Below are 209,955 nucleotides of genomic sequence, written 5' to 3' on the forward strand. Positions count from 1 at the left end.
GACGAATTGAAGGTAAAAGGAAAACATGAGTTGGTTAATGCAGGAGAAGACAAAAGAACTTTGTTCGATGAGATTAATATTGTTAATTTGATGAGGCGAAGATTCCAGAATAGATTTGATGAGTGAGACAGTGGTGATGCTCCAGATTTGTTTTTTTTTTGTTTAGTCTACTAAAATATTGCGTCACAAAATGAGTACATTACAGTGAAATAGTATAAAGCTGTCTACACTATCAAACATTACCTCAAGTTTATTATGGTTCCTTTTTATTCTGATTTTAGCTCAAGTATAGATATGGCAGGCCAAAATGGCTTCCTTGTATGAATATTAAACGGAATTGACATCTAGAACCTGGACTATATAGGAGCTTAAAAAATACTTTTTAAAATGTGAGGAAAAACACTAAATGCTTCTATATATAAATTTACGTAAGGGCAAAATTCGGTAAATCGCGCCTTACTTCTAGAATTTTTACTCGATGGTATATAAAGTTGGTTCGTACTTTCGATACTGATTTTAACCACCTGATGTAACCCTGTTTATTAATTAAATTAAGTTAGATAATTAGTTATTGACGATTAAAACGAATTTAGGTTCAACGATTTGCCCCAAATAGGGGTGTTTTCCGATCGTGGTATACACTGTCAGTGTCTAATGGATGTCCATCTTGAAAAATACCCGCCACAAAAATGCGAGGAGGCTTCGCATTTTCCTATCTCCTCCTACGATAATTGTTTTTAATAGCTGAAAACAGGTTGAACAGCTAGAGTACAGCATCATAATGTTGAAGACAGGCCGATTTTCTTTAAAAAATAATATTTTGATAGATTTAATATACGATTATACAAATGTATTGATTTGCGATGAATGGAACATCCCAATCTCTCAGTTTGCCAGAGTTTGGTTTAACACAAGTAGGTAAATATATGGGCCCTTTGAGAATAAACTTGCAATACTTTAACAATACTGTAAATACCTATTAACTATTTTTGGTCGTCATTTGAATCGAACATTTCTTACTGTGAATGTTCGTACTGTTAGATGTAATATAAAAATATATACAAATAAACTTTTTTACTGAGATTGTGGTTAGGCTCTACTGTTAGATATATAAACACATTATTATATACAAATAAACTTTATACTGACAGTTCCTTCTCAACGTTTGTATTAATTAATAATTACCAATAATATAAACGTCGTAGTGGTGTATCGTGACATGTACTTTAATATTTCAATCGATTATGACAGTGACAGTTTTAACAAAGTATTAAATTGCAAATGTTTTACTGTATTTAGAGGTATATTATTTATAGGCCTATAAAACATGAACAAAATATTTCGTTACTGAGTGGATAAAGAATATATTTAAAAATTGTTCCTCTTTGTACCTATCCGCTTTCCCATCCCTCAACCCTAATTTTACATTACAAAACACAAATTGGGTTTCTTTAAATGAGTCCAAATCAAAAATTTGGACTCATTTTGTGATAAGTTTCTCCTTAGGAAGTAATTCCCAGGGTGCTAATTTTAGTTGACTACATAAATCATCGTGTCTATTTATTCGTTTCTGTAAACGAAAATGTATTGTAGTCCTGCGGTACGTACATTTGAAATCGCCAGTTTTGTTACGCTGAATTCGAGAACCATCTGTGGGTACGACCTAGATGGTACGCGAGCGAAGCGAGCGTACCATCTAGTCATTTAAAATACGGTACACTAATTTGTTCTGTTATAAGTATTTATTGACGAAATGTATCATACATCTGATTGGCCGATTCGCAGCAGCCATATGAGGGACCGATCCTTCGATTTGTTTAAACAATATCTAGCATTTGGTCTATAACCACACACTGCTTACCAATTTTTTGGATGAACTTATATATATTGCAGGGTGAGTTTATAACTGGATCAGTACATTAGGAATAACATATCTAATTTCATATTACACTTAAATCATTGCAAACGAGCAAAACAAACCTACATACTAATTCTTAATACGAGGGTATTAAGTTGTTTGTAATATCACAAATAAAATATTTTCCAAATGAAAGAAGAGCATTTGTTAAAATGAGTAATTATTTAATAAAATAATAAAGCGTTAATTTAATAGCATCACGCCTTCTCTTTTAAATAATTTGTTATTTTTAAATTAAATGTATATTTATAATAGCTAACAAATGCTTTCAATTGTTACTTTGTCAAGAATATTCTACAAAAATCTGTTTCGTAAATATTGTAAGAATATGTACAGTGTTTTATTAAACTTGTAAACGCAATCTTGTATCCCATTTTACGTACGATTGTTAAAAACTACATCATACAATAACATAAAACTTTGTACATACTTTGTAAATGTCATAATGTATACTCTTGCATATATCTTTCTATCTAAAAATAACGCAGCTTTTTTATCAGTCAATTTTAACAAGAAAAAGAAATTTTCTTAAAACCAGCCAGTCATATAAAAAAAACAAACAGTTTATGCAATATGAAAATTAGGCATATAATAATTTCTTTTTACAAACTCTTTAAAATTATGACGTCATTACTTTTCTTTTTAGGAATACATGTAATTAGTATTTGATTACTTTATTTATTAAGTTATTAAAGCCATCACCAAACAGAAAATAAAACACACAAACATTTGTTATTCCTAATCACATTATTTCACTGCCCCCAACACATCACATTTATTCTCATAGTATTAAAAACCTAACCTTTGCACAGTAGCACCTTTTGTTAGTAAGGTAGGCTTTTTAAACTGGCCTAACTCACGGGAATGCACAGTAGTATATAAAGGGGTTAGGATCATATCTCCCAATATATTTGTATTTTGTATTAATATTTGTCCTCAGTGAGGAAATTCGGATTAGGCCCTCCACGGACCCACGGCAGCCAGCAGTGCAGCGCCTACCAGATTAGGCAATGAGAGTAAAGCATCTTGCCTAAGGATGCAATTAGTATGGTACAGATAACCTCGAACCCATGCCTATCACATGCTATATGCGACATTACACGGTCACCAGTTTTATGCGCAAGAAATGCGTGCCTGATAAAAATCTGATAAAGAATCGACAGTAGCTGTGTAAATAATTGCACAACATAACTCTGTAAAAGGGGTGGCGTACCTGCGTAACTAAATTGCGAAAGAATCAATATCTGCGTAACTAAATTGCAAAAAGAGTCAACATACCTGAACATATTAAAAACTTGTTATGTCACTGCAACTGACATGGCACAACTTATTTGTGAAAACTTGCAGTATCCATTATTGGCATACTTAGAATTAACAAACAAGACAAACAACTATTATAAGAAAAATCGTTGTGGGTACAATTAGTTAATTAAATAAAACAAATCGAAATATTTCATATCCAGATTATGTTTGGTAATGCAGCGTTTATGAGGTATAATAAAAACAGTTAAAAAATAAATATTGATCGTTATAATTTATCGTCTGTTTGTAAAACAGTGTTAATAATGTAGTTGTGTAGTGTAGCGTTTTGAAGGATTTCTAGGTGTTCCCCTCCTGATATCTCAAATTCTGAAACTGGTTGTTTTTGTTCGTTCTTCCACCTGTAGAAAACAAAACAAACATTTAAAAATCAACATATACCAGGATAATAATTACATTCGATATTTGTCCTACAGAAAACAAAAGAAATTAGAAATGTGTAGAACAATATTAAAACATAGAATAAACAATGGGACTAAAACATTATTTCATAAAGTCACGTGGTGTAAGTGGTTATCCTAATAGTTCTAGGATGAAAATCTGTTCAATTTCTTTAAAAATGTATACCGTATATCCTCTGGTATAATCCCACTCCACTAGAACATGAAATTAGGCCGACTTTGGGGGTGGGGGGATTATACCTGGGGAAACCCTGGTTCAGGAAAAAAAATGATTGGTAAGCATTTCTTGTAAAAACTCATCTGAACTGGCTAGAGAGAGGCTAGAGTCAATAATGGGACTATACACGGGGATATGCCTGTTTGTGAAATCACACATATAAAGTAGGGGTGGGATTAGACCCAAAATGGGATTATACCTAAGGATATAAGGTACAGTATTTATCAATCTATTTATGTTCAACCTGCATAGAAACCAGTTCCCCGCAGGGATCTGGTTAATGTTCTCGATTATGATTCTAATTAATCGTCCAATTAATCGAGTCATTAGATAGTAATACACATTTTATATTTCGCTAGGATACTAATAAACTTACTTCAGAAGATATTTTAGACTTCTCATATTAACTGTACCGTCCCCGTCTCCATACTTTATTGTAGGTTGCACGTCGGGAAAATCAGCATCATACGTATAATGCTCCTCTGTCGGCACATCCTTACCGTGGACAGAGAAAACCGGAACACCTTACAAAATAAATGTTAAAATATTTTTTTTAATTTACAATATTGTAAAAACATATATTTCAATTGAAATTCCCAATTTTTCCCACCTGTAGTTTAGCAAGGCAACCTAACAACAAGACACTGAACTCGCCAAGATATTAGAAACTCGTAACAGTCCTTTAATCTTATGTCTGGCTGCGACAAATACCAACAATACTGTACTATGTGCAATGTCTGTTAAGGGGTGTGGAACTGATCGTGTCGCAGCCACAGATGAACCCTTTGATCTCCAGAGCTCAGCATCCCATTAGATTGCCTTAAGTTAAGTATTTATTGTGGCAAAATTAAAACACTCAGGAATACAAATTTAACATCGCAATGGAAGTGAAAGCGCCCTCAAACAAGTATCTCATACCTGGAGGTTCCATAGCACTGATCAATGGTTTAGTATCCTTCCAAAGTTCGTAGCCAATTGGAAACTTGATATCGTTATACAACTGATGATAATCGTATGCTGTGTAGTTACGTGTTGGCGTGCTGATAATGACTTCATCTTTGTCCCACAAGCTCTGTACAGGCGCTAGAATCGCACTGCTGGGGTATGTACGCTGCGCCATTCTTGCCTTGATGGAATCAACGGCCCAAACACCAAAATTATCACCTTCAACACAAAAGTATATAATGATTATAGTGTTAGTACAATATATGAATAAAATACTGACAGATGAGGGCATATCAATTTGATCTCTGGTGCGCGTGCGTACAACTGAGGACTAGTGCTGTTCCGCCGTACCACGTCGAGAATGTTAAAGAGTCGCTATCCAATCGGGTTTGAACTATACCATGAAAGTCCCAGTAGTCTAATGGTTAGGACATCTGCATATCCAGCAGAAGGTCCAGGTTCGAATCTCGGTTGGGGCGACTTTTTCTCATTCTCACAGATTTCCTCATTTTTATCGTTTCAAATGAATTAATCAAATTTCAGTATATCACCGGGCGGTTTTTACATACATATATACCAAATATATACAATATATCATGTAATATGCATACGTGTAAAAGCAAAGGAGCTTGTCATATAGTTGGACCTGGGGAAACGCCACCCTGTCCTGGCACTCTAAATTTTGCACATGACTTGATAACTATGTGATGTGAAATCCATGATTTCTAAACCAAGTCTCATATGAGGCTTAGGTAGTGCTGTTGGATTGGCCGACTTGAACCAAGGAGTGCATTTTAACTATCAAATCACAGTGCCACTTTTCATAGTGTTGGTTTTCATCTGTGATTGAGTAATTTAGTATATATATATAAAGTAAAAATTCAAAATGAAGTTTATACAACTATATAGTTGTATAAACTTCATTTTGAATTTTTACTTTTTTGTTAAATCAAAATAACATACTTCTAAATTTTGTGTATTGATATCAATTTTCTGTAATACATTCCGTGTACGGTACCTGATACATAAAGTCTTAGAATTTTTGTAGCGCCACCTAGTGGTGATGCGATAGGAGCCCACGATTGTATAAACTTGTCCTTCCATGCCTGATCTTGGTGGTTGAGGAAGAAGAGGGTGTACACACAGCCTAGGCTGTGACTAACCAACACCACTTTTGTGTTGCCATTCATCTGGTATGTCTCTTCAATGAGGGCCACTAACTTTTTAAAAAAATCCCCAGCTTCATCTGTAAATAAAAGATATTAAAAATTAATTTAAAAACTTGTTTATTTAGCAAATTTCTGGATCATATTTTTGGAATTGGCATAATTGATTTATCACTTTATTTCTTTAAAGGCAATCCCGTCACAAGGTTGTAATCTTTTTGGGATTTGCCTTCGTCCATTTTCTTGTTTTATCACTTGCCATTTTGTTTTTGTTACTTTTGTCTTTTGGACGTAAATAAATGTTCCTTGAATTGAATTGATTTCAGAATAAAAATTCCATATATTAATATACAACAAACAATACAAAACGGAAAATCACACTAAAATAGGATTTTCTCAGATTTAGTGAAGAGATTTGAAGATCGTAACAGTTCATAGTGCACCTAACAAGATCATTTTAACTATTCAAAACTATATATTAAAAAAAAAAAAACTTTCTATTATTTAAAAGTCGAAGATAGCCAGGTCTCGGGTCCATTCTATTGTCGCCACAGATTGATATCTTCATCAGTACTTCTATGAATGGATGATTAGGTGGGAACACGAACGCTAGTTGATCATACCCAGTACCGTTTTGATCGTACGATTAATTGGGAAACCACCTCACGAACAAATAATATAATTGACTGAATTATACCTAAATAATTACCATATTTGATCACACGCAACAAATTTTTCAGATTCTGTTCAACTTACAGAGCACAAGAAACAACTGTATGTTCTGATACGATTTTTCGAGATTTTCTGTATAAAAACTTACTTGGTGCTAGTCGGAAATCAAACGGAGCGCCACGGACTGACACGTTTCTCGTATAACCCTTAGCGACGAGTGCATCCACTAGTCCAACATAATACATTGCTGTTAATAAAAAGAAAAATTATTCATAATTTGTTTATTAAAATATACAAAATTTATCCATTGTTTTAACAAAATGATTGTTATTATTATTATTTCTTTAATAAGTTTATAAAGATACAGAATATTTAGTAAAGGCGTCTAGTTAGTTTTCTTTCTGTTCTTTTTTTTTCTTTGTCAAGATTTACTCAAATTGTATGTTTTTTTTTGTATAAATTTGTATTACTATAATGTATTGATATTTTTCTATGTTAATGTTTTGATGTTTCTGTATACTTTTTATACTGTTTTTATGTAAATACAATACTTTCAGCTTCTGCTGCTTTTTGTAAATATGTTTTTTTTATACCGAAATAATAAATAAATGTAATTATTTACTGTGGTTTATCCTTCTGAATTCTTTTTCTCATTACAATTAAATTCTATTCCCGTTTTTTTTAACGAAAAAATGGAAAATGTATGGTAATGCTAATTTTGATAGAAAGAAATAATAATTGTCTTTTGTGTAGCGCCTAACCAAAATAAATTTTCTCTAAAGCGCTACGACAACAAGGCTCGAACTAGGTAGAAATTACGTAATTTTATATGCTATGTGAAGAAGATGGGTTTTAGGCAACTGTTTGAAGATGTCAATAGATAAATAAATAATCATGTGTTGATAGTAGTAATTAAGTATTATGTATGATACTATTTTGATTAGTGTGATGTGACACTTACTGAAGCTCTCATGACTAGGATCGAACCACTCAACTGTTGACGTATTTCCAAATCCTGGCACCGTGATTTTCACACCCTTTGGAGGTGAACTTGTCCTTGTTTTTATATCATATACAAGTCTATAAATAGGAAGGATTAGGAGAGATATAGATCGGTTAGTCACCAATAACCAATAAAAGAAGAGGGTACAATAAATATAATTAGCTTTAACAACAAGGTACATACTGTAGTGGCAATACAGTACAATAAAATGTTTACACAATGGAATGATGTACATTTCACTAGCTTACAGTACAACCATTTTCTGATATGAGCACATATTGATTTCGCCATGCAAATGTTCAAACAAAATATGTATTCTTTCTTCCCAAAGTTTCATTTTGTATTACAGAAAACAAAACAGGTTTAAATTGGTGATCAAAACGTAAACAATTTCATTATCACTCATTACCACAAGAATGGAAAGGATGAGTAAGTACAGTAATACCAGCATAAATATTGCTATTATCTATAATCCTTTATCTTGTTGTACAGGAAGCCAGGAAGTGTGGTACTATACTGTACTATATGCTGAAGACCGTTGCACCATATGGTTAATATAATTGTATGGTATGTATACCTGCTAACTTTTTCAGTGGCCAATGCGCGAGACGTTAAATTTAAATTATATAGCGCTCTCTATGTTATTTTAACTCAAATTAACCGCTCTCTATGTTTAATTTTTTGACATATTGAGTTGGCTTTCCTGTATACAATCAATAATAATAACTTATTTCTCAGTCAAATAAAAACAAATTACAGTTAACATTTTCTAAAATAATAGATAATAAGTTAGAATTTAGGGGTATCCCACTGGAAGCTTAAGCTTTAAAATGTGGGGACCAGGCAACATATTTAAGTACAGTAGGGTAAGGTAAGAAACATGTAAAAAATGATAAAGAACAAAAAAGGCATTTAACTTAACGAATGCAGTAGTACACTACTGCACATCAACCATGAAATACAAATAAACATAGGCCTAGGCTATTTAAGCTCAAATTAATTAAATAACGTGCAGTCCAAGTCCCAAGTTAATTTCAACATGTTTTTCTGAATATTTTTATGGATGCGTGAAAAATAGCTACATATGCGTGAGGCATAAAAAATACACACAAGAATTGTGCATGAGAGTTGGTACAGTAGGTATAAAGGGCCTTTCACACCTGTTCCGGCACGGTTCCAGCGAATCGAATGCCAATGTTTCGTTTTCACGACGCTCCACACGGCTATGCACCAATCGATATGCCCATAGCCGCGTAAAAATGAAACACTGACTTTCGATTGGGTTTTCCGGCGCCGGACCGGAACCGTGCCGGAACAGGTGTAAAATTAAGAATTTAGGTCTACAATATACATTATGCTTACCTTATATTTTCAACGAAACAGTTTATAAAAGGTGGGATAAACTCGCCTACATCTAACCAGATAAAGAATGAAGTGGTGTGCTCTCGGCAGTAAAAATGTGGCGCTTCACTTTTATTCAGTGTTGCTTTTAATTGGCTACCACCATCGCCTGGCACTGCAAAAAAATAAACACATTCAAAATGTATTGTCGCGCAAAAATATAAAATAGGAAGATTAATAAAATCAGACTTTAAATAGGCCATTTTGTAGTTTTTCACTTCTGTAAAAAAAAAACCCAAAAATAATTATTTCACATAAATAGACAAAAGAAACCATTAATTGTAACCAAAAACCATTGTCTGACAGACAATTTTAAGTTTATTTCTTGCTGTAAATTGCATTTTTTTAAGGTAAATAATTTTTTATTTCAATCCATTTTTTGGTCAAAGTGAATAACTACTGTATTACGTGACATTAAAATAGCATTTTCAACAAGAAACAAATGTAATAATAATATTTATTCGGCAAAAGTTATTAAAAGTATGTTTTACATTTAATCTTGCCAGGAGCAAGTAATAGGCAGAAAACTGTTCTTACTCCATCATTATTTAATTAATACTGCTTATTTTGATCCTAGGTTGAGATCAAGTACTGTACATTTTCTGATACATGTTCTGAATAAAACCGTATAGTATTAGTAGCATGCCATAGAAAGCTAGGAACTATCAGTATCTATCTATCTATGATACAAGACCTACACTGATAAGATTGAACTCTAATACATACATGCATTTATTTATACAGTAACCCATTTTAAAGTTGTTTTGTTTGCTTTCAAGTCAATAAAATGGTGTATTGCAAACACTCTTATCAACTTGGAGTGATCACACCAGTTCAGCTACAGAATACACATATATGTAATATACTGCATTGCAGAGAACATTTTCAGTAACAACATTGATTATAACATCTGATAAATCAGAATTTTGATTAGAAAAACCATAGTTTTGTATTGTATTTTTAGCTACTGAGTATAACATTTGATAAAAAAAAAAGTAGGCCTGGTGTTTTAATGACATACAATGTTATCAAGCACATGTTATTAGAATGCCATATGTTAAATGTAATTAATATTTAAACAAAATTAAAATCAGTTGAAATATACATCTCTCCTGAAGTGAATTGATTGTTTTGGCATTGTGGAGCAGTCTTCAATCACGGACCTATAAATTATAGGCCCGTGCTTCTTCAATCTAGTAAACCTTTAATTAAATTTTTATGCATAATAATCAAATAAATAAAATAAAACGTGATGTTGGATGGCATGTATTTGATATACACTTTATTTTATGTTTTGACAAAATATTGTATGTATGTATGTCTGTTCTGTAAACTCCTGCCTGGTCTCTGTCCGTCTCTGTACTTACTGCCCTGCCACATCATCTTTTAGAACTACTTATTGATTTCGATCCAAGTCGGCCCTAAACCGTCTCGGCCAAAGTCAAGTCGGCCCCAAGTCAACTCAGCCAAAAAATAATCGGTCAACTCGGCCCCGTTAAAGTATGGAACGCAAAAATTGCAAATGAAGGGGATTGATAAAATAATATTTCTTCACAATTTTTTAACTATGAATAATTCTGACTTTTAATGAATATTAATATTTAGACAATAATATATTTTTAGCAAAAAAATAGGAATGATTTCACTAACTTTCCTTTATTTACGTTTAATAAAATTTCAAATTGCACAATTGAAAACAATTCGTAGCTGCGTCTCACTGCGCCTTTGGCAGCTTTTTCGATATCTACAACTGCTACGTGTTTTCGCTGACCGTGGGATTCCCCTTTTTTTTTAAACGCAAATCATGGACAAAAACGATAGGTACGATCATTTTTTCTATGGCAAAATGGTGGAACGTAGGCCTCCGTCTTCGATTTACTAAAATGCGGTACCTGTACGTGTTTTTGTATCACGCGTGTACTTATATTCATATCGGCAATGAGTTCATTTTTTTATATATTATTTAATTATATAATATTTTTTATTTCTTCATTTTTTTTAAAGCGTGGATAGTAAGAATCATAATAATATTAAGCACTTTTTGCGTTCCATACTTTATTCTGGCCGAGTTGACCGATTCGTTTTTGGCCGAGTTGACGTGAGAGGCCGAGTTGACGTGAGAGGCCGAGTTGACTTGGGGACGACTTGACGTGGGGTCGACTTGACTTTGGCCGAGACGGTTTGGGGCCGACTTGACCTGCACCCGTATTAATTAGTACTAGGCCTACTACTAGTTAAGTAGGCCTATTAATTATTCACATTAAGCCTAGGCCTAGCTAGGCTAGGCCTACTAGTCATCATACAACAGTCACCGAGTCAGTCAGTACATAATAAGAAAGAAAGTAAGACAACTAAATATTTCACGGATCCTATTTCACAACAGAATAGTTAAGACAAGTAATTAGACACCAACAGTGTTTAATTAACATATTCTCGAAAGCCTCAGCTAGTCTATGCCCACTATCATTACCCAACCAAAAGCGCGCCTGCTGCTGCCCAATTGATAGTATGTCCACGTCCACAACAAGAAGAGCGAGGCCTAACAAAAACAACAAAGCAAACTCGACTTACGTAAAATAACTGGGTATTTTTTAAACTGCTTGACCGAACCTCCTGTTGTTAAAAGTATACTGAAAATAATAAAGCAAAAAACGGTGAATAATAAATCGATTTTCTTTCGAAAATACATTTCTAACGAAATCGTCAGGGCTAGGCTTGCGCTTGTGTACTTTTTGTTACTACGTTTTTTGTCGTATGATGTTTGTTTGTCGCCCCCTCGCCCCTCTCATTCATTGGGGTTTAAACACAACACGTGTGTAAATAGTCCAATCTCGTGACCATCGATCACGCGAAAACTAAATAAATATAAACATGACTGGACACTCTCACGTTTAAGATGCTTTTGTTTCAATAATAGAAATCATTTCATTTTTCAAAATAGCTTTTCAACTATTCGAAATATTGAAAAAGCAGCTTAAATCTTAATGTTTCATTTTAATAACATGTGACCAACACACCTCTTACACGCCCCAATCTTAATAATACTCTGCCGTAATTTGTGGCTGAATTCGACTTTTAATACACTGGAAAAAATAAGTTGTTAATACTTCCAATTTTTATTGAAAAGCGAAAAATAACGAAGTGATTAGTGGTGTTCCGTCATCAGAATGCAATTGATTGGTCAAATGAAATTGGCTCACATTTACAAACCCCATTTAAAAATTCTCCACTTTTTGGATAGTTTGTGTTTAGTTTGTGATTTCATACCTCCATCATGGTTAATTTATGTATTACACTGTTGAAAGATAATTGAATATATATTAACACACACTCTTCTGAGTACAGTATTGGGAGGACGAATTATATCTTGGGAAATATTTAAATTTTAGCTCTTTTTTTAACTGAAATAGCAACAAAAAGTTGACAAATGCATGTATGTGCCTCGTACAGAAGATTAAATCAACGGTTTTTTTTAAAGCATGTATAAAACTACTGGTCACAGCGAGATTGACGTCTGCTCATACCATTTTTAGTAAACCAGCATTAGAGAGTTATCAAGAAATAACTGGGGTTACGACCGTAAAAGCCTTGTACCTTTTATCCATGGGTGCAAACACCGCGCCATATTACCAAAATAAATAAAAGTGACACAAAGCGATAGATTGTTTAATCCTAATCCTATATTATTAATTTAATGAGCAACATGGCGTATATTAACTACATTAACATACAAGACTCTAGCATACTTTACAATCAGCTTTAGAAAGAAACTCAAGAGAAAATAACTTTTAAAAAATATTAAAAAGAAAATTTATAATACAAAAGGAGTGGATTATTAATTTTAGAAGGATAATCTTAATTTAGCCTTCTCATAAAAAAAAAAATTCTGGTCATTAGAATTTTTTTTAACAGTTGCCACAATAAAGATACAGTACCAGCAACAGAGTGTAACAAACTACATTATGCTTACAAACCAATTGTGCATTATTGCAGAAGCTATCACAACAATTTAGTTTCGGCGAGCATGTGTGTTACGCTCCGTTGCTTTCTCTGAAGCCACTCAGCAACCAAAAAAGTCACTACAGTAATCCATAACACATAATTTTTTATATAAACATATAGAAATAAGTTTACTTGTATCTTAGTATATCATTGGTTATTACAATATTATGCACGGTCTATCTTTGTTTTAAAATTGAAACGTTGGGTAAAAGTTTCAATGTAACCTACGTAACCTTTACCTTCACTGTAAACGAAAATTTGTTTCAAATATCTTTCTATTGATGTGTAATCGGACACGCATCAAAAAAAAATTGTACTAATTGTATAGTAACATTTTTAATTCTTTTCGCTCCAAAATATAAGAAATCGGCTTTGCATAAACAATATATAAATAACGATGACAGGCCTATAATAAATTATTATTTATTTATACAATAATTTAAACTATGAATATTAATTAACTTAAAATGTTAATTAATAAGTTGGAAGATGGTCATATCATCACTAGTAGCTTGCGCAAGGGGGGGGGGGGGAGGGAGGTTGCAAAACCTTAAAATCTTGATGACAATAAGTTTATTTCAATAAATTGCCTGGGAAATTCTCTATCGCGCCTGTAAATAAAAAAAAAATGCTATACATGCTATGTTTCTTACAAGCAGCTTACTTTTTTTTACCTAAAAAAATATGACACTACTGCTTTTAATAAATGGCAAAAAATGTATGGGAAGCCAAGACGTTATGTTTGATCAGTATCTGCACCGTTATGGGCAACTTACACCCACCCTCAACACACTGTATACTTATATGTATCAAATATGTATTTTTATAAAAAGACACACACGCATATATTCCTCTCATACACACTAACACACACTATATACACATTAAACTACAGTAATGATATTGTTTTAAGTTATTAATAATTAAATATGTTTTTGCATCATGCTTGCAACGCCATATTTATAATGAGAACTTGACCTTTGACCTGTGTGTACATGTGCCACAACTAAAACAAATTCAATAATTATACCACTTATGTTATTCAAATAATCAATAAATAAATTAAGCGTTATAGAAATTTGAAATTAGAAATGGCAACTTTAAATAGATTTATTATTAAATAATACCGTTACAGTTTTAAAATGGTGTTCTATCTGGAACTACATTTGAGCTAAGAAAAAAAAAAGTTTCATTTATAGGCCTATGACATAATGGCAGTACATAAAACACATAAATATAAAATTCAAATTATACGATTAGATTATATTATTATAACAGAAATGCATTTTAATACATAACAATTATACAGTTACTACATTACAAAAAATGATTATATAAGGTTGAAAAAACTAAGTTATATAACAATCATACAAAAATAAGGACTAAGTATTTTAATATATTTGGCTCTAAAATAATAAAGAGCAAGAAACCGGGGATTATATTTTACATGCTTTATTAAGCTTGGTTCACACTAGGACGCAACGCAAGGACGTAGATGCAACGCAAACGAGTTGACCAATGATAAGTCGAATAAATCCATCGCTTGTGATTGGTCAAATTCCTTACGTTGCGTTTTATCATTGTGTTGCGTCTCTAGTGAGAACCAATCATTAAACGATTTTCACAAAAGCAAATTTAATTATTTATAATAAAGACATTGTAAAAAAGACATCTTTATTAACTTTGAGAATCTTACACCCCTTTCACATTGTCTACAACATTCCGGAGTGCACACTATACAAACGCCAGTCCTCACCCGGTGTGTGTAAAGCTCTGTTTACACTATCAAACTAGTTTGACAAAAAAAAAAGATGTGCCCAAATATGATAGTGATAGGACATCGTCGTGTCCATATATGGGCACATCACATTTTTTTGTCACAAGATTGATAGTGTAGACAGCGCTTAAGGGGATGTGAAAGGCATATACTTGCCATGGATTATAATCTAAACACATATTCCAATATAATATTGTGGTGGGGGGGGGGGGGGGGGTTAGAAAAAATGACCACAAAAATAATAATAATAAGATGTTTGTAATATTGTATTCCCATAACCTGTGCAATATGATTTCCTCATTATTAATATGTATTACATTTTTTTTTTTATCTTATATATAAAAACAAGCTTACCAATAATATGGGTATAATAATAAAACTTTATAATTACAATACAAGTAGGTTCAAGATCCAAACACTTCCTACAATGTTTTCAACATAAATCTCTGTTTACACTATCAAGCTGGTTTGACAAAAAAAAGTGTGGTATGCCCAAATATGGTAGTGATATGACATCATCATGTCCATATATGGGCACATCACTTTTTTTTGTCATAAGTTTGATATAAGTGAGCTTAAGTCATTTCAAAATTTGTTTTATTGTATACACTATCATCATTATTGTTTGTGGACATTAAATTTAAACATTAATAATTAAATAATTAATTAATAAACACTGTATTCACTTCACTAGCAAAGTAGAAGAAAAGTTTTACCAAAATAAAAACATAACATTTGCTAAATTTCTTTTCTATAAAATATCGTAAAGTGCTCAAAAAATTGTTGAAGAATTTTGATGTTTACTACCTTGGAAAAAGAGGGTGCATCTAAATATACCCATATTTAAAATTCATATGAAAAAATTATGGGATGGGCTTATTACCAATACAGCATTTTGTCTGAGAAGTAAAATATTAACATAATGGGTGAAATACAAGATGAATATCAACGGATACATTTGATAAAGTAATCAGTAAAGGTCAGAAACAATTGTTATAAAATATATGGTCTACAATAGTCTACTCAAAAACCATACACAAAATGACAAAATATTTGGATGTATACAAATACATTAAGTGGTAGAAATATATTCAGACATTTCATCCCGTATATATAACTTCTTTAATTCACAATACCAAGTATTATATTAAAACCTCTATTAAGGGAACATTTTCCTCATGTGAAACAAACATGGGGAAATATATGTATTAACACTACATAAACCCATATTAGGGGGAAATCCCGTATTATGGGGAAATCCCGTATTCGGGGGAAGTCCCTACTCAGGGAAGTCCCTATTCAGGGGAAATCCCTATGTCTGAGGAATCCCTTAGAGAATTCCCTTCTTATGTTGGGTCCTGAAGGTGACCCCTTAATAGGAGTTCTACTGTATGATAAACCAACAAAGCAATATGATCATCTGTGCATGCTCACAAACAAGTCCATGTTGTGATACCTTGATAGACTGCACCAAATTCTGAAATGGGGGTTGTCGAGGTAGCGACGACAAGCCATCACAATACAGATTAGTTTGTAAGCTTGCGTAGACATTGTTTACGTCTGGTTGCTTCGTTTCTTTGCGTAGTGTTGTGTAAAGTTTCTATTGCTAGCCTCTACAGCGTGAGTGATAGCACAATCGTAAGTGATGTGCGTATCTGTCTAACGACCAGATATACTCATCTTCCCGCTCAGAATCTGTGGCCCCTCACTGAGGTCGCAATGGCATCTTCTTTTCATCCTCTAAACATACAGGATTTGACTCAATATTATATACAATGTTGGAGAAAGGTACACAGTTCCATATTTGAAGGGAAATTCATTTTGCAAGAGCTGAGGATGGCTTAAAATAAAGTCTTCTTTTTGTCCTTAGATTTCTTATCGCCCATACTCCTGTTTAAAATAAAGACAGTTATAGTTTACTTATAATATTTTATATCTTTAATTCTGTACATATTTCTTAATTATTTAAATGGCTTTGTTTTATTTTCTATTATTGTATAATGATGATAATGACAGTCCTTTAGTGTGGTTCACACTTGGATCCAAGCGCAACGCAAGAAAGTAAATGCTACGCAAGTAGGATGACCAATCACAATGCGATGGACCACCCAAACCGTCGAATTACTTGTGGAAACCAAGCAGTAAAGCTCGGTCTACAATATCAAACTAGTTTGACAAAAAAGTGTGATGTGCCCCAATATGGTAATATGTCAAAATGTGTTAGTATTATGCCAAAATATGGTAGTGATATGACATCTTCGTGCCCATATATGGGCACATAATATTTTGTTGTCACATAAAGTTTGATAGTGTAGACAGAGCTTAATGTGGTGATGAGAAAGATTTGTTTTAGTGGTTATGGGGAAAATTATGAAGATAATGATGACATGACAATGATGATGAATCATATTAATATATTTAAAATGCATTACTTATTGTTAAGCATCCTCGATCCCGACAGACGGACTGACTCATCAAATACAGCTTTGTCTTTCTCAAACTGTTTTCTCTTTTCTTCTAATTCTCGTTGCTGTTGCTCTAAACTCTTCCTCATTTGTTCATCTCGTCGTCTCAACTAAAAATTAAAAGTTAATTAAAAATTAGCTATCATCATTTGATTTATTTTATTAAATTATTAAATAGTTTATCCATCCTGTAATTGGTGAGTTGCTCGTTGTTGAATGCGCATGGAAAAAAAAAATGATGTTTTCTCAATAGCCGGGCAAGTTCACTGCAGACTACACATTTTGGGCAAGCGCTCAGATAGAATACAGACATCATCATTTGATTTGTTTTATCACTGGCCCACCGGGCAAGTTCACCCATTTTGGGCAAGCTCTCAGATAGAATACACTGACATCACTATTTGATTTAGATATGTTTATCACTAGCCCACCGGGCAAGTTCACATATTTTGGGCAAGCCCCCAGATAGAATACACTGACATCACTATTTGATTTAGATATGTTTATCACTAGCCCACCGGGCAAGTTCACCCATTTTGGGCAAGCCCTCAGATAGAATACACTGACATCACTATTTGATTTAGATGTGTTTATCACTAGCCCACCGGGCAAGTTCACCCATTTTGGGCAAGCCCTCAGAAAATACACTGACATCACTATTTGATTTAGATATGTTTATCACTAGCCCACCGGGCAAGTTCACCTATTTTGGGCAAGCCCTCAGAAAATACACTGACATCACTATTTGATTTAGATGTGTTTATCACTAGCCCACCGGGCAAGTTCACCTATTTTGGACAAGCCCTCAGAAAATACACTGACATCACTATTTGATTTAGATGTGTTTATCACTAGCCCACCGGGCAAGTTCACCCATTTTGGGCAAGCCCTCAGAAAATACACTGACATCACTATTTGATTTAGATGTGTTTATCACCAGCCCACCGGGCAAGTTCACCCATTTTGGGCAAGCCCTCAGAAAATACACTGACATCACTATTTGATTTAGATGTTTATCACTAGCCCACCGGGCAAGTTCACCCATTTTGGGCAAGCCTCAGATAGAATACACTTACATCTGCTTCTGAATCTTTTAATTTCTTTTTCTTTTCCATTACTTTCATCTCAAATACTTGTTCCATCTCTGCTTCCATTTTCTTCATCTTCAAATCGTGTTCTTTCTTTTCATCCTGGAACTGTGATAAGGGATTCTTGCCTGATACCCTGAAATTAAACAGACGTTTATAAATTAAATTTTTATTTAAAAAACATCTGTTTCCACCGTAAAATCCCTTTTTCCTCCGAGCACTATGAGCACCTATGAACTATACTTTGTATAAAAACTTTATACAAAATCATTTATCAAATACAAATTACAGATGAAAAAAACTATGTATTAAAAATATAGCATTTGACTCTTACTTTGATGACACTTTGCGGCCTTCACCTGCGGTGATAGCGGTGAGCTTGCGACACCTGTAGTTTTCGTAATGAACGTTATTCGTCACGTCCTTCAGATCTTGCATGTGTGTTCTGATGAGCATATTTCGAAGTGTAATGAAGTCACAGTGTTCTAAATTTTCAACTGAAAATGATAAAAAAAATATTACAAATTAAGTTTTTGACATGCAAGTAATAAATGTCTTGTAAAAAAAAAACGTCTAAATATTAAATGATTACACAGAGCTTAAATGTAAAATTTAAAGGTAGTGTTCACATTTTTCTTGCATTATATTTGAGCAGCTTGGGTACATCGATGTTTGCCTGTTAATATCATGGGTTCAAATCTTGTATATTAAGCTCTGTGTAAACTATCAAACTAGTTTGACAAAATAAAAAAGTGTGATGTGCCCAAATATGGTAGTGATATGCTTAAATATGGTAGTGATATGACATCATCATGTCCATATATGGGCACATCATACTTTTTTTCATAGTTTAGACAGTTCACTGTGTAGAACATCTTGTTGATTTTGTTTTGTTTTTTAATTTGAAATTGGCATAGTAAATATATTATGAAACAAATTCTATATTGGGATATTAACTATAACCATTACACCGATTGTATTAGGCGCCTTGGTAAATTATTTTAAACGAAAAGAACGCGTTCAGACACATTTGCTATTGTATTACGACATTATTATTACGACATTATGTCGTAGAGGTGCGTAACTACCATCTATAATTTTCATACCTTCTGCTACTCCCCATGGATATTGTCTTCCTCGTACCCGTTTACCGTTGACCTCCAAAACTGAGTTACTACCAACAACAGCAAATGGTACCCTGTCCTAAAAATAAAAAAATAAATGCATCTAATATGATGTTAATTTATTAAAATTTCTCTCTAAAAAAAGAGACTCCAAAAACCAGAAACACTAGTATGGAACAGCTTACCAGCAACAGTTAAATGCTCAACTAGTCTAAACAGTTTCAAGACCAACCTAAAGACGTCGCTATTCGCTGATGTTCTCGCACGTTGTTAATGCACAAAGCGCCATGAGCGCCACATGGGTGGAGGATACCGGCGCTATATAAGTTTTCATTTATTATTATTATTATTATTATTATTATTTTTAGATCGAAAATTCTTCCCCATTAATATTCAAATTACATTCAGAAAACAAGACATTTTAGATAACAATCCTATTGTCTCACTGAGTCTTATAGTATTGTACTATACTATATGAAATTTTTAACTATCAACTAAATTAATAACTCGCTGATGCTTGTTTGCTTCGTGGAATATATTAATATTTATTAAATTATAATATTTCTATATGAGTTGATCGCAACACTAATGTCTAATAGCATGTTGAATTATGTAAGCTAAATGCTTGGCTACCAAACTGTACATATTTCTTAAGCTTTAGCCTGACTGCAAATTCTGCATGGGAGCTACAGTAATTTCTTTCAGTTTTTTAAGTGCCCTCATTTAATAGGCCTCATGACGGAATAGTGCTCTCTATAAGCACTTCTTTCTGGCTGTTTTACTTTACCATTTCGATTCTTTTTGCTTATTTTATTTGGAGATGTTAATTGCCTTTGGATTTCATTACATGTATTTGTATAGTACGATAATACATTTATTACTATGAACTAATATTTATATGTTATATTTTTCAATATTTGATATATTATGAATTAAAAACTAAATATCCAGCCACTGACACTCACGGCCTTACCATTTTTTTAAAAAAGTTATTTGCCTTTGGATTTTAATACTCTTATTATAATAATAATAGATTGTTATTATTATACTGTACTATTACTATAAAACATCGTGTATGTTATAGTCTAAAAATACTACAAATTTTATAGTTAGCATTGTAATGTAGTTATAGTAAATTTTGATTGTAGAACGCACCTTCATATCGAAGTGTGCCACTGTTACAATAGTGTATGTTCAAATAAATTATTATTATTATTATTATATATTATGAATTAATACATATTGCCTGGTTTTAGTACTCCTTATTAGGTTATTCAACCTACAAGATAGCCTATGGTACAATTTGACTTCCTATTCAGCGGCTTGCACACTTCCCGCATGTCCGCCCACAATGACTTAGACGTTGTAACCTTTAACCAGGGCTTCTTTACCCTAAGGCTGTTAAATCTATCACTTCACCTTTACGGAGATCTTAAAGTGAGTCATTATCTATTTATAGCCGAGGATCAATAACAGGCAAAATGCTGTATATGGTTTTATCAACTACAAATTGTGCATTTTGTATGTTTTAATATAAGCCGATAAAATAATTTATTTAATAATATACTACTATATTTTAAAATATGAATAAAAAGAACCAATTTAAAGATTAAATTTAGTAAATCAACACAGCACTGTTTTCTAAAATCCAAATTATTTAAACATTAGACGTACAAAAAAAAAAACAATCACATCATCACAGATATAAAAAGCCTATTTAAAATAATTTCATTTTTCAGGTTACTAGCTCAATGGGCTATTGATACATAAACACCACCACCAATTACAAATGTTTAATAATCTTTATAATACCACACATTCACACAGCAGATATTAAGCTCTGTTTACACTATCAAACTATGTGACAAAAAAATGTGATGTGCCCATATATGGACATGATGATGTCATATCAATACCATCTTTGGGCATATCATCACCATAATTGGGCACATCACACTATCAAACTTTGTGACATATTACTACCATATTTGTGCACATCACACTTTTTTTGTCAAACTAGTTTGATAGTGTGGACAGAGCTTTAGAGAACAGAACATTTGTTTAAGCAATAGCAATATACCACCAATAAGCAATGCAGTTTGCAACCACAGAATACAAAGATTAATGAAGATGAAAAGGCAAAGAAAACAGAAATCATAAATATTCATTAAGGCATTGAAAATGAATATTCATTTATGCATTGATAATGAATATTCATTAAAGGCATAAATGTCATTAAGACATACATAATGAATATGCAAAAGACATACATAATGAATATACATGATCTAATGAATATACATTAAGGCATTGATAACAAATATTCATTAAAGACACAAATGTCATTAAGACATACATAATGAATATGTATAATGGATACATAATGAATATGTATAAGGGATACATAATGAATATGCATGAAGGCATACAGTACATCCAATGAATATGCATTAAGGTATAAGGCCTACCTAATGAATATTTATTAATATGCAAAACATTGTGATTTCTATATAAACAGAGATGAATTTTGTTATATTTAACTTTCAATGTAACACATACACAATACATTGCTTATGATAGGGAAATAACAACTACACAGACAAGAGAATGACACAACATCAAACAATCAAATACTAACACTAACAGTGATATAAACACAGTCAGACATGCAGCTAGTAAAATGATTACAAGTTGTATCGTCTCTGAGGAAAGTTTCAAAATGTCATCAAAATATTTTATAAATTGAGCAAAAATTAAACAAACCGGACACCAACACCTCACGTTTTGTACGGTGTGCGCCCTGATGTGCGTATAAACTCCAGAGTTTTGCTTCGCAATGTGAAAGGGGTGTTTGTTACTCAGAGAGCGACACTACTATGACGAGTATATATAAAGCATTGGTGAATCTGATAGATGAATGCGGTGGTTATATTTTATACCTTTACATTCACACTAGCCTTTTCTTGGTCTCTCTGCAACATATTTCTCCTCTGATAAAAGAAGATGCAATGAGGAGCAGGAGGAGGAGGTAAAAGAAAGAGTAACATTAACAAACTCATTTCAATAATTAATATCTATAATATTTCATATCTTTAAATAACTATTATCATAATATGTGCCATGCGTTTATCTGCCAGAGGGGGTTGTGACAATTGTTCTAACAGCTGAGCAGACTATTTTTGTATACTGTAGTACATTTTCAGGCAATAACTGCATTCATTCATTAATAGCGGAATAATACAATAGATTCCACTAGTTTGATGCATTGTGGGTTAAATCTTCATGAACAGAGAAGTTGTAGCTTTTTTCTACGTACAAGATTTTCTTTGATTTTCAATATTTTAGTCTTCATATATGTTAAAAAAATGTCATTTATTTACCATTTTTAAATAGGATAGCCTGTACAATTTCTTTTTTTTTATTACAAAAGAATTGATATTAAGGGGTCGTTAAAATGTATGGTTCAAAGTTCAATTTAAAATTGAAGCCCACAATGCATTATTCAAAATGGTGGATTAATGAATGTCTATTGTACCGGGTACTGTAGTGTGGTACTACCAGATGTCATCTGTGGCACTACACCAGGTGAGGCGTTACCAGGTGGTACGTTACCAGGTGTGACATTACACCAGGTAGGACGTTACACCAGGTGGGGCATTACCGGGTAGGGCGTTACCAGGTGTGTCACCAGGTGTATCAAGATTACCTTCAATACTTTGTTGTCTTTTGAGTCGTCTTCATCTTCTGGCATTTCTGGGAATTCATAGATTTTTATCTTATTTTCTTCAATTTCTTTCATAATCTGTAAAGATAAAATAACAATGAACATTTAAACTTAAATTTTGTTATATTATATTTGGTAGAAAGTATCTACCTAATAATATTTTCGATAAAATATTTTACATAACGAATGAGAGATTGTTCTTCCTAGACATGTCCTCAAACATCATCATTATGTAAAAAAAATAAATATTTTAATATTTTAAGCTAAACTTTTTGAATGTTCCTGTATTGTATTTCTTGTGTAAATTGCCTCCTTTTTTATATATTATTATCATTGGTTTTATACTTTTATACAAATTTTAATATTGAACAAATGTAAATATCTTTGTAATTCAGCTAAGGCTGCGATAATGATATTGAAATAAATGAAATGAAAAAATGTGAAGTGCCCAAATATTGGAGTGATGCTTAAATATGTTGATGATATGACATCATCATGTCCATATATGGGCATATCACATTTTTTGTCACATAAAGTTTGATAGAGCTTAAAAGCATCATCAATAACTGATCAAAACATTCTTTCCTCTTGAATAGCATTGAGATGTGTAGTATTATCACTAGTGTGTCAACACAAACAGCCCCTGTTTATTGACATTTGAAAGTGCTAAACATGTTCTCTCTAGCTTACCTGCCAACCTAAGCCTAGACTTATCATTAGCATACCAACAAGCATTCGGTATTCATTGACAGACATAGGACAGCTTAAAGCAGTCTTCCTGTACAAAGCTAGGCCATCATTCAATGACAGTGTTGCATACCAACACACCTGCTGTGACGTTTACTACAAATCACCATAGTGAATTATCATCACAATCTTGGATACGACAGTTCACTAGTGTTGGACGTTGTTTAACATTGTTCGGTATTCCAACAACATATTTTATACATTGCTTTCGTTTTTCATGGCAAGGAACAACTTTGGCGGCCTATATCTTACTCTTAAAGGGCCTTTCACACTTGTTCTGGCACGGTTTCAGTCTGACAAATCAATTAGAACATCAATGTTACGATTCACAATGCTCCACGCAGCTATGTACCAAACGATATGCGTGTAGCTAACTAGAAAACGAGACATTGACGTTCGATTTGCCGGCGCCGTACTGGAAAAGTTGTGAAAGACCCTTTCTGAAAATTGGACATCCTTAGTTTTTTACCATATAAAAACAAAGAATTTATGGACAACAAGACATATATTCGGACAAGCACAAGGGTGTCCAGTATTTTGAGAGTTGACTGTATACATGTTACAAAATATTAAATAAAAACAAAGCTGGCTTGAAATAAACTGTTTAATTTTATATTTACTGCACAAAGTAAGCAAAAAAAAGTGGTAAAAAAAGTGGAATTGGAACAGCTATAGTCAGTAGAGCAGTAGCCTTCAACTATGAAGTTTTCTCCTAAATGAAAGAAGAACTTTTGCCTGTTTGTGGATGACCGGGTCAACTCTGTCCACCAAAAGCACAGTACAATCATTTCATCAGAACAGTAGTATTAGCAAGATACTCGCCAAAACTAAAACAGCATCAATTTACCTGTTTCTTGAAATCCCTACATTCTTCAGCAGTCAACGTGTCAGCTTTAGCTATCAGCGGAATGATATTTACTTTATCATGTAATCGTTTCATAAACTCAACGTCCAATGCCTTCAACCTATAAAATGATAAAGGACAAGTTATGTTACTTCTGGTCAGGGCTGCGGTCTGACGTCACGGTAAGGTGTAATGTCCCTTTGTTCCTATGCAAATCAGATTTGCTTTTCTAAGGTATAGGCAGATTTATCAACCGCTCTGTACTCTAAAACAACCCTAAAAAAAACCTCCCACCCCCAATGACTACTTCTAAAGAATAGATGAAATTTAGCCTCAGTTTTTTTTATGTTGTTTTAACAGGCACTTCACCTCTAACCAATGTCAACTTACCCATAATCCGTGTACCCCTTCTAATATTAATAACAGGGGTGGAAGGTCAACTTACCCATGGCCTGATGGCGCAATAAAGTACAGACAAGAATGTACCCGCTTGTCTGGAATGCTTTTTCTACTAACTTGTGACTCGGCATTCAAATATTCTTCAAATTTATTATCAATGTGATCAATAATTGGTTGCCAGCTGAAAATACATCATAAATAATTCATTACAGAAATCATGAATATTCATATCATCACTATGAATAAATAATAAAACATTTGCATTATTAATCAATAAATCATAAATATTAAAATTATCTTTATAAATAAATCATAGAACATTTGCATAATTTATCAATATTTATGTAACTATAAATTATAATTATTCATATTTCTTCAATTCTGATTAGGTATATCAATTATGAATATGCATTATGTGGTAGGGTGGCCAGTTCCTTTCCACGCCACCTCTTCCCTAGCATTTTTCACCCAGGTACTCATTTAAACTGGACTGGGAGATGCCCTTTATGGAAATTAAAGCCAGGTCTTTCTGTATGATGGTCAAGTGTGCTGACCCCTTGACCGCAATGTTTAATAAGTGACCGTACCAATTACTATTGTCCACTTGGTCACCAAAACCTGGGGTGTCTACAATTGTTAGTCGTAGTTGTACTCCGTTTTCTTTGAGAATAACATTTGATGTCTCAACCTACAAAAACAAATAAAATAATATATTGCAAATATTAATTACACAAAACATTGAATATAATATAATACAGTAATTCTAATTGAAATGTATTTAAATCTTGAAATTACTACTAAATACTATAAAAATTAATATCAATATGCACTGATTATATTTGCATAATAATCTTTAAAAAAAAATCGAGTGTGAAGTCGCGATTAACATTTTTTATCGATATTAGATAATCATGAAGATGTATAAAATAAAGATAATTAGAATAATTGAAATCTTCTTTATGAAATATTGAAGATATAAACATTGCTAAATAAATTCAAAACAACATTCTCCTAGTGGGATGAGAGTTCTGTAAAACCTTACTACAATCAAAATTGCGTCGCACTTAAATAAAGAAGCTGATATTGAAAGAAAATTCACATTATTTATGCTTACTCAGAGCATGGAGTAATAATTAGATTTATTCCATGCTCCAAGTAATTAACTAATTAGTATTCACATCTCGTTAAGTATTCATAATGTACTATTCAATATTTTTAGCACTTATGTTGAGAACCGTTCCATTGATCTACTAAGAAAGAGGCCAATGCACTCTGTAAATCAATTTTCTTAAAACTGCTTTCATCAATATTTTGGAATCTCTGTATGTAAAATGTCTTCAAAACAATTATTCACTCCACAAAAGATTTTAAGGCCAATTTATACAGACGAGCGGTAACGGTAAGCGGAAAACCATTTAGCTTGTCTTACACAGAATCTGTATCTACAGTATCCTGAGCGGAAACCACCCATCCACTCCGTATTGTGTGTATAAATGGTCATAAGGAATAACATACAGTAAATTCTATATTTTTATTACCGTTACCGCTAGTCTGTGTGAATTGGCCTTTATGCTTCAAATGTACTCAACTCTAATGTAAAATTTAAGAACAGAAAAGAGAACACGTTGAGGTTGAAAGCAGTTATAATCAATTACAGGAGGAAAAAAACTGGTTGCAATGTTACACAGTTTATTAAATGTATAAATATAACATGTAGTGCAGAGTAACAGTACTGTAAATCATTCTTTGGCATTTATCAAGGTTAGCTTATCCTATTCATGTTGATAATTCTACTTTATGTAATTCACAATGACATCTTAGTATCAAATGATGAATTAATGTTCCCTTGATGTGATTAGGTTCTGAACAGTTGAGTAGGTTTATGTAGATCAAATTGTGTGAATAATACTAGAGTACTTTTAGGCCATTAACCTTTCTATAACAAAGAATTTTCTAAGCTCAGTTCTCTATCATTTCTTGGTTCCCAAAAGGACGCAACGCATGGAATAGAGTGTAATTACCAAAATCAAAACTCGACGGATTATTCATAATCGACTCATGTTTGGTCAAATTACTTGGATTTACGTCCTTCTGTTTTGTCCCAGTGGGAACCAAGCTTTAATAATAACAAATTATTTTGGTAATTTCTCTTTTATTTTCACTGAAATGTACCTCATTGTTTTGGAAATTTATTAGCAATTTGGCAAAAACAGAAAGACAATTTTAAAATGCAGCAGCTAGGCCTGAATGATGGTCGTACGTTACCAGCTAAGCCTACAAAACTAAGACTAGCTAGGCAGGCCTAAGACTGCACGAGAGGACATTCGATGCGAGCTATTTAGGTGGTGCATTGTTTCTCTCTTATAATTTACCACAAAAAGTACATTTAAGACAAGGCATGACCTGGTTTAATGTTCTCAAAGTAATACACTCTATGCATTATTTTTACAATGGGTCTTTAAATATACAGCATATTTATATGTTTTACATATTATACACAGTAATACTGTAGATACAATACAATACATATTTAATAATAATAATAAAAAGATCCTAGATAAAAATATCTAGATGTTAGCACTGTAGGCATTGTTATGAATAAGAACGTACTTCCAGTGTCAGCTACTTAACTCGTACGACCTACGCCATCTGTCTACTTAATTCAGATTTTCTTTAAGCCAATACAATCAAAGAATACTTGGTAACTGTATTACCATAATTAAGATGTTAGCGCAAAAGAATTGTATCATCATATTCTCTTTTTAGAAATCTGTAAATATGTAATAATACAATTTGATCTTTCTGGTCTTTAGTAAAGTGATCACAAATTTGTTTTGATTAAAGAAATAAAGTTGATATATTAAATTACAAAACTTTATTGTTAGAGTTTTCATGGGCGTGGCATATAGATTAAAACCTCAACATACTTTTATCAAGATAAAGTTTAACAAATGAAAAATGGCCCAGATAACTATTGAAATATAAACAATATTATAATCCTATTTCTTTGTAAATTATAAATAAAAGAAAATGATTAAATAATATTATATCTGCATTTATCAATAAATGTGATTTTCACTGAAAACTTGAATATTTGAGAAGGTCCCTGAAAATGAACTTACTAGTATGAGTACATTTTAGTTAGGTCTTTTGCCTATCCCATCCATCCTGTAGATTAACCTTAAGCTATGTCTACACTATCAAACTAGTTTGACCAAAAAAGTGATGTGCCCAAATATAGTGGTGATATGCACAAATATGGCAGTGATATGACATCATCATGTCCATATATGGACACATCACATTTTTTTGTCATATAAAGTTTGATAGTGTGGACAGAGCTTTACAGTATATACTTCTATTAGAAGATTCAGAGTGTATTAAAATTAATAAGATTATTATTCATTATCATTCAATTTATTTTGTTGCAATATTCAGAGACCATGGCGTGTCCTGGTGTACGGTAACAAAATGAATCTTATGATATTTATAAGTTGGTTCCTCAAAAAGATAGAAGTGAAAGTGAATTAGAAGAAAAAATATCAAAAATATTTCAGACATACAAATGTACATGAAAAAAGCAATACTATAGAAGTATTGTACAATCTAGTAGTACTGTATAGAAATGTACAGTGCAATCTAAAGCTCTGTCCACACTATCAAACTTTATGTGACAAAAAAAATGTGATGTGCCCATATATGGACATGATGATGTCATATCACTACCATATTTGGACATATCACTACCATAGTTGGGCACATCACAATTTTGTTGTCAAACTAGTTTGATAGTGTACACAGAGAGTTATACAACAGTTCCTGTTTTGGCCACTCCCCTAGTCATTGTTGTATGTGAAATCTCTATCATATTTTTATGGTTATTAATAATGAATAATAACCTTGATTTGGCTCCAATTCTACTTGAATTTTCAATTTCTCTTCATAAAATAACAAACAATTGGATGCAATAATTTAAATATGATAAATGCGACCTTCACAAAGAAATGTAAATATATTATTATTATTTTAGTCTCATTTTACAAGGTCTTGTTCTGTCTACAATATCAAATTAGTTTATCCCCAAAAAAAGTGCCCAAATATGGTAGTGATATTCTCAAATATGGTAGTGATATGACATCATCATATCCATATACTGTATAGGCACTTCACATTTGTGTGAAGTTTGATAGTGTACACAGAGCTTTGATACATAAAAAAAACCTGTTTCGGTTACAAATCTTACAAAAAACTTTTACAGAATTTAAAAAACAGACAACTAATACTGGTGATGTCCAAACTGAGCCACCTTTTAATTTCTTGAGCCATTTACCTATTTTAGAAAAGCAATTTTTTTTTGTTTAAACCAATTTTTTTGCAATGGCCAAATGACACATTCAATAATAACTTCTCCTACGTCACAGTCAAAATCAATGAAATGAAATCAGGTCACGGAGAGTTCATCATAAATTCTCTAATTAGATGGACAAATAAACCGCTAGAAAATTTTGATCGTTAATACATTTTGGTACTAATCATTATCTGTTAATATCCTCCGGATTATTCCAAATATTAAATTGAATAGTTTAGCTAACTACTCACAGACCAATTAGCTTAATTCCCAATTGGTGGATATCTAGTAATACGATGCAGCAAGTCTAAACAGATCTGTTTAGGCTGTTAGGATGTTTGGACAAACTAGTTTAACCCCTGTTAAGTCTAAACAGATCTGTTAAAGTGTTAGGATAATTGTACAAACTAGTTTAACCCTTGTTACGACTAAACAGATCTGTTTAGGGTGTTTGGACAAACTAGTTCAACCCCTGTTAGACTAAACAGATCTGTTTAGGCTGTTAGGGTATTTGGACAAACTAGTTTAACCCCTGTTCAGACTAAACAGATCTGTTAAAATGTTTGGACAAACTAGTTTAAACCCTTACCTGTTAAGACTAAACAGATCTGTTTAGTCTGTTAGGGTATTTGAACAAACTAGTTAAACCCCTGTTACGACTAAACAGTTTTTGGACAAACTACTATAGTTTAGCCCCTCTTCATACTACCAAACCAAATTGTTTGAGGTCTAGCATTAGGCACATCTTATAATGTTGACCCTGGATGACCAGTTGACCGTATTAGCCTAAGTTGCAGATGTCAATCTTTCATTTTGCAGACATACATTAGAATTTTCAATAGCCTTGAACTATTAAGTCACCCATTAAATCAATAATTATTAATTTATTAATGCAACATTTTATAATTTCATTAAATTATGGATTCAATATGTCAAGTGTTCAGTATTTTGAGGCCACTGTGTTTTTATGTAATCGATAAATTTAAACTTAAATTATTTAGCCATATAATTTTGAGTAAAACTTATTAATTTTCATAATTTTATAATGTTTGATAATAATGGTAGCCTTATATACCGCCTTATACAATGTTTCTAAGCGCTTTACACACAAAAATGATCTATAAAATATCCTAAGATAAAAAGGTTATAAACCAAAATGATATGACATCAAAGCATGGCATTTATATGAAATGCCAAAGTCATTATCCATAGTAATTGTTACGCATGGATGAACAAATGATCACAAACTATTCTAAATAAACATATTTCTTACTATTTTTAGAAAATAAATAGTTGAGATTTTCAGCACCATTGACAATACTGAGTACAGAAATGACAATTTAACTCAAAATGTATCACTTTATACTGGAACATTTGCTATTTAAATATTTATACAACTGTTGACACTGTTACCTACAACAGTATAAATGAATACATTTCAAGGCGAGGTTTTATTAGCTTAATTGGTTACAAGGTTGTCCATCCACATAGCTTTGCATAATGTTGTACTGTACCACCATGGACGCATGGATTCAAATGCAATGGAAAATTATGGCTTGATCTATATGCCTAATTCTCTAGTACCTTTATGGTGTACTGTGTACTACTAGCATTAAACTTTTGTTGCTTTCAACAGAATCTTGTCTAATAGAACTAAGCTTCATGTGCACAATATGGGCTAGCAATTTAACAAGCCCAGTCACTGATGGTCTAATTGATACAAATGCAATTCTCCCTTTGTATTGCCAGGGTATTACATTTGAGTGGTTAATACTAAAATTAAATCGTGGTTCCAAACATAGATGCAGTCAGCGAGCCGTCTTTAGACAACTCGACAGGAAGCTTAAGAAGGTCCCTCCCTGTAAGCTTCACATTTTGCAACTCTATCTGTTTGACCTTGTTGTAACAAGCCTAAACAAAATAGGCTGGCAGCAGTTTATACATTAAAGCCTATTACATTACTTGTCGAGTTTTTTTTATGTACTAAATGGCATTTCTTCCACTGCCAGCCGCCAGCCTACAATAATTGTTTGTGGAGAGTGAATATAATTGGTCAATTAGCGTGTGAACAGTTCTTGTTTCTAGCAGAAACCAAAACAAAACCATCAAGTTGATTGACTTAAAATAAAACTAGTTACTAGTAGTTTACTTGCTATGCTATGTGTGTCAAAGCACAGAATACAAAAAATAAGTCGTATTAGCGTAATAATTTATTAGAAAACAAGAAAACAATTCTCTGTCTCTGTCACCAGATGTAACTGATTGATAAAAAAACATTTTCAATCTAATAGATCATACCAAAACTTGTTTCAGCAGAAACACACCTTTATTTTATGCACCAAATAATTTGATTACTTTTTTTTATCATCAAATCTCTTATTTCATTCAATATAAATAGAAACGCATCTAAAAAGGCACTGTTACACCAAAAAGTACAAGTAACCCACTAACTGATTAGCCTACAGCAATGAAAGGTGAGATAATAAAATTGAAAAAAAAAAGACAATTTCTATTTTATATAAAGATGACCTAGATCACTTCACAATTAAATGATTATATTTGTATATTTAAAGTAGGTATCCCAATGAAGCGGATTTTCGTTACCGCGATTTTAACACGTTCGTGAAATTTCAAAAAGTGACGTGTCTTTGAAGTTAAAAATATACTATTTCTTATATACACATGTGAAAAAAAATTATATGTCTGGAAAGATCTTGTTTAAGGGATTATTTTCATATATTTTTAATCTATGTTTATTAAATATTTTAATAGAAAACGCGAGTTAAAAATGAGGTACAAAAGCCGGCGAGCCGAAATCCGCGCGCTAAAAATAACTTTGGAAAACACCTACCCATTTTCAAAACACGATCGCACGAGGTCCATAATAGGTGGTGGAGTAATTTTTGTTGCATGTTATCAGGCTTTAAATACTCTTTATTTTGATATGTAAATCGGTTATTATTATTATGTACATCCGCCTCAAATGTCAATTTTAACGATAAAAATTGAATTTTTTAGTCTTTCTCATTATCAAAATTTGGCTAATTTAGTATTGAATTGAAGCTAATTTATATTTCTGTTTGATAAACCACATCGTTTTATTTGACTTTGCGTGGACCTCGTGCGAAGAGGCCAACAAGACCAACCACTGAAAAAAATAATCCCTACCAAAAATATCAGTGTTTACCATTTTCCTTACGGGGGGGATTCAGTTCTCCGCTTATTACTAAATTACCGTCGCCCAGACAATGTGCATGGTATGCATGTATTAGCGCGTTAATTAATGATTGGATAACCCCTGCAGTGGACTGTTCCATTTTCTGAACTAGTCTTCGCCGCACACGAGGCATGTCAAAAAATGTCGCCTCTCATGGAATATTTGCTTCGAAACGTCAATTTTACCGATTTATTAAATTATTTAATAAGTGGAATATTTATAAATCTACTATATAAAGCAAGTACGTTAGGAAGAAATGTACCGAAGAAATTTAAGAAGCTTTGATTTTGCTATGCAGCGGCCGTAAGCCATTCTATGTAGGCGGCCGAAACGCGCTTTGGCCTGTGTTGCCGTTGTATGTCTACGCTGTTTCTAGGCCTAAATTTTATTCCGTATATTTCAATTCAAAGTGCAACTTTCGGTTAGAATAATCGAAAGGGAAATAAAATTAAACATGTTACAATTATACCATTGAGGTAATTACTTTGTTAAATAAAAAATTTCTTCCCGATATTTCTTAGTCTTAGGCAGAATTTAGCGCCAGGCTTTTATTTAGACCTTAGTCTTAGGGGCCTATATAACTTAACTTGTAGTAGGCGCGGCCGAGTCTACGTTCGGCCCGGCGCTCCAAATGGAATCGAACACATAATAAGCACGGGCTTAATTCTTATTTTTGGCGGTTCGAAAATCAATTAAAATAATATATGATTATAAATATAACTTTAAATACTAGAATTAAAAAAAAAATGTATACTTACGAAAAATAATATTTAATGAAAAGAAACAATACCCACACAGTTTTTTAACGCATTATTTTTTTTTTTCACATTTTAACATTTTTTAACAATATTTTATGTTGTATTTCAGAATTACCTACCTGTCAATATAAATAACCTTACTAAAATACATATTACATTTTATGCAATGCAAAAAAAAAGAAGTTAATTCACACATTGGTTCAAAAGTTATGAATCATTTAAAGACAGGAACTTTTTGGGCATTTTTGAGACATTGGGAAAATCACGCGTAAAAAGCCCTCGGACGAATTTTGGAGGGCGATATCTAAAAAAAAAAATGTCGAGGACACCCAAAAAAAAAAATTCTTGTACAACTCTGTTGTATCTATGGGTTTGGAAAAAATAAGAACTTTAAAATTATTAGTATAAAAGTTATAACCCTTCAAAAATGGGTTCAAATATAATTAGAAAAAGTGCCGTTTTTCAAGCAAAAATCACTGTTTTTTGGGCACTTTAATGGACCATAACTTTTGAATGGATAATCCGATTTCAATCATTTAAATTGCAAAAGTTTATGTTCAGTAAGTTCCTTCTGATTAACTGAAAGAAAAAGTACCATCATTAATTTGAATTTTTACATTGGGATACCTATTTAAAGGGGACAATGACATCCGAGATCCTTCCGATAATCACAAAACTGTATTTGAACAAAACAAGCACGTTTCTTTTTTTTTTGTAATATTGATAGAACTGTCAATGTTATCAGGAATCCAATCTATAATTTTAGCTTCCATTCATTTTTGGTTAAAAAAGTTTTCTTGATAAAAAAAGATTTTTACAAAATTCTAGGACACTTGGTTTCGCAATTTAGATATAGATTTGTGAAATAATATAGATAGAGAGAAGATTCGTTACAAAATATGTAAATAATTTCAAAAAAACTTGCAAAATATTATTTATTATCAAACAATACTTAGCTGCCATGTTTCTTGTTAATATATTTACCTTTGAATAGAAATATTGAAAATGTATTAATATGATTTATACTAAAATTGAAATGTACGGCTTTACGTCTTGTTATTATTGTTATTTTCATTTCTGTGTCTTATTTATATGTTTTGTTTGCTTTTGTCTGTTTTGTTTTGGCGTCCCTGACACAAGCTTTGCTTTTTTGGTGACGCCACCATTTTGGAAATAAATGTTGATTTTGATTTTTTATTTTGATATTATTCTGGTTAGTTAACAACAATCTTGGGACTTTAATTATTTTTGTTTAAAAAAGCATTTATTGAAAACAGTTCTTGGTTCAATTTGGATAACTGTATACGAAATACTGTAGACAGAAAGAAGATATTCTGGCTACTTAACAACAAGCTTGGTTTAGTACAGTAATATTACACTTAAGTGAGATTTTCTCTTAAATATTGAGTATTTCACTTAATTTAATAATTTAATTTAAGCATTTCCTTTGTATTCACTTAGATGGAGATTTTTTTAATTTTAAGTGTTTCGCTTAGCCTAAGTGTGAATGGTGCATACGGCCGCTGGGACTAAATTAATATCCAGAGCAGTATTTCCTTGATTTTGCAATAGTCTAGCTACCGGCTACTGAGAGCATGTCCTTAGTCATTTTAATGCTTAACTATATGAATATTAAAACAATAGACAATTCAAATGTAAACATACAGTAATATAAACAAATCAGAGCGAATGTACTTGATTAGATCAGCTTGAACAGAAGACAAGTGGGCCTTGCCACGCTAAGCACTTCCTCTAAGACTGGTAATATGCCGTACATAAATCTACTATTTCAGTATAAACAATCATGCTATCACTGCCAAAACATATCATTGACATTGCCTTTTTTCCATAAATTCTAACCAGGAAGATACTACTACTACTACTAATAACAATACGAATTTGTAATGTGCCAATTCCAGCAGTAGGTGATGAAAAGGCGCGGTATGAAAGCTCAATTTGAAAGAAAAAGATGTGTTTTCAAGGCAGATTTAAAGGCGATAGTAGAAGAAGATGTTGAAAAGCATTACAGTATAAAGATTCATCAATTAAAGAAATCGTGTGTATGTTTTTAATACTGTATTTTCATTACCATATCGCCACTTTAAACGAGTTTGCACATTGACGACAGTGGCGCTATTAATCCTTCACTGGCTAAAATCAGGGGCCCAGAGCTTGTTTGGTTCTCACTAGAGACGCAACACAAGAACGTAACTCAACGTAAGTGATTCAAACAATGACAAGTGATGGATTATTCGAAGTGGTGCTTGTCCTTGGTCAACTCATTTGTGTTGCTTGTGTTGTGTCTAAGTTCTTGTGTTGCGTCTAAGTTTTTGTGTTGTGTCTTTAGTGAGAACCAAACAAGGGCCCAGAGCATGAGCAGCCCCCAATGCAACTACCCAGCATTGGAGGGCCTTTAGGAGTGCTAAACCAGGGGCCTTTTCATCCTGCCTTACGCCACTGGATGATGCATGAAGATTTTGGCTACTTGGAAAAAAAAAATAAATAAATATGGATAATAAACACTAATAATAGTGTTAATTTATCAAGATACAGAGTAGAGAAAGCCTAATATTTACCTGTGTGGTTTTTTTCATTCGTTGAGATGGTCCTGGATACTGGTTAGAGTAAATATCGGTCAAAAAAAGAGAATTTATCAACGTACTTTTTCCAAGACCAGATTCACCTACAAAAAAAAAAGGAGATAAAAAAATGTTTAGCTTAAAATTCCATTAATTAACAATTAATTATCAAATATAGCTCATTAAAACAAATGTTATTATAAATGTACTGCAGTACTGTAATATTACCATAATTTTTAATATTGTTGTGTAGGTTTTGACATGAGTGTTATTTTTGTTTGGAGAAGTTGGGCGGGAACACTTTATCTCTTACAACCACACTCAAGCTAATTCAACACATCACCCATCCAAGAGTCACACCCGAGTACAAGAAAGTACAATTTTATTTTTTCACAGCCACCCATAACTTATTGACACCCATCCCTAGACTTCTTCAACTACCTACAATACATTTGATCCATGTGCGTACCACCAACAAGGTGTGGTCAATCATTTATTGTTCAGAAATAAAGTAGTAATTTATTATATGACAACCACACTAACAAACAGGGTTTTCCTACACAAGATATTCAGGTATGCAACAACAATGCATACAGTACTTCAATAAACACTTTAAACTCGCACGCACGTTTTTTATTACGTTTGATCCTTGAATAACAGAGTTTAAACTTTTATTTTATATGAAATACTTTTCTTTATAAATGAACACAAAAGAGACAACACTTCAAAGGAGTTAATCGAAGGTAACAATACTGAGGTAGCGTAATTAATCGCAATAAATACACTAGGGTACAATCACTACGTTTTGAGAGTAACTTTTCACCCCTGATTACATGATCAAACACAAGGCTAGGCCAGAGCAGCAGGACCCCTGACACATGAGGCCTAACAGGCATTCTAGCCTAGTCAAGTAGAAGCAATACACCATCAGGTTTGTGTTATTCCCTCTGTGTAACTCTAACAGAATACACATGGCTAGATTTGTCGCAACAAAGCCTATGTTTACCCTTGAGCGAAAGACACATAATTTTTCTAGTACAGGAAAAAATATCCACAAACGATAAAATTTATTTATAGAGAATTAACCTTGTTTAATATGAATCTGAAGATCATGAGAGACTAGTTCTTTGTATGGAATGGCCATGCTATTCCAGAATAAAAGACAGATTTTTTAATTTTTTTAATTGTTCACTTTTTTAAGAACAGTATCTTTCTCTGTAATTGTAAAGCTCTGTCTACACTATCAAACTATAGTTATGTAACAAATATGTGATGTCACCCATACAGTATATGGATATGATGAGGTCATATCACTACCATATTTGGGCATATCACTACCATATTTGGGCATATCACTACCATATTTGGACATATCACTACCATATTTGGACATATCACCACCATATTTGGGCACATCACACTTTTATTGTCAAACTAGTTCGATAATGTAGACAGAGCTTTAGTGTTGGATTGAAAATGCATTTGAAATACTTTTTATAAGCAACACTGTACAATCCACTTCAAAGGTAAGTAGTGATTGAGTTTTTGAAGAACGTCAATACAAATTTATAAACAATTCCAAAAATGATTAACAATAAAGTGATTATTCTTGAAGCTATAATAAAATTTAATGAGAGTCAAACCAAGCATTTTAGTACGAACAATATGACTGGTCAAATAGACACAATTACTAGGAAATGAACCAATTGAAAAGTTGCATAGTTTTGAAGTGAGTCAATCAAAGCAGATTGGTGTCATGAACTCCTTGTGAAAATAAAACCACAAAGCAGAATCAATAGCAAGAATTAGTAGAAAGAACATTTACAATTCCAGTTTCTTATCAATTAAAATAAACTATGATTATAGCTAGTTCTACTTTTAATATTATTATCAATGCACACACATATTCAATCACTGGTTTAACATAAAGAATTATATACTTGAATAAATGTTTTTAATTTTCTTTTAAAAGCCGCACACAAACGTATTTAATTGGAAAAAAAAACAACTGTGCCTTGCATGCACCCTTTTACATAAAAGTTAGTTTCTGGGGAAGTAAGGTGTGTCAATAAAAATTACTGATACTAGAGAAATACTGTGAATTATATCAGCAAAAATCATCAGTTTAACATTTAGCCTATTGAAAGCTGATCTACTGCAGGAAATACGTGACTACCTCAGGAAAAACAAATCTGTAAATTACACGTCCATTCTATAGTACTCTTATATTTCATTTTTAATACAAAATTATGTACAGCATTGACTACAGTATCACACTATCAAACTTTATATGACAAAAAAATGTGATGTGTACATATATGGACATGATGATGTCATATACTGTAAATTCTACCATATTTAAATCATACTGTCAAATTATAGAAACAGTGCTCATATTCAGAACATGATCTCATAATCGCGTCAAGCATAGCTCATTAGCGAATTTTGTTTTTATGTTGAATGACAAAATGTCTCTGGCAGGATTCCAACCATATTTTGGAACATCATACCTACCTTAGTAGTACAGTAGTTTGATAGAGCCTTATGTAGAAAACTAACTGATAATTGAAATACTGTATAACTACATCATTTCACTCTCTAAAGCCGATTTTCCACTAGGCGAATTTGTTCGCGCGAATGAAACGTTTCGAAGAGAAAAAAATCGCCTACTCTCTTTCCACTACATGAGCGAATAGCTGCAACGTTCATGTTCCTCGCGTGGTTGCTGAGCATTTCGATTCGCATGACTGCTCATGAAAGCGTCATAACTCATTTCCTGAGCTCTGATTGGTTGCGCAATATTTCGCTTCGCAAAAAGTAGAAACAATTCGAACTAGTAAATTTCGCTGAAGCGAAAAATCAAGGAACTAGAATTCGTCACAGAAGGGAGTATGACAGACAGAAACTCGAATACGCATGCGCAGAGCATGACGCTTTCGATTCGCGCGAACAAATTCCCCTAGTGGAAAATAGGCTTTACATGATCAATATACGGCTGTAGTATTTAAATATAAAACTACTGTATGTCTTCAAAACAGTATAAGCTCTGTCTACACTATCAAACTAGTTTGACAAAAAAGTGTGATGTGCCCAAATACGGTAGTGATATGCTCAAATATTGTAGTGATATGACATTTATCCTGTACAATAGGCAAATCACATTTTTTTATAGTGTAGACAGAGCTTTACAATAAGTAATTATTTAAATGTCATGTACACATTATGTATGTACAGTACATGTTAAATTTGATTAAATCTGAAAAGGTAAACAGTTTGTATGAAGAAGTACTGTACATACTGTAGTGACTAATGGTGATGAGTCACTACATAAGGGTACACCTTTAATACAGTTCTACAGTACAGCTCACCAAATCTAGTATACAAATAGGAGTTAATATAAAAAGAAATAAGCTGTCTACATTATCAAACTAGTTCGACAAAAAAAGTATGATGTGCCCAAATATGGTAGTGATATGCTTAAATATGGTAGTGATATGACATCATCATGTCCATATATGGGCACATCACATTTTGTTGCCGCATAAAGTTTGATAGTGTAGACAGATCTTTAGAAAAACAGTTAGTACCACGCGTGCTATTGACTATAAATATAGGTACTTCTTTTTGGTGTGGACTTGAGTTGTCCCTTTAAAAGAATAGGGTTTTATGGTATATATAATAAATGTCCAGTAAAGAACTCAATTTCTCAATAAAGATTCCTTTTGCAACTTAATACTAATTAGCTTCCAAATCCATCCATCCGTTTATTTTGCTTATAAGATCTATTTAACTGTACACGTTATACCTCCATACCTTGATTGAAGGAGTGTATACATTTAAGTGTTATAAATGTTATAATACTAAAATTTTGTAGTCAGAAATGAATATCAGAATAATATAGAGAGTGAGAATAGGCTAAAGTCCACAGTAGGTAAAATAAGTCCACAGTAAAGTACTGATAGTAAGTAAAATGGTACATGAGCAGGTAATACTTTAACTACTGTACATATAAAAATAACTCAAGTGCTAGCCATAACCTTGGTAAACAGCAAATTAAAGTACAAACAATAGATTTTTGAATAATAAACGAAAAAATGATGTAGGTTGTTTAAGTTGGATCACCAAAACTTTACAAATGTACGCCTTACACAATTCTTTCAACTTATCTGCTGTAAGTGTAACTCATTTGATTGGCCACAAAAGAAACACAATAACAAGATCTCAAATTTATCATTAAAAAAAAGAATTTACTTATTTCTTGGTAATTCACCATGTTACAATGTGATCAATTATACTACTGTACAAACATTTCGTATTATTATTTAATTATTAAATTTTGAATGGAAAGAGTCCTTGGCCTTAATCAATATAATATCCTGACACCCACAAGCTGTATTCATACCATACAAACTAGGATTTAGATCAAGGTTAGCAGCAACAACCACAATGCATTCCTATTTAGTGACTGGGACCCACCACAAAAAAAACAATTTTAAATCTTTTTCTTCTTTCTTATGACAAAAAGTGCTACTAAACTTACTACTAGCCCCCTATAAAGCTCTGTCTACACTATATTAAACTTTACGTGACAAAAAATGTCATCATGTCCATATATGGGCACGATGATGTCGTATTCTATCTACTGTTGTTAGTTTTGGTATATTTCTAAACTCAGGGGTTTTGTTACGACAACAGTAACTTAGAATTTGATTGTATTATTACACATGTAATACTTTATTAAAATACAGTACAGTCAGATAAAATCTGTTACCACAAACATTTTGATTGCCTTAAAATTTCTGAAATTATTGGCGACCAAAGCACCAAAAAAAAACCAAAACAACACAGTAGCCTGTCAGTGACTAAACTCTTTAAGTTCATATTTGACCTGTAACAAGAACATCAATTAAAATATTATCAATGGTTGATTGTTCAATTCCATGCCATATATACTTCTAAAAATCCCTTAGGCGTAGTAATAATATAGAGGAAACATAGCAGCTAACTGTACTGTACTTGCATAATAAATGCATTCTTTGTAGGTCTTTATCTGAATTCCAATGAAACAAGAAGTACTTCACAAAGTCCAGAATAAGCTCTTTCAATTATATGCTTTGTAAAGGTCAGGTCATAGGTCACACTGAGGTGAATGCTTTTTTTTCCACAATATTTAAAATAAGATGTATTACTTACTGACATAAAACAGGGAAAAGAGAATGAAGAAGAGAAGGAAATTGGGGAGGAGAAAGAGAACGGGAGGGGGAAAGAAAATGGGGCGGGGAAGGAAATGGGGAGGGGAAAGAAATGGGGAGGGGAAAGAAAATGAGGAGGGGAAAGAAAATTGGGAGGGGAAAGAGAACGGGAGGGGGAAAGAAAATGGGGGCGGGGAAGGAAAATGGGGAGGGGAAGGAAAATGGGGAGGGGAAAGAAAATGGGGAGGGGAAAGAAAATGGGGAGGGGAAAGAAAATGGGAGGGGAAACAAAATGGGGAGGGGAAATGTGAGATGAGAAGAGAGGATGGAACCTACCATTTAAATAGTAGCAGAATAAATAAAATAGTTTTATGCTTTTATAAAATGTGAAAAATAAATACTGTTTGATTTATTATTATAAGTCGGTGAGTATAAACATGTGGAGCGCTTTATTTAGATGAAAGACAAGATAACAAACTACTAAAAGCAATACACAGAGTATCTTTATGTATGAATACTACTGTAATAACAAAAGCCTGTTCATTAAACTGTCTCCTCTTATCAATAAAATCTACCAGATTTCAAGAAAAATCAATTGTCTAAGCTCTGTCTACACTATCAAACTTCATGTGACAAAAAAATGTGATGTGTCCATACAGACATGATGATGTCATATTTGGGCATATCACTACCATATTTGGGCACGTCACACTTTCTTTTGTCAAACTAGTGTTGTGAAGTACTGTCCAAATATGGTACTGAATTGCTATCGTTCAACTATCTAACCAAGTTTCGTTAAAAGTCCGAATGTACGAGGATACTGGATACCTTTTTCCCTCAATATGAAATCACTTATATTTAATATATTTCAATCATCACACTATAAATAGATTTAATTATAGCGTCATGAAAGTATGTTATAAATTGCAGATTATATAAACCGCTTAAATAATAAATTACAGTCAACGATCCAACATTCACTAATAAAAAATTGAGCATGAATGTAGTACACTGTATTAGGCTTTGTAGTTGACTGTAAAACTATAAATACTGGCAGTGTCACAGGCAAATTCTGCAATACAGTGTCACACATGCATCACATGTGATGTCTGTATCATACTGTAGACCAATATGCCTACTGTATATAACATAATACAGGTGCCACAGGTATGACACATTATAGAATTTGGTGTTTTAAAGGTTATTTTATTTTTCAAACTGATATATTAGCCTCTAAAACTATTTATTACAAAATTACATTCCGACGGTACAACTGTATAGTAATAATTGAACAGTAGTCAACCTAGCCACGATCAATATGTTTAATGCACATCGTAACTCAACCGGATTATCATGTTCGGTTTCTACAATACAATTCGTCAATTCTTGATGAAAAACTACTCATGCGTATCAAGTTCAAGATTTCATTCATTAAAGAAAAATCAATTGTCTAACTGCAAAACGTCTGTAGCACATGGCTTTGTTCAAGTGTTTTTATCGGTTTAAGATACTGCGTATAGGAAAGCGATATTTCTACTCGCTACGAAAAAATATTGGAGACAATAATATTGATTTCCTGATTAAATTTGTGTGTCAATGAGTTTAATGTTTCATTTAAAATGGTTATGAACTATTAAAAACAAAACGGAACCACTATTTTGATAATTTATTCTGTAGAATTCTAAAAAAAAAAAAATTAATTCTAAAGAAATAAACTATAAAACAGAACTGTCATAATATATAATAATAATATATGTATAATTTTATACTATGTCAAAAAAATAACCTTAAAAAAGACAGCTGTATCGCATTGTAAACAATAATAATAAATAATAAATAAATAAATAATAATAATAATAAATGAAAACTTATAAATCGCCAGCTCATGGCGCTTTGTGCATTAAAAAAACGTACAATAATAAACTACGAATTAAAAGACGTTTACTATAATTTCAATATAAAATTTAATTACAAAAAGAGAGATTGACGTTTCGGTACCATTTTCAAGATCAAGTGAATACAAAACAATTAGGCTAGGCTACAGTAGGCTAGGCTAGGCTAGGCTAGTGTTTTGTATTCACTTGATCTTGTAAATGGTTCTACGATGGTACCGAAACGTCAATCTCTCTTTTTGTCATTCAATTTTATATTGAAATAATAAACTAACATTAACAATATTTTACCAAAAATGAAACTAAACAGTTTCGTTTTCCATCGATACTGACACTATAATTTTAAAAAATAATTAAAATCATGTAATGACATTAAAAACTATGGACATTTGTATTAAAAAGTTAATATTCTCTGTTAAAATACAAGCTGAGTACCGTTTGTAACTAAAACGTAAAAATCAGCTTTACTGATATTGTAATGTCTGTACTACAGTATGTTTGATATTTATAGTTCTATCAACTTATTGAATTAAGATGACAACATGGGGGCTGTGGCAGGAAACAGAAAACATTGCTATCTGGGATTGGGAAATGATTTATATATTTTTCTGGGCTACATTCCAAACAACTTTTCTACGTGTATGAATGTAGAAAAATAATCCTAACCCAAGTACTGTAAAGCTCTGTCTACACATCATCAAACTAGTTTTAAAAAAAAAGTTTTGTGTCCGAATATGGTAGTGATATGCCTAAATATGGTAGTGATATGCCTAAATATGGTAGTGATATGCCTAAATATGGTAGTGATATGCCTAAATATGGTAGTGATATGCCTAAATATGGTAGTGATATGCTTAAATGTGGTAGTGATATGCCTAAATGTGGTAGTGATATGCCTAAATATGGTAGTGATATGCCTAAATGTGGTAGTGATATGCCTAAATGTGGTAGTGATATGCCTAAATATGGTAGTGATATGCCTAAATATGGTAGTGATATGCCTAAATGTGGTAGTGATATGATCATCATCATGTCTACAGTGTTTATGGGCACATCACATTTTTTTGTCACTTAAAGTTTGATAGTGTAGAAAGAGCGTAATGTTCAGATTCCTAATATAAAAACATTTGAAACATAAAGTAAAGTAAAATATTTTTGGTTGATATTTCATAATTCACTTTCCAGTAAAAAGTCATCAACATCCCGCCAAGAACTGAGAAATCATGAATATTATACTTCATTTTATCACTTTCCTTCTATAAATATAAATTGATAGATAAATTATCAACTGAGGTGTTATAACAGCCAATAAGAGGTGGCCTTTGATTTCCTCCTGTCTCATAGCAGCAGTCTGACCTTTGACCTACAACAAGTTGAAAGTATATTTTGTGAAAGTATCTCTCTTGAGGAAAAACTACATTAAATTTTGTAGAATGTTTAAAGCCAAATAAGGTAACAGATAAATGTCAAAATACTACTTTGAAAAAAAGTAGTTTAAATGTTAAGCATGCATTTACTGTACTTCTGGTACTATAAAAGTATACAATATAGGCCTACTATTCTTAAATCTTATACTATTTATGGACTAGGTACTTTTTAAAGCCTTTTATAAAATTCCTTAGCCCTAGGCTTCTATTATACAATACAGTATAAAATGGGTTAAATTACATTTATTGTGTTGATTGTTCACTTTAATTATTGATTCCAATGGGTAGGAATTCTCGTGGGGCATGATGAGGGTTTTGGGAGATTATTTGATAGGGTGGGTGCTTATTGATCCAGAGGTTATTTGATTATCCTAGAATTTAAGGACCCTATTTTAATTAAATTGATTTTTCTTTCGACTTCGGCTATCCTTGGTTTCTTGTTTAATGTATTTGCTTGTAAATTGTTTGTATTCATAGTGTCTTGTAATCTTATGTTGAAACCGAAAAAATCAAATCAAATCAAATCAAATCAAACATCAGAAAAAGTTTGTCAAAATAAAACCTAGATAATTCAATTAATACTGTATTGTATATAATTCTCAGTTTTTATACAGATAACATCACTGGTTATATGTTTAATTCAAAATGAAGTGCAAAATTGATGGGCATTTAAAAAATAAACTATACATTTTAACAAACTTTATCAAATGTTAGGCAACCAAACTTCAGTGTATTATAGCACATCCTTCAAAAGGTACTGATGATAAAATCATCAAATTCATAATATGTTTAATGCAAAACGAAGTTCACAAAAATAAACTACACATTTTAACAAACTTTATCAAATGTGAGGCAACAAAATGTCAGTAATTTTAACGCAGCCTTCAATTTGTACTGATAACATCATCAAATGCGTAATAAAATCTTGGTAAGCTAAGCTAGCTACGAATACTACTAGGCTTTCTGTAGTTCAGGTTCATTAATAAACCATCAAGTCCTGAAGCATTTTATGCCCTTTAAAGGCAATAATATGATGTCATACCTACTCTAGGCCTGAAGGTTGATCAAGATCTAGAAAATAAGCTAGATGCTCTCTGGGTCACACCAAGAATGGAGTTCTATTATTAATGACTGACATCAAACAATCATTGATAAAAACAAAAATATGTCTTATTTGTCTTATCAAAACCGAAACATTATGGTGTCATTCATTGTCAATAAATTTAACTAGGCTCTACTCTAGAACTGCTCTCAATTACGTATACAGTTAATGTATAAGAAATGGCAAAACAAAATTATTTTGCTGATTAAAGATCTGTCTACACTATCGAACTTACTTGTTTGACAAAAAAAAGTGTGATGTGCCCAAATATGATAGTGATATACCCAGGCCCATTTATGGTAGTGGTATGACATCATCATGTCCATATATGGGCACATCACATTTTTTGTCACATAAAGTTCGATATTAATGTAGACAGAGCTTAAGAATTTTCACAAGCTGCAGAACCTTCCAAACAGTAGACATGATGGTGATGACTATTTGTGATGAGGTTTCCGGCTGGGACATGGGAAAACAATAACTGAATTGCACTGGGTATCACAAAAGCAGATGTTCGTCAAACTTTACAATTAACAACACGTTAAGGCTCGTAAAACATATTGTTACACTTGTGTGCCACCCACCTTCCTGTTAATACTGTAATAGTAAAAAGTAGAAGGACCTATATTCTGCTGCAAATACTGTAAGTATACAAGGGAGTTGTAAATACAACTCCCTGGTATACCCCTCTGGTAAAAATCTCAGTACAGTTTATCAAAAATAAATACTCAATCCTAAAATATTTTTGGTTGTCTATGCAAGGGCAATGTTAAGAACTTTAGCCTTCAAGTTCTTAACTAAACCTAAAGGTGTGGCTACTAATCTATTATTTAGTAACATCAAGTAGTAGCCTACTTCACAGCACAGTACAAAACAGTGGAGATTGATTCAGTGAAAATTACAATCAGGGCATCACGTATGCAAAACCCAGGAGAGCAACAAATCGCTCTCCTCAAATCACTGAGGAGAGCAATTCGCTCTCCTTGCAAAAATTTTAAATCGCTCTCCTCAAATATTTATGTTGAAGTTGAAGGATGGTCGCCCTTATTAAAAATGGCTGGCCCTTATTAATTTTTTGTACACATTTTTTTGCCCGACAGGGGATAAAACCCCCCCCCCCCCCCCCGGGCACAACAAATGTATACTGTACCTCTCCCCTAAAATCCCCCACACCCACCTTTACACACAATATTTTCCGTGGGGATCGTATTATTCTACAGTACAAAAAACTCAAGCCAATTTTTTTTTTATGGCCTGCCTGGGTAGATTGGGTTTCAGGAGCCTGGAGAATCCTGTCCTGGCCAACTATATGCCTTTAGCCTAGCTTTTCTAGCCTAGCTTGTTGGCCTAGAAATCAGACAGAAAACCTGAAAAGTATTTACCTGCAATTCATAAATTATACAATTCTAACATGCAACAGCCATTAAAATATTGATAATAAGTTACAAAGTGTCATTTTAAAATAATTAAGAAAGATATTTGATCGTGTTTACATGTGTCACACATGGGCGCACGCACAATAGGGGAGGGCTGAGAGAGCTTCTAGAAGATGCTGACGTCACACATCAGCACGTGTTTTGAGGAGGATTTGAGTGACCAAAATTGGTTAGAACTTTCGAAGAAATAATCCATCTTCAAAATGACATAATTAAAGCAACCAGCAGCTAAGCTTTTTTAAATAATAAACATTATATTTAGGCCTCCTATATTAATGTTTCCTTTTAAAATTAAATATATTTTATTAACTCGTTCCATAAAAACATAAAGGGAAAAATTATTGGTTGGGACATGATCTTCCTGTAAAGGAGGTGTTTCTATGACACCGTACTGGTTGCACTATGAGGCGATGAAGTAAACTCGCCCTTGAATGCGCGCAGGCAGGGGAATCCCCTTTGTTGGTACCTCGCACTGTGTGAGATGGAGCGCGATGAATTGCTCTCCTTTTCGAAGGTTGTTGATTGCGATCGCGCTCGCGATCCTTAAAAACGAGGGACTGCCATTAGGCTTGTAGCTTTATAACTTAGCTTATATATTATTAGCCTAGGCCTAGATTGGTTTTAACTTTTAAAAATCCACGTGTTTTTAGGCCTCTTGACAGAAAAATCAACACTGTCATGTCAAAAGCTAGGCTCTATTTTGAAAATTAAGGAGCGCGATAAATTGCTCTCCTCGAAGCCTGTTGAGGAGCGCGGAGGAGCGCGGTCGCGCAGGCGCTCCTTATAAATGATGCCCTGTACAATGATAAAATAATTTGTACTGTGGAGTGCAGATACTCATTATGTAGTCTCTGGTTTGGAGTTACTCCTAAAAAAATGTTGAAAGTTCTTTTCTTAATCTTAGCTTTCATCATAGCGTCCTAAACTTAGAATTTAGATACGGTTCCAACAAACCTGATATTTGACAAAACAGGTTTCCTTTAGCCCATTGACCCCTAAGTTTATTTTGCTCCCCTGGGACCCAAAAAGCATATGTCATATAATTAACCCTAACTTTTTTTCTAAACACAGACATTAAAAAAATTAAAAAACAAAAATAATTCAAAGGACATTTTATTTCCAAATATGTTATCAAATTTGTGTTACAACTTATTTTGGCGGAGTATGGATTATGCAAATTTTAGAAATATTTTAGGAAAATTATTAAAAATTTATAATTTATCTTTGACTACCAAATGCACAAAAATTAATAAATATTTCATAATAAAACTCATCTCTTCATCAGAACCTATTTCTTCTCTTCAAAATAAGACCAAACTTGACCATTATGAATGACCGGTTTCGAAATTATGAAGAAATTAGTAGACTGACTCATCCGACGATGACCATATGGGGCCTAGGCCTATCGGGAGCCGCCCCGAGAGCGTCCTCGCCGCTGTTTGTTCACCGGGAATGTTAAAAAAAACATCCCGAAAGCGACTTGGAATTCGCGATTCCCACGCGCACCGGCATCCCTCGGGAGCTTAGTCCGCTGTTTTAGACGTGTAGCTTGCAGAAAATTTGACGAAAATGCGTCGAAAACTTATGAAATTAAAACAAGTTTGGTATCAAAATGTTTGTCAAGAGTTATGCTTCAATAAACTGACCTTTGCGCAGAGTTTGAACAAATATTTCATGCCCATAATGCATCTGACATGTCAGGGTTCATATTACAATCAAAGGTAAACAATATGGCGCGGCCCTCGTGAGGACATCTTCACGACTTTTCTCCGGTAGAAAAATCACATTTTTACATGGAAATATGACGATTTAGACACTGTAACTGATATATAATCTTTATTTATTATACATTTATTGTATACAAGCTTCAAAATAGTGATTATTAGAAATAAAGATGGATTTTAGACGATTTTACGTTGTATGTTTAGGCCTAGATTCATTCAACGCGCCTGTCGCGTTTCGAACAGCGTGCTTCGAAAAACGGTTATATTTTCGAATTTTATTTTCAAACTAACTTCAACAATTGTTTTTATATATTTAGAAGCATATTTTTAAAAAAAAAGTTGTGAGTATTTTGTATAATTTGTTGTTACGATTCATGCACAGCAAACTGCGCATGTAAATTCGATTTACTTTTTTTTTGTTGAAAATTTGTTTACAATGACCTTGACTTTTAACCTTTTGAGCGCTTTAAGCGCTTATCGTGGTGAATCGGTTAGTGGGCAGTTTTAATGAACTTCATTTGCATACAGGAAGTAAAGGTCAAACTACCTACCACAGAGTTTTGTAAAGCATTATAATTGCCACAAGGAGTAGTAAACATGGAAACAAGATAGACATTGATAAGGATGGTGGTCTTGTGTTGATGTTTGTGGTCTGTGGTTGACAAGAACCTCACCATTTAAGATAAACTATGACCTCAAATATTTCTGGCAAATTTATGTCAAGGAAATGACATTCATTAACGCCATATAATTTGCCTTTCTGACTTTTCCATCCAAAATTATTCCCCATTTCTCTACTTTATTCCCACTCTCTTCTAATATTTAGAAATAAGATTATTCAAATGGTATAAACATTTTGCGTAAGGGCGTGTAGTGCAGTGCGTTGGATGTTGGATTACCGATCATGAGCATGGTTCAAATCCAACTCTCGCCGTGCTTATATTACTTACGTTCTCTCCACCCAGGTGTATAAATGGGTACTTGGTTAGATCAAGACACAACTTTGCGCTGATTACTAGCTGCATTATGGGAGTATGTTTCTATACGTGTTTAATAATGATTGTGAAGCGCCTTTGAGCACGATTACTCATGAAAAGGGCGCTATAGAAATGTGGTATATAATTATTAACTTATTCCCCATTTCTCCACCAACTTTACTTTACTCTCCACTCTCTTATATTTAGAAATAAGATTATTAAAATGGTAAACATTTAAAATTAAGTATGTTACTTACCTACAACCATCAGTGTATATTCAAAGCCCCTTTTCACTGATCTCCTGTAAACCTGATTAGGAAGATTAGCAAATCCCACATATCCCTCCATGTCTTTAGGTTTATTCTATAGAAAAAAAACACAAAAAATATTCAATAAACAGAATTATTGTTTATATTTAGCAATATTTTCATTCGTTCATTCATTTTTTCATTCATTCAGGCGTATTGCCTGACTTTAATAACTTCTGGCCCTTAGAATCTTTAGTAAATCTTCAGGCAGTAGAACACAAGCCTTTTGGGACATCCCTATTAAGGGACACTTTCTTGTGAAATGAATGAGGAGCAATAAATATTTTTAACACTTCGGTCAACCCCTTTAATCTCAGAGCAGGATCGTAGCCACTAGTACCGTTGGCATGGTTTTAACCAGACCACTTTTTAACACAGGCTTTTGAAAAGTCATAGGCTTGAACAAAGATTTTCCCTTTTCTTGTGAAAACCAGACCACTTTATTTCAAAGTACTGTATGGATTTTACTGAAATAACTTAGGTGGTTGATCAATAGTCATCTAATTTTTATGTAAAACTTATTATTTTTATTTATGAATAAATTTTTATTTATTTTTTTGGCATAGTGTTACACAGTTTGTACTGTATAAGATATTCTTATGAGTTACAGTATGTCTGTTATTATAAATATATAAAAGAATCACTATCTATAAACAAGGGGCGTGCCCATTGTATCTAACCCACTAAAACCCATTTAATTTTCCCTCGGATACTTACCGCTAAAGATGATATTCCAATATGATGGTCCCCAGAAGATTTGGTTGATGATGAAGAAGCAGGCATAATCACAAAATATAGGTCACAAGAAAAGGCGAAAAATTAAACAAAAATGAAAATTAGCTTATTACGTAATAATATAATGTAGAATTAAACTTCTGGTTGGCGTCACATCTAGTAAGAAATTGTCTTCTTCACAAATGAATAATTTATTATCACAAGTTTTAACAACAAAGAAAACTTTATATGAAATTGTTCTGGCAAAACTTTGTATTAATATTATATTTCTCTGCTGAGAAAAATTTATTAATTCCAAAAAAACCAATAACCTCTATGACGTGCTGACCACAGTGTATATAATCCAATATGAGCAGGAAGTCGAATATATCCCGTTTGTAAAGTGGTATTCTACCGGCGTGCGTGTGGAGGAGGTATATCACACAAAAAGGCATTGAAAGGGCGAGGCCAGGCTGGCGGCGCTCTACGACCGACAACCAAACACACTACATGTGTGCATGATGCTAGGCTAAAACTACTTACTAACAAAACAAGAACAGTTACCAAAAATGACCTAATTTACGTATATCATTAGCCTAACGATCCGCCTAATTAAATGTTAATAACAGTGACAGAACAGAAGTATTCGTTATGGTTAACTCTCAGTTGCACTCGTCACAGGCTAAGCTAGGCAGGCGATAACTCATCGGCCTGTAAAAGTACATATCATGGCCCTACCACCACCTCTCTTTAGGCAGCGAGCTAGGCTAGCACTCGTCGGAGATCATGATCACCAGACAAAGTTTAGTCAAATAATGCATCACATTGTAATTAAAAATATACTGTTTTAATAACAAATGCATAATTTATCATTTATCTTTCACATAATAAACCGGATATTGTCAACAAACTTTAATTTAAAACAATTATCTTACCCATTTCTATGTTTACGGTGTATTTCCTAATAAAATATCCTGTGGCACACACTGCACCCTCCGCGAAAAGTCTGGTGGTGGCATGCGCAGAACTTTAAATCAGAATCAATTATAGAGGGGGCAATACATTTTTTTTTGCTGAGGTACAGTATTTTTTTAAAGACAACAGGTCATCAAAGTAAAAAAATCACCACACATTAATTAAACAATAAATCAATAATAATATAACAATATTAATAATACTTTAATCTACAAAATGTATGTACAATCTTCTTCAATAGGCTGGAATAGGTATACTGTAGCTTAGGCCTACTATTATACATTCACTTTAAAAATATTTATTTTTATAATAAATAAAAATAATTATTTTATTTTAATGTATACTGTACAGTATAAAGTAAAGGTTCCAAATTTTTTTTAATGGAGCTTATATACAATTCAATGATGACTTTTCTGCTACATTCCTTTACATTAAAAAAAATATATTAAATGATAGTAATGATCATTTTATACTAAATCTGTGTAAAGATAGATTGAATGTCTATGTAATACCAAGCGTGAGCAGAATTTGTACATGACGGAACACTTCTCTGCTGAAATCCTCATTGTTTTGTTGGCTCATTTGATACCAACGACTGGCTAGATACAAAATACTTCTGCGATGTCTTTAACATAAGCAAAATGGGTTGATGCATCTCATCATAAATATCGATCGGACTTGGAAAAGGGTTCATGTACAATGTCTTCATCGGAAGATCGATTCTATTTGTAAAGTTATATAATCCGTCTGGTTGTAATTTACGCAAGTTCTGATTGATTGGTGGAAGACGAAGATCTGAAAAAGAATAAGAAGTTGGTGTAGTTCTTAGATGGTTAACAAAACCCCACCGGTTTGGTTACAGCTGGCGCGAGTTATAAGCTTACCAACTGTGAGGGCAGTTTCTCTCTTTGCACGGCATTTACTTGTGTGTGTTTCCCCAAGACGTACCAAACTTGGTTTACTAAATGAAGAGAAATAAAAAACACATTATTTTCCTATATAACAAATAAGGAACCTTGTTAAAACTGCATTTTGTTTACTCTTTACCTGTTTACTGTGCTTAATTAAACATCCTGAGGCTGAAATCCAACTTTACCACCATTCTAAAGTTTTGTGAAGCCCTTTTATACTATTTTATTACCACATGTTTACTATGCTATCACTTTACATTTTTGTGTTTTTAATCTTCAGGAAACCCAATTTCATGTTCACCAATATTGTTTTTGTTTGTTTGTTGTTTGTTTTTATTTCTTTGTACACACACAACATTTACATTTACATCGAAAGAAAAAAATTATACTATTAAAAAAAAGTGTGCAGAAGGAGCCCAAAATAAGTTTGGAGACAAACTTTAAGTCACGGCCAAAAATAACAAAATATTGAAGGCATAGTAGCCCAGTGTTCATGACACAATTAAGATTTATCTTATCTTATCGTACATAATATTTCCTATCCCATAATAGTTACTGTTATTAACAAACTAGAAATGAACATAAAAAAACCACAGCATTGCAAAAAATTGTAATTAAACCTCCAACCTGCGTCTATCATTGAATATTGAGTGCGATCGTTCTCTTTGATGTCTAATTCAAAATGTAAAATACAAAAAAGTTGCATAATTAAATTTAAATCACATTTGATAAAACACTAAATCTCTGTCTACACTATCAAATTAGTTTGACAAAAAAGGGTGTGATGTGCCCAAATATGGTACTGATAGTCCATATATTGGCACATCACGGGTTTTTTTTGTCACATAAAGTTTGATAGTGCAGACAGAGCAAGAGAAGGACTTTCAGTGAACTCTCCCATTATGACACTACCACTATCATAACTGGTTCCCTAAATGTCTGGTTATCCTTAATAATAGTTTCAGTTGAATAGAGCTTTTAAGAAAACCTGATCATGCAACAGTACATTCAATCATTAAAATGGGACAGACTAATGCATGGTACAAGATAATCAACCAATCAAATAGCAAGTACTGTATACTTAATATTATTTAATTAATTATTCCTAAACACTGCACTTAAAATTTCTACCAAATTACCTTGTTCTCATATCTCTGAATGCAGACAAATAAAAATAAATAAAATCAATTAAATATTCATACCAACACAGATAATTTTCTGATAAACAAAGGTGGCCAATAAATGCACCAATAACTATTAATTCAATGGTGCATGGAGAAAAAGAAAAAAAAAACGTTTCATTTAGATTTTCACTCCTTGAAAATGATTTCAGAGAATTAGAGTTTTGTTGTTATATATTTAGGCAAATTGCCAAGGATAACCATAAGTGACTTCATTCACTATCCTTCTTAAAGGTGCCAATCCCGTTCACAAGACAAATATATACACAAGATGCTCTACATAAACAAAGTCTTATTACAAGTCTTTGAGAGTGGAGTTATAATTTTTCATTAGAAAACATCCAGACATGACAAGGCTTGAACATAGGACCTTTGGATTGGTAGCCAAGCATCATAACCACCAAACCACAACTGTAGTGGAGTGGATGGAACAACCAAAAAGCTTGGGATGTCAGTTTAATCATAACACATCTCGCATAACAATTACAATTATATAATAATAATAATTATATTAATTTTAGTCTGTTTTTTTGTACTATTTTTATACAACTGTACCTGTCGTGCTTCAGTTTGGTTTTCTTGGTCTGACGTTCTCTATGATTTATTAAATAAAACAAACTGTGCTTAATAAAGTCCATATTAAGAGAATTTCTAAGAATATTTCTATAAATACAGGGGCGGATCCAGCATTATAGATTAGCAAAAAAATAAAAATAGTCATTATTTTATTTTAAAAAGTTAAATTTTAGGGAGGGGGTCAAAGCCTGTTTAATCCCCGCCTAAATCCGTGCCTGGATGGAATATGCCTACACTAGCATATTTGCATTTCAATCAACTCATCTCATAAAAACAACTTTTATTTCTATCAATGGAACAATCCTAATCTAAAAGACGTTCACATTAAAATGCGCAGTAAAATTGCTATATTCATTTTATTATAATATGAATAGTAAAGGTTAATGCCCGCCTCATTTAATATATATTTCTAACTACCTGTACATTAATTATTGTATATATTAAATTAAATAACAAATGATTCGCAATATACCTTTGGAGTTCTTCAAACAAGTCTCTGAGTGAGATAAAAGACAAATATTTGTATGTATAATTGTATGTACAGTATTAAACTATTAAGTAAGTAAAGCTATAATATGGAATAAACAATTGCCAGACAAACAAACCGAAATAAACAAATAAAGATTAGTTTTTTTACATCACTATGTGTGTACACATTATAACATAGGATAAAAGGACACTTCCAGATTTGGAGAATAAATAAACAATGTCTGCTGGATGAGGCAGACAAGGCACTCGCCTCGTCTGAAATTTCACCATCCACGCCAAATCGCCAGCAGAGATCGTCATATTTTATATTAATAATTATATTTAATGCATTTTTGCCTTGTCTGTTTTTAACCTCTCGCTACGGCCTTGCCATGTATTTCATTCCTGGGGTATATATCACTTCTTTATATACAGTTATATAAAGATAACAAAATACAAAACTAGGTAACACATTGACACTGCAATCATCAATATTAAATATAAACTATACCTCGATGTCTTTTGCTCAGCAGAAGCAGTCCTAGTTGAAGCAGATTTAAAATAATATTTTAAAATATTTAATATTTAAATTAAAACTGTGTAATATCCAAACAAATTTCATTTTTTGGTCATCTATTTAAAATTCCTAATTAAACCATATTTTACTAAGATATTAATTTTTACCTTAAATTTCTAGCCCCTTCTAGCATATCAACCTGTTCCATTCTTATGAAGAAAAAGGTCAAAATAATATCAATAACATAGACTAATCAAAATAGTTTTTCATTCATTAAAAAAAAACCCTTTTTTCATAATTAAAACTTATTCATTTTTCTAGCCACAAAGAATAAACTTTTAATTAAATTATACTATATTATTTTAATTAAATGTAGTGTTTCCTACCTGCTCTCTACCTCATCAACAACTGCCGGATCCAAATCACTTAGCAATATAACAAAAATATCAAATTATTAACGAAAGAAAACCTAAACCAATCAGCGATAGTGTTACACATATGAAAAAAAATCTAAACCAATCAGTGATAGTGTTACATAAGGAAATAAACTCTCAACCAATCAGCAAAGTGTTACATACATTTAAATGAGATCAACAATTGTTCAAAAACCAATCAATAGACCACAAATTTATAAACTGAAACAAAATCAGTAAAATTCACTCACTCAATTAATTTCAATCAATGAATCCAAAAATGTTTCCATAAATCAATAGTCAATCAAACCAATCAATCAATCGATAACAATTAATTACAATCAATAAAAACAAATACATAAGTATTTCAGTCAAACCCAATCAATTACTCAGGGAGAAAAATAATCAATAGTCAATATTGAAAACCACAAATAATCATAATCAATTAGCTCAGTTAATACATCACAACTGATATTCAATGCATCCAAAATCAATCAATCAATCAATTAGTTACTACTCAATAAATGACAACCGATTATAAATCAATTAATCAATAATCAATAAGTTACTACTCAGTTAATACATCAAAACTGATAATCAATGCATCCAAAATCAATCAATCAATCAATTAGTTACTACTCAATAAATGACAACTGAAAATTAATCAATCAATCACAATCAATCAATCAATCAATTAGTTACTACTCAATAAATAACTGAAAATGAATCAATCAATCACAATCAATCAATCAATCAATTAGTTACTACTCAATAAATAACAACTGAAAATGAATCAATCAATCACAATCAGTCAATCACAATCAATCAATCAATCAAATAGTTACAACTCAATAAATAAAAACTGATAATCAGTCACAATCAATCAATTAGTTAATACTCAGTTAATACATCACAACTGATAACCAATGCATACAAAATCAATCATAAACAATTAATCAATAACAACTGATAATCAATCAATCAATCAATTAATCAATAGCAATATTGCATATTATTAAATACAAAGATTTAGACAAATAGTATAAATATTAAATACTAAAAAGGAACAATAAGAATACAAATGTGTTTTCTTCCTTTTACAGTAAATACTTACATTATTATTGATTATTATGAGTGCAAAATTAATTTCATATTAGTATATCACACTCAAACTTTAAAATTAAAGAAATTAGAACAGAACTATAATAAATTGCAACTAAAGTACAAACAATGCCACCAGGCAAAGTTTTGCATTCTTAAAAAAAAACCAGAGTGCATCAATATGAGAGAATCACACTAAAAAATAACACTATTACAGAGATCAGGATGTACAGAGACTGCAAATAAGACATTACCTCTGTTGAATAACATTAGTAACTGATCCACTAATTTTTCAAATAAAAGAAAATCATATAATAACATACTAAATATGGACTACTTTATACACTCCTTTAGGAGGATGGTGTGGAGGTTGGTTGGACACCCAGTTGATACTAAAAACACAAACCAACTACAAGGGTATCAGTTCAAGAGAACCAACGACGGCCATCCAGCAAAACCCGGCAAACCCTAGAGAGGAGATAGGCACCACTGGGAGATATGGCTTATGCCTGTGTATCACATCATGATGAGTACTACTACTAATTCCTTTATGGAAGGACTTGGTGCACGGTATCTCATCTGCTATGCCCCTATGATCCTCTAGGTCATGGGCCAACTAGAGCTAGATACACGAATTTGTTGAGTTGGTTTACAAAACACGTGGACACATTATAAAGTTAAGTGGACTAGGAATGATGGTTAAAGTTGAGAATTAACAATTCGATGATAAACTGCAACTACACATACATTTTTACCTAGATTCTGACAAAAATACTGATAAACTATTTCTGGTGGTGGTATAAAGTTTACGAGAGACAATACTCAACTTGTTTAGTATGACTTAATTTTATGTATACATTTTTAATTTACATACTAACCTCTCGATCGAAGAAATGTGATATTAACATGAATTCCGCTAGAACACAGACCAGGCTGCTCGTCAGCTCAGTTAAATGCTTTGAACTGATACCCCAAGCAGTACAAAGCAGATAGAGTACAAAACAGAGTGACATCACATGTGATACCATTTCTTAAGCTCTGTCTACACTATCAAACATAAAAAAAATGTGATGTGCCCATATATGGACATGATAATGTCATATCACTACCATATAAGGCATATCACTGCCATATTTAGGCACATCACACTTTTTTTGTCAAACAAGTTTTATAGTATAGACAGAGTTTTAGAAGATATTCATGGTTAGTTGAATACTCATGGGTCAACCATAACGGTTTATTCCGAAAAGCCTAAACAAATTGTTTGCAATAAACCACCACTCTTTTATCCTAAAAAAATTAAATGTTTTTCAGATTTAAAATTCTTTTGAAAAGAAAGGGGGTCACATGTTACTGTGATGTCATCGATTTCTAAACCAATAAGATGTCATACCTTCTAATCTTTGGCAGTACAAGTACAGTGTTCTTGTGATCATCTGTTTTCTGTGCAGCTTGTGCTAGTTGCTGCTGCCTCAGCTGTTCTAACTGTTTTTCTATTTCCATCTCTACAAAGTAGTTGATCACTTCGATCGGCTCAATATTGTCAATGGCCGAGCCATCTGGCGCCATGTCAAAGGTCACTATGCAAATTTTAAAAAATCATAGTAAACTTTGCGAATAGTCAGAATTCAAATGAGGCAAGGTTACCCAAATAACAACAACAAATTTAATAATCAGTAAAAAGGTTCTCCACATTAAAATACTGTGGGTCCGTGGAGGGCCTAATCCGAATTTCCTCATAGTTTCCAGTTAAGCTCAAGGACCAGTATTAATACCTTTACCTTTATTGTTGCTGCTTTTAATACTAAAATGTAGTAAATAAATGGTTTAAACGAGAAAGAAAATTCATTTCTGTCATACCTGTTATTGGTTTTGAATCATCAGGACTTTCATTTGGGCTGCTGTTATCTTTAGCTGCGGACCCCAGAGACTGTGGACTTGAACCATCCATCTAAAAGATGAAAAAAAGGTAAAACATTGACATCGGTGTACCAATAAAACATTACCTTAAGCTCTGTCGACACTATGAAACTAGTTTGAAAAAACGTGTGATGTGAAAGATGGTAATGATATGCTTAAATATGGTAGTCCTATGACATCACATTTTCATATAAAGTTTCATAGTGTAGACAGAGCTTTAGTATATACAAAATAATGTATTATACCTTTTGGCCTTTCTTTAAGATGCTCTTCGTTGGTGATGTTGTTGGAGTTGGCCAACCACTGCTGTTGTCTCCAGATGTACGTCCTCCTGGCCGTCTCTGAATTTTGCCGGATACTTTACCTTTCTTAAGATTATCCAGTGTTTTTTTTAAATGGTTCTATACCAAGACATAAAATAAAAGATAACAAATACAAGTATAATAGTGTATTGAAACTTTAAGTTGGGGTGAAAGTTGGCGACTACAATTTGAGTTGGTCAATAAAAATTATATGGACATAAAGAAAGTCTTAAATGGTTGAGTTGCAGTTTTCACACCACCTTTATCAGAAATGAGTATTTTTTATTAACATACCTCATATTGAGATAGTAGAACACTTATAACTAATCTGGATTTAGTGATAACTTCAAAGCTCTGTCTACACTATCAATCCTTAGGTGACAAAAAAAAATGTGATGTGCCCATATATGGACATCATGATGTCATATCAGTACCATATTTGGAAATATCACTACCATATTTAGGCACACCACACCTTTTTTGTCAAACTAGTTTGATAGTGTAGATAGAGTTTAAATATAAATGACCTGTTTACCTTGAACAGCGTGGTCCATTTCACCACCCACATTTTGCACATAACTATTAACTCCTTCTTTCGGTTATCGTCATCTAAGTTCCAGACGTCCCAACTATCGAGTTCTCGGAAGAAATAATTATGCGTGTCTTGTAGACCAATCAGGATCAACATGTCATGAACCAGTTCTCTGTAGAAATAATTGATAAAGAAAAACACATTTAAATAAAATATTTTAAACAATAAAATCAACACAATATCTGACTATATAGTATTCTGCATTTGCTGAGTTTTATTTCAAAATAAAAATTTTTTTTTGTTGTTGTAAATTTACCTAACTTGGCGATCACCATCCAAAAACTGTACCATTGCCTCAATGATGAAATCTTGCTCATAAATGCCCATAGCACATAACAACTTTAGACCACTAACAATAAACATCTAAACATTACAAAATAAAAACACATTCAATGTTAATTTTTAAACAGATACTACATGGTGGATCAAAACGACACTTCTCTCTCTCTCTCTCTTGAGAAGTAAAAATAGGGCCTCTTTCCATCTATGTCACCCATTCTCACCAGTGAGTGATGTTTATTAGTGTACCTTGTGATGAATCTCTGCTGCTATGCTTTTCAACTATCATTAGACTTATCAGCTCTGTTGCATTGAGTTTAAAGTTAAGGGAAAACCATCCAACCATGACCCAACAAAGTGTTCTCCTGAATAGGGCTTGACCATAGTGTTAAAACATATATTTCCCCTTGTTTCACAGGAAAGTGTCTCCTTAAGTTTGTCCTCTTTAATAAAGGTGTTCCCCTTATAGTACAGTAGAACCATATTTAAGGTTACACCACCAGGACCCAACAAAGTGTTCCTTAATAAGGATGTCTCCTGAATAGGGCTAGACCATAGTTTTTAAACATATATTTCCCCTTGTTCATTACACAGGCAGGTGTATCCCCAAAATAAGGTTGTCCCAAATGAAGGGTTCTACTGAAAAGCTCTGTCCACACTATCAAACTTTATGTAACAAAAAAATGTGATGTGCTCATAAAACATGATGTCATATCACTACCATATTTGGGCACTTAACATTTTTTTTGTCAAACTAGTTTGATAGTGTAGACTGAGCTTTACCTTTTGTTCTTCATCACTACAAGATGGTCCATTGTTCTTGTTTAAAGTGCTTATCATCGTCTCGTACACAGCTCGCGAGTTTGACAGCTGCTCTTGCTGGTTCAGCACCGCAATCGCTTCTGTAATTGGACTCTTCATCCCAAAGTCGGCTATCTTTACCAGTTTCAAAAGCATTGTAACAAAATTGACAATGGTCCACGGCTTTGGAAATGACTATAAAAAAAGGCTTATGTTATTTACTGTCAAGTATATTTGGCAACAATTTGTAGGACATGAGCTGAGCCACATCTATGATGATAAGACCAAAAGGGACACCCGAGCATCCAGAAGGAGACACCAGCAGAAAGCTGAACATCAGACGAGTGATGGCGTGAATCACAGAGCCATGACAAATGACAGGTCATCACAGAGTCATTTGCGTAATTAAGGCTATTGAAAATAGCTGAAACGTAGCACGTGAGTACTTGATAATTGGTTTATCGAAAGCAAAATTTTTCATACAATTTGTATGCATACTGCAGGTTGTACAACGGTATATTCTACACTATGAATGAGCTGCATTTTTTTTAAATGACAAGAATTTAGTAATTACTTACATTAACGTTAGCATCTGGGAAGTACTTCTCAAACCAATCTGATCCTTTGAATTGAGTGAAAAAATCTGGTAGTGGTGTCGGGGGTCTCGGTGGCGACGGTGTCGGTAACGGAGGTGGTGATGGTGTTTTTGGTTTCGGAGGGATAAATTCCTCAATCTTTTTCATTGGTTTGATTTCCCTAGGTCTGGGTGGAGGCACGTTCTCGACAACAGGCTCAGGAGGTGGAGCTGCGGGTGGGGTTGGTGGAGGGGTGAAATCGGACTGATCATCCTCAATTTCCTTTGCTATTGTACTCTTTGTAATGTCAATATCAAACTGATCAAAGAAACTGGAATGAGCTGGTTGTTCGACCTCTTTGACCTCTGGAGTCACAACTGGTTCCTTGGTTGACTACGAAAAATTAAGAAATAAATTAATAATTTATGAGACAATAGTATGATAGGTATATAACTTTCAATTGGGTACTAAAGTTACAATATTAAATCAATAATTTAAAATATAAACCATACCTCGTCCTCTTCATCCCATACAAAAACACGCTGAAAAGAGCAACAAAATGAATAATAATGAGATAAATCAATGAATATTTATAACATCAATGAATATTTATAACATTAATGAATATTTATAACATCAATGAATAGTTATAACATCATGAATATTTATAACATCAATGAATATTTATAACATCAATGAATATTTATAACATCAATGAATATTTATAACATCAATGAATATTTTGAACATCAATGAATATTTTGAACATCAATGAATATTTTGAATAATGAATAATAATTTTCCTCTTCACAAAGAATACATTAATGATAATCACAAAATGATTAATCCCATGTTGATGACTGCATGATGCAAAATGAATAATTCATGAGATAAACAATGAATATTTATAACACTAATGAATATTCATATTGGCAATTAATATTAATTTTCCTCTTCAAAAAGAATACAATGATAATCACAAAATGATTCATTTCATGTTGATAATTGTTTGATGATGATGCATCTAAATTATGAACAAAAAAATATTAATTAATAATATAAACATAATAAACATAATGAGAATATCTAATGTGATGAATAATGTTATTAAGTGTAAAACCAGGATGGTGAAAATATTTGATTTCAACTTCCTGGTAAAATCAAGAACGGTAATAACTTATTTTTACGCCCAAAAGTACTAAACCCATGCTATAAGGTATGATGCTTAAATATTGATTTTTTGCCATGAAAATCCTAGAACACAAGATCCCAGGATTGGTATAACATTACAAGCATGTATTCCTGAACAACAAAAGATGAAGCTATGATTTGGTTGGTTGGTTGGTTGCTGTTGCGATACTCAAGTATCTTTATGAAGTGCAAATTACTGTGGCAGTCATCACCTCACAGGTTCCAATGAGTGCTATTTTAACTGCCATTTATTCTTCTGGGGCACAAACAAGGACCCAACTAACTCATGGTTTGTCTTTGCCTCAGACAAGAATATACAGTGCATTTTAATTTGATAATATTGCAATTCAAATAATGAAAGCATAAATGAAAACAATTAAAATTTAAAAGCAATGACAGAAGCAATATGAAATTTGTTTTTGCGTAGGTTGATCATTTTCAATTAAAATTTTACCAAATTTTCTGGCAATTTATGGGAGGTAGTTTTCACTGGTGAGGTATAACTAATACTTTTCTTGAATTCTTGAGACAATTTTTGTTTTGGTGGTTCAACCTTTATCTCGTCTGGCTTCTGTGCGTGCTTTATATTTTTTTTATCAATATCAATATGCACTACTTTTTTAGACTTTAGTAGGATAAAAAAGAAATGTTAGTTTAAAAGAAAAAATAACAATAACAACTTTAAGATGAAAATAACAATTGGCAATTAACATATGATTAATAACAGAACATGCACATTTTCTATAACAGAACAGAATAACATTTTTTGATAAAAAATAATTATTCATTTAACATAAAAATAAAATAGTTGAATAACATACCAATTATTGAATGATTACTGTACATTAATTTTTATAACAACATGCAGTATATACAACCAATACAAAAAAATAAGGTACAGTCAACTCTCCTGAATCGGACACCCTTGGGCTAGTCAATGTCCGAATGAATCCCTTGGGCTAGCCAATGTCCGAATGAATCCCTTGGGCTAGTCAATGTCCGAATGAATCCCTTGGGCTAGCCAATGTCCGAATGAATCCCTTGGGCTAGCCAATGTCCGAATGAATTATAAATAATAGGAAAGAAATTGTGACATTTGACATCTTATAAAAATTCTAGGTTTAGGAGGGAGTTTTCCAAATGGAGTTTTGGCTTTGAGAGAGTTTCCAAATGGAGGTCTGGCTTTGAGAGAGTTTCCTAATGGAGGTCTGGCTTTGAGAGAGTTTCCAAATGGAGGTCTGACTTTGAGAGAGTTTCCAAATGGAGGTCTGGCTTTGAGAGAGTTTCCAGATGGAGGTCTGGCTTTGAGAGAGTTTCCAAATGGAAGTCGGACTTTGAGAGAGTTTCCAGATGGAGGTCTGGCTATGAGAGAGTTTCCAAATAGAGGTCTGGCTATGAGAGAGTTTCCAGATGGAGGTCTGGCTTTGAGAGAGTTTCCAAATGGAAGTCGGACTTTGAGAGAGTTTCCAAATGGAGGTCTGGCTTTGAGAGAGTTTCCAGATGGAGGTCTGGCTATGAGAGAGTTTCCAAATAGAGGTCTGGCTATGAGAGAGTTTCCAGATGGAGGTCTGGCTTTGAGAGAGTTTCCAAATGGAAGTCGGACTTTGAGAGAGTTTCCAAATGGAGGTCTGGCTTTGAGAGAGTTTCCAAATGGAAGTCTGACTTTGAGAGAGTTTCCAAATGGAGGTCTGGCTTTGAGAGAGTTTCCAAATGGAGGTCTGGCTATGAGAGAGTTTTCAGATGGAGGTCTGGCTTTGAGAGAGTTTCCAAATGGAAGTCGGACTTTGAGAGAGTTTCTAAATGGAGGTCTGGCTTTGAGAGAGTTTCCAAATGGAGGTCTGGCTTTGATCGAGTTTCCAGCTGGAGGTCTGACTTTCAGAGAGTTGACTGTATGCAATATTAAATAACATTAGTATGTATATTATGTAGCCAACTGTAGCTGAAATGAGCCAACTAAACAGACTTAGGAATTTCCTAATTTATTTCAACATTTATATAAAATAATCATTGCAACAAATTATACAAGTTTACAACACATGCAACAACATTTATTTTCAACAAGAAATGTGTGTATACCTCTTCACTTTCAGACTGAAATAATAGAAAAATATTTGAATTAAAAAATAAACTTCTCAAGCATCTAATAATGTATCGAAGTTAAGCCCACCCTGGGGGTAAAAACCTACAGTACTATTGGTTATAAACATATTTATTTGGAGAAACAATCTCAGTCTAGAAAAATACTTGAATTGAAAAATAAACATCTGAAGCATCTAAAAATGAATCAAGTTTAAGCCCACCCTGGGGTTATAAGTCTACTATTGGTTATAAACACATTCCTATATTTGGAGCAACAATCTCATTGTCAAATTTATGATAAATATTTAGATTAAAAAGCGGTTTGCTTACTCTTTTTTTACTTTCAATTTCTGCAAGTTGCTCTTCGGTCAATGCTGGTGGCCTGTACCTCTGTTCCGCCACCTTCTGCGTTACCTCTTTAGGCCACAATAGCCGTACCAGTACAGAGTTAGGAATAAATCCCATTGGATGAATTGGGAATGGCGTTTCTCTCTTTGAAGCTGACTCGGGTCCGTCATTGGACTCTGGAGGTGCTTTGCAAGTGGAATGATGTGGGAAAAACCCCGATTGTTCAAATTCTAATTTTAAATGAGAAACATATCAAATTAAGTTACAATTTTGCTTTGGATAAATTGGATATTTTTAGTCTACCTTCTAGATCATTTAATCGTCCAAAACCCAGATTGTTCAAATTCTAATTTTAGAAATCAGAAACACTTAAAATTCAATTTCACTTGGACTGATTTTATTTTCTTATTCTTTGTAGGATATATGGTAGTGATATGACATCATTATGTCCATATATGGGCACATTACATTCAACTAAAAATACTAAGCATTACGACTACGCTACCTGCATCCCACATTGTCTCTGGTTGTTGCCGTTTTTTTACCCTATCCGGGCTAAAGTTATCTTCCTCAGGCACTTTCTCCGCATTGTTTTCATTGTGTATTATTTGCCAGTATCTATGGAATGCCCTTTCTTTGGTTCCTGGCGGAGGTGCTGGTTTCTTTTTGCTACCTAACTCTCCATCACGAATCTTCTTTAATTCAATATCCCTCGCAGCTAGAACGGAATACGCCTTTGAGAAAAACAATTATAATTTAGTCACGTTTAAATCGTAATTGATAGCTCTGTCTACACTATCAAACTTTATCAGACACAAAATGTGATTTGCCCATATATGGACATGATGATTTCATATCACTACCATATTTGGGCACATCACAATTTTTTGTCAAACTAGTTTGATAGTGTGGACAGAGCTTTTAGTCTAAAACCTGTCAACATTATAGTTTACAAGAGTAAGTTTTAGTTTGGGAAGGTCAAAGGGCATGTAGATATTTGAACCTAGAGCTCACTAGGGAGGAAGAATAAGTATATCTAACTTGTTATATGGCCAATAAAAGAATAAAATACTTTATACAACATTTGTTTACCTTTTGTTTTTCTTCCCTTTCCTTTACAATTCCTTCACTTTCTTCTTCAGTAAGAATGTCAACAAAACTTTCAAATCTAAATCGGTAAATGGAAGAAGATGGTACTTTATATAAAGCTCTGTCTACACTATCAAACTTTATATGACAAAAAAATGTCATGTGCCCATATATGGACATGATGATGTCATATCACTACCATATTTGGGCATATCACTACCACATTAGAGCACATCACACTCTTTTGTCAAACTAGTTTGATAGTTTAGACAGAGCTTAAAGGAATAATGTTTCTCAGTGTATACTGTTCCTGAAACAAAAGATTTCCATGTTTCCAACTAACAAGACGCTAAAAGAGTGTCTGATTACAGTTGTTTCCTATGGAAATTTTAGTTTGACATGCATGAACGAACACTAGAAAAGTGGTAACATAAACGCTGTAAATGACTCACCGAAAGAGTGACGAATGAGCAGATTTCAATCTTTTTTTATCCATTGGATTCAAAGTTTCCAAGATATCCTCGTCATATGGAATTACTGGTTCTGTTGCCATGGTAGGAAATCGCATGGATACCATTTTGAACAAGTAGTTTCTTGGTAAAACTAAAATTAAGATTAGTGTTAATGATAATAATAATAAATCAAACTACATTGTAAAATAATTAATATAGACGAAAAGTAGAATTCTTAAGATCTGTCTAGACCAATAAACTAGTTTGACAAAAAAAAGTGTCACATTTTTTTTGTCACATCAAGTTTGATAGTGTAGACAGAGCTTTAAAAGAAAGCTCACATGCACTGTGGTCCATCCTATGCATGTGTTTTCCAATCCCTATCATAAGGTCTGCTTTTTCACTGAAGAAATTCAAGCTTAGCGGTTCAGCATTCAGCCGTACAATTCTGAAAAATAAAAACAAGAATTTCTGTCAAAGACTTATTGGATTGACAGTTATTCTAAACCTCTGTCTACAATATAAAACTTTATGTGACAAAAAATGTGGTGTGCCCATATATGGACATAATGATGTCATATCACTACCATATTTGGGCAAATCACACTAGTGTGATAGTGTAGACAGAGCTCTACACTTGCTATATGAAGTTTCTTTACAACCTCATACAGTGTTTGTGGACAAAACGCTAAAAAAAGAATTATTATAAAAATCTTTACCTTACGAGTCTGTTTCTCTGATCCCAGATTCTAATAGTACTATCTAGGCTGGAAGACGCAAACAGCCTCATTCTTGGGCAGCAACTGATGCCTGTTATCATGTCAATATGATCATCATCAGGGCTATGATCGTATCGGCCTAGAAAAATATAAATTTTGCACCAATCAACTCAGTTATAAACTCACATCGCCAGACTTCTTCTTATGCTGTACCTTACAACCTACCTTGCAATATCCGTTCGGCTGACTCTATCGCCACATTTAAGAAAGCTATTAAAACATATTTTTTCTGATAGAGACTGTAGGTTGTAGGTAGGCATAGACACAAAACACCACTATGCCACCTATCTAGGTGGGCCTTGCGCCTTAAATTGCAGGAAAACAGTGCAGTGGTGTTTGAATCATCTTTGTTGTTTTTTTTTTGTCATTAATGGGTTGTCTTTGGTTAGCCTATTTCCTGCTCAGAGTCTAGATAATTTTAATAATCAACAAACACTCATAGCACTTTGATCATTACGAAATAGTACTATATAAATGTTGCAATGTGTGTATTATGAATGGCAATAACAGAGATTTCGAAACCGACAACCTTTATTTGATGCTTCTGAGAACACTTTATCAAAACAATTCAAATAGCCTTACTCTTGTTATTCAGGTTGTAATGGACAACGCTGTATGTAGCAGATGAATTGTCCTGAAATGCCACACACAAGGTAGACTTCATAACAGTCATATGGTGCGGCAAATGTGCACAATAAAAGGACATTAACGGTGCTAATGCTTCCTCTGCAAACGGGAACACTCGCCATACTTTAATCACATTATCTATAAAGTATAACAAATTAATTGATTACTGCATTTTCTTTTCTTTCTTCTGTTTTTTTGTTATGTTTTTTGTTTGTGGACAGGAAAACAACTTCAGTTAAATTTGAAAAGAAGATGAATGCATTTAATATGAAGTAAAAAGAGACATTTAAATTTACTACTTATCTAGACTACCTCTGCCAATAACATAGGTATGGAGTTCCGTTAATAATATTTAGGCTTACCTAGGCCAGCCGAAATGAGCTGGTTGTTCTCAGGATTTGACACTAGACCGAGTACACCACCGGAACCATGTGCCTGTACACAGTGAAAAAGTGTATTTAATATAATCAGTTCTATAATTTTGCTCACAAAAAGAAAACACATCATTTTATTTGAACAAGTTGAAACCTTTGTACATAGTAGGATGGCTTAACTAAAAAAACTGGTTCAGAAAACAAGAAAATATTAACATTTTGGTGAGCCTAGACGTACAAAATATAAGTACGTATATTGTGATATATTTTTTTTGTTTCATTTTGTCTATTCTGTGTCTCTGACCCAAGCATGCTTTCTAGGTGACGCCACCATTTTTTGTAAATAAATGTTTTATGATTGATTTATAAAATATAATATAAATCTTTATAAAATAAATAAGTCTTACATCAATCTTAAACTTGACCTTCATCGTCATCCAATCTAAAACAGCAATGTAACCATCTTTCCTTCCACCAATCAGGAGCGATTGATCCACCGAGTTGAGCTGGTTACCTGTACCAGCGGTGAGCGTTTTCATGATGCCTTTCCATGCGTCATCTCTCATCTTGGATTCCACAGAATATTCATACAGACTGATGCAGTTCAGGAATTCTCCTTTCTTTTTTCCATGCGGATTCCAGACTTCCTGGATTGTGCATGGGTTGGTTGACGTGCCGGCTTTCACTATGGCGCCGTTGCCAAGATTAACGAACATTGTACCTATAAACACAATTTTATTCATAAATATACTATTTTTCTAGGAAATTAGGGACGGTTATTGACACAAACAAACTTGTGTTTGGCGTAATGATTACACTAAATGATTAGACTACACTATTAAACTATGTTGATATAAGTTTGTGGTATACCACGTATGTTAGTTCTGAAAAGAATTGTTGAGTTTCTCGACTTTTCGATCAATATGCTTTGATCGTCCTCAGGAGTGAGAATGAATGAGGATGATCAAAGCATATTGATCGAAACGTAAAAAAACTCAACAGTTCTTTCAGAACTAATATATGTGGTGTACCGCAAACTTTATATCAACATTTGATTTCGCCATGCAAACCTTCAAACAATACACTATCAAACTTTTGCTTTTTAGAAATTGTGCCTCCTTCATAATATTGTTTTATTCATTTTAAAGATGAGAAAAAAAAAATTGTATTATTTTAACTATCTTCCTCCTCGTTATGAATTTTGTATTATATTATTTATTTTTGTATATTATGAAGGAAATAAATGTTACTATATGATATGATATGAAACTAGTTTGACCAGGGAAGAGTTAACTCTTTCCTGGTTTGACAAAAAAATGTGATGTGCTCAAATATGGTAGTGCTATATGACATTTTTTTGACACATAAAGTTTGATAGTGTAGACAGAGCTTAAGAAATTAAGGACTGTTTTTGACACAAATAAGCTTGGTTTTGGCCGAACGATTAGACTAACAATACTGTACTATACATAAAATAGAAATACCCTCATTAGCTGCATAGACCGCATCTGTAATACCATCTTGTTTTGATGCTATAAACGACGTGATGACATCACCACTACCAGGTGTTACAATCCTAACAGTTGCATCACGACATATACAGATCACCTTAGTAAGTTCCTACAGAAAAAACACCAAATCATTGTACTATATTCTGACTTTTTCTTTGATCATACAGAAAATATGAACTTTTTTTTTATTCATGTCATGTCATGTCATTGTAAGGTCATGTTATTGTCTGCTATTATCAAATTGTTGTACTTGTGAAGAGGATTATTATATTGACATAAATGCCTCTGTGATCATAAACATTTTGTTCATTGTCCTGCATGTCATTGTGAGGTCATGTCATTGTCAGGTGTTATCAAACTGTTGTATTTGTGAAAAGGATTATCATGACACGCCTCTGTGATCATACACACAATATGAACATTTTTTTCATTGTCATGTCAGGGTCAGGTCATGTCATGTCATTGTAAGGTCATGTCATTGTTAGGTATTATCAAACTGTTGTATTTGTGAAAAGGATTATCATAATGACATAAATGCCTCTGTGATCATACACACAATATGAACATTTTTTCATTGTCATGTCAGGGTCAGGTCATGTCATTGTAATGTCATGTCTTTGTCAAGTATTATCAAACTGTATTAGTGACAATGATGATTATAATGACATAAATACCTCTGCACTAACTGTGACATTGATATGATCAACTTTACTCCTGTAAAAAAATAACAATGTTTTTAAACTGTATTAATTATTAGTACAGTATATACACACTTTGGAGGATAGGACACTATAAAAATTACTAATTAATTTCTAAATGTAAATAAAATGACCAATGTTGGTGATCCACAAACACTTTACTTCAAAACCAAAGCATAAACATTTACAATAATAGTTCAATATCAATTTCTTAGTGGAGGTTTTTTTTTCTGTCAGTTGATTTAAATAAAATTAAAAAAAATAAAATAATAAATAAAAATAAAAAAATAAAATAAAACGATAATAAACAATTTATATAATTTACCCAATTGTTGTGTACAGAGTGTGAAGATGTTTTAGCTTCCACAAGTCAACTTGTTGCTCAGAGTACGAATATAAAGAATCATTTTTCAGTATACTTCCAAGACCTACTATAGGATCATCTGCTTTTATCCTGCAATAGAGAAACATTAGGTTAAATATACCTTTGTATTAAGCTCTGTTTACACTATCAAACTTTATGTGACAAAAAATGTGATGTGCCCATATTTGGACATGATGATGTCATGTCACTACCATATTTGGGCACATCATACTTTTGTTTTTGTAAAACTAGTTTGATAGTGTAACAGAGCTTTATACTGATAAGACCTAAAGAAACACTTGTTGCTGTTAAGCTCTGTCTACACTATCAAACTGTATGTGACAAAAAAATGTGATATATTCATATATGGACACGATGATATCATATATTACTACAGTACTATATTTTGGCATATCACTACCATATTTGGGCACATCATACTTTTTTTGTCAAACTAGTAGTCTGAATGATAGTGTAGACAGATCTCTTCAAATGAAAAGAGTAGTTGGTTCATAACCGCCATTTAAATCTTGATGTCATGTTTGCTAGAGAAGTTTGTTCAACTTACAAATCCACTTCATCGCAAGTTTCCAGGCTCCATACTCTTAATGTACAATCTTCTGAAGCAGACATGATGTTAGGGCCATAAGGGTAAACAGCTAAGGCGGTCACTACAGTGCTGTGACCAACAAACACCAGCTGCAGATGCCACTCCTCATTCCATACTTTGATAGAACCGTCTCGTGCGGCTGTTATCAGGTATTTCAACGGGTTGAAAAACAGCAAGCTGGCAGAAAAAAGGAAAATACATTTTATCATATCATTTTATCATATTATCATAGTAGAAAACTGTTGATCATAATGATAGCCTATGCTTTTTATAACAGTATTTTAACATTGGCCTTTGAACTGTACAGTCAACTCTCCCAATACCAAACACCTTTGGGCTGGCCAAATATGTCTAGTATTCCGGAGAGTCTGGTATTCAGAATGTGTTTTTAATGGTAAAAATGAATTTGGGACTGTTTGGACTTCAAGAAAAGTCTGGTATTGGGAGAGTTTCTGGTTTTCAGAGAGTCCGGTATTGGGAGAGTTGCCTTTTAACATTCGCCTATATCGTTTGCGCAATTTCATGTATTTTTTTTAATAGTTTTATTGCCTTAATTATGCCAAGCAAAATGAATTTCCACCAATAACATGTTTCGAATCTTGTTTACCTTGATATGGCACGAACATGGAGATCCTTTTTGTACGACAGCAGTATCCCATCAAAAAGATTAAACACCGCTACACCTGTATGACAAACAGCGAAGCAGCGTTGAGTACGACTGGCGGTGTCCTCTAGAGCCAGCAACGTAAAGTTATCTTTAACGGTCAGATCTTGTTTAGCTATCTTGCGGTAAATAAGATATTTCGCTCCATAACGGAAGTTCCAACACTACAAAAGGAATTTTTTCGGTTTAATTTAGTATATATGTTTTAATGAAACCAATCAGCAGTTTTAAAAGAACTACACCAGTTTAAAACAAAGAAATTCACAGTCCTTACCGTCACATGGCCTTCTCCCGCTGTAATAAACTCCGTCTGCCATTGATTGTACAAACCGCAAAATATTTTGAATGGTGACTTCGCTTCGGAGATCAACTCAAAATCAGTGGCGAAGTTCTAAGAGTATAGGTGTACAGTATAGACATTTATTGTTTTTTTTTTTAATGCACAAAACAAATAAGAAAATATATTATAATATTTGGTCAAATGAAGATCCAAAAGAACCATACCCTAACATGAAGACCTCCAGTTTCCCAGCCAATGTAGCGTTTTACTTCTTTCGCATAAATAAGATGATCAACAGGTTCTTCTGGAACGAGGTGATCCTTGTCACGTCCATCAGCATGGAAAATGTTTATACCGTTACAATCAACCATCAAGTATTCCTACCAAAACGATAAAAAAAAAAACCAAAGAAAATTAACTTTGTGTCATATGATATTTTAATTATTCTATTAAAAAAAATAAATATACTTGAAATTATTTGCCACTTTTGGGCTAATTACCACATTTTTACCTGTGTCTGTGGATTAAATAAAACATGTTGAATTTTATTGACATGGTTGATCTTTCTGAGGTGGTGAACCCCGTGTGTAACCTCCACATCTCTGGCATCGGATTTGGTTATTTCACGGATGGTATTTCGAATCGACTCTCTTAGTTTCCTCCATAAGAACTGAGCAGTTGTTTCGTTGTCACGTTGACCCGGTCGCTTTTCTCGGTCTTTCAGAATCTTGGCCACAAGTTTACTTCGAGATATAGTTTGGTTTTCTTCCATCTTTAGCTCCAGGTTTCTTTTAAAGATAGAAATTAAAACAAAGAAATGTTTAACACAAAACACGCTAGGCTAGGCCTATTCCATAATTTATTGTGGTTACTGAAAATAGGTAAAAAGGTGGTCAGACTGACCATACAGTAGGCTTACATCCAGAAAGACCTTGCCTTGGCTGGCTTTTTTAAAATTGTACGTTAAAATTGGGATTTTAAATGTTATAATTAATAATATAATATTAATAATTAATACCCTGAAATTGAAATTGAAATATATATTTATACTGGGTAACCTCTTCAGTCAATGGTGATCAGTGGCTGTGATGTACTAAAATACACCGGGGTAACCCCCTACTCGTCTCGAAAGATGTACTAGGTTCTTTAAAGTGCACACAAGCCAGATGTGTACACTGGACCTACTATACGGTTTATAGTCCTTATCCGAGAAGACTCGTTCTACCACCAGAACCATGGAGTGAGTGAACCTCGAACCCCTGCCGTTGTTATGGCGGGATATGACCGGTTGGGCCGCCGACAAGTTGAGCCGCCGGTGATTTCTATGAAACGCCCAGTGCATGCGTCTTTTACGACATTTCGCGTAGTGATTAGGATGGTGTCCTAGTACATAAAAGTCCATGGTCTCGGTTTATTGTGTCATGAAAATAAATAATATATAATTACATAGGCCTATTACAATTAACACAGCAAAGGAAAGTAGTAATATTTAATAATTTAAAAAATTCAGTGCACTCATAATTTTTCTCCAGTGTAGGCCTACCACGTAAAGTCACGTTGTCCTCTCTCAGGACTAATTAATAGAGTATTAACATTTTTCGAATGAGGTTAAATAAATATTATTTTTTATTTACTAATCTTTTAATATCATATTTTATTGAATTTTAAAATGTTAATACACAAAATATTTTACTAAAAAACGTGATTTTATGTAATTATTTTACCGAAAAATGGAGTAGGCCTAGGCCTAGGGTAGTTCATACAATTCTGCCGACTGAGTGATGTTTTATATTTTGGAATCTACAAGCCAGATTTTCATAATTATTTCTTTAATTATAATATTTAATAATATATATACTAAAAACCATGATATATAAACGTTTGAATGTACATCATTATCGGCGCCGGTATCCCTAACATAAATTGAAAGAGCACCGGCGAAAGTTAGCATTTGGCGTTCCATAGAAAATAACGTTTTTCTGGCGGCGGCTCAACTTGTCGGCGGCTCAACTTGGCCTAATCCGTTATGGCTAGGTAATTACGGTTCCACTGTCTTAACCGCTCGGCCACTCACTACCCTACTGTACCATATTTGATCTTACCAAAATTATTGAATTATCATTTATGATAATCTGACATATTGTAGCCTAGGCCCTTATGCTAGGCCTACTTGTTCTTTGATGATAGGTGAAATCACCAACCACCACCCATCTCTCTCTCTCTCTCCCGCTCTGTCTGCTGAATGTCCGCCGACCATACACAAGCCAGAGAGCAGGGAAATTGTAAATATTTATTGACAACAAGGCATTAATTTTGTGGAACAAAAATATGCAATAAATTAAGCAATGACTCTGTTTTGCTTATTTTAAAAAGAATAGAAAACAAGTTTCCCCTTATCGCAACTCCACCGTAAAATTCAAAACAATTTCGGCCATTTTGCTTCATGTAGTCATGGAAGCAAACTAGAGAGGGCGACATTTCAAGTTTTTCCTTTTCTCTATACTTACAATCCGCCTACTTTTAACCAATCACACGATAGCATTAGCGCGTAAATTCGATTGAGACGCGACGCAGTTCTTGTGTGCTTAGTTACATCGCGCGGCGTTGCATCACAACATCAAAACATTTCACGCCATTTCAATATTTGGAGTGGACTAGGAAGCATGGACATACAATTTTCTGGCAAGTTTTCTAATTTTTTACAGATATTTTTTGCAATTTATATATATTGCACGAAATATAGAAGGGGATTTTTTTCCTGTAAATAATTGTACAGGGGTTTTAAAAGTCAATACTTTATAATTCCACTCTGAAATATGTCATTATTGTCAGTGTTTTTTATTTACTCTCACTGCTGCCAGCCAAACAACAACAGCAAGAAGAAGACAAGAGAGAGGCTGCAACACTAGGCCTAGGCCCCTAGTGTGCCTAGGGCCTAAGTTTATTATCATTATTATGTAAAATTTATGATAAAAAAAGCGTCTCCTGTGAAGAAAAAATACCCAGCCCAGCCATGCCTGGCCGGCCTACTGCTTTAATTAATAATATTAATAATAAAGAAATATGTAGGCCTACTACTACTACTACTACTAATTTAATATAATGGCCTAAAGTTTATTTTCTAAGGAGTTTAGTGCAAATTGGAATACATCTTTCTGTGGAGAAGAAATGCTAAATATTTAATTATGAGGTCGAGGAAATATATTTTTTTAGCATCTTTTTAAAAATTGAAATTGTACGTTGAAGGGGAGGAGTTGTTTTTTAAATGATAAGAAATATGTTCAATGAATTTAATATAATTTAATATGGCCTAAAGTTTTTTTCTAAGGAGTTTAATGCAAATTGGAATACGTTTTCTGTGGAGAAGAAATGATAAATATTTTATTATGAGGTCGAGGAAATATATTTTTTGTGCATCTTTTTAAAAATTTAAATTTTACAATGAAGAGGAGAAGTTGTTTTTCTAAGAGGAGAAAATGTTAAATAAATTTAATATAATGGCCTAAAGTTTATTTTCTAAGGAGTTTAGTGCAAATTGGAATACATCTTTCTGTGGAGAAGAAATGATAAATATTTAATTATGAGGTCGAGGAAATATATTTTTTTAGCATCTTTTTTAAAATTGAAATTGTACGTTGAAGGGGAGGAGTTGTTTTTTAAATGATAAGAAATATGTTCAATGAATTTAATATAATTTAATATGGCCTAAAGTTTTTTTCTAAGGAGTTTAATGCAAATTGGAATACGTTTTCTGTGGAGAAAAAATGATAAATATTTTATTATGAGGTCGCGAAAATATATTTTTTGTGCATCTTTTTAAAATTAGTGGAGGAGTTGTTTTTCAAATGAGAAGAAAAATTTTCAATGTTTAATAAAAATGGCCTAAAGTTTATTTTCAATTGGAATCCACCTTTCTGTTGTGAAGAAATGCAATGTTGAAATATTTTGATATTGATTTGAAGAAAATATATTTTTTGTGCATATTTTAAAATTAGAATTCTACGAAGGAGAGGAGTTGTTCTTCTAACAAGAAGAAAATGGGTTTAATTTTTTTATTAATTTTTTATGCAAATTTGGAATACGTCTTTCCGTGGAGAAGAAATGCTATGTTAAAATATATTTTTATAAATGGAGGAAATATATAATAAATTTCCACTTTATATTGAAAAGAGGAAGAATATATTAAATTTGGATGAATATATTTCTTTTAATACATGTACAAAGTTTATTTTCCAAAAAGATTTATTCTATTGGAAGTGCCAGTCCTTGTGTGGAGAAGAAATGCAAGCCTTATCCTATCTATGTTAAAATATATTTTTATAAATGGAGGAAATATATAATAAATTTCCACTTTATATTGAAAAGAGGAAGAATATATTAAATTGTGAATGAATATATTTCTTTTAATACAAAGTTTATTTTCCAAGAAGATTTATTCTATTGGAAGTGCCAGTCTTTTTGTGGAGAAGAAATGCAAGCCTTAGCCTATCTATATTTAAATATATTTTTCTGAAGGAAATTTGGAAGATTTTCCATGGAGAATGAAAATTCTGTTTTAAATGGGAAAAATGTTCTTAAATATGATGTATAGTAATAAGTATTACATGCATGTTGATATGTTTCTTTTATTTGGCTTTTAATATTGCTGCAAAAAAGTTTATTTATAGCCAAGACTTTTAGGAAATATATAATTATTATTATTAGTATGCTCTACATTTCACCATCATTTTTAGGATATCTTTAAAGAAGTTGATTTTCCAAGGAGAAGAAATAAATGCATATATATGTTATTAATGTATGTATGCATTTTTAATAATGTAATTTATGTAAAGGGAGAAGAGAATTTGGAATAACATTTTTCAAGGAGAAGAAATAATTATATCTTTAAAGAAGTCGATTTTCCAAGGAGAAGAAATGTTAAACAAATGCATTTATATGTTAATGTATGTATACATTTTTAATGTCTTTTATCTAAAGGGAGAAGTGAATTTAGAATTAGATTTTCTAAGGAGAAGAAATATATCTTTAAAAAAGTCGTTTTTCCAAGGAGAAGAAATGTTAAATAAATGCATCTAATGTATGTATGTATGTATGCAATTTTAATTTTTTCATTTATTTAAAGGAAGGAATTTGATTTTCCAAGGAGAAGAAATATCAAAATGAATGGTGCATCTTTACGCGCCTTGAGCACCTTTAGTGAGAAGTGTGCCCTAGAAATCTGCATTATTACTATTATGCGGTTATGCATCTTTTGTTAAAGTTTTTATGTGTGTCCATTTTTAATGTTATTTATCTAAAGTGAAAATAAATGCATTTTTATGTTATGTTTATTTTAAAAAGTCATATATAACCTAAAAGGAGATGAGAAGTGAATTTGGGATTTGATTTTCCAAGGAGAAAAAATATATACAAAATATATCTTAGAAGTCGATTTTCCATGGAGAAGAAATGTTAAATAAATGCATCTATATGTTAATGTAATTTAACATAAATAAATGCATCTAATGTTAATGTATGTGTGTGTGCAATTTTAATTTATCTAAAGTGAAAATAATCTTTATTTAGTTATGCATATATTTTAAAAGTCATATATCTAAAAGGAGAAGATTGTCATTGTTCATGTTGTTATGTATGTAAGTATGTATGTATGTGTGCATTTTTTATGTCCAAGAAATGAATATGGAACTAGATTTTCCAAGGAGAAAAATATATTTTACAAAATATATCTTGGAAATCGAGTTTCTAAGGAGAAGAAATATTGAACGCATTTTATGGTAATGTTCTGTATGTGTGAATTTTTAATGTCATTTATCAAAAGGGAGAAGTGAATTTGGATTCCGATTTTCCAAGGAGAAAAAATATATCTTAGAAGTGGATTTTCCAAGGAGAAGAAATGTTAAATAAATGCATCTAATGTATGTGTGCTTTAATCTAAAGGGAGAAATTAATTAGGAATTCGATTTTCCAAGGAGAAGAAATATATCTTTAAAGAAGTTGATTTTCTAAGAAGAAATGTTATGCATCTATTATGTTAATGTAGTTATGTATTGTATGTATGTAATTTTAGTAATGTCATTTGTCAAAAAGGGTGTGGAGGTGGGGGAGTGAATTTGGAATTCCATTTTCCAAGGAGAAGAAATATTTAAATATGCATCTTTATTTGGTTTGTATTTTAAAGTGAATTTGCAGTTTCATTTTCTGAGGGGAAGATCATATATTTGTGTATCAATTTCATATATTATTCTTTCTGGAATTAATAAAAGTAAAGTTCATATGTAATGCAGTTTTTATATGCTTGAAGTTATTTTCACAATTATAAAATGAATGGTTGAAAGTTGATTTCAAAAGATTTCTGTAGGTCGATTTTCTAAGAAGAAAAACCATTGGAAATTGATGTTTGGAAAATATAAAGTAAAAATTTTTGAAATATCATTTGAGGTTGCTGTATATTGAAGTTGAAAGAAATAAAAAGTTGGAAGTATTTTTATGATGTGTCATTTTGTTCGATTTTCAAAGGAGAAGAAAAAAACCATTGGAGGTTGATGTCTGGAAAATATAATGTAATATAAATATCATTTGATGTTGCTGTATATTGAAGTTGAAAGAAATAAAAAGTTGGAAGTATTTTTATGATGTCATTTTATTCGATTTTTAAAGGAGAAGAAAAAAACCATTGGAAGTTGATGTCTGGAAAATATAATGTAAAATAAAATAAATATCATTTGATGTTGCTGTATATTGAAGTTGAAAGAAATAAAAAGTTGGAAGTATTTTTATGATGTCATTTTATTCGATTTTTAAAGGAGAAGAAAAAAACCATTGGAAGTTGATGTCTGGAAAATATAATGTGAAATAAATCAATTTTCCTTCGATGTTGATATATTGAAGTTGAAAGAAATAAAAAGTTTTTGTATGATGTGTCAGATTTAATTCGATTTTCAAAGGAGAAGAAAAACAATTAATTGGAAGTTGATGTCTGGAAAATATAATGTTGTAAAATAAATGAAATATTGTTTGCTGTATTGAAGTTGAAAGAAATAAAAAGTTGGAAGTTTTTTTATGTTGCATCTTTTAGTTCGATTTTCAATAAAAAGAAGAATATACAATTGGAAGTTGATTGTTGTAGAATAATATCATTTGATGTTGCTGTATATTGAAGTTGAAAGAAATAACAAGTTGGAAGTGTTTCTATGTATCATTTAGTTCAAAAGAGAAAAATATTCCATTGGAAGACGATTTTTCGAAGGATAAAATATTGTAGAATAAATAAAATATAATTTGATGTTGATATAATGAATCTGAAAGAAACAACAAGTTGGAAGTATTTTTATGTTGCATCCTTTATTAGTTCGATTTTCAATAAAAAGAAGAATATACCATTGGAAGTTGATTTCTCGAAAGATAAAATGTTGTAAAATAAAAAATATCTTTTGATGTTGCTTTATATTGAAGTTGAAAGAAACAAAAAGTTGGAAGTATTTCTGTGTTGTTTTTTTTAAAGTTGATTTTCTAAGGAGGAGAATAATTGATTGATTTATAGAAGTTATACTAATAAAATATCATTTGATGCCATTGTATATTGAAAGTTGGAGCATTTTTATGGATCTGTTTAGGTCGATTTTCTAAGCAGAATAATAATTGATTGATTTCTAGAAGTTATAATGTTATAAAATAAAATATCATTTGATTTCATTGTATATTGAAAGAAACAACAAGTTGGAGCTATTTCTATGATCAATTTTCTAAGGAGAAGAATAATTGATTGATTTACAGATGAAGTTATAAAATATTATAAAATAGAATATCATTTGATGTCATTGCATATTGAAAGTTGGAGCTTTTTCTACAGATCTTTTTCAGGTCGATTTTCTAAGGAGAAGAATAACCAGTTGATTTCTACTTGAAGAAGATAATATTAAGCTCTGTCTACACTATCAAACTTTATGTGACAAAAAATGTGATGTGCACATATATGGACATTATGATGTCATATCACTACCATATTGGGCATATCAGTCACTACCATATTTGGGCACATCACATTTTTTTTGTCAAACTAGTTTGATAGTGTGGACAGAGCTTTAGAAATAAAATAGAATCATTGTCATTGATGAATGTTGAAAGAAATGTTCTATTTGGATGTTTCCAGTCGATTTTTAATAACAAGAACAAATCGCTTCATTTTACAAGGTAAAGATATACATTTTGTTATTATGTATTATACTGTAAAGATATAAACCTGCATTCACACTAAGCCAGGATTAGGTCTATGTTATCTTTCTCTAGCACTGTGTTCACACACGTTTTTTTTTACTGAATCAGAAATGAGTTCATAATACTTGTTTGGCTACACCTATTCCTAACAACTTTTTACTTGTTTATCTAACTAATCCTTGCTACATACATATAAACATACTGTAGCAATATATAATTTTATTTATTATATTAAATATTTGTTTATATTAAAAGTATCTCTTCTGAGATCCCGCCTCGTGAATAAAAATACTGTAAGATGAGGGCGTATCAATTTGATCTCTGGTGCGCGTGCGTACAACTGAGGACTAGTGCTGTTCCGCCGTACCACGCCGAGAATGTTAAAGAGTCGCTATCCAATCGAGTTCGAACAATACCATGAAAGCCCCAGTGGTCTAATGGTTAGGACATCTGCATATCAAGCAGGCGGTCCGAGTTCGAGTCTCGGTTGGGGCGACTTTTTCTCATTCTCACAGATTTCCTCATCTTTATCGTTTCAAATTAATTAATTAAATTTCAGTATATCACCGTGCGGTTTAGAATTAATGTTCTGTGCCTGATTTGTTTATATTAAATATCTTAACATATTTTACCAGTAAAAATAAACAAATTTAAAACATGGTGACATCATTCCTGATGAAGACTTCAATAGGTAGACAAGCATTTTTGTATAACAATTAATTCTTTTTATTATATTTTACAAAAAGTAAATTGATTAAATCTCTAAATTAATCACCTTCGAGAAACAGCACCAACTTTAAAACATTATCTGAAAAAAAAAAAATTTTTTTATTTAATTTATGAATTATGAAAAGGATAAATATGGATCTTGTAGATTTAAAATGTTACGTTTAAATGTGATTTGATTTTTGTATTTTTAATTTATTATTACTATGCATTTAAAAAAATTTATTATTTCAGTGCTCGTTGAAACTGCCCCACGTGGCATGAATAAAGAATTTAAATTTAAAAAATGCGTAACCCGTGCATGGCATATGAACGTACAATTACACCAAGTTTATATAGCGTGATCTTCAACCAAAATTTATATGCATTTTTACAAAGACAACATTTCTTGTACTGTATCTAATTTTTGCCAAATTTCATAATTAGGCTCATGGGACTATTTCGGTAGTATTATTGACTGAATTCAAATTGGCATAGTTACCTTGTGCATGATTTGTAATGTTATCTTCTTTAAATTCAATTCGTAGTTTCTTCATGGAATTCTCGTCTTCATATCTAATTTTATCCAACAGCACATTCCTCATTGTAATCCTGACAAAAAGTCTTTAAAGATTTTAATAACTGTATTTAAAATTTTTAATAACTATGTTCACTTAAATACTAATTAAGTAAATTTTAAAGAGATTTCATCTTTGTGACCAACAGAACCTAGGACTTGCTGTATGACCCACTATACAACCCCAGGAGAGGTGCGTCATTCACAAATAAGGTGCATCAAAAACTTAGATGGTACGTCACATCATTGAACAATGGTGCGTCAATGTCCGTCACTTTTTTTGTTTATTTTTTTTAGTATTTCCTATTTGTCACTTTATCATGAACAACATGGTCACAGTGTGTGGAAATGGGTGCGTCATGGTCGCCTAAAGACAAGTCACATTTTTGACACACGGGTGCGTCATGGTATTACCCACATCAGACAAATGACTCCCGGGGGTCGTATACTGGGCCATACAATTGACAAGTGCATTAAAATATACAGTAATAAATAATAAAATATAATAAAACCAAAATACAGATCAATAGAAATAAATAAAAATCAAGGATACTCTTGACTGAAAATTCTCGCCAGATCTGCTAGCCACTCAAGCATATCGGATATGGAAGGGCAAGTGGCTGACCGTTTGATTGCCCTATCTAGCCCCAAGACTTTGTGATGTTTGTTGTACACTTCCATGCTATTGTTATTGATTCGACTCACTTTCTTTTGTATTTCTTGAAGAGAATGCCTAGTGAAAATAAAAAATATTATTAATAATCATCATGTATCATCAACATGTAGTTATTTAAACAAAATTGTAATAATATTTTTGACAAATTTCTTTTTTTACATGTTTTCTCTCAGTTTCTTCATCACCACTTCCATGGAATACAGCAGGGATGCGTTAAGTCTATCAGCCAAGTCCGGGAATTGTGCGACGACAGGATTATTTGCAGCCTCAACCGCTCTCAGACAGCAGTTTCGCTGTTCAGCCAAGTTCAACAGCGATTCAACCAACACAAGAGATTTAATATTGATTTCTTTCCACTGCGTTTCTTGTACATTGACTGTTTTAAATGACTTTTTCAATTGTTTTAGCATAACTTCTTCAGCTTCGTTAGCCATCTGTTGTCCAGATACTTTATTCATTGTTGAAAGCTATAATATAAAGAGTAACGTTTTATAGAAATACTACAGGCCCCTAGCCTGAAATCATATCATATTACTCATTTGGCGCTTCAGTGCACCTACAGAACCTTCTTCTTCCCCCTCCTGCTGCAACAGCGTTTTAAATTAAAAAGAGTACTAGTCTAGACTGTGCAATATTATTATTATATTAAAAATTCCAAAATGACTAATATTATTATAATTATTATTTAATCTATTATTAATGATTATTATTTATTTAATTGTCCGAGCATTATAAAAAGTAAAGGTTAGTTTCAAAAATAATAATTAATATTTAAAATTTTTTAAATAAAAATATTTGTCAATTATTGTATTATTTACTGTATGTCATGTTTTATTAATTTTTTTATTTGTGTTACACAAAGTACCAATCAAATCTCTTTTGGATATTTGGTGGTTCTGAAAAGAACCGTTTGTTTTGTAAAGTATCCTTCATTAAAGTTTATTTTTTATTTTTTAGATTTTTCAAGCACGTTGAACGTTTTCAGTCCCATATGACTATCAGATCACCACTCTTCATATCCGCAACAATTTCGTCAGTATCCAAATAGTAATGGTCAACTTCCTTGGTTATTGGGTCCAAATATACAATCTTGAATTCTCCAGTCTCTTCCTTAAATTCAGTTATGTTGCCTTCGTACCATGTATCAGATATCACTCCTTCATTATCGTTTGACCACAGGTGATTGATCTTCTTTTCAAGAAGAATAAGGGGGTCCATGATGATGTTCTTGATATGCAGGTCATCCAAATCCTCTGAAGACATCAGAATTGAAAGGTTCTCTTTCAATTTTTCAACGGAAAACTGTTTGCCTTTTGACGAAAAACAGAACAGGGATGGATCCGCCTTCTGATTCAAAATCTTCTTTCGAACATTAAGTTGAGCCTTCAGTGCAATCAGTTGCCTTTTCTTGGATGTTAGCACCTCCAAATTTGAGTTCATACTTATATCATTTTGCCATAGTCCACCATACTGCATTAGGTCATTTAGTAGGTTTTCGTTGAGTAGTCTGGCCCTATCTGCCCTACCGATGATTTCTTTCTGCTTATCATCAAGATGCTGCTTCTTTTGCATTGTCAATGTCTCACTTCTCTCTGCATTTATCCGTTTACTCCGCAAACACAATATTCTTGCCTTTGACAGTAACTCCTCTCGTTCTTCTATCGGCTTCATGGCCAACCAATCTGATGTCCTGTTCAATTTATAGACAATCTTGCTTTCAATATAACTTAGGCTTGCATTTGGTGCTCTTTTCACATAATGGTCTAACAGTCCAAATACTCGCTCTCCGCTTATGTTGTTTCCTACACATGACTTAGCTTGTTGTTTCAATGAATCACTTGGATCATGATGTATGCCACCAGGAAGTTGATCGTCCAGTTGTCTCTTACATACATCAATTATAACATCAAGAAGCATCGACAACACAGTTTCAACTTGCTGATCATCTTCACGAGTTGCAGTCAAGTTATAGAAGACAGCATCTTTAATGATGGGGACATCTGCAAACAAACAATCCGCTTCGCCTTTTACAAGCACCGATGTGTTAAGCTTCCATTCCTCCATTTTGTTAACAGCAAGGGTGAATGGCATATTTAGGTCAAGAATATTCTGGTCTCTCTCTACCAACCTCATCCATGGACCCGAGACATACTTTCCTATTAGGCCAAGGGCACGGCATCCTGTCAGGTATTCAGCTGTCTTGCTATCAAAAAGTACAGCTCGCTGCAAATCATTAGTAGGAGGCCACACTTTGGTCAGAAACTCCACAATATGGGGCAATAGAAGATGGACGGCTCCAGCATTACGGTACAAGATATGGAACCGGTTTCCCATTATCGGTGATAAGATGTTGGTTACCTTTATCCCTTTACGCTTTAAGTATACATCAATTTCCGCAGGCACTCCAACTGCATTGTTGAAACAAAGCTTGCAGACGGCAACGATGAAACTCTGGGCTCCACTTAAACTTCTACGACGGAAACTCATGGATTTGTGTTCAGCGGGCAAGTTGTCCTGTTCCCATGTTGAGACTGATTTGTCGCAGGATTTTGCGAACGTATCTAATGGATGCATCCCACAAAAAAATTCATTCAGATGTTGGCTTCCAGCTGACATTGATTCAACTAACTCCTTGTTGACAGCCTTGTTTACGCCACAACGGTCAGTCATCGTGTTAGAAATCTTGTTCAAAATGTGCTGTTTGGAAGTAGACCCTCCTGTTGCTTGGCTTGCTGCCCCTAAATCTTCAAAGGTCTGTAGTATGCCTTGTGTATTTGCAGAAGCTGTCCCGGATGGAAGTCTGGTTATACCAGTTGTGTAAGTTGCGTCTTGGTCTGCAATCTGCACTTCTAAGTAATGAGTACCCTTCTTGTTAGTGCCATCATACTTCAGAGTTGTGTCTTTAGCAGATTCCAGCACCTCGCTAACTTGAATTCTTGAGATCTCTCTCATTTCACGTAGCATACGCAAACAAGTTACTGCATCCGGCAGGATTCCGATCTTCATACAACCAAGTTCCTCAACCGCATACTGTAGTGAACGACAAGTCATCATCCATACAGACCCCGGAAGAATCACCAATGGAAGTTCCAGCACAGTTGTCTCATCGCACATCCACGCAGATTTCCTAGTCATCTCTCTGACTACGTTCTTGATTTATAATGTTTCATTCGTATTATATAGTTAAGTTCCGACCATTCAATTTAGATTTTGAGTGCTTTTGCTTGCTTTGTTTTGTTTTTGACTTTTGTGTTTTATGAGAAGAGAAAAAAAAATGATTACGCCAGTCTAGCGCCCCCTATCTGGGTTGACTCATATATCATGGCCGCTGGTTGTTATGTTATTGTTGTGATACTTGGTTTTGACGAATAAAGATCTTATTCTACTTGAGTCTTACGTGTCCGGTCGTCTTTATTGTGGTGTGCCTTTTGCCTTACTGGCGTTTGGTATGTTTGTTGCTGGAACCTCTTGCTCAAGGCAAAAATACACTGCATTTCTAACGGGCCAGTTAAATGTCTTTCCATCTTTCTTTGTTACAATCTCTCTTGAAGTTGAAGCAAATGCAGCAATTTCTTCGTTGAGTTTTGTGTTTTCATCCTGTTCAAGCCTTACTTTACTCCGTTGTCCCTCAAGGTTGTCTTCCAGTTTCTTTATATCTGACTCCAGACTTTCACTTTTCTTTTTATATTTGCTTGTTTGTCTGTATTTCTGTTTTCTTACTGATTGTAGCTGAACTTTCATATTTGTCAGGTCTTGATCTGCCGGTGTTATTGGTTGTCCCATAGTTGTCTTCATTTTCTTTATTTTCCCCTTCAAAGACTGGATCTGCATATCCTTTCGTCTAATTGTCTGGTTTAATCGTTTGCAGCTACCAACCCTCTTTACAACTACTTTCGGTTTAACTTCAAGTTGCTTTTTTAGGTCATCAATTGAAGTTTCTAACGACTTCATCTCAGCCGCTAACTTTTCATTAACCAAAACCTGCATCTCGCAATCTTTACAAGATGATAGTTGAACGTCTTTATATTTTCGTTTAACAGCTTGCTTCTGGTTTTGTACAACAGGAATGGAAAATGGTTCAGATAAGAAGGCATCTAACTTTGACTTGTTATTCTTGATTATTTTTCGTCGCATGTTCTTGATACCAACAATTTTCGCTCGCAATGTACTGTTCTTTATACTGTTCACGTCAACATTGTTTTGTCCTAAAATCTTGAGTATCCAGGCGATGTGTGTCGAAATTGGCCGCTTTAGTTTCAGCACAACATCTCGCATTTCAAGGACAGCACCATTAGTAATGTGTTGACCATCAATAAGTTTACAAACGGCATCTTCCTCAAGACTGGATAAGTTAATCCCTATCGCATCAGAATAAACACCAATATAATTTTTATCCTCTTCCATGTTCTTAAATAAAATTGCCAATAGTTTTAGACAATTTAAAGCCTGTAAATTAAAGTAAAAATAATACAATTGTAACAATAGATTCTTAGGGTGAATACCATAGTGTTGTTATGCTTACATATAAAATATTAAATAATTTAGTTGCGAATGAAAATAAAATGGTTATATAATTAAAAAGTCTTATTAGGCCTATTCTATTCCTCTAAAATTATACTTGATAATTGCTATTATGTACTTTATGATTATAGGATCAGGTGCCGTTTTCGGCCACCTCGACTTGTATGGACTATACCATTATAAAAAGATGGGAAAATAGGGGTGTCCCATTTTTTATTTGAGTGTGCTAATGTGTTAAAATACTGCTGCTTTTGTTCTTTTGTTTAGTGCATTATGTTTCAGCAACAAAGGGAAAACAACTACGCCCTACACGCTGTAGAATTAATTTCAGCTTTCAAGTTAATACAGTATATTATGGCTCTTTATTTCTATATAAATTTTAGGTATCATTCCCTAAAATGGATATTAGGTGGATTCCCTAAGGTGGATATTGAATACTTTTTACGGATACAGAAAGTATAGGCCTATAAAGAAATTAGTTTTTATTCCAGTTACAAATAAAAAATATAATTTATCTAACGATAACACAGTAGTATATTTAACAAAGATGACAGTAGTACATTTAATAAGATCTATCACATACTGATTATTAGGTAATCAGTAAAACAAATAAACATTAAAATTATGTCAATGAATCTGTACCATTTTGTTCCCAGAAAACACAGAACATTTCACGTATTTAAACGTTCTGTGTAGAAATAGGCCTACATGTTCTAATTGAACAACGTTTGCATCAAAACGTTACAATAACGAATGCAAAAAAACGGAGCTGATAATGTCGCAATGAAGAGGATGATTCATGTCTTCCAATATAGCATGGAATACATCGGCAAGCTGTTCGCTGTAGAACGAGTCAAGCAATTGCATAGACAAGCCAATTTATACTTTCCCCGCTCCCAGCACCTTCTCAATTTGGTGATCCCCACATTCACTTACTAAATATTCTCAGCCCAACATACAATATCCCCAAATAGAACATCACTGATTAGTAAAACATTCTATAGTACAAATATCCTGCTTTACCCCAAAGAATTGAGTTTCCTCAAGCAGTCAGCCTTGTATTTAACTTCTTAACTACTCTCTTAAATTCATCGATTGGAAATTTCGATCGTATTTACGTTTGATGATTAAAACCAAACTTTTTAGACTGAATATGGTATTCATGAACGTGAAATACGCTCCAGTTGAAAATAAAGTTTCAACTGATAGAAAGTTTGATTACAACATCCAATCAGCGCCTAATATATTGTGACGTGAAAGCGCGCGGACAACAAAAGTTTGTCTTCCCTCTCCTCGCTTCCCGCCCGCCTGATCTTCAGAGTCAGTGTCTTCATGCTCTTCGATCGTATTTTAGATTCTTTGCCTACAATTTACGAGCTACCGTATTCGTAACATATACCAATTGAATCAATATCTATTTTAGAAGGTTGGTAATCATTTATTTTAAATTGAATCTAAGGCATACGCTACATTGAGGCCTACATTCACACCACCACCACCGCGCACATTTTCTGGCCACAGCACAGATCTAGGCCTAGTTAGTAGGCTAGTTGACGTGACAGCAGCGAGTGTGGTGTACGGTTACGGCTCGAGTTTATTTTTGCCGGTTACCGAGTTAGGCTATAGGCCTAGCTAGTGAGTAGCCTAGGTTAAATTTACTAAATCAAATGTGTTATGCCTTGAATATTATTCTATCTAGGGTAGGCTAGGCCTAGCCTAGTTGAATAGGCATTTCCATTGTATAAACAATTTTAATGAATACTAAAAAAACGTTACTTTGTTGTAATTCTTGATGACGTTCTCTAGGCCTACCCTAGCTAGCCTAGGCTAGTACTAGCCTAGTAGGCTAGGCCTAACTAGTAGGTCTAGCTGGAGAAGAGCTAGGTCTAATAAATAGGGCTAGACTAGGCCTAGTTACTAAGCCTAGGCCCTACTTTAATACTATTTCCTAGACTAGGCCCTAGAGGCCTAGCTAGGCCTATAGCTAGAGCCTCTAGTAGGGCCTAGCCTAGCTAGGCGTCCTACGAATAAATTATGATATAATTAATAATTATAATATTAATAAATAATGACGATAGGCTATACTGTGTATACTGTACAGTACTATAACATTTAGTAGAAACATATTATTTCTATCTATTGCACAGGAAAAATGCTTGACTACACAATGTCAATGATGTTTCGGGCTGCAATCATTCACAATAACAACATGGACATCATCTTGAACGATTTATATTTATTTTTTGATAGTAAGTAATAATAATATGTTGTGTATCTGTATTTAAATCACTGTATTTATACATGTCAATTGTGTATAAATTCGTGTTTTTTAAGCTTTAAAACTGAACAGGGACTGGATTAAAAAATATTTCCAACCTAGAAGAAACTACTCGACATACCGACCTGATGCTAGAAAAAGATTGCCTAATTATTGGTGGCTTGACTGAATCTGAACTAGCCTATTATTTTTACTATTTGTGTTACTATTATTAATGTTTTATAATTTATTTTGTGCACTAGGCCTAATGGTCTTGTTATGCTGATTTATATGAAGCATACTATATGTCTCAATCTTCTACAGAGCATGAACCAAATCAGAAGCTGTGAATTTGTTCATTCAACATATCCATGTAAGCATATTAATTAATACTAATAGTACAGTTTTTATTTTCATTTTAAAAATTACGAATGTCAAAATTTACTTAAATTAGAGAAAAGAGTTTTTATGATACTCTTTTCTGATAATATTGAATAGCAAAACTATTCACCGTTGCTTTTTAAGACCATATTGAAAATAAAAAATTATCAATGATAAAGATAGTACAGTACTACTACTAAAGATGCGTACATTTATCAAATATTTTATGATAAATAACAGTTTGTTATGCTTTTTGTTATTCTTACAGGATGCAACAGATGTTAGAAAATAGTATTCAGGACAAAAATTTGCACAGCCATATTTATTGTCAATTGGATGGTCATCATAACTCAACATGTACTTTCATTCAGACACATTATAGAAGCCATGGTTGGGCTTTTATTTAGGCTGCACTATATTTTCCTGAATGATATTTGTGGACTTTGTAGATGCCCTCCCAAGAATTAGGGTATATCACCAAGGCATATAAGATAGTTTTTGAATTTATAATTATACTACTGAAAGACAAAGACTACAGCAGTGTCTTGACTATTGTAATATACTGTTGTTATGTTCAATAAAATCAAAATGGAATATATATAAGAAACGTATCTTTTTTAAGCATCGTATTTAAACAAAAAAGTCAATCGATTTTGGTTGAAAAAATAATTTTTCCAATCTTCTTAGTTTGAAATTTTTCAATCTTTGAATCGATTGAAAATCTTCAATCGTTATTTCAATCAATCCGATTTGTCCCTACTCACAGTCGGCCAAAAGTTGAAAAATCAACCGTATCGATTGAATATTCAGTCGACCAATTTAAGAGAGTATATGATCAACATGTCCACCTATTTAAGCTTTAATCAAACACTACTCCCAGATACTTATAATTGTTAACAATCTCTGCCTCCTTTCCTTTAAGTAATGTATACTGTCAGACCAATGTTTTCGAAAATCAATTCTTATTTCTTTCGTTTATTTATGTTTATTTCAAGAAAATTGTTGCCATAATCGGTAAATCGAATAATCTCAGAAAGGTACAGAGAATAATCGTATCCAACTATAGCCGAGTCGTCGTATAAAACAAAAATACATAATATATATATCGTCAATGAATCTGTTACCATTTTGTTTCTGTATCTACAATCGTTTCATTTATTTACATTTAACATTAAAAGTAAATGTATCAGGTGATCAGTAGGCCTAAAGAAAACATACATATAATTACGTTAATGAATCTGTTACCATTTTGTTTCTGTATCTACATTCGTTTCATTTATTTACATTTAACATTAAATGTAAATGTATCAGTAATCAGTAAAACAAATAAACATATAATTATGTCAATGAATATGAATTGTGTTTCTGTATCTAATTCGTTTTACACTTAGAATTAAATGTAAATGTATCTGGTGAGGTAAAACAAACAAAAAACATATAATTATGTCAATGAATCTTCAATTATGTTCGTCTACCGATACCAGGTTCAAATCCATGATGTTGAGATTTATCCCTTGCAAATAAAAAATATGATTTATCTACCTATCTACTTAGTATTTAAGATTTTCTAATTTCGAATCCGATTGTACTAAAATTTAATGTGTTGAAATCAAGAGAGGCATAACATAGTATTTAATATGTTTTAATTTTGATTATACTATAGTGTTTAGGTTAGTTTTTATATATAGTATTTAGTAAGTAAGTTATACATAGGCCTAGTTAATATAGTAATATTGTTACAAAATCTTGGCATTGCGTAACACAGTGCCTAATACAGTAATAACATGCCTTATTAAAAAGTGCATGCTTGCTAGTTTTTGATGTTCTGTATTGTTTCTTGTACAGTAGTTTGTACTGTATGTTACATAACAGAACAATTGTATTGTCTTCCCATTCAATAGACACCCTTCTATACATAAAACATAATACACACCACACCCCTACCATAATAATGGTATAGTCCATATAAGTCGAGGTGGCCGAAAACGGCACCTGATCCTGATTATAATTTATTATGTAATTATATTATATTTCTTAATTATTATCAGCTGATAGAGAATCTACGACAAATTATGTTTCATTGATATTGTATCTCTAGGCCTAAGTATAGGGCTCATACAACATGGTAGCCAGCGGCGAAAACATCGTTTACCGCGCGTGTAGCCTCCGTAAAATTAACAAGGGCGCCCTCAATTCTCGTACGAACAGAGCCTAGCTCAGCGATACGACAAAGTGACAAAGGCAACAAAAAAGTAATGTTTTAAGGCATCTAGGCCTATTATGTTTAGCAGTCACAATAATATTATTTATGATTTACCTACCTTTATACTTTAAAACCTGAAGAAGACGAACACATTAACCAAAAAACTTGAAACGATTTCCTTTCTATTCTTAAAAAGTACTGAAATATTTGATGTAAACAAAAAACTTCCACTGTATCAAATCACGCGCTTGGAAAAGCCAATATAGGTTCGGAATTTATTTCTCGAGCGTTATTTGGAAGTAATTCGGTCAAATTGCGATATCCTTCCGCACAATACAACAAAAACCAATTGGGTATCTTTCTCAGTCGTGGAACTATTTTCTATCGCGATGTTAGAATCACTGATGAACAGCGCCCCCAAACGGTTGTGAGATTATCTATCTAGGAGAGAGGGGCCTAGGCCTAGCTAGTATATTGGAACATCAAAGTAGACTAATACAATAACTATCTTTAGTTAGGGTTAAGTTAGTTGAATCGATACATCCTATTCTACACACTTACCAATTTATTACCACCAATAGGTAAACTAGTATTGTCCAGAACCAAATACACATGGCATGGTGGCAGGGGAATTACCTACCTCGGCGATTCCATTTTACAGTGGGGGTCATGTCAAAATCAAAATTCCTTGTTCACTTTCTCCAGAGGGCGCCAAACACAAAATTAACTTCATCAAGGTGGAAATTTAAAAACAATTGTACATTCATTTATTACTCGTTTTTAGCATTATTGATACCTAATTTACAAAAGGCAACGATTATACAGTACTTTAAAACGTGATAGTAAGTTTATTCAATGTACGGTATATTATAAACAATAAATGTGTAGGATGGATAGCTATTCAGTTATATTGTCAATGTAATTTGGAGGTAAAGGTACTGAAATTAAAATACTGATGTTGGAAATGGTGACAAATATCACTTTTTAAGACTTTACAATTCATTTAGTTCTTTTAATTACTTTATTAAATTTATAATAGTTAATAAACAAACTTTAATTTTTATTTAATTCTGTATTACTTTCATCGTCCTCATCATCATCATCCTCCTCATCACTATCAGTATCAGATTCATCCTCTGTTTCATCATCATCATCATCATCACTATCCTCATCACTACTTTCTTCTTCACTACTGCTCCCCCATAATTGTCGTTCTCTCTCTTTTCTTAACTCTTCATCTATTAGCGGTTTAAACTCAATGGCTTCTTTGTTTTCTGGTTCATAAATCAAAATCATTTGACAAAGTTTCTGAGCGTTTTCGTAATCTTTTTCCATCACTGTCTCGAGAAATTCACCGAGCAATTCAATTGGTGCTTTTTTCTCTTCCTCGTCGACTTCATCACCGCTATCGTCACTGTCAGCATCCTCGTTCGATGCTTTTTGTGTTACGATTGTTTTAGGCTTGAAATCTTGTGAATCAACCTCATTTTTACTATGACTTACATAATAGCCATTGCTAACACTTTTCATTTGTTTAATGGAGTTTGTTTTGACGTCAATCTTATCATTCTCGTTTAAATTTAATGTTGTACGTCCTGTGCCATCTATTTGAGGATCTACGTGCTCAGTGGAAGAGTTACTACGATGACTTACATAATAGTCATCTGTTACAGTCACTGCTTGTTTAGCACTTTCAAGTTTAATCCCGTGAACTCCTGTTTCAAGAGAGTTTAAAGTTGACTTATCTTCAGCAACTGTTAACGTTGGAGTAGTACTACAAACAAACGATTCAAATTCTTCGTTGTCTGGCATTCCATGTTTCGTTTCAAGCGAGTTTAAAGTTGATTTGTTATCCGTAATCGAGGTTTTATTTAGAGTTGGAGTCGTACTACGAACAAAAGATTCAAGTTCTTCATTGTTTGGCATTCCATATTTTTCAAAGTCCCTTTTTACAGATGGTAAGACAACTTTTTTATGGGACGACGAGGAAGACACTTTGTTATCACTGACTTTATTAGAATTATTTGTATCTTCTCTTTTTGATTGTGAACTTGGTGGTGTATCTTTTACTGTATCAGACTTGGTATGATGATTATTTGTCTTGTTAGGCCCAGTTCTAAGGCCTACTACTTCAGCCTCATTTGGTAAGATTTCTAAAGTACTTCCACTGCGTTGCAGAAGCTTAGGTGTTGTTGATCTTCTTCCGGATGAGGTTGGTCGTTCAAAGATGGTAGGTTTTGACGGTCCTGTACCCAACACAGTTATGGAGTTTGCGGTATGATCCATTAGTTACCTGCGCATGAGAATTTTATAAATTTAATTGTAAAAATTATTGTTATAAAAAATCTCACTTTTCTTTAATTATTAATAATATAATAATGATAAAGAGATAGGCCTAGGTAGATAAGGTTTTTCATATATTTTATTTATTATTTATTTTATTCAAAACATGAGGCAACGGTGACTGAAGACAATTTCTATTTATTGGCTATTATTATTAATTATTAGCTAGGCCTAGGCCTAGCCTAGTTTGGTACTGTAGTTAGGAAGCTCGCCCTCTTTCTACAAAAAACATTTGGCCCTAGCCTAGTTAGATAGAGGCTAGCCTAGTACTCTACTACTACTACACTACCTAGGCCAGCGCGTAGTAGACTAGAGTAGTAGGCCAAGCATGATATTATATTACTAAGATCAGAGTAGAAAGAAGAGACAGCAGAACAGAGAGGCCTACTCTCATACTCTGCTGGCTAGCTAGCCAGGGAAGCTAAATAATTTATTCACACAGAAATTATACAGATCAATTACCACTTGTTCATGATAATAACGTCAAACCTACTTTCTTTTCTATATACAATTTCGTTTTCGTTAAAAACTTAAAAGTATAATGTCGCTTAGAAACTCCTAACCGGAAATACAAAATCTAAAGTTTAACCTTTCAAAATTGTAATCAAATGCTAATTACTCCAATAAATATCTTTAGAATTTTCTGATTTTAGAAATCAATTACTAATGGTAAATTAAATTATTACTATCAATATAAATTAACTGTTTTGTTAGAATAATATAAATAAACATAAAATTCAAAATAAATATTTTGACCTAGGATTAGAAAGGTCCATACTACAAAGTCGCTGATTGGTCAATTGAACATGCGTTCAAATTTATACAGCGGGTTTTATAAATGAAAATAGTGTACACAAGTAAAATTCTCAAAAGTAAGACAATATATGCCTAGTTTATGGCGTTTTTTGATGATTAAAATATGTAAATTAAGATTCAGTTTAATATAGGGTTTAATACAGCAATATATTGATGTCTGATTTGCTAGTTTTAGGGCTAAATAATGTAAAATAAATGTCTTGTTAGGCCTGTCAGTGTCTGTCTGTGTGTGTGTGCGGATTCCTGTCTGTGACGTGCAAAGGCAGTGAGTGTCTGCACGTGCAAACTCGAAACTCGTTCGTCTACGTCGTAAAGTGTGTGTAGCGTAGACCTGGCTTTTTTGTGTATCATTTTAGGCTTTGATATCAATTAAACTTTCGTACTACTAGTCTAGGTTAATAGTATTGTTTGTTAATAAAGGTTTAACTTTTATTTTTTAAGGAAAAATAAGATGCCTCCAAGAAAACGTCGAACAAAACTGACAACCCGACCAAAACCAAAACTTCCCCAGGGACAGGGCCAAGATGATGTTCTCGACACAAATGAACGAAAAAACAAATTGGAATTACTGCTTCGGGATTTCGACTTAGAAGGTAATTATGAAGCAAAAAAAAAAGTCATAAAAAATGTATAATTTAAAGAAAATAAATGTAAACTGGAAGACAATAATACCGGCTACAGCATTCTGGTGTAATACTAATGTAACTGTCCTATTTATAAGCAAAACCGTTATTTTGTTTCTTTCAGTGAAAGTGAATTGACTTTAGTGATATTAAACTATAACATTATTAATTTTATACATACTTTTATTTTTCATATTTTGGGGCACAATACTGTACGTCTTTAACTAGTACAGTATATGCAGGGAGTTGTTGGTATATGTATATTTTTGTCATTTAGTGAATAACAGACTAGAACAAATGGAGAGAGAAGCTCACAAGATGAGATCAATGATTAACACATTATTTCGTCTCGAGATGTGTAAGATGAATAAAGATATTCTACGTATGACACGGAAAGAATTTCTTGGTATGTGACTACAATAATTGTTTATGTAATAATGATATTTTATATATTAAAAAAAAATTACTTATATAGCGTTGAAATAATATGCAAGAGCAGGCCTATATCATAGATGTGTTATAATAGATCTATCTACACTATATCAAACTTTATGTGAGCAAAAAAATGGGATGTACCCATATATAGACATGATGTCATATCACTACCATATTTGGGCACATCACTCTACCATACTTGGGCACATCACACTTTATTTTGTCAAAGTAGTTTGATAGTGTAGACAAAGCTTTATATAGATCTGTAGGTACATTTGATTGCTAGTTAATAATATTTTTTTTTGTTTTTTTTTTAAAGCTAAAGGAGGGAGTGTTAATGACGCTGCTCTGCAAGAGGTTTCTCAATATGTCGATAGTTTATCAGAACACATCGTCAAACCTTTGCAAACTTCGGCAAATTCAGACCAAGACGGAACAGCGGCAGTGACAGCTAAAAAGGTAGTGATGTGTATTGTAGTAGTAAATCTAAATACAATACAGTTTGTAGTACAGTCAACTCTCCCAATATCAAGACACCTTCGGGCTGACCTAATATGTCTGGTTTTCTGGAAAGTCTGGTATTCGGAATATGTTTTGGGCTTCAAGAAAAGTCTGATATTGGGAGAGTTAACTGTACTGTTTTAAGAACTAAAGTAGAAGTCTACATTTAAATTAAAGCAATGTATTTACTTTTTATGATAAAATAAAACATTTTTTACAGAAAACAAAACAAAAGAAGGCAAAAACAAGTAAAAAGAAATTAAAAACATCACCTCAAACAGAAGAGAATGAGAACATGATGCCTCCACCATCTCAATCGCTGCGTCGATCTACAAGGTAGAGTGCTTTTTTATATCTGTTGTCAATTGGGTTAATAGTGTCTCTTTCCTTTGTAACATAACACTAAAGCTCTATGCAAAAAAAAATGTGATGTGCCCATATATGGACTGGGATGTCATATCACTACCATATTTGGGCAAATCACAATTGTTATGACTAATTTATTTACGATTCAATTTTTTTTTATAGGAAACAACCAAGTACATTGATGACACCAGCACAACAGACACAACGTAACCGTGGCTCGTCAAATACGGGTTGGAATACACCTGCAGTGACTCCTAAGTTTGATCCAAGGTAAGAAATCCAGATTAAAATACCTAACCTAATCAATCAAGAATGGGAACTCTATTGACATCTTCAAACAGTTGCTTACTAAAATCCATCTCTTTAACATTGCATTATGATATTACACAATTTCTATCTAGTTCGAGCCTGTGGTCGTAGCGCTTTAGAGTTAACTACCGCTAACGTGATTGATTGTATAAGAAAATAAAATGGTACTGTTCAATCAATATGCTGTTAGAAGAGTTAGGGGAGGGGGATATCAACATTACTGGTTGATTGAAAAAAATGTACCAACAGTAATTACAGCTATCCAGTTTCTTAGATGGGCGCTCTGTAGTGTTAGGGTTGAAGAACATACTTACTATGGATATGGTTAATGTAGTAAACTCCTAATTGATCATCATATCCTTGCTCCCATCCTATAAGGACAATTATTAAATGGAGGGGGAGGTGGGTGATGTAGGCCCTATGGCATGTCCAAGTCCTATGCCAAAAAAAAAAGGATATACTTTAAATAAATCAATGTTATTTTTTAAACTATTGTTTTGTTTTGAACAATTTTTAATTCAGATTGCCGGTGACACCTGGAGCGAGGAGAGCCCGTAAAGGTGAAAGGTTAATGTCAATGACAGGTAGTCCCGTAATACCAGCAGCACCTGCTCCTAGGACAATATCGCAGGATTTGAAAGACAATGTAAGTATTTTGACAGCTTCCAACAAGTTGGTATAGGTTCGTTCCTATCCTTTTACCGATCACCTTTAAATGTTGTTGATTTTTCTTTTTGCAGATAATCGCTGTCAACAATACAATCCAACACATTGACTTAGACGACCAAGTGGCCAGACGCAATATCAAACTGTTACAGGACAGTTTAGCTAAGATACTACATACACTTCCGGTCAAATAAAATATTTCTGTTCATCGTTATCATTTTTTAATTCTTTTTTTTGTGTAAAAAGTTACAAAACCATATGAACTATTAGGTCTAGCTACCTACATCAAAATAAGTTTCCAACTCATATAAAGCTCTGTCTACACTATCAAACTAGTGTGATGTGTCCAAATATGGTGGTGATATGACATTATCATGTCCATATATGGGCACATCACATAAAGTTTGATAGTGTAGACAAGGCTTTAGACAATTGTTGAAGGAAACAACATGTGGCCTGACATTATACTATACATGATTTTAACATTAATGTTTTCTGATCAGATCAACTTTGTGAGCATGATAATGTCCTGGCTTCTGATTGGCTAGTGAACATGTTTGCCTTGTATAAGTTGCTGAATAATCGTAATGGACCTTGTATTATAGCCTATCATTTTGATAGGAAACTCAAGTTTTAAGCTCTGTCTACACTATTAAAATTTATGTGAAAAAAAAATGAGATGTGCCCATATGGACAAGATGATGTCATATCACTACTATATTTGGGCATATCACTACCATATGGGCACATCACACTTTTTTTGTCAAACTGGTTTGATAGTGTAGACAGAGCTTAAGATTATACTTCCATTAATAAGTGGGTGGGTAATGTGTGTTTATGGCACATAAACTTTGTAAAATATTTTTGAGTCCTTTGAAAGTAGAATTCGTATTAAAATAGTTTTTATTGTTACATTGTATATATTATTTTATATCTTTAAGTCGTTTTTGTTCTTCAAATAAAAATGAAAACTAAATATTTAATAAAATTGATAAATAATTCAGCACTATAAGAGAGACAGTTTGTCTGTTAGACAAATGTTTACAAGCATTTACATCCATACAGGTGTCAAAATACTAATTAATTTAACCAGAATTTTATTGGGACTGTAGCTTCATTTGAACCGCCCTCTGGGGGTGGGTATTTACACATTTTTGTTCATATGTTTCCAGTGCTATTTACATTTATAATCCTTATTGTCACCTTTCGTTCAAATAAATATACCATCTGAAGAATGAGTCTTTGTCCGACTATTTGTGTACAGCACAGTATTTGTATATTGTTACTACAGCAACAAAAATATTGCTAACAGACGACAGTCCTTTTAAAATTAGTTACAGTGGTGGATATAATATTATAGATAGCCAATTTTTGTATTCTTAAAAATATGATTTTGTCTTCACCCTGTTTTTGAATTAAAATACTGTAATTGTAAAATGATGATGGTGGGGGGAGGGGAGTTTTTCTGTTTTTTTAAATCAAAACTAGTGAGGGCGTTTTCTCGCCAGAGGAGGAGAGAGAGAGACTTTGCATGCAGGCGATCCGGCCGATCGTCGCTCAACAACAACAAAACCCCCACCACCGCGGCGCGAGGACAAAAAAACATTCGAGATTGAAACCCACCAAAAGCAAACAATTATAGAAAAGCAGAAAAAGAAACTATGGCTGAGTATGTTTTTTATGATTCAAATTATCTTAGAATCACGTTTTTTAGCCAAGTACAACCTTATAAGTTACTGTTTGTCTTCAATGAAGCTAGGCCTAGACATGCTCTTCTTGCAATAATATTTATATCGCGGGCAAAATAGTCGGTTACTCGGTATACGAATTCCGAATCATTAAATCTATGTAGGCCTAGTCAGGATTTTTAAGGGACGATAACTCGTTTATTTTAACATATCAATGACGCAAATTGCTTGCCTTTGAATTGGGCATATCTTTCCTATTTTTTAGATTAAGTGACAGAAAACATCATGATGCTAAAATGAGAGCAACAATTCATCAGAAAATGGTAGAAACCGGTGAAAAAGAAAGGTAAACCATTTCACAGATTTACTTTTTAAAATCATTCAACCATGTTAATTTTCACCTAGTAACAACTATGTTACTCTAAGAAGTTTCAACTTCATAACATTTTTCACCCAACCATACGTACCATATTATTTTAACTTTGTTTTCCTCCTACCTTCTTTATTAGACATGTCACTAACACCCCAGAAATTGTGTGGATTCTACAATTTCAATATTTTAACTTAAATTACTTTCAGGTTAAAAGAACTTTTACGGGCAAAGCTAATAGAATGTGGGTGGCGAGACCAACTTAAAGCTTATTGTAAAGGTACATTTTTATAAAATTGTTGAAATACATTTTCTTAAAATAAAAATTGATCTTTATTATAATTTATTTATAATTGATTATTATTTTTTTTTATTCAATAAATCGGATAATTTCTGATATAACAATAATGCTAAAAAAAATTTATATTTGCAGAGGTTGTGAGAACAAAAGGACTAGAACATGTAACAGTGGATGATTTAGTTGCAGAAATTACACCAAAAGGAAGAGGTGAGTTTGAAATCATTTTAAATATGATATTTATTGAAAATATGAATCTTTCTAAATCTTCCCATACAAGTTTGTTAGTAGTGGAGTTGTGGCTTGGTGGTTATGATGCTTGGCTACCAATCAAAGGGTTAAAGTCCTGTCAGTGTCAGCATTTTTTCTAATGACAACCCCACTTCCAAAGACTTGTAATAAGTCTTTGTTTATGTAGAGCATCTTGTGCATATATTTGTCTTGTGTATTGCCACCTTTAAGAAGGATAGTGACTGAATTCGCTTATGGTTATCCTTGGCAATTTGCCTAAATATTGAAACAAAACAAGATGATTCTTCTTAGAAGGCCGACACCTTTTTTATTTTGTCAAATTAATAAAAGAAACACATTTTAATTTTTACTAATTGTTGATTTTAATTGTTTTTTTTTTGTACAGAACTCGTTCCAGATGAAGTAAAGAAAGAGTTGCTACAAAGAATAAGAGCGTTTCTTGCGGACCAGGCAACTGTTTGATGAACCAATCAAATGCAAGCGACTGTTTCATGAACCAATCAAAGCAATGCTATTCCATCAAAGGAACTTGTAAATATGAAAACAATAATATAGGAGTAATATTTCTCCTTTTTGGGAAATTTGTATATCAGGAATAGATCACTCTCTGATCTAAATTTAATGTATTATCAAAACATGGAGACTTTGTGTGGATAATTTACACCACACATTAAAGGGTGTCTGTATGCCCAGATGACGATATTGTACATGGAAAGATGAAACAAACGTTGTTGTCTCCTTGAAGTTGAGACAACAATGTTGTCTCAGCCTAGAAGTGCTCCATAATAAAAAGATGGTGCGATAAGATTGTTTATTCGTTTATTAAATATCAGTTTTTATAATGAAATACAAGTGTACAATAATTTATTTTCCTATTATAAATTCTATTTTTAAACTAAAATTCTATTATCATCATCAACATACTGGGTTTGGTTTATCCTGTTTAGATGCGTTGTCATGACGTCACTCATCGTTGACCTCGCACCTTAGATGCTCACATAATATAAATGCCCATAAAATGTTCTAAAGAAACTACTTAAATAAAGTCAAATATTAAGCATCGTGAAAAGAAATATAAGCCTGTGGGCTTGCTTTCGACGCTTGTATTGTATACTACAAACCAGGAAAACTAACTAACTAACAGGACACTGAGCTCGGCTTGCCACGATAGGAACTTGTAACAACTAACAGTGTCCTTTGATCTTATGTCTGGCTACGACAAATACCGCAGTACTACCCGGAGCGGTGTTAAATCGCGAAATGATCATGTGGCAGCCACAGATAAACCCTTTGATCTCCGGAGGTCAGCATTTCTAATCAAGTGCTTCTTTAAGTTCATTAACATAATCTGTGTGCGTTTTATGAACATCTTCCCAGAATTCAACAACCTGCTCAATCAATTTCAACCATTTGAAAACTTTAGGCCACATCCTAAATGAAAACCCGACCCACTCTGCCTGAATTAACGTGGTCGCTACTACGATGTCCGCCATGGTAACTTGCCCGCCACATAAATACACATTGTCTTTTAAATATAGTTTCTCTAACATTTCTAAGTTGGTGATTAGTTGTTCTGTTCCAGACTTTACAAGGACTTCAGTTGCTGCTCTTGATGTGAGACTATACTTCTTAAGCGATTGTGGATAAGCACATCTATAGCCTACAATTCTTTTGATAAGAAAAAAACAAGTTAATTTAGTTGGAGCCGCAGTCGTCTTAATTAATCTCTGTCATATAGTCATAATTATTGTAATCGTCGCCATACCGTTGTCGTCATCGTCACAATACCGTTGTCGTCATCGTCACCATACCGTTGTCGTCATCGTCACCATACCGTTGTCGTTATCGTCACCATACCGTTGTCGTCATCGTCACCATACCGTTGTCGTCATCGTCACCAAACCGATGACGTCATCATCGATGACGTCATCATCGATGACATCGTCACCCTTCAGTAAATTATATCGTTATCATTGTCATCAAACCATGACAACCATTTTTGTAACTAGTTTCGTCAATCGTCAACTTTGCCGTTCTCATCGTCGAGCTTTCGAAATAGCGACGCGGGTTACGTCAACGCCAAATCGCGTCGCCTGTTTCTAAAGCTCTCTTTAGCATCCTCCGACGTCTACATTAGTGAAGTTACCTGTGAAGTTCTGACGATGCCCATGCTATGATGGACTCCACTTGCATCCTCTGCGATAACGTTGAACCGTAACTGGCATAGTTAGTGTAACGTGAAGACAGATATCTTAAAATCGCTTGTCTACAAGCAAAATAAATTCGTACAATCAATATAATGTAATCAATTAAATAAAATGTGGTATAATTATGTAGGATTAAATTTGCCTGATAGCGAGGTTTTTTGAATAGGAGGCCTACTTTGGAAATGAGGCGAATCGTAATAATTTGTACGCAATTTGTATGCCTACTTACCCCTCAAATACTACGATGTCCCCATCAACGATTGTTGGCACCGATTCGTGAGGATTCCGTTCGGCTAATTCACGGTTGCCTTGCTTGTAATCAACATCGATGAGGTTGTATGGTATCTTATTCTATATCAAGAAAACATATTTCGTTTGGTTATGAATAAGTTACGCTGAGAGTTACCGAAATTACATTCCGGCACGCGATATTTCTTTTCGTACAAAAGTTGGGGACCCCGCATGAAACGTCACAAAATAAACATGAATATTCATTAGTCATATCATGTGTGACGTAAGAATGAATTAGAACTTTGTGAGAAAACAAACAATCTAATTAATCCTATTGTGTGCTCTATTTAAACATTAATTACACCTTGTCTATTCATCCTGCCGCCGTAGGCAGGGGAACGTGTGTACCCAGTTTGGTATGTTTTGTTTTCATTCAATAGTCTTGTTATGTGCCCTTGTTTTGTTTAAACATGAATCGGCCTTTATTTAAGTACGATTGTTGTATGCCAATTGAACAATAACGTAACCAAGAATGCAACTATCTCTAGAGGCCTAACGCTAGAATACAGTATAGGCCCACCGTTGTGAAATGATGAATATAAGACATTGTAGGCCTAAAATTGTGAATATAAATGGGAGAATAACCAGCGACTTGCAGCCTACTGGGCTGAATTGCGCACAGGTGCTAGAACAAAAAAAAATGCATGCGTTTAAAACGACTGGAATTAATCTGACAAATTAACCTAAAAAGCAAAGATATGAAGGGGTGTACCCTTTACAGATTACATATTCATAAGGTTAATGAGTGCGCTCTGATAAAAGTCCCATTTTATGTTTTATTATCTTTCTAAATTTTGTGAGTTAAACGATATCAACCAATTGTTGTTGATCAGTCTTTTTTATCACAGAACACAATCTGGAACTAAACAAAAAAAACTAAATTAAAAAAAAAATTGTACCTTTAGTAAAATTAGTATTATTTTATTTCAGGACCCCAACGGAAATAAACCAGTGAAATTGGTTTTATTGGACTATCCTGGTCAAAATCAATTTTAATACTTTTACATTTTTATGACACTTATTTTATTCTTATTTTACCCTTACTTTTCTGGTTTACCTTTATCACTTTTTAAATGTATTTTTTAGTTTTTTACTCTTTTAACACTTGTCACACGGATTTTACCTTTTTTACTCTATTATTAATATTATTATTAGCATTTTTATACTTTTCAATTTTGAATTGTAAGCCTATATAATAATGTCTTGTATTTTTTTTTTTAATTTTTGATTTTGATTAAATAAATAAATGAATAAAAACCTATGCTTATTCGAAAAACTCGGAGACGACACGTCTACTTAAACACCTCAACAACATAGCGAAAAGTGTAACAGTAGTATAGCGTAGGAAAGTGATTGATGTTATTTTACGTACCTGCGCTAAGTAGATCCACACAGCCCGACAAGGGGGAGATAACCGAACAACATACACATTAATGGGTTCCTGTGGTACACCATTCAGCAAGCAAGAACTCTGTCTTCTGTCCAGAAGTCCACCGGATGGTACTGTCAACATCGAACTCCGTCGGAAATTCATCGTGTAACTCTGGAAGTATCCTAATTATCTCTGATTATGATAACGAAAATCCTGACTGTCTATTTAGAATATAAACACATGTTTGTGTGCAAAGAGTGGTGTGTATAGTAAACGTCAAATTGTCTTTTTAAGATTGAAGACTCGACTGAGACTAAATTCGGAAAAATTAACAATGTACGTCTTTTACTGCCAAGTATAATAAACCAACCTTTGTCAATAACGGTTCTTGGTTTCGACTATTAAACTTAACATATATGACTTGCTTATTCACAATACTAAATAAGAACTAAATTCCCCATGGGAACTATAAGACGCCGCTGCACGTTGTGTGTCGGTTGATCTTTTCCTAACAATAACCCAGATTACATAGACGAATAATACTCTTTACTGTCTTGTATACTCAGTAGCTGGCGCACTTTAAATAAGTTATATTTAGACAGTAGTATTAAAACGATGCTTTCAGATTTACAAATATTACGGTTCAACAAAACATGAATGAACTAATAAAACCTTCCATGCGGTAAATGTTGATTGTGTCCACACGTACTACTATTTATATATCTAATAAGAATAGTTCAATACCTGTGCGCGCGGTCACCGCTAATTTCAGGAAAACGTCAAACTAATCTTCCTAGTCAGTTTAATAATTTCAATTCCCTTGTCTGATTTATATAGCTTTAATTAACGCATAATAATAAAGTTGTTCAAACATATTTGATAATTAAATATTATAACTTTCCTATTATTATAGCAATGCAGACATTTTGATTTCTTTATAGCTTTAATTTGCGCACAAAGTTGTTCACATTTTATAATTAAAATATCTTAATTACCTTACTGATAACAATATGTGGTTATGAAGTAATAATGTAGCTCAGGTTAAGCTTGGTTCCCACTAGAACGTAACGCAAGGACGTAAACGCAACGCAAGCGGTTTAACCAATGACAAGGGAAGTTATAGACAGTTAGCAATCACAAGCGAATAAGCCATCGCTTGTGATTGGTCAATTCACTTGCGTTGCGTTACGTCTTGCGTTGCGTCGCTAGTGGAAACCACGCTGTAAAGCTTGGTTCCCACTAGAACGTAACGCAAGGACGTAAACGCAACGCAAGCGTTTTAACCAATGACAAGCGAAGTTATAGACAGTTAGCAATCACAAGCGAATAAGCCATCGCTTGTGATTGGTCAATTCACTTGCGTTGCGTTACGTCCTTGCGTTGCGTCGCTAGTGGGAACCACGCTTACAGCGTGGTTCCCACTAGAGACACAACGCTAGGACGTACGCGCAACGCAAGCGAGTTGACCAATCACAAGCCACTGTTTGAATAATCCATCGCATGTGATTGGTCAACTCACTTACGTTGCGTTACGTTCTTGCGTTGCGTCTCTTGTGGGAACCAAGCTTTATAATCACAAGCGATGGATTATTCGAACAGTCGCGTGTGATTGATGAACTCGCTTGCGTTGCGTCTACGTTCTTGAGTTGCGTCGCTAGTACGTGGAAACCACGCTAATATTGCAATGACAGAGCATCCTCCATTGGCCTCTTTTTTACACCCGATCGATGGGGCCGGTCTCAGCCACGGTTAGTTAGACCATCCTCTCCATCACCCCACACCTCCCACTAAACCAGCCTACGGGTCTGTTAACACTTTGCGTGTGTACCAGCTTGATTATAATTATTATTTTCATAATTGTCAGAACCATGGGCCTATTTAAACACTATTTATTATTGATTTATAATTAACCTATTTATAATATTATGATATCTCTCTTGCTGTGCTTACTGAAACGTCACACTTCATGTATTGAATATGTATGTTGACATTCCACGCGTTCTTCTAGGCCTATATAGCGCGTTATATCATAGATGTTAATCAACCATCAATATCGAACAGTCAGTGATTTTGGAGCATTGAATTCCGTTGATAGTTAGGCCTACACCAGATTAAAATATTGCATATTGATTATGTATTGTTTGTATTGAATCGCTCGACAATCAGATCATCGAATTCAAAAACCTTTCTGCTCAGGTTTTTATAAAAAAGGTAAAGGTATTGATATTTGTTCTCAAGCTTAACTGGAAACTGAGGAATTGGAATTTAAAAAAATTAAATCATTACGTCACCCGACTGATACTCCGAGGGATAATATATTTATTAATCGGCTGAACATCGATTTTTGAAAATCAAGTCATTCGAAGTTATATCAGAAGCGAATCTGTACGAATAATTGATCGATTGAAAATTTATTTTGAATATTAGGAAAGATCACCGGAATTGTAGGCCTACGCGCGCGTACGACACCAAGACGAAGACACAGTCTGCAGATTATACCTGTATTATGTATGCTTATTCGGATGTCGGTGTTTCTTTCATCCTCCTATTCATATCTGTTATATGTTGCCAGATGCTCCGTAGCGTATCAAGGCTACTCATACCCCCTGAATATCAGCAATACAGTTCAGAAGCGATATCAACATTCCAGTTAGTCGTCGGGTTCATGGAAGGGGACATTATTTTGGAACTGTTGGGTCCTTGGGGGTACGCAGTGTTCCTTTTCTTCCTTGTCATTTCGTTTATTTTAACGTTTGATGGTGCCGCCGATCCAGGTAACACGTTTTTTAATTATTTGATTGGGAACATTGACGGTGGCACTGCGTTGTGTCGAGTCGTGTTCCAGGTGATCGGTGGCCAATTTGCATATCCATGGGTACGAGCACTTTGGAGGGCCGAGATGTCGACACCTCATGCTAATCAGGTGCCCTTTATGGACAGTATCTGCCCGTCGTGTTTGCAGGTGCCTTTGATGTATGGGGCAATTGCTGAGCTGTTGGCGACGTTCACTTACTCGTTCGTCTTGGCACTTGACGTCGTCGGCGGAAAACTAGAACGTTATGTCGACGCGGGAACCCAGGTAGTCATCATAATGATAGGTATGTCAGGCCTATGATAAACAATTACTTTCGTTTACCAAAATTAACGAACTATATGAGATTAAATTTTTATTAAAACATTTGTAAACACACATTTTTATAATACAATTTTATTATCACCTTTTGTAATCGTACCGTGCAGATTTTCTGCTGATCATATTTCCATTTATACAACGCGCATAATTTATTATTAAATACAGTTCGAATATTTTATATATTTAGATAGCATGCTTTATCGACCCGCAGTAGATCCATTTCATATTATATTATGACATAACATTATAGTAACGACTGCATCGACACGCAGTAGATCCGTTATAAAATACATGACATCATAATATGAATATTTGATATATAAATAGTGAGCCCCTCTGAGTGCGATCTTAGCTTGTGTGTTTTCATTTAATCGGAGCATAATTATGACCATATTATTATGACTATCAGACTATCTTCTTTTTCTTTACATCCTTACTCAATTTCTCCTTTTCTTTTATACAAATTTATTCATTTTTTATTTAGTTATCCTCAACAATCACATGTATTAGCTAATTTCATCTTTCCTTTTTATCTTTTTCTTCAGGGTACACATGGACTGGCATGATGTTCAACCCTGCTCTAGCAGCCGCATTGACATTCAACTGCAAGGACCACCCATTTTACGAACACGTCGCCGTCTACTGGCTAGGACCTTTAGCCGGTGTCTTAATACACAGTGTTCTGATCAAAAGCGCTATCGAACATGGACACATCGACGACAGTTTTACAATCAAAAAGAAATTATATGAAATGTCGCATAAGATCGTATCTTCCAAATCTATTTATAGTTGCTCATTGAAAACTGCGAAAAAGGATGATTGATGAAATTATAATGAATTTTAATTATTCGAATATTAATATATGCACAGGTTGCAATAATCTGATATTTAGTCCATCTTTCGCATTTTGTTAGAAATCTACTATTTTATAAAGATGGGTAGAGAAAATGTCGAAATATAGGGTCAGAGGTTGACGTCTGATCAGTGGCGTAACTGAGGCCCCTGGTTTAGGCCTCGGACGTTTTTAACCTTTTTCGACATATTTTAATAAATACAAAAAAAAAAAAAATTATATGCATATATAATTTATTTCATGGTTATAAGTAGTGATATAATAATTATGAGGTACATGATTTCTTTTTATAGACACACGTATGTACGTATGAGTTCCTATAAAATGTATTTACATATTTAAGATAAAACAACAAAAACGAATACATATATATATTAAAACTATTAATAAATAATACTTAGGCAGGGAATAATTTCGCCAGTGTAGCATAGCAAAAAGCTATACAAAACAACCTTATTGCTACACATTTCGCAAATTGTGTAGCAAAAAATGCAATGCAAAACTATGTTAATAATAATAATAATAAGATTTTTAAAGCGCACATACCACTCCAGAGTGCTCAAGGCGCATTTAAAAATAAAAAATAAATAAATCATACAAATTCCTGACAAATAAAATGCAATTTCTTTGGAGGGTCCCCATCCGTTGTCGTTCTGTCGACTCAACAATCAGTTTGATTAGCAATTTTGCTAAACAAAATTTTTAAATGAAATTTTTCCCTGTTAGGTAGACTAAAATTTGCCAAATCAACATGTCTATTGCTTCGACAATAAAAACAAATTATCCATCTTCAATTAAGACTAAACTGAAAAGGATCTTAACGACTAGTAAAACGAATACAGCTGGCAAAACGAAAATTAACTAAAATTATGATTAATAATAATGATATACAAAAATAACTAATAATTTTATATAACAAGTTGTTGTGTTATGAAGGGTTAAAGTTTGCTATAAGACTCCATGTTTTCCATTCCATAGCTGCTGTATTAGCATTATTTAAATATAAACACATAGATATTAATAATTATACAAGATACGCCTTGTTAGCACTGTTGGCAGAAAGTTAAAATTGGGATGGATACATCATTCTGGGGCGGATGATGCATCATCCAGGGGCGGATGCATCATCCAGGGGAAGATGCATCATCCAGGGGAGGATGCATCATCCAGGGGCGGATACATCATCCAGGGGCGGATGCATCATCCAGGGGCGGATGCATCATCCAGGGGCGGATACATCGTCCAGGGGCGGATACATCGTCCAGGGGCGGATACATCGTCAAGGGGCGGATACATCGTCTTGGGGCTGATACATCATCCAGGGGTGGATACATCATCCAGGGGTGGATACATCATCCAGGGGCAGATTCAGGGAAAGCGATAGGATCGCATGTCCTGACTTTTTTAAGAAGCTATTGAAATTACAATGTACGTTATCGGCCCTCGTTTAAAAAATTCTGGATCCGCCAACTCCCCACTTTTTTTAAAAGCTATTAAAATTGCAGTATAAAATTAAACCTTGTGTGGAGAATTACACACCAGTACTTATATAAAATACCTCTTTACTGTTATAATATAGCAATATATTAGTGGATATTCAAAGGGATTATTTACAATTGTTTAAGTTCATTTTTTAGTGCAACCCTATTATTTACCTAGATGGTTACTACTCCTAGAATACCCAGTGGCGGAAAACATTTGAAAATATATATTATTGGTGTGGCAAGAAAATTTCACTAAATTTTCAACTAAAAGTGTTAGTTCAAGACATTTTGAACAAACTTATTTTTTAATTGGACTTTGGATTAAAGAAGCTGGAACAAAACAAATAATCTGTTTTAAAATAACAATTACTATACATGTGTTACATAATAATTTAAAATAAACAACAAATAACATTAAAAATATATATTTTCAACTTAAACACAAACTATGATTAAAAATAAAAACACGATTTAAGACTATATCCCTTAAAATTACTATATTAAAACCTTTATATTTTAAATAATATTTTGGCGTCTTTTTGATAAAGATTGTAAAAGTTTAATAATATAAATAATAATGTTTAAATTTCAAAAAACATAAATATTTTTAGATTAATTTTTTAAACTTGTTTTAGCCATAGTCATATTGAGTAAAAATATTATGATAGCCTGGCAACGCAATTTACCTAGCAACTAAAGTAGTTTGTTTTTGTTCAAATTGTAATTTTAGATCAATTGGTTTGAATTTGTATACTAACTCTGCATGTGTCATAACATTAAACTTATAATATGGTGAAGTTTCCAATGTTTTACGTTATAATTCTTCTTCATTCTTTACTTTTGTACATTCTGATTTTGGTATAACTGAATTGTAGTGCTCTCCCAGTCCAAAGGCATGTCGATGATACCTGACAATAAAAGAATGTATTATAATGAATGTGGTAAAATTTATTGAATCCTACGTTGAATGATTTATACTATAAAGGCAAATTTACACAGACGAGCCGTAAATAATGTCTATTTTATTCCTTATGAACATTTACACAAAGCGCGGAGTGAACTGGCGGTTTCCGCTGATGATAGCTACAGATTCTACGCGGGACAAGCTACATGTTTTTCGCTTACCGTTACCACTCGTCTGTGTAAATTGGCCTTAAAAGAGAGTTTGAACATATGTTTAATATCATACATTATTTGCTAATGCGTGTATTTACAAACACAGAGAATCAAATTGACCGAAATTGTACTGGGAAGGCTTTAAACTACTCATTTGAAAATTATCCACCATCTTGGATCAAATATGGCTAAATTCCCAACTTTGGCTGTGTTTTTATTTTTAATTTTGTAATATGATGATGTTAAGTCTACTTACGAGAGGATGAGCGGCATATGTTTTTCCCTAAAGTGTTCTCCAACCGTCAATGGAGGGCTATCCGCTTGAATGACTTCAATTGGTGATTGGTAAATATGACTTATTGCATTAATCTATAAATAATAATAAAAGCAATTATTGATTTAGCTTAGCATTCTAATTTTTTTATGTCATAAAAACGTAGAAATGCACTCACCTCATGCTGGCCACCCCATGCAGCAGTGTTGGCTATTTCTCTGCAGTATTCTTCATACTCTTCTAAAAAAACAAAAACCGCAAATAAATGTATTTTCAACCAGGACTGGGAGTCGTTCTTTATCCAGGGTTGAATCTGGGTTTTTCCGCATGATAGTCAAGTGTCCTGACCGTGATATTTCTTTTCGTACATAAACGTCACAAAATAAACATGACTAGTCATTAATGGTGTGTGGTGTGACGTAAGAATTGACTTAACTAAAATTCGTTAATGCAAACGCATTCTGTCGAGCCGTCTGTGTAGTCAGATGGATTAGGTTACGGACTTTGCATGTCGGTGTATGGGGTTCGAATCCCATGAGCAACATCTTTTTACTTTATAGTGAGAGAGAGAGATTATTTAGAGGGTTAGGTTTAGTTATATTTAGGAAGTAGTTTGACTATCTTTCACAAAAGGAGTCCCCAACTTTAAAAATTGCCTCCTGACCACTATAACTCTGCTTCCTGACCACTGTAACTCTGCTTCCTGACCACTGTAACTCTGCGTCCTGACCACTGTAACTCTGTACTAAACTAAACTGCATTAATATCAGCTGATTGTAATGTAATGATATACAGCATACCTTTAGTGTAGGGTTCCCCTGAATCAATTTTACAAAGAAAATACATAAAATCTTCCATATGAGATCTCATGTATTCAGCTGTCTGTTCTCGCAAGCTCTGCAGTTTGGTCTGTGAGAATACAAATTAAAAGATTTTTAGTTGAATATGTAGTAACATATAAGAGCGCCCTCTTGTAGCTATTTAATTCTTTTTTCTGTTATTTGATAATTTAGATTTCCAGACTTTCTGTTAAAACAAATATTAATAATTTTTTTTTTTACAGAAGTAAATAACTTTATTACAACTGCAAAATGGCCTATTTAAAGTCTGATTTTATTAATTTTCATGTTTTTGGGGGACATTACATCAATATTACCATTTACTTTTAGATTTTGTGCTTTATACAACATACAGGTTGTGACTAACCTGAGTACCTTGTCTTGCCAGTTGATCAATCAGGGCATTATACAAACAATGACCATCTGACGCAATCTGAAATAAAATATTCATTCATCTAAATCATTTCACAAATAACACCCCTTTACATTATTCAACACCGTGAATAAATTCTGGAGAAATGCCCAAGTGTCTCAGGACCAATCGCATTAACAGCCACTGCCACAAACTTATCATAGTACTATACTATACACTGGGCTCTCTGGGTCTTTTACTGAAGAGAGGCTTTCCAGTATAAAGAATAAATAATATAATAATGTTATTATAAATGCTGTAGAGAATGAAATTCCAAAATGGTAATATACTAGGTACCATTCGATTGTATAATATACTTCACAGACAGTGAGCAAGGTGATTACACAAACCTCGCGTATGCACAGGCCACGCTGAGCTAAAATCGAGTTTATCTTTTGTTCTTCCATTTTTCGACTACTAAACACGTTGTTCGTTTCGTCCTCCACAATTCTTCTTTCACGCTCCTTTTCCTTGTTTGCCTTTTTATTCTAAAAAAAATAACAAATTCCGGAGTGATATAGGATATATATGCCATTCAGCATAATCCCTGCAAGCCGGAGAGAAGATAGGCACCACTGGGAGATATGGCTTATGCCTGTGTATTGTATCATGGTGAGTACCACAACTGTATCACATCTGCTACACCTCTACAATCATCTAGGTCTAACTAGCAATATATTTACAATTGGAAAATTGATTTTATTCAGCATTTAAAAATACAGAAGTGATTTGGTGAAAGTGGAAACTATTTTATTAACTACATTAAGGAACATGTTAAAATTATTCTACTGAAGTTACTGCAGTAACTATATAAAAATGTAGTGACTGCAGCAGAATAATTTTGACATGGTCTCAAAAGAATGTGATGTGCCTATATATGGACATGATGATGTCATATCACTACCATATGTGGGCACATCACTACCATACTTGGGCACATCACTGCCATATTTGGGCACATCACATTTTCTAGTGACTTAAAGTTTGAGAGAGTAGACAGAGCTTTAGTAAAACAATATAAATGTTCTTGTACCCTTCTTTTTTGTGCTCTTGTTGTTTTAACTGGCACCTTCTCATCCACCTTATCTTCAGATTTTTCTTCTACATTTAAATTGTCCATTTCCGATTCCAATCCATTTTCCTAGAGAGAAACACAATTTTTGCTTAAAGTGATGCTGTAAAATTTAAGAAAAATGAAGGAATAGGAAATCAATACAGTAATCTTATTTTAGTTTTAAAGCTCTGTCTACACTATCACACTAGTTTGATAAACAAGTGTGATGTGCCCAAATATGGTAGTGATATGACATCATCATGTCCATATTTGGGCACATCACATTTTTCTGTCATATAAAGTTTGATAGTGTACAGAGAGTTTAAAAATGATCTCTTTAAAATATCTAGGATCATGTCTGAAACCTTTTATTCATACTTTTCATACCAGCAACAGTTATAAATAAAGGTTACAGTAGTATTGTTAAACAGGAAAAAAAATTGGTTAAAATAAAAATTTTTCATTAAAATAATTTCAGGAAGGATTTTTTAAAAATACAAAAATCTCTATTTTGAGAAATCTAGGAATTAGGTAACGTTAGTAGCTGAAATTGGGACACAAAAGCGGTCGAGTTTCCGTTGTTGGTCTGGGAAAAATAATCTCTAAACCAACCATAATAAACTCTTCACCGGCAGTATGGGCATTAAGCTCTTCTTCATGGCGTTTATTAAGTTGGGCCTCAAGTTTTTCTATTTCTATCGTTGTGTCTTTCTTTTTCTTCTTATCACCTTTTGGAACTGCATGTTTCATGGACTGGATTTTACCTATATGAAGAACAAAAGTATAATATAAGTAAGTATACTATATACTGTACTGTACTTTTTCTATAAGAGTATTAACTATTATAAAATTCATTATAAATTACTGTACACTATAAATATAATACCAATAATAAAATACTGTCTAATAGTAATACTATCTATAACTATAGGAGGAGGCCTCCTAATTTTATTATTTTTTTAAATGTATATTTATCAGGATGAATGCAAAAATATATTAATTGAAATATTATGTGTTCATGAGTTGGCTAGGCCTAGACATTGATTGCTAACATAGAATAATAATGCCGGGACAAGCCTCTCATAATCACTTTCTTTGGTTTGATCGGTGGGATAGTGGAGAGAGAGAAGCCTAAAACGGGATTTGAAAATTTTCATTGGAATTTCTCATAAAATAATTAGTAACAGACATTCATTTGGAACTAATAGGATAACACTGTAATTCTCTAACTTACCTTGTAACTCTTTGCGTTCTCTTTTGTGCCTTTGTGCAACATTTTCATTATTTATTATGGGACTATCTTCAAAATCTCCCATTTTTCGTTCGCGCTACGAAAATCATCAACAAGGTCACATAAAGACACTAGTTATATACACGGCCGTCGTTATAATTGAATCAGTTTTTATCAACTGGTGAGTTCAGATAGCATGAGCCATTTCCCTGCAAATAGATATTAGCTGTACGTTGAGAGAGTCAAATTTCGCGGAAAATGGTGGGCTCATTTTAAAATTAATTTATTTGTTGTTATAACATATAAGTTAAAAGTAAACTTTATATATTTATATTATGTCTGAATGGTATTAATAGTTTTACGCAAAATTCGTGTAGTTTTTAGTGATTTTGACTGCCAAATAATGATAGAAAGTTTTAGGCTTTGCTGTGATTTGTTGCATGACAATTTCAGAGGGAAACGGGAGGTATTGATTGAGAAAAAAAAAGTTAATTTCTAGAGGAAGTGATCTCTGGGCCTAGGCGTACCCAATGTGAATTCAAAACAATTTTCACACTTACACACCAGACACCACCCCCTCCCCTGCAGTGTAACCCTAAATTATTACTGAAACTACACCCCAGCAGATTTGCAAGACCCTGTCCATCCCCCCCCCCCCCTCTCTTCCGCCAACACTCCTACTCCTACTACTCTACCTTACTCTAAAAGTATGCACTGTAAATGGTTGTGATCTTTATTTTACTAGCATGGGCGAGTAAAAGTAAGAACTACCGAAGAACAGAAGGAAGCTAAACGCAAAGAAAGGGAAAAGAAATTAAAACTTTATAATGGCGTTACGTCCAAAATATGGAAAAAGGTATTGTACATAAACTTTTGTTTGTTTTTGTCTCATAATAAATATCTAATTCAGGATGCTTCGCATAACACATGTTATTAAGCGTTCATATTACAGCATTAATTTGTTTTTATAGCGAGAAGAGAAAGAATTGGATGAGGAAGCGTTAGGGTTAACGAGGGAAGTACTAGCAGCCAATCCGGACTTCTATACCATGTGGAATTTCAGGAAAGAGATATTTTTAGAGATGAGTTCATCACGGTAAGGGATTATTCATTTTTACCAAGCCGCAGCTTTAAAAAAAATATATATTTTTTTATTAAAATTAACTGACTGACTGGAGATAACCTCCAATAATAAGTTGACAATCCATTCATAAGCCATACATACATACACACAAGATGCCCTACATAAAGAAAGTCTTAAGCTCTATCTACTATCAAATTAGTTTGATGTGTGATGTGCCCAAATATGGTAGTGATATGCCTAAATATTCTTCTTCTTTATTGTATCAAACAAAAACAATTTAATACAAAAGGTAGCCAAGATATAGCCGAAGCTAATCAAGCTTGGTACCTTTTATCTTAACTAACTTAAGCTACAAAATTAACAAATAAATAACAGAACTTAAAAGAAAATAAAAATTTTATAACGTCAAAAACAAAACAAAATATTTTTGGAATAATAAATAAATAACATAACATAACATAAAGTACTGTATGTACTGTACTGTATGTACTGTACTGTATGTACTGTACTGTATGTACTGTACTGTATGTACTGTACTGTATGTACTGTACTGTATGTACTGTACTGTATGTACTGTACTGTATGTACTGTACTGTATGTACTGTACTGTATGTACTGTACTGTAATAAACAAAACCATATCAGTTCAATAGATAATATCTAATGAATTAACAATATATAAAACATTGTAAATTATAGATTATTCTTTTATATACTTAAATAAAAGTAATTCTTTAAGTTGTTTAGAGAAAGCAAATCTAGATGTAATTGTTCGTAATTCTAAAGGTAAATCATTCCAAATAACAGCACCAGAAAAAGAAATTCTAAATCGTCCACAATTAATACGACAAGGGGGAATGGCTAAATTAAAATAATGATTAATTCTTGTATTATATGCATGATCGGTAGTTTCAAAATAATCAGATATGGTAGTGATATGACATCATCATGTACATATATGGGCACATCACATTTTTTTGTCACATAAAGTTTGATAGTGTGGACAGAGCTTTACTGTATGTCAATCAATTGTTTGACAGGATTTGAACCAGAACCCTGGGATTTGTAGGAGAGTATCTTAACAATTAATTATTAGTAATAAATGCTTTCTCTATAAAAGTAGCTAGTAATAGCAAAGAAAGTCATACAATATAAATGTAATATCTTTCAAATCTATAACTTTATTTGACATTCACTTTTATTTATTATTCACAATTATTTTCGTTAAAATGATCAGACCAAAAGATAATTTCCAGACACTGTGTTCTTCTGAGCTGTCATTCCTAGAGGATTGTCTGCAAGTGAATCCCAAATCATATGGTGCATGGCATCATAGATGCTGGATTATGGACCACATGCCTCAGCCAGATTGGAAGAAAGAATTAAAATTATGTGACATATACCTTGAGCACGATGAACGTAATTGTAAGTTTTGTTTTGTTTATTTTCCACTCTTCAAATAAATTTAAACAGTTTTAACATAAGTATACAGTGTATATTGGGTGGATGGAGGTCACAGTAAGTTCATTGAACTGTAAGTCATGACCCCCGTTTCAATAATAGCATGCTACGGAGTAGAATAAAATATATGTGTTTAAAAATGAGGGTACATAAAAATCAAGTACATAAGTTAATTTTTATTATCTTTTTTTATCGAGTTAATAATATAGTAGAACTCATATTACATTTATATATTGGTCTATTTATTTTCTTTTTTTGTCATTATTTTTCACGTTGTTTGTGTTTGTATCGGTGTTGAGGGCCTCATGCATGTCATGTTATTGAGTCATCCTCATTAAACAAAGTTTAATAAAAAAAATTAAATTAAAGGGACATAAAAAAGAATCAACAAAAATTTGTTAAAGTTTAGCAAAAAACTATATTGCCCTGATTTGAAATATTTAGAGCCAATATCAAACTATTTTTGTATAATTTGTTATTAAATTACAACCTTTTCCTTTTTTACAGTTCATTGCTGGGACTATCGTCGTTTTGTCGTTGCAAGGTCAAAGGTTGCAGCAAAAGATGAATTGGATTTTTCAACTTCGAAGATCAGTAGTAATTTTTCAAATTTCTCATCCTGGCATTACCGCAGCAAACTTCTTCCGTTGCTCTATCCCGATGAGAAAAATACCGGAAGAGTCCGGGAAGATGTTCTACTTGAAGGTATGTTAATCTTTATATTGACAAATATAAAATAAAGAGTTTTGATAAAGTGCAGTTGTTTTATGTTGTATATATTTATGTTCCCAAGACTTTATGTAATAAAAAAATGTGATATACTGTATCTATGGACATGATGATGTCATCACTACCATATTTGGGCACATCACTACCATATTTAAGCATATCACTACCATATTTGGGCACATCACACTTTTTTGTCAAAATAGTTTGATAGTGTAGACATTTCTTACTTTTACAGAGTATGAACTTGCCCAAAATGCGTTCTTTACTGATCCAAATGATCAAAGTGCTTGGTTTTACCATCGCTGGTTGCTAGGCAGAGGTAAGTACTTCATATTAAGGCCAATTTACACAGACAAGCCGTAACAGTAAGCTAAAAACAAAAAATAAAGAATTATTATTATCATTATTTTTCACAGCTGAAAGCCCGCAAAATATTAATTTTCTGTATGCCAATAAACGGCGCAATATGATTTTAGTAGTATTTGCTAAACCTGTTCTCATTCCGGAGAAAAACAATGTTAAGGTCAGCCTAGATGGTCAACTATTAGCTGGACAATGGAGAACATCAAGTGGCCAGCACGTTCATTCTCAAGTCTGGGTATCTTTGTACTTCGTATTAATATTGTCAAGGATCAATGATTTTAGATGAAAAATATCATTACTAATCATTATCATCACCACTGATGTAATCATTATCGTCTTAAATCATTTTAATCATTGTTATAATCCATATTATTATCATTATCCTCATTATCATTCAGTACTAATACAGTAAATTAATCATATCATTGTCATTATCAACACTATCATTGTAATCATAATCAACATCAGTATCTTTAAAATCATTTGTAATATTATAAGCCTTATCAAAATGGTAACAGATTTTCACACCAGATTGTGATAAGATCAATGGAGTAACTTTGGATTTTAACTTGGACAATGGACTGGTCAAGAAAGCGTGTTCATTTACAGAAGGCAGGTAGCTTTACATTTAGTTATAGGATGATGGTGACATTTTGATAATGATTTTGTGGATGATAGTGGTGTTAATGATGTTAGTGGTTTGGTATTTAACAGTGTTGGTATTGTGGTATTAATGGTGTTAGTGATTTGGTATTAACAGTGTTGGTAGTGTGTGGTATTAATGGTGTTAGTGGTTTGGTATTAACAGTGTTGGTAGTGTGGTATTAATGGTATTAGTGGTTTGGTATTAACAGTGTTGGTAGTGTGGTATTAATGGTGTTAGTGATTTGGTATTAACAGTGTTGGTAGTGTGTTATTAATGGTATTAGTGGTTTGGTTTTTAACTACAGTGTTATTGACTTTTACTGGTAATAATTTATATATTAAGTCATTTGTTCTATAAATGAATTTTTTACTGATATTTATTTATAAATGTTTTAAGGACTTTGCTAATTCTTGACCCGTATACGCCCATAGCACACTTAGTTATTTTAAGTACCTCATTATCTGTAAAATATTAACTTCGCTTTCCTGTGCACTGATGCGTATCTGAAAAAGGTTTCACTTTTCCCGCTATAGGGGATTCCGAAAGTTGGAGTAAGGAAACGAATGTGGCAGCGACAATGTTCTCTTCGCAATTAAGCGTGGAAAAATCAAGCGTCCTTGCGCAAGAGCTGGAGTCTTGCCAGCAACTCCTCGAACTAGAACCAGATAATAAATGTAAGAAAATCACTGTTTAATTGTCAAACATTTTTTTATAGAAATAAATCAGAAAGAAAATATTGTTGAAATAAAAGAAATAAATAAAGTATAGTTATATATAATAATTTGTAGTATAAATATATAAACAGTATAAATAACGTTTCTGGTTATAGGATAACTTGTGGTATTCATTCCCCCCCCCCCCCCCACCCTTCTCTCTTTCTTAAAATAAAGCTCTGTCTACACTATCAAAAAACGTGTGATGTGACCAAATATGGTAGTGATATGCTTAAATATGGTAGTGATATGCTTAAATATGGTAGTGATATGACATCATCAACACTATCAAAAAACGTGTGATGTGACCAAATATGGTAGTGATATGCTTAAATATGGTAGTGATATGCTTAAATATGGTAGTGATATGCTTAAATATGGTAGTGATATGACATCATCATGTCTATGTATAGGCACATCACATTTTTTTGTCACATCAAGTTTGATAGTGTAGACAGAGCTTAAGATATTAAAATGTTGTAATTTTGTATTAATTGTTTGTGCAGTTTAATATAATATTATTTTAATACCATAAGTACAATTAGCAGTGTAATTGGAACGCTATATTTTTATACTTAATAGTTTGTAAAATGTTTTGCGAGAACATAATTAATTTATTTATAATTTTCTAAAGATAAAAATAATAGTTTGTCAAAACTAAAGTTTTCCAATCAAAATGAAATTAATAAAAATTGAAAATCATTAATTTTAGATGTTGAAAGATAAAACATTGAGAACTGTCTCTCACTTTCACAATGTACTTTCAAATTCACTTTTACTTTAATTTGTCATTTATCGTTATTTTCATCAGGGTGTGTTTTCACAATTATCCAGCTGATGAGGTCATTAGACCCGCTGCGATACGAGTCAGAAACCGACGGTCACGTGAACGTGCTCCTGAAATCCGACCCATATCGTGCTAACTACTTCCATGATCTAAGAAGTAGATTTTGTATCGAGAATGCTATATTAAGAGCTGAAACAGCAGGAAATAATGTTAAAACTATTGATATATCTAATAAGGTATTAAAAATATGTATATGTTGTTTATGTTTCACTATTCAAGATACATTTTCCCCTTGGAAATAAAAAAAAATATTTTTGTTCAATATGCCATTTTAATATCACGTAACACTATAATGATAAAACCATAATTTAAAGGAAAACTGGAAATTGGGTTTTTTTTTGGTTAAATTTAAATGTTTACACTATCAAACTAGTTTGACAAAAAATGTTGTGTCCAAATATGGTAGTGATATGCCCAAATATGGTAGTGATATGACATCATGTCCATATATGGGCACATCACATTCTTATATCACATAAACTTTCATAGTGTAAACAGAGCTTTATAATATATGTTATTATGTTTTCGTAAAATTCTTATATTAAATATTAAATTAATCACTAGGAACTGACAACTCTAACACATCTTGAACATCTGGTGTCAGTGGAGGAAATAAACTTGTCATCCAACAAACTAACATCATTAAAGGGTTGTCACATGTTACAATGTGCGAAGAAGATCCTCGTGGACGATAACAACATCGATAGTTTGCAGGAGCTCGTGCGATTACCATCTCTCGAGGAACTTTCTATAAAAAATAACAGTATCCTTTGTCGAATATTTATATATTGTTTTTTTTTTATTTATTTTTTTTATTAACTTATAAATTTTCATAACATGAACAAAAAGGTAACAGACAAAAATATTTATATCTTTATAAATTTATAATTTTAAAGGATCTAAAACAGTGGCGAATTTTTAATTTTTTTAATTTTTTATTTTTTGTTGCATGTATAGTTTCTTAGAATAGAATTCAAATAACTAGGAATGACCTTTGACCTTTGCCAATCGCCGATAAGATCAAGTGGTCTCCAACATTTGGTAAGCATGCATTATATAATTTATCTAATAATAATAATTTAACGATTTTTTTCGCCCAATATCAGACAATTTTGGATTAGCCAATTTTGCTTCATGTTCCAGAAAAAAATAAAGTTTTTAATGAAGAAAATATTTGGGACCTTTTGGACTGTCTACACTATCAAACTAATTTGAAAAAAAATTGTGATGTGCCCAAATATGGTAGTGATATGCCCAAATATGGTAGTGATATGACATCATCATGTCCATATATGGGCACATCACATTTTTGTTGTCAAATTAGTTTGATAGTGTAGACATAGCTTCAAGAAAAGTCTGCGTTTGGGATAGTTTCGGTTTTCTAAGATTCTGGTATTGGCAAAGTTTACTGTAGTAGTCACCATGTTTCTTTGTCTATTTTACTATTTATTTATTTATTTATTTATTTATTTATTTTACTATTATTTTGCTATTATGTATTCTTATCGAATGCTATCAGATATCAAATCTATAGTTGAACTTTCAAATTTAACTTTTTCACCAAATCTGACAATACTGTGTCTCCAAGGCAACCCAGTTGGTCAAATTGATGGTTTCCAGAGTGTAATCAAAAATCTACTTCCTCAGCTCCAAGCCCTCAATGGAGTTGAATTTTAAATATTTTTGGCAATCTTGTCCCTTAGGAAGAAATAGTTATTTTTAACATATTTTAAAATCATGTCCAAAAACATTCCATAATTACTAAATACCAGTTGAATAAAGGAAGGAAATTAAGCTCCATCTACACTATCAAACTAGTTTGACAAAAAAAAGTATGATATGCCAAAAAAATGGTAGTGATATGCCAAAATATGGTAGTGATATGACATCATCATGGCCATATATGGGCACATCACATTTTTTTGTCACATAATGTTTGATAGTGTGGACAAGGCTTAACTTACGTTGGCTGGGAGCTTCAATTCAAAGATAAATTCAATATCGAAAAGCAAAAAATAAAAAAAAAGACAATACAAAGGAATAAACAATAAAATAAATTTGACCAAGAATTCTAAAACAAATGAAATTTATTGAAAGTTGGAAAAAGAAATAGTTGAATGAACGAAGAAAGGATCACAAAAAACAAGGCCATATACATGGCTGCAGTGACGTGCTCAAGTTAGTGTTTACCGACCAACCGACCGAAATAGTGAGCTGTTACAAATTTAAATTGTTTAATGAGTAAATTTTTAGTGTTTACCGACCAACTGACCGACATAGTCAGCTGCTAAAAATATTAAATTATTTAATGAGTAAATGCATGTTTACTCTTTGGAACCTGTTAATTATTGGTAATATGTATTTATGGAGTTACTAGTCAATAAGTTACCGTTGTGAATGCCCTCGCCATGTGTAATAAAAAGATAATAATAATAAATAATAATAATATGTGTGTTTTTGCTGGATTGATTGAGATTTTTCTATTATTATCCGATGTTCTGTTCGTCTTTGTAATCCATAATTTCTGAGTACAATATATACCAATATACCAATTCCACCAACATGTTTTCGTAGCGTTTTATTTTTTTTTTGCCACGCGCATGAACATGGAGAGTCAATTTTGATTTGACAAATTAAGCTTCGTTTTTCATGATTTGTTTTTTGATGATAACGTATTCGGGTTTATAAGTAGGGAGTCTTTTCCGCCGCCGTCATCGTCGTCGTCGTTTCGTTTGTGGGAAGCGTATTCGACTTTTATCAAGTCTAGAACGAGTTGTCTATGACGTCATTACATCGGACCATCGTGAGGTTTTAATGTCAATCACATCTATGAGTATTTTACAATTCTTCTCCATGTAGAGAACGGGCGATAACAATCTACACCGCCGTTTTAAATTTAGCGCGGGTTGTCGATCGGAAGCCAGATGGAAATGTTTGATGAAAGCCATTCGCCAACTTGCCAAAGTACTATATGTTGATGACTGTTCGCAAATACATCAACAAATAAACGACATCACTTTCGTTTTGAGTGGTAGGCCTCCTTCCTGTATTCATATCGGAAATAAGTGTGCATTTCGTGTCCTAAATTTAAAAAAAGAAAGGATCTCGCACTGCTGGAAGAAATGTATTCCACAAATGTCGATTGATTTAGCGCCAAAGTGCAATTTATCAGCAAACGATTCACACCCCAACTCCACCCACCCCACACCTGAACTCAACCAAAGCGATGAATATATATTTAGGCACAGAAGTTCATTCTTACTTATTATAATATATAGGCCTAAAGTAAAAAGGCGGGGAATGAGCTACTAGGGGTTCATTGTACTATCGAATCCGAGATACAGGATTTTGAAATAGGGGTTCCCAGGGCCTAAAAATGGTGAAATGAAGAATGGTGTAGCTTAAAATGTGATGCCCTATCTTTTGCTGGAATCTATATATACAAATTAATTAATTAAATTTCAGTATATTACCGGGCGGTTTAGAATTAATGTTCTTTGCCTGATTTGTTTATATATATATTATATAATATAAATCAGAGAGCTGCATAGGCAGGATATAGAAAAAAATCAAATAAGTTAAAACTGCCTCAATATAGGTTTATTTTTACGACATGTTTCGGGCATAGCCCATCATCAGGTGAAGAGAATTGTAACAAAGGATAACATATAAGTCACAAAATTACATAATAAAACAAATCAGCCAATCAAAGATGTTAACAACAATACTTATCAAAGATGTTAACAACAATAATATATAATACTGTATATATCTCATGTCGGACCTACCGACCGATCTATCCGGGAAAACAATTACAAGCGGAGTTTAGTACGATTTGAGCGTCTTTCAAGTCACGAAATGTGTGCAGAATGGATGAACGAACGGGCTAAAAAAAAAAGGACCAACTCACACAGACATAAACATAGAACTAAAACAGTCAGTAGGGCCTCCTACAATTGGAACAAAAGCGAAACCATTTTTTTTGTCATAATCACACATTTTTTTTCCTCAAAATGTTATCAATGGTTTACAATTAACGCAGAGTGATTGAATTATTATCTTCCAGTTGACTTTTATATTCGATTTCCTTTTTGCACAACTCCCTTTCTTTTTAGGATGGAATCAAACACAATGGGAATGACGTCACACGCAATGCATTTTCCTGTTATTAAAGCAAAAATAACACTTGTAAAATGTAACTGTATGTTTGTTGTATGTATATATTATGTATAGTGTGTTCGTTGTCACAAATTCTCTTTTTTCAAAAGCTATTGGGGTTTTTGTAGCAGTTGGACCTCGCCGCGGTCGATTTTGAATCCACCTCCGCGTTTTCTTAACGGTCATCATTTAGGCTTGGTTCGCACAAGGACATACTGTACACGTAATTTTGTCTAAAGCTTGGTATCCACTGAGAACGCCGCGACGTAGATAAGCGCATCGCAAGCAATTGACCAATCACGAAGCGATGGGTCATCCAAACAGTCGCTTGTGATTTGTCAACTCACACGTGCGTGGAAACCAAGCGTAATATTGACTCATCGGATTCGCGTTGCGAAACGTGGAAACCGGACCAGATTCGTACTGAGCAGCCCAGTGCGCATGTTGTTTATGTTTATGAAATGTTTTTGTGTCGCATTCAAATTCAAAGTTGAAATATGAAAAGAAAAAACAGAAAAGAGTTTCGATATGAAATAGTGTTATAAATTATCTTTGATAACATCGAATTTCATGTCAAAATGAGATTGATTAAAGTTCGAAAGAAGCGAGAAAGAAAATAGTTTGACATTTAGTCCTGAAGTTGTTTATACAACGAAAGAATCAAAACGAAACTGTTTGGATGAGTCAGTATTTTTGTTTTAAAATAGTTTCACCGGGTTGAAAGGATAGGATATTTTAAACAATCGTTTTTCATTATCGATGGTTTGAAATTTCGTTTTTGACATTTACTGAAATTAGAGAGGCCCATAGCCTTGCAGGGACGGGTCTCAGGATGTGTGGAGTGGCCGGGCATATTAGGACGGATTTAGATATTAAAAAACAGAAATGGTTATTTATTATGGCCTCCGTCGATGGCCTCTAATAAATTTTTCATTGAAAGGTTTTAAAACAATAAGGATCGGCGATTAAAACTATCCGCCCAATTATAAAATATAGTCACGTCATGTAATAGACGCGCGCGTAGACATATATATCGCGCGTATCGCTGTACTGTATCACGTGTGTTGTAAAATATAGTAACGTCATATAATAGACGCGCGCGTCGGCATCATGTTAGTCACGCGTATCCGCTGTACTGCGTCACGTGTGTCAGACCAGCGATACAACGGGGGGAAGACTGTTTCAACTTGGTTTGGATTTATTACTGTAATCGATTATTGCGTTGTAATAATTTCATAATCCGTGATCAAATAGAGCGACTGTGTGTTTGGTATCCGTTATGCTGTTTGTGATTTGTTTACTTCCTTTCTTGAACGATGTATAAGGTCACGCACCGTTCCGATACTAAACCAGTTTACAAAGACACCTACACGGCCACAAGAGGCGAATCAGGCGTTGAAGACGGATAACGCACCTCACACACGCTTGTCATCTATCCGCATAGTAAGTGAGCAGCTTAGAACAACCGGTTTAAAACGCCGCTTAATGCGATTATCTTTGTGTTTTTGCTACTAACGCCGAAAGCTGACATTTCTAAAAGATGTGGGATGATGAATCTATAAAATGTTTATTAGGAATTTGGAACTCGCAGGATATTTACCCGCAGTTTGACGGCACACGAAGGAATGGAGTCGTGTACAATGTGATTACCGATCGACTGAAAGAACAAGGCTACGAGCGAACCGTGGCCCAAGTACGTACCAAGATGAAAAATATGAGGCGGGAATACTTTCAGATCCGGGAGAGCATGGTGGCTGGGGTGGTGGACAGAAAGGTCTGGTGGCCGTACTATGACGAATTGGAGAAGATCGTCAACAAGATAAAACCATCCACTCAAAACATGTCAATTTATTATTGCCGACCCCATAGCTGTATTGATTTTGGTGACGATTCCGATCTGACGATGAACGGAGATGAGGGTGAAGATGATTTGGAGTCGGTGGAGGTGTCGTCCGCTGCTGCTGCTGCTGCCACGGGAGTTATCGTTAACGGAAATTCGTCTGGGAATGAAAAACGAGGGACAGAAAAACGAGGAAGTGAAACAGGAGAAGAAATTAATGGACCATCTACTACTCGTGTACCAGGTAAATTTCTGTATATTTTTGCCATTGATTGATTCATGGAGGTCTATTTTATACCTCCATGATTGATTGGAGAAGAGACGGGTTGGCGTGTTAGAGGATGGGGAAATTCCCTTTTACCAGGGAAGAGTTAAATTAAAATGTAATTAACTCTTCCCTGCTTTTACAAAGATGGGGCCAATCTAGGTCTATCCCAATAATAATTTAAATGCAGGGGTTTTCAGAGGAAAGAGGACATTCCAAAGAAAAACAATTTGGGAAATTCCCTGTAGACTTTATTCAACGAGATATACAAAAAAAAGTTTGCATAAAAATCTATTAATATAATCTAATTATTTTTAATAGTTATTTTTAAAACAATAGTTTTGTTGTGACAAGGAAACGTCCTGAGAAAAAAACTACTATAATTAAGCTGTTTAATCTTTCATTTTTATGAAATGTTTATTTTTTTATTTTTTTTTTTTCACAGAACCAATAAGAATCAGGAAAAGAAAGGTACAGTATTATGTAATGTTTATTTGTATCACAATGAGAAAAAAAAGCAAACTATTTCTCTGATGTTAATAAAATATACAAAAATAATTGAAATTTGTAAAAGAACAAATATTGAAATTAAATTTTGATGACTTATTCTTGTTTAGGGACCACTACCTAATCAATTTGATAAATAAATAGCAAATATCAACAAATTATATGGAACTATTAAAACAAATCTTGAACTCTGTCTACACTATCAAACTTTATGTGACAAAAAAAAAGTGATGTCATATCACTACCATATTTGGGCACATCACACTTTTTTTGTCAAACTGGTTTGATAGTGTAGACAGAGCTTTACAATTTGTTTCCGAAAAAATTTTTTTCAGAAAACTATTTATTCTTTGATATTATTTATTTAGATGTCGGAACTTCTCCTAAACATGGATGATGCATACAATGACCTCGTGACAAAAAGGCGCAAGTTTCAGCAACCAAAATATCATAATATACTTGTTCATCGGCAGAATCTCTATGAAGGTAGGCAGAACAGAGGCCGTTTTATTAAACTTTTATTGTATCTCATACTCTTATCCAAAAGTAATCTTTTACCAACTGAAATTAGAAACAAAAGTAACTGGGAAAAATATCTATAAATTCAAAAATATATCAACTAAAATGTCTTCTAAGTGATTCTGCATATATCTACTTTTTTTTAAATTTTACTTTGTATGTCTGTATGTCTTTTAGACAAAAGAAATTTTTTTTTAAACTGTTCTTTATACCTTTCAAATTAAGCCTATGTATGCTTTTATTTGTCTGTATATATGTTACTGGACCATTTTGAAAAAGCAGTAATATGTTACTGAAAATGCAATTTAGTCAAAGAAAAAATAAATAAATAAATAAATGTAATAGCAGGTAATAGGTAACAATGTATGTAAAAAAAGAAAAACACAGCCCAATAATAAATTGTAAAAACAATTATGACCAGGATATTAACAAAACCGGTGGGTGTTATATTGATTATATTAAACAGGTTGTATATTTCTTGTCAAATTACTATTAAAAAACAACTAGGAAGTTAAAATATTTTTGAAAATTCCTTCTTTGTTTTTAGTAATATGGTCATATGATTGTATATTTATTTTTAGTTTTTTTTTTGCAATCTGTTATCTGAGACGTAATCATATTTCTCTTTCATTATTGAAAACAATTGAATGAATAATTTGTAGTTGAGTTACATTTGAAAAATGTTTTCTTTTACTTTCGATTTATTTTGAAAGATAAGCGTTCTATCAGGCCCTTTTTGTTTCCTATTGAAATATGTTTGGTAATATGAAGTATGTTTCTTACCATAAAAATCTTAGGGCGTGTTCAGACCTACGGAGTTATGCTTTCGTATTGTACGCTACGCTAACCCTACAACTCCATAGGTCTGAACCAGGAAAAGATTAGTGGAAGCCACCTCTTACGACACTGATCTTTTGTTCGTTATGAAAGTAATGTATTAACGATTTTGACCTCTATCCAATCAAATATACTCCTGCATACCAGATGTTCGCCCAAATTTGTGACACTTCAGTTTCAAACGAAAGCGCTAGTTAAGCAAATCTGAACACTTTGCTGTTACAACGCTTATAATATGACATTGTTTGCGATACAAAAACTCCATGGATCTGAACATCCCTTAGTTGAACAGTTTCTTTAATAACAATTTTGCTTTTTAAGGTTTTCTCCGACATGAAAGCAGGACGTGTGTTGAGAATGCACATCACACCACTGGCAAGCTGGACTATTGCGAGGAAGATGAAGAAGCATGGCTGTATTTTGGTCCAGTCAAAAAAACAAATGATGTACGTCCACTACAGAGTTTTGTATTATATAACATTGCATCATTGAAAGTAAATAAAATCACATCCAGTAAATGATTTAAGAGATAAATATGCTATTATTTTGAAACTGCTAGCAGCATTTGAATTATGTGCTCCTTATATATAATTTCAAAAACCATACTCGGGCAACTTAACTTCAATTTCAACTTAACTTCAATTTATTTTCCAAATTTCAAGTAAAGTAATAAAGTAAATATTTGATGGAGGGAAAAACCAAAAGAGCAATGCTTTTTTGTGTGGCTACCCTCAGGCAGCTTGTTGGCGTCCAAAGTTGGTTCTACATAGGCGGATCAAAACTCCTCCCCTAAACTTTGGAAATTACGATTTTAAAGATAGTGCATTAAGTTCAGTTCAGCACTTAAGCTCTGTCTACACTATCAAACTTGTGATTATCCAAAAATGTGATGTGCCATATATGCACAAGATGATGTCATATCACTACCATATTTAAGCATATCACTACCATATTTGGGCACATCACATTTTTTTTGCCTTGTTTGATAGAGTAGACAGAGCTTTAGTTTCACAATTTCTAGGCCGCCAGCTGCTCCCCCTAATTCCTGGATGCACCACTGAAACAGCACAATACTCTTGTCTTGTTCATAGAATTCGGTTACAAACATTACTGAGAAGGATCGAGGTATGGATGTGTTCCTGCTGGCGATTCTGTTTGCCTCTCAACACAACTCTCTGGAAACCAAATACCAACCAAGATTTAAGTCAGAGGTCAGACTCTAATTTGCACTCCATACTAAAAGAAATTATTATTATTATTATTCATAATGCATCATAAGTTATTTATATTAAAATGTTGCAAATTTTTAAAAATAGATATTTTTTATTATTTTTTTTATATTATTTTTATTTACTTTGTTGATCAGAGATTGAGCAATGGTGTAGACGGCCCCTCGTATAATACATCTCTTGAACTACAAGAAGCAGCCAATCGCTGGCCTCTGTTACCAAGGAGACAGTTACAAAGGGCATTGGGAGATTATGAACTAATGGTAAATATTTGAGAATATTATTTGAATATCTTACTAGCTTGAGTCCCGGCTTGAGTACATAAGAGGTGTTTTTTTTTTGGTGGGGGGGGGGGGGGGGAATTATGGTGTTGCAACATCAGTTATATGGTGTGGAGATCCACTGTAGGGTGGAAATTACCCTTTTTATGATCTGTAACATTTGTAGTTAAAAGAAATAGTTTAATGAAAATAATATAATATAAATTTAGAGTTGATACTTGGCTACAGATATCGGCGTCCTGGGTTCAAATCATCAAGTCAAACGGCAGGATTTTTTCTCAGGAGAAAACAACACCTCTCTCAAAAAAATAAATCACCCAAAGTGCTTTAAATAAAGATGTATTGTCTGAAAAAACAATTTTTTCATTTTTTGTTGTTGAATATGCCATTTTATTGTCACATAGTAGTTATCCACTTTGAACAAAAATTTTATCAAAAAAAATTGTATTTACCTGAAAAAATTGTAATTTTAAAGCAAAAAATAGTCAAATTGGCTGCCAGCAAATGGGTTTTGGTTACAATTTACCATTTATTTTGTCTTTTTATAAGTGAAATAATTATATTTTCATTTGTTTTTTCTATAGAAATGAATAACTTTAATATTAAAACTAAAAAAATGGCCTATTAAAAGTCTTTATTAATTTTCAATTTTCATTTTTTGGGGAACAATACATCTTTAAATAAAGGGATTAACTCATATTTATTTTATTTTTTTTGTTATTTTTATTTTTAGGAGCAAGAAAGTAGAGCATTTGTTGATTATCAGCTTCTATTTTGGGTTGCAAGTGATGACTCGTTTCACGACCGAAGAGGAAAAAACTTTGCAAAGAAGGTACTTGACGTTCTTTTTTCATGGCACAAAGACGCAGATATTAAAATGTCTACGCAAGGCGCTGACCAAATGTTAGCAATACGCGGGATTGTTGCGCCGTTACCCGTATTGAGCCAGGGTAACGAGGCAAGAGCATTAACACTGACGCATAGAATTCGAAACCATCTTCCAATCACAATGGAGACGTCGTTACACGATGGTAAAATGTCGGATTTGTACGTATTTGACACTAAACGCGGTAAAGTACTTCTGCTTGGAATCGTTTCAAACGGCGGTGAGAGTTTAGAATTGCGTAAAAATCAACTCATGGAACATATGTTGTTGTCATGGCGACCATATCAGACAATGATGTTCGGCATTTTATTTCGGCCTACTTGCGTTTATCTTGTGATTTTCGAACTTGATATGCAAAGCAGAGAATTAAGGCGGTCGATTTCACCTCCACTCAAATATCAGAAAGATGGTTTGCGTACGGTTTTCGAGAGTGTATTGTCAACTTTATAGAGAAAACAACTCTTTTATGAAACAACTACTTTGTCTACGTTGAACAATAAATGACAAAAAAAAAAGTTATTGGATGGTAATAATGCACATACTACTACTGTATAATAGGCCTATAGTGTTTAAATAATTATAATAATAATATACAACTTCTTGTATATTGCCGAATTTCAACGAATCTTTCATTGCTCATGGCGCTATGGACTCAGATGTTGCACTTTTCAACTACATGCTTCTCCCCTAAGGTTCACTGCATGTCAGTGCAGCCAATTTAAGGCGCACTCTCATCTGTCCACAACACAGCGGCTGTGTGTGAACTAGTTCACCGTGGTAACCTCCTACTCATCTCGAAAGATGGAAAAACTAGCCACTTCAGCATTTTTTGCTAACTGGAAATTGATTTAGCCATCCATTGTATATTGGATTACAGGATGCCGGGAACCTAGACACCAATTTATTTTTTGGTTAGTTTCATCGGCCGAAAATCAGATACTAATGAAAGATGGAACCAAGGTAGACAAAAAAATCCGTAGACTGATGAAACTTCCTCGTTAACTCGTACCAACAAACAAGAGGTTGACACTTGGACAATTGTCGTTTCATAAAATGAGTTACAAATAAGTTTACAAAAATAAAAAAAACAACAAACAAACAAGCAAAGGCTTAATTTTTATCATCAATAAATATTAGTGTTTATAAAATGCTCTCGTCTTATAAACCTATTTTTGTAAATGTCCAGTGTAGTTCACATATCCACATGCAAGCCAAGGTCCTCATAGGGCAGATAAAGTCTTCAAAATTTGGTACTGTGCTTGTTTTGGAAATTGGGAGCTGAAGAAGATAGCACTCGGATGATGCTACCCAGATATTTCAGAAATAAGAAAGAAAGAAATCTATCATAATTTTGACCTAAAATCTAGTGAGGTTTATACCAAGTAAAGAAAGCTATGAGACCTCACTGGCTAAACCCAGGGGCCCCATAGCTTAAGGGGCCCCAGAGTCAGCCCTAATGCAATCACCCAGCGTTACCGTAGGAGTGCTAAACTAGGGTCCTTTGCCCCATGCGTTACACCACTGAGTAAAGAAGATATACACTGTACGATTTTTAGTTAACTTTTATTAAATTAATTTTACAAACGTAACAAATATAACAAAACAAACATTTGCCTATTATATCTGGCAAAAAACAAAACACTTTTTGGAGCAGTATTTTCTATGTCTACAGGTCCAGCCTATTATAGAAAATCAACTCAATGAAGCAAGTAGTAACATTGAAAATTAATTTATCAAATTGTAAATTAAAATTATTTAAATAATTAAATTTATTTTGGAATGAATTCATTATTTGATTTATTTGCAATGCCTGAACAAAAAGTATAAAACCTAGATAATTCTAAAGCTTGGATATATTGTTATTTTAGAAATATTCTTTTTTTCAAACCAACAATTAGTAAACTAACCTTCTTGACAGTTTCGCTGTCCTGATCTTCTTCTTCAGAAATAATGATGATCTATCATCAAACAGATTGACCTCTAGAGGGCCTATTCTGTTTAATGACAGGGTCATACACGTGACTGTCAAGAAGGTTAGTTTACTAATTGTTGGTTTGAAAAAAGAATATTTCCAAAATAACTTATATCTACAAACCAAATAAACAATTTCAATCATGGATGTATTGTATTTAACAATATATTTTAAATTTTAGAAACAAAAAATATTATATAAATATGAGTATATTGTGTCTAGTAAATCTAATAAATTGTCTTTTAGCTGTTTTCTCATCCAAAGTATTATCCAAAATTGAATATAATTTATATTCATTTACCAAATAAAAGAAAAAAAGTACAATAGTACAATATAACCCCTCATTTGGGACACCCCTATCAAAGGGACACTTTCCTGTGGAAGGAACGAAGAGCAAGAGAAAGGTCACCCCTATTCAGGGGTCACCCGTATTAAAGGGACACTTTGTCGAGTCCTGAAGTGTCCCCTAATATAAAGAATTTTACTGTAATTTGATTTCCATACATATTCCTTCACCTGTGTTTCATAAATATTATTCAATATCTTACAAAATGCATTTTGATTAAAATCCCTGGTTATCATTCAATATATAGATATTTACATTTGTTTTTACAAATAGCTAGTGTACCTAATTATTGCACCAATATGAAATAAAATTGCGCATTTTATATTTTCTAATATTATTACTATTCATTCAGATACAATGAATACAGATATTTGTTGAAATAAAAAGATACTGGTACCTCCTGCACCTCCCGTGTCGGGGTACCTCCCGTGTCGTGGTACATCCCGTGCCGTGGTACATCCCGCATCTCCCGTGTCGGGGTACCTCCCGTGTCGGGGTACCTCCCGTGTTGTAGTACATCCCGCATCTCCCGTGTCGGGGTACATCCTGTGTTGGGGTACCTCCTGTGTCGGGGTACCTCCCGCATCTCCTGTGTTGGGGTACCTCTTGTGTCGGGGTACCTCCCGCATCTCCTGTGTTGGTTTTACCTCCCGCATCTTCTGTGTTGGTTTTACCTCCCTCATCTCCTGTGTTGGTTTTACCTCCCTCATCTCCTGTGTCGGGGTACCTCCCGCATCTCCTGTGTTGGTTTTACCTCCCTCATCTCCTGTGTCGGGGTACCTCCCGCATCTCCTGTGTTGGTTTTACCTCCCTCATCTCCCGTGTCAGGGTACCTCCCGCATCTCCTGTGTTGGTTTTACCTCCCTCATCTCCTTTGTCGGGGTACCTCCCGCATCTCCTGTGTTGGTTTTACCTCCCTCATCTCCTGTGTCGGGGTACCTCCCGCATCTCCTGTGTTGGTTTTACCTCCCTCATCTCCCGTGTCAGAGTACCTCCCTCATCTCCCGTGTCAGGGTACCTCCCGCATCTCCCGTGTCAGGGTACCTCCCGCATCTCCCTACTATGTGCTGATTCGTACTGAAAAAATTATAATTTATACTACAGTATTTTTTCATAAAAACTACTATATTTATGTTTTAATAGTAAAGCACCCCTTTTTACAAATTTTGTATAATGCACTATTTTTACTACTGTTTTAATTAGTATTTTGACATATTCATTCATTTCCTTTATTTCGGATAGTACATCCCATATACAAAACATACAAAACAAAAAGAGAACAAATGTCACCAGGAAATTAACAATATCATCTTCCAACAAACAACATATGATTTCATAAAAACCTCTTTTGCCTGTTTAAACAGAAACATACAAATAGGTTTATTTCTTTGGCGTTGAACGTCCTTTGTTTGGTGTCTTCAATCTTGAGGGAGAAGAATATGTTGGAACATCCTATGATAATAAAAAAAAATATCCCTGTGATATTTATGCATATTAATCACACAAATTATGACCAGAACTGTAATTTAGTGACATATAATGGATAAACGCAGAAAAGTATTAAGGAAAATATTAACCTCGTATTGAGCAAGTTTTTCTCTCAGCATGGTCACTTCAGCACTGTCTGTTTTCTTGGTGGCAGTGCCCAGCTCAACTGAGCGTACACGTTGCGCAAAGCTGAGACTGCACTGCGTCTCACCGGCGTTCTTGAGTACGGGAGATACTTGCACTACCATTAACGTCTTGCTATCACCACCTGTAAACAAAATAAAGGTGTGTTGTGTTAAAACGGAGCTCTGGTGTTTAGGACATTTTTACTATAATACAGAAAGACTCTGGTTCAATTTTCAATTTGGGATGACTCCCAGTCCACTCAGCTGTAAATGAGTACCTGATTTAAAAATACTAGGAAGGATAAGCATGTAACACCACTAATACCAATGGTCAGATGAAAACATTTCTTACTTACCTAGAGAGTCTTGTAAAAGATACGTCAGCTTTGAGTTTCTGTAAGGTATGTGATTTTGTTTGTTTCTGAGAGCTTGTATTACATCGCCCAATGATGAAAGGCTTTTGTTAATATTCTGAGCTTCTTTCAGTCTTGTCGTGTCAGTCCCTGAGCCTGATTTGTCGACACGTTCTGACCCGGCTAAATCTACAAGGTTTAACTTTCCTGCAGTAAGTAAAGAAAATGACGTTCAATGTGAGTCTGAATCAAATTAAAAGACTAATTTATTTAAGAGAGTTTTGTTGAAGAATGCACTTCTAGAAGTATCATTGGTTTTTACAGGCATGCATAATTGTTATTAATATATTAAACCAAGAGGACAGTTTAATAACACACCTATGGTCTTAAATTATCTTTTGTACTTACCGTTACTCCTAACACCTGTTGTTTTATTTTTGCCTGATATAGAAACGCACAGCAAAGCGTGTGACCGAGAACTGTGCTCATTCATATCGGTACACGCCGTCGCTCTGTTTCTCTTGCCTATCTTGAAAACATCGTTCACGTCTTCAACGCACTTGACTTCCGTCTTGGTTAGTCCTGGTACATGGAGACCACCCTCTGGGTTCATTTTAATGTCTAGCTTCATGCTTGGATCAGAACCCAAAAGATCCCTATTGAGAATTGTTAAAATAACTGAGTTCGTCATCATGTTCAAGTCAAATTGAGAAAATCATTAACAGATTTATATTAATCCAAAGTTTATATTGGTATAATTGTATATTTTTGTGATTATTTAAGAGGGAGGCGACTTTATTATTCACTAGCCTTAACGGCTGTGTGTTTATCTGGCTTCTCTGGGAGACTTGTTTCTAAACTGTCATTAAAAAGTCAGCCAGTTAGACCAGTTGAAAAACCAGTCATATCAGTTGATTGCCAGTTAGAAAAATGGAATGGCAAAATGGAGAAAGAGAGTCATATTTTCATTTTCATTAACTGTCAGCCAGTTAGACCAGTTGAAAACCAGTTAGACCAATCAAAAAATCAATTATACCAGATTGCCAGTTAGACAAGTAGACATACCGCAGTGTTTCGTTATAAATTTCCATAACACTGACACAAATATTATATTCCCATTCTTTTTCTCTTTCCTCTATCTCAAGGAACAATTGACGAAGTGCCCTCTGATTGAGTCCAGGATCTGTGGGTGGACCTTCCATTGTGTACGTTTTCCCGGAACCTGTCTGTCCGTAAGCGAAGATACAGACGTTGTAACCATCAATACTGCTGATAATTAACGCCTGGGCTTGTTTGAACACCTATAAAAGGAAGCAAAAAGAAAGTGAAAATTCCTGCATCGGAATGGTATGGTCATTTAGTCCCATTTATTAGTAATGCTTTCTTTAATGGTTTCTAGTGTCAAAAGGGCACTTCAAGACTTCTGATACACTAACCTCCTCTTGATTGGAAGAAGCCTGGAAAACTTTATCAACATCATACGATGTCTGCCGTCCTTTGTTGGTCACATAAATGAGGCCATCATCGTCCCTATCATATGACACCACATTCTTCGCATGTGCACCTCCGCCATCTTCTTTAATAATTGGTCGGACACGACAGAATACTCGGATGTTTCCTTTGAGATCGACAAGTTCATTATGGTATTTCTTTCTCAATGTCATCTCCTTTTTATATTTTCGCACCAGCTCTTTGTTGTTATCATCAATCCCCGCAATGGCTTGACCGATTTCGTTTTTAGTTTTCTGGATGGCGTTGGCAAGCATTGTTGGGAATTTGCTGCATAACTGTCTCAGCTGCTGGTACTCCTTGGCAAGATCCAGCAGTCCGGGACGAATGTCTTGGAACTTCTTGTGCATGTTGTCAAATTTGGACTGCATCAGCCGAACCTTTTCTTCAGATTCAGCTTCGGTTTCTGCAACTGCTTCCTCTTTGCCAAGGATCAGTTCTTCTATTTGCTCTTCTGTTTGACGTTTTATTTGAACCATCTCCTTTTCCTGTTCTGAAATCTGTTAAAGTTAATCATGTATGATTAGTTAAATCAGTAAATTAAATTGTCACTCTAAAGCTTGGTTCCCACTAGGATGCAATGCAATGATAAGTGAGTTGACCAATGACAAAGCGTGCGTTGTGAACTAAGCTTTCGCTCTCTGTAAAATGTCTAGATGTTACCTTTTGTTCAAGAAGTTGGCTCTCTTTCCTCGTCTGTTTAAGTTGACTCTCTGTGTCAGCGTACAAGTTCTTCAGTTGGTTCAATTGACCTTTCAACTTGATGACCATGGTCTGGGAAGCAGTGAGTTGTTTCTTTGCTATATCAGATTCCACAGTGACCGTCTTGGTAACCTCAACAATCTGTTGAATAAAGAAGTAAACAGTCTTAGGGTTGGAAAATAATTTACAAATCACGAGTTTGACGCTGTTACAGCTTAAGTGAAAAAATTCCAAATGATTTTTGAAATATTCTTCAATTGGAATAGTATTCAAGTAATTTATATATATGTTGATATAAAGTTTGCGGTGTACACCATGTAATTGGTTCTGAAAAGAACTGTTGAGTTTCTCGACGTTATATATTTATTAAATTTATAATATTTCCATCTTTTTTTCTAAAATTGATTTTGAAAAAAAAATAACATGAACCTCTGGGTTTTCCTTGAGGTATTCGAGTTCATCCTGCACTTCCTGTAGCTTTCCTTGCAGCGTGTTGATCTCTACGCGTGCTTCATTTAAGTGCTCTTCGTGCGTTTCCAACTTTACGATACGGTCACGCAGCTTAGCGTTGTCCTCCTCTAATAACTGAAATTTTAAAATTGTGATATAGATAAATTTTAATAATATATTCAGGTGTTTATCTAAAGCTGTCTACACTATCAAACTTTGTGACAAACAAATGTGATGTTCCCATATATGGACATGATGATGTCATATCACTACCATATTTAGGTATATCACTACCATATTTGGGCACATTACCAAAACCCTTCAAAGGCTGTGCATGATATCTCAATTCTGTATCTAGGTTTGATTGCCTTGGGCTGTGTAAGATATCATGATGGGGCTTGGCAGACATTTTAAAATAAAAAAATGGAAAATAAAAAGAATAAATTAAATATATACAGTAATAAAATATTAGCGAAGTGGTAATTTTGCAAAAAAAGAAATTTAAATTTGCTTTTATAGATTTTTCCCCTCAAATTTAGTCAAAAAATATAAAAAAATAAATAAATAATTAGGATGAATAATTACACACACTATGAATATGAAATGATGATTAATATGAATAATCTCAAGAACACAATATCCAAGCATTCAATATTGTACTAATATAATTACTTAATATTATGTATGCGCTCACAGCGAATGAATTCTAAATGTGTACAGAGGTAGAGAATGTTTATATTAGGGATATAAACATGTTTAATTAAATCATTATGAGAACGGTTAAAGCTGTATGTATGTATGATGTAGGTAATTTTGCTCACAGATTATAATATAACATTGTCCACATGGCCCTAGCCAGCATGAGGCAGATGAGGACATTTTTGATTTTCACTCCCCTCCCCAATTCTCCAGCAAAGATCTTCATATTTTATATTAATAATTATATTTAAAGCATCTTTTCCTCGTCTGTTTTTAACCTCTCGCTTTAAATGCCTTGTGTACATAATATTAGGATAATAACATTTTACATATTAGGATAACATTCCACATACTGTAAGCGAACAATTTGTACATAATAAATTTATATTAATTTGATAAAAAAAAACTATGCAACGTTGATATTTAAGCAGCTACTCTAACTTGAATTGACATGTATGCTTAATTTATTATATAGCATTTGCTACAATAATAAATATTATATTACTGGCATAGCTACACAACTACAATATGAGTCACCAATCATACACTTACGCCAATGTAATCCATTGTAATAATCCTTAATAGCACAAGCCATCCTTTCCAGTTTCCATAATATTATTAATAATCAAATAATTATGACCAAACACCATGCTTAAACCTTTAAACTATGTGATACACAACAGATATGACTGTAAAATCCTATCATATCACTACACTGCTAAATATTAACATCCGATATGATCCTGTTTAGAAGCGGACGACAGCAGGTTATAGCGGACGACGACACCAGTTGTTGTTTAATCAATAGAATTGTACTTTACCAAATCATCTTGGCTGCTAAAAGAACGTGCATTCACACAGCTGTGCAGTGAGGCGTATCGAGCGAAGAGATATGTAATTACCTATGGTAATTAGATACTAATAATACATATAAACAGACAATGTGGGGACTGTAGCATTGTTACTGTACATACCTCTAGTAAGAAAACATACTTGTGATATTTGTCATCTATTGTTTTTAATTAAACCATAGAGATATTATAATATAATATCTCTATGATTAAACAATACAGGACTGATGGCGAAAATATTTAAATTCAATTCAATTGAATTATTTTATTTCGTCAAGTACTCTGGCTCGAAAATTATCTTTGTCACGTATATAAAAACATTTTAAACACATAAAAACAAATTGCTGCACTATGTTAAAATAGCCATTATTACCTATTGAATACAAATCATTATTCTACTCCTTTATATAAAACGAATTTATAAAAAGCGAGGATAAAGTTAAGTCCTTCTTTTGGATTGTAAAATTTAGGGGCCATTTCTGGATCCACCTATGAGCCCCTCCTGAAGTCCTAGTAAAACATAATAAAAAAGATAAAAACAACTGTATTACCTTGTATTCATCAGCGAATTTGACAATACGTTGTGAAGAGGACGATGTGTCCAAATTTTTTTTTGCTAAAAAATTAAGGGGTTCAGGACCCCCGTCCTCGCCCCTTCCTAACTGGTTGCGCCCCTGCCCTCCTGAAGTCCTGGAAAACATAATAAACAAGATAAAAACAGCTTAATTACCTTGTATTCATTGGCAGCTACTTTTTCTCCACATTGTTTCCTCAAACTATCAATCTCTTTTTCATTTTCTGCTGTCTCTTTCTGAATTCTTTTCAGTTGATCTTCCAGTTGCGTCACCATACTCTTTAATTTATGTGCATGTTTTCCTTCTTTCTGTGCTTTTGTAAGTTCCGCTACGAGGTCGTCATTCTTTGCTGCCACTTGTTTAATCTCTTCAGAGTCATCTCTGGATTCCTTAAGGTCTTTCTGACTTTTGATGAGTTGCTCTTCTAGTCTTGTAAGCTCTTTCTGACTATTGCCGAGTTGTTCTTCTAGTTTTGTAATAGTACTTTGGAGTTTTTGTACTTGTTTGTTCTCTTTGCCGGCTTTTGTTAGATCTTTCTGCAACTGAGCGTTGGTCACCGTTAGTTTGAGAACCTCTTCTCGGTCTTGTTTGGCACTTTCAAGCTCCTTCTGAAGTTTTAAGTTCATTTGTTTTAAGTTTTTGACTTCCTTTTCGCTGTCTGTTATTCCACGTACACTCTGTAAATGTATAAAATATAAACAAATTATATTTCATACTAAACGAAGGATTTAGGATTTGCTTTTATCTGTTTTAAATTGAACAAAATGTGAATTAATTACCTCCGAATGACCGTTTGAAATGTTTGCATTTCCTTTCATTGCAGACTTTAACTCCTCCTCTAATTCTTGTCGTTCTTCCTCGTGATCTCTCTGTAAATTTGAAATTTCATTTTCCAAGGAGAAAACCTTTCCCCTTATCTTTGCATTTTCTGTGTGTTGTTTGTCCAAGTCATCCGTCAACCGCTGGATTAAGACAGAAACTTTCTCCGACTTAGGCTGAGGACTTCTGGTCCCTGAAATGCAATTTAAAATTAGGCTTTAAGTATGGTACTATCAAAATGTTCAATAGCAATTACCATACTCTTGCTTACCACAGTTAAACGAAGCAAAGCTATGCTTTCTAAGCTAAATCACTACCATATTTGGGCATATCACTACTATATTTGGTAGTAATACATACCTTTAACTTCTCCTTCAAGTTCGTATATTCTAGTTTCCTGCTCTTCAATAACGTCCTGTAAATTCTTAATGACACCTCTCTTGTCGTCCAAGTGCGTTTCATGCGTCTTGCGCATTATTTTTATCTGCTGCCATTTACTAGTTTGTTCTTTCTCACTACGCTGTTTATATTTGTTCGTACTTTCTCGGAAATTCTAGAAAAGTAAAAATAAATGCTTATTTATTAATATTTATTACTTGATATGATGTCCTGTATAAAATGTTTAAACAATTTTTTTAGGATACAAAATTGCCATTTAATATTGTTCATTGCTTATTTTACTTCTTGGTTATTAAGCTCTGCCTACACTATCAAAATAATGTGCCCATATGATGATGTCATATCACTACCATATTTGGGTATATCACTACCATATTTTGGCATATCACTACCATATTTGTGTCAAACTAATTTGAGCTTTAAGTTTATGTACCTTCACTTTTAGCAAAAGGTCTTCTCTTTGATGATTCAATTCATCTATTTCTTTCTTCATTGCTTCATACTTAATTAGCGTTGCATTGTCTACAGAAAAAAAGAGAACAAAATGTCAAAGGTTAACTAAAACAGAGTCGTAAATGATATTAAACAATGTGCTACAATTTCAGACTTTAAATCCCAACTCACCAAACATTGGATCTCAAAATATTAAGTTGTAATTGTTTATATTATTTATATTAGCAATAAAATAAACTAAATTGAGTCTGTTTCATATCAAAGTTATTCACTTCTGTAAGAAAAGAAACGTTTAATTATTATAACTCAAAAACCACATTGTCTGACAGACAATTGAGGTATTTTTTGCTTTTAATTACATTTTTTCAGGTAAAATAACTATTATGTGACAATAAAATGACACATTCAAAAACAAATTTGAAATAAAAAATATTTTTCAGAGGGACAATATATCTTTAAAACTGTTACGTCAATAAGCGAGCAGCGTTTTTTGTAAGAAATATTTCTTGTTTATTCAATGCAGCTTATTCTTAATTGGCGTATCCCATTATAACTTTGTTTTGTTTTCAATTAATTTGTGCTACTTAGTTTTGTTATTTTTGTATTTTATAATAATGATGGAGTAAGAGCAGTTTTTCTGTTTGGGCTGAATCCCTATTACTTGCTCCTGGCAAGATGAAATGTAAAACATTCATCTAAGAAGTTTTGCCGAATAGATATTATTATTATTATTAAATAACAGTAATTGTTATCAGTATTTCTTTCAATTCTTTGTTAAAAAAACCATTAAAAATGCAGATTGGAAAAAACGCCATAGGCTCTGTAAAATACTGTTAAAACGATTGTTACTATGAGTCAATAAGGGTGCTATCACTTTTTTTTGTAACATCAAATTCATAGACTCCAATTGTTTTCAATGACTTCGCTTAGTACCACAGAATCAAGAAAACACTACATACAGTTAAATTAAATATTTTCCTTTTTGTAGTCAATTATTATACTAATTTGCAAATAATTTATATTTGACCTTTGACCAATTCATCTTCGGAATCTGAGTCTGTATCGGAGGCTAAACTTTCTGTGTAGCTTGTAGTATCTTCAGCTGAAAAAAATAGATTTAATGTTATTGATATTATTCAATATTACTTATAAAAAATAAAAAAATAAAATTATTTTATAGTTAATTCTGAATTAAAAATTATCTTCAACTGAAAAAACAGTAGATTTTAATGTTATTGATATTATTCAATATTGCATTAAAAAAAAGATAAGTAATGAAACAAAAAAATAATAATAATTTTATAGTTCTGAATTAATAATTTAAGATTTTGAATGTATCCCCCTCCCCGCACCTAATTGACCCCTAATTGACCCCTTGATAATGAATACATTTTTCAGGAGAAAGCATCTGGAGAGATAAGTTCTATGTAACCTGTTGCCAAGCAATACATGTTTGAAGTGTGTAAGTAGGCAAAATTTATACTGATTTCTTTTTAATGTCAACATGAATAATGTAAGTAATGCCAAATTGATGTGACTGTATACTGCATATAATTACCAATTTACCATACACAGTAAAGCTCTATCTACACTATCAAACTAGTTTGACAACAAAAGCGTGATGTACCTAAATATGATAATGATATGCCTAAATATGGGAGTGATATGACATCATCATGTCCATATATGGGCACATCACATTTTTTGTCACATAAAAGTTTGATAGTGTAGACAGAGCTTAACACATTTAATGGGGAAAGAGGACTTGCTCTCTGCATTAGGCCCATTCATTTGAATATAAGCCCAGTTTTTGCTGAAGGTTGATGATTTATATACTCGTTCATTTAGAAAATTTATCAAAGAAATTCAATCTTCGCCCAGTTTTTTAACTGTTGTTTAATAAAACTGTACACTGAATATTGGATTTTTAGATTTGGTGTCAATATGGAGCTGCTGTATGTATTTAAGTTTAGCAGTAGGCCCTACTATAAAAGGTATCAATTTATGATAACACTCTGTGTAATTTATACTAAACATACGGTCTCTCCTCAATTGTATGGAGCCATATTGTATCTGTGAACTTATCATTTTATATATTTGATTTGATTCTTTTTCAAGGCCTCAATATGGCTTCAATCGGACCACATGCTGTATATAATCAACAATCAAATTGTTACTAAGCAACCTTAAACTATAAAGCAAAGGTGCTTTACAGCACAATGTAGAAAACAAATAACAAAAGTCAGGAATAACACTTTAGCTACAAAAACCATTTGTTAAACTTTTGTATACCTAATTTCCTTTTACAATGTCAGAGGCATTTCATTCCCTATAATTTCAATCAAAGGTTTTAACTTACAGCCCTAAAATGGCACTCTGAAATGGACGGGACAAAAATAAGCTACGTAGGCCAAAAATAATTTGATTTTTTAAAAATATTTTTAGTGGAAGTGGAAGTGGAATCGAGAATTAGATGAGTATTGTAAGTCTAAAAAATGATAACCATTTTACATTTCATCCTTCATTAGAACATTGTCATTAATTCATTATTATGACGGGCCGCCTATAGGTACTGTATGAAATTTGATGAATTAGGGGATGGGATTATTACTCTCGGATTGCATTTACAATGGATTGGCCTAAATTAGGAGGTGGGATTATACTTGAGCATAGGCTTATACTTGAGCATGGGATTATACTTGAGCATGGGATTATACTTGAGCATAGGGTTATACTTGAGCATAGGGTTATACTTGAGCATAGGGTTATACTTGAGCATAGGGTTATACTTGAGCATAGGGTTATACTTGAGCATAGGGTTATACTTGAGCATAGGGTTATACTTGAGCATGGGGTTATTACTTGAGCATGGGATTATACTTGAGCATGGGATTATACTTGAGCATGGGCTTATACTTGAGCATGGGATTATACTTGAGCATTGGATTATACTTGAGCATGGGATTATACTTGAGCATGGGATTATACTTGAGCATGGGATTATACTTGAGCATAGGGTTATACTTGAGCATGGGATTATACTTGTGCATGGGATTATACTCGAGGATGGGGTTATTACTTGAGCATGGGATTATACTTGAGCATGGGATTATACTTGAGCATGGGATTATACTTGAGCATAGGGTTATACTTGAGCATGGGGTTATACTTGAGCATGGGGTTATTACTTGAGCATGGGGGTATACTTGAGCATGGGATTTGAGCATGATGTTATACTTGAGCATGGGGTTATACTTGAGCATGGGATTTGAGTATGATGTTTATACTTGAGCATAGGATTTGAGTATGATGTTATACTTGAGCATGGGGTTATACTTGAGCATGGGGTAGGCCTATACTCAATAAATAATCATTAATTAACACAAGAACATTACACACATTCAGTCAAGCAAACCGCAATTGAGGAAACTCAGTGAAATCAGTTGTGTTGCCTTTTTAGGTATAGATCTTTTCTGGTGGTTTTTTTTATAGGCTTTACTAAACAAATATTTATTTCACAGTTGTAATATCTGATATAGCTGGTTACCATGGCATCAATGTCAACAAATGATAAAGGTTTGGCAGGGATTATAATAAATAGTTGTGATTCCATATACAGTTCCACAGGATATTATAGCCTACTTTGTCCTAAACCTTTGAAATCTTTTAAGTCTGCTTTTAGGGGAAACTGGTATAAAATTGTATTGACAATACTATTGTCATCGCCTGAAAATAACATACAATGGTTATTGTCTTTTGATACAATGAAGTTTTCTTTTTGGTACACAACTCCATTTTAATAAAACTGACCTGATTAAAAAACTATTTATTTATAGGAAGAAGAATTTGATTCAGACAATATATTTGGTGATTGTTTTTTTTTTTGTTAAATAGAAACAGGTTAGTCAGAGCATTGCAGTTCAATGAAATACCACTATGGCATCATAGAGTTTGTTAAATCTTGGAAAGAGTGTAAAATTGCCTCATTACATCTGTATTTATCTTTAACCTTTTGAACTCATTCATGAAAAGAATATGTGCTCGCATAATGTATTCCTGCTGGGCATATAGGTAACATAAAAGGTAGCACTGTTTTGAGCTTATAATTTAATTTAATTTGTAACATATGTGGAGTTGATACAGTGTTAATACTGTGCTGTTAAGTATCTTTACAATGAGAAATCCAGGTATCAGAATTTAATTAGTCACCATAATATACTAATAGCGATTGATAGATATCTTCTAATTAAAGGGTATGGATTTTCTATTGTTTAACGTTTAGAGTGTTACTCATGCAGTATATTGATTTTTTGTTAAGAAAACGTAACAGATTTTTCTGACTAAACTCCATTGTCATAATTATAATACAAAAACGTTACGTTTTACATGTTCTGTCTCTATTAAATTTAAATTGTGGTAACATTCTTTGGAACGCAGACATTTTAAAAATGGGTTAAATATCGACACCCGATTGTGAAGTGAACACCTACAGTAGCTTCATATTTGCATGTAAAAGCAACCAGTTTCTCTTAGAATGGAGATATAAAGTTGCATATAAAACACTTTATGCATGATTGTCCAAATATTGTAGATTTAATTAAATTGAGAACTGACAACATGACAAACAGTGACAGCAAATATAAACTTGTGTTTAAAATTTAGTCGATAACATCTGTTTATATTTGTTTACTGCACTTTATGACTAACTCGGAATCTGAACTGCCCAGCTATTATTGAAGTCTTTGTTAAAAAACAAACTTTCAAAATGAGTTCTGATAAATTTAAGAAAAATCTATAGGCCAATGTGAATTGTCTAAAACAATTCCATTAAAAAAAATATTATATATTATTTATGTAATATGGTAAGATTACAATGAAAACTTGACTCATTTTTAGAACGTTTTACAATAAGGCCATGTATCTTGAAAGTAAACACATTATCAATCAAAGTTCGAAAATATTTATTTCTTGAGATATTTATTTCTTGAGAATGGAAAGTTTTAGTCCAAAAATAAAAAAAAAATTATTTTCCTACACATTGTTTGAGAGTAATGGTCACTTCTACACTATGTCTAAAGCTCTGTACACTATCAAACTAGTTTGAAAAAAAAGTGGGATGTACCCAAATATGGTAGTGATATGATCAAATATGGTAGTGATATGACATCATCATGTCCATATATGGGCACATCACATTTTTTTTGTCACAGAGCTTTATGAGTGATTAGATTAGTTTAAATGGATGTAATATTTTTATAAAATTTGTATTAACAACGCGAGTTAATATTATGACAAAATGTTGAATTAAGGAACATGATGTAATAAGATGTATCGTGGTTAAATAGGAGCAGGTGTTGTATTCAAGTTCAGTAGACGTTTACAATATAGACTTAAACGTAAATTATTGTTCAATATTGATCTGTGATAATTAAGTTGATTCATGTGTTGAAATGTAGATGATGCAGTTTACAATGAAATGTAGGTCTATGTTGAACAATTAGAAGCCTGACACATTTAATAAATCAAGGAAAACATGTAGAGTTTATTGGCGTAACAGCTATGAGCGCTTACTGGCTAAACTCATGGGCCCCAGAGCAGTGCCCAGAGGAAAAAACAGGCATTCAAATATTTGAAAAAGGGCTAAAAACGCCCGATGCCTCCAGCGTTGGAGGTCCACTTATGGTTTCTAAACCAGGGGCCTCGGGCCTCTGTGATACGCCACTGGTAGGGTTGGCAGGAATTAGATATTTTTGGTCAATTTTTTTTGTTGTGGGCAATTATTTATGCATATTGTATGTGATATTTTTAACACTCTTTTGGTAATGGAATTCTGTGTGATAAGTCTTTAAGAAAATAGGGTTGGCAGGAGGAATAAGACAGTTCATTTTTGGTCAATGCTTGTTATGTTGTGGGCAATATGCATATAATGATATTCTAAGTACGTCCTCTGGGTTCTAAACTTAACTGGGTGAAAAGGCTTTAAGAAAATATACAGTAGGTATGATACGGTTTGGGTGCTAGCTTGGTGTTTTTGTCTTTTTGTTCTCTTCATTTTGGTTTCTCTTTATTGTCGAGCGCATAGAGACATCGTTTATTTGCGCTATATAAATCTATCTATCTATTATTATTAGGGTTAGTTAGTTAGTAGGAAGACTTGTTGATGTAGGTAATATGCATATTTGTATAATGAGATCTAAAGCATGTCCTGGGTACTGAACTTAACTGGCTGATAAGGTATTCAATACACTGGGTGTATTGATGCAAATAAGATTATAACATTCCTAATTCAATACACTTATTATACACCAGGGCCTCTACACAATGCCCCTTCTATCGGCACACTCACTGCAACTTATTCAACACAGGTCTCTTTATCATCTTGCCATTGTACGTTCACTGATGCATTTAATTATATATCTTTATTGAAATCTTTAGTATTAATAGTCTACTTTTTTTAAATAAATTAATAAAAAAGTATAGAATGTAGTAAGACTTACCTGAAAATCCCAACTCGGCCATCATAACCTCTGTCTTGGAGGGCGTTGGGGAGGGCCTACCCTGACGGGTGTATGTTTTTGGGGTGTGAAATATTGGTTCTCCATTGACACCTCTCGGGCTCTGTAAGTAGGATAATTCAAGTATATGTACATTTTTGTATTCACCTCATTTATGTCCACAAAACAAGTTCAAAAGGATTCATATACTTGTGTGTGAGCTGGTGGTGGGTAACTGTGGAGGTGGGGATAGAGGTGGTCCCATTGCTTTTTGACAATCTGAACTTATAATTGATCCTAATCAAATGTTTACCCCCCTCCTCCCCCCCCCCTCCACCCCCCTCAATATAATCTTGATATAACATTGCCCATACAGTATGTAGACATATATAGTAAAGGTACTATCTTTTCAATGTCTGACAGTTGGGAAAAACCAGTGACCAGATTTAAATGCAATAGGGAAATGTTCTTTCCTATTGCCAGAATCATGATTTCATTACCTAATATAGGGATAGAAAGTTTCAACCCACACATCAGATCCAAGAACTAACTACTGTAACAAGGTAAGTACGTTTAATTGGCTGTATCTGTACAAAACATGTATATACTTTTGATTGAAAGAGAACTATAGAATCGGTCTTTAATCATAGAGTCCATGCTTTAATTTAAACCATCCATTATTTATATAGTTTAGCCTTCTTTAAAGCTCACCACTGTAGGCCTGTAGCAGGCCTATACACAGTAGTAGCCCTACTGTACCTATGTAGATCAATATAATGTTGTTTTTTCTGGGAGGAAACATTTTTTGTCATGTATTCATTAGTAAAACAACTTATGAATAAGTTTTGTGTGACATTTGAAATTCTATATTATTTTTTAAAAATGTTTGTCCTTTTTTCTATAAGAATCTGTACAATATTTCACAATGGTGACGATTATTGGTGACTTTAAACCACACTGTGTTTTTAGTGGATCAGATGTTCTTGTAACATGTCGTGTGGAAGGAATAAAGGACAAGCATTTTGTAAGCTGGCTTAAAGATGGACAAGAGATTATCCAAGGTGAAGAAAAGTGCGTAAATTTTTACACCGGTACAGATGGAAAATACAGTCTTGAAATACTATTTGCAAATCTTACTGATGAGGGAACATATTCACTCAGAGTATACGAAAAACGCTTTTTAAGAAATCCAAAACAGATTGCACAAGCAGAAATTATGTTTGTGAGTGTTTCCAAAAAGTCTGATGATGAACAATTGAAATGCAGATTTGTGAATGAAGCGTTATGCCGACCCAGTGGCGTACAGAGGCCCTCGGCCCCTGGTTTAGGAACCCGAAGTGGCCCTCCATCTCTGGAACCCTTGGGCGTTTTTAACCCTTTTTGGTATATTTTAATGCCTGTATTTTTCCTCTTGACACTGCTCCGGCGCCTCTTGGCCCGTGAGCGCACATAGCCGTAACGCCACTGCACGGATGAGTTTCAAATGTTGCACATATGTTCACTAGGGCATATACTTTATACTCGAAAAATCACTGTAGCCAAACAAATTGAATTCTATGACCATAAAGAGATTAATGATTAATAAATGCCATTTTGTTGTTTTGAAAATATCAAAGAACAAGTAGGAGGATTGCTGTTTATTTGGTTGTAATGATTGGCATTCTTTCCCATTTTTTTTTTCAAACATTCCTTTGGATCTGGATTGATGGATACATCAGCTATGTTTCCATGGATATTAAATATGTCCTGCATTCAATTAAATTCAAAAAGAAAAAACAAAAGCTTTTTTCCTCAAGAAAAAGTCAAGGTACCCTGGCATAGACTGTGAGGTCCATCCAGAAATCAGAATATATATATATATATATTAATTAAATTTCACTTGCACTGATGAAGGGCTAGTGTTGTCTGAAAGCTCTGCTAATTTTTCTGGCTGTTTTACTTTATTTTACTTTATATCTCCATTGAGATCCAGCCAGTGATACCCACAGCATTGTCATTTTTTCAGTAATTTGCCTATGGATTTAATTAAATTTTAGTATATCACCGGGTGGTTTAGAATTTTGTCTGTGCGTGTGATGTGTGTATATATCTCGGTTGGGGCGACTTTTTCTCATTCTCACAGATTTCCTCATCTTTATCGTTTCAAATTAATTAATTAAATTTCAGTATATCACCGGGCGGTTTAGAATTAATGTTCTTTGCCTGCTGTGTTTATATATATATATATATATATATATACAGTATATCAGAAAGATAAGATAAAAACAAATGAAAATAATCAAACATTTAATTTCTCACCTTAATTGCAGACATCCTGATTATTAGCCTAAAAAATATAATATAATATTTATTCATTGTCAAACCTGTCTATATTTTGAGAAGATAAAACACACAACAACAAAAAACAACTTTGTTTATGGTTGCACTGAAACAGGCCAATGTGAGAGTCTGATGTTACTACAGACTTTAATAAAGAGTATATCAATTGTATAATTCTGGAGCTAATTTATTTCATAGTAACACTCGAAATAAATTCATCATTTTCTTTTATTCTTTTCAAGAATAATTATTATATTAATACGTTCTATTAAAAGCTCAAGATGTAGTCGTCCATAAACGGTGTACTGTACTCTCTCCAATCTTCTATCAAACTTAAATTATTCAAAAAGACAAAATCTGTGAAAGCGTCAATTCTAGCCATGAATGGTTCTATTGTGGTTTGTAAGTCAACAAGTTGATTAATGTCAGTGTCATATTTGTTCACTTTGACCAAAAATTGGACCGAAAAAAATGTATTTACCTGAAAAAACTGTAATTTAAAGGAAAAAATACTCAAATTGGCTGCCAGCCAATGGGTTTCAGTTATAAAATTTTTTTCTACGGTAGTGACTAACTTTGTTAAAACTACAAAATGGCCTATTGAAATTCTGATTTTATTAATCTACATTTTTCATGCATCTTTAACTGATAAAAAAAATGGAAAATACAGATGGAAAATACAGTCTTAAAATAAAAAATGCAGACATTACTGATGAGGGAACATATTCACTCAGAGTTTACGAACAACGCTGTTCCAGAAATCTAAAGCAGATTGCACAAGCACACATTGCGCTTGTGAATGTTTGCAGTTCAAAGACTAGTGAAAAACCGAACCGCAGATTAACATTTTCAAATTCACATTTTCAAATTCATGAGTGAATCGTTACAAGGATGACAAATTTTTCAAATGTTGCACATATGTTCACTAGGGCATATACTCTATACTCGAAAAATCACTGTAGCCAAACACAAATTGTATTCTAGCACCATAAATAGATTAATGATTTAAAAATTAGGAAAATATCAAAGAACAAGGATTGCTGTTTATTTGGTTGTATATGATTGGCATTCTTTCCCATTTTTGGGGTTTTATTTCAAACATTCCTTTGGATCTGGATTTTGTCTATTGTGCTATGTCTCCATGGATATAAAAGAAATAATTCATTCACTTAAATTAACAAAATATATTTACGAAAAACAAAAACTTTTTTATTTAATAATTTAAACACTGCATTGAATAGATTTGATCAATATATGTGTTAAAAATGAACAATTGGAAATTTCAACCCCGGAGGACCCCTTTAAGGATCAAGTTACCCATTTTTAAGTTCAAAGTGTATCATGCAATTACTGGTGCCCAATATGTGTAGTTGTTACCGTTAATCACTCTGAATCAATGTATGCTCAGTCAGCCAATATTTGCCAAAATAAAAGGCGAATACATTCTACGGTCGTAAATTCACATTTCCGCCTACCTCCTCCTGCACATGTTACTGTTACCACAGAGAATGAGTCATCGAGTAAAAATAAGTAAATATATTTGTTGTTTCAACTTTTGATCTCTTTTGTCTGACAAAAAACTGCAGGTTTTTTAAATTAAACCAATTATAATTTAAATTGTCTGTCTTGCTCCTACCAAAATGTACAAAATACAGTTTTAAAGCCTAAATATAAAAGCAACACGTAAATACTGCTACTACGTCAGGTGTTTTTATATCGTATTTGTATGTGGCTCGGAAGAGCAGAAGAGGAAAATAAATCATCCTAAAGGAACACCATAAAAATGGTAAAAAATTTGCCAAACTTACCAGATATTTAGAATTATACTGTAAGAACTTAATGATTAAAGTTCAGTCTTGAGTACAGTAAACTCTTACTGAAGCAACTTATCACCTATGAATGGATCTCAGTTTGTGTTTGTGAAATCAACTGGAACCGTACTTATATTTTGTCGCGGCGATAAATTCAAAGGCGGTTAAATCATTGTAAACGCCCTCTCTCGTCGTCAAACGAGACGGTCTTATCTTTTGACGACACATGTACTAAGAATGGACAACAGATGGCGCTATGGTAATTGTATAATAAAAGCGCACTCTTCCCTGATAAAAGTACTCTGACACAACAAATTGTCAAGAATAAAACTATTTACGGCCATTGATTTTGTTATACACGAAGTATTCCTTCACTTTGAAATATATGTAAGCTAAAAATGAAAGCAATACTGGTATGGGGCAAGTATACCCATCAAGGAACATCAGTGGGCCAAATGTGAGCACGTACCATTCAGCGGTTTCGGAGGAGATACGTAAAATGACGTGACCAAATTAGTAGCATTTAATAGATAAACAATTTATATAACTATAGGTGGGTAGAGAGGTTTTTGATTTTTGACAATTGTTCATAATCAAATCTATGTTAAGAAATGAATATGTTAAGAAAATGAATATGTTAAGAAAGAATACGTTAATAAGAAAAATGAACACGCTAGAGCGTGGTTCCCACTACAACGCAACGCAGCGACGTATCGACACAAAATGATGTATTGCGTAATCACAAGTGGGAACCGACGACGCGCAACAGTGCTGCAGAAATCGCAGGTTTGGTTTCACGTAGGCGGGGGAAAACACAATTATTGGAAGGGCATTTTCTTACGGTGCGTAGGTTACGTTACGTTGCGTTGCAAGTGGGAACCAAGCTTTAGATATGAATACGCTAAGAAATTAAAATGTTAATGAATATGTTAAGAAAGAATACGTTAATAAGAAAAATGAACACGCTAGAGCGTGGTTCCCACCAGGGGTGGCGCCAGGATCTTCCCGACGCGGGGGCTACATTCCCCGACGAGGGGGCTATGCGAGCGAAGCGAGCATCACTAGGCTGGGGGACAGGGGGGCCGGCAAGGGCCCCCGGTGGGGGTCCAGGGGGCGAAGCCCCCGGAAGCAACGCATTCTAGCGTCATTTGAGGTCATTTTAATCAGATTTAGGGTAGCCATTTTTTCCATTTTTTATAATGCATAAATAAAATACTGCGTGCAAAAAAACGATGCGCGATGACTGTTTCAATCCATATTTTTCAATTTAAAAAATAAAAGTTCAACGAAAATTTAGAAAAATAGAGTTGGAGGTCCAAAATATATAAGTCCCTATCATGGTTGTGACTGAGCTAAGAAATGTTTGAAAAATAGAGATGTTAGGTCCCGGAAAATGCACTTCTTGTTCTTCGAAATATGACCAGCTTTATTGTTGGGGCTGAGCTAAGAAAATGTTTAAAACTAGAGCTGCAGGTCTTCAAAAAATTGCATTTTATACTTCGGAAACGTCAGGCCTAGAGGCTTAAAAAGCGCAAGCGTAGACCTTTTTCAGTCGGGGAAATAAGTTTATTCCTCCCAAGTGTATGCGTGCGTACCATCTGGACTTCCGAGTGGTGAGAAATTCATGACATAGGCCTACAGGATATTGAAAATGTAATAACTTAGCTATAATAAGATGTTGGCTAAGCGAAAATAGCATGTTTTTTTGTTTAGTACGGAATGGATGAAAAATTTATTTTAGGTGCCCCACGGTACAGAAGGTTACTTGTAAATTAAAAAATTGGTGAACATACGAACAATTAACATAATTCGTTTTTGCTGTAGTGTAGCGTACGTCGACGCAGTACACGACGTAACCGTCGGTAAACTTCGCCTGGAAAATAACTACAGTACACATTTTGGTCCCTGGATGGAACATGATATCACGCGTCTCGACCCAACGTTGAACGATTCGTACAAAAGTGAACGCGAACGCTTTTTACTGTATATTATATTCCCCGACAAAAAGTACCCGTGTTCCCTTCGGTAACCGTCGGTATACTTCGCCTGGAAAATAACCACATTACACATTTTAGTCCCTGGATGAAACTTGATATCACGCGTCTCGACCCAACGTTGAACGATTCGTACAAAGGGATACCGCCAGACAAGTGCGTACCTAGCTAATGTTTAGTAGTAAGTTAGATTGCATAAAAGTGCATATTAGCCCTCTGACGTACTCTCACGGTCAATTGAACGTCGTGGTTTTCTAGGCGCTGAAGCTATAGGCCTATGAAGTGAACGCGAACGTTTTTTACTGTATATTATATTCCCCGACAAAAAGTACCCGTGTTCCCCGACGGGGGGGCTAGGCTCCCCGACGAGGGGGCTAGAGCCCCCGTAGCCCCCCCGCTGGCGCCACCACTGGTTCCCACTAGAACGCAACGCAGCGACGTATCGACACAAAATGATGTATTGCGTAATCACAATTAAGTGGGAACCGACGACGCGCAACAGTGCTGCAGAAATCGCAGGTTTGGTTTCACGTAGGCGGGGGAAAACACAATTATTGGAAGGGCATTTTCTTACGTTGCGTAGGTTACGTTACGTTGCGTCGCAGACAGTGGAACCGTAATTACGTAGCCATAACATCGGCAGGGTTCGAGGCTCACTCACTCCATGGTTCTGGTGGTAGAACGAGTCTTCTCGGATAAGGACTATAAACCGTAGGTCCAGTGTACACATCTAGTTCGTGTGCACTTTAAAGAACCTGGTACATCTTTCGAGACGAGTAGGGGGTTACCCCGGTGTATTAGTACATCACAGCCACTGATCACCAACTGGGCCCTCTGGGAGACCAGTCTTTGACTGAAGAGGTTACCCAGTATAAATATAAATTTCAATTTCAATAGATATGAATACGCTAAGAAATTAAAATGTTAATGAATATGTTAAGATATGAATGTTATGAAAATTCATTATGAAATGAATATATATTAGTAATAAAAGAATAATAATAAAATCTGGACTGACCTTGATATACTCAATTGGAAAAACCATATCTAAAAATAAATGGAATTGTTTCCTGAACATCATTACCTGATAGGCCTACTGAAATGTGTTGAATAGAAACACACATCAGATCCAAGAACTAACAAAGAAGGTAAGTAAGTTTACATGTCTGTATCTGTACAAAACATGTATATACTTCTAATTGAAGAAGTAAAGTAAAGAATCGGTCTTTAGGCCTAATCATGGAGTCATGCTTTAATTTAAACCATCCTTTATTTATATAGTTAGCCTTCTTTAAAGCTTCCTTAAATACCACTGTAGGCCTGTAGCAGGTATGCTGTAGGGCTAGGCCTACTGCACCTATGTAGATCAATATAATGGGTTTTTTTTCAACATCATGTATTCATTAGTAAAACAACTTATGAATAAGTTTTGTCTGACATTTTAAATTCTATATTATTTTTAAAAATGCTTTCTTTTTTTATATATAAGAATCTTTACAATATTTCACAATGGTGAAGATTATTGGTGACTTTAAACCACACTGTGTTTTTTGTGGATCAGATATCCTTGTAACATGTCATGTGGAAGGAATAAAGGACAAGCATGTTGTAAGCTGGCTTAAAGATGGAGAAGAGATTATCCGAGGTGAAGAAATGTTGGTAGATGATTACACCAGTAAGCGAATGTTTCCTACAGTCGATACAGATGGAAAATACAGCCTAAAAATAATAAATGCAGAAATTACTGATGGAGGAACATATTCAATCAGAGTTTACGAAAAAGGCCTTTCCAGAAGTCCAAAACAGATTGCACAAGCAGACATTGTGAGTGTTGAGTGCAAAAAGTCTGATGAACAACTGAAATGCAGAATTGTGGATAAAGCGTTACACCGACCCAGAAGCGTACAGAGGCCCGAGGCCCCTGATTTAGGAACCCGAAGTGGCCCTCCATCTCTGGAACCCTCTGGAATTTATAGCCTTTTTAGATATATTTTAATGCATGTTTTCCCCCTCTGGACATGGCTAAGAGGCCTCATAAGCTCTAAGGCCCCTGTTAGCCAGTGAGCGCTCATAGTCATTACGCCACCACTGCACGGATGTCAAGTTTGCAAGTTTTGCACATGTTCACTAGGGCATCTCGACAAATCATAGTATTAGTATAAAAGAAAAAATGATTATATGACCATAAGAGAATGATTTAAATATGCCATTTGGTTAGCAATACTCCAGTGTTGGTTGTTATTTTCCTATGTATTAAATTGTATTGATTGGCATTCTTTCACACGTTCCTTCGGATACTGTTCTTCGGTATAATAATAATAAATGTAATATGTACCGTAAATCTATAGTAACCCACACTCTATTTTCAGTTGCATAATTTTAGATTAGTACCCTTCCCCCCCCCCTTTCTAATAGTAACCCCCACCCTTTTCTAATAGTAACCGCCCCCCTTTCTAATAGTTACCTCCCTCCCCCACCTTTCTAATAGTACCCCCTCCCCTTTCTAATAGTAACCCCCTCCCCCTTTCTAATAGTAACCCATCCTAAAAAAACAATCAAAGAATAGTAACCCAGAGTGTAATACTCTTATCTGGAACCATAAACATAGGCCTAATTCTGGATAGTGAGCTAATACTATACTTCCAGACTGAGACAACAAAACCAGGGAAGAATTTATTAAATAATTTTACTCCTTCTTTGCTATCAATGTTATATTATACAGATATTGCCTGCTTAGAGGTAAATAAGATTTGACATCCGTCTCGGGCGATGATATTTTGTTCGAGGGAATATATTTCCCTCAGCGCGCGCTTCGGGCAATATATTCCTTACAAAATATCATTCCCTCGGGGATATCAAATCTTATATTTTACCTTTAAGCAGGCAATATCTGTATAATGTTACATGTACAATTTTCCTATTATATTTTTTTTTATTAGTATTTTTTGTAGAATTTCGTCTGTTTGTAACAACTGTGTTTGTCAAAATCCTGAATTATATTGTCCATGAATTAGTTAACACTGCTGCCAATCTATAGATTAGATCAACTTTTAGGCTTTTCTTTTTGTTATTTTAATGTGTGTTTTTATATTTATATCTATATTTGCATCCTGTAATTGGTGTATACACTGTTGGATGTAAAATAATGAATACAAATAATATAATGTCTATATTTACACCACAGTCAGTAAATCACATATTACTGCGTGCGTCTATTTGCTTTTGACGAAGATTTTTTTTAAAGAGAATTATTAAAATTACATCAAGATTTAATATTGTTGTTTTCCGATTTTCATCCAACTCAGCCAATGAATATTATTCACAAATCAAGGAACCTTGAAAAACAGGATAATTCCATTTTATAATAGGGGTCAATATAACCCGATTTTATCCGTATATTAACAACTAATTGTACGCGTTTGTTGTTTTTTTAAATTACTTTATTACTTATTTATCATTTGACTAATTCTATTTAATGTGGATAATACCATTGTGGTTTATCCCAATGTCGCAAGGAACTTGTCTCTTCTGTCATTTTAGATTCATTGTCACCAACAACAAAGTGTGAAGTAGCCAGCAATGAAAAGATGTCCTTAAAATAGGACGGAGATTTGATAATTATTTACATTCAGATTTCAGTTAAGGGTCCTTGTTGAAAAGCTTTTAGTTTAAAACGTACTTTAGAGTTTAGACCCCTTTATACTTTTATCGATTTGTTTATCTTTAAGGCCACTGTGTAGTAGCTTACGACCGTCGTACCGCACCGCGTTGTTCAGTGGAACGGTCTGCGACGCGGAAACGTTTTTGCGCAGTCGCAGAAGAATTTATTGAATTCGATCCTACCGAACATCCTCAGGCGTTGAATAGTCAGTACTCATTATTATAGCCCAACTGGAATACATATCTGTGTACTAACTAACCGTAGTTGTTGTCTTCGTGTTGTAGGATAATACTCACACACACCCGCCTTTGTTTACGTGCAAAGAACGGACGGATCTCTGGATATTTTACTGACTTTACGGATAATATAAAACCATGCGGTTGTCCAAAATGGATATTAAATTATCGTTATTCATTGTAATATTATTATCAGCATTGGTTCAAAGCACAACAGAGATAGATAATCGTGAGTATAATTTTATGTCAATATTTATTGTTGTATATGTACATCATTCATAATAATTTCAGTGAACAAATACGTTTAAAATAATTAAACCATGAATTAAATTGTATTAGCAAATTATAGGGTCGACAAGCTGATGTAGGCCTACATGAAATCATTATTGACAAGCTAACATATATTATTACGTAATACTAAAGAGAGAACATTAATTATGAGCTTTGTTTACGACATACAATAGCTATGTATACTGTTGTGTGAATAACTCACTTCATTCTCATTCAGAATCAGATTTAGTTATTCTAATATTTTACAAGAAAAACACGTAACATAACAAAGTAGGCATTCACATAAATGTAATATTAACGTTTTTGATTTCTGCTAATGGCTTTTGTCTAAATGTCCTGACGAAGCTATGGTTTGTATGTTAAGTGTATTTGTAAGATTGTACGATTGTTATTGTGTCTTATGGACATGATTTACTCGGAACAAAAGACAATTCTTCTGATTGAATAATTTATTTCGAACCATCAACTCTGTATATTTATTACTTGTATATTAACCCTGCACATCCGTACATGATAAATACAGAATGATATTTATTAAATACAGATATTAAATGCACTCCGATAAATTTTTTACTTTAAAAAATAAGCTAATCTTTGATTCCAGTGTATTAGCTATATATACATTCTTTACCTCAACATGCTTCTACATTTCCGTTTATACCTTTATAAACAACATGTATTATTGAAAGTATTGTTGTATTTCTAAAAGTGTATGGTTGAATAAACATTATAAACGTTGTTTATTTCAAAAAGTGAACTCATTGTACCCTCATGCACGTTGTAACAAATCACCCAAATAAATGAGGTTAAACTCCTACTTGTCTTCGTGAGTCACCAATTCGATGAAGTATGTCAAAAACTAACAACCCGAGAGTTATATCACCACTCAGTTTATTAATTGCAACAATAAATTCTGCTAAAGATAAAAGTCATCTTCATTTAACGTTGATTCAACATACTGTAATTGAATACAAGGAGTGTAACCATACAACAGTAATAATACTGTATTATTTTTTACTGTATTACTACTGTACCTAATATTTGTCATAATTACTGCAAAATTAATAGTGCAGTTACAGTATACTGTAGTCCTCTTGTCAATTGGCTCTGCCGCAGTTATTTCGTTCACTTACTGTAGGCTGACCCTTGTCTCCCAAATTCATTTGTTTTTAAATTTTAATAATATAATATTTAACATACAAAAAATGTGTTCATTGTCCACCTTTTCGAGAGTGTTTTAATCAAGAATATAAATTTAATTAGTAAATTTAGTTAGTAGTTTTTCGATAATTTAAGTGTGTACTGTTATTTAGATTTTCCATTCTGTAGGCCAGTATAAATTCACTACAGTATGAATTATGCAATGAATTAATATTATTTAAAACCAGTGTATGTTTATCCCTGGAGGATGGTGGTTCATTACGCTTCGTGTATTACTGTTTATCATTTTACAATTTGTGGTAAGCCAGTTGTAATCGTTTCGAATTCGATTCGTAAAAAGCAAGCCATCTCCGCCATATTCTTTACTGCAATTCCATAACACATGACTGCCTGCTTTGTTGTCGAAGCTCGTGTTTCAAAATTGTTTGATAGACCAAGCTGGCAGCCAGGATCAAGGTCAATTTGAAACAGCAATTTAATCAACCAATAATCGGCCATTTTCTATCATGTTAAATATTATAGTATGTTTATGGAGATACCTCCATGGTATGTTTTAATATTGTTTAAAGGCCTCTGTTCTGTTTGTATAAGTATGGCGCGCCAAGCTGTCATTTATTCGGAAATAAAGATATCTTAGTTTTAGGATACTGGCTACAGTATTATGTTGCTATTGCTGTTAATAGATACTGGCTGGTACTTATTTTAGGCGGCGGTCTTCAACTGGATTGTAGCCCTATTTATTTGATATTGTAGGTTAATGGCTTCCGAATAGGAACGTAAATTTGACAAACAACACGTGTTTATAAAATACATAACGAATAATATAATGTTTATGATTGAAATAAACTGGACTATAAAATGTAATAAATATGTTTAGGAAATCCTTGCCTATAAAAATGTAGTAACGACAAAGGAAATGACCACCATAATACACACCATCACAAAACTATGGCGCGCCATACAAAACGGTAGATGGCGTGCAGTAGTTCACCCGGTTTCCAGTGCTGTATCTCCACAAAGTATCATAGGAATATTTGGTAATACATCATCACATGGGGTGCCTGTATCATGTAAGGTGAGGTAAATGGTTAGGTGAAACGTAACACATGTGATGTTGTATTACAGTACCAAATATTCCTATGATACTTTGATACTTCAGAAATAGACAGAGTACCGAGAATCGGCTGAGTAGTTTATAGAGATGTATACACTCTAGGCGGATAATAGAGACATTACGATTGATATGCTCGTAGTTCGTGAGCATCCATCTACATAATGACGTAATGGGGTTCACTATAGTCACTTTTGTACACGGTTTATGTTAATGATCAATCCAACATTCATGACTCATATAAATCGATTTGATTCCAGGTAGAATATAGTTTGTAGATTAGATTTTGTACAGTACAGGTGAGATATCTACTCTTTAGGAATATTGCCAAATTTCATTCATTCGTTCATTCCTTCGATCAATATATGGACGATCTTCATGTATAGAAAATCAAGATTTTTTTTTTAAATATCAATTTATCGTCGATGATACATTCTCGGTATTTATTTTTAATGTTTAACAGCACACTGATTTGTGTATAATATATACGGTATATATTTATTATATCAGGCAAAGTATATCATATATTATATTTCCCTATGGTGGAATAACATATAATTACAGAACCTCCTGTTCAAAGGACAACCCCCCCCCCCCCCCCCCAATGACATCGTGTAATGCACGACAAATATTCGTTGTGTGTGATCGTATTAGATATTACGTTTTGTTCGGTTCAATCGGGAAATTGTAAATCAACATTTTCCTACACAGGAAATAGAATTTTTTTAAACGATAGTGTTGGCGATTTTATGTTGATAAGGTCCAGGCAAATGATGTCTTTTGTCTACAACATCCGGTGATTTTAACATGTGGAGCAGCAAACGTCATATGGGAAAAACACTATTGTGAAACCCTGGCTGTAGGGGGTCTTTTTCAGTTTGGCCAAACAAAACTGTAAACTTCAATATTAAAAGAAGAAAAAATAATGCACATGGGCTAATGTCTCTGAATCTGATTAATGAAACTGACAATTACTTGCTTAGGAATTGCTTGACGTTGATTTTGCTTCAATTCAATGTGTACCAGGCATATTACAATGGAAAACACCAATACCAAATCTCCATCTGGCATTGTGATCCCATTGTGATGTAATAAGCAAATTACCTAATTCAGCAACATGTATGTGCATCCAAATGTACTGCCTGTATCATGGAAGCTTAAGTTATTCGTTTAGGGTAGGCGGCACATGATGATATCATCGAATATGCCTATGATAACTGGGCAAAATGAGATATACGTATACCGAGAATTGAGTACATTCCATCCAGTATAATCTTGCTATTATTTTTCCTCAATTGTTGGCACGAATTGCATCATTGATCGTATCGGACATCCATCTACAGTACACTGTACTGTACTATACGGTACCACACGCCTTACCACTTGGCGTGTGTTGACTGTGTTTGTCGGCATTTCCGGATGTCCCGGAGCGTGGATGGCATTTCTTCTGCATGTTATGATAAATTTATCAATCGGCAGGTGACGTGGTGAAGATGTTTTTACAAACCTGCCCTTCTTAACCCCATTCCAGTGACATACTGACACTACTTAACAATGTTATTTCTTTCTTTACCACAACATATAAATACTTTAGATTTAAAAGAATGTGAATCACCCTCTTCCAACTCAACATAAATACACTTTTTTGAAAACTAGACATTTTCCACGTATAGGCCTACAGTAGGCCTACCGTATATTTTTAATAAAATCAGATTTTTTTATTTTAATAAGCTTGGTTCCAACTAGGACGCAACGCAAGGACGTAACGCAACGCAAAGTGATTTGACAAATCACAAGCAATGGATTATTCGAAAAGTCGCGTGTGATTGGTCAACTCGCTTGCGTTTTATATGTCTAATGCTTGGTTCCCATTTGAGACGCAACACAAGGACGTAACGCAACGTAAGTTAGTTGACCAATCACAAGCGATGAATTATTCGAACGGTCGCTTGTCATTGGTTTGCGTTTGCGTTGCGTTGAAGTCATTGCGTTACGTCCTAGTGGAAACCAAGCTTAAATACGCCATTGCGTTGCGTCTGTACTGTTAAAAAGCTCACCACCACAGTCGACACGACATTACGTTCAGCTTTAACATTAAATTAAAGAGAAGAGAGATAATGTATTTGTTTATTCGGAAAGAACGCATCTTAATTTATTAGAACAATCTCAATCCATCAAGATTATTTGTTTTGAATGTCAGAAAATAAGAGATAGATTGATGGACCATGTAGACGTCATCTGACAAAGCTCTCTGACGTGATTAAGATCGAATTAAGTCAGCTGGCATTAATGAATGTTTTAACATTTCTGTTGACACGTTAAAGACACTAACTCAATGTTAACAATGTTTTATTGGTATAACAACATAATTTGATGTAACATTTATTAGGCCAAAACAAACTAGCTCTCTGACGGAAGGCTACATCGTTTGCAGGCTATCTGGAGGTTGTGGGAGTTCAGGTGGTCTCATCCGAAAATTCGAATTTGTTCGCAACGTGTTCTTGATGTTCTACGTGGAGTGTACTGTATGGTTGGTTGCACGAACAAAACATTTATAGAGAGTGACTAGATGATGGACGGAAGGCTACTTCGTCTGCTGCAGGCTATCTAGAGGCTGTGTGTGCGTTCAGGTCTCATCCGAATTTGATGTCCCACGCACAGGTATTGGGTGAACAAAACATAATCTCAGATCTCAGACGCAAAGCTACTTCCCTAGCACCGAATAGTCAAATTATCATCATCATCATATCATTTAAATCCAATCTGCACACAGTACTGTTTTGATCTTTATTCAGAGCTCGTATACAAGAATGCTTCTTTTCATTTCTGTGATTTATATATTTATATATTTTGTTTGCTTTTGTCTGTTTTGTTTTGGCGTCCCTGACACAAGCATTTGCTTTATTGGTGACGCCACCATTTTGGAAATGTTATTTGATTTTGAGTGCTTTTGATTTTGTTCTTGATTTATTTAAAGGCAGTTAGGCTAATATTTATTATGGATACGCGCGCGCACGTCGTACCATGATTACGGGGCGCCGTTTGGGACATTACTCATTACTGTAGCAATGTCCCGAACGGCGCCCCGTACATGATATCATTTGTAGAGTTTGTTTTGATTCAGTGTGCTGATTCTCAATATGTTAATATGTATCATGTATGATTCATTCTACTGTCAGTGGTCGTGAGCAATCGTGCAATATAATTTCATTTTAAAACAGCGAACTGTAGTAATTCCCTATGTTCTCGTATATTTTTATACTGTGCTGTATCTGTGGTTGGTGTAAGGATAGATGACTGATTATGAAAAATGTACCAAGAACACAAGAAAATAACACAATTGATTTTCCTCGTAGCGTAGTATCTTAGGACAAACGTATTGTTGTCCTAAGTCTGTAGTTTTCGAGGCTTTTTGGTGTTTGTCGGAGTTTACATGCTCAAGTAGTATGAAACGCCGTATGTGCCAAAATTATTATCTTTATACTAATATTAAGCCGAAAACTCTGGAACCCAGACTAACTAAAAAAAGTCAATGGTGCATACAGTATTCGAAAGTGGGAGGTCGTTTTTAATGAGCCTGCCTGTCTTTTGGCAGACATAATTAGGCCTATTCAGATTGCTACAGTATTCTTTCTTTTCTCTATGGTTTGTCGACATAGTTCCTATTATACTCAATGGGTACAATATTCTTGCCCCATTCTTGCTGTGGAAATTCGGAAGTATGAGATCGTTTTTAATGAACCTGCCTGTCTTTTGGCAGACATTAATTAATCTGATTGTATCTATTTATCCTTAATTCTTTTCTCTATGGTTTGTCGACATGTTTTGTTTGTACCGTCGTGATAACAATACTGCGTCCGTCAACTTGAGACGACGACGTCAGTTCTTTTGTTGTGTAGGCCTGTTATTCGTTGATTAACACATCGATTAGAGACCCCAAGGTGAGTGATAGGTGTGACAAACCACAATACAAGCGTGGGAGCGAGTGTTTGTCACAGGCCGAAAATGTAGATCGGAACCAGGTTTTGACCAATTGACGTGGAATGTTAACACATTACATATTGTGTAAAGGCCACTTTACACAGACGAGCGGTAACATTGAGCAGAAAACCGTGTACAGGTAGCTTGTCCCACGTAGAATCTGCTATAGCTATTCATCAGCAGAAACCGCCCATCCACTCACCGTAAGCCCTATTATTAATTATCGTTACCGCTCGTCTGTGTAAATTGGCCTTAATGCTTGAATGTCCTCTGTTGGACCATTTTACCATTAAGCTCAAAGCTTTTTATTGTATCATTTATCAATTAAGAGAAAACGGTAGCCTTTGGACTGTTTTTTTTTTGAATCATATAAGGGGACCGGGAATGTAAGCTCAATACCCCAAGGTATCCAGTCACCATACAACCATAGATCTTAGTACAGAGGATGTACGGATATCCAGTATATTATACTGTAATACTATTAATACAACCATCAAAATATTCTCCATACGACAATGTACTATACTGTAACTAGAAATAGTCTCCATCGGCAATTATGTACTCTAAATTCAAATGCAACTTGAGAGTAGCTTGACCTTTGACCTGTCTCATCATCGAATCTTTTGAGAATTATGATGCCTTATGTTTTTAATCTTCGATTGCCATTTCAAGTGAGAGCGGAAGACAGTGTCTGATTAGTTTGAGCATAAACCGGATTTTGTTTTCTGACTGACTTTTAAAATCAGTATTCAATATGGGTATTGCTAAACACCGCAAACCCCGCAAACCTCCAAAAAAACATAGCAAACCCCACCGAACCAACATAAAAGTGATTGAATCATGTAGTGTACAACCCACTGGGTATATCCATGTAAACAAAATATTACATTTCTAACTGTTAACTACTTATTTTTGGGGTAAAACATCATTTTTTGGTCAAAAATTATTGCTAATTTTTAACCAAAAAATGATGTTTTATCCCGGTTTATCCCCAAAAAAGTAGTTAACAGTAGAAATTTAATAATTTATATACCCAGTGGGTCGTACACTACATTATTCAATCACTTTTATGTTGGTTTGGTGGGGTTTGCTATGGTTTTTTGGAGGTTTGCGGGGTTTAGCAATCATTTTTGACCAAAAAATGATGTTTTACCCCAAAAATAAGTTGTTAACAGTAGAAATTTAACTTTTTTGTTTACATTGATAAACCCAGTGGGTTGTATACTACATGATTCAATCACTTTTATGTTGGTTCGGTGGGGTTTGCTATGTTTTTTTGGAGGTTTGCGGGGGTTTGCGGAGTTTGCGGTGTTTAGCAATACCCTTCAATATTCCTTCCCAATAATTAACTAAAACTGTTTTTGACAAAAAAAATATTATGTGCCCAAATATGGTAGTGATATGCTTAAATATGGTAGTGATATGACATCATGATGTCCATATATGGGCACATCATATTTTGTTTGTCACATAGTTTGTCAGAGCTTTATGGGTGATTAGTTTATTTTAGGTGGCTTTAATAAATAAAATTTGTAAAAACATGAGTTAATACAGAATTGTAAAATAATGTTGAATGCGTGTGTACGTGTACAAGGAACATGACGTAATAAGATGTATCGTGGTTAATAGGAGCAGGTGTTGTAGTCAAGTAGTATACGTTTACAATATTCCTAAAATATGGGCACATCACATTTTTTTGTCACATAAAGTTTTATAGTGTAAATATAGCTGTATTGTTATGTGCAGTATAATACTGCAGTTGTGCAGTTACGAAATGGGATAGACGTTTACAGTATTACACATTAAATAGCAACAATTCTAGCAGCCCACTGTTTCAGAATTCTACCGTACGTACCGTAGGCCCAAATGAACTTAATTACAGACCGTAAAGGAATCAGTGGTTTGTCCTAAGGCACATTCAGATAACAATCGTAATCTGGCCAAATGTTTGTGTTATTCGAAATTGAGAACAGTTAATTTCTTGTAATGTCTCGGCGCATGGGGTGCATGATACTTCAACCCAGTTTGCTACTTAAATGGGCTCATGGCTTTTCTGTTCTGTAGCTGAGTTGAGTATGGCGCGCCAATGTCATTTATTTAAGCAATAGAGATATCTTAGTTTTTAATAGAGATATCTTAGTTTTAAATAGAGATATCTTAGTTTTAAATAGAGATATCTTAGTTTTAAATAGAGATATCTTAGTTTTAAATAGAGATATCTTAGTTTTAAATAGAGATATCTTAGTTTTAAATAGAGATATCTATATCTTAGTTTTAAATAGAGATATCTATATCTTAGTTTTTAATACTAATATCTTAGTTTCAAATAGAGATATCTTAGTTTTAAATAGAGATAGGTCTATCTCTATTAGTATTAATGGAGTTTAAAACTAAGATATCTTTACTTCAGAATAAACTACAGCTTGGCGCGCCATAGTTGAGCTAACCATGACTTACCGATGTTATATCGTTCAAACTGGTATATCCGTGATTTGCTAATTTTGTTTGATTGCTATCAATTTAGTATTAACAGCTTAAAATTAAGCGGTTTAACAATATCCTGATCACGTATCATTAATGGATTTCTGCAGTTGTAGTATATTTCGCTTTATATTAAGCTTTAGGCTTTAAGGTGCCTCAATTATTTTTACCAATTTCAATTCTGTGTAAAATGAAGTAGGCCCACAGATAATAATAAGCATATTCAAAAGTTATTGTTGATCAAATTATTGTATGCCTACTTGCAAAATGCGCTTACGTCCTTGCATTGTGTCCTAAAGCTTGGTTCCCACTAGAACGTAACCCAAGGACGTAAACGCAACGCAAGCGTTTTAACCAATGACAAGCGAAGTTATAGACAGTTAGTAATCACAAGCGAATAAGCCATCGCTTGTGATTGGTCAATTCACTTGCGTTGCGTTACGTCGTTGCGTCGCTAGTGGGAACCACGCTTTAAGCTTGGTTCTCACTGGACGCAACGCAAAGACGTAAACGCAACGCAAGCGTGTTGACAAATGACAAGCGATTGTTCGAATAATACTTTTGATTGGTTAACTCACTAAGGCGTGGTTCCCACTAGAACGTAACGCAAGGACGTAAACGCAACGCAAGCGTTTTAACCAATGACAAGCGAAGTTAGACAGTTAGCAATCACTAGCGAATAAGCCATCGCTTGTGATTGGTCAATTCACTTGCGTTGCGTTACGTCCTTGCGGTGCGTCGCTAGTGGGAACCACGCTTTATATATATAAGCATAACGCTTGGTCCCACTACGCAACGAAATGACGTAAGCCGCAACGCAAGCGAATTGACCAATTACAAGCGACAGTTGGAATAATACATCGCTTTTGATTGGTCATTTCGCTTACGTCCTAATGGGAACCAAGCTTTAAGAAAACCATACAGCAAACAACTGAACTAACTATACCAAACAATTTTAGTTTAAACCAAATGTTTTTTTTAACCCCCACTTATCTATATTTTTATTCTATTTTCAACAGTGTATGTTCAAGACGTCCACTGTGACGACCGAGTACGAAACATCACCAACCTATCGGCTGTAATATCATCTCACCGAAGCGTAACTACCTCACCATACCACCTCTCAAAAGACTGCATCGTCCTCATCTCGGCACCCCCGGGCCAACAAATTAACCTACGTTTCGAGTTCTTCGATTTGCAGCCATCATACGACAAGGATAATAAGAGATGTAGTCCGATTTTAGGCGATAAATTGATGATATACGAACGTGGTATGGAAGGCCTTGCAAGCCCGCCTGAAAGAACGTACTGTGGCGGGTCTGGCGTGTTTCCCGCAGATTATCAGTCGACTTCTAATGTCCTTGGTGTACGATTCTTTTCCGATAATATTGCGTCGCAAAAAGATTATGGTTTCAGATTTACATATACAACGTTTAAAAGCGAAGGTAAACGTATTTTATTTATAATATTATAAATACAATAGGCTAAACAGTGTATTAATAGGGCATATTTAAAACGCAGTGATACTTTTTTGCCACTTCTCATGTCGATAACAAATTCGGTTTCGTTTTGGTTGTTTTAGTAAGTGGCGACTGCTTTATGTGTAGTGACGGAACGATGTGTATCGACTCTGACGTAGTCTGTGACAACATCAAAAACTGCAACGATGATAGTGATGAAGCCGTGGATCTGTGTGAAGCTGGTAAGTTAATGACGTCACATGTTTTTGACGTTACACGGTTACGACGTCACTTTTACGGCCGGGTTTGCCATAGGTGTTACCAAAAGTTAAGACCCATAACACTACAATGCCCATAACACTACGAGGCCCATAACACTACGAGGCCCATAACACTACAGGACCCATAACACTACAAGACGCATAACACTACAAGACCCATAACACTACCGTACGAGACCCATAACACTACCAGACCAATAATACTACCGCAAAGTCATCCAATTCGCACGAATAAATTCGCCTAGTTGGGAATCCCATGCTTTAGTATAAACATTTTACACATTTGTATTTATTTTTTCAGAAAGTAACAACATAATAAAAGAATGGATCAATTGGTTAGGCCTAGAGGTTGTGATAGTAATCGCAGCCGCTGTAGGCCTTGTTCTAATCGTGATGGTAGTGACGTGTTTTATATGCTGTTGTGGTTGCTGTTCCAGAAAAGAAAAACGTGATTCTAAACCGTACAGGGCTCCACCAACACCTCGACCGACGTCATTTCCGTCGCAGTCTAACTTTTCTTCGTATTCGTCCGCGTCGGGAGGAACCGGAGGACGGCCGTATTTCCAGCCTCCACATAACCCTATGTACCCACCAATTCAAAATGGCGGATATAGTGTTGTTTATAACCACGACAACGGGAAAGTTGATTTTCCACAGAAACTTTGAATTCATTGATGACGTATCTTACGCTGTTGTTCATGACGTCATCGTTGTATGCCTAAATACACTATCCGATGTTAAAAACTAACGGGATATTTTTGTTAATTCATTATGATATTAAATTATATCAAATATTAAAGTGCTTAGGCCCACGAGTAAGGTATCCAATCTCAAGTCATACAAAAAGTTTTCCCGGAATCGTATCAGTTCCCCGTGTGTTACTGAACGACCGAAATCGGTCACACTTGGGTCTACGTAAAAGAGATTGTTTCGTTATAATATTATAGTTATAAAAATTTACGCAAAATAACTCATACTGATTTTTATATACACTAAAATCTTATATTGATATTCTAAATTATATTTCATTGATCGGATCCCGTTAAAATTGTGGCGATCAAAAGCATGACGTCATTGTTATGTGTTCAGACGACAGCAGTCAGCTGTGTGTGAACGAGGATGAAGGATAGCGATCAAAACCGTCTGAACACGCCGTCTGGTATAAGATCGCGGTTGAAGCAATGCAATTGTGTTAAATTGGCCTGTTATTTAAGCTGTTTAATTAAGCTGTTTTAAAGTATTATTCTGATTATTATATTTCTTATGTATTTACTTCCATGTAATATTTAAAATACGCCGGGTTACAAGTTACACACGCGGCTAAATTCTTTTTCTAAAAACTTGATGGGTTGCCTTGTATGAATTCCATGGGGACTTGTTCGACTATCGCGACGCAGAAACAACATTGACGAAGAAGAATGTGCTGCGTTGTGAGAGCATGCGTTACTACGCCAAAAGTGTGTACAGAGTTGTGAAATGTATTACACGATCAACCGATAACGGTTATGGTTCCGTTAGTCCTTATTTACATTAATTAAAACTGATTGAGATATCAGAGCCGAGGATTCGATGAGAATGACGTTACGTTTTGTGAATTGTGTGTGTAACTCGGCGAGTAAGCCTATTGTTTTAATTTCTTTCTGAAGTCAGGTATTTTGTACATAATTTACGCCGTTAATTTAACGGTTATTTTAAGATGGCTGAATCGTGACATCCTACCGAAAAAAGTCTGTGTATTTATTGAGGATGTTCTTTGTGAAAATAGAAATATTGTAAAATAAAGACTTTTATACTGCTTGGTATAAGATTGGGCGTGTACAGTAGTCTGGTGACGTCATAGGTTTACGCTGAAAAAAGACACACAAACAAATTAGGCTTATATTTTCAGCTCTGAAACATTCGTTTTAGATTATATAAAACATTTTAGGACTATTATTTATGTAGTGTAGTGAACTCGTGGTCCAGTGTGTGAATAAAATGAATATACAGATAAGGCCTGGTACGGCAAGACCATCGTTGTAAATCTTCTAGCTACAACGAGAAATTAAGAAGAAAGAGAAATTTGTCGACTTTATTTAGATGTTGAGCGTGTCAGGCGCAGCTCCATTGAGCTGCAGATGCGTTATGTGTGATGGCATTATCATCTGCACATCTCTGAAACGCTAGTAAACGCAAATAAAAATTGTGATGTTGTTTAGTAACGTAGTCTAGAAATTGCTGTTTTATAACAAAAAAATGTCTAAAAGGTATCTGTTATTGCTTATGGCTGACGTATTAAATTTTAAATAAAAAATGCCTCAAGTCTCTTGTTTTTTCTTTACTAAAGTTAATGCTATTGATAACGATTATACATACATTCGTCTTGAACAAAATATCCATGGATGATTTTGTTTGTTGTTTTTTTAAATCATAAATAATACATTATGCGCGGCGGGACACATTATGCCTACTTTTGTTAATATATAAGACGCAAAATGTCAACTATAGAGGGGGACAAACACGATATATAATACATCAGCAATACATTTTAATATTTATCATTTCGTTCAATACCAACAAGGAAAGCATCCCGTATTTTCAATTGTAGCGCAGAATAATGTTTGAAATATAGAAAAAGTTTTAAATATATAGGCCTATAGAGATTATAAACACATTGTAACAGTTTATTTATTGTTAATTTACAGTTTATTGCGAGAAAAAAAGTAATGTCATCCAATTATGACGTCATCCAGTATCAAAAGGCGGTGTTGATTTTTGGAGTTACTTTGCCAGCAGTAGTTCACGACACGACGAGAAAATAAATAAATGTTCCCTTTAATGTTTGTTATTAAACGTGCTTAATACGATGAATTACATCTTATTGTTTACTTGATAAATCTTTATAAGTCTACATACCATACAGTGGTGAGTTTTTATTCAGTTTATGTACGTTTAAAGTGGTGTAACTAACAACTGAAACAAATACGTTTTTGCTAGGCCTGGCCCTTTTACTAGCCTAGGCTAGCTGAAAGGCAGCAGCCAAGGATAAAAAAATGACACTTATTCTAGGCGTAAGCTCTACCCAATCCTAGGCCTAGGCTAGTTTGATAATACTACGATTATAAACTGGGCCTAGGATAAATATTTCCTTTTAAATACATATTAAGAAATAAAAGTGTTGATTGTTTTTACTTTTGTGCTTAGATTGGATTACAATTTTATTCAACAAGAAAGAGAAAAGAGGAGTTTAAAATAGTCTCTTCGACTAGGCCTAGCCTAATCTTAGCAAATTTTTGATGTGGAGTGAGAGGTGAATAGCCTAGGATATGATACTATCAAAAAATACTATCAGCATCCTGCTGCTAATAGGTAAGTAGTGTTACAGTACTATTGAATTTCAAGAAACATTTAAGCAGAAGAGGGAGGCTAATAATTATAATTTAATATAAGGGTCTGACGACCTGCCAGCCTCTTAGTCTTACGCCACTTTATTAAATTGAGGTGGTGTTACGGTGGATAATAATAATAAGTGTCGCTGAAACCAGACCCCCCCCCCCCACCCCATATTTTATACGCACCCAACATGTATGCAGGCTAAAATATGCTCAAATAACTATAGTTTATACCATAGAGTAATTACACTTATTTATAGATAAGAAGTCATTATACAGTACCAGTTTACTAAGATAAACACCAAATTAATTATGATTAAAATAAAAAAACAATGCCAGCTTATTAAAGTAAATTTATGATTTCAGTTGGGAGAGTTTATTTACTGTATGGTAACGTGTGTGACGTAAAATTTATTTTGAGAATGCCTGTAAAACTATCAACGATAATTGTTATATGACCAGTCAAGTGATCAGTACTTAAACGCACTGTTTACTTATACTGTAATTAATAAGAATTGAAACATTAATTTTCGTATAATTACATTATTATGTTTCTATAATGTAGTATGTCCAAAGTTCACTCAAATTCAAGTATCAAGAGCTGTTTACATAAAGCGTGGTTCCCACTAGCGACGCAACGCAAGGACGTAAAGCAACGCAAGTGAATTGACCAATCACAAGCGATGGCTTATTCGCTTGTGATTGCTAACTGTCTATAACTTCGCTTGTCATTGGTTAAAACACTTGCGTTGCGTTTACGTCCTTGCGTTACGTTCTAGTGGGAACCAAGCTTTACAGTCATCTACTTTCTGATTCATGAAAATAGAGTTTTCTTAATTATCGATCAAATTTATTTCTATATTTAGACTTTGAATATTCCTGTGTTGTTTATAGTCGTCTGCTACTAATGTATATAATTTTATTACTGTATGTCAGACTGCTGTATGTTCATTAATACATTGATGTCTAAGTGTAGCCAGTAAATTGTTTTTTAATCATTGCGATCTGTCAAGTCATTGTAACTAAAGGAATTGACAGGTAGTGTCAGGCCAGTTATTTAATAATTAACTGTTAATAATTAATTAATTTATTTTTTATTTTATACGCATCCAACATTAAGCACAAACCCACCAGATACAGTAGTAGTTGAACTATTTTATAATTTATTATTTATCATGCTTATAATACCGTACTGACGCGGGTATAAGCCCATACTCGGGTATAAGCCCACCCCCGACTTTTGGCTAATTTTCATGAAAAATGAGGCACTCGGGTATAAGCCCACCCATTAATTCGAAGATCTAGTGTGTGTCGTAATACATATTTTTGTATTTGGCGATGTCCATACACCGAATACACCTACCAACCTTTGATCATAACCAAGCTAGGCTAATATACGCTAGGCCATATGAGGCCTAACGGTCCTGTTTTGTTTGCACTCCATCGCGGTCGAAGATCGCTTCACACACGACGCTACATACAAGTCGCCAAAACGGAAAACCACTATTTGGTATCGGCTGCCATAAACAAGCTTATTAAATTTCTTTGGTACATTTCTATTTAACGAACATTGTATACTTGCTTTTCTGCTTGATAAATTCTTGTTCAATTGATGTTTAAAATAAGATATTCTACGATAAATTACACGAACTATAAGCTTAATTTTCCGACACTCTACACCTCGTGTATTTAGAGGCAACGTCGTACACGTGAGGGCGCTCGCTCGCATTGTGGAAATACACAGTGTGCATGTGCTGTTTTTGACGATCTGCATTTTTGGATCCTCGGGTATAAGCCCACCCCTCAAACTTGACGTGATTTCATGTTCAAGGGGGGTGGGCTTATACCCGCGTCAGTACGGTATTAACAAAGTCTCATTTGAGGCTTAGGGAGTGGAGTTGAAATGAAAGAGTCGTGAGTTACAACCCTGGCACTACTGTAGGTCAGGATTGAACCCTGGACCTTGGGATTAGAAGGCAAGCACGTTAACCACCAGCTACAGCCCCCTCTACTATATTGATAATATCATGGACCTTATAATTACTGTAAAGGCCGAGTCCATGATCATAATACATTTGATTGGTGGAATTTAGTGATCATATTGTACACATAAAGTTGTTTATAATTATTGTTTTTTGTGGCCAGGCATCTTCTGTTGCTGAACATGCTCACATTTTTTGCTCTTTGAATTTGGTTTAAATTAATTTGGTAATATTACTTCTGAGGATTTCCGTTTGTTTTAATGGTTATTGTCTTGTTAGTTTCAGTTTAAAGCAGTGGCACTATAAACATGTATATTACTATAGTGGTTGGTTGAAGTTATAAATCTATATTAGAATATACTATTAATAGTGGTTGGTTTTAGTTACAGTATAAATATAAGTGTATATTAGAATTCAAACTATCATAGCTGTTGGTTGGTTGTAGTTTATAAAAAATGAACACAAGACTTTGTCATTGAGCGCAGGAAATGCTCTGTGTCTGTACACGTGTTCTCAATTCTGATTGGACGTCCATCGGGGGAGTAAACCCTCACAAACTTGGCATAATCCTATCAATCTTTAGATCTACATTTTCAACTGAAGTTTCATTTTCAAATTATCATATTTAATAGCAATAGCAGTCAGAATAAACATTTTTTTTAAGTACAGTACAATCATTTGATTTAAAAATAAGAGGGGGGAATTCCAATAAAAGCAACATTTCTGAATGGCAACCAGTATAATGAAAAATGTAATAATGCGGTTTTTATTGTGTAAACACCTTTCCTGTCTGTTTTTAAAATTCTATGAATCAAATGTCAATATTCTATTTCCTTATGTACTGTACTTTAACAAACTTAGACAAACACTAGGCGCTTCAATTTAAAGTTATTAAGATCTGTCTACACTATAAAACTTCATTTGACAAAAAATGTGCCCACATGATAATGTCATATTACTACCATATTTGAGCATATCACTACCATATTTAGGCACATCACACTTTTTTTGTCAAACTAAAGTGTTAGTAGTACTGTATTATTAATATTATTAACATGTTTGTAATTGTGCTGGAAGGATAAACATTTTCAAAGAGACCGACCCACTTTCAAATTCTTCCACCCAGCCTTATTTTAAGGTCTTCCAGCCAGCACAGAGGCTCCCCTGATTACCTGATAGTACTGTTTTATTTTCCCCCCTCTCATCTCACTCTTATCTGTTAGACTTTTCTAGCTAGAGTACATACAGTACACACAATATTTGTTTTTGATTTATCACCAAAATTTGTAAAATTTGGATCCAAATTTTGCATTCAAATTCATTTCCTCTTCTTTTTGTGTCGGATATGACATCCATATAATTAAACATACAGAACAAAAGAAAAATTTCTATAAAACTAGAATATATATTCTCTTCATTTGCAAAGAGAAATTGAGATTTCTTTATATCTAGCAATCTAACTTCAGATCAATATTAATTGAGACATACTCCTCTCATCAAAGAGTAGATTGCATTTTAAAGCACAATGTGCTGTTTTGTAATTTATTTTCCAAAATGTGTAGGCCTTGAATCTAGGATTAGACTGCTTAGGCAAGCAAGGCTTCAGTTAACTATACAGTATGAAAGGATATGGTGTGACTGGATTAGGAGGAACATACTGTATATGGGGACCAATCAAGGGGTTGGCAAAAAAAAATGTGTGACTAGACCAGGCTGAGGGTCAATGAATGGGCCAGATACATGGTGTTACACTGTAGTAAAGAGGAAAGCTACAGGGTATTACATGGTAGTGATGAAGGGTTGTGGTTCAGCCGATCTGCCCCTCCCCCCTCCAAAATTCACAAATTGTAATGCAAAAGATAGGACATCAAATTAAGTTCAGCACATTTCAATAATAATACATGATGCCTCCCCCTCCCCAATTTAAAAATCTTGGATCTGCACCTGATGTTACTGTTATACTGTAGTGATGAATGGGGCCAACTAAGAGGTATTGTACTTTAGAATCCATATAGACATTTGTATTGTTTACAGATAGTTCAAAGGTCAAGTTATATACTCCAATTCAATATTTACTTTCTCTGGCCATATTCTATTTTTAGCAAACACAAGTTTTAATACAACCGTGTAAAAAATGAGAGTAAAAAACAATTTGAACTATGGTTATGACGTCAATGTTTTTAATATGAAACGACCTAAAAAACCATTTACAATACGAATTATATGGTTCACTTAACGAAACAAACTTACCAATTATCAGGTTTTTCAGTGAAATTCTATTGGAATTTAAATCTGAATTATGTAAATGTATTCATGTTAACGTTAAACACACAAACATTGTTGTTTTTTGACAGAAATTTACTGTGTTAAATCAATGCTTTTTCACTGGATGTAATAATAAATATATATATTGTAATAATATAACACAATTTTCTTTTCAGCCTCCTGTCAACTAGGAACACTTTCTTTCAACCCACAAGGTAATGACCATGTTATATTCCTAATTAAAAAACGTTATGACAGATTAATAAATACTTGTTATCATTTAAAGATGTATTGACCCCCAAAAACCTGAAAAATAAAGATTAATAAAATCAGATTTTGAATAGCGGCCACTTTGCAGTTATCAACCAAAATAATGATTTCACTTATAACGATAAAGGAAAAGGTTAATTTTAACCAAAAACCATTTAGGCATTTTTTTGCTTTAAATACATTTTTTTTCAGGAAAATAATATTTTTTTCTAAGTGAATAACTATTATGTGATATTTAAATGGCATACTGTATTAAAAAAAATAAATTTTTTTTAGGACGACATATCTTTTAAATGTACTATTTCAATTCTTTTTAGTGGACAGTGCAAAATGTGGAGTTGTCCAACACCAAGGTCAAGGCCGCATAACCTCACCTAATTTCCCAAACCCCTATGATGATAATTCTAATTGTCATTGGAAGATAAGAGCTGATGATGGGCACACCGTCACTGTCAGGTGAGTAAACAAATCAAGGTTAAAGGTTATTATTCTGGTCCTGAAGCTCCCACTATCAAACTAGTTTGACAAAAAAAGTGTGATGTGCCCAAATATGGGGGTGATATACACAAATATGGTGGTGATATACCCAAATATGGTAGTGATATACCCAAATATGGTAGTGATATACCCAAATATGGTAGTGATATGACATCATCATGTCCATATATGGGCACATCACATTTGTTGTCACATAATCTTTGATAGTGTAACTTTACTGGAAACTGAGGAAATTTGGATTACTATTACACAGTTAACTATATCAATGATGTATTTATAAAAACTGGAAAACCCCACCAACAAATTTTCTCAAGGTCCAAAATAATTCAAATTCTTGTTTTCAATTAACAATACCAGACCAGAATGCCAGGATTTCTGGAATAGGCCAGTCCAAAGATTGTCCATTATTGGGAGATTTGACCCAGTGATAATTTAGGCTTTAGAACTGTTAAATTTCAAAGATTTTGTTTGTGTAATGAATGTCACATTTTTAATGCCATGCCCTGCTTACATGTTGGATACTCTGTCTCTGTTTGTTTTGATAAAGAGTTTTGATTGGCTATTAATATGTCTATTAGAAATTTTTTTTAAATAGATTTTTTTTACAAAAATTGTTTTCGTTTTTAGATTTACACTAATGAATATTGAATCTCTCGATGGTGAATGCATAGATAGCCTTAAGTGTAGCTATAATTCAACAGAGGTTGTTTACTGCGGTATCTCGCTTCCTAACGCCATAACATCACAATTCATCACTCTCACATTTACTAGCGATGAGAACAATGTGCGCAATGGATTTTCGTTGGATTTTTATACAAGTAAGTTTCATCATTTTTTTTTTCGTTTCGTTTATTTTCACTCTTCAATATGAATTTAAACATTTTTAACATAAGTATAAAGTATATGGATGGATGCAGGTCACAGTAATTTCATTGAACTTCATTGAAGGTGTGATCCCCGCTTCACAGTATAATAATAACATGTGTACGGAGTAGAATATAATATGCGTTAAAAAAAAAGGGAAAACAGTACGACCATGGTAGAACCTCTTCTTTAAGGTACACCCCTATTGAGGAGACATCCCTACTAAAGGGACACCCCTATTAAGGTAACATCCCTACTAAAGGTACACCCCTATTAAGGGGACACCCCTATTAAGGGGACATCCCTACTAAAGGGACACCCCTTATTAAGAAGACATCCCTACTACTAAAGGGACACCCCTATTAAGGGAACATCCCTACTAAAGGGACACCCCTATTAAGGAGACACCCCTATTGAAGGGATATCCCTACTAAAGGGACACCCCTATTGAGGGGATATCTCTACTAAGAGTACACACCTATTAAGGGACACAGACACTTATTACCTGTGAAACAACCAAGGCAAAATATATGTACAGTATATACACTGCAGCCAACAAGATTTTGTTGGGTTATTAGAAGGTGTCTCCTTATATGGGACATACTTTTTGATTCCAAATTTATATTTTGTTTTTTAAAACATAGGTCCATATCCAACTGCTTCTTGTAATACACAAACTGAGTTTCATTGCAAGGCAGAGAAGAAATGTATTCCTATCACCTGGAAATGTAACGACCAGTATGAATGCAGCGACGGCTCAGATGAAGCGCCCTCACTCTGTCATGGTAAGAGTTTCAGCTATTCAATTCTCTAAACATACGTTTGCCAGTTAATATTTACATGAAGGTTATATACTTTGTTTACAGTATATTCTTATATACTTATTTTTACAAAATTATATTTATAACCAAGTCCTATAAAGCTGTTGTCCTAACTGCTTACAATGTCATTTAAATAATTGAATCTTATTGGTCAATGAAGTTATTTTAACTGTACAGTTATTTTGTATACTTCTTCACAGGTTTAAATTATTCCTATAAAGCTGTTGCCATAACTGCTCTCAATGTCTTACAGTTATTTTAACTGTACAGTTATTTTGTGTATACTTTACAGGTTTAACTTCAGTTGTACCCGCAACTCCAACGGAATGTGGGTTACATTTATTTTCCTGCATATCCGCCGCCACGCAACAAAAAGAATGCTTTCCGGACATAAGGAAATGCGACACCGTCAAAGACTGTTCTGACGGACGTGACGAAGAGGGCTGCGGCAAGTGCATGCACTATCTGGAAGACAACCAGGGTTATTTCATCTCGCCAAATTTCCCAATGAATTATGGGAATAACCTGGACTGCCAATGGAAGATCATCGTGTCCGAGGGGAACACTATCCAGCTACGATTTGTGGAGTTTGAGCTGGATGCTATGTTGGATACAGATTATATCTGGGTTTACGACGGCGGCAGCGAATATGCAGTAAGTCGGCAAGAATATATCATAAAGCTCTGTTTACACTATCAAACTAGTTTTACAAAAAAAAGTGTGATATGACATCATCATGTCCATTTTTGGGGCACATCACATTTTTTTCACATAAAGTTTGAGTGTAGACAAGGCTTTAGGCTCTGTCTACACTAGTTTGACAAAAAAAGTGTGATGTACCCAAACATAGATATGACATCATCATGTCCATATATGGGCACATCACATTGTTTTTGTCACATTAAGTTTAATAGTGTGGACAAGTCTTAAGATTTTAAAATATATTTGCACTAATTCAAAAGTTGACTTATTCATTCTTATAGTTCAATGTTTATAAACTAAATCTGTTTTGTTTATAACCTATAGGATCGGTTTGGACCTTATTTCGGAGCAAAATCAATTGAAACTATTCCTCCAAAAGTGATTGAATCAACCGGTGATCGAATGTTGATAACTTTCCATTCAGACAATGTTGCAAGAAATAGCAAAGGATTTAATGTTACTTACCAAACTAAAGGTTATTAATGTGCTTTATTATATTCATCATATTTTAAAGAGTTATTGGATTTTCACTGTTCTACAGTAAAGGGTCTTTCACACGGTCACAGTCTGGCACCGGAAAATCAAATTGAACGCCAATGTATCGTTTTCACACGGCCACACACATATCGATTGACGTATAGGTTTGTGAAGCGTCGTAAAAACGAAAGATTGATGTTTGATTCCCCTGACCGGAACAGGTTTGAAAAGCTCTTTACACAGGCTTTATAGTTTCATTTTATAAATTCCATTCTCAATCTTTGGCCACACAGTCATGTGGTCAGCCTAGCATAGATTCTAATTTATGAGAACACTGAGTATGCAGTGGCTGTATTCACTAATTAAACTTAGTTTATCTGGCCTTAAAGTTTGCTTATATAGTAAATAAAAAGTTCCCTTCTTATGTAGAATTAGCTTAAATAAGAGAAGTTCCAAAAAATGTTTCAATTGGCCCAAATGGGAATGATTTAAGCTCTGTCTACACTATCAAACTTGTTTGACAAAAAACTGTGATGTGCACATCACATTTTGTTGTCACATAAAGTTTGATAGTGTAGACAGAGCTTAATACACATGCTTCTCCAAAAGAACGTTCAGCCTATCCCGACTCGTGTTCTTTTATGTTCCTATATACAAACGTCTGTTAAACCAGTGTGCCTGCTTCTTTATAGGTAATTGTCTATCCAATCAACTACCTTGTCCTGATGGATCCAACTGTTATGATGTCGATCATGAACGCTGTGACGGTGAATTTGCATGCAGTAAAGGACATGATGAAATGGGTTGTTGTAAGTATACTTTATAGATGTGTTATTTGTTGTAAATGGATTCGTAATCATATCAATATATGATAGTTTATTTTAGTATGTGGAGTAATGAAACAACAAACTTCTTTCTCTTTGTTGGTTTATCTGGGTAAGTGACACATATACTAAAGCTCTGTCTACACTATCAAACTCGGTTTTGACAAAAAAAGTGTGATGTGTCCAAATATGGTAATGATATGTCCAAATATGGTAGTGATATGACATCATCATGTCCATATATGGGCACATCACATTTGTTTGTCACATAAAGTTTGATAGTGTAGACAAAGCTTAATGAAATGACTAACAACAACTTTTACCTTCTGTAATAAAGTGGATCAATTCTGGTCACCTATTGTGTTTGTAAGAAAGCTTTTATTATTTCGTCATTAGTTGGATGCACAGAAACTCAAATAGCTTGTTCAAAAGAAGAGAGTCGCTGCTACACACCAGATAGGAGATGCGATGGACAAGCATCATGTGAACACAAACAAGATGAACGTAACTGCCCTGTGGATTTATGCAACGATGTCAAAGGTTTATTTCTATGTGACAACAAACACTGCATTTTTGAGAGCTGGAAATGCGACCTGGCCGATGACTGCGATGACAACAGTGACGAAAGAGATTGCCGTAAGTTACCTAAGGTCATGCTAGAGGTCATGTGAGAAAACAGAACACAAATTTGACCAGATCATTCCTTTTTGTCGTTTAAAGATGAAGAGTAGGGTTAATGATCTATCTCAGTCCCTGTTGTTGTGGACAGACAAATGAGTGCCGCTTAGTAGTACCACTCGACACAAAGGGACTCGGGCAGAATAAAATTGTGTGTTGTGCACAATTTAGCACTGTGAAGCTCTGTCTACACTATCAAACTAGTTTGACAAAAAAAGTGTGATGTGCCCAAATATGGTAGTGATATTCTTAAATATGGTGGTGATGTGACCATATATGGACATGATGATGATTGTCATATCATTTTTTTGTCACATAAATTTGATTGTGTAGATAGAGCTTAAGACACATGTTACTCCCCACATTTAACATTTTCAGAAAAATCTCCCTAATAGTTACATAAGGGTTGCATTTTTACTCTAGTTGCAACTAATGATATAGTAACTTATCAAAATGTTTGTTTTTTTACAGCTGTTTCTAACAAAGTAATAACAGCTGCTGTCGTTGGTTCCATCATCTGCGGACTTCTTCTAGTGGCAGCTTTAAGCTGTACCTGCAAACTGTATCAGTTACACAGTGGTGATCCCTACCAACCATCACACAGTACCTCACCTATGCAAGAGATTGAGCAACAGTTACTATGGAGAGAAGCTCCGCCATCATACATCGCGTCGATGGCTTCCCCACATTACTCCCGAGCTCAGCAAGAGTTCCTTAGCAATATTCCATCGCAGACACCTTGCCCACCTCCCGCCGTGAACACTAATAGCAATACAGAAACCAGACGAACGAGACGGCCTAGTTTTTTCAGAATGTTATCATGGGATAGGTTTGCGCAACGTCGTAATCGTGAAAGGCCAAGTAGCACGCCAAATGACATTGGTCAAGCGCAACCAAGTAGCAATAACGAGTCTGATGTAATCCACCAACAGATTAGCGCTAACCGACCAAATCCCGCGCATGCGAATGGCATCCAACCAGAGGACGAGTCAACAGCAAACAGCACTGAGATGCGACCGGCAGCGCCTGTACCGTTAATAGAACCCTCGCCCTCTTCCGAAAGTGGCGCGGTATCAGATACGGACTCCGATACGAATCACGAAGCAAGCGACAGAGATCATATGGACAGACGTATCTTATATGCGGCTGCAAATCTGCGAAGGATACGAATCAATGGTGGTGTTCAGAACTTGTACCAGCATACCATGAACCTAACAGATCCACCATCACAGACGACCTTGCCTCGATCAAGGTCTGATATTCCATCTGAAACTATTGACTCTGCAGAACCCATTCATAGTTCTGTTTCGTCAGATGCAATCATCAATACGAGCCAGGCTACGTCGTCAAACCCAGTACAAACCCATTCTAGAGCGGCGTCGAATGGCTCCGTCATATCAACCGGCTCGGACTGCACAGTTCCGTTACTTGGCCGCCCAACTAGAGAAAGCTTATGTTAAAAATATTTTATACAATTTTCTAATGTTCGAATTTGTTTCTTGATGTATTTTATAATTGTATCTCATCTTGATCATAGTATTTATTAGATTTAAAAATTCTGTAAATTTGAAAATAGAGTATTTTAAGAGGACTATGGGTATGCAGAGAGTTATCTACAGTAAAAATCTCCCAATACTGGCCATAATGTTTGTGGTTTTCCACAAATTCTGGTATTTTCCGAACATGTTTTAATGGTCATTTGGAACCTTTTGACCTCAACAAGAGTGAGAATTAGGAAGAGTTTCAGAGAGTCTGGTATTGGGGGAGATGTCTGTACTTGTATGGAACTCTAACTTTCTTTCTATACACAATTAATAATGTTAATGGAGAACCAATTTTAATCCCTTTCAAATTGTTTCTTCAAAATATGCATATTTGGTTTAGTTTGTGCCAATCTTGATGATGTCATTATTATTACTTTATAGAGCAAATATTTTATTTGTTTATATTATGTAAATTGTGCAAATGCTGTGTATACTGTAATTACTTATATTAATTATGTAAATATTTATCAAAATGTATATATTAAGTATCTAATTTGCATATACACCTGCAGAAGCATTCGTTTTAGTGTCCCAGAGGGGGAATTTAAGATTTGTGAAACATAAAAGGGGGAATGCATTATAGTTTAGTAGGTATTGCAGTTGTAGATAGTATATGCTACAATCTGGTAATAATGTTTTTTATACTAACATAAGATTCCATCCATGATTTGTGAGATCTTGCGATTTTACTGTAAGGCCTGGTTCCCACTAGGACAAAAATCAAGGATGTAAGCGCAACACAAGTTGACCAATCACAATCATCAGTTTGAATAATCCATCGCTTGTGATTGGTTAAATCACTTACATTGCACTTAAATCCTTGAGTTGCGTTGTAGTGGGAACCAAGGCTTACTGGCTGTAGGCACATGGTTTAGGACGTTTCTGCCACAGCCTCAATGTGGTCAGGCTTTCTAGGGAATCAAGGCTACCTAGGTGGTGGACAAGTCGAGGGTCAACTTTCCCAGAAGTGAAGTCAAGCTTTTCAGGGAAGCAACTGCTGGCTGTCATTCAGATTTAGACCTACGTTCTAAAATCTATTTATATTTACAGTACTGTATTATGATAATGAAGTGTTTTGAAAGGCGGAATATAATTTGTAATCTACGCACAGAAATATTTGATCAGGTTTATGTAAATTACTTGTACAGAATAGTTAATTTCACTGCATGGCTACAACACAGATCATTTGTGACGACCTATGACCTTAAAATATAAATTATGCATGATGTCATTTATCTAAGTTGTCGTCCAACTTTGAGGTTAAAATACGCATGTTAGTAATAACAGAATGCAAAGATGTCGCGTGGAAATCAACCAATTTGGTTCGGACAAAAAATTGCAAAAACCAATTTGTATGCGAATAGACATCATATGACATCATAAGCCCCAGGTCATCTAAAATTCAAAAGCTGCCTAATAATACAGTACTGCATGCCGATGTGTAACACATGTAAACATATATTAGTGTACAATTGTCCACCTGGACAAGTTATTTGTTTCATTATACTGTATATGGAAATGTGCATAGATTTTAATATGTTAATAAGTAATACTTTATAATTTTTTTATTGGTAAGAGATATTAAAAGCAAAATTGTAAATGTTTAAAGGAATTGGTGATTAATAACTTGGATTTTATGTAGTTTAAGTCCGTTCATTTATAATTGAGTGCGCCTTCAATTTGAACAATGAGACATAACAATGTTTGTTTTGCAGATATTAAGGTCAGAAGAGGTCAAAATATGTCATCATGACAAGGGGGAATCCAGGATTTTTTCAAACGCGGGAACGCTAATAAATAATATTAATATTCTGTCAAAAATATATATAAAAATGTAGTAGTTCATAATTTTATTTGATCTGTAAAAAAGGAGGAGCGCAACCCTCTGGATCCGATCCAGCATCAAATTGTGTTATCAAAAGTATTTTTGTTTAAACTCTGTCTACACTATCAAACTAGTTTGACAAAAAAAGGTATGATGTGCCCAAATATGGTAGTGGTATGCCGAAATATGTTAGCTTCATGCCAAATACGGTAGTGATATGATATCACTATGTCCATATATGTGCACATCACATTTTGTTGTCACATAAAATTTGATAGTGTGGACAGAGCTTTACATCTTTAAATAAATATGTATGTATGTTTTGTTTGTTTTAACAAGCACAAAATGGTTAATCTCAGTCACTCGTGAACATGCCCATATATGGACATGACGATGTCATATCACTACCATATTTAGGGATATCACTACCATATTTGGGCACATCACACTGTTTGTATATGAAAGTTGTGTTTGAATTGGCAGGTCCTCTTCTACACTGCTGGACAAAAACTGTGATTTATTTATAGTTATAGGTTGGCCTAGAAATAAGGGGTTTTAAAAAGAAAATAATAAATATGTAATTTCTAGGTTTTTATTGATATGTTAGCAACAAATATATTTATATTAAAATACTTGAAGAAAGTGGTTTAATTAATTGTTGTAATAATGGTTTTTTTTTGTCAGAAAACATATTTTTAAACAAATTTATTGTCTTTCGTTGGAATTAATTAAAACTAATTAATTTTAAATTTAAACATTAAACATAGGCCTAATATGAGATTTAATTTTTTGCAACACAAACAATTTCCCTCTAAAGCTCTGTCTACACTATCAAACTTTATGCGACAAAAAAATGTGATGTGCCCATATATAGACATGATGATGTCATATCACTACCGTATTTGGGCACATCACACTAGTTTGATAGTGTAGACAGAGCTTTATGATTTTTGATGGCCAGTTAGACTTATGATGACGCTTTGGGGTACGTAAGGAGAATCTTCTGCATCATAATCTGGGTATAATTCAAATCTGTAAAAAAAAGTTATTTGTAATTTATAATTATAAATTATTTCCTTCATGTACACACGTACATTATTACATAATGTTTATTGCTTTGTACCTAACCTCACACCTTATGTCACATGTCTATAGTCCAAAAGTGTGTACCGTATTCAGTACACTTTAACGGAGGCAATGTAGACATAGTTTGTTAGTTGGTGTTAAGCTCTGTCTACACTATCAAACTTTATGTGACAACAAAAATGTGATGTGCCCATAATGGACATGATGATGTCATATCACTACCATATTTAGGCATACCAATACCATATTTGGGCACATCACACTTTTTGTCATAGACTTGCCCCAAGTCTGTATTTATTGTCTTTTTTTTATTTGTTTTTATTTCGACCGCGATTTTTGTCTGAAAATACATCCAAACTCAAGTAATACACGTATGAAACGCCATATGTGCAAAAATATTTATATTTTTACTAATATTAAGACAAAACTCCGTCTGGAGCCCAGACTATTTTTGTCAATGAAAGGAATGTTATAATAAGCCGCACCTGCATGCAACATGTTACAAAATACTTACCTAAAACTACTATTCTTTTGTTTACGGAGACAGACTTCACGTTGTATGGCTTCTAGGCCTTCTTTGGCAATCCACAGGTAAGTTAATCGTAACACAATTAGGCTAGGAAGAAACTTTAATGTTGATGCCAATATATCCGCAGTTGTCTTTGTAACCTCGTGTTTCTTTGCCTCTTCAGCAGCCAAACCGAGCCTGCCTTGTAAACGCAATGATCGTAAGTTACTTAGATTCGGCAGTAGATTCGTAGCTATTGCATTAAACACACTGTCAATTATCGGCGAAAACAATCCGTCTATGAAAAGAAGTTGAAGATTTTCGAACCGGTTAAGACATTGTATGCATTTTGTAACTTTCTCATAAGGCAGATGAAAATCGAATGTAATGTTTAACCGTCCAAGATTAGAAATACTTTGCAAGCCATCGACAAAATCGTCAACGGCATCTTGTAGTAGTAGATTTGTACGTACGTAGAGTCTCTCATTTCAGATTCTTGCCAAGAAGAGACATGCTATTTGATGTCAGATGTGTTGTTTCAAGATCTAGTCTAGTTAAATTTGGAACGCAGTGAAGTTGTTCAACGATCTCTCCAATTTCCTGCAGTTTATTCTTAGGAAGATTCAATGTGCGAAGTTCATGTAACGACCCTAACATTTTTCCTATAAAGGAACAATGTTGGACTTCCAATGACGTACATCCCAGATCTACTTTCCTCAGTGACGTCATAGTTGTTAAATTTTTGCAAAGTAACTCGCAGTTATTTGAGAGATTGACGCCATTGATGGTGAAATTTGTTATTCTAGTGAAAGGTATGTTTTGTATTACTTTTTCCATAAAGATATAGTCACCTTTCCAAGTTTCCATAAACTTGCAAAGTTTTGAAAAAGCAAGTGTACGAGCCAATGATAGATGTGGGATACCTTGTGGTAACATGTTCTTAACCTGTTCAAAGATTGCTTGAAGCTTTTCCTCAGGTTCATTGGAGAGCAATTGACATCTTTTGTAGTACTGTTTACCAACTGCTTCAAATTCTCCCCACAAAATATCAATATCACTATTCGTGTCCGCACTATAACAGCCAATCTTAAAATCTAAGATACGCAATTGATGAGGACAGAAATCACTTGATGGTTTCCCGCAGTGTGGACAGCCGTTTAATGCTCCTCCAAACTTTAACATATAAGCCAAAGCATGTAAAGTCATTGATGTAGCATTCGTAAAGTGGGCATTACACTTCTCAAACACATCGTTTAATAAGTGATTAAAACGTCCTTTTGATTTACTTTCCATGTTACATTTTACAAGCAGTTCAAGGAACTCTTGGAACTCTTTTGTTTTTGGTAAATCTAATTTATTGTCATTAAAATCGCTTAAATCCTGTGTATTTTGCACAATGCGCAAGAGACATTTGGTAGGAACTTCTGAAACCACGGGAACTTTGGACCCACTTAAAAACCGTAGAGGTAGTTCGAAATCAAGGCAGGTTTGAATGTCAGGAATCGTCTGCTCACAGATTTGGTTCAGTGAATTAATTTCTTTACTTGCTAGATATCTTGCTGCAAACCATTCTTGGAAAGTTTTGTGAAAAAACTCATAATAGTTTTTTATTAATGGCAAACTACTCAATCCCGCCGGAAATGAAGTTTGATCTTCAGATTCAGTGGTGAGATTTATCTGTAAAAGTAATCCCATCTTACAAGCATTCCTTAAGACATTGGCGTCGATATATTCTCCTTCTTCAAAGCACATTTGCTTGTTCCGCAAACCATAGAAAGCCAGTTTGGCGAGTTTGTCCACTGTCTCCACCTTGTCTCTTTCAGAAACTTGCTCAAGGTTGTCTTTTCTATTGCATTGCATGAGATATTCATATAATAGTTCATACAAGTCACTTATCGTATCTGGCAACACTGCTTTGTGGTCACGATACAAGATACATATCAACATACACATAACGGGTATAGTAGCAATTCCAGTTGATATACCTGTCATATTCATTTGATTCAACAACGTATTTGCCATTTCAACCTTACTCCCAAAAAATTGTTCAACATATTCCTTAACTTGCACCTGAGTGTAGCCTTTTACTTCATAATTCTGGCCAATGTAAACATCTGGTGACTTATCGATAATTTGAAAAGCCCTCCATGGTCGAGTGGTTGCGATGACGCAGGCCTCACTTAGATACTCATTGCGTATTATGTTCTCAATCTCGCCAGGCTCATCAGTCCCATATTCACCACCATATTCATCGACGGCATCAACCAATATAATGACCTTATCTGAATTATTATCAATATAATTACTGAGCTTAGTCTTGAACATTCTCTCTATTTCGATTCCTAATAATCTTTGCTTGAAAATGGCGTTGATCAACGTATCGCCCTTCACAACACTTTTCATTCTTATTAAGAATAATAGTGGAATCTCGTTATGAGTATGTGGAAGTTTTTCCTCTGCCCAATCTAAGGCTAGCTTTTCAAGTAAAGTGGTTTTTCCTGCTCCTGCCTTTCCACGAATAAGAGCGCGATATGGTGATGACGATGGCAATACTTCTTTATAATGTTGGACCTGTACTGAAACTTCGATCGCGTTTGGAACTTCACAAATAAGATACAAACTAATAAACAAATTCTTCATTTCAAGTCTGTTTCGCGGATCTCTTGTCATCCAAGGAAGAAGTCTAATTTTGCAGTTTGATTTGTAATATTGACGTAACTGATTCCTACACCTAATGAGTTCTTGTTCAGTTAATAATTGAGGTTCTGAAATATAATATGTATAGACACAAAACATATTAATTTAATATATAATTTATTGCTTAAAGGAATCATGAATCGTCCTAAATATTGATTTAAGATAATTTAATTTATTATATTAAAGGTGTAAGAGCAGGAAACACATCCTTCCCTTCTAAACAATTTCAATATTTTGAAGCGCCAAATGGTTTCTTTTAATTTAATAAGAGTGTACCCGACCCGAGGTACCCGATTTTAGCTCGGGTTATTATTTTGTTTTCGCGATCTACACAAATTATTTTGTTTTCGCGATTTACAAAAAAAATAATCCCTTCCTCTTTCCAATTAAAAAAGTTATACGGTAGAGATAAGCTATGCCATAGATGTACTTTTTACAAATTGAATGAAACTTTGTTAGATTGTTTAATCAGTAAGAATATGTCCCATTTCATTGAATTTATCGTTAAACTATAATAGCATCCATCCATGGATGCTTCAGTAGGCCTTTAGATGTTAAACCGCAAATGTAACGAAATGGAACAATTAAGCTCACAAATGGTAGTAGACTTACGTAATAAAATAAACTTACCATCTGGTTGGATTACTGTGGTCGTATTAAAATGTTGTACATGTCCCCCTTCACCAACGTGGATTTTAATAGGAGTGTTGGAACTTGGATCTGAAAATAAAATAAAACAGGAGTAAGATGCGGGAAAGGCCTTTCGAATTCCACTTGATCGACTTACTGTCAAATAATTACTGTTTTTAGCGTGCGTGAAAATGCAAACGCGACTGTATAGCTCACTATGTCGGTCGGTCGGTTGATCGGTCGGTCGGTTGGTAAACACTAACTCAAATTTGAGCACGCGATTGCAGCCATGTATACTGGCCTTGTTTTCTTATTGTTAACTTGGTCCTCCTACTACATTTAACGCAAACATAAAAACACGAACAGTTGAGCAAAAGTTATACTGATACATAATTAATTAATTAAAATGATTTTTATAATATCATTGTGTAATTTTTGAAGGGTTAAATATTTTATTAAGAATCATACAATTGGATGTGTTTATTGTGTACAATTCTACGTACCTGTAGACCTACTTCTGATATTCACGTTAATATTATCGACGGTACTATTAAACACACACACAGAGTTATTCATTTTTAATATTCGGGGAGCTTCTGAAAAAAAAGGAAATGTGAATGGTAACATTATACACTAAATTATACACATGCAGAGTTGTTGTTTCTTTGCCTCTCTTTGGGAATGGGGTAACATGAGCACGTAAATTATCCCCTCGCTAACAAGAAGGTAGATGGAGGAAGGGTGGGAGGGTTGGGATATCTGTACTATACTGTAGCGCGACTCTTGTTTTAGGCCGGAATAGGAATATGACAACGATTTGTGTATATTGTTCGCTTTTCTGAGATTCTTAGGCCTATTTTGTTGGAAGATATAAGTAAAAAAGAACAACATTTTTTATCGAGTACCACATAACTCTCTTGTTCCTTTACAACTAGAACCAGATACGTCTGAGTACGGTCTTTCAATATCAGACTCTTCCCCCGGACCAGAGCCAAATGTCACTGCCTGTTCACCACTTTCAATTCGGTCACCATTTCTAGTCTGTCTGTCCAAATTGTCTTCAATATCATCTATATTGTGTTCCTGAAGTAAAACATGCAAGTAACAAGTAAGAGAATTGTTTTCTACAAGTTAAAACCACTATCTCAAATAGGCCTACTTATTCCTAATATGAAATTTAGTTCACTTAGGTTGACCCTGGTCTACTATTGAAAAAGACCAAATAAATAATTAAATGAAACAAGTGATTTTTGTTTTCTATTATTCTGGTATAGGCCTAGACCTAAAAAGATGTTGTTTTACTAAACAGGCATTTAAAAAATGGTACAATCAAAAAGGTTTTAGTGTGCGTATAGGCCTACAAGAAAAACAATTGTTGCATTTTAACAACCAGGAAAAAGAAGAAAACAAACTTTCGACATAAAGGTGATATGTTGCTTACACAAGAAATAAGATGTAAAATAGGCCTAATTATTTTATACTTTATAATTATATGTTTTGAGCAAACACATTTCCATTCGAACATTTTGTCCTTAATTACATGAAGGCCAAGTGTCCTCGAGAACTTGACCAATATCAGTTCGCCTATAGACCAAACCGGTCTACCGAAGATGCTGTATCGATCACTTTGCATAGGATCTTAGAGCATTTCGAACGTGATAAAAGATATGCTAGGATTTTATATATAGATTTTAGTTCAGCATTTAATACGATTGTACCGTATAAGTTACACACTAAGATGGTTGAAATCGGTTTCGATATTTCTATATGTAACTGGGTGTTAAACTTTTTAACTGATTGACCCAAACGTACTAAAGTGGGCACCATTATATCGGCTAGCGTATTATAAATAAAGGTGTACCACAGGGCTGTGTTCTGTCGCCCTTTCTTTTTACTTTATTTACCTATGACTGTGTTACCTACTACAGTAACTGTCATCGCTAAATTCGCGGATGAAACTACCATTGAAGGTCTAATCAATGATGACAGTGATGAGTCTAATTATCGCAACCAAGTTAAACGAGTTGTAGACTGGTGTAACGAAAACAATCTGTTCTTGAATGTATCTAAGACCAAAGAAATGGTTGTAGACTTAAGTAAATCACTTAATGTCAAATATCCAATATTTATTAATGGTATATCAGTTGAGTTTGTAGAAGAATTTAAATTCTTCGGTATTTATATTTCAAATGATCTGAAGTGGCATATTAACAAACGTATTAGAAAGGCCCAAAGAAGAATCTACTTCCTACGTAGACTTAGATCATTTGGTATAAACTCTGAAATAATGTCGTCCTTCTATAGGTCAGTTATAGAGAGTGTCATAACGTATTCTTTAACGGTATGGTTCGGTAGCACTACCGAAAATGAAAAGCGTGACCTAAATAGAATAGTCAAGACCGCATCGCGTATAATTGGATCTGCACAATTGAACATATTTTCAGATCGTCTTCTGAAAAAGGCAGTGGCTATCAAAGATGATCAATTTCATCCGGCCGATAGTATGTTCCAGTTGATGCGCAGCGGTCGGCGATTTCGTTCTATTAAGGCCAATAAGGCACGATTTACAAATAGTTTCTTTCCAGGATCTATTAGAGCCTTAAACATAATGTAGATACTTTTTTGTAATGTTTTTGAGTTCGTGTTGTGTCCGTTGGATATTGTGCTCCGCCAACAGAGCAAACAGAATTTCTATGTTTTTTCTTAAAACAAATGATAGTAAATGATACTTGACTTGACTTCTATAAAGATGCATAATATAGCAATTATCTAATGTTCCATTGTTATTAAGCCTATTATATAAGAATCAATATATAGGCCTATTTATGTTAAGATATTAACTCGGTATCATTATGCTAGCGACTGAAACACCAGACACACCTTGTCGCCGTTGTACCGTTTAGTGATCTTGCAGACATTCAATTGAAACATTTCCGTATACGCGGGCCTCTATACCAACTCAATACTATCACATTAATGCATGTGTTATTTTAACTAAACTAACATTAATTGTAATAATAATAAGTACAAAATAAACATACCATAATCTCTTCACTGGGTTATTAACAATCAACCGTTCAACAACAATGAAGGTTCACCGAGCAAATCCTGAACATGAATTGGTATTATATTCATTGTGGTGTTATTACACCACGGTATTATACATACATGAATACCAGCTTTGTCTAGGTATGACGCGGCCGCATCCTAAGAATCGATCTGTTATTTATGTAGCGGGCCTTATAACCCCTATGAACTGAAGAAGCCCAATTTTTGTTTGCTGTTTTAAAAATCAAACACTTATCATTTTCAAACCGTTTAAATGATACTATTTTATAAATGATTGACATGGATGGTTGTTCAATTGTAATTGCAATTGACAGACCTTTTTTGAAAAAAAAATAATTATATAGGGCACTATAATAATTCATAAATCCATAGAGGGCGCTATGATATAGTTTAAATCAGAATGGCTCTGGTTTAAATGATAATAATTTATAAATGATTGACGTCGATGGTTATTCAATTGTGTTTACCAGTGACATACCTCCCAACTGAAAAAAAAAACCGATAGAGGGCACTATAATAATTCATTAATACATAGAGGGCGCTATGAAAAACATAATTTAAAAAAACGTAATTTTGTGTAACCGAAATATAATAATAGAGGGCGGTACGAAGAAAGTTGTAAAATAGTAATACTGTATTTAAAACTGTTGTTGAAAACCAATTGGTTTTATTTTAAAGTTGTCCGATTACACAAACAAACATAATGAAATATATTATAAGCACATTACTTATTGACAATTCATGTTACAAATTAAAATATAATATACACTCTATAAAAAAGGATAAAATCAATGATCAGACATTTAATGAATTAATTATTATTATAAATTAAATAAATAATAAATTATTTCATTTTCCATTGTCATTAAAATTTAATTTCAAACTTAAGCGTGTATACTATATATGGCATAAGATTTATGACAAAAATTTGTTGAAAAGTTATTACTTAATAACTTTATTAAAAATTAAAGTTATAGTTTGTTATATGCTTTTTTTTCACTTTAGTTATTATTTTATATTTTTTATCTTTAAATAATTGTTATATTATTTATGTAAATGTTTGAAATAAAAATAAAGTAAGTAAAAACAGTTTTCTTTGTAAAACAAATTATTATTTTAAAACTTTTACTCCAAAGGGCCAAATAGATAGGGGGAGGCCGCTTAATTAGCCACTAGCCTTGACGGCTATGTTGCTACAGCATCTGGCTTCTCCGGGAGACTTGTCTACTGTCATTACAAGTTTTAATGGTTTTCTCATCTGAATTTTTAACTTTTTACAATCAGAATATTTTATAAATAGAATATTTTGCTATGTATTTTTCTAAATTTATGTTATAATCTCAGTTTTATTGTATTGTCCTAATTGACAGGGGCTGGTCAAGCACATCACAAGATGACAGTTTTATTACTTTTGCTTTTCAGCTACTCCCCTGTTATAATTATGTTTTTTTTGTTATGGCAATACAAAATTCGACAAAATTAGCAATGTCCCATACGGCGCCCCGTAGTAAACACGTAGAAAGATTGAAAATAAAAAAATAAAAAAATAAAAAATAAAATAAATACAGTCTTTAAAGTTTAGTATTATTTGATTATGTCTTCTTTGATAGCACAAGAAGTAGTTGTCTTGTCAGCTCCATTTGCTGACCCATCATAGTCAGCATTGAATTCTGTTGCTGAATGATCTGCTGAATGATCTGCTGCTGAGCTTCTTGCGCAATCTCCTGCTCACGTTTCTTTAACTCTAATTCTTCTTGTTTTATCCTAGCGTCGCTCTCTATCTTCAGTCGTAAATACTCTATGGATGACGTATCCTCCTGGTTTTGGCGTTTACTACTTCCCTGCTCGCTGTCATCCTCGATTGGCCTGCAAAAATGAATAATTAACATAAACAATCTATCAAATTAAAATGTTTAGGGAACATAAATAGGACTATAGGTATTTGATAGCAACACAATTCGAATATTCATAAAAATAAAAACCTTTTGATATAAAAGGCGTGCCATACCTACTTAAACAAAAATCACACTGTTTCTCATTAGGAATAAGAAGAAAAAGATATTTTTGGCATACATGGCGTGTCATACCTACACTTAAGATGGAATATAACAAAAATGCACACTGTTTTCCATAAGGCATAAAAAGAAAAAAAAAAGATTTAAAATAGGGGAAAATTCTACCTCTTGCGCGGTTCATTGATTATGGCCATCCTTTTTCTCAATGCCATTTCATCCATAATTATTTTCGCCTCCGCAAATTGATCCGACTTTTTTTCTTCTGAATCGGTGGTATCCTGTTTGATAAGATCTCGTAATAATGTGTCAAGTTCGGTAAGTTCGGGCATTATACCATCACAAATCTCCTTTTCTATTCTATCCTTTGTACGGTTTTTCAAACAGTGCCAGCGGTCGCGTACTGATCTGGCATCAAGTTTGAAAAACAAGTCAGTTTTTTCTTTTAAATTGGCAGCCACTCTTTTCCAGGCGGAGCCACGACATTGAGTTCTTTCCTTGTAACGGAATGGGAAAACGACCAGAATTTCTTTACAAAGAACCAAATCCTTGGTATCGTCCCACCTCATTAAGACTCTAAAAAAAGGTACATATTGATTAATTAATAAAGAAATTGTAGTTATACCCCTTTCCATCAATAGAACAGTCTATCTATCAGACCAGGATGTGTTTGTTGATACTGTATCCCATTCCATCAATGGAACAGTCCAACACTCAAACGAGTGTGTTTTCCAAAATAGGTCACATTTTTTTATTATTTTTGTTCTATTTTATTAATTATGCTATATATCATATTTATAATATTTTTACAAAAAAAATAAATTCGGGACTACGGCAGTCCTCGTCTTACAATCAGTGTGTTTTCCAAAATAGGTCACATTTTTTTATTATTTTTGTTCTATTTTATTAATTATGCTATATATCATATTTATAATATTTTTACAAAAAAAAATAAATTCGGGACTACGGCAGTCCTCGTCTTACCCAGTATAAATATAAATTTCAATTCAATTCAATTCAATGCCTACTACTGTACATTACACACAGGTCATACGACGAGTTGAAGAGGAGGCCTTCACACTATCTGACCTAGCTACAAGAACGACCGTAGTACCCGATTAGACCACTGAGACTGCGCATCTAAAAACTATCGTTCAATCATTTTTAATGCCTAAATTACGATTAAATTATAGTGTCAGAATTATTAAAATACATTATTTAACAAAAAAATAGATTACATATGCATTCATACCTACTTTGAGTAGACATTTTCCAGGTTTCAAAGTTAAATTTTGTTTCCAGCTCCATGAACGACAGACGACGTTGAACAAACGGAAGCCCGTCCTAGACTTGGCGTCCAGGCGTCGACGACGTCAAACAGTAAATTCGCGCGCGAAGAATTAGAGATGACTACACGTCACTTGGATTGGGAGTGGAAGTTGTAGCATGACTACCGTACCTACCACTGCACTTATACTGACATTATCCAACTTTTTTCCTTGAGACGACTCCTCGGGTTGTTTGGTAGGGCTTCTAGACCGGTTCTCAATCAATATGCGACAGTGTTTGTCATCTCAGTCACGGGACGACGGACCTACATTTTAATGAATAACTTATTTTAAAAAAATAAAAGACAGAAATATCATTAATGTATTGTCCTTCATTATGAAAACGAAGATTAATAAAATCAGACTTTAAATAGGCATAGGGTCATTTTGTATTTTTAACAAAGTTAATCAATTCCATGAAAACGGACAAACCAATATTTTCACTTATAAAATGACCAAATAAACGTTTAATTTGTTACTATATTTACAGTTTTTTAGGTAAATAATTTGTCTTCAATTCAATTTTGGTCAAAGTGAATAATTATGTGATATTAAAATGGCATAAAAAATGAAGAAATTGTCAGGAGGAACACGTTTTCAACTCGTTTAGTATACGACGTGATGAAGAGGTCCGGAGACAAGCTTGATAATAGAGTTATTGTGCATAGCGCCCCCTTTTGATGGCGTCACCAATGTTTGCGCCCTTTATAACACACATGCGCATTGTGATCGTTCTTTGCGTCGTTTGTGCCGATCGAAGAAGGTGTTAGCAAAATTTCTCTCCGAATAATCTGCACATTTTACAGTTAAATATTCAAACGTATAGGCACCGTTTAGCCTAAGCTGCATCAACATGTCTTACGGTAGCCGAGGACCCCCTGATACCGAGGGAATGACTTCACTGAAAGTAGATAATTTGACTTATCGAACGACGGTGGAAGAATTAAAACGAGCGTTCGATAAATATGGCGAGGTGGGAGACGTGTATATCCCACGTGATAGGTACAGAGGCAACAGCCGTGGATTTGCCTTTGTTCGTTTTTATGATAAACTTGATGCCGATGATGCCTTGGATGGAATGGACGGAGCAGTCTTAGATGGACGTGAATTGCGTGTACAAATGGCTAGATATGGCCGACCAAGTGGTGGACGACGTGGTGGTGGCGGCGGGGGTGGAGGAAGACGATATGGCGGCGGTGGAGGTTATGGCGGAGGTGGTGGAAGCCGGTATGGAGGCGGCGGCGGCAGCCGATACGATGGCGGTGGAGGGAGAAGAAGGTAATATAGGCCTAGGCCTACAATTTTAATTTTCAATTAATTTAGATATTTAATTTCAATAATAATTGTTTTCTATGCAGGTCCAGGAATTTGATTAACTTTCACCATATTGCAGAAACTAAGCCCCTAAATATTTGGAATGTGTTTTATATTCAATGCATAAACATTTTTCTTTAGATCAAGATCACCACGCAGGCGAAGACGATCATGGAGCAGAGGGTCTCGATCCCCAAGCAGGAGCCGCAGTCCAACTCCTCGTCGCAGAGACAGTCCAAAGCAGCAATCGAGAAGTCCGTCAAGATCACATTCTCGTTCGTCAAGGAAATCTCCATCTCGTTCACCTGCGCACTAATCGCCATTGTATTAAACTTTATGAACTGAATAGGTTGTGTGCAACAGATGACGAGAACGTTACCACAATGAGAAGGTTATTCCCCTTTTCATAATTTTTGTTAGATATTTTAAGCAAATTCATTAAATCAATACAGTGTATGAAGTTCTGCAAATGTTCTTTTAAAATATATGATTATGTCGACAATAAGTAAATGAGACCTTAGTGGAAAGTGGGTGTTCCCGCCCATATTTGATAATCCTGAATTATATCCTGAATTGCATTTTTACCATCTTTGTCTTTATTGCACAAATTTGAAAATTCGATTGATTTACTTACAGTTCCTTTGTTTTTTATTGTTAAATAAAATTGTGTAGAGTTTCTATAATCATTGTTCTTGTTTTGATAGCAAGGGTGTGGTGACTGGAGGCTGTGAAGCTCTTAAAATTTTTTTTTCTTTAAATATATAAATAAGTCTCTATTCCTTCACAATTTTAGTACTGTATATTTCTTGGTTAATAATGTGAGTCCGTTTATAATAAAAGTGTTTTTAAATGTAGAATGCCTTTTTTGGTATGGAATAAAGAATACATACTAACTTTATATACCATTGTTTATTTTTTAATAGGCACAGTAGCTGTAACTGTTGCAGTATATAAGTGTTTGCATATTGCCAGTATAAAGCTATCCCAGTTGTTACTGTTTGTGAGCATCTCGGCTTGCCTGAATCCAAATTACTAGATCCCGTGTTCAAAATGCGTTAGCGGTGGTGGTGGCCTGAGTTATAGTAGCCGATTGGCAGACCAGTGTCCTGACACTTACTGGTAGCTGATCTCAAAGAGTTGCTGTAAATTTAAAATTCCAGGCAGAATATAAGGGAGCTGATTGGCTAAAGGGAGTTCCTGCTAATTTAATTGTTATGGTACTGTAGTGACCAGAATGGCAGGGAGCTGATTGGCTAGTGGGAGTTCCGGCGAATTTAAATGCGGTCGCAGTTGCCAGACAGAATTAGTTTGCTGGTCGGTGCAAATTCCTGAAAATTTAGATGTGTGATAGTAATTACAGTGCCCAGAAAAGGGAGCTGATTGGCTTGTGGGAGATACAGCTAATTTAAATGCGGTCGCAGGTGCCAGACAGATTTAGTTTGCTGGTCGGTGATAGTGTAGTATCCGGAGAATGTAGGTAGTGCAGTTTGTAATTGCAATGCGTCCGCGGCTGCTTTCACTACGATTTCCTTGGTGTCGAAAAACATCAAAGGAATTTTTGCCCTTCACTGACTATTTTAAAATGTTTTGGAAAGTGTTTGCCTAAATTAAATTTTTTGGTCACTAAATTTGTTTCAAGCATGTTGGTCGGGTGTAGTTAACCAGTTTTTAAAGTTTGGCAAATTCCAAAATATATTCAAATGAGAAATATTAATAATCCAAAATTCCTCTTATGCATTTTGCGTGCGAATAACTATTGCTTTTCAGGTAGTGTTTTTAGCACTTGGTGTAGAAGTCTGCCTCGGCATCTGAACTACGATGGTCTCATGATGATGGTCTTTGCTAAAGTGGTGTAGGTCTTTACAATGTTTCCTGTACAATATATAATCATATTTTGAGAGAATAAGGCATAAAAAAAAAGTAAGCAGAAATGGTAAGTCGATTAAATTTACAAATTGTGTAGTGAACCCCACACAAAATTTAAAGGAGCGTTAAAGACGCATTGTCCCCCAAAAACATGAAAAATGAAGATTAATAAAATCTGACTTTGAATAGGCCATTTTGTAGTTAATGCAAAGTTGATCACTTCCGTAGAAAAAAAACCTTGAATAAATAAAATGACAAAATAAACAGTTAAAATTTAACCAAAAACCCATTGGCTAGCAGACAATTTAACTATATTTTGCTTTAAATTAGTTTTTTCAGGTAAATAATTTTTTTTCTGGATCCAATTTTTGGTCAAAGTGAATACACATTGTGGGACATTTAAATGGCGTATTCAAGAAAAAAAAATTAGAAAAATTATTTTTTTCAGACAATACATCTTTAAGATAATTTGTTCCAAAATCCTGGATCCACTACTTAAACGTAACTAATAAACATTCATTAAGGATAATATTGAGCTTTTACTGTTGGAGATATTGCATTAAACTACACCAATCATGATGCGCCGTATCGCATCCAACTTGTTCTGATTGGTCAAATTACTTGCTTTGCATCCTAGAGGAAACCAAACTCACACTACAGTAATTGCTTTAATAAATGCTGGTAGCTGGTTTTCATTCCTTTGGGATCCCTTAATTTCCTATCAATTGTACTGTAGTAATTGTATATTAATATGATTCTGTATTGTGTAAATAATTGAGTTGCTGAATAAAGTATTAAAAAATAAATTGAAAAGCTGTAGTTGGATTTTCTTGTTTCAAAATTTGTTTAATTTAGATATGATGCTAGGCCTACATATCAAAGGCAATACTGTATCAACGAATGAAATCTAGTGTCAAGATCTTGGTTTTCTAGATCTAGAAAACTAAGATATTCTTTGGCCTTAGTTTTCTATACCCGAAGAAATAAGTTTGTCGCCCTCAATAATGTAGACATTTTGCTAACCCTTTTACAACATTTAGCGCCTTTATTAGTTCAACTCGTCTATGAAATTCATAACATAATATAGAAACTTCATTAACAATATGATAAAAAAAAACAATTTGTGCGTCGGTTTTATTTGTACAGTATTTACAAAATATTTGCGTGAAGATGTAGTAGGCTCAACCAAGTGTAAATTTCGCGAATATTTTTAAAGAAAAAGAGCAGATTTAACAACATCCCTTTTAATTTAGCACAGCTATTCCCCTCTCCCATTCTGGTATTTTAACGCAGGCCTACGATATTTTACCATGGACATGCATGGTTTTACCAATCCTACAACGGCTTGTGTTGAGGTACGTAGTACGCGATCCCGATTAATAATCGTGTTTACTTCTTGCAACGTCGGCATTAAATTGATGAAATCCATTTGAAAGCTGATTGGGCGCGCGTATGCTTGTTCAGCTGAGAATAGTTATACATCAGTGTCTTGTTTGTTGCTGCTTTTGCGAGAATATTAATTGAATTCAATTAGTAAACGCTAAAGTTTCATTTCGACTGTTCAACGTGCTCTTGAAGTGTCGAGAATTATTGCTCGTCAAAGCGTGGAAGATTTATTAATAGCAGTTTGCACTATTGTCTTTTAATAGCAACCCTTTTATCCCTTTGGTTTCATAAAATACATTCCATCGTGTGGTACTTAAGCTTGGTTCGCACTAGAACGTAACGCAAGGACGTAAACGCAACGCAAGCGTTTTAAACAATGACAAGCGAAGTTATAGACAGTTAGCAATCACAAGCGAATAAGCCATCGCTTGTAATTGGTCAATTCACTTGCGTTGCGTTACGTCCTTGTGTTGCGTCGCTAGTGGGAACCACGCTTTAGTGACGACACGACGCGTAAAAAAAGCTTCCTAAATCGATTGAAAACAAAACTCAAATTCATATTTATTTTCCAGAAATATTGTAGTACTCTAGTAGCTAGATCAACTTTCGTATGCACTTTGAGGTCCAGAGAATTTGACTTCAGAAATTGGTTTAGGGTGGTCAAACAATCATTTTTGGCTTGGTTACACATTTTGAAAATGTGGCGAAAGGTCAAAAGGTCAGGGTGAAAGGTCATAAGACCAAACACCAATATGTCCTTAAATCTCAACAACCACTGGTCACAGCGAAGTAATTTTGGTCTCAAATTGATCAGAAGGTATACATTTATATTCAGTCTAATGGGACATTTTAGTCAAAAATGACCGGAAATGCCATTTCTGACCTTTGACCCACACCTCAGGGCATGTATGTATCTCCGTAACTACTGATTGTAGACACTTAAATTTGGTCTTAAATTGTTTGAAATAAATATTTATTATTTGTAGCACATTTTTAAAAATGTTACAAAGGTCAAAAGGTTAAGGTCAAAGGTTATATGAACAAATAAAAATAGATACTTGTATCTCGGCAACCACTCGTCGCAGCAAGTCAATTTTAGTCTCAAAATGTTCAGAAGGCATGCTTTCATATTCAATCTAATGGGACATTTTAGTCAAAAATTATCAGAAATGCCATTTCTGACCTTTGACCCACATATCATGGCATCTTCATATCTCTGTAAGTACTGGTCGTAGAAACTTAAATTTGGTATCAAATTGTTCGAAATATACATATTTACATTCATTGTAATAGAAAATGTGGTTAAAAGATGAACAGAAATACTATTACTAATGTTTCAAACAAAAAACATATCTCTACATAACTTATCCTTAGACAGTAATGTTATGCAATAACTGATACTTTAAATTGTTTCAATTTCAAGTACTAGTTATTGCTGACCCCAAGAACATTTTGATAGAAACGTCAAGCTCAACAGTTCTTTTCAGAATGCTAGAAGTAACTTGCCATGTGTATCCGATTAAACTCCCCGGGCATTTATTGTTCAAAGGGGTTTTTAGGGGCAGGGGAGGCATCTTTATTTGTGGTATAATATGGTAATATGTATAATCAAATAAATACCACCTAGATGTAAAAAAAAATACAGCACAATTAATATCAAAAAGTGAAAAAAATGCTTGGTAAATTGTAGATTATGGTAGTTAATGTAATGTGTTGTGATACAATTATTGTGTAAATGCATGTGGCGGGCGTATTCCACATGGTGTTCTATTAGAGGGAATGGTGGCGTTTATTTGAGAGAGGCTTTTATTCAAAGCGGGTGTTAATTCGAATAAATACTCTAATTTTAATAATTATAATTCGTTTCTCAACTGATAAAAGGTACTTTACATGATTCGTTTTCTTCTTTATGCTTTTTAACGAAATGTTTCTGTCTTTTAGAATAAAAGTGACACTGTCATAGATAACATTAAATGGATCTTCTCTTCCAGGTGCCAGTATAATGATATAAAACAATGACACATCATTATCCTGACACAATTGCACTCATAATGGATCTTCATTCTAGCATCTGTTTGTTTGTGACTACAATTTGAAAACAATCTTTTGCATATTTTTAAATGCCAATACATAGCTTCATTACTATTGTACAATATGTCCAGCTTTCCTGAAAACACCCTTGTGTACTGTAGTACAGTGTTGTAGTATGATTTTATCATGATAACTTCTGATGCTTTTATTGTCAATGAATTCAGTACCTAAAACATGTAAAAGTTTCTAGTGGTATTGATAATAAATCTCCAGAAACATATATTGTTTTATTATCTACACTGGGAACAGACGTGTATAATATACACCGACAAAACTTATACATATTATGTATAAGTTTTGTCGGTAACATTCAAAAATATTATGCAACAGTGTTACGGAATAATGACAATGAATTGGTCTATTATAGTTGTCTGTGATACCTTTTATTACATGATTGTACTTGCAACAGGATAAAATGAGGTTTAATCCAGTTATTATTCTTATTATACTAATAATTTTTTTTTTATCTGGGGTGTATTTATTTGATTATACATGTTACCATTATTATACCCAAACAAAATAAACGCCTTCCTTGAATAACTAAATGCCCGGACCTTTTATTCGGGTAACTATAGTAAGTTACTTCTAGCATTCTTAACTGTTGAGCTCGAGTATTTATTCGAATTAACACCCACTTTGAATAAAAGCCTCCATTCCCTCCAATAGAACATCATGTGGAATAAACGCTCCGCCACATGCATTTACAAAATAATTGTATCACAACACATTTCATTAATTACCATAATCTACAATTTACCAAGTATTTTGACATAATGTTATCATTTTTTTATATTAATTGTGCTGTATTTTTTTACATCTAGGTGGTATTTATTTGATTTTACATGTTACCATAATTATTATACCCCAAATAAAGATGCCTCCCCTCCCCCTAAAAACCCTTTTGAACAATAAATGCCCGGGGCGTTTAATCGGATACACATGGCAAGTTACTTCTAGCATTCTGAAAAGAACTGTTTAGCTTGACGTTTATATCAAAATGTTCTCGTGGACAGCAATAACTAGTAGGCCTACTTGAAATTGAAACAATTTAAAGTGCATACCATTACTGTCTAAGAATAAGTTGTGTAGAGATATGTTTTTTGTTTGAAACATTAGTAATAGTATTTTCTGTTCATCTTTTAACCACATTTTCTATTACAATGAATGTAAATATGTATATTTCGAACAATTTGATACCAAATTTAAGTTTCTACGACCAGTACTTACAGAGATATGAAGATGCCCTGGTATGTGGGTCAAAGGTCAGAAATGGCATTTCTGATCATTTTTTACTAAAATGCCCCATTAGACGGAATATAAATGCATGCCTTTTGAACATTTTGAGACCAAAATTGACTTGCTGCGACCAGTGGTTGCCGAGATACAAGTACCTTTATTTATTTGTTTATATAACCCTTGACCCTGACCCTTTGACGTTTTGTAACATTTTTCAAAATGTTTTTCATATAACAAAATATATATTTCGAACAATTTAAAACCAAATTCAAGTGTCTACGACCAGTAGTTACGGAGATAAATACATGCCCTGGGTTGTGGGTCAAAGGTCAGAAATGGCATTTGCGGTCATTTTAAACTAAAATGTCCCATTAGACTGAATATAAATGTATACCTTCTGATCAATTTGAGACCAAAATTACTTCGCTGTGACCAGTGGTTGTTCAGATTTAAGGACATATTGGTGTTTGGTCTTATGACCTTTCACCCTGACCTTTTGACCTTTCGCCACATTTTCAAAATGTGTAACCAAGCCAAAAATGATTGTTTGACCACCCTAAACCAATTTCTGAAGTCAAATTCTCTGGACCTCAAAGTGCATACGAAAGTTGATCTAGCTACTAGAGTATAGGGCCTACCTATCATAATATATTGTACTTTAATACGTAGACAACGTGCCGGAAATGCCTATACTTTCTTTTTTCCCCACATTGTTTTCGCTGAATTTTAGGTGGGTCGTCATTGTCCCCTGGAGAGATCCAGAATATGGGGCGAGTGTTTTAGGCCTAAAGATTGTTTTCTTTGAATCTAATGGAATAGAATCTTACAATTTATTGCCGTTTGATTGGTTTTTCAGCCCGTCAAATTTAATTAATTTCCATGCATACAACTCTCCCTGACCATCATAGCATTACACTTGGAAGTGTTAATTAGGGTATTCTCTAAGAATTATCGACGGGTCGTCCGGCAGGATAAATACAGTATCGGTCAAGGCATTGAGAACCGGACAAGAAGCACGAATGGATACACATTATGATTATGATTATGATTTCAAAGTTAATTATCATCTTTTTAATAATGTTTACGTTGAAACCAGTTGCCTATGGCCCCCCTATGGCCTTGCTCCAATTCGCTTCCTACTTTAATATTTCGCCATAAGTGATTTTTACTGCCACATTTAGTGTTTTCTTACGTCTCTTCCTATTTAATTTGTTGATTGTGACCGGAGATGAAAACGGTGTCTATTTCACTGTATTGTTAATAAAAGCTATATCTATCCGACTTATCTATTTTACGTCGACTGCAAATTAAGAAAGAACACAAACAATCGTAATGTACTTAAAACAAAGGGAGTAACTCCTTAAGTGCTTTGATCTTTTGGATCTATAACTGCGCGTACTTTGTGTCGTCATCACTTATCGTCTGACTCGACAACTGATTGTAGCGGGGTAGAATTGGCGCCGAAAAAACTTATAAACGTCTATAATTTCCCTCCTCCACCAAAGATAATTTGCGCGTGCATTAATTATAAATTCTCGTGGGTGTTTCGTAATGTTTTGGGGAAATATTAAAATTGTTTCTCGAAGAAAACAGTAATATTTATAATTTCTTTTATTGATGGATTTCTATTTTTGTAACGTTATCTGCGCAGCGTCTTTTAATTCTTGGAACATAATGAGCCAATGTTGATTAGTAAATGATTTCGATGACGTTTATTAGATTGATTTATTGGAGGTATATCCGGTAGAGTGTTATGGTCCCCTCTTCATACTTGCAGCGCTTTAGGCCTACATACGGAACTCTGAATGTGAATTTCTTCGGCTTATATTCGTATTAATTCTACCCGTTGATTAAATAAAATAGGCCTACAGTTTGATCATCAATTATAAAAGTACGGACGGGACAAATCGTCGCCGTTGACTCGATTGGCGATGGCGAAACTGTTAACATGCGCTTTTCAAGATTAGGCCTACAGTACTTATTTGTCTTCGTTTGCGTTATACTATCTGGTTTGTTTTTGTTGAACACTAATTGTTTACAACCTTTCTTGTAGGCCTAACGTACCGTATCTCAAGACTTCCATAGCCTAGGCCATAGATAACAGGAGACAAACCCTCATCAGTGTGATGATTTTGTTGGTCTATTCATTTTAACTTTTAGAGAGCATAGGCCGGTATAATTATAATGTTCGTAATCATGCCCCAGCACGATGTAAACAAACAACAGTGACGACATTAACTCGGCCTACTCCTATCGCCTGCTGCTGTATGATGACAGATACTATCCAATCAAGGAAGTTTTAACATCTGTTCACTAGTGTGACGTCACATAAAATCGTAGGCGATGCTGAACATGACGTCATAAATATATTCTTCACTTTATAAAAAATATACACATACAGGGATACATACGTAATAATTTAGTTAACAGTCCCCTTACTTTAACGTTAAAGATACGTTGGAAGTTATTGTACGTTGGACGTACGTACAGACGAAGACATACCACGGCTCCTTACCAAACTGTGTCCACACGGAAAATAGAAAATGTAATGAACAAAACACATCTACACTTCCTTTTGAATTTCAATAGCATAACATTGTGGAAAGCGTCACAAGATCGAGAGGCGTAACTGATGATGATTGTGATGAGAAGAAAATCCTTCTTTCTTAATTTAGGCCTACTTTAACCATGGACCTATACATTAGTATAGGTACATGTGCTTTAACCCAGTTTATAAACTCAGTTAGCATTTTAACCTTCGACCAATTTGATCTCTAAGCGATATTTGCCATCCGTTTTTGATATTGTAATACAATATTCTCGTGCAATATGGAAAAAATTCATATTTGAACACCTGTCTGCTTATTGAAGATCAAAGTGGACTGAAGAACCGTCCAAGTTGATCTTCGACAACCGATATCAAACATAGGTCATTGATTAGTATATAAAATAAGATCTTAACGATTTAGCATATAATTATGATGTATTATCCTAATATAGACTTCCCACACTGTTGTGTTTTATTCCTAATTTATGTTATATAGTATTAATTTTAGCGAGATGCATTTTAGACCACCTACCTTATCCAGCAACAAAATGGTAAATAGGCCTAAATTTGTGGAGAAACAAATCATACGAAAGGCTGATTGGAAGTTGTAAAGCGTGGTTCCCACTAGAACGCAACGTATCAACGCAAAGTGCTGTATTGCGTAATCACAAGTGGAGCCGACGACGCAAGTGCTGCAAACATCGCAGGTTTGATTTCACGCAGGCGGGGGCAAACACAATTATTAGAAGGGCATTTCTATACGTTGCGTAGGTTGCGTTACGTTGCGTCGCTAGTGGGAACAAAGCTTTACACACAGTAGATTATTCTCTATATATAACTATAATTTGTGTTAAGCCTGGTTTCCATAAAATCGCTACACGACAGAGCGTAGCGATTCTATGGAAACGCTAGAATTTATATCGGGGATCTAGTACGCGAGTGCTAAATATTCTTTGGTACGCGTATTACGATTCATCGCCGACGAAATCGGCAAAGTTGAACATGGTTGAACTTTGCCGATTTGACTGCGATGAATCGGGGAGCCTTCCCGATTGCGTCGGCGACATCTCCGCGTGTAGCGATTTTAATGGAAACGCTGTAGCAATTTTAATGGAAACCAGGCTTTATGATAAGACTGACAGACAGACAAGTCCTATAAAGGACCCTCGATGATTCGGAAGACAAAATGTGAAATAGTAATTGGAAGATTGAGTGCGACAGACCAGGCGTACGGTGCAGTACCTGAAGTGGAATGACATAGTGGTTTTAAAATTAAATTTGTTAGCGGTTTAAAGCAGCATAATGGGCCCTGTATCCGCCTATACCGTTGGGTGAAATAGGTTATGGGTAAATGCAAATCAGACCTGATCCAATTCTCCAATAATACCTTTTGTATTCAATATATAATAAATACAGTAAAACTTTATAAGGTATTTTATTTCCCAATTATAATTAAAACCGCAGACTAAGAAGTATTTATTAAAAGTTACAAACGTTGTTTTGTTTTTAACGAATGACCAGCTCAATTGACCGACTCATTTTCGCGATTTCATCTCGATGATTGATGGTGTAGGCCTACATGTGTATAATGTTAGCCATTGTATTTTACATAAACTTTACCCTGCATATTACTAATACCGGATACATCGGATCGCAATACGGTGTATACAAGTTTTTTGGCGCTTAAATACATAAACAACCGAATTAAAACACCTGAAAGTTTTGATCGGTGAGGTAATTACACCATTAAAGCGTGGTTCCCACTAGAACGCGACGTCTCGACGCAAAGTGCTGTATTGCGTAATCAAGCGTGGTTCCCACAACGCAACGCAGCGAAGTATCGACACAAAGTGCTGTATTGTGCGTAATCAAGTGTGGTTCCCACTAGAACGCAACGCATCGACGTATTAACGCAAAGTGATGTATTGCATAATCACAAGTGGGAACCGAAGATGCAATAGTGCTGCAAAAATCGCAGGTTTGATTTCACGCAGGCGGGGGAAAACACAATGATTAAGCTTGGTTCCCACTAGCGACGCAACACAAAGACGTAACGCAAGGACGTAAACGCAACGTAAGCGCGTTGACCAATGACAAGCGAAGTTATAGACAGTTAGTAATCACAAGCGAATAAGCCATCGCTTGTGATTGGTCAATTCACTTGCGTTGCGTTACGTCCTTGCGTTGCGTCGGTAGTGGGAACCACGCTTTAGAGGGCATTTTCTTACGTTGCGTAGGTTGCGTCGATAGTGGGAACCAAGCTTTAGACAGTACACTTGGATAGTACGTCAATAAGTAAACAAAAATGACTTAACATACAAAAAGAAATACCCTTTCAACTATTTATTATATTGACAAACTTAAGCCTACAATATTATGAGATAATCTTTAATGTAGAAGAAATCCTTTCTTAAAAACATAAATTATATCATTTTATGATAACGTAAAAATGTAAATAAATATAATCTTTGATAATGATCTATTTATTGAGAATATAAAGTCCAGTTTGTCTTTGACGTAATTGTTATGAAATTTATGTTTTATCAGTTGATAAGAAATAATGATACATAGTAACTATTCTGCTGAAGAAGCCGTATTATCATCTACTATCAAACTTTATGTGACAAAAAAAATGTGATAACATCC

At 33.8% G+C, this 209,955-nt stretch overlaps 18 protein-coding genes and 2 long non-coding RNA genes across 31 annotated transcripts; 9 read left to right on the top strand and 11 right to left on the bottom strand.

Annotated features, from left to right (window-relative positions):
- Window positions 1-702: 702 nt before the first annotated feature.
- Window positions 703-11,786, bottom strand: LOC140056501 (lysosomal phospholipase A and acyltransferase-like). Its single transcript, XM_072101888.1, has 8 exons — window positions 11,615-11,786; window positions 9,005-9,158; window positions 7,601-7,719; window positions 6,788-6,886; window positions 5,820-6,047; window positions 4,775-5,020; window positions 4,233-4,380; window positions 703-3,579 (listed from the first exon to the last, which is right to left on the bottom strand). The coding sequence occupies exons 1-8, from the start codon at window positions 11,730-11,732 to the stop codon at window positions 3,447-3,449; spliced, it is 1,245 nt and encodes a 414-aa protein (XP_071957989.1). The 5' UTR covers window positions 11,733-11,786; the 3' UTR covers window positions 703-3,446.
- Window positions 11,787-12,613: 827 nt separating this feature from the next.
- On the bottom strand, window positions 12,614-51,833 carry LOC140056148 (septin-7-like). Of its 3 annotated transcripts, none has more exons than XM_072101425.1 (13): window positions 50,891-51,141; window positions 50,123-50,228; window positions 36,113-36,219; window positions 25,801-25,901; window positions 25,260-25,394; window positions 24,818-24,935; window positions 23,206-23,301; window positions 22,439-22,489; window positions 19,482-19,578; window positions 18,710-18,872; window positions 18,364-18,511; window positions 17,255-17,397; window positions 12,614-16,712 (listed from the first exon to the last, which is right to left on the bottom strand). In XM_072101425.1, the coding sequence occupies exons 1-13, from the start codon at window positions 50,954-50,956 to the stop codon at window positions 16,664-16,666; spliced, it is 1,380 nt and encodes a 459-aa protein (XP_071957526.1). In that variant the 5' UTR covers window positions 50,957-51,141; the 3' UTR covers window positions 12,614-16,663. The 3 variants fall into 3 exon arrangements, with proteins under 3 accessions (XP_071957526.1, XP_071957527.1, XP_071957528.1); XM_072101427.1 differs by lacking the exon at window positions 50,891-51,141 and adding an exon at window positions 51,823-51,833 and having other exon boundaries at window positions 12,615-16,712; window positions 50,123-50,215; XM_072101426.1 differs by lacking the exon at window positions 22,439-22,489 and having other exon boundaries at window positions 50,891-51,142.
- Window positions 51,827-81,573, bottom strand: LOC140056147 (WD repeat-containing protein 97-like). 3 transcript variants are annotated; one of them, XM_072101423.1, is made up of 29 exons: window positions 81,554-81,573; window positions 73,076-73,352; window positions 72,789-72,944; window positions 72,559-72,675; window positions 72,228-72,448; window positions 71,579-71,797; window positions 70,972-71,100; window positions 70,623-70,662; window positions 69,922-70,057; window positions 68,845-69,158; window positions 68,426-68,498; window positions 68,019-68,201; window positions 67,377-67,515; window positions 66,999-67,105; window positions 66,658-66,808; window positions 66,209-66,284; window positions 65,622-65,850; window positions 65,099-65,346; window positions 64,766-64,780; window positions 62,011-62,040; window positions 61,502-61,891; window positions 60,906-61,118; window positions 60,100-60,206; window positions 59,787-59,955; window positions 59,195-59,350; window positions 58,890-58,980; window positions 58,423-58,609; window positions 52,747-52,823; window positions 51,827-52,657 (listed from the first exon to the last, which is right to left on the bottom strand). In XM_072101423.1, exons 2-29 carry the CDS (start codon window positions 73,334-73,336, stop codon window positions 52,425-52,427), a joined length of 4,467 nt encoding a protein of 1,488 aa, XP_071957524.1. In that variant the 5' UTR covers window positions 73,337-73,352; window positions 81,554-81,573; the 3' UTR covers window positions 51,827-52,424. The 3 variants fall into 3 exon arrangements, with proteins under 3 accessions (XP_071957524.1, XP_071957523.1, XP_071957525.1); XM_072101422.1 differs by lacking the exon at window positions 81,554-81,573 and adding an exon at window positions 74,667-74,975; XM_072101424.1 differs by lacking the exons at window positions 64,766-64,780; window positions 81,554-81,573 and adding an exon at window positions 74,667-74,975.
- On the top strand, window positions 79,942-83,042 carry LOC140056152 (uncharacterized). The gene is made up of 3 exons (XR_011846727.1): window positions 79,942-80,754; window positions 82,210-82,316; window positions 82,910-83,042. It is a non-coding gene; the product is annotated as an uncharacterized lncRNA (long non-coding RNA).
- On the bottom strand, window positions 80,711-83,194 carry LOC140056151 (AFG2-interacting ribosome maturation factor-like). Its single transcript, XM_072101430.1, has 4 exons — window positions 82,896-83,194; window positions 82,614-82,793; window positions 81,986-82,095; window positions 80,711-81,586 (listed from the first exon to the last, which is right to left on the bottom strand). The coding sequence occupies exons 1-4, from the start codon at window positions 83,192-83,194 to the stop codon at window positions 81,546-81,548; spliced, it is 630 nt and encodes a 209-aa protein (XP_071957531.1). The 3' UTR covers window positions 80,711-81,545.
- A 480-nt stretch (window positions 83,195-83,674) lies between these two features.
- On the bottom strand, window positions 83,675-85,871 carry LOC140057738 (uncharacterized). The gene has a single exon (XM_072103460.1). It carries the CDS (start codon window positions 85,869-85,871, stop codon window positions 83,718-83,720), a length of 2,154 nt encoding a protein of 717 aa, XP_071959561.1. The 3' UTR covers window positions 83,675-83,717.
- A 2,474-nt stretch (window positions 85,872-88,345) lies between these two features.
- On the top strand, window positions 88,346-90,827 carry LOC140056909 (uncharacterized). The gene is made up of 4 exons (XR_011846840.1): window positions 88,346-88,683; window positions 89,405-89,506; window positions 89,778-89,887; window positions 90,164-90,827. It is a non-coding gene; the product is annotated as an uncharacterized lncRNA (long non-coding RNA).
- Window positions 90,828-92,804: 1,977 nt separating this feature from the next.
- On the bottom strand, window positions 92,805-95,015 carry LOC140056150 (uncharacterized). Of its 2 annotated transcripts, none has more exons than XM_072101429.1 (2): window positions 94,935-95,015; window positions 92,805-94,391 (listed from the first exon to the last, which is right to left on the bottom strand). In XM_072101429.1, exon 2 carries the CDS (start codon window positions 94,382-94,384, stop codon window positions 93,152-93,154), a length of 1,233 nt encoding a protein of 410 aa, XP_071957530.1. In that variant the 5' UTR covers window positions 94,385-94,391; window positions 94,935-95,015; the 3' UTR covers window positions 92,805-93,151. The 2 variants fall into 2 exon arrangements, with proteins under 2 accessions (XP_071957530.1, XP_071957529.1); XM_072101428.1 differs by having other exon boundaries at window positions 92,806-94,391; window positions 94,904-94,998.
- Window positions 95,016-95,274: 259 nt separating this feature from the next.
- Window positions 95,275-99,410, top strand: LOC140056542 (borealin-like). Its single transcript, XM_072101945.1, has 8 exons — window positions 95,275-95,313; window positions 95,699-95,850; window positions 96,158-96,286; window positions 96,635-96,774; window positions 97,037-97,152; window positions 97,345-97,452; window positions 98,014-98,137; window positions 98,232-99,410. Exons 2-8 carry the CDS (start codon window positions 95,709-95,711, stop codon window positions 98,349-98,351), a joined length of 879 nt encoding a protein of 292 aa, XP_071958046.1. The 5' UTR covers window positions 95,275-95,313; window positions 95,699-95,708; the 3' UTR covers window positions 98,352-99,410.
- Window positions 99,411-99,677: 267 nt separating this feature from the next.
- LOC140056268 (transcription and mRNA export factor ENY2-like) lies at window positions 99,678-101,553 on the top strand. Its single transcript, XM_072101581.1, has 5 exons — window positions 99,678-99,826; window positions 100,111-100,191; window positions 100,425-100,495; window positions 100,649-100,723; window positions 101,151-101,553. Exons 1-5 carry the CDS (start codon window positions 99,819-99,821, stop codon window positions 101,225-101,227), a joined length of 312 nt encoding a protein of 103 aa, XP_071957682.1. The 5' UTR covers window positions 99,678-99,818; the 3' UTR covers window positions 101,228-101,553.
- Window positions 101,554-101,687: 134 nt separating this feature from the next.
- LOC140056267 (glutathione S-transferase theta-1-like) lies at window positions 101,688-105,098 on the bottom strand. Its single transcript, XM_072101580.1, has 4 exons — window positions 104,636-105,098; window positions 103,202-103,323; window positions 102,912-103,031; window positions 101,688-102,433 (listed from the first exon to the last, which is right to left on the bottom strand). The coding sequence occupies exons 1-4, from the start codon at window positions 104,795-104,797 to the stop codon at window positions 102,079-102,081; spliced, it is 759 nt and encodes a 252-aa protein (XP_071957681.1). The 5' UTR covers window positions 104,798-105,098; the 3' UTR covers window positions 101,688-102,078.
- A 1,633-nt stretch (window positions 105,099-106,731) lies between these two features.
- On the top strand, window positions 106,732-108,744 carry LOC140056923 (aquaporin-12-like). Its single transcript, XM_072102448.1, has 2 exons — window positions 106,732-107,733; window positions 108,314-108,744. Exons 1-2 carry the CDS (start codon window positions 107,142-107,144, stop codon window positions 108,589-108,591), a joined length of 870 nt encoding a protein of 289 aa, XP_071958549.1. The 5' UTR covers window positions 106,732-107,141; the 3' UTR covers window positions 108,592-108,744.
- A 2,006-nt stretch (window positions 108,745-110,750) lies between these two features.
- LOC140056922 (deubiquitinase OTUD6B-like) lies at window positions 110,751-115,127 on the bottom strand. Its single transcript, XM_072102447.1, has 9 exons — window positions 115,035-115,127; window positions 114,413-114,564; window positions 113,780-113,887; window positions 113,097-113,234; window positions 112,702-112,767; window positions 112,296-112,404; window positions 111,674-111,735; window positions 111,478-111,590; window positions 110,751-111,013 (listed from the first exon to the last, which is right to left on the bottom strand). Exons 1-9 carry the CDS (start codon window positions 115,114-115,116, stop codon window positions 110,920-110,922), a joined length of 924 nt encoding a protein of 307 aa, XP_071958548.1. The 5' UTR covers window positions 115,117-115,127; the 3' UTR covers window positions 110,751-110,919.
- Window positions 115,128-115,269: 142 nt separating this feature from the next.
- Window positions 115,270-126,440, top strand: LOC140057324 (geranylgeranyl transferase type-2 subunit alpha-like). Of its 2 annotated transcripts, XM_072102935.1 has the most exons (13): window positions 115,270-115,292; window positions 115,777-115,887; window positions 116,003-116,127; window positions 117,352-117,539; window positions 118,083-118,280; window positions 118,540-118,623; window positions 118,721-118,902; window positions 119,186-119,279; window positions 119,847-119,987; window positions 120,838-121,049; window positions 121,438-121,636; window positions 121,859-121,914; window positions 126,357-126,440. In XM_072102935.1, exons 1-13 carry the CDS (start codon window positions 115,290-115,292, stop codon window positions 126,438-126,440), a joined length of 1,677 nt encoding a protein of 558 aa, XP_071959036.1. In that variant the 5' UTR covers window positions 115,270-115,289. The 2 variants fall into 2 exon arrangements, with proteins under 2 accessions (XP_071959036.1, XP_071959035.1); XM_072102934.1 differs by lacking the exons at window positions 121,859-121,914; window positions 126,357-126,440 and adding an exon at window positions 122,393-123,485.
- A 131-nt stretch (window positions 126,441-126,571) lies between these two features.
- Window positions 126,572-171,713, top strand: LOC140057325 (uncharacterized). Of its 3 annotated transcripts, XM_072102937.1 has the most exons (9): window positions 126,572-127,115; window positions 127,582-127,607; window positions 128,012-128,129; window positions 129,321-129,445; window positions 130,091-130,210; window positions 130,366-130,491; window positions 131,243-131,341; window positions 143,535-143,598; window positions 168,696-168,751. In XM_072102937.1, exons 1-8 carry the CDS (start codon window positions 126,572-126,574, stop codon window positions 143,565-143,567), a joined length of 1,191 nt encoding a protein of 396 aa, XP_071959038.1. In that variant the 3' UTR covers window positions 143,568-143,598; window positions 168,696-168,751. The 3 variants fall into 3 exon arrangements, with proteins under 3 accessions (XP_071959038.1, XP_071959037.1, XP_071959039.1); XM_072102936.1 differs by lacking the exons at window positions 143,535-143,598; window positions 168,696-168,751 and having other exon boundaries at window positions 131,243-132,600; XM_072102938.1 differs by lacking the exons at window positions 126,572-127,115; window positions 127,582-127,607; window positions 128,012-128,129; ... (3 more) ...; window positions 131,243-131,341; window positions 143,535-143,598 and adding exons at window positions 158,603-158,880; window positions 169,259-169,378; window positions 169,719-171,713 and having other exon boundaries at window positions 168,696-169,121.
- Window positions 132,943-152,842, bottom strand: LOC140057323 (uncharacterized). The gene is made up of 16 exons (XM_072102932.1): window positions 152,758-152,842; window positions 150,929-150,956; window positions 148,634-148,754; window positions 143,164-143,238; window positions 142,117-142,205; window positions 141,645-141,837; window positions 141,245-141,477; window positions 140,621-141,142; window positions 138,320-138,475; window positions 137,852-138,031; window positions 137,116-137,688; window positions 136,745-136,980; window positions 136,088-136,335; window positions 135,683-135,886; window positions 135,291-135,469; window positions 132,943-135,165 (listed from the first exon to the last, which is right to left on the bottom strand). The coding sequence occupies exons 2-16, from the start codon at window positions 150,941-150,943 to the stop codon at window positions 135,094-135,096; spliced, it is 3,096 nt and encodes a 1,031-aa protein (XP_071959033.1). The 5' UTR covers window positions 150,944-150,956; window positions 152,758-152,842; the 3' UTR covers window positions 132,943-135,093.
- A 338-nt stretch (window positions 171,714-172,051) lies between the features above and the next one.
- Window positions 172,052-186,410, top strand: LOC140057848 (low-density lipoprotein receptor-related protein 12-like). The gene is made up of 11 exons (XM_072103612.1): window positions 172,052-172,321; window positions 172,601-172,765; window positions 177,212-177,250; window positions 177,623-177,761; window positions 178,431-178,621; window positions 179,312-179,452; window positions 179,781-180,142; window positions 180,515-180,665; window positions 181,360-181,476; window positions 181,888-182,127; window positions 182,641-186,410. Exons 2-11 carry the CDS (start codon window positions 172,723-172,725, stop codon window positions 183,627-183,629), a joined length of 2,412 nt encoding a protein of 803 aa, XP_071959713.1. The 5' UTR covers window positions 172,052-172,321; window positions 172,601-172,722; the 3' UTR covers window positions 183,630-186,410.
- Window positions 186,411-186,431: 21 nt separating this feature from the next.
- LOC140057850 (NLR family CARD domain-containing protein 4-like) lies at window positions 186,432-193,565 on the bottom strand. Of its 3 annotated transcripts, none has more exons than XM_072103613.1 (6): window positions 193,501-193,565; window positions 191,365-191,542; window positions 190,963-191,055; window positions 190,460-190,549; window positions 187,139-189,897; window positions 186,432-186,570 (listed from the first exon to the last, which is right to left on the bottom strand). In XM_072103613.1, exons 1-5 carry the CDS (start codon window positions 193,501-193,503, stop codon window positions 187,616-187,618), a joined length of 2,646 nt encoding a protein of 881 aa, XP_071959714.1. In that variant the 5' UTR covers window positions 193,504-193,565; the 3' UTR covers window positions 186,432-186,570; window positions 187,139-187,615. The 3 variants fall into 3 exon arrangements, with proteins under 3 accessions (XP_071959714.1, XP_071959716.1, XP_071959715.1); XM_072103615.1 differs by lacking the exon at window positions 193,501-193,565 and adding an exon at window positions 192,000-192,080; XM_072103614.1 differs by lacking the exon at window positions 193,501-193,565 and having other exon boundaries at window positions 190,963-191,052; window positions 191,365-191,375.
- Window positions 193,566-194,437: 872 nt separating this feature from the next.
- On the bottom strand, window positions 194,438-196,928 carry LOC140056831 (uncharacterized). 2 transcript variants are annotated; one of them, XM_072102326.1, is made up of 3 exons: window positions 196,793-196,928; window positions 195,709-196,116; window positions 194,438-195,394 (listed from the first exon to the last, which is right to left on the bottom strand). In XM_072102326.1, exons 1-3 carry the CDS (start codon window positions 196,846-196,848, stop codon window positions 195,121-195,123), a joined length of 738 nt encoding a protein of 245 aa, XP_071958427.1. In that variant the 5' UTR covers window positions 196,849-196,928; the 3' UTR covers window positions 194,438-195,120. The 2 variants fall into 2 exon arrangements, with proteins under 2 accessions (XP_071958427.1, XP_071958428.1); XM_072102327.1 differs by having other exon boundaries at window positions 196,797-196,926.
- Window positions 196,929-197,592: 664 nt separating this feature from the next.
- On the top strand, window positions 197,593-199,080 carry LOC140056589 (uncharacterized). Its single transcript, XM_072102013.1, has 2 exons — window positions 197,593-198,146; window positions 198,324-199,080. Exons 1-2 carry the CDS (start codon window positions 197,722-197,724, stop codon window positions 198,496-198,498), a joined length of 600 nt encoding a protein of 199 aa, XP_071958114.1. The 5' UTR covers window positions 197,593-197,721; the 3' UTR covers window positions 198,499-199,080.
- The last annotated feature ends 10,875 nt before the right edge of the window (window positions 199,081-209,955 follow it).

The sequence above is a fragment of the Antedon mediterranea genome, chromosome 8, assembly GCF_964355755.1.
Source record: "Antedon mediterranea chromosome 8, ecAntMedi1.1, whole genome shotgun sequence".
In the NCBI taxonomy this organism is placed as follows: Eukaryota; Metazoa; Echinodermata; class Crinoidea; order Comatulida; family Antedonidae; genus Antedon; species Antedon mediterranea.

Excerpts from the sequence above, each read along its gene's own strand:
- LOC140056501 (XM_072101888.1), bottom strand. The coding sequence starts at position 11,732 with ATGTATTTTCGAAAGAAAATCGATTTATTATTCACCGTTTTTTGCTTT. Across the intron at positions 6,048-6,787 it reads TGATTTCCGACTAGCACCAA|ATGAAGCTGGGGATTTTTTT; the intron begins GTAAGTTTTTAT and ends TTTTATTTACAG. Across the intron at positions 3,580-4,232 it reads AGTCTAAAATATCTTCTGAA|GTGGAAGAACGAACAAAAAC; the intron begins GTAAGTTTATTA and ends TGTTTTCTACAG.
- LOC140056148 (XM_072101425.1), bottom strand. The coding sequence starts at position 50,956 with ATGCCTGCTTCTTCATCATCAACCAAATCTTCTGGGGACCATCATATT. Across the intron at positions 50,229-50,890 it reads TTGGAATATCATCTTTAGCG|AATAAACCTAAAGACATGGA; the intron begins GTAAGTATCCGA and ends TTTTTTCTATAG. Across the intron at positions 25,902-36,112 it reads GAATGAAAAAAACCACACAG|GTTGAGACATCAAATGTTAT; the intron begins GTAAATATTAGG and ends TTGTTTTTGTAG.
- LOC140056147 (XM_072101423.1), bottom strand. The coding sequence starts at position 73,336 with ATGGAAGAAAACCAAACTATATCTCGAAGTAAACTTGTGGCCAAGATT. Across the intron at positions 67,106-67,376 it reads CAGAGAAACAGACTCGTAAG|AATTGTACGGCTGAATGCTG; the intron begins GTAAAGATTTTT and ends TTTATTTTTCAG. Across the intron at positions 59,351-59,786 it reads AATGGACCACGCTGTTCAAG|AACCATTTAAAAAAAACACT; the intron begins GTAAACAGGTCA and ends GTCTTGGTATAG.
- LOC140056151 (XM_072101430.1), bottom strand. The coding sequence starts at position 83,194 with ATGAATAAAGTATCTGGACAACAGATGGCTAACGAAGCTGAAGAAGTT. Across the intron at positions 82,794-82,895 it reads AAGAAACTGAGAGAAAACAT|GCATTCTCTTCAAGAAATAC; the intron begins GTAAAAAAAGAA and ends TATTTTCACTAG. Across the intron at positions 82,096-82,613 it reads GCGAGAATTTTCAGTCAAGA|GATTACAATGAGGAATGTGC; the intron begins GTATCCTTGATT and ends ACTTTTTGTCAG.
- LOC140057738 (XM_072103460.1), bottom strand. The coding sequence starts at position 85,871 with ATGACTAGGAAATCTGCGTGGATGTGCGATGAGACAACTGTGCTGGAA.
- LOC140056150 (XM_072101429.1), bottom strand. The coding sequence starts at position 94,384 with ATGGATCATACCGCAAACTCCATAACTGTGTTGGGTACAGGACCGTCA.
- LOC140056542 (XM_072101945.1), top strand. The coding sequence starts at position 95,709 with ATGCCTCCAAGAAAACGTCGAACAAAACTGACAACCCGACCAAAACCA. Across the intron at positions 96,287-96,634 it reads GACACGGAAAGAATTTCTTG|CTAAAGGAGGGAGTGTTAAT; the intron begins GTATGTGACTAC and ends TTTTTTTTAAAG. Across the intron at positions 97,153-97,344 it reads TCGCTGCGTCGATCTACAAG|GAAACAACCAAGTACATTGA; the intron begins GTAGAGTGCTTT and ends TTTTTTTTATAG.
- LOC140056268 (XM_072101581.1), top strand. Across the intron at positions 100,496-100,648 it reads ACTTAAAGCTTATTGTAAAG|AGGTTGTGAGAACAAAAGGA; the intron begins GTACATTTTTAT and ends TTATATTTGCAG. Across the intron at positions 100,724-101,150 it reads AATTACACCAAAAGGAAGAG|AACTCGTTCCAGATGAAGTA; the intron begins GTGAGTTTGAAA and ends TTTTTTGTACAG.
- LOC140056267 (XM_072101580.1), bottom strand. The coding sequence starts at position 104,797 with ATGAATTTCCGACGGAGTTCGATGTTGACAGTACCATCCGGTGGACTT. Across the intron at positions 103,324-104,635 it reads TGTGGATCTACTTAGCGCAG|AATAAGATACCATACAACCT; the intron begins GTACGTAAAATA and ends TTCTTGATATAG. Across the intron at positions 103,032-103,201 it reads GACATCGTAGTATTTGAGGG|ACAAGCGATTTTAAGATATC; the intron begins GTAAGTAGGCAT and ends TTTTGCTTGTAG.
- LOC140056923 (XM_072102448.1), top strand. The coding sequence starts at position 107,142 with ATGTATGCTTATTCGGATGTCGGTGTTTCTTTCATCCTCCTATTCATA. Across the intron at positions 107,734-108,313 it reads GGTAGTCATCATAATGATAG|GGTACACATGGACTGGCATG; the intron begins GTATGTCAGGCC and ends CTTTTTCTTCAG.
- LOC140056922 (XM_072102447.1), bottom strand. The coding sequence starts at position 115,116 with ATGGGAGATTTTGAAGATAGTCCCATAATAAATAATGAAAATGTTGCA. Across the intron at positions 112,768-113,096 it reads GTGGCCTGTGCATACGCGAG|ATTGCGTCAGATGGTCATTG; the intron begins GTTTGTGTAATC and ends ATTTTATTTCAG. Across the intron at positions 111,014-111,477 it reads CATATGCCGCTCATCCTCTC|GTATCATCGACATGCCTTTG; the intron begins GTAAGTAGACTT and ends TTTTATTGTCAG.
- LOC140057324 (XM_072102934.1), top strand. Across the intron at positions 115,888-116,002 it reads CGTCCAAAATATGGAAAAAG|CGAGAAGAGAAAGAATTGGA; the intron begins GTATTGTACATA and ends TTGTTTTTATAG. Across the intron at positions 118,903-119,185 it reads ACGTTCATTCTCAAGTCTGG|ATTTTCACACCAGATTGTGA; the intron begins GTATCTTTGTAC and ends AAATGGTAACAG.
- LOC140057325 (XM_072102936.1), top strand. The coding sequence starts at position 126,572 with ATGTGGGATGATGAATCTATAAAATGTTTATTAGGAATTTGGAACTCG. Across the intron at positions 127,608-128,011 it reads TAAGAATCAGGAAAAGAAAG|ATGTCGGAACTTCTCCTAAA; the intron begins GTACAGTATTAT and ends TTATTTATTTAG. Across the intron at positions 129,446-130,090 it reads CAGTCAAAAAAACAAATGAT|AATTCGGTTACAAACATTAC; the intron begins GTACGTCCACTA and ends TCTTGTTCATAG.
- LOC140057323 (XM_072102932.1), bottom strand. Across the intron at positions 141,143-141,244 it reads TTTCAAACGGTCATTCGGAG|AGTGTACGTGGAATAACAGA; the intron begins GTAATTAATTCA and ends ATACATTTACAG. Across the intron at positions 138,032-138,319 it reads ACCTCAAGGAAAACCCAGAG|ATTGTTGAGGTTACCAAGAC; the intron begins GTTCATGTTATT and ends TTTATTCAACAG.
- LOC140057848 (XM_072103612.1), top strand. The coding sequence starts at position 172,723 with ATGATACTATCAAAAAATACTATCAGCATCCTGCTGCTAATAG. Across the intron at positions 177,251-177,622 it reads ACTTTCTTTCAACCCACAAG|TGGACAGTGCAAAATGTGGA; the intron begins GTAATGACCATG and ends AATTCTTTTTAG. Across the intron at positions 178,622-179,311 it reads TTCGTTGGATTTTTATACAA|GTCCATATCCAACTGCTTCT; the intron begins GTAAGTTTCATC and ends TTTAAAACATAG.
- LOC140057850 (XM_072103613.1), bottom strand. Across the intron at positions 191,056-191,364 it reads AGGAACAAGAGAGTTATGTG|AAGCTCCCCGAATATTAAAA; the intron begins GTACTCGATAAA and ends CTTTTTTTTCAG. Across the intron at positions 189,898-190,459 it reads CACAGTAATCCAACCAGATG|AACCTCAATTATTAACTGAA; the intron begins GTAAGTTTATTT and ends ATTATATTTCAG.
- LOC140056831 (XM_072102326.1), bottom strand. The coding sequence starts at position 196,848 with ATGGAGCTGGAAACAAAATTTAACTTTGAAACCTGGAAAATGTCTACT. Across the intron at positions 196,117-196,792 it reads AAAATGTCTACTCAAAGTAG|AGTCTTAATGAGGTGGGACG; the intron begins GTATGAATGCAT and ends ACCTTTTTTTAG. Across the intron at positions 195,395-195,708 it reads ATCAATGAACCGCGCAAGAG|GCCAATCGAGGATGACAGCG; the intron begins GTAGAATTTTCC and ends TCATTTTTGCAG.
- LOC140056589 (XM_072102013.1), top strand. The coding sequence starts at position 197,722 with ATGTCTTACGGTAGCCGAGGACCCCCTGATACCGAGGGAATGACTTCA. Across the intron at positions 198,147-198,323 it reads GGCGGTGGAGGGAGAAGAAG|ATCAAGATCACCACGCAGGC; the intron begins GTAATATAGGCC and ends ATTTTTCTTTAG.